General features: G+C 42.9%; 6 protein-coding genes and 2 long non-coding RNA genes across 26 annotated transcripts; 5 read left to right on the forward strand and 3 right to left on the reverse strand.

Moving 5' to 3' along the window:
* Nucleotides 1-14,173: 14,173 nt before the first annotated feature.
* On the forward strand, nt 14,174-14,844 carry LOC119023213. The gene is made up of 2 exons (XR_005076205.1): nt 14,174-14,335; nt 14,678-14,844. It is a non-coding gene; the product is annotated as an uncharacterized LOC119023213 (long non-coding RNA).
* A 6,196-nt stretch (nt 14,845-21,040) lies between these two features.
* Nucleotides 21,041-105,841, forward strand: samd11 (sterile alpha motif domain containing 11). 6 transcript variants are annotated; one of them, XM_037104855.1, is made up of 14 exons: nt 21,094-21,161; nt 39,883-39,958; nt 54,159-54,250; nt 68,074-68,249; nt 77,754-77,863; nt 85,442-85,534; nt 89,032-89,196; nt 94,558-94,711; nt 99,774-99,889; nt 100,212-100,290; nt 100,909-101,693; nt 102,279-102,412; nt 103,709-103,819; nt 104,061-105,841. In XM_037104855.1, the coding sequence occupies exons 3-14, from the start codon at nt 54,179-54,181 to the stop codon at nt 104,331-104,333; spliced, it is 2,268 nt and encodes a 755-aa protein (XP_036960750.1). In that variant the 5' UTR covers nt 21,094-21,161; nt 39,883-39,958; nt 54,159-54,178; the 3' UTR covers nt 104,334-105,841. The 6 variants fall into 6 exon arrangements, with proteins under 6 accessions (XP_036960751.1, XP_036960750.1, XP_036960748.1 ...); XM_037104856.1 differs by lacking the exon at nt 39,883-39,958 and having other exon boundaries at nt 21,041-21,161; XM_037104853.1 differs by lacking the exons at nt 21,094-21,161; nt 39,883-39,958 and adding an exon at nt 52,265-53,069.
* Nucleotides 105,842-106,859: 1,018 nt separating this feature from the next.
* noc2l (NOC2-like nucleolar associated transcriptional repressor) lies at nt 106,860-129,292 on the reverse strand. Its single transcript, XM_037104868.1, has 18 exons — nt 129,139-129,292; nt 128,569-128,712; nt 128,285-128,468; nt 127,955-128,201; nt 124,604-124,694; nt 124,416-124,494; nt 124,137-124,247; nt 123,650-123,763; nt 123,172-123,360; nt 121,506-121,645; nt 120,349-120,460; nt 117,416-117,529; nt 115,837-115,938; nt 115,374-115,517; nt 112,812-112,925; nt 112,427-112,562; nt 108,773-108,871; nt 106,860-107,197 (listed from the first exon to the last, which is right to left on the reverse strand). The coding sequence occupies exons 1-18, from the start codon at nt 129,156-129,158 to the stop codon at nt 107,061-107,063; spliced, it is 2,277 nt and encodes a 758-aa protein (XP_036960763.1). The 5' UTR covers nt 129,159-129,292; the 3' UTR covers nt 106,860-107,060.
* A 138-nt stretch (nt 129,293-129,430) lies between these two features.
* klhl17 (kelch-like family member 17) lies at nt 129,431-143,866 on the forward strand. 3 transcript variants are annotated; one of them, XM_037104872.1, is made up of 12 exons: nt 129,431-130,378; nt 132,069-132,333; nt 132,966-133,087; nt 133,209-133,430; nt 135,927-136,043; nt 136,134-136,365; nt 136,974-137,118; nt 137,285-137,452; nt 137,651-137,739; nt 137,899-137,972; nt 138,112-138,293; nt 139,806-143,866. In XM_037104872.1, exons 2-12 carry the CDS (start codon nt 132,120-132,122, stop codon nt 140,032-140,034), a joined length of 1,794 nt encoding a protein of 597 aa, XP_036960767.1. In that variant the 5' UTR covers nt 129,431-130,378; nt 132,069-132,119; the 3' UTR covers nt 140,035-143,866. The 3 variants fall into 3 exon arrangements, with proteins under 3 accessions (XP_036960767.1, XP_036960769.1, XP_036960768.1); XM_037104874.1 differs by having other exon boundaries at nt 136,134-136,347; XM_037104873.1 differs by having other exon boundaries at nt 129,431-129,656.
* A 4,803-nt stretch (nt 143,867-148,669) lies between these two features.
* Nucleotides 148,670-162,468, forward strand: plekhn1 (pleckstrin homology domain containing, family N member 1). Of its 2 annotated transcripts, none has more exons than XM_037104870.1 (16): nt 148,670-148,889; nt 150,638-150,728; nt 150,927-151,082; nt 152,255-152,335; nt 152,851-152,941; nt 154,823-154,956; nt 155,545-155,694; nt 157,107-157,187; nt 157,276-157,351; nt 157,607-157,752; nt 158,041-158,193; nt 158,907-159,149; nt 159,616-159,771; nt 160,118-160,360; nt 160,591-160,651; nt 161,628-162,468. In XM_037104870.1, exons 1-16 carry the CDS (start codon nt 148,816-148,818, stop codon nt 161,810-161,812), a joined length of 2,121 nt encoding a protein of 706 aa, XP_036960765.1. In that variant the 5' UTR covers nt 148,670-148,815; the 3' UTR covers nt 161,813-162,468. The 2 variants fall into 2 exon arrangements, with proteins under 2 accessions (XP_036960765.1, XP_036960764.1); XM_037104869.1 differs by having other exon boundaries at nt 148,690-148,889; nt 160,115-160,360.
* Nucleotides 162,469-163,682: 1,214 nt separating this feature from the next.
* perm1 (PPARGC1 and ESRR induced regulator, muscle 1) lies at nt 163,683-175,590 on the reverse strand. 10 transcript variants are annotated; one of them, XR_005076183.1, is made up of 7 exons: nt 175,309-175,590; nt 171,914-172,055; nt 171,447-171,547; nt 167,625-171,033; nt 167,270-167,554; nt 164,855-164,971; nt 163,683-164,506 (listed from the first exon to the last, which is right to left on the reverse strand). XR_005076183.1 is itself a non-coding variant. In XM_037104863.1 (6 exons), exons 4-6 carry the CDS (start codon nt 170,889-170,891, stop codon nt 164,391-164,393), a joined length of 3,855 nt encoding a protein of 1,284 aa, XP_036960758.1. In that variant the 5' UTR covers nt 170,892-170,908; nt 171,447-171,547; nt 171,914-172,055; nt 175,309-175,538; the 3' UTR covers nt 163,683-164,390. The 10 variants fall into 10 exon arrangements, 8 of the variants coding, with proteins under 8 accessions (XP_036960758.1, XP_036960754.1, XP_036960755.1 ...); XR_005076184.1 differs by lacking the exon at nt 171,447-171,547 and having other exon boundaries at nt 167,625-167,677; nt 175,309-175,583; XM_037104863.1 differs by having other exon boundaries at nt 167,270-170,908; nt 175,309-175,538.
* An 8,901-nt stretch (nt 175,591-184,491) lies between these two features.
* Nucleotides 184,492-184,904, forward strand: LOC119023308. Its single transcript, XR_005076230.1, has 2 exons — nt 184,492-184,680; nt 184,804-184,904. It is a non-coding gene; the product is annotated as an uncharacterized LOC119023308 (long non-coding RNA).
* A 57,666-nt stretch (nt 184,905-242,570) lies between these two features.
* On the reverse strand, nt 242,571-244,618 carry her9 (hairy-related 9). Of its 2 annotated transcripts, none has more exons than XM_037105740.1 (4): nt 244,234-244,618; nt 243,975-244,070; nt 243,780-243,867; nt 242,571-243,581 (listed from the first exon to the last, which is right to left on the reverse strand). In XM_037105740.1, the coding sequence occupies exons 1-4, from the start codon at nt 244,339-244,341 to the stop codon at nt 243,001-243,003; spliced, it is 873 nt and encodes a 290-aa protein (XP_036961635.1). In that variant the 5' UTR covers nt 244,342-244,618; the 3' UTR covers nt 242,571-243,000. The 2 variants fall into 2 exon arrangements, with proteins under 2 accessions (XP_036961635.1, XP_036961634.1); XM_037105739.1 differs by having other exon boundaries at nt 242,571-243,584; nt 244,234-244,617.
* Nucleotides 244,619-287,721: the final 43,103 nt, after the last annotated feature.

Consider the following 287,721-nt stretch of genomic DNA (forward strand, 5'->3'; position numbering starts at 1 on the left):
TTCAGACACCTGAATATTTATATCAACGAGGCAACCTTCATTTCCCAAGGAAAGGTCACAGCGAGGTTTTCCTGTAAAAAGCTGGAATGATAACTACACCTGGAGGATAAACTTTAAAAGTCTGCTATATGGTAGAATACTTGTGGTGTAGCCATCTGATTTCAAGTACTTCCCCTGTAAAGTCAGAGGAAAGACAGCCAAGGAAACAAACCTGCTGCTTCATGAAAGACAGAAACATCCTTCAGGTTTACAGATAGTGAGTCTCTGACCCTCTCATCCTCTTCCCCCGGCCGTTATCATCTCCCTCTTCACCAAACAACACCCTATAATGAGATGTGTGTACCGGTGTGTGATCCGCCAGGTCGGAAGTTAACTGTGGCGTTACGAAGAAAAGGAAACAAGAGAGGATGATGGGCGTTTTTTCACTTGACGCTTTGAAACAGACAGATCGATCTAGCAGGAAATATTTCACGGTCTAGAGATCTCTGCTGGCAGGCATTTAGAATTATCATCCAATATGAGTCTTTCTGCTCTGATCCGCTTCACTCGGATGCAGCCACAGTTTATATGTATCACGGCATTATGTTTTCAAGTTGTCCATCAGTCCCATTCTCAGGAACGCAACATCTCAGGAACACCTTGAGGAAATTCTACCAATGTCTGATTGGACTTGAGGACTGAACTAATTGTATTTTGGGGGACGAGGGTCAAAGGTCGCTGTGACCTCACAAAGCAGGGTTTAGGCCATGATGACAACTTTCAGCCAAATGTCCGATAGGAGAAAATGATGAAGTGATGATGTTTTATGTTTCTGCAAACCACACATGTTGAGGCCTGACATCACTTGATGTTCAGTTATGTTGTGATCTGGTTAGGTTTAGGGCCAAAACCCTCTCGGTAAGGGTTTGGAAAAGATCACATTTTGACTTGAAATACCTGCTTTGGTCACCACAAATACACTCGGAGATGAAACAGTGCCTGCTTAAAAGAAGCTATTTCTTGGTTGCCACAACCTTTAAAAACATACATTGGTGTCCTTATTTCAAATGTGGTAAACGCTGTGGTCCTTTGTCAAAAATATCCAGTGGTTTCACACCTATACGTGTTGAAATGCAGTCTCTGACTGCAGTCGCTGGCTTGGCAGCCTCGCTGAACTCCACCATCGCCCACTCCACCTCCTGATATGGCAGCATGGTATGAAGCTTGTAAGTATTGGTGATATTGGCGAAGGGAGACAACTGAAATGGCTTTTTCAACGTCGATACCGATACTGATTTTTAGAAATCAAGGAAACTGAAAAACAATATTTTGAACGATATTCATTTGCAGTAAAAATCAAAACTCTTTGCATCAAAATTTCAAACAACCAGTGATGAAATAAAAGCACAGTTTACTCGAGTACTGTTCCTGTGTACAGAGTATTTCCTTTTTCTGCCCCTTCATACTTCCACTCCACCACTTTTATTTGATACATTTAGTTGCTCTGCGGATTTAGATTATTCATTGTTTATTGGCTATTAATTGTGACCTGTTACCGATCAGACACAGACACTGATAACTGGAAAAAAGGCTGAACCTCCTACTGTCACCCTGCTGCCATCTGGAAAAAGATACAGGAGTTTCTGCTGCCGTGCCACCAGACTGCAGAGCAGCTTCTTTCCACAGACTCCTTAGTGCCATAACTCATGAACGGAGGGGGAGACTGTGAACACACCCCACGTTAAATCAGACACTGTTCTCCAGCACCAGCCTTGAACCTGCCGTGACTGAGATCATCCGTGACACCAGGTTGAACACGAGTGTGTGTGAAGCATCCATGTTTTTACCTTTTATAGCTTCTTTGCAGCAACATCTGTACTGGAAGCGTCATCACACACACACAAGGAATTTGACACAGGGCAGTAGTCTACCACAAGCTCACTGGTGCAGGCGCAGATTGTATAAACTAGTTGTCCATCAGCTTTCATCTTCGCGGTGCGTTCAAGTGCAGCTTTCTGGCCAAACACAGGCGGCCTGAGGCGACGCAACTGTCAGCCCTCCTCACTGCCAGCTCTTCGATGTTGGTTTGGTGTGTCAGGGCCCTTACACAACTTTCCTCACATATACAGCGGTACTCCCAACGACCCGTAAACACACTTTGATGGGGTAAAAGGGTGGGGTGTTCTACTTTGAGTAAGGGTCTAGAAGGGAGTTGAGGGTCGAGGTTCTCAATTTGTTTTCATCACAAGAACGCCCGAGCTCAACATCACAGGATGGTCGGACACCAGTGAAAAGGAAAAAAAAACACATGAAGCAGGGGAGGATACTGCAGCCCTGCATACCACAGCGTAATATTTCATGTCCGAGGAGTCGGCTGCCATTTTGATCCACCCCTAATGTTCATGTCCCTGCGTGTGTGTGTGTAGTAATGACTTTCCCAGTGTGTGTGTGTGTGTGTGTGTGTGTGTGTGTCCATATCACTTTATCTGTGTGTATCTATTTGTGTTGCAGCCTGCTGTGTGTTTGGGGCCTTTTCGCTGCAGCTCCCATGCTTCTAATGATATCCTGCTCTCACATTCCTGTCATAGCCTTTCTGGATTCCCCCTTGTCTGCACCAGCGGATCAACCCAGTGCAGCCACTGGCCCGGCCCGAGCATTCCTCACTTCCAACACACACGCCCTCGGGAGGCCTTTGCAGACGCCTACCGCAGAAACCGCACACGCACACACACACACACACACACACACACACACACACACACACACCGCCTCTCATTCTCCCACACTGGCTTCTCCCTCCTGCTCCTATTGTCTTGAGTTCGATTTCAAGGGAACAGCCTGTAGCCAGAGTCGCAGGAACTCTTTGTTCAATAAAGCGTGCCAGGTTCGGTTCCTCGCTGGCAGAGGATAGACAAAGCAAGGCTCACACGCTAGACTTCCAGGCTCCTCTTTAATGTGTTGTCATAAAACATGCAGCTGGCAGAGACTTAACGTTCGGTGGGACTCGGCAGCACACTGAGCCCTGGGTATTGCCCTTCCAACTGTCCTCGTGCATGTTTCTTTTCCGCGGCGTCTGTGCACTGTCAGAATCACGCAGACGTGACATTTTCAGCTTCTTCACAGTGTTTCAATTCACTGTTCACCCAGTGGGGGGAAAAAATCAGGAGACTGCCGGGGCTTCAGTGTACAAAAATGTCCTCCGCTGTCATCTCGAAATACTGGGACAGTGGAGGGATGTTGGTTCTTTTGGCAGTGCACTCCCTCAAATTTATTTTTCAGATGAAAATAAGACTTCAGGCTGTCATCTGATTTACTCCGCCGCTCAGAGGCAGACGAAACCCAGAGTGACTTTAAGAAACAGTCTGCACGCTGCCATGCGGCTTACCCCCAGCCCCTTTAATGTGCAGTCATGAGGGTTTCATAACCTCCTGTAACGCAGAAACAGATTTGTTTCACTCTCGCGCTCACAAACAAATCCTGCTGGCCCTTAGACCAGAGAGCAGATAATAAATCCCAAACCAGGTTGCAGAGGACACAAGGTTAAGAACGCGATTCAAGGGCCTTTTTGACATTATGGACTAAATGACAAAAACAATCGGAGTGCAACCCAGCACTCATTCCCCCCGATTCACTTCAGTTTGCTCTGATTCTTTGTGCAGTCGGTAGCATTTTCTTCTGTTTGACACCGGAAACTGAAACATAAATCTGTATCATGGAGCACCATCATTCTTACTTGTTGCATCAAGTATAAATACTAATTTCTGAATCAACACGTCAGATTTGACCTTTGAATTCCACATTATTCATTCTATAACCACAACTAGAGACATCACTGCTATGGTAATGTCAGGTCCTCTGTAAATGTTCGCATTTGTTTGGCTTATTATTATTATTATTATTATTATTATTATTATTATTATTATTATTATTATTATTTTTATTATTATCAAAATGTATCAAAAAACAACAGATTCTAGTAATTAGTGATTTTTGTTTTTAAATTCTTAAAAAACTAAAATATCTGTGAATATACCATATAAAATTCATCCTCTGAACATATGTGTCTCAATGTGAAGTAACTTTTACTCTGAAAAACATGAAATATAGAGACAGCTCAGTAAATAACAGATGGACTAGATGAAAAACTACATCACGTTATTTACCACTTCCTGTTCTACACTAAAGGCACTAAAGGTCTTGATATTTTCAGGAGAAATGTTCACGTAAAAATCTAATTCTCAGAGACAGGAATCTGACAGTACCGTCAGACGTGGGTCACAAACAATGCCTCCCACCAGGTTTATTGACTTCAGACTCAGAGCGGAAGTAGCCAGAAGAATTAAAGTCACTTAAACCGGATAAAAGGCTGATTTGTGACCCACTTTCTGAGAGGAGAAAACAAAGCTGAAAGTCCTGTGAGCCTTTTGAAAATCACATTTATGCCCCAACACGTTAGTTCAGGCACAGAACTGGAGGTGTGCTGCTACATCCACTCTCCCGGGGTTGTTTAATCCATTAAAGCTGTACTCTGTCTTCTGCTCACACACTTGTTGGCACCACTGCAGATGAAAGGCTCGCTACAGCGTTTCAACATGAGGGCTTTTTCTGTTAAAACGACGAGGGTCACAGATCCACTTCACTGAAGCTAAGCTAAGTGCTGCTGCATGTGCTAATGTGCATGTTGTTCGTTTGTGTTCAAATCCCACATCTTTTAACGGAGGACTTCAGATGTAACACAAACTTGTAGATTTATCAATTTGTTGTGTAGCCAAAAAAAGATAGTGGTGCTCTTCTGGAAGGATTATCTTGCTGATATCTTTAGAGCCTGAAGATGCACTACATAGTTTTGGATCAGACATTTTAAAAGATCTTCATTGACTGCTTTATTTTCATGTCTACACACTAAATAAACAAAGTCTTTGTTTAAACGACTGAATTAACAAAACTGACCTTAAAGGACACAATTTCATACTGTTTCACTTTGTTAATATTTGGTGGACCCTGCCACCTTTCTCGCTTCAAGCTTCAAGCTAAGTTACGGGAAGAAAAAGAAAAAATCTCTGAGTTTGTATTATTACCTCATTGATATTTTAAATGTTACTTTTCTAAGTTTGAATTTCTTCTCCAAAGGGTTAGGCTACATATTGCCCCTTTAATTGCTGTATTTATTAATATCAATCCATCACCAAAGGGAAATATCCCATAGGTTTAGGGAAGCAGGTTGGCCTTCTAAAATACATCATCTCAGCACTTTATAGGCAACTCTTGTTCAACAGTAACATATATTTTTATACATATATATCTAGCATGTTTTTCTGTTGTTCTTCTAAAGAAAATCCTGCATAATGTACCTTTAGACAAAGGCAATGGAAGAAAATTGTAAGGGTGCACCAGGGATATCTCAGTGAACAAAAAATATAGATTAGACACATGTTGTTGCCAGCAATATTCTGATGTTGTGGTTTGTATATAAAACTGCCAAAATTCAGTGTATTAATATACTGTTCAACTTCATGTGTCCCTGAAGGCCGGTTGGTTTTGCAGCCTAGAGTACAACATAAAGAGAAATAACAAATAGTGAATAACATTCAGGCTCAGCAGCACGACATCCATAAAACAAGCAAAGTCACTGAGACGACAATTTCAAAAACACAATGACGACCGTCCTGCTGAAGAAGGTGTGACCTGCGTGAGTCTCCCAGTTAAAAATACATCATCACGTTCAGTAAAGTCGTCCAGCGACACCGTCAGAATCAACAAGTATGAGCAGAATGGATTTACATTCAACGTACATCAACACATGGTGCCAGTGACGACAGTGTCATAAGAAATCGCCATAAATTGCTCATCGCACATGTTAATAATGGACAGCTTCGTCCTTTTCCCTGCACTGAGGAGGGTGGAGGCTGTGGGGATGACTGAGTGTCTGTATCCCTTGAGTCTTTTCGTCCTGCACACAGCCCTTTCTCAAAAACCAAACAAACACCAGATCGACACGTTCCCACTTCCTCTTCCCACGCACATATTAAAAAAACTTTTAATCAAAGCGCTGACTTCATGTGACTAATTACTTCATTCTTCCTCTTCAGATCATAAATACATCCAAACTTCAGAGCACTGAAGGCTTCTACTTTGCTCATTGCCAAACTTGACTGTATAAATATGTACACACTGACGCTCATTTGTTCCTTTTCAATAAAATCGAATAGAGGAGATTGTTTGCTCCAAGCTATGAATTCTTTAGGGTTAATTTAACGTGCCTGCTGCTTCCCAGGAGGTGGATCCCTTTGGTTTATTCCACTCTAATGAAGGTGTGTTTGTTGGGGATTAGACACGGCTGACGCTCACAGACAGGACGAGCGTGCTTGAGAACATTTCGCTCTCGTAGCCTGACATGTCCAGCAGGAGAAGAACTTGGTGGGTAGTGGGCTGTGTTTAACTTTCTCTGGAGGCAAGTTTATTCATGTCATTACTGTCTCTCATCGTTGCCTCTGCTGTGCTGACCTCGGTGTGTGTGATGAGCTCATGATCTAGATGCCGAACGTGATCTTTATTCATACTCGGGGTTGTAACAAATGATCATTTTTGTTATTGATTAAACATTTAGCGTTAATGTCGGGATAGTGAAAAATGGTCATTTCCCAGAGCCCGGGGTGACGTCTTCACAGGGATTTGTTCGTCCAGAGATTTTCAGTTTGCAGCCGTACAAAGAGCAAAGCAGCACATCTTTACAACTGAGCAGCTAGAACCAGCTGATATTCAACAGTCTCTCTTCACAAATGACTTAAACGCGTGGTATGTCATTTCTGCCACCGTGGGATCATGGGAGCTGTTGTTTTCGTTTTTTAAATTACAGTATGTTTAGTCATGTTCAATTCCTCCATCACTCTTGGATGTATCAGCTGATCTTTCCCCGGCAACTTAGCCAACAAAACTACTGTCAGTCACTATTGTGTTCACTGATAAATCAACAAATCATTTAATGGAGAACCTTTTTAGCAGTACTTCACATGTAAATAGTCCATTAGTTTAGATACTGTTAGCTAACTTCTTGTCTGTGTTGTCTTTTACTGCATGAGCAGGAGGAGAGACACGTCTGTCACTGACCAAACTTCAACTAACTTAGATCCTGTCTGATGAAAACAACTGTGTTTGACCCTGAAGTACACTGAGCGATAATCTCAACAGTTATCATTTGTAGGAAACAATATTTCAGTTAGGTCGTTGTTTGGACTACAACACAAGATTATCTTCACTGTTGATTAATCGATAACTTGTTTTACCTGTAAAATGTTTGCAAATGGTAAAAAAAATGTCGGTCAGTGGTTCCCAAAGCCCGAGATGACGTATATAAGATATTCAGTTTACTGTCAGACATGAGCAGTGATGTGAAGCACTGCAGTTAAGTAGAATTTTGAGGTGCTTGCACTTTACTTGAGTATTTCAAACTTCCACTCCACTACATTTTATACGCAAATATTGTACTTACAAAAAACCCCACTGATACAGATGATCAGAAAAATGCAGATTATCGGATCCCTTTTGCCAATACTTTGTATGAGTATGAGTTTGGGGTACTTTATCAAAAGTAGTAAATAAACCAGAAAACACAGAAGAAGCTGGAATCACAAAATGGTCACTTTTTCTCTAAAAAGAATTACCTACACCAATTTATATCTCAATAGTTGATAATTAATTAAATACATGACAACTAATCAACTGATTCATGCGGGTCTGGTCGTAGTGAATGTTCGCTCACTTACTTTAACATTTAGTTTAATCAACTTTTCTGTGACGAACCCAGCAGATGTGATGTCACCGCTGTCCACTGACCGGTCTAATATGTTTTAGGTTAACAGCTCCACACAGTCTCCTGTCAGGCAGATAAACCAGGTCCGACCCTGGCCTGTCATACTTACGCTGTGGTGGCTTTATAAAGCCTGCCTGTCTCAGGGTAGCAACAGCGGCAACGCTAAATAAATCACAGCCGGTAAATGGCTTCTACTCCTCAGCAATTTCCTCAGCTATCATCAGTCTGGGGGACAGGACTGATAACATGCTGTCAGTCGCCTGCTACCTTGGAGCAGCCTGGTATTGGCTTCCTCTGCAGTGTGGTTCTCCTCCCCTCCTGTTGTTCCAAACACTCGAACAGCAAAGAAAAGGTGAGTCTGAGGGCCACCGGGGGCTTACAGGTGGCTGCCATGCTGTGGCCGAGGGGGGCTCGGAGACAGGTAGGACCCTGACCTTGTGTTTGTGTAGGGGCCGTCCCTGTGATAGATGCTGTTGTCAGTGCATTCACCCGCTGCGTTGTGGGGCTGTCCACTTGCCCTGACGCAGATGGATTGGCCTTTGTTTTCCCCCTCACCTCCGCTATGTAATTAATCTTCAGCTCGAGTCCATGGAAGAGAGTGCACTGCGACTGTGGGCTGATACACTCGCCGGCGGGCAGCTTTCAAGGCCCCGAGGACAAGCACCACCCGAGGAGCTGGCAGAGGAAGATGTTTAAATGCACGCTGCTCCGGACCTCCTCGCTCACCTTGGTTATCAAAAGAAAGAGGCGGTGAGCACAATATTTGTCCCTGCTCGGGAGTACAATTTATCTTGGGTGAAAATAGCATCTGTAGGAAGACTCAGCGGTAATAGACCCTCTCCAGCAGCACTGCCGCCATGACATATTTTACACTGAGGCCTGGTTTCTCTCCACCTATTGGCTCATCACATGTCTTCTGCTCCATTTCACAGGATAATAAGGCTGTGGGCTAAAATGGCTTATAGCAAATCACCATGTCTGGGCTGCTATTTTTTTTCTACATCCTGTTTGAATCCATCAGTGTGAAGACTGAAAAATAGCAGCGTTGAAGTGATGAGGATTGGTTCGACAAAGGACACGAGCACAGATGCTTTTTATGCTCAATAACAGAGAACATAATATTGTACGATCCAAATAATACATTCTGTTAATGTATTTAACATTTTAATATTATAGTTTTAAGATGTACTTTTTACTCCACTACATGTATTTGATTCCTTCAGTTATATTTTCTTTGCAGGTAACATGCTGCATTGGAGCCAAAATAGTGCATTTTTAAATTTGTTTATTTTATAAAACACTAATAATCAGAAAAATGATGAATATCAGATCCAATAATTGTCCAGGTCGATAATAATCCTATAGTATACAGTGTAGGTATGCAATATATGAAAATTGTTCTTGTAATATGTTTCTGTTTTTGTAATATTATGTCGCCACTTTGTTGCAATTTATTGCAATTTACATGCGTTAATCACTATTTTATTGGACATATGAGTGAATTGTAACATGACGTGAAAAATGAGACCTTCCCCATCTCTCCCAGTTGCCTGTACAAGTTTAGAAATGTAGCCTACTAATGTTGCTAACCCTAACTAGCTAACTGCTGCTAACACGATCTAACATTACTGTCACTAACACCAGCAAGCCAACACTAGGGCAGTTTTCACACCAAGACTCTTGATGGTGACGAAACACAGATACCATGTGACACCAACGGCCTGTTAATATTGGCTGACAAACCTCAGGAGCTGGAACAAACTATCAGAATTGTGATATAGATGCAAACCAAAAACAAAGCAATCATTTTGGATCCAACAAATATTTTTAAAATGATTAACTCAATCACAATAATGTTTTCAAGAAAAATAGACACTTTTGGACTGCACCTTTCTACAACCTCTGTAGATGTATTATTTAGATTTTTTTCAGTATCATTCAGTATCAGTGTTTATTAGTATCAGACTTTATGCACGTTCTCAAGCGCCTCATCAGCGCTCCGCTAACAGAGAGCGACAGTAGGTAATGTTAGTTTAGAAATGGAGTCCTCTTTCATAAACTAACTTCCAGACCAACACAGAACTTCCACAGAGCCCCTTTAATCCTTCCACTCATGAACTGTTTGGGTGATTTTGACTTTAACCAAAGTGATATTTTAAAATTCACTTATGGGTACTTTTTCCACAACACTGACAGTCACACAGTTGTTATGACTTGTTTGTGACTGGTTATGATAAAATCACACGTGAATGGGTAATTTGTGCCTTTATAGGCCTGTGTGTTAGAACTTAACACAGAATACTACAGTAGTGTAAGTTTACTGTATGGAGAACATGTGGTTTTACACCGAGATCGGGAGCTTAGTATTTGATCCAGCTGTATCATAAAACTGCATGTGAATATTTATTATGGGATGTAATGAAACGTTTGATACCACTGTAATGATACAAATGAGTATGTTGTATTTTGAGCCTTTTTTTTTTTTTGAGCCAGGCTCGTAGGCAGTGTTTGTGATTTGAGTCTAAAACCCTCCTTCGGGTGCGGCAGTGGGCTGCTAATCACAGGCTGTGGCTAATCCCTTGGCTGTGGAGCTCTTCACCAGCTGAGAGCAGCGAGGTTATGGACAAACTGAAGCCCCCTCGAGATGGAGGTGTGAAGCAAATCCAGGCAAATCACTGAGCCTCGAAATGAGCCAAACTGCAATGGAATAAAAGAGGTGTACACTGTGTCTTTTTTTTTCATATTCAGAAAGGAAAGCCTTGTGCTGTGCAGAGGGACAGGTCAGTTTAATGAGGTGATGTGAAGCCTGGAAATGAATAGTGTTGTGATGTCCTGCCGCACAGCAAATAGAAGCACTGGGAGCCATTGAGCTCCAGAGCCCGAGGCGCAGGACTGCAGAGCAAACAGGCGGTGTTAGTTCACTAAATGATGCAGAATGGATGCTGGATAATCACCACACTGCTCGTAAATTCTCCTTTAGAGGCACCTTGAAGAATAAACTGGCTGCATTTGCTTTGGACTGGATCGCTTTAATAATCATCCAATCATGAGAGGTAACAGACATCACGGTGTAATAATCTGATTCAAATTGCACTCGTTGAACAGAGAAACAGTTTTCTGTAATAGCAAACGGAGCAGACACATCAAGAGGGGAAGTGCATGGCTCATCCTGATTATCTATGTTCATGTTGAACATTTTTCTGGTGCAGCCCCCGGGGTTATGGTGGAACAGTACATGGTTTAGTGGAGCCCTCCTCCCTCCCTGTAAGCCCTCCACTCCGGTGGCTGGCTGCAGATTTAATGGGCTTAGCAGCTGTTGAGGAAAAGCAGTGAGGGCTTGTGGCATATGCTCTGGTTAGAACAAAGAGCAGCGAGCACACCACACGAGCTACAACTGACTGAGCCCAACACGGCGCTGCCACAGGGCCTGCAGTCAACCATTAAACCCTTTTAACAGCTTGTGTTCATTCACTTTTATTTGATTGACTTTTTGTTTAACGTGCTGCTCTCAGTTGTGGGTGCTATTATTAGTGTTTTTGATCGTCTCCCGCTCAGGTTAAAAAGAACAATCGTTACTTCTAGGTATATGCTTACATAGCAGCGTTTACTTTCTCTATGCTGTGGTTGTACGGGGAGTGTGTGTGCTGTTTAATTCATAATGAGAGCAGAGGATGATGTATTTCAAACGTTCTTTAACGGCTCTTGACAAGGCCGCCCTCTTCAGGGCGCGCTGCAACCACTCCAACATGCCGGCTTTCAATGTGCTTCCTGATGCTGTTTGGATAGAAAGTGGTGCAGAGAGTCCTCTAGTGGAAGAAAACCTAAATGGCTCTGTGGAAAAGTTTGTCTATTTATAAAACAACATGCAAACATTTGCCCCGGCTGACACGTAGATCAAATGAATGGTAGCATGAAGTTTGACAGACATTTAGAACCAAATGTCTATTTTTCAGGCAGATGAACATTGAACTAATTTGAATTTCCTGCCTGCAGCATCATTATCTGAGTTGGCAAAGTGCTCCACTGTTGTCTGGCTGCGAATATGATCAGATAATTACCTGAAAACTAATTAACTCTGGCAAATATATGTGATCCATTGAGCAGAATCAGATGGTTAGATTCCCTGTGATTATTACTTTGCTTTAAAGGTGCTTCAATATGTACGAATTTTCAGTTCAAAGCAACCAAAAAATGATCAACAGAATGCAAAGAAATATACGTTTTCATGTTATGACTTGCAAAGATATCTACTGAAGTTAGCATGCTAACCAGTTAGCCCCATCCCCGCTCCACTCCAAAAGCTACTGAACTAGCGGTGTAACAGCGCTCCCTTGATGCGACAGGTCTCAGGTCCGGACCACAAGCCTCATGACCAACTGAGCTAACCAGCTAACGACACCTACAGCTAGCAGCATTTAACGTTCACTCTGGCGATATGCTGCCCCCTTTTGGTTCAAAGTAGGAATTCGACGTTGTGGCCAGTTCTTACACATTGCACCTTTAAACACTGCGTTCATTATTTCCTGCACGTTCAACAACAACCTGGCAAACTACACAAACATTTTCTCTGCACATGTCCAGCCCACGCAGTCTGGTTCCCCCCACAATTACCAGCTGCTGTGGACACACACAGGCTGATGTAAGTTTTATTGCAGGTTGCACAGTTGCTCTGTGCATATATGAGCTTCAACAGGCAGTATGTGTAAACAGCGATAATGTTGTGTTTGCGCAGTGTGTGTGTGTGTGTGTGTGTTTCCCTAACTGTCAGCAAACACGCCGTGGTGCCATGTTCTCCCACTCGCTGCTGACAGAAACAGCTCAGTGACTGTGTGGGAGTCAAGTGTGGCAGGTTTGCTAACTGTCTGCGCTCATAACAGTACAGTGCAAGCTCTTCTAAATCAAGATGCTGCTCTCGGTGTGTTTGCGTGCATCTGTAGGTGTGTGGTGTGTTTGAATAAAGTAGGTAGTAAAAGCTGTCTCTTGTGCTGCCTGTGTGCCCTCATTAAAGCAAAAAAAAAAAAAATGTCCTTGCTCCTGCAGCAGGAAGGCAGAGGTGTTTAAAAAAACGAAGCGGATAGCTTTCAGCGGAACAAAAATAAAAATGGTAAACACTTGACATTGTGTAAAAGATATGAAGGCAGCCTGTGTGCGGAGGGGAAGGAAAGGGAAAATGAGAGCAGGCGAGAGGCCACTGGGTGAACAAAGGCTTATCGTGTGTAATCTCCACCAGTGTTGCTTGTCAGTCTCATCATGGCTGACCTTGTCTCGAGCGCTGCTATAAGCGTGACCCTCTGTCCCGACTTGGCTGAGCGGACCCGTCACACTCTGTTTGTCTGTGAACCTCTCGCCCCCACACCAACCGATCCGACCAACCAAGCAGCTCCACTGCCTCACTCACTGCACACTGTAACAAGATGGCGTGCAGCTGAAGAGAAAGAGGTTGTATCTGGGAAAAGTGTTTGAAATGGTGATCACAGTTATTGGACAATGTTAATTTACCGCCATTTTATTTACTGTAGTGTTGTATAATTGTGTGTGGGTGAGAGTTAAGAGGAGGCTGATATAAAAAAATTGTAAAACCTTTGTTTCATTTTTTGACCCAAAATAGTCCTCACTACACCTTAGATTTAGAAAAGTAATAAACACTAAGGGGCCCAAACTAAACTTTATGAATATATTATTCAGCCACTTGCTTAAAAGAAGGTTTTTTTTTGTCATTATCTCAGAGTGAAACACCAAAACCAACAATGCATCCATAATCAGCTGCTTCCTTCTGATGATGAATACATCACAAATACATACTTTCTTTTTACCAAAGAAGCTGGGAACTGTAGTTTTTAGCAAAACGAGAAGTACACAGGAAGTGGAGTAAAGAGTGCATTTCTTATGTGTGAACCCAGCATGACATGTTATTTTTGATATAATGGAGAAGCTCTATGGCACAGTAGAATAAGACATATTAGGCTTTGGGTACCGAGGTGGGAGTTATTGGTAGGATTAAGTCTTCGCTAATGTTTCATTGATGATAATAATCAAATATGGAGTGTTATCAGACTTATCCTGTAATTGCTTTGCATTCCTAAAATATTTTATCGAGAGTAATTCTGGATGTGTGACACCTGCCAGACTCCATAGAAGAATTGATACGTTTTAGAGGACAGACACTGAGTGAAATTTGGAGAAACTGGATTATACTATACTTTACAATATTATACTATACTATGGTAATGGACAGAGATCAGATCCTCAAGGTCCTGATATGAACAAAGATTTATCAAGATCCAGGTCAAAGGTCATCAGAAGTTATTGGGTGCACCTGTGATGGTCTCCCACAGCTGGCTGCAGTCAGTCCGTTGGGCGACTATATAAGGGGGGTTTCAGTTCCCCTGCTCAGTGGTTGTGTGTCTTTGGTGAGTCAAAGCCATCAGTGGGCTCTCTGCATTTCTGTTTGAGTGAAAATCTGAGCTGAGTGTGTTTGACACATTTCTTTTGGACAGTTTCCATGTATTTTGGCACTTTTCTGTACATGAAGACCAGATATTGCAGGTAAGACTGCATGACTTTGGACTTGACGCACCTCAACTAAGGACCCAACTTGAGTTGACTCGACAAGAAAAAAACACTTGGGACTTGTTTAGGCTTGGATTAAATCACATTTTGTCACGTCTGATTTCTGTTATGCTGTATTTCTATATTAACGAGGACAAAGAAAGGGTATCTTTACGCAATCAGATCATACATTAGTCTGATCTATGTAGACTAGACTTGGTGACTTTGCTTCTACTAATTGCACAGCTGTAACTTTTTTCTTGTAAGTTTATCTTTGGTGATTACTGGAAAAAACTAAACTGTGCAGCTGAAGGTTGCTCAAGCTTTGATGTGTTTTAGACTTGCAGGTTATAGACTCTGAAGGAGATGTGGATGAAGGTCAACCTGTGATCAGTGTGCTGTACGCCATCACACAGACCAGTGACTGTTCAGATGCTGCTCTGTCATCAAAACAGCATCTGACATACAGAAGGATTTTAATAAAGAAATGATTCAAACACACACAAGGACAAGCTGTCTGCATGTTATTCTTTTTTTGTACAACTGATATCTCATTACGCCCAAGTGAGCCTGTCGTCAATGAGTTATTTGCCTGGAACAGTAAAATAATGTGGTTTCCTAGTGATTTAAAAACTTTTAATTGCAGATGAATGAGGATTATGGCAGTGTTGACTGTTTGGATTTACCTCCTCCACTCAACAACATTCTGTGCCTTTCTTTAAAGAATTTCCCACCTAAGACAAACAAATACAGCAAATATTTTCTATTACTTCAATCTCAAATGCCAGATTGCAGAAAATCATTTCCCAAACATTGTGCGATGTTGGTTATTTCCACCGTTATGTGTTGTCAGTTTCGAAGGTCCAGCAGAGGGTGCCGCAGCACCATCCCAAACTCCTCTGTCTTCTCCTGCTGCTTTAGTGGATGCTCATTAGTGAACAATCAATGGAATATACAGGATTTTAGAAGGGCACCCCTTAACAAACCCCAATTTTTACTGGATGCACTGGGCAGCTCCATAGTCACAATATAACTAACTAGGAGTAACGTTCAACATTCAGCTTGGTAGGGAAAGCAGTTATCTCAGCCAATTATTTTTCCAAAGTTTTGAGTCATGTTTATGCCATTTTGGCAGCCAACTATGTGCGTGATTTCACTGTAGCCTACTGTATACAGAGAAAATATTTTTTAGTATGGGGCAACAAACTTTTTTTTACGGACTCCTCATTAAAAACAGTTGTTCACCCAGCAGCTGTGAAAAAGAAATCGGTAATAGTTTTTTTGGGGGGGACTCTGACATTAACAAACAGGAGAGAGAAGGTGATGAGTAATGTAAGTTAAAGATAATCACTTTTGTTTGCACATGTTTATGGAAAAGTTAACATTTGTAGATATTTCTAATGTCAAATGCATTCCAATGGTTATTTTTTGCTTTAATTTAATGATTCCTTAAGGCACTTCCGTACAGAATTCGTTTCAAAATCCAGTAAATTCAAGATTCATGAAACTTTATTGTCTACCACATAGTGACAGAAAAGTACATTCGGCTAGGGCCCTAACAACATGAAAAACATTCACACCTCTGACACTCACGTGACAGTAAAAAGCACATAAATAGACTCAATCCAGCAACCATACCTCCCTACTATAGGCTATGTGTAAATAATCAACCCACCCAACTGCAGACTAGTGTGTGGAGTGGCCAATACATGAGCGTTGTGGACTATGTGCCCAGGTTAGTCACAGGTATTCTGCTTAATATCAAAAATAGAAGGGTCCATTTGCCATCTATAGTTAAAATACGTGGCCACAGGCAGTGATGGAATGTAACTCAGTATATTAACTCAAGAACTGTACTTCCACTACACTACAGTTTGGAGGCATAAGCTACGCTTTAACTCCACTACATTTACTTGATTACTGTGGTTACTAGTTACTTTGCAAGGTGCATGCTGCATCAGAGCCATAGAGCACATTTTCAACTGTTTTATTTGCAATTCAATTTTTAATAAAAAAAAAACACTGATAATGAGACAAATGCTTAATATCAGATCTCTATAGACCCATAACCTAGTATACATTTTAATGTAACCTATGATTTACTTTCACTTGCAGAATACTTTTCATGTGCTGCCAGAAAAAGTGTGGTACTTTTAATATTCAAGTACATGTAATATCAGATATTTTCAGACTTTTCTACCCCCAAGTCTACGTTTAACAACACTAATGACAGGAAACACTCGCCCATCTCTGTGCTGCTGCTGCCTCTCTGTCAGGGTGACAGTGCTAATTAATCACAACAGGTGCACAGACAGACAGACAGTCTCCGACTGAACAAAAAAAGGCTCCTGAATGAAAAAAATAATTGCACTATATCAACAGTCGGTAAGTAACCACGTACATCAGGGTAATTCCCTGTAAAAGTGGTAGTGAAACACATTATGCTAACACTGAGTGTCAAACTTGGAAAGAAGAGGCTAGCTAGGCTAACCGTTGGGCTAACCGTTAGATCGAGTTTTCTCATCACCACCAGCATCATTGTTAGCTAAGATTAGCTACCTTGCTGTCATTTTCTCACAGTCGCGCCTGGAAAACAGCCGTGGTGATGAGATCAGGCATCGCATCACAACTTAGCCATTTTAATGTTGTAGATAAATTTTCAGCAACAAAGGGAAAACGTAGTTAATTAGCTACGTACGTAGATGACCATGGTAGACCATAAGTTAGTTTAGTTTGCTCGCTAGCTGATCAGTGGTGCATCGGAGTCAAGTTAGGACATTTACTCAAGTAATGTTACTGTAGTCCAGTCCATATCCGATGTACTTGTACATTACATGACTATTTCCATTTCAGACCTCTTTAAACTTTTGCTCCACTGCCGTCAGAAGCAAATTTTGTACTTTCATACTTGCTTTAATAAGTAACTACACCACAGCGTGAACATACTCCATTACAAGTAAAAGCTGCATTCAGAAGCTTACTTAAGCAGAACTATGTAAACTATGTAAAACTATACTCAAAGATATACACTACTTAAAGTTAGGTATATGGGTGCATATATACGCATGGACATGTGTAAGCAATGGAAGTCAAAAGAAATGTGTTGCATTATTTCTGTTGGACCAAAAATATTCAAAAAACACAAAATAGAAATTCAGATATGTCACAGAATAAACAAATAAGTGAAACATTAAAATATGCTTAACTAATCTGAAGTAGTGTAATTCATCCTAAATTCAAAGGTAGCTCCACAAATACAGGGGCTCACTACACTCTATGCTGTCGCTATCCCTGGCTGTGAATAGTTCACACTTTCTTGTAAATGTCCTGCACTACCTCCTCCTCTAAATTTGGCCATTAGGTACATTTGACTTGATTTGACTCATCTTTTGCACAGAACAAACAGAGAGCATCCTGACTGGAAACATTATAAATTGGTATGGGATGTGCATGGCCCAGGACAGAAGTCTGCTCCTGGGTGACTAAAACCACCCATAAGATTCACACATCACATATCATCAAATGTATGTTGATCTTTAAAGATATGGTGTATTGCTGTACATTAAACTACCCTACAACAGTATATACATATACATACACTCTAATTCTGTAACACAGACAGGGCCTGCGGTTCTCTAAAGGGGCGATTTAGTTTGAGGCATTCAAAAACTAAATCTACATTATCAGTACAATGTGAGGAAACAGCAGTTTTGACCTTATGTTTAAAATGTCTGTATTCTGGTGCTGAGATTGTGACAGAAGTTGGCATGCTAACAAACTGGCCCCAGCCCGTCTTGTTGAATAATACAAGGTCTGATATTTCAAGAGGGGATGATCTCAGGAGTTTGAGTCACGAATTGTACACAAGTGGTGAATTTTCAGTGTCAAATTAATATGTCTTGCGGTCGGTCCCGTTTAACAGTACAATCCTCTGCTTCCCTGTTGGCGGTATGCTTCTTCTCCACACAGGTGTAGAGTGGACATTCATTTACTACTCTTGGTAATATTCTACAGGTAATATTCTGACTAGGGATAAATACCTCATACAACCCCACATGAAGAGACCCCAACTGTCCAGACCTGTTTTGCCGGATCGTTAATCCTGGTTGGAGCTACTATACATTGTTGTCTAACTGACCTCCGTTTGTCTCAAAAGCTGTGTGCAGTCCCACTCTGGTGTCCAGCATGTCCTGACACAGGCTGTTTGAGGTACCCCTAAGATAGCTTTTAATCATATAAACTTGTCAAGATGTTCAGTTTGAAATAAAGATGACTTGCGACTATGACACTGAAGTAACATGAAAGTAGTATAACATAACTAAAAAGGGTACAAGGATCCAGTGTCCTGATAGATGTACATATACAATGTGTATTATCTGCTCTAGCCAGTGATCTTGAGATGGTGGTGTAGGTTTTTTGTCCATTTGAGGAAAGTCTGTAATTAGCAGTGTAGAGAGGGCCACTGTAGCTTGGTTAGCAGTGATCTCAAAGTCTTCTGAGAACTCCCCCTAAATGTGGTCATCAGAGGTTTGGGATCAATAACTCTGCCACACACATTTAAAAGGCCATCTAAAACCCCGGCCCTTCAGCCATGGTCAGAGCACAAACATATGACACTGGATGTCGGTGCCATTGATGACTCTCCAAGCATACTTCTGTCCAACTTTTCAGCTTTTCAACTTTTCTTTTTCTTCTTCTACAAACTCAGAAAAGGTCAGACAAGATAATGCCAAACTCTGCTGGCAGTTTTGGGTATGACACAAAACCACTGTCTCTAAAGAGGTCCTTTACACATGTCACACCTTTTCTAACCTGCAGGCAAATCAATGAGAGAGACACAGAACTGAATACTACCCCAAGAAGGAGTCTTGACAAAGTTGTTTACGGTCCTAAATTGGCTCAGAGTCTTATGAACACTTGCTCAGTGGCAGCAGGGCAGTGATTAGAGAGCTCAGTAACACCAGGGTGTAGGAGTGTTGTTCCATGTTTGGCCTTGACAGGGGTTCTTTATCCACCTCCCTCTGGACCCCAAATACCAGCTTTTGGATTTTGGCTGCCTAATGATAACACATTTGGCAGATCCATCCTTCCATCTTCCTTCTGCCTTTTCGTAAGCCGCCCCAATTCTGTTTTTTTTTTTATTTTTTTTTATTCCAGGTGAGCTGGAGAATTTATTAAACTCCTTTAAAATTACACAACTTTAACAATAAAAACGTTGGCACTATCTATATTTTTAAGTTATGTTTTGCCAGCGGAAGGGCTGATCTCTGATCCACTCATCTCAACACATAGATTGATTTTAATTGAATTAAATGGATGTTTTGACAGCTCTCATACATACTTGCATATCAATTTTTGCATGGTTCATTGTAACATCATCATGCAATTAAATAACAAAAACATTTGTTGATCCTACAGTTTGCAGAACGAAGGAACATGTTTTCTACATTGTATTATTTAGCAAGTCTTTTCCCCAGAAAATATGCAACATCAGTCCATTATTTTGGGCTTGGACAGAAATGTTTACAATTTGTTTTCTCTTTTATTTCAAGTATTTATTATCCAGCTTAACAGCTTTAATTGTAGAATACTAAACAGTATACAGTCAACGTTATTACTTTTACTATATTTGAAACCATTTTACCAGTATATCAGTTAAATTTTGTGTATGGGTCACCAACATGAAATCATTTCAGGATTGATATTTTTTTATATCACAGTCTGTTATTCTATTACTGTATATATTTCCATGTACTGTAAATGTTTGAGCTGCATAATGATAACAACTGAGCATTTACCAATCGTATTATTAAAAATTCCCACAGGCAGATCATTAATAACCTACTTCATGTTCTCAAAGTGACAGCTCAGGGGTGAGATGTGTTTCTCCCCACAAGATGGAGCTGTGACCAAACAATTTGTTTTTAATGTGTTGGCCCTTGTTGTACTTCAGTGTAGATAAAAACCCAGGAAACGCTCAATCCTGGATTATAGTATACAGCAGGTGGTGCTAGTGATTTATCCTCGCAGAAATGACCTAATAAATAGCATAATTGTAGGCTTCAGCTTTGAATAAGCAGAATAGTTTAAATATTTTGATCGTTCCTGTTAATTAACTGTAATTTGGTGGTTCAAATTGATTTTACAATCGCCTCCATCATCAGTGTGATTTATTGTAGTGGCAGGTTAATAAGCTGTATCGTTATTAATGGACATAAATCACGCTTGTGTTTTTAACTGTTCCTCTGACTAGCAGTTAGTTTAAGACATCCCATCCACATCATGTAGCCTGGATGGGGTTTTAATTAATGTGGCTCAATTTCAATCCATTACCCCCATTTTGGTTCTTTTCACTGAATGAAAGGCGTCTTTAAATTCTAATATTAATATGTGATGAAAATGGCCAGTTTATAACCAAACAAATGGTACACATTTGTCTTAAACTCTTTGTAAAACACTTCCATTGGCTTTTAGGTGGGAATTTCAAAATGGCCACTTCGCAGTAATGACTCTTTACTGTGTCAGAGAATATCACCACCATGCAAAAGAAAGGATTATAGTAATTTTAGTCATTTCCACAAAGATTGGACTGTAGGAGGAAAGTGGGGTGGAATGTGTATGTTTATGTGTCATGGGGGGATGGGGAGGTCATCACTGACATTCATTATAATGGAAGTCTTCGCCCTTTCACCTCTCCCACAGTTGGTACGAGCACTGTACGCCAATCTAAACTGGTTCCAGTGGGAGGAAAGACCAAGCAGATCCACATCACCTGAAACTTCAACCAAAAGCTGTCAGAAGAAGTCTAGATGGCTGTCATAAGGTAGAGTACGCCAGAGTTTGATGAATTTAAATCTCACTATGAGCTATCAACCTGATTATCTAAATAAATTCGACATTTACTTAGAGACATCTTTGGCCTCCATTTTATATTTTGCAGTGAGTGCCACTGAGGGTTCCACAAGAAATCAAACTGGATAGCTCACGTTTATAATCTGTCATCATGGCCTGTTTCACTTGTTTGGTTATATGAAGCAAGTCTGCAATGATCCATGTAAACTCTTTTATAACATGCCTGATGTCAGGCAGGCTTAAGGTCAAAATTAACACCATATCTACATTTTACTTCACTAAATCTGAAATTTAAATTTTGAATTTAAAGTTCAATTATAATTACAGATGTGTAGACGTGTTTTATTCTGCCAAGATAGTATCTTCCTCCTCTTTGTCCTGTATTTATTTCTTCTAATATTTACATTTTCATTTTTGATCTTTACTTGCTACCATGTTCTACATTGCCACTCAAGTAGTCCTGGAATTAAGTCGATTGAAAAATCTGTAAATCCTAAGTTGCTTTAACGGTTATTAAATTGTAACAAGAAATGCATCCAAGCATGTTCAAGCCTTCACATTAAGCTAATATCAGGTATCTTCAATGCATGATTGTGTGGCTGTACATGCTTGATTTCTTTCTTATGTTTAAAAATAATCGCAATTGTATTAATTTGAATGGGCTCTGTGAAACTTATGTCTTGTGCTGGAAGCTGGTTGTTTATGTTTGCAAACTCCATTTTTAGACTAACGTTACTACTTACTGCTGTTGCTCTATATTAGCAGAGCGGAGAAAGGCTCTGAGAGAAGGCAATCAAGAGGGTCACAACCTTTGGTCTTGAAAATGTGGCCTGAGTCCTTCAAAATAAAATCCACCGTCCAGCAGTATGAAAAAACTTGAACAATGTCATCCACAGGCTTCTACAGGCAAATGAGAGAGATGGTAGATGGTACAATGAGGAACTATTCTGAGTCCAAAAATCACGTAGTGCCCCTACAGGCAGTAAGGATGATCACTCACTACACATATCCAAAATGGTTTGAGATTGACTAATCTTGCCTACCTAGATCTGTCTGGTCAAGGCCGCAAATGTGGCTGCAATGTCTTTGGAGAGCTTGAAGAAATTATCTGATTGTCTTAGACTTAGACATTTCTGCGAAATTGAGGCTTTTCTTATCGTTTTCTGGTTGAGTAGAGGCAAGTTTCTGTGTGTGAACTGTAATGCATATAATTTTATTGGGTAATGGTATGACAGATGACCACTGCGTCGCTGCCCTGTCCAACTGTCTTTGTCTAGAGAGCCGCGTTTTCTCACTGACAGGCTAGAAAGTTTAGGAAATGACTACCCAAGCTCATAAAAACTACAAAAGAAATGTACTCTGGCGACTTAGCTCCAGCTTCCTGCTTTCCTGTCTTGATAATGAATACTAAAATGCAGGCAAGGTTTGTACTGTATATTATATACATTGTTCTGGATGGGGCCCAGTGGTACCTTAATCCACCTCTAACAGATACGTTGCCCTGAGCCACCCAATTTCTCAAATAACCCCAGTAAGATGATGTACAACCTGCAATAATATTGATCTTCTGTATGATATCTATGTTACTGCTACAGACAGCTATTTTCTTTCACCTCAGGTTACCTGATGACAATCATTATTTTGTAGCTTTCCTCCAATTAGCTGCAGTGGGTTGAGGATAGGATGTATACTTCTGTGGATGTGGTTGTTTTTGTTTATATTTTACGTGAGCACCGTTGTGCAGATTCTGCAGATTTTTGCGTTGGTATAACCATACACTGTAGTATGTGCCTGTGTGTTAACAAGTGTGTACTTGTGTGTTGTGGGTGATGTTGGCTTCCTGAGGCTGATTACCACCCTCATCCCAGCGCCTTGTTTTTGCCCGTCTCTCCGCCTGTGTGGAAGTTGTGTGGGCACCCTCTGGATTGCCTCACCGCCGAAGCATGCCGGACCCTGTTATCCAGCTATCCATCTGTGTTATTGATTTTTTTCCCTCTTTGTAGAGTTTCATCTTTCCTCCACTTTTCTGTAGAGCGATGGAGAGGGAGGGAGCGCGAGAGAGAAAGGAGGGGCGAGCAAGGGGGCAGAGCAGAGATCTGAGAGCTGGTAGAAGAGGGGGGATGGAGGGATGGAGCATCGAAGGAGCGGAGCAGCGGTGGGGCTTCTGAGGGTAGGGGTGTAAGAGGTTGGGGGGGCACTCAGCCTGGACTATGGATGAGCAGAGAGAAAGAGAGAGAGAGGCACTCTTGAAGTGTTGGAGCTTTTTTCTCTCTCTCTCTTCGTTTCTCTCTATTCTCATGGGAGCACCCCCCTCGTCCTCCTTCTCCTCCTCCATCTCTCCTTCCTCCTCCATCCTGCTCCGAGGCGCCTCTGGTACACACTCCACTCGCCAACCCCCCCACCCCCGCCCCCCGCCTCTCGCTCCGTCCGCCTGCCTGCCGTCTCTCCTTCCCGGGGGGCTTGGGCAGTGCTGGCGGCGCAGCCGTGATTTGCAGGAGATTTGTCTAAGTGAGAAGCAATTAGTGCGCCTAAGCACCGCTAATGTATGCATGCTGGGGCCGCCGCCGCCGCTGCCCCTCCTTCTTGGTGGTGCCAGAGCCAGGCCAGTCTTGGGCACCGTTGGCGCTCTCTCTCCCTGTCTCCCCGTTTTTCTTTACATCTGCAGGCCATCATCTTGCTCCTGCTCCCCTTCAGATGACCCAGTCTTCTCTAATTCAACGAGTGCTGCTAAAGTTTGTGTTCTCATTTACCATGTTACATTATTGCATCTTTATATACTTCTCTCTCCAAAAGCCTCTCCAAAATCTAGTGTTCTGAACCTTTTGACCTTCCAAATGTCACTGAGGCTCATGGGGGGGGGGATGGAATTTCTGTCCCTCATCTCCTACATATGTTTCCATTGTTGATTTTGAAGGAGGCTTCAGCAAGCCTGGAAATTTCAGTTTGTGACTGATTGTGAGTGGTAGCATAATTTGAGTGCAGTAATCCATCCACACACTACAGCATACACTCAAATGCACACACAGACACATCACAAACGCACACTTGCACAACAAAGTGGAACAGTGGTGGGTGGTAGGATTCCCTTTGAAACCTGCGGTGTAGAAAGGCTTGTTTGCGAGCGCGCATGCATGAGGGACGCTCTGCATGCTGCGACTCTTGAGGATGAACTTTGCCCTTTTCTACACGCTCACTCTCTCTTACTCAGACAAAAACAAGATTAAGTCTGCTCATCTTTACGGCGCACTGACTGCCTTCCAAGTGGGAGCCTACACGGACCGTGGGTGGTTTTGGAGCGAGGTGCTCGTTAATTAAAGATAGGCTAATTGCTGGCGCTTCTTAGCCTGGCTTTTGCGGTGCTGATAAGAGGATAATCCTGGAGAGAAAGGCGGAGATCGAACTGGTCCCCGGTAGACTGGGCCTCCCGCTCGACTGGGCTGGAAGAAAATGCACCCCCACTCCTCCAACCACCCATCCCGTCTCTTCTTTAAAGAGCAGGACTTGCAACCAGAGAGTATAGAATATTCAAGCAGGCTGCACTTCAGCAGGAGGAGGCCTACATAAAAGGCTCAAAGACATTAGCCATCACTTGTTAGGCCGAGGGTTTCTGATGCGTTTTTACAGCTACATCCATTGGTTCAGCTTAATTCAGCCAAGAAAAGGCATGATGGTGTGCTGTAATGTAACAGTGACTTTATTGAACCCTGTATTGAAATTTTCTAGTCTCTTTTTGCCTCTGTGGAAACGTCTTTAGTACAACATCAGCTATAGAGCCACATATCCGAAATGTGCTGAGGTTTAGTGAATTGCACACTGCACTGATTTGGATGCTTGTTTAGTCATATATCATCAAAATCCTTCGAGCTTATCCATTGGGGCCTTCCCTTATTCCAGAGCAACACACAGATGCAGACATGTAAATAATCACATTTACAATCCACCTCACGCTCTCATGACTGAAAGGTTGCATGACCCAACCATCATTCATGTGTCTCTAACCCATATTTTGTCATGGGGAGTTAGCCATTAGCACTTGCTGGGCTGTTCCCATATGCTGGTCCTCCACAGATCTATAATTCAGGGGTGGCAGATGTCCCTGTGCATTATTCATGAGTGCCGTTCCATGCTGGGCTAGCAAGCGAGCCAGCGGCAGAACCGTCACAAGGTCCTTGCATATAGATGCCGGCTTCCATGTTGACCTGCGAGTGCACCTTCCTCACAACTCCTTCCTGCAAATGGACAACAGCGAGCCTTCCAGAGATGTTTTTCTTTCAGATAGTATCATGGGATTTGAAAGCTGTATAGATGCTGCGTAGATGGTTGTCTGTTTAATATGTATAGTTGTGATAGTAATGAAAGATAGGAATTATTTTTTTAAAGGGGCAAGTCACCAATTTTACATGTCAATTAACTTGCCAGAGGCAGTGCTACTGACTAATACTGTAGTTATATAATGTCCTCTGTGGTTCAAGTGAACACTTGATTATTTTTTTCTGTAAAAAGTAGTTCCAGTGACAGCCATTGACTGCAGGGTCTGTGAATGATCAGGATTGACCCTGACATTAGCGGCGTTTCTATCAATGCTGTTTTTTTGAAAAAAGACTCAAATAAGTTGATAAAGGCGAGGTTTAACTTAGATGGCTTATCAACTGTGTCCACTCTGAGGGAAGCAAAAGAGGCTGTGTCCATTATTGTTGTCTTCCTGACTCTTCATGTCCAAGCCTAGTGGATCATGATTTACCCAAGGACAGAATTTTGTCTTCATAGATGGCAAAGACAACTGGTTTTGTTTCTTCTTCTTTGAGGTTTATTGATGGTTTGTGCTGCGTTTATTTCAGCCATGTGTAATGTATCCTATACCACCATCTTCTATGCATCATATGGGATTTTTACTCTCTTTTTTTTTATGCAGTATAGAATATTGGAGGTACTTTGGTGCAGAAGAAGAGGTCAGATTTTGTGTGTGCGTGCGTGAGTGTGAAACGTCTACACTGTAAATCACACCTACATACCTGCAGGAGACAGCAGCGTTGTGTGTCGATACCCTCGAAGAGTGGGAGATAAAACACACACGCATACACACAGGCACCCAAGATCACAAGCTGCCGCCAGCACCAAGCCTGGCCGGCGCTGAACCGGCAACCTGATACCTCCTCCGGAGCCCTGCGGAGGGGGAGAGTGGGTGTGGGAGAGAGGCTTCCATAAAGTCTGTCCCGCCGGTCGGCCGTAACCTGAGCTCTCAGCAGACAGCCGCGGTGCCTCGCAGTCAGGCACGGAGGAGAGTGTGTGTGTGTGTGTGTGCGGGCGCGGGCGCATGTGTGTGTGTTTCGGTGTGTGGGTGTATGTGTACGTCTCTTTTCGGTGTCAGTATGGGGGGACGGTGACATGCTGCCACACGCTTGTTACCACACTTGGGATCAGACCTATGCACACACACACACACACACACACACACACACACACACCAAAAGTAAGACATCCCCTTAACATTCTGTCTTTTTCACAACTTCACACTTACATTCCTTACCTCACTCTAAAATTCCTCTCAGCAGCGTGTTAATACATCGATTCTTTGTCACACAGACCCTTCCTCTAACTGAAATTGATACAGATGGTGGTGGATGACGGGACCTTAGTCCCCGAGATTTCCTCTCCCATATTTTCTCTCTCTTTGCCCTCCGTGAGCTTCCAACAGGACCGCCATCCAAAACATCTAAGAGACGTCAGCGGGCAGAAAGCTGCCGTCAGCTGCCATATTGCTCGCTGTTTCTGCCAGGGTGCTGCCCTTTACGGATGTGAGGGTGGTGTGTGTGGTTTGGGAGCTGGATTATAGGAGGAGGAGGAGGAGTGGTGGCAGGAGGGTTGGGGGAGATCATGCTTGTCTCTGGGCTGGCAGAGGGGACATGAGCCCCTCGTGTGGTTGCAGTGGGTGAGGAGGTTAACTGAGCCACAGCAGAGCCAAGACGCTGCCTGGGATATTGACAGGTTGGAACCTGAGGGCTCCTGCAGGATAGGAACACACTGCCAGAGGCTTGGTTACCACCACCGCCTGCCTGCCTCCGAGGGAAGGAGGGGTATAAGAGGGGAGCGAGGCATGAAGGGAGGAGTAGGAGGGTAAGATGAAAAGACTAGGTGAAGACGAGAATCTTAAATTTTGTCCTCCAAAATGCGCAGAAAAAGGAGAATCATGGGGAACGGGCAGGACATGTGATGTGGCTGAGCTATATGGTTGCCGTCAGTATCTAGATATTGGTTATGTGTTTGTTTTTGTTCTTTTACATTCAGAGCTTCTATTGGGGATTTTTAATTAATTTCACTGTCTTTCGTAATCAGTGATGCCAGTAACGTGTACTTAATAATGCGTTACTCTAATTACCACTTTTTTCAGTAATGAGTAGTCTAACGCGTTAATATTTCCAAACCAGTTATCAGATTAAAGTTACTTATTGATTCACTATGCGTTACTATTATTTTTGTCATTTTCCTTTTTAGGAATATATATTTTTGTTTTCTTCTTGCGTCTCAGGAAGTGATGTCACGTACAGGACAAGTCACGTTTTTAGCACGGGGACAAGTCACGTGTAACACCACACAGTGATACAAACAACTATAGAGGAAGGAGAGAGATGTGCGTTTTATAGCTGGAAACACAGTCATTATTTTGAGTTTGTGTCAGCTAAAGATGAGAATATTAAGGTTCGTTGTACAATCTGTGCTGGTGACAAAGTACTATAAAACTTCAAAAACATGACGTCAGATTTGAAGAAACATTTGGAGTCGCAGCACAGTTAAGGTGACTGAGCAAGTCCCACCAGGTGGTGTTTAGCAGAGAGCTGCGCGCAAAGCCACGGCCTCAACCTCTGCAGGAGGTCCCCCACCACCCAAACAACAAAGGCTGGACTTCGGTGGAAAACAAGTAAGTGGGGGAGAGTTGAAGAAGTTGGTCGTGCGGTATGTTGTAGAGGAAGTGCTGCCCTTAAACACGGTTGACTCGCCCTCCTTTGATGCCATAATAAACAAGATCCCTACTGCTATCAATGCTGTGCTTGGTGTTACTGTTAAAAATGCACTACCAATAAAGTGAATACTGGCAAAACTGGTTGTCATTTTTATGTTGAGGCGACGGGGGTGTTGTCGGCAGCTGCTGAGTGTCATTAATGAAGTAACTTGTAATCTAACTTAGTTACTTTTAAAAACAAGTAATCGGTAAGTTACTAAGTAACTTTTAAAGGAGTAATCAGTAGCAGGTAATCAGATTACTTTTCAAGGTAACTCTGCTAATCTCGTAACACATTAAAACTTCATTAATGATCCAAAGTCCTTGAAAAACATAAAAAATGTAAATAAATGATCAAACTGGCAGTGTCTTCAGCAATAGTTTACAGTTCTAGGAAAAGAGACGACATCTTGATGGAGCGGAGACACGAAATGAGCTTTTTATAACAAGTTAAGTAATTTACATTGGCAATGTAAGAGTTAAAATAGATGTATTGTTATTGTGGTTGTATAAATGTAATTATTGGTACTTTTGTTGGATAAAAACTTGTAAATGATTATTTCATGATCATTTTCCAATATACTCTGACTTTTGTACAATACTCTGGAGTTACCCTGATGAAATGATTGGCCTGATAAGGGCAAATTTATATTATCGGCTGTCTGGCAATAATGAAATTAGAGGAGATAAATGGAGCTGATAATATGAAGCTAAATCGCAGACTTTACAAGCACTCTCTGTTGCAGTTGGTAACCATATGCACATTTTTAAAATAGGTCTGTGATCTGGCAATAATCTCAGAAGAATGAGAAGAAGGAGGAGAGGAACAAGTGCAGTTCGCTGTCGTAGCACTCATGATGTTAAACTGCTACAAGTGAGTAGAGCTACGCTGTGTAGAAGAAGGAGCCAAACATGTTTTTGCCGGTATGAATGTTTTTCTCAGTTTCAGAGGAAGAAAACACCATTTTAGCTTGCAGTGCATGTTTCTTACCCCAATGGGTTCAGAGAGGAGGGAGAAAGTGTACGAGTTAACAGCAAATCTTATGAGAGCATCTTTGCTCACTGCATTTTAGCCTTACTTACCCTCAAGTCTCCATGAACTGGAGGTGAGGACCTTCTTTTTGAAATACAAAAATGTGAAACTCAGAGGCAAGTATTGGCCATAAGAAGCAGGTAATATTGGTTATCAGTATCGGCCTGATTTATTGTTTTTGAATAACAGTTTAGTTGGAATCTTTAAATTGTACAGCAAAATCTTTGGGTTGGTTACCCCTGAAAGTCAATAAACAATAATGAATTATCCCTGAGCCCTGGAGGGTGATACTAAAACAAGACATGGCTCATACCAAGCACAACAGCATAATTAACAGCTTTTATTTGAGGATTTGCTGTAGCCGCACCATCTTTGCCGTGCTCCACTTTGCTGCTTTCACTCAGTACGGAGCTGAGTATATGGTCTGTGTGGTTCAGGGTCATTTGCCATGGTAACGGCTGGGCCAGGTCAGAAGGTGATTGGCTTAGCTGAGGAAGGTGCTGGCGGCTGTTTGTTGATTCTCTGATAGGGCTGACCTACCCCTGACCTCCACACAAATCAATACTGCCTCCTTAAACTTTCATTTGTCCTCGTTTGCTCATGCTCACCCCCGATTGGGAGCAATTAAAGCGGGGCTTTTGGAGTCTAAAAGAACATGTTTTTAGCCTAAATTGAATTTGGATAGAGAGCTGTGTGTTATGAAGTCCTGCTGGTTTAAAGAGATGACTAGGAATACACTATACATGTCTGTATGTATGTACAACTCTTTAAACTCACTAAGAAGAGATTGGATTTATAGATTTCCTGTATGTCAACATTTCTGGTCTACAGCGTACCACAAGTAAATTCAGATGAGAACGAGCAAGGCCTTTGTATTGAAGTAGGTGAATACGACGTTGGTAAATTTCCAATCACACTCTGATTTCAGAGAATCCTCTTTGTACTTTGTTTACAGAGAATCTGCGTGGTGTAGGGAGTCCCTCCAACGCAGGAAAGCCTTTGAGAAGCTCCTTCCTGTGTCTTCACCTCCTCTTCGTTGCACTTTTGTTTCTCTCTCTCCTCTCACCCCCTCATTCTCACTTTCACTACCCGTAATCCCCGTCGCGGCCTACGAGGTTACTGTGTTCCTCTTAGGCAGCAGGGCTGTGTGGGCTCATGATTTCTTTTTTCAACCCCTCATGCCAACTTTCCATTCAGGGGTCACCCTTTTCCACTCCCCCACACAGGGAATCACCTCACTGAAAGGCACTGTGGTTGATTTAGTGGGTAGTTGCACTGAAACGTTGCAGTCTTCCGCAGAATGAGTGACAAGACATGCTGTGCTGTTAGTTCCTAAAACTGACAGGTCAAAATACAGTGTGTGCCTCAGAGCATCCTTATTACCGTGCATCAGACTCAAGCTTTCAGTACTTTTATTGCCATATCAATGTAGACGGCAGGAATTTGCCTCAGTGCGGCTCATGTACCAAAATGTAAACAGTAGCAGACATTTCCCGCAGAATGCCACACAGCCTCTGTCACAGACAGATTCTCACAGTGGATAGAACAATGTCTTATGATGCTATGTATCCTACAATAAGTGATGGCCTGTTTTTTTAATTACAGTTCTATTACAATTTTTCTCAAGAAAGTTAGATTCTAAATGATTATTTTTGCTTTATTTTAGATAAGGTTAGACCTAATAAATGGAGATCCTTTCATCTTAGTCTTTATTAGAATCCGACCAATACTGGATTTTTGGGGCCTATGTTGATACCAATACCTATTTAAGAGAGTACAAAAAAATCTAAACACGTAAAAAATGTAAACACACATTTTTCCAATGATGCCTCAAATGTGGTTATCAAAAGGCATAGACAAAAAAAGCAGAAACAAGATTAAAACAATACCTTCATAACAGTCAAAGTTTTTTTTAAACAAAACACAATTAACCTGAAACTGTAAAGTCATTGGTAAAAACACCACTAAAATCAGATATACATCTAACAAAGTGAGTTTCAGTGTGGGAACTGCCCACAGTGGTAAGGTCTTTTTTTTTGTTTTTTTAACAGCAGACATTTTGACATGTAGCAGAAAAAGCACAGGTGTAATTAATATCATTAATAACGACTATATTTAATTAAGGTGACCCAGTGTCAGGGTCTTGATATTGAGCATGCCTGCTTGTTATTATGATTACTGGGACACATAATGGCACTGAGCTGACCATTTTTAATGTTACTAGTAACACCTGCTATGAAAAGTCAAAATACTGCTGGGAAAATGGTTTATGTAGACTAATAACTGACAGCCGATGTTATCAGTTTGCAAAGTTTCATCTTATCAGTCCATTTCTCTCGGTCTAAGTTTAGTTGTCACTTTCTCTGCAAGTGTTGACCCACCATGACATCACCCATTAGTTTGGGGACTACCGTTTTGGAGCCTTGAGTTTGGCCTCGTGGTTGTTGCCATTTTGTTCGGAGCCAGAAGTGACAGTATTTGGATGGGAAGGTAAAGCTGGGGAAGATTTCCTGATTGGATCTGACTGGGAACCAGAGGACAGGTGGTGGTTGTGACTTGTCAATCACATGGTAGTCATGCCTTTAAGTGAATGGGACCATAATTTACAGAATGAATGTCATACTTTTTTTCAAGACTTGAAGCTACTGATTGACAGCATAAACAAAGCAATTGTTTCTTGAGGTTATAAATCAAGTGAGAGGTATGGTCATTTTCTCACAAGCTTATATAGAATCAGACTTCTTTTTAAAACCAGTGGTGTTGCCTCTCTGCTGGCCATTAGAAAGAATTCATGCTGATGGCGCTTTCTCATTGGCTTCAGTGTCCACCAATTATACTGTCTATGCTCTGCTCTCACTAGGCTTGCTGCAAACCATCAATCTGTTTCTCTGTCCTTGTTTTCCTGTTGAAGCTGCTGAAATAAAACACGTCACTTCTCTCTTCCAGAGAATTTATACATGGAAACCATTGCTACTCTAATAGGTTTCTTGAATTGAGTATCACTCTTCTGTTGTATAAATATGTGATGGCATCAAAACAGACATTTGGAAATGTCACATATTATTAGTGTAACTCTGGTTATGATGTCAGAACGCCCACGTCTTATACTTTTAGATCTTTAAACGTACTGTCTCTGAGAAGCTTTTCAGCGACACTAAATGACAGTACGGCATGAACCTTGTTTCAACATCGAGTGGACGTGGGGTTGATTGTGTGTTTGGGTGTGTGTAAGTTCCAGTACATTATCTCCAGAGTGTTTGGCTGTCGTGGCGTTGGGAGGGCTGCGTCGTGGCCGTGGCTGCGTGGAGCAGCAGCACAGGAAACGCGTCAAAGCGCTGAGAGCTAACTGGAACCAGATGTCTGAGGCTACTGGCCGGGGGATTCTCACCGTGGAACAAGAGCGTCAGCGGGGGAAGTTCGCTTCCCCCTGACTGTCTTTCTGTCTGTATCTCTGAGTCTTTGGCTTCCTTCTCTCTGTCTAAACTACCTGATTTATCTGTAGTGAGGCTGAAAGACTGCAGCGGGAGATGAATAAACTAGCCATGAGGAAAAGAAAATTATATTTTTTCTCTTTGCACTTCCTGCATAAGAACAAGCACACCTTCCATACTTGAGTGGAAATTAAATGCAGAAAAGGCTTCAGAGATAATAGAAACTTTCACATTTCACAAATATGAGATTACATTCAAGAGTGTGAGTTGCAGTTGTTGGTGTAGTTTGCATAGAAGAGCTCATCTCACAAAACTCTACTGATAAAACCTGGCGTACTCTACCATCGTTCGTTCACTACCCCATCTCTTTGAAGCTCTCCATAGTGGGAGATGGAGTTGGCCTGCTTTCTATGCCTGGGAGCATTGCCTGCCCTCCTCCGCTTCACTGCCCCCTGACTTTCTCTCACATATACAGTACAAACACACACACACACACACACACGTGTGCATTTAAACACACACACACACACACACACACACACACTGACAAACACTTAACTTATTCACTCATGCACAGCAATCATACATGGCACGTGCACACACACACGACGACCCATGCACCAATGGCGCTGTATGTGCATGACTCCAGCTGAGCCTCCAGTCTACCCGGGGCTGCTGAAGCCTTGCTCGGGTCTTAACCCAGTCGTTTTGCCATTGGCGGATCCCCTAACACGGGCCACTAGGCGACAGCAACAACGGCACATAGCCACAACCTCCTGTAGTGACAAGTGTTCTAGAATATCAACTCCCAACTGATGGAAAGAACGTCAAACAACAACAACTTGTGTGGCACTCTGAAACAGCAATTACAGACGATCAGAAGCACTGGCCAGAGCATGTTGAAGTGAGCTTGTGCATGTAGATGCATGTCTGTCCATCAGTGGCAGTAAGATGAATACTCCATCACTGTTTAGTCAGAACTATTTTCTTTTCCTTTGCTGCTTCGAGGTGATTCGGCACAGCCTGAAGGTCCTGGATAGCTTCGGGTGAGAGCGGCTTTCAGCAGGCTGTTAGTCTTATCATCACACACACATATACACACACGCACACACGCTGTCCCCTCTGACCCAGGCCGTTTCCTGCCCCTGGCTGATCTATTGGCTGCTGCCTGCCCTGTGACTGTAGAGAAAGAGAGAAAAAGAGGAGGGGAAAGAAAGTGTGTGTATGTGTGCTCGCGGCCTGTCCCAGTGAATCGATATCCGTCTCGTATCCATGAGCTGTGCCTGACCCCTGGCCGACCTTGCTCAGCATTGGTGGTTTGAGCGAGTTTTTTCGTTGGGGCCTGAAAATGTGAGAGGCACATCGAGTTTTACCCCCTCGCTAATAGAGGTCTGGGGCCACGGAAGAGCGTGAAAAGTCCTGACTTAAATGTGCCAGTCTAAGAGGCAGCATATCTGAGAAATGGTGAAAAAATAGGAAATGCTCGCTGTAGATTTTACAGTTGGTCAAAGAATTACCCCAAAGATTAGTTTGACGAACGCAGAAATAATTATCAGTAACAGATCTTTATGGAGACGTTGTCGTATCACGGCCAGCAGCTAATCCAGGAAAGAAATGTAGAGAAAAGTCTACAGTTTTTACTTTAAATTTTTTATTGATGATCCTGTTGTGCTCATAGCCGAGATACTAAAAGTCTCTCAGATTGTGTGTGTGTGTGTATATGTGTATGTGCCTGTGAGAGTAACACAGAACTTGCCTTGACGTCAGTTTGCTAGTTGGACTCAGTCTTGCGTGTTTGTTGGTGTGCTGATAGAGGCTCCAGCTCCCGGGCTGAGCGGGGCTGCGGGTTCTAGCCGCCGCCGGCACTAATTGAACCCTGCCGCTAAGGTAAAGGGGGGAGGAGGAGGCTGTCAACGAGGGAGAGAAAAGAAAAAAAAGAAGGAAGAAAAAATAGCGTGGTGAGGGCGAAGAGCCCCTGGGGGGTTGGGTCCCTGCCTGCCTGCCTGCCTGCCTGCCTGCCTCCCTTTCGTTCTCCAGCTCCTTCCCCCCCTCCCCGTCTAAATAGCCGTGCCGGCGCTCCAGGGCTTCCTGCGCCTTATCTGCTGATAATTGGGCACTGGAGCTCCACAGCTCGCTTATGAAATATAGATTCCTGACGGAGGGAAAGGATGGGGGGAAGGAGGCAAGGTGGTGGGGGGGAGTGTGCAGGCAGAGAAAAGCCCCTGGTCGTATCAGAGAGCGTGGAGCCTTGTGGGCTCCGCGGTGTTGCTCTGGCTCGTTTAGCAAACGCAGCCCCAGTAGTTAGGGCGAAGGCCTCTGTGCTGAGCAGCCCACACTGTCACAGACAATTGAAAAACAATGCTTTGTTCTTATTGTTCGTTGCACCCACAAGGTTCAAAGAGCTATAAATTGCGGGGGTGAATGCTTGTGTAGTTTGTCGCAGAGCATGTGAAATCTTATGAGAAATTTCAAACATGTTGCTGAGAATCGCCTCACATGTACCGCAACATTCGCTCTGTAGTTCCTGCTCAAAGTGAGAGTGTTTGCATATTCAGTAGTGAAAAAGGTGTGAATGAGTAGCCTGTGTAGTGTCATTAAAACATGTCCTGATGAGGGTATGTTATGAAACTCAGTATTCCTCTGTGTATGAATGGAAGAGCGTGTTATTTTCCTGCAGCAAGGTTGGGATGCTATCCGGAGTCTCATGGGGGACTGATATTGGATCACAACATGGAGACCAAATCCCAGAGAGAGTTGGGCAGGGAATACTCTGCAGGGTGCTCAACACAACATGGATTCCTCTTATCCAAGACTACTTTTGCTTTTAGCTTTGAGCAAGGTTGTTCATTTAGAGTTTCATTTCAGGAGAATATATATTTTTACCTCAGACAAATGATTTTGTCTGTAAAAAAATAGCTATTTAACTATTTATGTCCTATAATGGCATCATTTGGAATAAATACTGAAATGCTACTTCAACAGCCATCAGAATGTATTTTGTTGCATTTGTTGTGCCTTTTTTTGCAGGCCTGTCATACTCTATCCTCAAATTTATTTCAACACGCACAAACAAACACACAGACAGGTCTGTGCATGTCCCAATTAGTCATTGAGAGGTTGCGTTAATGAATGGGGACCTACCTGCTCAGCTGAAGAAGGTGGACTGAGGATTGAGGTTAAATAAAACAGGCCAGAAGGCTGACTCCTTGACATTTCATGCATGAGGTGTTGCAGCACTGTGGTCTTAGAATACAGTAGGCTACATCGAGGCTATATGGCAACCACTAAAGTTTTCTTACACTCATAGGTCAGTGTTGCACACTCTTTATTTTGAGGCAAATGGGGAAAAAAACAAAAAAAAAACATGGGCTGGGCTAAAGCAATCTCAGGAGTGATTCCCCTCTGTAGCCTTAGCTCTGTGTATGTCACATTATTTTTTAAACAATTCCAGTTCACATCTAAATTGTGGCCAAAAGTCAGAGAACTATACCCTGAGTAACAACTCCATCATCACATCGACCAAAGTTAGCACAGGAGCCAACACTATAACTCACCTGTTACATGTTTTCTCTCCCAAATCACTTTTATTTACGGAACACAAATACCAGTGCTGGGTTACGCATTGATCTTGGCATGGACACGCTGGACTCCCCCTTTCATCTCCCTTGGACCGCTTGGGCCCTATTGGTCAATAGCAATTGCAATTCCCTGCACTATGGGCCAGACAAATTCATTTCAATTACAATTAGCATGGAGGCCCAGGGGCTGATTTATGGCCTTGTTTTCCTTCCCATGCGTTCCCCCGCGCATTAATCACCCCCATGCCGGCCTGTGTGATCCTCACTTCATCTACCTGCCAAGGCAGCCGCCCTGCCGTGCATTCCTGGATCCTATCCCCTTTTCCTTCCCAGCCCGCCTCCTGTCCTCCCTCTCCCAGACCGCGGACATAGCAGTGGGTGTCCTTAACTCGCACCTGAGACAGACCAGAGAGCAGGGCTGCATTTAACTCAGTGCTTGGGCGTCTGATTGGCACTCATTTATCATGAATAACAAGTAAATGCAGTTCCCTTCACATTATTTTTATGAGCACACCAAACTGAGCTCAAGACGGTATAATTTGATTTTGTTGAATTTGATTCTGTAGAATGCAGAATTTAAAAATTCTGCTGGTCTTTACAAACTCACATTCAGGCTAAACACATATATAGATCAGATGTCACGCTTTCACCTAACTTTACATGCGGTCAAAAACTATAGGAAGAACATGTCCTTTACATATGTACGGCATCTACGGTCATGTGCTGCAGGCCAGAATTCTGATTTAGAGGTTTTCTGTCTTGACTGTGAAATAATGTTAGAACCGACAAACACTCTCATCCTTCACTTGACATTTGGTTACCATCAGGCGGGGATTAACAGGCCTATTTTGGATAGTCTGGAAACTGTTTGGGACAGAGCAGTGTCTCTCCACTCCTACTATACAGTGTCGGAGGCTGAGTCATCTAGGGCCAGACGTTTCCACTGGGACAATGTACCAATCCCTGGTGGTCACACTCAGACTTGTTTATACGGCTCCGTCCACGGCCCCGTGGATCTGGCAGCAGCTTGCCTGCTTCCAGCCTATGTTTCCTTCACTGCTCCTTCAACCTTTAAGGTTCTACCTCAAAGGTTCAGCGTATGTTTGTGTGGGTCAGGTTGGGGAGGACGTATTGACCAAAGCAATGGTGCTTCTGTGGAAATCCAGTTGATTCAGAGGGCCAATAAAAACAGAGGGCAGTGCGCTGCTCAGTGCAGACTAAACATCTGTTCGGACAACATCCTGACTGGAGCTCCTCTGATGGGTGTGTGGTGTGCTAGCATGTGCCTCCACACGTACCTGTATGAAAACGGAAAAGATAGAAGGAAAATCAAAGTTTTCTACAAAAAGTTTGATTCTGTTCTTAGTTCAAAACTGATTTGGAAACTCTGACAACTGTTGGCTTTCGGGGCTTTTTACCACTTCATTTATTGCTTTCACAACAAATCAGCAGAGTGGGAAGAATGTGGAAAACCTTCCATGGTTGAGACTGGGGAACTGTGACACATTAATCCAACACTTCCCAAATTGCTAGCCTTAAATCCCCCAGGTTACAGGAAATTAAATCTAATAATCTGTCTCTACTGTCTTACAAACTGTATTCATGGTTGAAATCATAGTACAACAGTGGTAGATAAATTTTTCCAAAAGTTCGCTTAACTAAAGCCTTTATTGTTGTAGCTACATGAAGAAAACTTGTGGCACTGTCTTGTGGTAGGATCACACCTGTCACTACACCCATCAACATTTTTACATTCCAAACCTTGAGTATTAAGTAACCATTACCACATCAGTGCATGAGCTGTCAGTACTCATAGGTCGGACAACACCTATCTTTGAACTCTGAACAATTTTCATCTCCCATTGAGAAAATCTGCCATCGACAGACAGAGAAACACCTTGCAACATAGTTAAGACTGTGTCCACTACAATCAGTGTCTTTTTGAGTCCCTAACCTCCTCTGAAAGTTTGACGTAGAGGCCAAGACCTGTTCATTAATGACTCACTCACAACTGATGCTGATGCTATAGCTGATGATGAAGAAAAAATCTTTATGCAGCCCAACAAGCCTTAAATTAGAAATGTTGATGCATGACTGGTAAATGATTGTTGACCCAGATGCTCTGTACTGTCTTTAGCAGCAGAGACCAATGGGACCATGAAAGGGTCTCACAACTTAAAAGCGAAAAATAAGCTGTATAAATGATGAAATCTATACAGTTTATTTGATGAAATCCTGTTAGACTTACTATATTGTTTATTAATGATCTCTGAAAGACTTGTTGCCAGAGCTTAAAAGTATATTGTGACATGATATGTAACATTAGAAAAAAAACTGACATTATGGAGCTGAGAAATGGATTGCAGTGTCATTGGCACCCAAACAGAGTTTCTGAGCGGTCACGTCAAGATGTAGCTTCATCCTACTCGATGTGAAGTGGATTTTCGGCTCACTCTGACCGCTGAAGTGGTTTTGCAGCCTATGTCTTTTGGCCATGAGCAGTGAATGCAGAGGTTCCCTGACTGACAGTTTGCTGCGACAGAAAGCTCACACTCAGTGTGACAGCTCAGATTGACTGATTTCCAAACTTACCAAGAACTCAAGGTTCACGTAAGAGACCCTCGACTTACCACATCTATGTCTGTTTATGCACATGGATCAGCCAGGACATTAAAAGGCCTGACAGGATGTGAAAATATCATGATCAACAACATGGTTGGGTGTTGCAATGTAACATTCTGCCTGGAAGTCTTGGGTCCTGGGAGTCATGCAGATTACATTTTACATGCAACACCCAACCAAATACAGTTGAAGGCCAAGTACACCCTGTCATGGCGACGGCCCTCCCCGATGGCAGTGGCCCAATCAGCAGGACAATGTTTCCCGCCTGAATGCAAAACCTGCTCAGAAATGACCCAATGAACATGGGTTATTGACCTCACCTCCCTGTGTCTATTAATGCTAAGATGCTTTGCTAGACATGCATTTCAAGCAAAACCATTGTTTTTTTTATGGTAAACGGCATACACTCTACTCTTGCACTGTACAGTGTGTTTTTCTAGCCTTTAAATATATCAGCACAAGGCACAGAGTGGCACTGCTTTGACCATTAATTACATATGATGACTGGCTGCACACACAGCCCCACTCCACAGACACAGTACGCTGTTTCACCCAAACAGGCTATTCTAAGGTATTTTTGAAGTGACGTGCATTTAGCAAAGAGTCTCTGTGTCTCTGGGCCTAAGAGTTAATGTAACCCTCTTTCTTTTTTATTTTTTTTCTCTGAAGGTCAATTAAACACCAGCCATGTCTTGAGTAACAGCCTATGACTTTATACAAGATGGTTTTGTATAAATTGTAATATTTTGATTAATATGCACTATAAATATGTTTATTTACCTAAGTGCAATTTATAGACATAGTCTGGTTAGTTTTATTAACATGAGCACATAGAAACAGTGCACATGTAGCATTCCCAATAAAGTTCACCATGCTTTAGATTTAAACATATTGTAAAGTTTTTGTCATGCGCCACAGAAAAATAAATCTGCCACTGTTTCAAAGGGAAAATGTCTGGCAACTCATGTAATACAGAAATACATTCTGGAAATGTGAAGTTACTGGTTGCAAGTGTTTTTGTTTTTAAACAGGGATGTACTGTTTGGAGGAGGATATGAAGTAGAGGACAAACACAAGGGCTACGGAGAGACGGTGCATCAGCAAGCAGTGAGTTTAATCATCTTCAACTTGAAGTTAAGACCCAAACTGAAGTCCAGTTCAACAGAAGTTCGTTCAGATTGGGGTCCCATTTGAATCAGGTTGTTTGAGTTTATTTTTCTGAATCCATCTCGACTTTGAGTAAGTCTCCATTCAGACTGGTTGCAATTCTCTGAACCCATGAAGAGCTCTGTCATAAACCTGCTTTTTCGTCTTTTTGTAAAATACTGCCAGTCCTCCTGAACAGTTTTCCACGTGTTATGTTTTTTCATCCCGGGAAGTGGTGTTTTCACCTGACCTCCACGTGACCTGAAGCCTCCCCTGTTTAACACCTGGGCACTGAGGAGTTTCGGTCTCTCCCTCTTCTATACAGGAAGTTAGGATTCCCTGTCTACAAACAACACAGAGATCTGTAGGATAAGCAGGGAAGAGAGACAGAGAGTTAAGACTCCCAATCCTCAAACAACACAGGAAGCTGTCGGATAAGCAGAGCTGAAATTGAGAGAGAGAAATGAATGTTGCCTCTCCTGCTTTTGAAGTATTTATAAGGATCTTCCACTAAGACTGAACTTCCCTCTGACTGAGACTTGAGTGTCAGCTCAGGTAGAACTTTATTTCACCCTCTGAAGCTTTAAGGAATTCATATTTCGATAACATTAAGGGCAGCAAATATTGACCCCATAAAATGAGCTTGGAGGATTTTCTGTGATTTCTCTTGCATCCTGGTCAAAATGGGAAACAGAGAAGCTCTCATCAAATAATACTTCTCCTTCCAGGATAATGTTGCTATTTTAGCAGCTGATCACGTGTCTTTTCATCACCTATCCAAACAAGCAAAACCTATATTTGTCTCTTTCATCTAATTGATATATCACAGCATCTGCCAACTCACATGAGAACTTTGATTCTGCCTCTAATATCCACACATCCTCATTCACGAACACATGTACATATAGACATGCATCAGTTCACACACACATGCACACACATGCGCACGCGTACACACACACACACACACACACACACACACATTTACACACACACGCAGAATAAGCCAGCCTGAGAGGGAGTGCTGTATTGGGTTTTCTTCAGGAAGTGCGGCTCCTCCAAAGCTCTGGTCAGATGAAAGGCGAAGAGCTGTATCGATCGGCCCAGAGCGCGGAGGGGGGGTGCTGTTGGAGCGAGTGTTTTGTGTGTGTGTGTGTGTGTGTGTTGGTGGGGGGGCAGAGCCTGTGGTGTGTCTGCCTGATGCAGGGCTGCCAGCCAGGCGAGGACCAAAGGGCCAGAAGGGGTGAGGGGGGAGGCTGAGAGAGAGGAGGGGGGGGCAGCGGGTTGTCGCTGTGGCCCCGTGGCTCCATCGTAACCCCCTGGCCCCTCAGTGGAGAATGTACAGCACGTACACACACCGAAACACGCATGCATGCACACACAATGCCAGCACCAGACTGCTGTTGTTGATGAGAGCTGTCAGAGAATGAAACAACATGGCCACGAGTGAGAGAGCGAGGGAGTGGGAGAGAGAGCAAGACAAACACACAAAACATTTTTCATCCAGTTATCTTGTGTTACTCTTCAAATTTGGAAAGATCTGAAATTGTTCAATAAAAGTGCAGATATATTTTTTCCCACAATATCTTACTCAGAGAAATCTATGTGTACCATGTTTTTGTACCCCGAAACCTTTTTTGTTTTACAACAGACGCTAAAGTTCTCTAATGTTGTCTAAACACAAGCAGCTGCCTGAGTAAAATAGTATAATCAGTCATGAAAAAATAAATCATTTAAACAAAATTATGAAAATTCCCTGCCAGCTTTCAGAGCTTGACAATTTTCACTGTTCTGTACAGTGGACACATTTTAGTTGGTACCAAAAAAAGCACTGAGAACATGTAGGCCTGGTTACTTGACAACAGTCAGAGCCTTTGCTTTAATATGATGTTAATCAACAACAATAAAGCTTTAGAATGCTATTGGATTGGATTATTGATAAACAGCTAATCAATGTTGCTTGGTAAGAATTAAGTAAAATGAGAACTGAAAACGTGTTTCTTTAGTGTATAATCTACTGAAACTAAGAATTGTTATATTTGTGTTACCTTAGACTGAGCCTTTTGTACATAGCGGCTCCTCTTCCATGGGTCTGCCAGGTTGCATCGCCGTTTTACTAAAGTAGCCTAGGGCATAAAAACCAAAAAACATACGTCTGCATTGTTTTTTAAACAGTTACCTCTACTTCTGGTTGCAATATGCAGCCTCAGCACTGGGTGCAACTAAATCCTACACACTTTAAAGAGGCAATGTGTAAAACATGGCCAGAATTTCTTTGAAACAAATCAAATTAGGTGAAGAAACAGCAGTGTTCACGTAATGTCAAAGATTGATTGTGTTGCAGAGCTGTCTACTGAAGCCATGCTAACCAGTTAGCCCCAGCTCATCCTGTCTTGACAGACCACTTTGAACAGCAATAGAATATAGTCTGATAGCTGCCTCAAATTCAGCTAGGAGATGTAAAATAGCGTATTTGCCACGATAAACTCACAAATGTCTCAAACTGTACATATTGAAACTCTATTAAAAGTTTGTCTTTCCACAATCAACTCTAGTTTGGTCAAAATAAATCCTCAGTTAACAGCGCAGACTGAGATATGAAAATATTCCAGCTCTATGTCAGTTTTTGCCTGCTGCTGATGCCTGACTGTCTCTCTCTGTTTTGTGCCGCTGCCACTCTGTCTTGTCCCTGCCTGCCATGTCTTCTCGTATACTGAGAATCATAGTCTCACTGTAACTCACCTCCTTCATGGCTAACTGAGCTACTTGCCAATAGCAGGTAGTCACTACAGCCAAAGACAGTTACCTTCAAATTGTGTCCATTTTCTACAAATTTAAGTAAAATAGATTGTTGCAAAAATCCCCTCCTTTTGGTTATTTTTTAACTTTTTAGCAAAAAAAAAAAAAAAACCATTAAACTATTTTTTCATGTTCTCAAATACCTGTACTTGAGGCCCATGTATGCAGTTTGTTGAGCTTTCATCCCTTTTAACTTAAACAAAGCAGAAATGTCCTTATACTAGTATTCTTATGTCAAAATCAAAGTTTTTCATAAAAAAAGACAAAGTAAAAACTAAAGACTAAAAAATTATTTTGCCTGTAAGTAGCTGACACTGAAAATCGGCACAAGTACAGAACACCAAGCTGTGAATAACCACTCCTCCTCCAGGCATTAGATAGTATCGCCACAGGCACACTATAAATGAAAACTGTTTGCTCGATGGGCTGTTCAAATAAATAAAAGTTAAACAGTTGACAGAACATTATTTTACATCTTACAATCATGTGATGTGAGCAGCCACTGGCTCATATTGCAGCAGTGGAGTCTTGTCCCACTGCTCCGCCTGCGTCTTTCCACCGGAAAGATCCCAAACAGACCACACTCTTTGGAGATCTTCAGAAGCTGAGGTCGGTTTGACCTGTGGACACATAAGTTTGTCTTTTTCACTTAATGAAGGAGATTTAGAAATAGACAAATAGCTGGCTGTGGCGCGCATAAATCCTCCCTCTGTGTCTTATCAGATTTATCTAAGCCAACGCAGGACCATATGTGGACTTGGGCTGGGTGTGCCCGACCCTCGGTGCTCCGTGCCCCGGGGGAGAGATCGGCCAGGGCGGCTCGCTAATTGAAATGTGTTGGCGACTCATCGACGTCTCGGCTCCAGTTTCAGGGCTATTTCGAACCGCAGTGCTGATTGCTGGTTTCACATCACACAGGAAAAAAAAAATCAATAGTAGCTGGGAGAGCTAGAGTTTATTCTTTGCAAGCAGACGTTAATGCTTTGCAGAAGAGGGTTTGATATTTATCATTTGTCATTTCGTCTCTGCAGATTGGCCTGAACTTTAGAATATATCTAAATTACTGAGAGTGATGGCTGACAGTGCTTGTGAAGAGTTACCAAACAATGATGGCGGTTCGAGTGGCCACATCCAGGACTGTGTTCACAGGGCTCACCGGGCCAACTCATTACGGACTTTTTCAGTTTCCCTCAAAACTTTTCCTGTGTTTCTTTTTGCATGTTTTCAACAGAGAGAAATGCGTTTGACCTCTGGTAAGCACCAAAGGGGCCTCAGTATGGAAAAGTGGCTTGTGTGATTTACAAGGATTTTCAGAACCGCACAATTCAGTAGGATGAATCTCTTGCTTCTTTCCAAAGTCATCAGTGAACTTGTAGACTGTTTTTATTCCAGTGTAGACTGGTGGTAGCAGTTTGTAGTAGATCACAGAATGTAGCATTTCTCATTGAAGGAATATTTGTATGTCCAAGAACAAAGAGAACACAATACTTTGTTAATTCTTGAACACTCCAAGTTCGAGTCCTCTTCGGTCTGCCACAAAATTTCGTAGAATCTCTCAAACATCATTTAACGTCCAAGTTCTCACCACTTACATCCTCTATTATGCTGCTATGCATTTAACCAAATGACCTCGCAACAATGTCTGCCTTTGTAGTGGTGGTAATGCTGGCCATTGTTTTTATCTTTTGTTGGATTCCAGGATGCTAATTTGGTCTTAAATTATGGTCATATATGGCACTGCCCATATCAACGGGTTTTCTGTTCTTATTGCATTGTTTGAAATCATTAAGTCGGATCTCTTGAAGGCTAATGTAGCCCACTATCTGGGCTTTGGCTGCTGGTGCTGCTACCCTTCAAACACAGAGTGAGCCCTTTGAAAAATGGATTGCGGAAGAGATAAGAAATAATTTATGTTCCTATCACTGCCTCGCACAAATATGGTGGGGAATACTGTGCCAATAACTCCCACAAACTCAGAGAGGCACGCTATCTTTTACTGCACAAATTATTAACGGCGCTGGGGAGGAAGGGGAGACGCGGTGCATTTTTTTGCTAGATAGACCTGGCTCATTGCTCGTTCGAGCTTTGAGTTCACCGCTGAGCTTTATAATCAGAGATAAGGACTCCCGAAATGAAAACTGAATAAACAATCACACAGACTTTTTAATTCTATAATTTCCAGCCCCATCTTTGTGTCAGTGAAAGTTTTATTTAGACAAAAGAAGAAGCTGTGAGATCATTATTTTCTGTGTGTGTGTGTGCGCGCGCGCTGTCCATGTGCTTGTGTGTGACCAGGGAATAGAAGGAGGAGGGGAGGGAGTCCAAAGGGGAGTGTTGAGGGAGGATACTCGGGGTCGGGTGTCCGCTCGCCTCTGTCGGCTGGCGTTGACAGCTACAGACGCTGGTCTAAAATGAGAATCCTCTTGGGCCGCCTGCCTGCCCATCCAGCAAGAAAATAAATCCCATGTGGAAGAGCCGCTGTGTGGGATCACAGACAGCCGCCTGACCCCCCAGATCCGCCGGGGGAGGCCAAGGGCGCCGGCACGACAGCATAAACCCCCCCTCTCAGCCCTCCTCCTCCCCACCAGGGTCTAATGTTACTCTGCCTGCTTGCCAACTCTGAAATTCTGGAGTTGCAGGACTGTGTCGGTCCCACACTAGTTCAGTTTTAAACCTGTTTTTTTTTTTTTAGGGAAGTTTTTGGACGAGCAGTTTGTGAAGATTTAGCTTAAGGCCTAGGTTACACCACAAAAATAGCACTGGGGTCTCTCTGCTCTTTCAGGGCCATACACTGTTAAAAATGTTTTGAAACCTGAAACGAAGGGGAAATTTAACTTAAACCTTATTGAAAAGGGGGCTGCTGTGGTTTGCTGCTGCTGTGAGACTGCACACAGTGGCCAAAAAATACCGCCTGGTGAGCAATTAGAAACACACAGCAAGTACAAAAAAGTTTTGAAATACGATGTCGTGTTTAGCATTACCACCAGATGGAGGGTAATGAAATGCCAAATTTAGTGCTTTCCAAAGACTCTTGACAGAAATTCAGCGCTCTGATCCACATTTTTCCCTTCTAATGTGTGATGTTTCTTCGTGTCTGCTAACATAGTTCACTCAAAGCCCACAGACTGTATCCCCTGAAACATTTTCTGATATTAAATTCCACAAATTCCAACTTAGCAGAGCTAAACTCCCTCCAGGACCCCAGAGAAAGTTTCAAGTCACAATAAAATGAGAAATGGGAGCACAATTTTAAAGGGGCTAATAGACTTAACAAACGTTATTGACTACAACAGAAGGTTGACCTGAAACATGAGCTGTTGTGATCTTATAGCACATAAATTAGAAGTTGTGTAAAGAAAAGAGAAAGATGAAATGGTGAACCATGATTCATCAGGGTTATGTGGCTTAGACTCCTGCGTAAATATCGCAAGACATTGGGTGCCATTTTCATAGTGATGCTATAGTAAAGGTGAGGAGGACACCGGTGTCATGAGTCCAGCTAGTTCAAGACACAACAGTTTGTGTTTTGTCGCAGGACAAAATGCGAGGTTATTCCTTCGTTTAGTCTATAATGGAGATGTGAAAGCAGATTGAAATGCGCCAGGCTACCAGCCTGACTCCATCACCAGTCGGCCCTGGAGATTTCTCAGACAAAATAGCAATGACGGCTGAACTCGACTACTGAGCCGACCATGTCGTAATATCGAGATCTAAAAGACGCCCCACCAGTGAGTGCAAAAAAAAAGAGTGTGCTACTTTTTTCACTAAACATGCCCTGCATCCTCCGTATAGCTAGCTGGCAAAAATGATTTAGGCTTATGAGACTGACACAGCTAAGTTACAGACATGGTGCGGAGACGAAGAGCCTTTTAAGCTAGGCACTTGTGATGTATGTCGGTGATGTCAGGGAGCTAGTTTTGTTGGCGGGGTGACTTTAGTGGGTCACAGCAACGGTGGGAAGCTAATGAGCAGCTCTGTTGTGTGGATTATCAAGAGTAACAGGGATGCTAGTTTTGGTAAGAGATATTGTTTTACTGTCTGATATAATATTAAATGCTGTGAGCGCCAAAGATGTAATTCCTTTCCTAACCACTATCCACTGTATCTGGGAGGTGAGTTCAACTGTAGCTTATACAGATTCAAAGTGACTTTAAATGCATAATAGACTGATTAGCTTTGGAAAAAGTCATCAAACTACACAGTGACTACTAATCTGTGATGTGATCAAAATCAGTTAAGTGATTTCCTGAGTCCAGCCTCTGAGAGTGAGGTGAGAAAATGTGTTAATTTCTAATTGAGATGAGCTGGCACCTTAAGCATTGGTTTTAAATTGAAACTATGAATCACTTGATGGCTAAATTCACAGTAATTGGGTTCAGTTTTAAAGCAAAACATGACTTTCTTTTTCTTTAACTTCCTCGAGTAGGTTGATCATTTCTTATATTTCCATGGGGAAATACGAGACAAGACAATACAGCAGAGCTTTCTAAAGAAATGCATACTCTACTTTAAATAGTTAATTACTCTCGCCATGTCTCCGGTGGTGTCTGGATGTGAGGTGGGAGGGGGGGGGGGGGGCTCCTGTCTGTCTTCCTTTCTTTTTTCCAGTAGGGGCAGGCCTATATATTTTGCAGCTCCTGTCTGAAAGGCTGGCTCCAAGCGCTAGGGGTGGGCTCTCGCTCTCTGATGGTTTTCCAGTGAGTATTTGTCAGGTCAGACTGTGCACCGCCCGGCGGTCTCCGCTCCTCTCCCCGGGTTATTTATTACCTCTCTCCCCCGCCGGCAGCGCTGCGGCTCCGGGGCCGCTGCCAACAACGGCGCAGAGGCGGGGGCCGCGTCAGGGGGGTTCCCGACGGACGATGAGCAGGAGAAGAAGAATGGACGTGAAATGCATTTTGAGGAAGGACAGAATTTCAGGCTTATTAAGCAACCAGCCTCGTCTTCAGTACACAGCTTTTATAGTTCGTAGATTAAGGACTGATCTCAGGGAGGCTGAGAATAGTGAAACAGTTTGTGGCTGGATGTGTAATAACACATAATCTCATTCTATAATGTTTTGTATTGAAAGAATGAGTCAATTGATTGATTATTAGAACAGCAGATGCTTAATTTCCAATCGTTTTGATACTTGTATGACTGTTTAAGTCATCTATATATGCAAATGTCAATCACCCACAGGTCCATGCTTTACAGTGGAAGGATATGTGTCTTTTTTTATATTACTATGAATCAAATACATTTGGGTTTTGGACACAAAACACAAGACACTTGAAGAGTCACTTTGAAATCTAAATAGTGATTGATATTAAAAAAAAAAAGTCTTGATATTTTACAGAGGCTAAATGATGCATAGCTGTATAACCATATGGAATCACCATAGTTGGTCCATAATGGTGCTGATCCATGATACTGCCACACAGGCAGTTTTTCATCATTATTGATATAACATTGAATTGTAAGACAGTTATCAAGATTGTTTACATGGGAGCTGGGTCTGTCAGATTTTAACTACACAATTATCATGACTCTTTTGCACTGAGTTTTACAGACATCTGTGATGAAAACGTGTGCATGCAGTGAAGTGGCTCAACTTGCTGCAACATGAGCCTCAAGTTCATACAGATGTCACACAGACACAAGAAAAAGAACGAGAGAAAGATCGATGGAGTTGAATGTCTGGAGGTATAGAAGAAACACTTCATTGTGACATTGGTGACAGTGTCTGTATGGCACATCAGTGTGACATCATTAATAACACAAGGGACCAGGTTATGATGTATTTCATTGTCGATTGTGTGTCTTACCTAAAAACATCCTCTGTCCTGAAAACTTTCATCTAATTCATTTTGTCTTGTTCGCTGATAGATTCATTTTCTTCCTGTGGATGTTCAGTGCCAGACTCTGAGAATCTCTCTCTTGTGTTGTTGACTCACCCGACTAATCGCACTCTAAGCAGCATTTAGTAACAGAGAAACTGTAAGAGGAAGAGACACCGGTGTCTCCCTCAAGATTAGTTTATGTCTTTTGCATTTTGAGTAATGTGGTCACATTTCCTCTTAAGTTTATCAGTTTTCTTGTGAAATCTCAATCCGCAGCTGTTCTATTAAAAGACTTATCATTTTATTAAATATTACAGCTAGATCATCAGAATCCATGCTAGCCATTTTTGCTGTAAAAGGTAACTGAAATATTGGACTAGAATTTAAAAAATCTTCCAGAGGTGTGTGGGTGAGAACACATAAACAATGTACACAGAAGTAACTGGCTGTCGAATATGCAAGATACTTGTTTTCTGTAATATAGACACGTACTGGCATTGGGATTTCCTTTTTCACTGTAAATTCATGACGTGCAAGAGCAGACATGGTGGAGGCGGGATTTTCTTTTCTTTTCACAAACACAGAACTCTTCCACACTGTTGTGAAAGAATCAAGAAGTAAGAAAAGGTTAACCTCGGTAGAAAGGTTAAACAAGGTTTCCCAATAACACCAAACATTATTATAAAACAGGCCCAAAGGCTGATGGAAAAATCGACTCAGCTAACACCGAACCGATTTTTGAAGATGTGAAAGTTCAAGTGTCGTCACTGTACAAGTTTGGGGAACCCCTCCGTGATGAGCCACTGAGAATGAGTCACGATCAGAGACCCGGAGTGGGCGTAAGAGTGGGCATGGGTGTCCCCTTTATGACTGGTTTCATCAGGGCTCTCCCGATGGTGCAACCTCCACCACCAACGCACGCAGCAGAGAGGTTTCCATCGAAACATTTCGACATGTGGTGAGGGCTGGTTTGATAAAGTATCAAAGAGCTTCTCATCTGAAATGAAGTCTTCCACTTACTAGAAAAGCAACATACGACATAAATGTCAGGAGCTCATGATTTATGTCAGAGCTACTTCTTGGGTACTCACCAACATGTGGGAAGTGACTAAAAGTGAAGTTCTGGTTGACAAACGTTGCCTTTCAATTTCATTTTTCAGACTGTGTTGGATTTGAAGCAGAGCTCCCTGACTCTAACCCTTTTCACCACCAGCCCAAAAACTATTTCAGCCGTCCTGGAGTGAATCCAAACTGTTCCAAATCCAGTTTTCTTTAAGCTACTTTGTTAGTATGTTGTTTGAAAGTTAGCATTAGCACTACAGAATGTACTCTACTGTCAAAGTACTTGAGTACATTTATTCAGTATAAACTGGTTGTGATGTCACAATAAACCGAACTGACAGAAACTCTGTCCAGTGTGTTTGGTGCTTAAGACTGTTTAGCTCTGTTAGCTATTAGCTTTGTTAGATATTAGCTCCGTTAGCACTCTTGTGTTTTTAGAAACTGCTAGCTTTTGCGGCTGTTTAGCTCAGTTAACTCTCAGCTATGTTAGCTTTCCCATGTGTTTCACAAATGGCTAGCTCTTATGGCTATTTAACTCTTAGCTATTAGCTCTGCTAGCCAAACACACCACAAGACTGCTGCTTATCATCTGCTAACAGCTAACAAGGAATTAGCTCTCCTCCTTGCTTTACAGAGTCAGTGCTCAGTTCAGTTGGAAATGTGCTAAGTGGGACAATCGTCCCGGGCAATGAGATGCGTTACTCTCAAGTCCTGCTTAAAGGCTAACTTTCTGTAATTGTGTGTGCAAAATCTGTTCCACTACGTCCCCTCAGACATTACAGCTCCACAAGGAAAGATGTCAATCTCTGATCTGTGATCATCTTTGGTGAGGTAGCTTTTTTCTTTTTTTTTTTTTGTAACTGTCTGCCGTGTGTACTGCCTGCCTGCTCCTGGCTGCAGGCGATACACCAGTTCTGGCCAGGCTGTGGTCTCTGGCCTTTTCCGTACACCGCTTCCGCCTGCGGTGTGGCGTGCCTCCTTCCTGTGTGTGTCAGAGGCAGTTTGGCCTGATTTATAGGCCCCTAACACACAGCGCTCTGGACCCCACCTCTGCTGCTGGAATGGCTATCCCATGTGTTGGTGGTGCATCCACCTGGGTGGTTCTCCACTGATGGGGGTCAGATGTGGTCCTGCTCACGAGCCCCAGGAGCTCAGGGGAACATGCCCTGCAGACAGCGAGAAGAGAAAGTGCTCTCAGAAAACCTGCTTCCAGGCTGAGGACTTTATTTAAAGCAACAAGTTCACAGCAACTGTTGCACGTAGCTACATTTGAAATTCTCTATATGTACACCAACCCAACCCAAAGCTAAATAAAAACAAGGAAGCCCTGAGAAAATTAAGTGTAGGAGTTTAACAACAAAAGCATTTTGATTTCCTTTTTGTAACGTTTGTGCACACAACATCACACCTACTTATGTTGTAGTTTTGTGATTAGCACCTAGAGAGGGTTAACACCTACTGAGCGTCTCAAGAAAAGATAACCACTGTTAAAACTTCTGTGACATCTCGGGGACGGCTTTAACACCGGCGGCTGTGCGCACACTGTCGAACAGTTTTAGCTCTGGCTCACTGAAGCAGCTGCAGCAGGTGAGTATAAGTTTGCGGGGAGAGAGGGTGAGATGGTGTCACTGTAGGTGGAGTGTGACAAATAGACGGTTGAATTTAGAAGCACGAGGAGAACATAAAACCGCCTGTGCGTGGACCCGCCGCTGATGTCATGGGTAGATCCGGTGGACTGTGACATCTGTGATCCTGACCACCTCCGTCCATCTGACTCGAGACTGCTGCTGTTTGTGCCTGACTTTAAAACGATTGTGAATGATCGTTTTCATAGTTTTGGTTGAAGGTCCTTTATTATTATGAAAGTACTCAAGAAAATGCCATTTTTAGGGGAGTTGTAGATTTACACACATGGTTTGATGGTAGAAATGATTCCAGAGGAGCGTTGTTGGACTTTAAAACACTTTGTGCTCATCTCAACACTGTAAACACGAAGACATAGACATTCGCACGAGTTCTCAGATTCAGTCTCAGGCTCACTTCCTCTTGCACGCTGATGATGGTTCCTCCATTTTACGCACTGACGCGCCGTCCCTCGCAGTCCCCCCCTCCTGTGCGCGGCTCTCGCCGAGCCTCCGCTGTTTAAATGGGCCAAGTTGAGAAGCGGCGGAGAGTGCAAATCTTGTTTGGTCTGGGTCTGTGAACTTCAGCGTGACTTCAGCGACATACACAGGGGTTAAAAACAACTCTTTCCAAAACTTTCAACTGTATTAATGTTGCGCAAATAAGCTACTCAGGGATCTCACGGCTGATATGTTCGGCTTGTGTTTCTGATTAATGCCATATGCCACATTAGGATCAAGAAAAAGGAGATATGTTTTATCATCTGTTTCTTTTTTTTTGTCGCCTTCACTGGCTGTGAGATTGTGTCTTGGACAGATTTAATGCCCCGCTAGCGAGTCTGTTTTTTTTTTTTTTTTTTTTTTTATATATATATATTATTCAAATAAGATTTTCAGTCTAATCAGGGATTATTCAAAAAAAAAAAAAAATCGTTCTTTAACTTCCCCAAAGGCAAAGACATAACAGGCACGACGCGTAATGATCAGTGTAGGTACCACAATGTCCAGGGCTCAGGGCTGCCCAGCATGTCAGGTATTAACAGAGCGAGCGTGATTAAATGTGGGAGGTAGGAACTGTGAGGCTGGCGGAGCGCGCTGCCGCCGCCGCTGCGAGCTGGAAACTACTGAATGGGAATCTATCCGGCAACTTCACCACACCGCTGTCTGACGGCGGCGACACGGGGGCTCTGCGTAAAACCAAGCGGCGCGTCTCCGAGTCTGGGTCAGCCCAACTCACAGACGGAGAAGAGGACGCTCAAGTTAGATCGGGCGAGCAGCTTTTTACTTGTTACCGGCGCTCGGCTCCCACTAACATGCCTGCCATCAAAAAGGAGAGGCTGGATGGAGACGACATGGCACTGACTGCGTTCAACCAGTCCGAATACCTGGCCCCTTTAAATGCCACCGCGATCCCCGTGGTGACCCCGCATCAGCCGCCCTACGACCACATTTTCGCCCATCATCGCGCGTACTTGGGGCTCCACGACTCGGCGCTGCATCACCAGCAGCACCTCCACCATCACACGGACGACTTAATGCTGGAGAGGTTCTCCTCCATCCCCGACTTTCAGCCCTTCTTCGACAACGGAGAGCCGTGCATCGAGGTGGAGTGCGGGGAAAACAAGGCTTTGCTTTATATCAATAAATTGTGTCAAGGCAGCAAAGGACCCTCAATTAAATACAGGGGCGAGTGGCTCACCCCCAACGAGTTCCAGTTTGTCAGTGGACGGGAGACTGCCAAAGATTGGAAACGGAGTATCAGACACAAAGGTAAGAGCAGCCTCCGCTGTGGGTACAGAGGGGACACCTGGTCGTCGATTAAACACTTTTTAAGACGCCGCTTGTTCCGGGGCACAAACTTAGTCTCGTGGTCGGGTGCTGAGTTTTGGAGCGAAAGGGTTACAGCAGTCAGTGCGTAAGGAGACGGATGAGAAAAGGCGCAGATCCTCCACATAACCTCCGAGGCTTTGACACTGAGTTTGGGCTGCGATCGCACACCGAGCCGGGGCGTCTGGAGTCAGGCAGCACCGGGACCGAGGTGAAAGTTAGACATAGATAATTAATATTTGACAGTTTAAATATGTTTTTTTTTTGTTTGTTTGTTTTTGATCGTTCCGTCAAATAGCGCTGCGCTTTTGTGCATGGGTGTTGACACTTTTACGCAGCGCACTTTGGCCACGAGACAGATATTATATACAACATTCGCGTTTTGTCAGTTGTTACATGTGGATTTCTTTTTCAATCCAAGACAAAACTAATATCTGATTTTAAACATAGGTGTCAGATATACCAGAAAACACCAACAGCATACACATCTTGTTCCGGTTTATTTCTTTTTTTATGTTTGAATTCATTTTTTTCATTACGCTTGATGTGCGCGCCCCCTCGCCACACTCACGCGCAGTCACTTACGCACACACACGCAAGGTCACTCAGGCAGAACTGACACGCGTTAAGATGTGTGAGTGTGTGTGTGTGTGGGGGGGGGATGTCGCCCCCAGGTCAAAGATGGTAGCCTAATAGTTTAATATACAGATTCTTACAGACAGATGGCAGTTGGCTGCTGTCTCTCTGGCTCAGCACAATGTGGCTGTTGGTGGAGTTCAGCTTTATGGTAAAAATGTAGAGAGGTGAGCCAAGTCTGTCTGCAGGGACCGACCCCTTCACACCTATCCTGCGTTTATAGGATCATTTTGGGCAAGATTTATGTTGAAAAGTGTAAGTCTTGTAGCTGATGAAGGGCCCACTCGCACCTTTTCACATGCTGTGTCATGGAGGATATGTGGGATGTGACTGTATTTCTCTAAAAGTGTTTCTCTTGTTTTCTGTTTTTTTTTTTTTTTTTTTTTTTTTCTCCAGGGAAAAGTCTCAAGACTCTCATGTCCAAAGGAATCTTACAGGTGCACCCTCCAATCTGTGACTGTCCTGGTTGTCGGATTTCATCTCCAGTGGTGAGACTATTTCATCTTCTGTCATGCTGGTGCTGTCTGTCTGCATGTGTGTGGAAGCTTCATAGAAGACTGAGTTTTAGTTTGACTATAGGACAATGGCTTTGCTGCGTATATGTTACATATATATATGTAGAGAGTATGTAGGGTTAAAAGATGCTGGATCTTTCACTGTGGTAGTGAAGTATTCATCTCGTTGGTGAAGGTAACTTTCCATGTACTTTTGTTGATCAACCTAGATGTAGTCCGGTGAGTCTTTTATAGCAGGTAATGTTACTGCTTTTGATGTTTTTTTGCTCAGTTATATTGATTGATGAATTCAGGCTGGGTGATATTGTTATTGTGATATGAGACAAGTTATCGTCTTATATTTTGGATATCGCTATACCGGAAATAGTGTTTGTCTTTTCCTGGTTATGAAAGCTGCATTACAGTAAAATTGTGGTATTTTCTGAACTCACCAGACTGTCCTTCGTGTTCTAATACGTGTCATTACCTGCTTCATCATTATCCACATCACTGGTGATTATTTATTCAAAATCTCATTGTGTCACTATTTTGCAATAGTACCTATAATCGTCCCTATGATACTGTCCCAACATCGATAGCGAGGTATTTGGTTATAAGAAATATTGTAAGGTTGGATTTTGTTGCCCTGTCCTCACATTTATGAAGTGCTCCAAGGAGATTTCAATATGTCAAAATATATACGTATGTATATATCGGGTATCGTGATATAGTCTAAAAATATTGCAATATTATTTTAAGGCCATGTTAGAGTCCTATTACGAATGCTCAGCTATTATATCAAATCAAGTCAGTTGTATTGTGTATTGTAATGTATCTGTACATTTGTTACTAATGTTTTGTTTTTTATTTACTTTTTCCAAACATAACTCAGACCATATAACCAATAACTTTAAATGAGCAGTATGTAGTTTTAGGAGAAAATAAGAAAATCAAAGTCAAAATGTTGATATTTACATTATGAATGAGGAACTAATGCCTAATTACTCAGAAATATTTATTTTTTCCATAACTGAATAAACAAGTTGTTCTCAGGGGAAAGTAGGGTCTGCAGAACAGCGTTTCAAGCTAGGAGGGTGGCAGGGTCCGCCACGTGTTAACAAAGTAAAACAGGATGAAACCACGTTGTCTATTAAGATCAGTTTGTTCATGTGTTGATTCAGTCATGCAAAGTACGAGAGTTTGTTTAGAAATACAAAATTAGTCAGTGGTTCTCATACAGTCTTCTTCCCCCCAGCTACATAGTGCACCTTGAAAGCTTGTGTGAAAGCAGGACAAGACATACTGATATTTTATTGTGACAGTTGTGTTGTGCCAGTTCTGTAAACTCAAACCAGTGTGTGTGAGTATATGAGTGTATATTGGAGCATTGTCTGTCTCTGTAACCTTGACAGTGAAGGACCCTACAGGCACAGATGTCAACGTTGACGCTAATTTTTCTCAGCGTGAATATCAAATCCACTTTCAGCCTCTCACAGATGCAGAGTATCAAACGGCCCTTTTTTTTGTTCATTCAGAGGCACTGAGCTGTCCAGTCTGGGTGCTTGACGTTAGGTGTCATTGGTCGGTGCTCTTCTGTCCCATTGAATCAGTCTCCTCACCTGGCTGTTGAACTTTTGTTTGCCTTGTGCTTCCCTCAGGGCTCGGCCATGGGGCACCATGCCAAACCTTGAGGCCTTGCAGGTGTGTCACGATTACAGCATCACCGCTCTGTGTGTGTGTGTGTTTGTCTGTCTGTCTGTCTTTGTGTGTGTGTGTGTGTGTGTGTGTATGTGTGTGTGTGTGTGTGTGTGTCAGCTTTGAGCAAGCACACTGCCGGCTCACCGTCGCCAAATCTGTTCACACAGGTGCGGCGGGTTATGCGTGTGTGTGTGTGTGTGTTTTTATCACCACGAAGCGCATCTGTCGTCGCTCCCAAGCACTAATCTTGAGGGAAGGGTGTAAGAGGCTTAGCGAGCTACTGAGCGTGGCTACTGCTGATTATTGTGTGCGAGGCACGCAAGGCAAAGGCGGTTTAGATAAGCCGGAGGTGTTTGAGTGATACAGGTAAACTGGTGACATTTTTCACAGCCAAGAATGAAGACCTGCACCTTAACACGCTGGGTTCAGCCAAAACGAATTACCTGTGGGAGGCACGGGGGCCGAGAAAACAGAAATGCTCATGTCTTATTTTTTTTACTTTTTTTTTTTTTTTTAATACAAGGATTTAAAAATCCCTTCGCTTATGTTTAGGCTTATTACAGATATCAGAGTGATTAGCTTTTGGCTTGCTAGAGCTCGCACAGTTCCACTTCAATTACAGCCGTGACGGAGTACAACTTTGTTATTGACGTAAGCAGGGATATGGGAGCCTTAAGGTTGTTGTTGTAGCCTACTCTCCCTCTCTGTCTCTTCCTTTCCTTTCTGGTGGTGAAGCTTGAAGTCTAACCCTGCAAGTGAATACCACCGTGACACTTTCTCACACACACACACACGCACACAAGTATGTTGGCAGTTCCATGCGAGGCGGTGAGGGTTAGGCGGAGGAGGGAAGGCAGCGGGACTTGTATGGCCTGTACTGGCGTCTCCCTCTCTCCCCACTGACTCCCCTCAGGGCATGGCAGCCAGCACTCCCTCACTGATGAGCTCTCTCTCTCTCTCTCTCTCTCTCTCTCTCTCTTGCTCTCTCTCTCTCTCACACACACACACACACACACACACACACACACACTATATGCCTGCCTACTGACACAAATTACCTCATGCAGTCATTTATTTTGAAAGTTTGACGGCTGAACTTTGAGTGATCTTGTTTCGCTATAGGCATGAGGCAAGCGATCATAAAAAAAAGTGCAGCAGCTGGTGGGAAGACTTTTCACCTGCCCGCTCACAACTCGGGGAAGTTAATTTGCCGTGTCGGCCCGGGCACAAGCTGTTTATAACGGCACGACACAAACTGAACTGTTGTTGCGGCTATGCATTTAAATGTGCCGATGATTTTGATCCGCAGTTCCTGATTGATGCGCTGCTGATAAGCTAGCTGTCGGGCTGTGTTAGGTGTGTTGCCCCTTTTAAGTTTTTAGATGCTGCTTTTTTTGTGTCATCCTTTTGAGTAATACTCAGTATCATGTGTGCGTGTTGAAGTTAATTTGTAGCTCTGTATGTTTGTATCTGTGTCTCCATGAGTGCGTGTCTGTGATTATTTGTACGCCTGCGATGCCTGGCTGACTTGCCTGCTTGCTGTGTGTGCGTGTGTGTGTTCGTGTGTGTGTCTCCTCCCGGGAGAGCTGGGCTTCCTCTGCTCTGTTATTTCAGCGGAACTGGCGGAGGCCGGGAGGAAATTACACTCCCCTCCTCCGGCTCGTAAAGACCTCCTCCAATCAAGGGCTCCTCTTGCAAAGTGGAACCAAACACACACACACACACAACCACACACACACACACACACACACACACACACACACACACACACACACACACACACACACACACAAACATAGCCGTGCACGCTTTTGCCTATAACTTGCAGTCTATCTCATTACATTTTCATAATGCCATTTCCAATAGGGTTAATGGGGAAAAGATAATTAAAATGAAAGTGCACCATATTGAGTGGAATAATAGAAGTTGAGCTGTTATGTGATGTGGAGTCGTCTTTGTAGACCAACTACCTACTGTATACTGCTTCTGCTTAATATGTTGTGTGTTTGTGCGCGTGATTGCGTGCATGTTGCTGAGGCTATGTTGCTATGGTAACACCGGAGTCGGTCATTGGCCCAGGAGTGTGCAGAACTGTGCTCGTGTCGGGTGTATTTGTGCGCTTTTCTGTGTCAGATTAAGTGTGATTCTAATGATCTGTTCGTTTCACCGTGGGTCTTAATCTCGCCGTTAGAGATACATGTCACACATAAAAATATTGTCACTGTCACTTACACACAAACATGCTAAAACTCTTCTTGGTGCCTCTTGTTGTGTTTCTATGAATAATTCAGTTAAAATAAACGCTTTCATTTAGCACGTTAGCATTTAGCTTCCACTTAAGGAGAGAGAGCTAAGTGTGTGTGCAGTGCACACTGAATTGTGTGTGTAAGCTTATGTTGCACACTGTATAACTGGATGTATGCTTGTTTGGGTGTGGACCATGTTAGTAGGCCGCTAAAATAAGATGGAGCATCTGTCTATCAGCCAAATGTGGTTTATCACGATAAAGCCAAGGGCAATATTTTTCAAAACCCTCCTCCCAACATCTGTGTGTGTGTGTGCGTGTGTTTGTGTGCGTCGGTGTGTGTGTTGCTCGTTATGTGATTTCCTCTGATAGTTGCAGGCCTGCTCTGTCACTTCAGGCCTTTGCAGACAGTTCTGTCCTTTCATAGTTTTACTTTCATACATCCATCTATACAGTCAGATAAACACACCCATACTGTGTTAATGTGCACAGCATCACAAGTAAAACTGTGAATACAAATACACTTTTGGATTATTATTAAAGAGTTTCAGTGATGTAGTTGGGAGAAAATAGATGAGTTTGTAATCTGTTGATCATTATCTGTGTATATATATATATATATATATATGTATGTATATATATATATATATATATATATATATATATATATATATATATACAGTCGTCCTCAAAATTATTCATACCCTTGCTGATTCTTGTGATTTTTTCATTTAGTGATGAAATAAATGCTTGTTTTCAAATTTGTGTTTTAGCTTCATGTGACCAACAATTGAAAGAATGACAACAATATAAAATAATTTTAAAAAATCATTTCTGGGGTATTTTATTAACGGAGTCCAAAAAAAATGCCATGTTCAAAATTATTCATACCCTAGTCCATCGTCTTTATTTAATAGTCAATGGCATAGCCTTTATTCTTTATGACTGCTTCCAGACGATTCTTGTACGTGTCCACAAGCTTCTTGCACGTCTCCTGTGGGATGTTGGCCCACTCTTCCTTGGCGAATGCCTCAAGCTGGGTCAGGTTGGTTGGTTTCCTCGCCATCACTCTGGTCTTCAAGTGATGCCACAAATTCTCAATTGGATTGAGGTCAGGACTTTGACTTGGCCATTCCAGGACACTGATGTCATTGTCCTTGAACCATTTCTTGACTACCTTGGCGGTGTGTTTAGGATCATTGTCTTGCTGGTACATCCAGTTTTGGCCAAGCTTGAGTTTTTCAGCAGATTCCTTGACATTTTCATCAAGTATCCTGATATAATCCTCCTTTTTCATGATACCTTGGACCTTGACGAGATTGCCTGTGCCACTGGAAGAGAAACATCCCCACAGCATTATGCTTCCACCACCATACTTGACAGTGGGCACAGTGTTCTTTGGTCTATAGGCTTCTCCTTTCTTCCTCCAGACATACTGGGTATCCATATGGCCAAATAACTCCAGTTTTGTCTCATCAGACCACAGGATGGTTGACCAAAACTGGGATCTTGCTTCAGATGACCTCTACAAAAGGCCAGGCGAGCTACCAGATGTTTTTTCCTGAGCAGCGGCGTCTTCCGAGGTTTACGTCCATGGAGACCTCCTCTGTGCAAAACTCGCTCAATGGTGGACCGTGACACCTTTGTCCCTGTCTGCTCAAGGGTTTGAATTAGGGCCTTGGTTGTGGTCCGTGGGTTGGTGTTGACCTCTCGGCAGATTCTCCTGGCAAGTTTGGGGGACACCTTACACTTTCGGCCACGCCCACTGAGGTTTTTGACAGTGTTGAACCTCTTGTGCTTGTTGATGATGCTCTGGACGGTTGAGACAGGGACACCATACTGCTTGGAAATGGCCTTGTAACCCTTTCCTTCACTGTGGGCCTGCACAAGATGCTGACGCAGGTCCTCACTGAGCTCCTTCTTCTTTACCATGATGACCAGAGATTAACAATGACCTGAACACTTTCCCACTATTTATACTCTTCTGGAAAGATGCTATTTTTTTAACCTTGTTTAACATTTGGTCAACAAAAAAGGTATTCATTCCAATGAGACATCATGAAATAACTTTGGGACAAAGATGAACACATTTGGGACATTTTTGTTGAGATATTGCCAGGGGTATGAATAATTTTGAACATGGCATTTTTTGGTAATCCGACAATAAAATACCCATGAATTTAAGAGTTTCTTGAATTGTGTATTGTTGTCGTTCTTTCACTTGTTGGTCACATATAATTCATAAACAAACGTGACAAAAATGCATTAGTTTCATCGCAAAAATAAAAAAATCACAAAATTAACAAGGGTATGAATAATTTTGAGGACGACTGTATATGAACAGTGGTAAACAAGAGGAATATTGTTTTTGTTTTATTTTGGTACCAACACGATATGTTGCACTGCAGTCACGATGGAATCATGATACTAGTAAGGCAACAGCAGGACTTGTGTATTGTATTCTTTCACTGTATTGTGACTAAAATTTCACAGAGTGGTACAATGTACAAAAATGTACAATGTCTTTGCTTACCATTGCCTACTACACACACACACACACACACACACACACACACACACACACACACACACACACACACACACACACACACACACACACACACACATTGATTTCAACTTGTGCACATGTGTCATCATTCCAATGTGAAATAGCCATAAGCCGGCAAAAGGCAGAACAGTTCTGGAGTTCAAATGTTTAAAGTTGGATACAACTATGCCTCACTACAATTTGTATGAATTCAATCTGTGCGAATTCAGATTTACGGGATGTTTACACCACGAGAAGTCATAAAGTCGTGACTCTGGTTGGTCAAATAGTCAGGGGAATCTGTTCAGAGTGCCTGCATGATTTAATAAAATATTGATTCGCCGCCAGTCATGATATGATATAATGCTGTATCGATATTTTGTCCCATGTGGTAAAAAATCAGTATAAGAAAGACATTAGATATTTTTAGGGTCATCTGGGTTTATCTTGGTGTTCCATCATAATTCTTCATAACTTAATTAATGCCCATCTTTCAATTTGTGTCACCGCATACAAAGTTGTGTGTCACTTGTCTAGACCTCAGTGAAGTGAATGTTCACACCTTGGAGAAGTGTAGTTTTAAAGTGTGGCTGTGTATTTAGTTAGTTGTTGCGATGCAATTAATAGAACTACTTTGTGGTAATCTTTACATGAGTGTAGATAAAACATAAGCTGAAACTACCGACCACAGCTTCACGCTCGCCTCCACTTCCCCCCGGTGTTTGTCTGGGGAGAGAGCGGCTCGTTACCTGTCCGTAAAGCTCCTCTGCAGCAGCCTCGGTGGGCCAATCCAAACACAGAGAGAGTCTAAGGGAGGATGAAGGAGAGACGGAGAGAAACTAGACAGAGAGAGGAGAGCGAGAGGCGCACTGGCACGCTTGACTGCACCGCCACTGACCTCCCAGCGCCGCCCCAGCAGCCCCCCTCCCTCCTCCTCCACCTCGCCGCCTCTCGCCCTCTCTGCACCTCTCCCCCTCCCCCTACTGCTCCCCCCTTCCCCTCCCCTTGCCCTGTGCCGCTCCACTGGGCTGCAACTGCCCGCTCGGCTCAGCGCGTGGGGGCCGAGGGTGCAGGAGAGCATGAGTGTGTGTGTGTGTAAGAGTGTGTGTGTGTGTGTCTGTATGTGTCTGGGGGAGGCGGGGGACTTGGTCGCATGCCTGTCCGCCCTACAGTGCTTTCTCACTTTTTTTCTCTTTCTCTCACACGGCCTTGAACAACCAAGTGTTGCCTAAAGTCTGTACATAAACCACACACACACGTGCACGCATCCACGCGTGCGCACACACACACACACTTAAGCACATAGACACATGTACACACGAGTTATCCAGAATCAGATTTGTTTTGCCAAGTATAAAGTACATTTGTACTTATAAGGAGTTTTACTTGATTAGGTTGTTGCCTGATCTCCTGGCAAATTTATAGTTGTGTTTCTGAAGTCAAGAACGGTGTTTCAGTCCAAAATGCTTTAATCAGACCAGATTGAATGTTCAAACTTCCATGTTAATAAAAAGTCCCTCACACATGTAAGCGTTGTCTTTACCTTAATTTGAACTTGCGAAATGCAGCAAATCACAGCTTTAACTGCATCAGATGTCACTGGAGACATCATTATTGGTAGCATATCAGTTTGACATGCATCTGATGCATATGATACTTGAAAATATAATTGTTGTTTTGCCTAATAATTGGAAAATGGGGTTAAACATGATTCTGTATTAATGACAATACAGGGCTCCAGAGCAACTTTTTTCACTTTGCTCCCTGCTGATATGTTGTGGAGCACCAGCACAGAATTTAGGACCCCCACTTAAATCAACATGCAGTGCAGCCCATTCATATATCTTTTATATTATATTATATTATTATATATTGCTTTGGCGGCAAAATGTTACCAGCATGATATAACATTTGGGGCCATATTTGCAAGATTCACCAGTGCTCCTAATTATAAGATTTAGCCGCACTGTCTCCAAAAATGCGACTACATGGTTGCAGTCTAGAGCTATAACGTGTGTCAGCGCTAGTTTGTTTGTGTGCTTTTGGTGAATGCATGTTTGTGTTTGTGGTGGAGGAATGTAAATAAAAGTGCCTATATGAACATTATGCTCGCATGTCAGAATAGTTCAGTGTGCTTCTAATTATAAATCTGCAGTTTATTCATATTCAGCAGCTCTTTGGTGTTCTTGAAGATATTGCAGCAGGTTTCGTTTTAGCGCTCGCTAATAATTTGATTATAACCAGATCAGGCAAATGCAAGACTTGTCAGTTTACTTGTGCACTGTGCAGTGTAGTGTGCCTTTTGTCCGATTTCTTTCACTGGTTTGATTCGGTACATGCACCAGAAAGGTCAGGGTGAACAGTGGATGCAAATAGATGATCTAATACACACACCACCCAAACTATTTTGGGATGAGCGCAAAGCAACTTTCATGTCACGATGAACCCTAAGTAATAGAAACTGCATTAAGGTGCTCTGTGAATTCATAAAAGCAAAAACAATAACAGGGTCTTTTTATTTTCTTCTACTAGAAATCCCTGCAGACGTTATCCTGACTATCAAACACATCATATAAACTTTATTATCGGGTTACCAGGGAAATCTGGTTACCGTGGCCCATGTAAACACTTTAATCAAACTATTACTTTAATCAGATTATTCACAGTAATCTGGTTATGCCAGTCATGTTTGCATACTGAGTGCTCTCAATTTGATGAAAGCTGACAATTTTGTAGCTAATCACCTTTCATAGGTGCACCTGTCAAAATGTCAGGACGGGTGAGTCAGAGATGAGGAGAATGAGACTAAACAAAGTAGGAATTAGTCATTTTTTGGAGGATCTCAGGATCTCTCACACAAACACACAGCAGACAAACTGTTTGTTATAGCCTTGCTTCAGAGCTCTTATGTGAGCGCGGTAATGACCGCTTCAACCCCCCCACCCTCCTCACGCTCGTTTTTTTTTCCTCTCTCCCTCTCTGTCGTCTCCTCATTCCCCCTCCCCCTTTCCCCTAGCGCTCGCGCCAAGTCGGCCCGCCATCCCGCCTCCACACACACACACACACACACACACACACATGCTGCGAGGTAACGGCAGACAGGCGCGTGACTCATTAGGCATTCGTCCCCCAGGGAGATCGCTGGGGGGGCGCGTGCGAGGGAGAGAGAGCGCCGCAGCTGCAGGAATGTCACGGGCGGCTACCGCTGTGTGTGTGTGTGTGTGTGTGTGAGAGTACATGTGTGTGTGGGTGTGTGCTTGCTAATGCTTGTTGGAGCCAGCGGCGGGGCACTGCACCTTTCAGGAAATAACGCAAGGAGAAAGAAAAAAAACACACACACGCACTTATTAGTCCTCTTTTCCACCAAGAGCTCATTTAAAAGTCTGAAATAAATTTAGAGAGAAAACATTAGATTGCCTTATAATTTCTGCTCGGAGTGAAACGCCTTTGCTGGCCAGCATTTAGCTGTGATATTAGCTCATATTTTTTTCACTACAAGAGTGTTTTGTTGCCTTTAAACCAAACCCCTTGATATAAATGTATGAATTCAGGCCAACCAAATGAGTTACAGAAGCGTATTCAGTATGGCTCCTAATGTCCGCACGTTGCTCATCATACATTCATGTTTCTCTTTGAAATATTAAAGCTTTTTTACCCATCACTATCTACCTATTAACTGAGGATGTATGCTGAATGATGTTTTTTTTGCCCATAAAAGACCAAATCATAGTTCTGTAGACTTCTAACTGTTTCTCAAGACGGCCTTCAGTGTGAGCCAAGATCGTAGTGCGTCAGATACTTCACTAAATCTCAGACTACCGCATGACATTCACTGCCATTCAAGACCTGACAGTTGGCTGAAATCACAATTTTTTATCTTCTACAGACTGTCTCAACTTTCCAAATCAGTTCAGACTCATAATCATTTTACTTGCTTATGCTGGAGTCTTGTTGTTACAGAATCCTAAAAACAAGCAATTTTGAAAAAGGACACATAATTATTACATTGCTAGTTAGCTGCTTCATTCGTATTTAAACATTCAGGTTTATTGTGAAATTGTGAAACAGCCTGAATCCATTACAAGTTACTGATAACCACATTGGAGCGATCATTGATAAAAGATTATGTACACATCAGTTGATGCATCGGCCCCAAAAATTGAGTCTTGGGCGGGCTCTAATATTTAGAGGCACCTTTGGGAATTGACAAGAGGTCAGTATGAGTGTCTAATATAGAATATTTACATCTCATGTTGTCAGACCTCTAATATACCTATAATATACCACTTTTACTTCTGTGTTTAAAGTTACTGTGTCAAACTAAAGCTGTAATTTGTTCTAATAATTCACTATTTCAGCTAAGTTCAACTTCAAGTTGTTAAGAGGGAACTGTATCTATTGGAGGACTCGCCGACATGACCATTATAATGGTCCATGTCCATGTTGTGTAATAAGTTGGTCAGTGTGTCCTCATGCTAGTGAATCTCTATGTACTTGTGTCTTTTTTTGAGTGTAAATGTGAAGCCCAGATATATTTCTTGGCTGCCTGACTGTCAGACAGAAAGCGTGGGAGGTGATATTCATAGAGGTGCTTTTAGTGGGACTTTTATGAGAGACTTTTTTCCATGGCTGAAAAGGAGGTTGACCACACACAGTAAGGTTGCTTCAGCTCTGTGCACACATGCGCGCGTGGGTCTGTGTGTCTGTGTGTGCGCGTATGAGCCTGTGCGCTCAGGCGCCCTTCCTTTGAGCGCTCCTACGTGGGCTGCCAGGGGTGTGTTTTGCTTCGTGTTTTGTTTCGGAGAGCCCTCCCCCGTGCTGCGGAAGTGTTGCCGGAAGCAGTGGGAGCTCACCCCCAGTTCTGCGTCAGTGCCACTAAAGAAAGGATCGGGGCTTTCCGGGAGGAGAGAAGAGAGAGGAAGGGGGGGGCGGGGGGAGTGACGGGGGCTGTCAGCCTGGGTATGTCACGGCCATGTGGGTGGTTGTCTACACGCTCATACACACACAAACACACACACACAGCCACAGTCACGACTGGTCTAAGAAGCTCTATTCCTGTCCACACTCTACTGCTGGCGTGCTCCAAGTAAAATCCCCTTGTTTTTAGAGGGGAATTTTAAGGAGCAGGAACAGGTGTGTGTGTGAGGGCGTGTGTGTGCACATGTGTGTGTAGGTGGCGATGTGAAGCGCCCATGTGATATTGTGTTTTACCCTGACGATGGGAAGACAGCAGTATAGAGAGTTGGAGGTGGAGAATTTGTATTTAACAGATGTGTGTGCCTGACAGATGTAACTGTGGGTTGTGTCCGTTGTTTCCGCCCTGTTGGAGCTCCAGCATCAACTTCCTGCAGCCGAGGCCGCGTGTGGAAGTAGCACAACTATCAGAAAGTGATCCACTGTCCTCAAAGGCTGGAGCAGAACTTGTAGAAAGCTCTGACAGGAAAGAAGAAAGGAGGAAAAACCTCTTTCCTGGCAAGGCATGATACAAAATAAGAGAGGAAAGAAATGTGCAGAACTCTGTGGCCTGCTCATCCTGGGGGATGTTTTCATCTTTCCCTTTCTCTCTTCCCCCCAACTCTTTTTAATGTCTGCCATTTGAGCGACTCCAGAGGGGCTGCACCTGTTTGCCTCTTGGCTAGGAGCCCCCAAATCCCTCCTCCTGCCCCCGCCTGCCACTCATGCTGCCGCGCCTCCTGGGATGGAGGGAGCGAGGGAAGGAGGGAGGAGTGGTGGAGAGCAGGGTTGCGTGTGGTGGAAGGGATAGCTGGAGGGCTCGAAGGCGTCCGGGAGTACGAGCAGAGATGTAGGCACAGAGAGAGGGCGGGGGGGATATAGTTTCAAATCTAAGTCCACTCCACACCGGACAGACCTTACTTCTGTGGAGTTTCTCTCTCTCTCATGTTTTGACTCCCCACATTCTCTTTCATTTCTGTATTTTTTTTCTCACCTGTTCTCTTCTCTCTCGTGTACAAACCCACATCCGCTCTCCCTGTCTTCCCTGTTAACTTTTCTCCTCAGCCTACCCTTCCCCTGCTCTTCTCCGATTTCCTCCCCCGGCTCCGTCCTTTATATTCTCTCCATCTCTCTCTCCCTTCATATCTCTGCTCCTCTCTCCCTCTCCCTATCCCCCCCTCCCTCCTCTCTGTGATAGGACCATGTTAATCTGCAGTGACCTCTTCAGGTCACATTAAAGGTCGCCCAGCTTCACTTCCTAACGCCCCAGGGCCACAGTCTCCTCTTTATCCCCTCTTCTCTCCGCTTTCTCCTGGCAGCTTTGGGGGAAAATAAACACTCATTTCACCAACCAACTTTTCTGCCCCTCACTTCGGTTTAGAGGAAAAGTATTATAGCAAATGTGACGTCTGTGTTGTGTGCTGGGGAAAGAAACGGCTAGTTTTAAAAGGTAGTTAGTCTAATATTGGCCTTAAATGGAGTATTGGAGGATTCCAGTGTTGCAATATCTGGATGAGGGCTGAATGCTTATTTTACAGATTAACTTGTTTTGGTTTTACTGTAGCTCATTGTCCCAGTTAGACAAATGTAATATTTCAGTTGGCCTATGACGAACAATTTTGACATTACGACGTCTATGAATTTGTCTACTAAAGTTAGCATGCTAACCAGCTAGCTTTGGTTCGTCCCAGTCTCATTCTGTTTTGGTAGCTCCACGGCTAGCTAGCAACAGCTAGCGGTTACTCTGGTGATATGCGGCCCTCCATTAGTTTAGATCATGAATTTGACTGGTGGCCAATTCTTACATATTGCACCTTTTAACCAGTCGTGACACCAATATGATGACTATGCATATGCTCACAGAGATTGAGTTACATTCAGTAGCCACCACTCTCACTAACAAGATTCTGTTGTTTTACAGCAGTGGGTCCAAACGCTTAGTTATGATGTGCTCACACACCCCTGACAGATATAAAAGTAGATATGATTACAATAGTTTTTCATCACACAGTTGAATTTGTCTGAATCTTAAAGCCATTCATCCATGTTTTTCCATCACTTTAATTGAACTATTTTCTGTTTCTCTGCTCTTTGCTAGCTAGTTTTCATGTTTACTCAGTTAACATTTAGAGTTACATCTGACTCATGTGGTTTCATTTTTATGTTTTTTATCAAGTCAGTTACGGATCCATTTCTCCATGTATCTACATTACAGAGAACTCGGTGCACTGATACTCAAAGTTTAAAATACATTACAAAAAGTGATGCAGATGGATTATACACAAGCACACTGGGAAGCTGTTCCAACAATTTGACAACCTATATATGAATCCTGTTGTTCAAGCGTCTCCTATTTCTTTGTGCCTTGTGCAGAACCGCGGGCGCTTGGCTGAGAAACGCACCATCCCCCTGCCTCCTAACAGGGTGCCCAAGAAGGAGCTGGCCTCCATCTTCAGCAGTGACGACAGTGAAGGCAGCGAGCGGGCCAGTGGGGATCATGCCCACATCAAACAGGAGGACGAGTTGCATTACAGTATCATGAGAAAGAGGTAAGACACCTTTGACTCCCATTGCCCCGGCTTAATGTTGAACAAGCACATTTGACATTTGGATCCTGTGTTATTCTCCTACTTGATACCTGTTGAACTTTCCAGCTATTTTCTACTTCCTACATTTTCTTCCCCTTTTCTGTGCGCATTTAGTGGACACTGACACACATTTACGTTAATGCGTAGGCTTTAATTGTAGATGACTTCTCTGAGGTGTCACTTGTCTTAGACATAATTAACAATAATAGATCTCCTGTTTTGCTTGCCTCTCTTCAGGAGAACTTTTTTTTTTTTTAAATGGCACCTCAGACGTGTGTGCAGTATTTTCATCAAAAGTGATTTCAAGATAATTTTGAGGTGTTAAAAGGCGCATTCTGAGACAAACAGACAAAGAACTGTGTTTCAAAAATACACTCATGGCTTTTGCTTCGGGATGTCTAAAGGAAAGACGTGTGCTGAGCTTTGGAAGTGTTAATTGGTTTGTTGGTTTGCATTTTGTTGCTCCTGCCAAGTCTCAGTGTATCTGTCTTGACTTGATATTGAAAGACTGAGTCACCTGAGTCACCGCTGTCTGCTTCATCACATAGTGTGCGCTGCTTTGGAGCGGTTTTCATACAAAACATTAATAAGACGCCACTTCATGTCTTGTTATTGTTATTTTTGACTTAGTAATAAGGGAATAATACAAATAACACTTGGACAGGCTAATTAATTGAAGATTAATAATAAGAGGAAGCATATGCTGCCTCAAAAACACCCACAGTCCGGCATGTATCCGGTATATATCCTCATGCCTCACACTACAGTCGTTTTGTTGTTCTAACCAAATCAAGTGGTATGTATTAGGAATGCGGCTTAAATGTTTTCAGAAATGTCTTCGGTTTATTCATGAAATGAAATACGTCCCAGTTTAGTGTGAATCTGTCACTGGCTGTCTGACTAATTGTCAGAACTGAAATATTCCACAATAATGGACACAGAAGAGTGCTCAAGATCTGTCAGCATTCATCAAAAAACTGTGGACTGCTTTAAGTAAAAGCCTGTTTGGATTCAAGTGAATCATCATGTTCACATCTCCATACATGCAAACACACTCACATGCGGGGTGACAGTGAGGTCAGCCTATTAGGATGAAGCAATTGTGCCCTGAGGACGCCGCTGCCTCGCTCTGATGTCGTTAGGCAACTGTGAATTTGTGGGAAAAAAATGTCAATCAGTGTTTCCCAAAACTCAAGATGATGATGATGTCATTAAAAGTCTTGTTTTGTCCCCACCCCAAAGATGTTCAGTTTCTTGTCATAGAGGAGTAAAGAAACCAGAAATATTCACATATACACACAAGATGCTAAAAACAGATAATTTGGGATTTTTTTCCCTTAAAAATAAATGTACTCAATACATCAGTCAATATTCAGAAAAGTTGCAGATTAATTTGATAGTTAATCACTTAATCATTGCAGCTCTACTGTGATGGTGGAATTTTATGTATATTATGTTTGTATTTCTACAGTCAATACTTTGATCCATGAATATATTTTCAGTCTGAGAATAAACATCACATGGATTTGATTATTTGGTATGTACATATACAAACTTGTATGATTCAGAAATCAGACAGGCTATGGACAGATATAATGCAGCAGCCATTCATTGATTAACCTCAGAAAGTCCCCAGCTGCATTATAAGCAGCTTGTGCAACCTCATTACAGGAGGGGATGTTTTTCATGTCTTGAGACTGGCGTGTGACACAGCGGACAGCACAGCAACTGTGAAGCTTTAAATGGATCCACTAACCTCATTTAGGAGGGCTTCCCCTCCCCCTGACACTTGTGCCGCTGGCGTGTTAAGATGATAATGAATTTAAAGAACACTTATGACTAATATGTCAGGCTTTTACCCTTTGAAAGGCGACGGACTCGCTGGAGCCGCAGCTCCGGTCTGTCCCGGGCATCCGTCTCAGCCCTGCTTTATCCCCCAGCGCAGGTCTGGACGAACGGGATAATGGGATGTCCAATCACGGAAATGTGATTTCCATTGACCGCAGCTTCGTAAGTGAGTCGTAGAAGGGTCTTAACAAATTGGATTTGGCCAATGGATGTGAAAAATACAGGGCCTCTGTATACATGTGTGATGTATCTGTGCTGTCTCATCCACACATCATCAAGGCTGGCGGCAGCAGTGTGTCGCACCCACTTGGTTGCTGCAAACCTGCGTGCTGTAACTGCAATATACATGCACTCATCCAGTCCAATCCAATCACCAGAATAAATGTTGGCAATATACGTTTCAGCAAACCACGGACATGATGAAACGTTTTTTTTTAAATTTCTTTCTGTTGCATCTTAAATTTCTTTAGCTTCAGTTTTCAATCTGCTGTTGTAACAATGCTGTAATTATTGTATGGTTACATTCAGGCACAAAAAACGCTTGGTAAGGCCTTAGAAAATATATCTATTTGGCTTAAAAATACCTGGTTTTGTCACCACAAACATGGTTAATAAATGTACCAACATCTACCAAATTATCTAGTTTTGAATTTATCAGTGTCTTGTTTTGATGCCGTAGTAAAATAAACCATCAAACTTTGAATTCTGGCATTAGTGCATTACAGTAGAAGACTTCCACTCAGTCCACCTCTTCAGTGCATAGTTAAATATATATAATGTTGCTTGGTTTATCATTTAAAAGGAGATTGTTTGGTTTGTTCAGGTGGCCGACTGTTGGGTCTCAAGAGGATTTGTCTGTCAGTGTCAACAAGTGTTGCTTCTATAGCTCAGTCTCATCCGGATGTCGTCTCAAGTTCATTATAAACCGATGCACCTTCTTATAATCAGATTAATGTTAACAGTCGCCGGCTTTACAGGCAATTAGTTTACTTGGCGCTCCATAGATCCACGCTCGTCCTGCTGAATAAGCACAGAATATCTAGACTCTGAAGTGCAGCCAAGCCACGGAGCCAACCAAATAATCAATATCACATAAGGCGTGCTGTACACAGAAGACCCTCTTGGTTTATCAGAACTAAAGTCCTGTGTGTCTTCTATAAACACCACATGACCTGAAAGAAGGAAGCAAAACCTAGTTGTTGTTATCACCTTGGTATTGCTTTGGTATCGGCGCGGCAGATTGTTTGGATTCGTTAACTCTGATTTATGGATTTCATTTCAGGGACTAAATATTTGATGGCGGTAACTTAGGATTTTAGTGTCTCACTCAAGGGCAAAACAAAGCCTACCTTAGTGTTTGTTTCAGTTGGCCGTAGATAACAAGGCTTTGATTGAAAAGTGCTGACTGAGAGTCTGGGTAATTACCCAACAACCACCGTGGATTTTATAAGTTACACCCGCTGACGTCTGCCTTTCAGCTGTAGAAGAGGGAAAAAAAATCCACCATACCCATTATTAACGCTCACCTAAACAAACAAGGGCCGTTTTTCTGTTTCGCAATCTTGATCAATTACATATGCAAATGCTTCAATCTACGAAAGGTCTCAGTGGATTTAATCGGAAGGAGAAGGCTGTCTGAAAATCGGCAGACCTCTGCCAGAGTCCAATAAAAGCAAAAACACTCCAGCTGTTCGACATAGTCTGCCTGTCAGAGGCTATCACGGGGTCCCCTCATACAAGACCCATCTTGTCCTCTGTTCATCAAATCAGCAGAGAGTAAATCTGATTGAAACAAGAAACATACTGAATTCAACTTAACCTACTAACATCCCTAATAACTGGTTTTGAACCCGCATTTCCATCTTCAGCAGCAAGTTTTATGGTATGGCTGGGGAAAAAAATGAAAAAACATAAAACATGTACATTGCTATAAAATGTTACATAGAGCCCATTTAATGGCCTATTTTAATAAACCAGGACAGAAAAAAAAGATTTTTTTTCTTTTAACTTTGTAGTTTTATGGTTAAAAAGGTTATTTTAATGATTTGATTTATGTATGTAAACTGACTTGTAATTGTGCTTTTTCTAATTGACTTATTCATGTTTATCCTGCCACTAATGCAACCCAAGAAATTCTCCATTTTAGCACCTGCAATGCAAACATTACTCATGAACTGCTGAAACCAAGCAGCCACCAAAATACTGCAGAATAGTCTGGTTAAGTGAAGTTGCCATACTGATAAACTCATATCACATAGCTCATCAGACACACTGTTTTTCTTTTTTTGTGCTTGTTCAAAAACAATTTCCTGGCCATCTATACCTATTTTCTCACCCCGAGCTGTTTGTGTCATGTCATTAACACATTTAATGATTGGCTGTTTGTGTGTGACTTTCGCTCCGTTATCAAGGGAAATGATTGGCTGTTTCTGAGCCAGGGCGTATTCCTCATGCGCTTTCATTGTGGTTTACATTAAAATGTATTTGAGTGAATTATCAAACTTCCTATCTAACCAATGCTCTTATTGCTGTTGATGAAGTGTCTATAGCTGGTACGTATCACTATCGTTTTATCGCCCAGGCCCAGTGTAAAACATTGTAGGTGTCATTTTAGTAATAGCCTTGAACTACTGTCTGCTTTTTACCCCGGTGACATGTTGATGCAGCTGTGGTGCTTACTGAGAGAAAACAGCAGCTGATTGGTACCGTAGAAGAAAACAGAGGACGCTCATGTTTCTTAACATTGAAAAGAATCTGAAGTTACGGCTTCCTAAATCAGTGTTTTCTCAGTTTCCCCTCAGAGCCCTCCTCTCTGTATGAAAACACATCTCCTCATGGCATTTGTTAATGGGTATGCTGCCCTCAATCTACGTCATAACCTCAGAGAGAGAAAGACACTGACGCTGAGTTAGCTACTGTATATCTATTGCATTTGACATTTTGTCCTCTGGCTTTATTGAACAACTGTGTCATTGCCTGATGCCAGTAAGAGGTCACGGACAGTGTGAAATTACTGGAAATGGCTCCCCCCTAAAGCACTAATTAGCGAGCTTGGAGGTTTTTATAGCTTTCTAGAGGAGCTTTCCACTTCAAGAATTTTTGGCCTTGTTTACACGCGTTTGCCATGGCAACAGAGTCACAGCAATTTAGTAGCTGATTGGGCGTTGGCTAGCAGCAAGACGCCTATTGTTTTTCCCGCATAGAGCAGTGTTTTGTTCGTGTCAAAACAGAGGATCAACAAAAAAATGGTCAGCAGTCTAGTCTCAGATTTGGCGTCGGCTTGAAGTGTGAGGTTCCATCATTTCCACATGTAAAGAACATAGTGTTTACTGTTAATGTGCTGTCATACAGTATGTTGAAATCAGCTGAAGATAATAAGAGCTTTGGTCGATCGTACAGTCGCTACATTGTGAAGTTCTGTCTGCTGCTGTAAAAAAAAAACCCAAAAAACCTGGTGATTTCCATTTTCAGTCAACATGTTTTGTTAAAACTGTTGAGTTTCTTTCTGTATAACAAAAATGAGACAGCTCATAGCAGTAAAAACGATAGAATTAGAAAAACAAGAAAGGTAATTGCTCAAAAATTGTGAGCCAGAGGAGAAATTACCAGTAAATCCAGCAGCGTGTGCAGGACACCTAAATGCAACATGGTGGATTTACCGTATCTTCTATTTCCTTGTACTTTTCTCTCCTCCCTTGGCTGCCTTATCGACCTCATGTCAGCCTGTAGAGCAGAGGAACAACAAGGAGAAGAGAAGCCGGGCTACTCTTACTTATTTATGTATCTATTTCTATATTTATTCATTACCCCCTCCGCTTGCAGGGATCCCAGTTGTGCGTTGCCTTTCGATCCAACTGTGAGCAGCATGACAATAGTTTTTTTTCAGTTGCTCATAGGAATCAGACAAAACATTGAAAGTATATGGAACAGATCCATATCCCTGCTTTAATCTTTAATTGTCCTGATGTATAAGTATTTCCTTAATGAAAGACTTGCAGTGTATGTTTTTTTCTGACAGAACATCAGAGAAACGTCTTTTTCTCCGCATATTACCCAAGTCCATACCTTGCATTGCAGTGGTTGTTTAATATTACATATTGCCTGCCTGGTAGTATTTGAATGAGCTGTGGACCACCTGTGCAGGTTGGAGTGTGTTCGGGCTGTTGCCTTGAGAGCAGAGGAGGGCGCACAGTAAATCTGCGAGCACCAGATGTTACACAGCGCCTGCGACCTGTCTTTCTCTCTCTCTCCCTCTTTTTTCTTTCTTCTCTCTCTCTCTCTCTCTCTCTCTCTCTCTCTCTCCTCCACTCCTCCACCTTCACTTCCCTGCTGTCTGTCTGTCAGCACTTTCCCAGTGGTGGTGTGAGACATGGCGTCAGGGCGCCTGGGCTGCCAGCTTCTGCCAGCTCACACTGTGACCTCCAGCCCCGCCACCTCAGCTCCGCATGCCAATGCCGCAGCAGGCCACTGCTGGGCTTTTATACTGAGTCGCTTCCCCCGTGCCAGGAGAAGTCTTTTCTGGTTGTTTGGCCCATTTCAAATTGTAATGCCTTCTGTAATGGGTCGAAGGGAACTACAGAAAGAGCACCAATAACTGATCTGTGTTAATCTATTCTTACGGGGACACTAGACGTTATATGGTTTTCTTATTTCTTTTTTATGGAGATGCATTATTCAGCAATACATAAAGATCTGAAACTTAAAACTGTAGAAACATAATTCAGAACATATTGTAATAATGAATATCAGGAAGTCATCCCCAGTAAGGTCCCACCATGTGACTTTATCTCAGGAACAATTTGTGATAGAGAATGGTGAGAGACAAATAATTACTTGATTCACTTTGAATTGTGCTGTGAATTACACATGTTTGTCAATTTAAAAGATAAGTGCTCATTGTAAAAAAAGGCATGGTTTTTCATAAAACTAATGAAGTTATAGAACTGTGTTCTGATGTTGTTTTGGTTAACGTTCACCAAAACCCAAACTGAAACCTTGTAGAACTGGTCCAGTAGCTAGCTCACAAAACTAACTAGCTCTACTTTCACACAACCGCAGCTGTCAACTTTGCCAGACTTATTTAGATTTTCACCTTTTTAAATATGTTTGCTGAGGTAATGGCCATGTAGATTTCGGTGACATATATATTAAGCAAGACGGATTTAGCTCTGAGGGGTTTTATACAAAATTAAATGATCCTTTTTTACCATGAACTATGACAGAGAACTTTTTGTCAAATATTTCCTTTAATACAGAGTTTGTGTTATCGTCTAAGTTGTGTTGGATATCAGTAATATCCATGAGTATTAAACATATTAGTTGTACTAGTGTCTGGGTCAGTGTGTCTGTCCTGTGGCCCAAGATGACTATTGACCAGATCGGGGATGAGCTGAGGATGAGATGATTGTCTCCGGCGTGCACCTGGATGATAAGAAGGCAGCTCATGTCCTTCTTAGCTATCGGGCCCAGCAGCCAACAATATAACCCTCCCGCCCCGCCTCCATCCTCTCTGAGTCCCCCGTCCTTCCCGGCTAACCCCAAGCCTTAGCAGCTCCTTAGGGAGCGCTGACTCAGGCGACTGGGTTTTAAACACCTTCCCCACCCCCCGTTCATCTTCCAGGGCTTGAGAATGACCTTGCCTCCACCCAGAGAAATAGAGGGGGGGAGGGGTTCGAGGGAGGGCAGAGGCGGGTGGGGACAGGGCTAGGCCCTCATTAGCCCAAGCCGAGGCGGGGCGGCTCAGGAAAAGTGCGCTAATTACCCCACTAACGATGTCCTTGCCGTTCATGGCTTAGAGCGGCCACTTCGCCACAGGATAATAACCCCATCACCTCTCTGAGAAGTTCAGGATGGCATTATCATGATCACTTTAAATGATGGACAGAGAGTGGTGTTATAACGCAGCCTGCTGATGGATGGATTGGTCTGCAGTCTCTCACAGTGGAGCGTGTAACTTCACTCTGTGTGTGTGTGTGTGTGTGTGTGTGTGTGTGTGTGTGTGTGTGCGCGTGTGATGGGTGTTTTGTTGCAGTCATTGGATGACGCAAATACATTATTATATGACTTAAAGCACAATTAAAAAACCTCCCCTGCATCTCATTTTCTTTTTGAAGAAAAGCTCGCAGACACAGATAGCTACTAATTTTAGCAAGTTGCACTCTAAAAAAGAAGTCTGTCATTAGTCTAAAAAGTTTGCATTCGCCGTCCAATCAAGCGTCTCCTCGCTTAGCAACCGGTGGCGACTGTTTTGTCTGAGACTGTTTCCTGACTCACTGGTCCTCTGTGACTGAAAGGTGACTGGTGAAGCCAGCAGTGGCCAACATTAGGCCCCTCTATGCTTTCCTTCATCTTTGCTGTTAGCGTGTGGAAAACAGCTTGGCGACTGACAGCCTGACATTACAGCGGGAGCCTGTAATCATGGGACTGTAAAAACCCAAATCCAGCAGCCGCAAACAGTGTGGCCTCGTCATAGTGGTGGCAGCTAAGAACCGTTCACCGCTTCTGTCCCATAAACTGTGCTTGCTGTGTCACACCAGACCCCCTTCATAGATGATTCTGCTTTCAATAAAGTCGGCCGTTAAGGCTATAAACAAGATTCCTGCTGACACGAGAGGATGCCGATACCGTTAAACTGACAAATGTCTAAATACTGCATCTTCTCAGGTTTGAGTGTGCATGAACTTTGGGCATGAGCATGTATGTCACAGTCATTTAACAGTACATGATAAAATATGCAGCCCTGCACCTCTCATACCGCACAAGCTGTTTGCCATTATACTGTGACTACGCTTGTACTGCGTGGCTGCTGTGCTCCCCTCAAACTCTAAGCGCCTATTTCCCATCATTATGCCTTTTAATGCGATCAGGATGGTAATCAGATTGCACATGAAATACCTCCATGACACAGTTGTGTGGGTCCGCTGGTGTGGGGAGGTTAGAAAGGCGGCTGGTGGAGCATTTGGAAGGGCAGAGTGGCTCCAACCAGATCTGAGCCTAATCTGTGAGACCTCCTCCTGCTCCTCCATTGGGTGCTGAAGGGCAGGACAGGGTGACTGAGAAGCACAACAGAAAACAAGACGATTTCTTTCAATCGCCAGTGTTGCCCTTGAAATATTACAGTCCTAATAAGTAAGTCAGTCCTGTTCAAGGCTTAATCTTCCTTTATCTAAAATATCTGTCGTTTGTCTTTCCACATTATTCAATTGTCATCTTTCTCTAAAACAGCTGTCGGCAGCCTGAATTTAAAAAGAGCCATAATCAGGTTTTAAGCTGCTAAACGACTTATGAGTTGTGAATATGTTCGTTAATGCATCTTAGTGTGGAAGATGAGCAGGGATGAGACCCAAAAGTGCTGGATGCGGTAGTCTGTCAGAGTGTATTACACACCTCAGAGCTAAGAGCCGGTTGACAGGACAGCCACTTGTAGCTGCTGTGTCTGTGTGAAGGTATGCATTTTTAGAGAGGATGTCACTATCTGGATGGAGGATTTTCAGGGTGGGCAGTGTGTGAAATAGTATGAATTTGTGCACTGGTTTGGATTTGCGTTGTGGATTTAAGTTTGTTTGGGGCTGCTTCTAAATGTGATTATCCTCTCCTTCCTGTGCGTGTGTGTTACAGTCGTGACAGTGATCTCTCTACAATCATCTCCAACCTGCACCACACCAGACAGCACGGCATGCCAGAGGGCCAGTCAGCGCCTGACCACAACAGCAGTACTGGACACACAGGTAGGACCCCAGTGGTGTTTGTGTGTGTCTGTGTGTGTGTTTAAAAGTTTGTCAGGATCTCATTCGTCTTCTCCTGCCTCTTTTTCTTCCGTCAAATCCAGGCTGATGATGTATCCCCCCCTATATCTCCTGTAACATATGTAAACATTCCATTACCAGCTTAATTCACCCTAATTTGTGTGATTGGGGGAATTGAACATAAGCTTATTACTCATTCCTTAACGTCGCTCTCAAGTTGATTACTTAATGTTCTTCCCACACTCCCTGCCACACTCCAGGATTTTTTTCTTTTTTTGTTAAACCCCCTGTTTTAAATTACCTCTGAATAAATAGCTTTGTTTGCCATTAATCCAGTTTCATGTGAGCATGTGAGGAACCATGGCGTGTGTCTGTGTGTGTGTGTGTGTGTGTGTGTGTGTGTGTGTGTGTGTGTGTGTGTGTGTGTGTGTGTGTGTGTGTGTGTGTGTGTGCTAAGAGCTTTTTCTTCCAGCTTACAGACAGAACACAGACAGCATTTAATCACAGCTATTTGTCAAGTAGCTTGTATGGGGATATTGTGCAGCCATCAAAGACATATGGTTATAAAACAGCCTCTGTGGGTATCACTATTCAGCAATCAGCCTACAGGATTGGATGTCTCTGGGTTATTTGGGCCTATTTTTAGACATAATTTTGTGTAATGTACTGTATCATAACGAGGTATGATTAAAGGCAAGAATGCCGCGCCAGCAGCCTGAACAAACTTTACATCATCAACACATTATCATGTGTACAGTTTTTATTTGAAATTTTCAGTAATTTATTACCATTTTGATCTGATGTATGAGTGACACTTAGGTTGTGAGTTTTGGGGACAAACTTGAAATTTTGTCTCAGCTGATTTTGACAAAATGTGTCAGTCTCGTTGCAAGCTCTTATATTATTCATTCCTCATCAAAATATTTGTCTGGTCATCTTTTCTCAATGCTCTCCCTTATGGAAGTCAGTTTACTATCATTTGTAGTCATTGTTATCAACATAGGATATAATAATATAGTTTTTTTTATTATTATTTTTAAGGTCTGTGCTGACTTTTACCAACAGGGAAAAAGTTAATCCAAGATTTTGATCCTGACAAAACATTCCCCTAAATTAAATTCAATACATTTACGCCTAATTAAAGAATAATTTGCTTATTTGTCAGTGAAGGCAGCACCTTTGCCCGGGGTTTGACCCTGTCTCTTCTTACACCATGAGCCAGAGGCACAGCCAGTGCCATAATCAGCCCAGGCCAGACACCTCCGCACCCTCTCTCTGTGTGCTCCTCTCTTCTGTCTGCCAGATTAATTGTCCATACGGTGCCTGTTATATCAGGCAGGGCGGGTGGGAGGCGGAGGGTATTAGACTGCTCAACAGCCATCCCAGCCAGTGTCTTAAAACCCTGGTTTGGGACGGATTTCCACCCAAATACCGGCCTAATCAGCCGCTAAACTTAATGGAGAAATCAGAGCCCTGAGTAGTTATCCTAATGGAGGAGGACACAAGGGGATAGAGGTGGGTGGGCGGGCGGATGGGGGGCGGGGGGGTTGATGGAGGAGGAGGTGTGAGCACAGTGTGGCCTAAGCCACAGGGGGTCCAAGACCCTTAAAATCTGTCCGTTTGACCATTAATGGGAGAATTAACAGGGCGGCTCGCTCTGTGTCTGTAAACAAGTCCAATCGGATCAGCCACCGGCTCTAATTCTGTCTGCCAGTGAAATTAGATGCACACAAACACACAATTACACACAAATGACACATAGTTATACAGATGCGTGCCCACGCAAATTCAACACGGGTTCAAATTTGCGTACAAATACATAGGTGGGTGTCTGAAGCTTTAGAGCAGTGGATTATTTGACTTTGAGATGGAGGAGACGGCAAACGCAGCTCGCTCTCTTCTGTATTGTGTTTACTCTGTTCTGTCAGTCAACCCTCCTTATTTGACTTATCCTCCAAAAACGTCTATCAATGAGCTGTGGATGGAGAGAAAGAAAAAGGAAAAGTAGGGAAGGGTCTGCCAGAGAGAGACGGAGAGAGAGCTGCGGTGATGGAAGAAACATTTGGAAATGGAGAGACAGAGGAAAGAGAGACGAATGAGTGTGGTGGTGGTATCAGGGGAGGGCAGGCGGCAGCTATGGCGGCGGATGGCTGCGTGTGTTTGTGTGTGTGTGGGTCAGGAGGAAAGGGAAGCAGGCTTGCCGGGTCGTCTCTGCGCCGGAGTGGGCCGTTAATTAAATCTGAGGGACAGACAGGAGGGCTGCCTCCCTCCTTCTCCTCTCCACTCCCTCCCTCATTCGCTCTCTCTCTCTCCCCAGCCGCTGGCTATTCGGAGGCTCTATGAGAGGCGCAGGGGAGGGAGGCGGGAAGGGAGGGAAGGAGGGAGGGAGCAGGGGCGCCGACGCTGAGAGTCTGGCTGCCTGTGGAGACTGTAAACCGTGGCTCTGCGGTCAGACCGGAGACTCAAACAGGCAGATAAGGTGTTTTTGGACCGCCACACTCCCTCTCTCCTCTGCTCCCTGCACTCAGACTCCCAGAGGCAGTTACAGCCTGTTGGTGTGTGTGTGTGTGTGTGTGTGTGTGTCTGTGTGTGTGGTTGGGGGGGGTTGCAGCAGTGGTTTGGGGCTTGAGCACATTTTTTGTGTGTGTTTGAGCGTGCACACCTTTCCGTGTGGGGTTTTAAATGCCTGGTTTTAGATGTTTGCTTGCATGTGAATCTACAGCCCAGCGTGTTTGTGCAAGACCTTTTTTTCAAACTGATTGTGAGTGAGGATTGCTTTTAAAGTATCACCAGCCAGTTATTACATGATCAGCATAGAAAGGCGATATTAAACAAAAGTAAACACTCCAGGATTCCTGGATATTAGCTGTGTCTTACAGAGGCAAAATAGGAAACGTGGGCTGTAAATATTTGAAAACTTCCCACTGCTTAATAGGAATGTAATTCTGGAGCTATAACAAAATGGTTTCTCAGGGTTAGTGTTCATTAAGGCATGCTAATGCTTCTGCCAAGAGATGAAATTCACTGATGAATAACAAGTCACAAGTCTCTTTTGTGCGTTTAAGTAACAGTAACTTGTATTTTCTGAGTACTCTGCTCAAACGAGTATCCTGCACAGATAATTTACTTTTCATGTGTTTGAGAATCGTCTAAGTCGGCTGAAATGTGTTAATATCTGTTCTTGTGATGAAGGAAAGTCCTCAGCTGACTGAAGTTTATTCATTCAAGTTCATAAAAACTTATTCTGTAAATAGTTCTCTTTGTCTCATGTTCAAAAACACTGATCTGAATCAAATTCATATAGCAACTTCCGGTTGGTCCCACTCGCTTTTAGTTTAAGCACCACCCATCTCCGGTTCAGCTCTGCCAATTCCGATTATGGATATGGATATAGATCATGGCATACTCACTGCTTCAGTGAAATTTAATGGGAGAATGTAAATTGCGTTACAGACAGAATTTTACCAAAACAATTTAATGATGCTTTTAAAACTGTTGCCTAGCAAAATCCACTAGAAGCAGAGGAAGACAGATGAGAGCTGGGATGTTGGACACGGAAAGAGTAGACAAAGAAAGCAGTACATTAAAAAATGGCAGCGGATACCAGGAGATTAAAAATGTAGATCTTTAAATTTCCCATCAGAAAGACTTCATAATGAGGTTTAAGTTATTTTCAGGCCAGACATATGGTTCATATGATCACTGAGAGGTTTACCTTGTGCCATGCTGCCAGTTCAACTGACGTTGAGTTTATAGAAACAAGTGTCAGTACTGACTGAAACACAATTTTGTGTGCAGCACCACCTGTCAGGATTCCCTTTCTTTGGTTGTGTTCTTCTCACTCCATCTTTCTTAAAGGATAGGTGCACCCAAAATGGAAAAAATCATTATCTAGTAGTCATTATTGTCATTATCTACTCAGCACTTCACAGCAAAACACTGACGTAGACAGAGAATAGTTATCCAACGTAAAAATAAGAAATGGCTCCATAGAGCTTGTCTGTCATAATCCAAGTCTCCGAAAAGCTCCGAGATCGAAAAACTGATTTGAGACGATGTTATTTACACCTTCTACGTGTGTTCGAGCTAATGTACTCAACTCAGATGGCGTGAGCGCTAATGTTTTTAGCCTAGCAGCTACAGTGAAAATTTCATCTTAAAGAAATGTCCAAATAATGTCATTTCAAATGAATTTGGGGTCTCTGGACCTCCAGAAACAGCTTTGCTGTGAGGCTCTAGAAATGATTAGTGGACTACGACACTCCACTTTGGATGTGCATGGTGGTGTGTAGATAATGACTGAAGTTACATTTTTGAGTGAACTTTTCCTTTAATGTCTCTTTCTTTCTGTTGAAAAGACATAAAACGCGACAAACAGAGGAGCACTGTCGCTTTGTGCGTACAAGTTCACTTGACGGCAGTGTCGCATCCTCCCCACAGCGTGAGGCTCGGCACCTCTCTCCCCATCTCCATCACCCACCCTCATCCCCCTTTCCTCTCCCAGCTGCATCGGCCTGTAAGCCAATCAATGGCAGGGCTTTCAGGGCCGGCGGAGGCCCCGGCGCACGGAGGGGGGATCAATAAGTTATTAGCACCATTCTGTCAGCTGTAATGTGGAGATTGATCGGGGGGCTGCGGCTGGCGGCCCACCCCGCGTCCCCGCCTGTCACTCCCCCCCCTCCTTCTCTCCGCACAGCCCCCCTCCCCCCTCCCCGGCCTGATAAAGATGACAGATTAACGGAGTAAGAGAGGAATTAAGGAGTCTGGCTGTCTGAGCTGTCACCACGCTCCATGGGATGGAGAGAGGAGAGGAAGACGACTAAAGTTTGAGGGAGGAGAGGAAATCAGAGAGTGGGAAAGAAAGAAAGAGGAATGCTCCCCCTGCCTGATGGTTCGCCCTGGTGGTGTCACATGAAAGCGAAGAGGTTTAGGTCCTGCTGTTTCCTCTGTCTCGGTCTGTCCAACGGTTTTCATCCCTCTTCTCACTCAGCGGGAGGAACGGCAGATTGGGAGGAGGTTAACTAGCAAGGAGGAACTGAAGCTGAGGCTTGTGTGTTTAGGTCGACTTCTGAGAAAAAAGTTGGCGTGTAGTCGACCAGAAATAGCAAAGAGAGCTATATCATGGCTCCTAATGCTTTTTGCACTTAATTACCACATTCTTTTGATGCTTAAAATCACAGCCTTGGAGCTGAAATAAAACTCTTGGCTCCATAACCACTAATTCTTCAGCCATATTAACAATCAGGTGATAGGGAAATGCCCCGGGTAGAAAACTTGACTGTAAGCGGTGTTAGTGGGAGTAAAAGGGTTAGCATAGACGCTAGCAAGAGCTCAGGGTTGGGCATTAAAAGGGAGCGCCGGTGCTCTAAGAAGCCCCATTTAATTGGCTTTAAAAGCTTTCCGCCCTCAAATCTCGGGCCCTCGGGCACTCGCTCAGGAGACGCAGTGTCTTGAGTGAGGTCGGTTCAAGAGACGACTTGAGTGTGTGTGTGTGTGTGTGTGTGTGTTTGATCATGAGAGGCTCTGGGTTTGGGCGTGTTTGGGGGGAGAGGGGGTTTAACTAATGGGGGTGCTCTCTCTCTTTGTTAATATTTCACTAATAGGATAGACGGAGACCTTTTCACTAAAAGAAATGCACTGAATATGATTTGAAAAAAACAAGAAGAAAAACAGAATGAAAACGGGGACAGAAGAAGTAGAAATTGTGAAAGACATTCACTGTGTGTGTGTGTGTCCATTAGCGTTCACCTCCTCCCCTCACCGTCTCTTCAGGATGGCACAGGGAGTGGATCTCCTCAGGACCTGAGAGGCAACATCAAACACCAGATCATTAGTGAACCTCCTCCCTCTCCGTCTCTCTCCCTTTCTCGTTTGCTCGCTCGCCCTCTCATCAACACTAGGGCTCCACCAGCAGCCCAACAAAATCCTCTGAGTCCCCTCTAAACCTCTTCTCTGTCTCTTCCCCCCTCCCCGTCTATCTGTGTCTTGTTATAGAGAAGAAAGAACATAAGTTTGGGTGATAGGTTAAGGGTTAAAGGTCAGGCTCCACTCCGGCTTCGCTCCTCCGTTGATGACTGTCCGCCGGTAGCCAAGGTAACAACAATATCAGTGTGAGTGGACACATGACAGAAATCGGCAAATGTTGTTTGCCCGGGTATTGCGATGAAATTACGGTGTGTTTTTTTTTTTTCCGTACTCCCTGTTCTGTTTACACATGCTGTGCAAATGATGAAAAATTGCTTTGTTGAAAAAGAGAGACAGAGGGAGAGAGGAACCATTCTCCTTCAGGGAAGGTAAAAAACAACGCCACCCCACCCCCCACCCCCTCATCCCTAAAAATATGCAACAAGAAAGTGAGAGAGAGAGAAAGCGGGAAGAAAGAGAAAGAAGGGAAGCAGTTGCTGCTGTGGCTTGGCAGAAATGGAGCCCGAGAAAAAGCGGAGATAGAAATAGAGAAAGGAAAGAAAAGAGAAAGAGAGAGAGATAGAGCAATGACAAACGGCTTTTTCCTTCCTGCCGGCGCTGCGTGCGATGTGCTCGGCATCCCCTCCCTCTCTTGATTAGGCCCGTATTGATTTGAGGTGTGTTTGGGGGGGGGGGGGGGCGATTGGGCGGGAAGGAAGAGAGGGATGAGAGGGGAGGAGAGGAGGTGGAGGCAGTTGGGGGTGCTGTAATTGTACACTAGATGCTCCTCTTTGGTGGTGGGGGGGCAGAGGAGGAAGAGAAGGGTGTTAATGGGAGGAGATACAGAGAACTCCTGATGGGAGGAGGTTTCAGACGCAGCTAGAGGAGAGGAGGAAAAGGAGGAAGCAGATGGAGATACAAGAAGACCAGAAGTGTGTTTATGAGGGGAGGACAGCAACAACAGAGAGGGGGGAGTGGCTGTTGTGGAGGTACAAAAACTAAAAATAACCATATGATATAGACATAATGTAGGCTGAGATGGATACCTCAAGCAGCTGAGAGGCTCTCGTGCACTTAAGTTCAGTCAGAGGCTTTTGTGCAAACATCTGGAAAAAGGAGAGAGAGAGAGAGAGAGAGAAGGGGGGAAGAATGAGGAGAAGAAGAGAGGAAGAACAGTGATAACATTTGAGGACAGACTGTTGGAAAGAGACATTTGAGGAGACACAGTGAGACGTGGGCCTTAAACACACACACACACATACACACACACACACACAGAGACACACACACATAGAGACACACACACACACACACACACACACACACACCCACACACGCACACACACACACACACACACGTGACTGAGCCATGCAGATCTGTCATCCATGGCGGTGCAGGCCCCCTCTCATTTCTGACAGAACAGGCACATCTCCAGACGCCCGTGGCTTCCTTCACTCGCTCCGTTTCTCTCTTTCTCTCCACCTATCACTTTTTTTCTCCTTGGCTCCTTTTTCTTGCTCCCTCTCTCCTAACTCTGCATTTCTGAAGCAGCCGCCATGTACACAGGTAGACGTGGAGCAGAGCGTCAATATCAGAGCTTTTACTTTGGTCTTTTTTACCGACTACTAACTCCCTCTCTCTCTCTGTGTTTACAGATGACCTTCTAGGCAAGAGGAGAAGCTTCTCTCCCAACAGCAGCAGCGAGTGTCCCTCTGACAGCAAGAAGTCACGTAGCGTATCCCCCAAAGGTAAGAAAACGCAGTGTTGTGATGTGTTTGGATGGGTTTTTTTTTCTGAGAGGATACGGAAGTAAGAATGTTGGAAAGTAGATAAGATGAGTGAGCTGTGGATAATGAAGAGGAAGAAATGAGGAGTTATTGGTTGAGCTGATGGTGCTCAGTGTGTTTGGGTTAGTGAGGCGATAGTCACACACGCGCACACGCACACACACTCTCAGTCTCACTTTCTCACAGATTTGAAGACACACTTCCGTGCCATCTTTTTATTAACCCATTCCTCTCTCTACATATTTACAGTTGCAAACACACACACCAACTCGGGGAAGTCCGTAAAAGAATCCAGTTTCCCAAAACATCGTCATCGTCTCATTAACCACTTATGGTGCGGCACCATTACAACAGTTTTAAGGCTATTTATGCTTCCTTTAGGTGCGAAAATAGATATGTAAGATTAATTAATATAATAGTCACTGCCTAATTGTTAAGCAGTACAACCACTAGAGTAAAATCTGTCTTGCGTATACCTCCATTTTTCCTTCACCACCGTCCAAACTCTTCCCGACGGTTCTGTAGTGTTTGTCTCCGAAGTTAAATCATACATATGTTTAAAACTTCTCACCAACTCACGTAACCTCTCCTCAAAAAGTTCTGTCATGTGGTTGTGTCTTGCTTGAACATTTGGGTGCACTGCCCCCTACAACTACCAGAGATGCTGCTCTGTTTGTCCATATCCATAAGCTAACTGAGCCTTTAGTTTTGTCTGTGCGATTCCACTGAGATGGATATTTTGAGGATCAAAAATAAGAATCTGTGGTGCTCAAAACATTGAGAAATGATATTTTAAACACTGCAGGGACTTTTCCATGCACATGTCACTGGATTACTTAGATCCATCAAATCCTTTGCATGTAATCCAAATGAAAACCATCCCATAGAGAGCATGGCTGGTTGCCATCTCTATGTTCCTCCAAACTTATACAGTAATATGATGTCTAAATGATATAATAACTTAGAGAAAAAAAGTCCCTGTAAATAGAATAATACAATTATAAGTCCTAATAGACATGCTTTATTGATATGTCTGCTCTCTATATGACAGAACAGCATAAATAATGGACCTTGAGAAGGCGCACCTTCCTCTGTAGTGCTGCAATCCGGTCGCCATTCTCTATTATTCATATCTCCTTCGTGGGGCGTGAAACCGGGCGCCCGGCGTGGAGCCAGCTCAGCCACCGGGCCCGTCCCTCTGGGCTCCTGAGGAAGACTTCCTGACTGATGCATTATACAGCAGGCAGAACCACAAAAACCAAGGGCAGCTTGCCGCACATCCAGCCTGAACAACATGCAGGCATACACATACAATATCTAACAGTTCGTGAGAGAAACGTTCTTATTTGGTGGTTAAAGAATAGATAGGTGAGAGCGTGTGAGTGTGCTTGGATGTCAGATTGATTGTAGGGCTCAGCAGGAGCCTGCTGTTGACCTTTGCCCTCTGGGTGACCTTTGACATACAGCAGCCCCGCCTGGAGCCTTGCTCTCAGTACTCATTCCTGGCCATTAAAATCTTACTCAGACACATCTCAGCTTCTGAAAGATGCATGGGTTTTTTCGTGAATGTGTGTGTTTATGAGTGTGTGTTTATCTGTGTCTGTTTGTGTACTCAGACTGGGCTTCCTTTTAAGGCAAATGGGGGCTCGTGTGTTTTTATTTCAACTTTGTGGTCTTGTGCTCGTGCGGTTAGGTTTTTGGATTTTAAAGCAAACAACCGCTGTACACGCCTTGTTTATATTCTTCCTTTGCTGTGTATTTGAATACAGGAGACGGATAAGATAAGATGTTTGTGTGAGAGAGAGAGAGAGAGAGAGAGAGAGAGAGAGAGAGAGAGAGAGAGAGAGAGAGTGTGCAGCCTGCTGTTCAGAGAAGTGCATTTAAACCATTTCAACACCCCCCCCCCCCCCCACCAATCCTGTGTCTTAACCTTGAGCTCTGTCCACACCCAAGCCCAAACTCTGCACCTGCATGTGTGTTTCTATATGCGTGTAACATCTTCTTGTGTCCAAGTTTGGCGACAGACACTATCCTTTAATGACTAATGCAGGTGGGGAAGTAGATTGAGAGAGAGAGAGAGGGGGTAGTGTTTGGATGGAGCCAGAGAGATTGGATGCCGCTGCGTAAATGATGTCTGTTTTTCTTTCTGTGTGCAAAGTCGGCACCCCCCGCTGTGTTTAGAGAGCAGCAAAACTTTAGACAGGCACAGACTAGTTGCGTGCGCACACACACACACACACACACACACAAACACTTGAGGACCTTGGGTGGATTAGCTGGAGCTCGGTGGTGGAGACAGCGATGCCTGCGTGCTTGCTTCCTCCCCCACCACCTCCACCTCCGCTCCTCAGCGCCACTCCTGCTCGCCTGCCCGGGGCCAGGCTCAGGTTTCAATAAGAAGGAGGGTGGTAAAAATAACCCCTGCTTTCTTCTGCTTCTCCCTCCTCCTCCTCCTCCTCATCCTCTTTCTCCCTCTTCCAACTCCCTAACCACCTCCCGTATCCCCCCACCACCCTTACCTTAGATCATGTTACTATTGACAGAGAGAGGGAGGAGGGAGGTCAGAGAGAGAGATTAAGTGTGGGGACTGACAGCTAGATAGATATCATACACCACATCATCTTCACAACAGCTTAAACACAGCACAGCAGCACTACACGCGCACACGCATACAGTGGAAGAAGCTGAGCCTTGTTTTTAAAGTCTTTTGGGTTGTTTTCTGTATCAATAACAAATCCAAATACTGTACAGTACGACAATCCAACAGAGTTCGTGCTAGGGTCAGGCTCAGACCATTAACAATGCATGCCTCATCCAGAGAGGTTTCCCGTCCATCAGTGCTGTTTTTCTTTATGAATGATCCGTGCATAAGCATGTTTCCTGGCTGATATTTGAGGAAGCCTGAGTGCAGTAATCAACACAAATATGCAATATGGAAGGTGTGTAAACGGAATTCAGGGTAGTTCTTTGCTCTGTGCTTACAATGACAAGAACTGCATGAGTAATACTTCTAAAAATACACCTGTCTCATCAGCCAAAATCACAGAATGTGCCAAAAAACAAACAAACCTGTTGATGCCTCAGATTGCTCAAAATCACTCACATGAAATTCTGTTGTTTGGTATTTAGACTCTGAACTGATAACAAAAATATGCAAACTGCTTCCTGAGAAACAGCGAGTTGGACCACAACTTTTCCAAATCTCTGACCTCTGGCTGTGATGTCTAGTGGAACTGATGCAACTCCGTGTGTGAGGCAAATTCCTCACAATCATGACTAACTCGGAAATGAATGTGGATGAAAAACATGAAGTAATTGTTTAATCTGCTAGAAGGATAGTTGGGTGTTCAAAAGTAAGAGCAAGATGGAAGCCTACTAGCGTGTTAGATTTTATCGCCTGATGAGTTGGATATTGACAGTCTCTGATTGGTCATAATTTAAGTGTCCTCTCTCTTCAGAGAACTCCCAGAGCCCGGTGGTGGAAGCAGGTGGCAGCCACGGCCACATGAGCCCTGAGGAGCACTACAGGCGCATGATGTCAGCGCTCAGCGAGCAAGGGTCCTACGAGGAGCAGCAGCAACGGCTCTACCAGCTGGCGAGCAGCATGGGTCTGCAGGGCCACGGTGAGTCCATCATCATCCTCCCTGTCATTGTATTGGCTGTCAAATATCTGCACTGCACTCAGATTTATCATGTGACACCACAGTTGATTTTTACATTCAGGATAAGGTTTCCTATTCTAGCACTAAGAATTGACTCATGAAAGATCTAGAGACACTTTTCGTTTATTTTTCTTTCTTTGTTTTGAAGTTACTTTAGAGTTAGTTTGAAGAAGCTTGAGAAAAAGTTTCCTTTGGAAGCACTTCACCAGCTTCCATATAAAAAAAAACCTTCCATCACCTGTCACTAACTTGCCGAGATGCAGCGCTACTTTGTAACCCCAGAGTGTAGTGCTGTGCTCAGGGTACCATGTTAAGGTGTGCCACGCTGCTGCCATTGTAAAACCCCAGCCATGGAGACGGCTGACATTTCTATTTGCCGTGCTTGCCCACCCTGTGTCAAAGTGTCACTCAGGGTGATTTCTGACCACCATGGCTCTCCGTTGTTAACAACACCAGCAAGCCGTCGCATGCATCAACGCCACGATTGATCCGGGAGCTCTCATTGGCTGCTTGCCAGCCCTCTAAATCTCCCAACAGCCTGGAAACCTCCCAGATTTTCTCAGTTTCTACAGACACATAAAATTTACTGGTTTTAGCTTAAGAGAATTGTAGTTTGATAGGGAAAAGGGAAAATGAGAAAAGTTGCCTCGTTTGGGTTTTATAAGTGGGCTTTTTATTCATTTCACTGTGCCTGCCATTAAATGTTAACCTTTTTCTCACATTTTTGTACAGAATGTAACATTAAGTCTCACCAGTCTTTATGAGCTCTTTCACAGTAGCATAAATCCGATCGATGCCCCGGCCGAATTGTAGTTTGAGCTACTTTTATTTTTATTTGATTAGTAATGATTTTTAATTGCTGGCTGCAAATCTAGGGGGCGAAGCCTATAAACGCTTTAATTGCCTTTTCCCCTTGTCTTAGCGGAGTTAGAAGCAAGAGGCAGTGCATTGTGGGGGTTTTATGGCCCAGGGTGCAGTCTGATCGGTGGCTTCCTTTCCCAGAAGCCTTGCTTGGTATGAGGCAGACGCTCTGGCGCAACACAGACGCACTCGCTTCCACATTCCAAATCGTTTGATAGTTTCCACACTATCCTTTATTCCGCACACGTGCATTCTTCTTCCAAGCCGCACTTTAAAAGCTCTCTATGTGCAGGAGAAGAAGAGGAGGAGGTAAAGAGAAACCAGGAATAGGAATAAAAAAACACCTGAGGGGAGAGGAAACAGAGACGAGGGAATAAATAACTTCTCCTGGGGCGAGAAATCAAGAAAAAAAAACATACAAGTATATTAATGATGCTCAAGTCACACACACTTTAAAACACAGCTTCTCTGTAAGATTTCCTTACAGTGATGTGTGTGTGTGTTCGTGTCCACTGTTGGGTTGGGCGCGTCGTCAGATCCTCTAAGCGGATGATGAGCTGCGGGCATCACAGGCTTTGCCAGCGCTCCCTGACAGCCAAGCCTTTGGTGTGGCTAATATTCCTTTTCTTCTGCACCTGGCAACTCGCTGCATCTATCCTGCCGACTGCTCACAAGTTTATGTAGAAAACTTATTTTAACACCACCTCCTCCACCACATCCTCCCAATCTCCAATTAACAGTTTGAGCTTGTGAGGAAACTGACACTTTCAGACACAAACAGTCTCGTCGGAGGGACAGGGGTGCGGGGGCGGCTGTTTTGTCTGCCGAGAAACCGACGTGAATCACTTCAGCGAGAGCCCCTTGACATTGACCCTGTCTCCCTCCTGTGACCCCCGCCTCCCTCCCTCCACCACCATCTCTCCTATACATCTCCATCTCAAGCACAGCTTTTATACCCCCTCCTCATCCTCCTCCTTTTCCTTACCCCCACCTCCAACTTTCCCTTTAGCCTTGGTCCCCGCAGAGCATCCTTTCATGTGTTTGAAGTGTAGGGCACCGAAAATTAAAGTGTGTGTGCGTGAAAGAGGCAAGGGTGAGGAAAAACCGTGTGTGTGTGTGTGTGTGTGTGTGTGTGTGTGTGTGCGCGCGCGCGCGTGCATGTGTAGGTGCGAGGTATTGTTTGAGAGGTTCTCTCTGGACCTGATGGGCAAAAGAAGAGTGGGGGGCGGGGGTGGAGGTGGATGGGGTGGTGGGGTTGTCGAAATGGCCAGGAGGGTTTTCCCTCCCTCTTCATATGATGAAAGGAGAGTGAGGGAGAGAGAAAAGAAAAAGAGGGGTGGGGGGAGAGATCCAGATGAAAGTGAAGGGAGGGGTGTGCTTTTCCGTCTCCTGCACTTTAGTCTGATTTGAAACATGAAGCTGTAGACAACATCCCTTTATTATATCATCATCATCATCATCATCATCATCATCATCATCATCCCAAAGAGGCTGAAAACTCTGTGATTGGTCAAAGTAGAGAGATTCAAACTCGCCACATATTTACTGCTGGCTAAGCCTATGATACTGGCTGAATACCTCTTTCCTGAAAAGATACTTAATTTTTTGGTGTACGGTGCGCTTGGGCGGATGGATGTCGGCTTTTGTGTACCTGCCAGTCCACCAAATCCATCACGAGGCCGGCCAAGCCCTATCAGTGCTGCGCTCCTCTGCATTCTCACGTCGAGAAAAAAACGGCTTAACCGAGGGGATTTAGGCCCAACTCGCGGAATGATGGCGGGGAGAAAAATGGAATGGCACAAAAGAGGGATAAGCGGGATGGGTCCGAGCAGTAAACTGGGACCTCCCAAAATAACTCGTGCAAAAAGGAAGATGTGTTTGTATGTCCTCAATTAGGACGCCCAATTTGGAGTTGGAGGGACTCTCCCCTTGTGTTCCAGCAGCTGCAACACGGAGAGTTTTCAAGAGGGAAATTCTGAGTACTTGCTTTACACACACACACACACACACACACACACACACACACACACACACACACACACACTGGAGGGTACAGCCCCAGGTGACCCTGCTCTTCTTTAGTTCACATGAAAGAGAATTAGAGAGAGCCGGGGGGAGAGAGAACAAAATATGGAGCCAGTGTTGGAGTGAAGCTTTACAAACATGGAAAAAGAGAGAATGGAATAAGAGGAGAAACACTAGACAGAGAAATTATCAAAATCCATTTGAATTTTGACAGTTTTATCCAGCTTGTATTGTCTTGGTTCCAAGAGGCACTCAAGAGATGGTACATGTCAAAGTCAGGGCACCTAACTGCCATTGAGAACTCACATCTTGGATTCTTAAGTCTCATTTTTAAGTTTTTAGACTAAAATAAACTGAATATAATGAAAAATAAACTCAAGAAAATAAAATTCAACTGTGAAATGAATTCATAAAATGTAAAAGTTTTTAATTTTGGTTCGTGTCTGAGGTCGGTGGGGTTCAGTTTGTTGACTTTGGTTTCATAATGTCAGTACTTTTACTGGCCAAAATGAATTTTACAATATTATTTAGCCTTGGAAACAGTTGCAAACACTCAAAGACAAGGCTCTCAGAGGAGCTTGTTGAGTTGCATTATGGGAACTGTAGGTTCCAGTGTTTTTAGAGCTCGACCCTCACTAAGCTCTGCAGCATACAGTCAGCGTCTCTTCTTTGTTTCATATTTTGGCCGCAATATAGTCAGAATATCTGTGCATCGATTTTGACCGTTCTTTTAAAAATCTGTTGCTTGGAAGTCCCCAGACTTTATACTAAATGCTGTAGCTCCCCTTTAACTCACAGTCATACACAAAATAATTGGTGAGGTGGGATTTTGACAACAGGAAACTCACAGAGGTCAACTCTTCCACCCTGTCACCCCTGCACCATGCACAGCAGACTGAGTGTGTGTGTGTGTGTATTTGTGTGCACTGGGTCTCCAGTTCCCTCTGATCCCTCCCTTATCTTTCACAACCCCCAATACACACACACACACACACACACGCACACACACACACACACACACACACACACACACCCTTGTCTGCCGCCAGCCGAGTCCCCTGCGGCCTGGCGCAGCAAACAGATCGATACACCGGAGCTAGGCCGCATTAATATCTGTCGCTTCACCCCCCCAACCCGGCGCCCGCTCAACTGCTTTAGCACACACACACGTGCACAAAACATACACACACACACACACACACACACACACACACACACAGAGGCACAGGCACACATGCAAGCACCTAAATCACACAGACTCACACAAACACACGTCACACCCGTACCGGCGGCGGAAATGGCCCCTAGCTCCCGAGGGATCTGTCTAATTAAAAAAGAGGGGGAGGGGGTGGAGGGTGAGGGTGGGGGAAGAGCAGCGAGAGAGGATAGATAGATTGAGGCAGAGAGAGGGAGGAGAGAGAGAGCAGGATGGATTTTTCTCTCATTAGAAGCCATGTCTCCTGGTGTGGCCTGGCCTGGCTGATAATGATGAGGCCTTTTCTCCTGTGAGGGTGAGAGACAACCGGGGTTGCTGGCGGAGGGAGAGAGAGAGGGGATGAGCGGCGAAAGAGGTGGAATGAGGCGAGCGGTAGAGGGCAGAAGGTGGAGAGAGAGGGCGGGCAGAGATAAAGGGAGAAGTCGTGATGGTGGCGGAGGTGTGGTGGGCTAAAAAAACACTCTTTGCCCAATGTGCGAATCTGCTTTTTGCTTGCTCGCACAGAATCACGCTGGTCAGTATTTGTTAAGAAAACATCGTTACGCACTGTCGTTTTTCATCTCGCCTCTATCACTTCACATTAGATCAAAACTGGTCAGCTCAGTCTCAAAGCGCGACAGATTGATTTGAGCGTTATGAGCTAATTTCATATACCTCGGCCAAAACGTCTGTTTTGCTTATCCTTGTTCAGTGTGTGTGTGCGTTTATGTGCTTGTGTGTGTCTATATGGTGTAACATGGGGATTAGAAAATGCACAGCAGTCATTTTCAGTATTAATGTGGAATGAGCCGAGCTTTCTGCATACTCATGCCTCACATTCTTCACTACAGGACAATACACAACTTTTTTAAGTATGCTTCACCTGTGATTTTTGGCCAGAAAACTTGTAATGTTCACACGTAGAGCTCATGTACAATGTGAACATCAACTGTAAGCTGGTGAGATGTATAGTAGATGTATGTGGCCTTTCCTGTGTAAAATGTTCCATACAAAGCTTCTGTTCATATATTATTATAAGTGTGAGCAGCTGGATACTGAATTAATTTTTGTCCTCCCCTCTCTCCCCCTCTCCCCACTGCCTTTTCCCCTCTGAATCCATCTTTTCTTTCTTCTTTGCCTCAACTATTAATCCTTCATCATCTATGTCATGTCAACTCTATCTTACCATCTCTCTCCCTCCTCTCTGCTTTCCCTGTTTCACCCCTTCGCTCATTACTCAGACATGCTGCGTGCTCGCCAGGAGGCATTGGCTGCGGCGGTGAGGAATCCGGCGGCCTTAGAAGCTCACCTGCCCTCTGCGGGCAGCTCCTCTTCATCCAGCCAGAGACGTAAGCAGGGCCTACCACAGCACCGGGACGCACATTACACCGACAGGTGAGAAACTGTCAGAAAACGCACACTCTCATGCAACAGAAACCTCTATGTTAGCCAGGCCAAAGCTAGCTGTTGAGAGTGCAACCCTGCCCTGCTCACAATACCAGCATTATTCATCATTAAAAAGGCCCAACACCCACATCTTCACACACATACTGCATTAGGCCCCAGTTGATGTGAACACAGGTAAAATCACAAAGGTACTGTGTAGAGATAGTTTAGAAAAAGCCTGTCAGGAAGAGAGAGTTGAGTTAATCACCTGCCAGTTTGCATCACCACACCACGGCACTTCTCATTCTTCCACAGATTCCAAGCTTCCCCAGCCAGATCTGAGCTCATATTTGGCTTTTTCACTGTGCTGCAGTGCACGTTTGTGCATTTGTGTGTGTGTGCATCTCCATATACATGGTTAAAGTAAGGATCCAATAACCTCTTGGCTACCACTGTGGAGCTGCACGCCTGCATCGCCCGGCTCTTCCTCCCTCCTCTCCCCCCAGCGCTGGCCCCTGCGCCTCCCAAACAAAGCCGGGGGCAGCGGGAGTGGGCGGGTAATTGCTTGTCGATTATTTATGTGGCGCGGAGAGAGGCGGGGGATCGATAATGGGCCGGCGGTGCGGCAGCGGGGGGGGTGGGGGGGGGTATTTGTGTGTGTGTGTGTGTGTGTGAGACAGAGGAAGGGGTGGTGAGGGGTAGGGCTGGGGATATAAGCAGGAAGCAGAGCGGCCAGGCGCTGTGTGGTGCAGCTTTGGGAGACTGTGGGGGTGTATATATATATTGCCGTGTGTGTGTGTGTGTGTGTGTGTGTTGAGGGGGCGCTGATTGTTCGCGTGTGTTTGTTTGTTCCATTTCTCAAGCTGGCGGTCTGCATTGCATGCGTGCTCATCTGTGCGGATTGAATTTGGGTTTGTTTGTGTGAGTATGTCTGCTAATTTGTGTGTGTGTGTGTGTGTGTGTGTGTGTGTGTGTGCGCGTGCGTGCGTGCGTATGGGAGAGAGAGGCCAGTAGTGCAGTGTGAATGTAGTCAGTGAGCCGCGGCTGTTCTCCGACAGCACACAGAGTAATTAGCCACACAGGACCGGGGAGAGTTAACTAGGCCTCTCCCTCCCTTCCTCCATCCATCTCTACCTCACTCCATCCCCCTCTGCCTCCCCCCGCCTCCTCTTTAACCCTTTCACTCTCAATATGTTTCTTTTTGGAGTGGATACAAAAGGACTTAATGAGGAAAATATGTTGAAGAGCTCTCTCCATCACTTGCACCATTGTTCAAATGAGAGAATATGAGAAGAAACAGAATGATGCAGAACCTGTGTGATGGCCACCTGCACATACTCATGTCCACGTCCGTTATAGGCCAAGAAAGTAAAAATGGACACATACCGCATGTCTGGGCCTGTTTTACTTCATATTAAAACAATTCAATTTAGACATTAGTGTGTTCCAACAGGGAAGCCCCCTCATGATTCAAAATGATAACGGCCTCCTGTGCGGGGTCAATAAAGAAATGGATTTCCAAGTTCTCAAGAACCTGACTGGCCTTTATAAAACCTGCACCCCATCCAGCACCTTTGGGATGGACTGTAGGCCAGGCCCTTGTGCTCTTGTGGAATGAATGAGATCAAATCCCTGCAGCCAGGTTCCTAGCTCCTTCACAGAGGAGTGGAGGCTGTTATAGCAACATATTATTAGCCATAAGTTTGGAATGAGATGTTAAACAGTCTCACGTGGGAGTAATGTCCACATACTTTTGACTGAATAGAATATAGAGAACCTGCGAAAAAGAGAGAGAGGCAGGAAATTAAGAGGAGACTTGAGAGTGGGATGAGTGCAGAGTGAGGAGAAAATTAAAATCGAGATAATTGGCGAGTAAAAGCAAAAAACAGAGAGGCTGAGAATGTGAATGTGTGCGATGGAGGCTCTCCCCCTCTCTCCCCCTCTCTCCCCCTCTCTAACTCTCTCCGTGGCTCACCTTTCCATCGACCCCTCATCATTGATTATCTGGGGCCCATTAGGGCCCATTGTTAAAAACAAATCATTAGGGCCGCTCGATGGGCTTAGAGCCTGGCGCTCCATTTGTCTGGCCTTAAATGGCACTAAGCTCACCAAGCATCTGCAAGGCAAATAAGGAAGGGATGGAGAAAAGCAAAGAGCGAGAGAGAGGAAGTGGAAAACATGGGGGCTTAAAATGGGAATGAAGAGAAGGAAACAGAAGAGAAGAAGAGAGGAGATGGCGGGAGGACGAAGTGACGGAGAGAGAGATATGAACCAAAATAGGGAGCGAGGAGATCGAGAGAGTGTGAGATAAAGCGGGGGGGGGGGATGAGTGAGGGAGCGAGATAGAGGGCGAGAGAGAGAGCGAGCGTGGAGGGAGCCTCATCCATTTTAATGAGCTTCCTGTGTAAATGTGTTCCTGCGGAGAAGGAGCCGAGGGCGGCCGCGCGGCGCTCCTAATCCCCCCACGCTCCCGTCATTAAGGGCAGCCCTGTCACACACACACACACACACACACACACACACACACACTTCTACAGGCGCACATACACACCGCCTGGGCTGCTGCGGGACGGGACCGCTGTCGCCACTCTGACAGGTCGTCACACACCAGTGAATTCCCCAGGAGCCCCTGGCCTCACTGCAGGCAGAGAGACAGAGAGACAGAGAGAGAGAGAGAGAGAGAGAGAGAGAGAGAGAGAGACGATATAGTTGAGTGTGATTATGAGCCCACCTAACATTTGTGAATCTACCTATTTTGAGTCTCGTGCAAAAACTAGGTGAGCGTTTTTGCCTCATCTTTTTATAGCATGTTGGTGGTTTTCCGACAAAATGCGATAGGCCTAAAAGAAACCACACATACACACATGGAAGCACACGCTCACTGACACACACGCACACACAGAGCCCCAAAGCAAAACGACTAATGTCTGCCGCTCCTCCCTTAAAATTGCCTCCTATAAAAGGAGGAAGAGAGGGAGCGACGGAGGAAGGGAGTGGAGGGGAGTGTCAGACACACTCTTTCTCTCTCTCTCTCTCTCTCTGTGTCTCTCTCTCTCTCTGTGTCTCTCACTCCCCGTGATTAGGCCTAATTATGGTGGCGCAGACGCCTGGCAGCCCCAGTCATGCAGCTTTAATTGACCGTTATTCATCTGCGGGCTAACGCTAGGCAAGGGTAGGCGGCGCAAGGAGAGGGAAGAAAGAGAGGGAATATCAGAAAAGGGGGGTGGGGTTGTGTGTGTGTGTGTGTGTGTGTGTGTGTGTGTGTGTGTCTGTGTGTGTGTTGGTGGAGGGGTGGGGGGTGATGAGAGTTTGGCATGCGGGAGCCATGGCGGGGGTGGATGGGAGTTTTGCGGACGCCTCTGCGTAGCCTAGTGGAACTGCGCGTCGCAAGGCTAATTGCTAGCCCCGAGGGATTAGGCCAGGTGATTACACACTGGGCGGTGTAATTACATAAGCAGCGGCTAGCGGGGCCCCGGCTCGCGGCTCCGGGGTCACGCGCCGCAGCCCTCACCCAAGATTAATTGGAGCTGCCACTGGAGTGCGAGGCACCGCCGGAGAGAGCGGTTATACGATTAGCATTAACATTTCAGCGGCGGAGGCGATCGATGAATGGTTTTCACCCTCCCCACCCTCCCCCCCACTCCATCTCATCTCCCTGCTCTTGTATGCGTGCCCTCCCTCCTTGCAGCTCCGCTCTCTCTCTCCTCCTCCACCTCCTCCTCCTCTTCCCTCACCATTTAGTGAGGCAGGAGACATGCAGGCGCTGGCTAATTTGAACGCGTTTGCAAAACAATATTTGCGGTTGCGTGCGTCCCAGTGTTGGTTTTGATTTTGTTGTTTTCCTCAGCTTGTTTCTCTTGTACACTTTTGTGTGGCGGCAGTCACACACAGCTGAGCTCTGATTGGTGTGATAGCAGCAGCTCAGGAGGCAAGGAGCGAGAGACAGGAGAGGAAAGAGAAGTGAGGGTAGGAAGCTCAGGAAAGGCCCTGGAAACAGCTGTGGGTTGAGACAGGGAGCGGGCAAAGAGCATCATCATCCACTCCAGGCTCGAGGCCTCACACACTCTTACACTCTTAAAGGGTCAGGGTGCAGGATGCTTCACTCCTCTGACAGCTTTTTATCCGCTTCTTCAAAACCTGTCGCTGTACCGATGAAGATGTGCAGGCAACAGGGAGAAATACAGAGAAAGAAGAGAAAGGATTATAATGAAAAAAGAAGAGAGCGCAAAACTGAAAGAGGCAGGAAGAGACAGGATGATATGGAGTGATGAAATGGGGAGCGAAAAATACAGTGGTGAAAGAAATAGAAGTGGAGGAAAAGAAAAGAGGGAACAAGACAGGTTTTAAGAGGTCACAGAGAAGCAGAGAAGAACAGGGGGAAAAAAAGATGGGTAAGACAGAACAAGAGGCGGAGGGAGAAAGGTGAGAGGCGCCTTTCCCCCTCAAGGAGGACAAAAGACGAGGCCAATAATGGAGAGGCCTTTTCAGAAGCGGAGGTTGCAGGACGCTCCATCTTTTCACCGGCTTCAATGCAGCCTAGAGAGCGAGAGGGAGAGAGGGAGGGAGACGGGGAGAAGGGCGTAAAAAAAGGGAGAGAAGAGAGGAGGGATGAGTGTTAATTAGAAGGTCCTTCAGCCCGTGGCCCCGGTCAAGACGCAGGGGCCGCCCCAGCTGTCGGAGCATGACACACTGGCATTGTGCATTCAGCCCTCATTATGTGTGTGGCTCTAGAGTTGTGTGTGTGTGTGTGTGAGGCGGCAGGGGAAGGAAAGGCTGCAGTCCAGGGTACAGCAATGGCCAGCGGCGCTTGCTGCGGCGTGACAAGACTGATGAGGCACTGGGGCGACACGGGGGCCTCTGGAGCTCTGCTGATAAAAATACACCGCATTCATCGGTGTGGCAGCACGCACACACAGACGAGTTGAGACGTTCCGAGAGCAGAGAAAACGCAGAATTACTAAACTGTTATTTTCATACATCCCTCCATGCTCTCGTCAGTTTAATAGTCACTTGAAAGCATCCAATGAAACTTAAATGTTGTCTTTTTTTTTTCATTTTTTTGTGTCCACAGAGACATGTCCCACCCTCCGCCTCTACTGTCCCCTCCAACTGCGCCTCACATCGCCTTAGGACCTCACCTGCGGCCTCCTTTCCTGGGCTTGCCCTCAGCTCTCTGCCAGGCCCCTGGTGAGTCATCAGTCAAGTGAAGGCCAAATACATAATTCATAGTACTAATGTGTATGCATATAGTATGTTTGAAAAAAAAAGCAACATTTACTCTGAAAAAGGAAATATTCCATGCCTCTCTACCAAACCATCTGATTCAGTTAAGCATTTTTAAAGCTCATAAAGGTATGGTAGTTGTAGGATATTCATTACTGAATAATGTTTGTAGGCATGTACTGTCTTCTTGCAGCGTACCTTTCAGTCACTGAAGATGTTTTCACGTAGATATGGAAGCATTTGTGTCACTTTTTAAAGATGTGTTTTCCCGCTGTTTCTCTCACAGGTTACGGTTTCCTCCAACCAGCTCAAGCTGAGATGTTTGCTCGGCAACAGGAGATGTTGAGGAAGCAGAATCTGGCCAGGTATGTTACCGTAGGCAGTAATCGCGCAATTATGGCAGCCATATATAATGGAAATTAATGGCAGCTAAAAGTTAAAGGAGACCTATTTTTTCATATTTTACCTTTCTACCAGTGAGTAATATACGTTTTTGTGCATGGAAAAGTTCTTGATAGTTAAAAAGCTTGACATCGCTCTAGGTCGCCATGTCGCACATTTGCACAATTGATGCCCAGCGGCTAGTTTGGCACATTTCAATTGATTTAGCTCAGCTGCTCTGTTGTTGTTAGCCGTGCTGGCTCAGGCATGTGTGAGCTGACCTATTGAAGCAGGCTGGGTATTCAGGAGGCAGGCCTTAAAGAGACAGGAGCTAAAATAGAGTGTTTCAGACAGAAGGGGGAGACAGTGCTGAAGTACTGGACAGGTTGAGAACAATGATGTGTTTTTTGAGCATTGAGATATGTAAACCTATTCTATTACTAACCCAAAATAAAATAGTGAACCTGAAAATGAGCAGAATATGTCTCCTTTAAAAGTAGCCTGAAGATGGGGAATTGTTTTATAATGTACACCCCTGCAAAGCAATGTTGTACATTTGACTTGTCTGTACATTAAAGTCCTGGTGTGTTTCACTGCCTCAGACTCGAGATGTCGGCAGAGCTGCTGAGACAGAAAGAGTTAGAGAGTCTCCACCAGCGACAGCAGCAGCAGCGTCTCCTGGGCTCCGACCATCTGGGAGCTCTACCTCCTGGCCTTCCCCCTGATCATCCAGCCCTGCGGAGTCTCCACGACATCCCAGAAGGCCATCCGCTCCGTGAGGAACTGGTCCGCCGCTCGAATGCAATGCTGGTGCTTCGCCACGGGGCTGCCACACCCCTCTTAACCCTCAGCCACCAGCAGCAACCAGGGGCGTCCTCCACACCCAAAGACACCCAGGCGCATAGCTCTTCTGTGGGTCACGATGCCGACTCCAGGAAGACACCCCGCAGGGGTCCCCTGACGCAGCTCCGTGCTGGGGATCACGCGGGAAGAAGAGAGGACAGAGGAAGGGAGAGAGACAGGGAGGTGCAGGATGAGGAGATGAAGGACTCTGACAGCGAGGCAGAGATGTGTGAGGAGAGGCAGGAGAGCGTCAGTGCCAAGTCCAGCAGTAAACCCAGGGACAGGGAGAGAGATGGGAGCAAAGAGACTGGCAGCAAGGGAGTGTGTGAAAGTGCCAAGGAGATCGGAGAGAGCTCAGGCCGGCTGAGCGCCCCGTGTAGTTCAGCCGGTACAGAGTCGCCCAGTCGCCACCTGTTCACCCCTGGACTGGGCAAGGCTGATGTCAAGTACCAGCTTCCACCTGGGTTCATGCCACCGCTGCCTGCTCTTCACGCCCAGTCGTTGCCCTTCGGGTTCCCCTACACCAACCCCTACTTTCACACGGGTGAGAGACTCAAACACACACACACACACACACACACACACACACACACACACACACACACACACACACAAACAAACACATGAGGCTAGAGACGACATGTGAAACCCATTAGCGTCACTCTCTGTGTGCGTGTCTCCAGTGTGGAGACCTCTCCCTGTTAGGGGCCCTGCCTCTGACCCCGCTGTGACCCTCGTGCACAGCAGCAACAGCACGGCCACGTGGGCAGAGAAGAGGGAGGAGGGGGGGTTGTTCACATACTGACACACAATGTTACTGTGTTTTTGATTATCAGTTGATAATTTGTATTAGTCTAACACCATATCTTTACTTTTACTCAAGTACTTTTTACAACACTGTAGATTACAGACCCAATTCCACCCAACTATTTAATTATTTTTTAATTAAAAGGTGTCTTCCTCAAATTCATCATAAGTAACGAAACTTGACAGTATAAAAATTACAAAATTTACTTTCAAATGTGTGTCTGCGGCGTCTGAAACAGTGGCAGGATCCTCTGCCTGAACAGCAGCTCTGTACCCTGTGTTTATATTGACACATCATTTTCACCCACTGCTGCTCTCTCAGGCTCTATGGGAGGTCTTTTCATGGATGGGGAGGACTCGGCCACAGCAAACCCTGTGGAGGACATAAGCAAGTGGAGTGTGGAAGACGTGTGCGGCTTCATAAGCAGCCTGGCCGGATGTGCTGAATACACACAGGTGAGGACATAGGGAGAGGGAAGAAGGGGAGAGAGAGAGAGAGAGAGAGAAAGAGAGAGAGAGGGAGGGGGTGGAGGCTGACGAACAACCATAGAAGAAAAACAGTGACCAAGATGTAGAACATACTGCAGCGTTACTGTAGTACTTATCATTACATGAAGGGAAAAGCAACACACTGCAGTTTTTTCATGTCTATTGTGAACGTGTGAAGGTGCATGAATGCTCTTGTTGTGCATGTGCATCCTGTAATTTGTGTGAATGAAATGTGTCTGTGTGAATCCGTGTGTTGTGTTATTTTCTTTCTATCTTTAACAAAAAACACACACATACACGAAAAAAAAATATATATATATATATATATATATATACACACAAGTTGAGAAAAAATATTCACATGATGATCTTCGCGTTTAAAGATCTTTCCGTAATCTGTGTGATGTGTTTCCTGTGGCTCCACTGTAAAAGATGGGGTAAAAGATCCATAAATCTTGTTCCGTGCAAAAATGATTTGTAAAGTTCAGCTGAAGCTAATGAGAGGCGTCAACTGAATCAAGTGGGTGAGGCCGACTGTAGTCGAGAAAAGACATTTTCTCTCATTAGCTTCAGATGAACTTTCAAGATTGTTTTTGCACGAAGCAGGACTGTGAAATCTGTCTCTCTCGTCTCTCACACTGACGTCATCTGAGATATCCGAAGAATTATTTTCTTTTGACGGTAACACAGGCGCGAGATTCTAAGAGAACGGGATGATAAAAAGCTGATGTTTTTGGTTCTGCTGTATCATTTGTGTATCATTAGATTTTGAGCTGCCCATAGTGAGTCTAACAGTTTTATAGGAGTGCAATGCAGACCAGGGGACTTTGTTTCAAAACCTGCTGCCTACATTGCCCACAATGCATATTAGCCACTGAGGGACATCACTGGAGACAATTTATGAGATCACATGCAGCTTCTTCATATTTCTCTTTTCATGTATGAATCAGTGCTCCCCAAAACCGTACTTTAATGTGTGAAATTTGCAGAATCATCCTTTAATGCACATACAGGCATGTGGAAAGTTTGCTTAAAAATCTGATATGTTACTTGATAAAACCATATTAGACAACATTATCCACTTCTATTATAAAAGTGTTGGGTTATAATCTTTAGCTTTTCCTCTCAAACTGGCCACGTAACATTTGAGAACAGAGACACTATTTTGTAGGTTGTGTGAACGAACGTGTAGGTTTGTGTGTGTGAGTATGGGTGTGAGTGTGTGTGTATATGTCGGGGCTGAAGCGGCTGTGTCTCTGCCAGGTGTTTCGGGAGCAGGCCATCGATGGAGAGACATTACCGCTGCTCACTGAGGAGCACCTGCTCAACACCATGGGACTAAAGCTGGGGCCCGCGCTCAAGATCCGCTCACAGGTACACACACCACAGACCTGCGTGTTTGTGTGTGAGTGAGTGGACTCGTCGTGTGTGTGAATGTTTCTGTCCATAGGCCCGAGACGAACCGTTAGTGTAGCTTAGATTATTCCCTTGAAGTAGCAAGCCCCACAGACTGCAGCCTCCATTCTCTCTCTCTGTTTAAAATACAGCATTAGTCCCTTAGTCATTACTCGACAGGCTGAGCTGACACTCGTACGGTTTCCTCTCGCCTCCTCAGGTGGCGCGCCGGGTTGGCAGGTTTTTCTACATGACTGGATTCCCGCTGGCGTTCCCCTTTCCGCCTTCTGCCGCGCTGCGCCCCCCAGAACGGGATCGGGACCTCCTCACCACGCCGTCTGACACGCCCCTGTCCCTGCCCCACAGACCCACCTCCACCAGCAGCAGCTCTTCACCGTACAGCGGCCCCAACCCAGGGTGCTCCTCTCCCAAGCAGGAAAACGGTAACGGCTCTGCGGTGGGGGGAAGATACGAAGCCAAAACTCCTTCGTAGGAGAGGAACGGATAGGGGGTGAAGAGGGCAGACCTGCCTCGAACTAACCGAAGAGGGTGTGAAGGGGGAGAATATGAACCAGAGAGACTGACTCCCAGATCCCCCTCACCTCTGGAAGGTTTCGCTGAAATTTATGGGAAAATATTGAACTGGAATAAAAGACAGCTGGACCGTATCCGACAAACCAATCAGCCTCTGAGTTCCTCTGCAGTGGCTGTAGCCGAGCAGAATCCAAACAAAGTGGGTTGGGGAAGGGAGACACGTGAAGCGACAGAGAAAGAGGAAAAAGGAGACAGCTGGTCACAGACAGCCTGCCAAAAAAAAAAGGAGCGAAGCCCTGCCACAAATGCGACATTCTTGCAAGTCAGACAGTCAGACGCTAGCGGAAACTCTTCCTTCCTTCCTGGGCTGGAGGAAGCTCCGCTCACTCACCCACACTCCCTTTTCTCTTGTCTCTCTCTTACTCACACCACAAGCCCTGCAGAACCCAGGAATTAAAAAGAGACGCCTCTACTCTCTCTCTCTTTTTTTTAATCTCCCTCCCTTCCTTCCGTCTCTCCCTTTGCCGGTTTTTCCCCGAGGCCAAAAAGCAGCGTGGAGCTGTCTTTTGTAGAGTTGAAGCATATGCTGAGCAGCACCAGATCTGACCAGCTCCCTCTTATCACTGCAACTATGCATTCCACTGTCCCGATACCAAAGATGACCGGACGCGTGGAATTGGAACCGTGTTTCACAATGTGTCTGCCTCTTGTTTTTTTTGTTTTTTTTCTTTTTTGCATTAATGGTCTGAGAGAAAGACTGCTCCAACAGGGAAATGCTAGGCTAGTGCCTCATGCGATGGACTGTATTTGAGGGTGACATACAAACGCTTACAAACGTTAACGAAAAAAGGCTGAAGCCTCACTGAGAAAAGGCTCGTGTCATTGTACGCTTGTGTTGACTACTGTGGGAGGTAGGGAAAACATGCAAAATTGTACAGAATCATGCTTAAGATGAAAATATCCTGAAGGTTACATACGTGGTACTTTTACTTTTTTGTTAAATGTAGTTGCACGAATAAGGTTTTCTTTACTGAAAAATGTGACTTGCTGAACTTTGGTGGTACTTTTGTTAATACTTCTTTTTGTTCTGCCATTTAAAAAAAAACAAAAAAACCTGTAATATTAAAGATGCTCCAATCTTGATGAATGCTACTTCAGCATATAAATATGAGGAAAAAAATATTTATAGGACTTTTGATGTAGTAGAAAAAGCAGATTATGATATGTATTATAATTAGCCCTTATGATGGATTCCAAAGATACTCTTACTTTGTTTTCTCTTGGTTGCAGGGAAAAGAAAGGCACAAAGCTCTTAATGCAAATGTTTTGAATTTGTTATGGATTTTTTTTTTTAAAACTACGCAAGCAATGAATTAAAAAATGGTCTCTAGATTTCCCTTCAAAAGTTTTGTCTTCATCCTATTTTTCTATTCACCACACAGGTGAAATAAATCCTAAAGAAATGTCTCTGCTTTCTCTTTTCTCTCTCGTGTCTGCGTCAAACGTATACTCGCCTTTTCCTCCTCAGGTGTTTGTGGTTCTTGTGTAAAAACGTGCAGGAGGGAGTGTGCAGTCTCCTGGTGTGTGTGTGTGTGTGTGTGTGAAGGGGAGGTGACCCACAGGGGGCACAGTTCAGGTCAACACCAGCTGTCAGAGTGTGAGGTTCAGCCGCAGGCCAAGGCCTCCCTTGCCTGTGGGGATAAACCTGACCCTCCTCATCCACCCACACACACACACACACACACACACACACAGAACGAGAACGAGGAACAGCCCCCACTCACTCGTACCTTCCTCCTTCAAAGAGTTCACACTGAAGCAGCGCGCTCTGCTCACTCCACTGGGACTTCCCCTCGCTTAAGGCTGGGCCTCTGCACCGCAAGATTCTGTATTCACTGAAACGACTACAGAGGAACTGCGACGCCACAAAAGATTCTCAAATCATACCTCCATTGTGGCGGTTAAATCCATGTCAAACACCTCACCTGCACTGCATTGTACACCAATGAATGCGTGCAACAAAAGGCCGGTATCACCTTTAGTTTAGTTTAGCTGGTGCAGCGAAGTCGGTGTAATTTGGAGTAAGAAAGCGGAGCCTGAGCATGTATGAATACACAGACAGAAAAGACAGTGGTCTGGGCGGGGGGTGGGTGAGGAGTTGGCACAGAAACAGACCAGCCTGTGTTGCTGCTCTACCACCTGGGCAGAGAGTCTTGGCACGGCATCAGACGCCACCCTGCCAGCCTGGCACAGCACTGCCGCCTCAGGGCTAAACACCCGCCTCTCTGTAGCCCCCTCCTCCTCTTGGCCGGCCCAGCCTGGCTCGGCCCAGCTCAGCAAGGCTCATGAGCTCTCTCCAAAATAGCCCGTCCTCACAAAGCCCGAGGGTGTCTACAGGTGTGCACATGTATGGAGGACAAATGACTTGATTCAGGTGCATCAACACGTACATGCTTAATTAAAAAAAAAAAGACAAGGAAACCAGTCTGGATTCTTGAACTCCATCTTTTCTCTTACAGTTTCAATGCTTAATAAAATTATACCATTAACAAGTCTGCACTGTACAGGTCAAGTAATACCAAATACAAAAGGTGAGAAAATAGAAATAGAAAGTCCAACATTATTTGTCATATAGATGGTCGGTAAAGTTGAGAGCATCTTTCAGGTGAGCGCGAGTCCGCGATGCTCAGTCGTCGTCATCAGACAGCTCCAGGTCCTCCACCAGATCCTCGCCGCCCTCTGCCAGCTTTATCAGAGCAGAGGAGGACATTGGCTGAGGAGCCTTGGAGGGCTTTTCATCATCTCCCTCGTCGTCCTCATCATCTAGAAAACAAACAGGAAGCACTTAAACTTCACATTCAGCCAAACAGGATTATTGAATCGTGGCAGAAATTAAGTATTAATAAAAAGTGTTTATCAACTTACCGTATTTAACATTTTATCTTATTAAAAGGTTTGATATTATTACAGTAACAGTTGTTGATCAATACATTAATAAAAACTAAGCTGTTTACAACTATGTTATATTGTTATACAATTTATAAAATGCTTATTAATGAGAAATGGGGGGGAGTATCTACGTAAAATGATATAATGAATATAATGTCATCACATTTTTTCTCCTAGACTTTTTCATTAGGTTTTGATGCTATAAATGATGCTGTTCAGCTTTCATACACCATTATTTATACTTCTGGCCCAACCTATGTGGACACGTTTTCTGTTTTGGTCAAAGAATTGCGACAATAAGTGTTGTTAACCACTAAATTAATTTGATAAGTGATTAATTGGTTTGAGTAATTCTTTAAGGAAAGTCCAAATTATCTATTTGCAACTTCTTAAGCGTCATTATTTTTCTAGATTCTTCAGTCCTCTGATGTTAAACTAACCATCTTGGGCTCGTGGACAAAACAAAACATTTGTTATTAATAATGGGAAAACAACCCTGATCATTATTTTTCCACAGTTTTCTGACATTTTATAAACCAACCAACCAACCAATCAGCTGAGAAAATGATCAACAAATTGATCAACAACTGTTCATAACAGCCCTATAACCCTTACATCACTAAGAGTAATAGTTATTCTTATACTATTTTATTTTGAATTGCTTTACTTGGCAACAGTCACATTGTTATATCTTATACAGTTAGAATACATCAGTCTGAATACTCTGGACCGTTCCGGTGGCTGGACTACTTCATTGCCATTTTGATCCTTGTATTCTTGTATTTACTCTTCATCCATCTAATCCTGTAAAATTAATTAAAAGCGTAACACAATGTCAGCTTGTACATAAAACATGTATTTCTTGGAACTCATTTAAGAAATTAGAAAGTAGGAATTTCAGTGCAAAGGTTTCAATCATTTGATGTATGATCTTCTAATTTGATATACAAATGCAGCGCTGCAATTAATGATTGAATCTTCTTGTAATTTCTAAGAAAAGTTGATTCGAGTCTCATTCTAAACTGATCAAATAAAAAAAAAACAGACCTTCACGTTGGGAATGCAACCAAGAAAAATAAACTTTCCTCACAAATTAGCACCTTTAATGTGTAAATTTAAGTTTTTACATTCACGATCAGTCTATAAAATATCAGAAAACAGTGAAAAATGTCCCATACAGTTCCCCAGAGTAAAGTGATCCATCCATTATTAATATCACTGGGAATTAATCATTTATCGACTAACTGATTAATTATCTATCTCAGCAACAAAAATGATCTACAGTTTTAGCCTCTTATACCCGTCAGCCTCTATACTAATGAGTGTGTGTATACATGCACTGATGATGATAGTACAGCTTCTTCTCAGATTACTCAGTGATACAGTTAACTTTAGAATGTGATTATGTCCCCCTGTATGCTTCTCTTTGGACACGGATGTTGCACCAACCTGAGTCTCTGCCATCCATCCCCTCGTCGTCACTCATGTCAGACAGAAGTTCATCATCATCATCATCATCATCATCAGAGCCACGTCTGCCTCTTTCACCTGAGGGGAAGGAAGTTAAAATCATTACACAATGCACTGCATTTTGTCTAGTGTTACTTTCTTCATTCCTGAGTTTGCGTTGGTGCGTCGCTGACGTCTGAGGACTGTGGAGACACCTATATGTGGGCCAGGCATCAGAGGCGGTCTATTTCCTCCTGAGATGGAACTGAGTGTCGATTACAGACGCCGCCGCCGCTGCTGCTGCACAAACACCCATGACAGTTTACTACCGGCAATTTCAGACATCTTATGCTCACGGCCTAAATATAGCACAAATGGAGATAGCAGGCAGGTTCCACAGCTACGATGATGATGGCAGAGTCGGCGTGTGTGCGCCGGAGAGAAGTTTTTCTGACTTTATGTTGTACTATACTGTGCGTGTGTGTGTGTTGTTTAGCCAAAGGGACAACTAGGGTCTACAGGCTTTGAAGTTGAGGTGTGATGAGAGGCTGGGGGCGTCGAGGAGAGAGAAGCAAAACAGAGCTACTTCCTGCAAGCAAACACACACAACATGAGCACACACACACATAAACAATGTCTTTTAAAAAAAAATCAGGTACCACCCTTCCTATCTATATTTAAGATGCAGACCCTCTCACACAGTGCTAGCAGAGGTGATAACTACCTTAGAGGTTGCCCCCAAATGACCTGGAAGTGTTATCACCACACCCGCACGCGCGCACACACACACACACACACACACACACACACACACACACACACACACACACACACACACACACACACACACACACACCTAAATCTAAATCATCAGTCCCCCTCCACTCACACTCCCCCTCTTTCCGGGAGTGTGTGAGACCACAAAGAGCTTTGGTGAGCTGCCCGAAAGCTTTTGGCTCTTCAAGACTCGACGAGAAGGTGGTGGGTGTGCGCTTGTGCTTCCATCGAGATGTGTGTGTCTTTGTGTGTGCACGTGTTGGGAGGACATGCGGGGGCAGCTGGTTGAAGCCCACGGAGCCAGAAAGAGAGAGCGAGAGAGCTAGAATGAAAGAGAGCGAAGAGGGAGAGAGAGAAAGAGAGAAGTGGGAGCGGCCACCTCTGGCTGTTCCACTGGACTGGTTTGAATTAGGATCCCCCGCTGGGATCCAAGCCTGTACTTCCTGTCGGGGGGTTTCAGTTTGTGTGTGTGCGCATGAGAGGAAGGGGGGGCAGACAGCGAGTGAGAGGCGGAGGCCCGACGCTTGCCGGCAGCTGCCCATCCGTTTGTGGGGACTCTCCCTACAATGAAGTCCAGATGCATTTTTAAAAAAAAAATCCCCCAGCCTGCCGCCTACTCCTCTCCTCTGTGACCTTGTGGAAGGTTTTTTTCAGCTTGGAGCGTGTCCGAGTGTGAAGTTGTAACGGCGAGGTTGCAGCTGGCTGTGACCTGTGGATGACCCCACCAGGACAAGACACACTCGGGTTAAATGAAGAACTGGCCAACACTTCCTCTCTGTGGTCAGAGAACCAGACTATCTGACGAGAGGGGATTTTCTCTGGAGTTTAAGAGCGCTCTCTTGCGGGTACACAGACCAGCGGCTCTCAGTCATGAAGGACAGCCATTTAAAGAAGACCTCTTCTCCTGATTAACATGTTTTTCCTTCATATAGACTATATGTAGCAACGCCATCATGCAGAAACTTACATCATATTGTGCGGGGAAAAAGTTTTCAGAAGGGCTACAGGAAATAGCATTTTGACCCAGAAACAAAATTCGGATCAAGCGATGTCAACTTCGGTTAATTTTGCTTTCAGAAAAGCAGACACCCATTAACCAGTAAGTAACCTGTTAATTATTTAGAGAAAAAAAGCAAAATGACGTGAAACACAAGAGGCGTTTTCTCCATCTGGCCCATGTCAGACACTGTGCCAGATGGAAAAGAGAGAGCACACTGGTCTCGCAAAACTAGACTTATTTTGAAAGAAGCACACTGGACTTTATCTCCTAGTCAGCAGTGATGAAGTTACACATAGACGTGAAGTTAACTTTTATTTGTCAGAGGTAACATTAGCCTGTTTGCCCCCGGCTAGCATCACTTTTAGCTCATCTACTTCTTCTCACAGTGCTTTTCCATGTGTTTAGTCACAGTAGCTCTCGATGTCATAATGCACTTGTGCTCTTGTTAACATTACCAAAAATCTTTGAATCCTTTGCCCTCGACCAAACTGATTGGCAGCATGTATCTCTGGCTGTGAGTCATCCTCAGACATGGCAGCAGAGTAAGTTGTTCTTAATGTGGTACCGCATAGTGCTGAAGTATAACTAAACTAAAGAGAAGTATTGCATATTTTAACTTAAACCTGATTTTGTTGCTTTTCTGAAGGAATTGTTCCCACTGAGTTATATCTAACATGCTACATTTTTACCTCTGACTGCTCTCGTGTTAGCGTACTGTGTTTGTATATGCAAATGAACCTATATACAGACCTGTCAAAAATATTCTTAGCGCTGACGTCCCTAATTTTAATACACAATGATATAAAAACCTCAAAAACAAAAAATAATGGACATGCCCTTTAATTTTCTGTAAATCAGAGCCTGGCGGTTACTGCTACAGTGGCTGAATGTAACTACAGGTTTCCAACAGCTTTTTAAAGAGGAAAACTCAAAACATTTTCATGGTAGCTAAACCAAAATGTTTCATCACCACTACATTCTAAATTGATATTATCAATAAATTTATGAAAAATGTATATAATTCCTTTATACCCAGGGCAATCAGTATATTGTCACTTTGTTTTTTGGGTTGTTTCTTTTTTTAAAAACCAGCTAGACATGATGACAGGTTGCTTCATTCATCAATTAAAAGACTCTATGGTTTGTGTCACTAGACATTGTTTAAAATTAATCACTTCTTATGGACTCCACTACAGTTGTCTGACAGCTCTACTTACTAGATACTCATCTAATTATAATTTTTCATAACTTTCCTGTCCAGTGAAAACCATCCATCGCTACATTTTGGTGGTTCTGAATTGACATTTTCCTGATTATCCTTTAGATTAAGTGTTTCGTTATGGATTGGGAAAATTCTCCTCTCTCTTTAGGTGAATGAATTGAATTGAAGCTGTTTGTTTGAGCTCATGAAAAGTTTCTTTTTTTAGAGATGCAGTTTCTTAGAGGACAGCGGTGCTACACACATTGGATGATCTTATAATATATGATGTTTCGCTGCATATCAAAATATCCAACGGTATATAAAATAGTCCAAATTAACACAATTAGCAGCAAAAGTCATTAGATACAATAATGCAGCAGCAATATTAATCCAAAAAAGTAAAAGGGATTTCGGCATAACTATTTACAATTTATTTACAACATTTACATTTATTACATAAAATAAATGTTATATAATAATAATAATAATAATAATAATAATAATAATAATAGGTGGTTTGAATGCCAGGCTATTACTTATAATGGAGTATTTTCACAGTATGGTATCAGACCAGGCTGCAACCAAACACAGCCCCCTAGAGGCCAAGACATGATAGCCTGTTCCACAGGTAAAATTCCAACATATAAGTGAGGAGAGCATGTGTGAGTCAGCTTGCCTTTGACTTTGAGTGTGTCATCATCGTCGTCTGAATTGCTGTCGGACTGGAACAGATCCTTGAACTCCTTCTTGTCCTCCACCTTCTTGTCCTGAATCTTCCTGCGTTTGATCTCAGGGAGGTCCAGATCCTCCATCTTTACAAGCACACAAAAAACAGCAGCAGGGTGAATAAACACAAAACTGCTTTCATTGTTCATGAAAATGATCGTACATTTATTGCCTTGCCAGTAAAAGTTAACTCTGTACCATGACTGTTTCATGATTTATGTAAGAGAATTTCTTGTGGGTAATGGTGACGCTCATGAAAGAAAAAGCAAGAAGTGATTCATGATGACTGAGTGGGATGAGGCGAATGTTGGTGGGTTTTTTGGTGGGATAGTTACCCTTTCTTTGCCAGAGATCTCCAGCTGGATCTCCTTCTCCCTCAGCTTCTTCCACTGGCTGTAGTACCTGCTGAGGGGTGTCCCCTCCTGCTGGATCTGCTTCTCCCACGCTGCCTGATGGAGGACATGGATATTAAAGTTTGTTGATACAGGTGTGTGTGTGGGTATAGTGTGTTAAATAACAAGCAGATCTCTCCCGGAGTGTTTTGATAAACATGAAAATCCAGACTGGTGGAGATTTTTCAGGTTGTAAAATGATCTGGCTTTCCACCACAAATTCACATAGAGACAGAGCTGGACAGACAAGACAGTGATCTGTATCAGAAGATGCAGAAAACAGATTGAAGATGCCTGAAAGGGGAGACCAGCGGATCTTCTCCAGCCCCTAAAGGTCTTTGTGGATGATATTGATTAGGTGAAATCACATTATCTGACCGACAAATCCAATAGAGCGAACAGACCGCGACCTCCTGCGCCCGTTAGCTTAACACATTTACCACAATTTGCTGTGTGGCTATTAAGATGGGTGACATGTGCGCGCGTAGACACACACAAAGAAAGAGAAATGAAACTGGAAAAGCAACGAAAACAAAACATTTTCTCACACAGGCAGCAGAGAAAGACAGGAGACATGAGAGTGACCTGGATTGAGGCAGGGCATCGTTAATTAGGCTAGCTCTCAGTTTGGGTGACATGTCAGCGGGGGGCTGGTGGCCGGAGGGGGGCCATGGCCTTTTCCACAGCAGCAGCGGCAGCAGCAGGGCTGCCCGCTCTCCTCCGCCTGCGGTGACACCACCTCCACCGCTGCCACGATGCCAGGGAGTGGATGCCATGGTGACAGCCTCCGCTGAGCAGAGAGCCGTGGCGACAGGAGCTGGCGCTGCTGCGGTGCCACGCTGTCTGTCTGTTCATGTGTGTTTGCGCACACACATTTTCTCATCAGCTAAATTACACAGAGGCCGTCCTCTTTAATTTCATCCTTAAACACTCTTTAATATTAATCAGCACTACACGTCAGGACTCTTAGCAGCAAAGCCACATAAAAGCCTGTGTGTGGACAGGTAGCACACACACAGACAACAAGTCAACAGAGAAAACACACTAATGGCTGCTCATTAAGGCCGAGGCGCCTCTGGTTCAAAGGCCCACAAGAGCTTCCAATAACCACAGGTCATTTTAACCAGACTTGGAGTTTATGCAGGGAAGTGTCGTCCATTATCGCTGACAGCAGGGTTCGACGGTCAGGACTGTCAGGCGGTATGAAGCCTCCGGTTCAACTGGACAAGAGCCCAGAAGACAAGTTCATACTTTGTCATGTAGTCAGAGTTCTGTTTGAAACACACTGCTCTGTTTCTGGTGCTTCTTTAGGACAATCAGATAAGACACCACCTACAAGTTAGCGTTGAGTCAAGCAGACGTGACTCATCTAAATAATAAAAACATTAACATCACGCTGTATTGTTGTGGAAACTGTTATATTTAGCAGAGAACACTGAGTCAAACAGAGACTGACTAATAGAGAATTCCAAGTCGAGCGGATTTGAGCTTGATGTCGTCAATTATCGTGAACACCAATCACACCCACAGCAGCTGACACCATCAAGTCAAAAACTGACGACTCCTCATTAAGTCCGATTTATGTGTTACAAAGTGGAGTAAATGGACAAACCTCAGCCTAATTTCCAATCTGAATTTTGCTGATTGTTTTATTCTTCCATTAGCTCAGCTTTAGATCTCATGTATGCACAAAATAAGTGAATCAATACTTTTTAGAATAAATCTTGAGACTTGATTTACTTAAAGACTTAAATTCAAACTTCAATGATTCAAAGCTGAACATTAAAAGGAGCTCTGTGGGAAGTCTTTGCTGTTTATATTGCCTCCATGTATGACTTCATACACGTTGGCCACTGTGGCACAGCAATACTGTGAGAGGTTATGAGGGCTGATGAGGTGAACTCATAAAAAAAGTTTGTATCAGGTATTAATGAAATTTGCTGCAGTGTAATGAAACTTGCTATCAATGAGTAAATATATACATATATGACAACAGATAAAATCATAAAACATATCGTTACATGACACAGTAATTGCTACAGGATGGTAATATATTTTTTACTGATGTAATATTTAAACTACATAATAAAAATTGAATTATTAAATCTTGAACTAATAATGCAGAAATAGCTGTGATGGTCACAGGACAGATGAGTCCATGCAGGTTTTATGAGTCAGTTAAAAACATTTGACTCTGCAGCCTTTCATAAGTATTCCTGATGTCTAGATTTTATTACATTTTGATGTGTTTACGTCATCTTAAGCTCACAGATATAATTGTGTCTGGATGGAAGAGCACCTGCCTGCATTTATAAGATCATTTCCACAAAAAAAAACAACGTAATATTAGAAAACAGAAGAGAGGGCACGAAATACTAATATAGAAGAGGTAAAATGAGGACTCGGGAATGCCAGCCTGTAAAATCAGGACAAGACCGTCTTCTCCGGGCCCCCCTCCCTCCGTCTTCCTCCCTCTCTCTCTCCCTCTCACACACGCTCACTCACCACAGCGGTGGCATCGGCCACTCCGAAGGCGGCCTTCTGTCTCCGTCCTGTGATGTGGCTGCTGTTCTCCTGTACCTTCTCCAGCAGCTGGCGCACCGGCTTGCAGTAATTGGCCACTTTGCATTCCTTCAGGAATGCTTTCAGCTGCAGGGACATGGAGGGAGGGGGAGTATGAGAAAGAAGGAACTGGTGTAAAGGATCATCCCATCTGCACATGCGGTGCATTGAGGCAGAGCAGAGGAGGGTTTGTGGTTGTATACCCAGAAGAAAACAGATTTAGTCTGGCAGGATCCTGGTCCAGATCCTGGATCATCTTTTTAAACAGGTTCTAAACTATAGAAGAATTTTCAGAGCCATCGCTTCCTCATCAGTTAGACTGAAAATGTTTTAAGTTCTGTAAATGTAGTGCGATAAAGTAATTTCATCTCCCAGACCTCAATCACTCTGGGATCAGCTGTATTACCTGAATGATGGTGGGCAGGGCGAGCTCCGGGAAGCCGATGGAGCTGGCCTGAGTGTGGAAGTATTCCAGTATCAAGTCATAAAGCTGGTCGATCAAACCGTCCTGAAATACAGCAGAAGAGCAGATGTGTTAAACTTCAGTTTGTCATTTGCCTCTTTACAGATAAGGTTCGTACCAGTGGGAGCAATGCTTGGCGGGAACTGGAGGTGAGATTAGAAGTTTCCAGTAGCATTAGCAGTATGCTAGCTAATGTTAGCCTCAATGGCTAGAATGGTTACGGTTGCTTGGCAGCACCATCAGATGCGCTGAGATGCCTCATCAAGAAATAAAATCCAAACTATCAAGTATGTTTGATATTATCAGGGTTGCCGTGATGATTCATTATAATTATTCATTATTATTATCATTGACCCACTTTTTCTGAATTTTGTTTTGTGAACAGAGCTCAGTGGCTGGCTACCTGGCTACATTCATTAAAAAATGTAAAAGAAACAATCGTCGTTAGTTGTTGTTGAAATTACTTCAACAAATATTTCTGTTATTGATGGAAAAAAGTAAAGCGGTCCATCCTCAAGTGCAAATCAAAATCACTCTCCTTCCCAAACAGATATGAACTAAAAGGATCTCAGACTGAAAGAGTGAATAAAGTTCAAGGAAATGGTGATCTGATTACCAGGTTAAGCTTAGCTGTCATGCAAACCATCACCTGACCTCTGTGACCTCTGGCATATAAACAGAAGGGATTCACAGGTTACACTGCAGATCATGCACTTGAGGAAAAAAAGCCCCGTCGAAATGCTAGACCAAGAAAATCCAACACTGTTTTTACAGTGTAGCATCAACAGATTATAGCAGCCTATGAAATATTGCTAAGCAGCTGGCAAAAGTGGCACAAACGCTGGAACATTTAAATAAGAGAACCTAGAAATCTTCATACATCCTCTGCAGGAATGACTTTTAAGTATGTCTCTCAACTGTATGATGGTACCTATATGTATTTATTGGAGCTCTGTGACATCCTGTACTTAACTGATTCATGTGCAATTGAAAAAAAAAACCAGCCATAAAAAAAACCAAAAAAAAAAAAAAAAACACACACACTTCTAGAGTAAACCCTACAGAACCAGCTGCTCCCTCCCCTCTTTTTGGGAATATAAATACAAACTTTTCTTATATTAAGGGGTTAAACAGATCAGTGCTTGTTTAGTCAGGTCTGGTTTGAGTGCTTCGCGGCAGGGGTTCGTGGCAGCTGCCCAGGTGACAGCAGTGAAAACAGCCCTAGTGAGCGGAGTGTGGAGGATAATCCCAGAGGGCCGTGCTACAATCCTCTTGGCTGCAGCGTTGAGCGCGGTGACCGAAGGCCACTTTTAGAGCCCTGACAAGGGGCTTTCAGCGCTGCCCTCAATCCCCTTATGTACACACGCAGGCTAACACATAGTCAGGGAGCGACATGAGAATAACATTCGCTGAAACCTGAACTGCTCATCTGATCAGCTGCTGCTCCTTCACAGTGCGAGAAACATCGGTAGCACACACACCAAGACAATCGTCATGGTGGTGGAACACAGTCATCACTCACCTTGTAGGCTTTCTCCAGTAGGTTGACCTTGCTGAGCTTCAGGATGACTGCAAAGTTGATGGGTTTCTTGCTCATTCGCCCTGGTTTCTTGTTGAATTCCACCTGCTGGAAGATCTATGAAGGAAAAACAAAATCCCAGCAATGTTGAACCCAGAAAAAACTGCTGAACACCTAATAGATTAATCTTATAGGTGAAATAGTGCAATTGGCAACAATAAAGCTGCAACCAACAACTATTTTCACTACTGATAAATCTGTCGGTCATTTCCTTGTCTATAAAATAGTGAAAAGTATTGATCAGTGTTTCCCAAAGTCTACAATGACGTCTTCAAATGTCTTGTTTTGTCCACAACTCAAAGGACATTCAGTTTACAGTTTACGGTCACAGGAGAAAAGAAACCAGAAAATATTCACATTTAAGATGCTGGAATTAGAACATTGAAGAAGAAACTCTCAATTCTAATTTCAAACATCACTCAAACAGATTAATCAAATAAAAAGTAATTGGATGACTCATTTTTTAGTTGACAACTACAGACAAATTTTTCGGTAATCACCAGTATTGGCAGATACCAGGTTGGCAGACCGACCGACACCAGCTAATCGGCAGAAAAGGTGGCATTCACTGATGTCCTTAGCCTAAATTAACCTGTTGCATCTGATTCATTTTGCACTCAGAAAATGTCTCATCTCCCCATGGACCCCCATCCATAAACTTGCATTACTTTTCCACAACTCTGGAGAGGTTATATCAAATTGTGTTTGATACATTTGAATGGTTGACACTCATTGGCTGCTAATTCACAGATAATGTAATGAAGGGCTGAATGGCTTTAAAATAGCCTCTAGAAAGATTATTTCTTTGTTCCCTGAAACAAAAAAGGGAGAATAAATAACAACCAAGAAAAGTAAAAATATTGGTATCAGTCATTTTAAACATTGGCGTCCAGAATTTCCATACTGGTTCATACCAATTGTCAATTAATTGATGAATCACTGCAGCTGTACTACAGTGCCTCAACTGTGACTTCAAAACTATGGCAGTAAGGAGAGAAATGTGTGTAACCTTTTCATGACTAAAGCGCTGAAAATGGACTTTAATACTATGTTTCAACAAGTAAGCTTAATCAATAATTTAATTTAGTACTAAGCCGATAATTTCCAGCATCAGTTGTTTGAAGGTGAGGAAACCTTTTCAGGGAAACTTGCTGCTTTTTCTAGCCTCACCACACACACAGACAGACACACACAAATAAATATATCCAAATAGCTGGTGATTAATTTAGTCGTTGTCGACGCTTATCATTGCAGCTCTTCACAAAACAGTACTAAACAACAGGGCACTATGTGTCCCCAGATCACTGATCTGTTGTCATAATTATCATCTAATCAGGACACATCCCATACTGAAGGAATCTAACAAAAAGGTAAAGTTGGTGGTCAACAAAAGGTCAAACGCAGTCTGTTTTTCCTTCTTCTTACCCGAAAAAAGAAATCAAGATAAGGGACCCAAGAAACAACCACAGTTACAGTATACAGTAATATTTCATCAGATACGATGATAGTGTCCTTCAATTATCATCGTTACAGTTCATCTTACATACTGCAGTGTTACAGAGATGACACATTTCTATCTTTGTCTGTGAAAGTACATTATAGCCAGCGTGTGGGCTATTTGTCTACAAGCTTCAGCTTTCACATCTGCCCACAGTGCGCAAGTGAATTTCTGCCTTGTATTTGTGTATCAAGCTATTTCTGACTCCCTGTATCTCTGTGTATTTCTGCGCGTTTTGTGTGTGTGTGTGTGGTCGTTAATGTGCTCAGTGTGCGAAGCAGAGCAACGTTCCTGGCCGGTGCTGTCTGTACAAACATAGGATGTGGTGGCGGTCTGCGGGGGAGCCAGGGGAAGTGGGAAGGCATGGGCCAACCCTGGTACGTGCATGCACACGCGCACACGCATGGACAGACACACACACACGCGCGCGCGCGCACACACACAGCTACTGAAGCAGGAAGCTCCAAATCATACACCTCCCTCAGAGATGCGAGAACACACACAGACACAGACACACAGGAGGAAGGGGCTGCTTCTGCTGCTCTAATTAAAACAGTAGCAGCGTACCTCAGCCTGCCTTTAACAAGGGGAACAGTAAAGGAGAAAAAAAAACAGGAAATATCGTGCGTCACAAATAAACACGCTTTGCTGTTGGGGGTTAGGGGAGGGGGCTCTACGTGTGTGTGGGGAGTGGGCCATAGGCAGAGAGGATGTGGTCTGCACAGCGTGTTAGGACCAGAGTGTAAACCACAACCGAGCTTTTATCACTTCGGTCAAACTGCTGCACGAACACACACTTTCAAACACAGACACACGCACACATACACACTGACCACTCCCAGCGGGCCGAGCTAGTCGCTGTCGCCAGCACACTATTCTCCTCCGACGTACCAGATCACCGCCCCCACGCCCGCCATGCATAAACACATTCACTCACACATACACGACGCATACCGCACAATCACGTGCTGACCCAGAGACAATGTTGTCAGTTGGTGACCTGTGATTGGTCTGATAACAAAAGGTGTCTCTCGCACACATACACAGAGGCCTACACTTTCGATGTGTTTCCTCCTGAGCTTATTCAGTTGTGGCCGTTGAGACCAAAATGCATCTCACACGCCACTGATGTTTTTCCGCAGCAAACCACCGACGGAACATTTCATCACATCTACCTTTTCATTGTTTCCACTTGTGACAAGGAGGACCAACTGACTGTTGTTTAAACTGCACTGTTTCTAACTATTTGAGCTCTTTCACTTTAGTGTAACGATGTGGGGAAACACTGCAGGCTGCTGGAAACTCTGCACAATGATCCTGTCAGATAAAGGTTCATCCACTGTGACTGGTGGTTACCGGGGTTCACGGGAAGTCTTACCTCCAACAGGAAAGGCAGAACAGGTACAAATGTGTTGGTGCTGCTCGACAGCAGCGTGAGGGCTCTGCAACAGTGCATCCTCAGAGGGTAATATCTTGATGTGGGCACCAGTCTGAGGAGAAAACAGTGGTCAATGTCTCCACCTGCTGTTGGCAAAATGTACAGTAACAAGGAGGCTTCACAAATAACAGATTTTACACTGGTGACAGTGGTGTCACACAGGTCGTTATTACTGAAGTTTACTTGAGTTGACAGTAATAATATTTGTTATTGTGCAACAGAACCTTGCCAGTACTTAATCAATATACCTGTTCAAGCATAAACATGTTAAAAAATGCTTTTAACTCTTGGTAACTTTGCTACTGGCCAAGAAAAACCAGCCCGTCCTCCATCTATCAGCGTTCTGTGTTCTTCATTCTTTCTACACTGTTTTGACCTCAAGAGTATTATCTTATGAACATTTTAGATTTGTTTCCACTGAGGTATTATTGAGTTTATGGTGATTTTTCTGTTGTAAACTTTACTGCTCTAAAAACTATATAGTTATAACTAAACCAGATACTCTAGTGCCAGATTTTGCAATTTAAGCAAGAGAAATGTTTGATTTATCAAAAGGGGCAACCAGGAACTTGCTCATTTAAGAAACTAAAAGTCCCACTTACTCTTTTGTATACAATGGAACTTACTTTAAATAAAGCAAAAATAATTTAATGAAACATTTTTTTCTATAGCACATGTAATATATCATTATATCACTAGAATAATTGCTATGATACCCCATTATATTTTTGCCATCTCACTGACAGTTACATTGATACAATATACAAACAATCATTCAATCAATGATGAAAATTATTTTTAGTTACAGCATTACATTTGTTTTTGTTTTTTTCAAACATCAAACTCATCAATGAAAAAAACAAATGCGATGCCTTCTAAACCAAGTAGCATCTATATACAACAGCTCGGAAATTTCTTGCATTCATTTCATAACAGACCACCAGTAATGCTTCAACAATCTCTGTGACGGATTATTCACTCAATGATGTAACAGAATTACCTCTGAGAGGCTTGACTTTATGAACATAATACCTGTTGGATAAAATGCAGTTAAGTCGAAAACAACTTTCAGAAATGCTACATGTGCATATACTCACTTGATGGTGCCAAGTATGACCTGACAGAGTGGATAGATTAGAGGCTGGAGGACATCACTGGGGTGCAGGGTGCTGAGGACCCGACACCAGAGGTACAGACAGTGGATATATTGCCAGTTATACACCGACTGGTACGTCTCCTACAGATCAAAACACAGTCAGCACAGTCAATGTCTTAATATAAGTGTTAATATAGGTGCTTATAAAGGCTCCATAAGAACTGAACTCTGAGTGTTCATTTAGTTACGTGCTGTGATGTGTTGAAAATGAACTTCTCAGAAAGCAGATTTCTGCTCTTTTTAATTAGAGTGGCAGAATCAAAACATTTATATATCTTTGTGTTTCTATGGGTGTCTCTTAAAAAGCACCAAAGCAAACCATCTGCCCGAGGACATACACTATATTACCAAAAGTATTCGCTCACCCATTCAAATGATCAGAATCAGGTGTTCTAATCACTTGGCCTGGCCCCAGGTGTATAAATTCAAGCACTCAGGCATGCAGACTGTGAAACAAGACATTTGTGAAAGAATGGGCCGCTCTCAGGAGCTCAGTGAATTCCAGCGTGGAACTGTCATAGGATGCCACTTGTGCAACAAATCCAGTCGTGAAATTTCCTCGCTCCTAAATATTCCACAGTCAACTGTCAGCTCTATTATAACAAAATGGAAGCGTTTGGGAACAACAGCAACTCAGCCACGAAGTGGTAGGCCACGTAAAGTGACGGAGAGGGGTCAGCGGATGCTGAAGCGCATAGTGCAAAGAGGTCGCCGACTTTCTGCACAGTCAATTGCTAGAGAGCTACAAACTTCATGTGACCTTCAGATTAGCCCAAGTACAGTACGCAGAGAGCTTCATGGAATGGGTTTCCATGGCCGAGCAGCTGCAGCCAAGCCACACATCACCAAGTGCAATGCAAGGCGTCGGATGCAATGGTGTAAAGCACGCCGTCACTGGCCTCTAGAGCAGTGGAGACGCGTTCTCTGGAGTGATGAATCACGCTTTTCCATCTGGTAATCTGATGGACGAGTCTGGGTTTGGAGGTTGCCAGGAGAACGGTACATTTCAGATTGCATTGTGCCAACTGTGAAATTTGGTGGAGGAGGAATTATGGTATGGGGTTGTTTTTCAGGAGCTGGGCTTGGCCCCTTAGTTCCAGTGAAAGGAACATTGAATGCTTCAGGATACCAAAACATTTTGGACAATTCCATGCTCCCAACCTTGTGGGAACAGTTTGGAGCGGGCCCCTTCCTCTTCCAACATGACTGTGCACCAGTGCACAAAGCAAGGTCCATAAAGACGTGGATGACAGAGTCTGGTGTGGATGAACTTAACTGGCCTGCACAGAGTCCTGACCTGAACCCGATAGAACACCTTTGGGATGAATTAGAGCGGAGACTGAGAGCCAGGCCTTCTCGACCAACATCAGTGTGTGACCTCACCAATGCGCTTTTGGAAGAATGGTCAAAAATTCCTATAAACACTCTCCTCAACCTTGTGGACAGTCTTCCCAGAAGAGTTGAAGCTGTAATAGCTGCAAAAGGTGGACCGACATCATATTGAATTCTATGAGTTAGGAATGGGATGGCACTTCAGTTCATAGAATGAGTAAAGGCAGGTGAGCGAATACTTTTGGTAATATAGTGTACATGTAGTCAAAACCAACCTTTTTCTTCATTGTCATGGCGTTTCTAAGGTGGATGGCCATCTGTCGGATGTAGATGAAGGCGTGCTGGTAAGTGGCTTGTGTGTCCAGCGAGTACATCTCTGTTAGAGTTCGCTGCATGAAGTTGATCATGGGCAGCGCGTTGGGAGACGTGAACTTACAGTTTTGTACGTAGGAAATGTACATTTGCTGAAACGAGGTAGAGAAACACCGTAAGGACAGGATAAATGAAATGTGGCTAGGTGTGGTTTTCAGCATCAGGAAAGACAAAAAAAGAATGCTTAATCATTTTTATCTCACACCAGGGAAATTCCCTTTTTACAGCAGCTCAAGATTAAAAAATAAAGGAACACTGTTTTCCCTCTGCTTTTGATTTGATTGAGTAAAACTACAAACAAAAATACAATAAAACAAAAATAAATACTATGGTCTGCTGTTGACCCTTATATGTCTGTATTACTCTGCAATTAGCTCTTACCTTGACAACAGGGTTAAGATACGTTTCCTGCTTGTGTCTGCAGATTTTGTTGAGGGCCAGGAAGGCAAGAACCCGACTCGTCTCCTCCCCTGTGCTCCACTGCTTCAACAGTTGCTACAAGCAAAGACATAAGATGACTTTAAAATTTGCACGACATGTATTGGGCACAATAACAAGATATGAATGTTATCAATTAGTAATTATTACTTTATAGCCAATGAACAGAGCTGCTAATCCATAAGAGGTCAAAGAGGAGGGGAAAAGCTCAGTTTTAACACAACAAAACTTTGTGCTGTGATATCAAATCATCCATCTTTGCTCAGGTGTTCATAAAGAACAGGTATTTTTCAAAATACAAAATTATCAGTCAACTTATTCGTAACAGCAAATAGAGTAATGATTAGTTAAATTTATCAACTGAAACATATCCATATCATAATGAGGTTAAAAACTATTTTGCAGAGATGGTCAAAACATTCCAGCCTACCTTAATCAGGTGACGACACTGTTTGGGCAGACAGAGGTAATATGGTACAAGCTGGTTGGCATGCCGCAAGACGGCACTGATGACTGTAGACTCCGTCAAACAGGATAAAAGCTGCAAGTGGGGAGTGAGAATCAATACAAGGATGCTTTCAAAATGCAAAGGAAAGAAGAAGAAAATATCATAGCATGTACATCGCTGCAGGTAATCTACTGCATGTCATTCTGCCTACCTTACAGGAAAACATGAAGCAGAGATCAAAGTGAGAAAACTGGAACAAACCTGAACTAGTCCACCAAGATACATCTTGATGTCGATCAGATTCTTCTGCCACTTCTGACTTGACGATGGGAGAACCAGCCTGACAAGAAAACACAAGACAAAGAGTGAGGGGCGAACCATGTTACTCCAGTTACATTAGGATTTATCAAAAGGATGTAATATCATCAGATGTGACATTCACTTCATACTTTTTCTGGTCTTTCTCTGGCTTCAGGTTGAGCATCCTCTGTAGGGCAACGTAGATATCTCTGATACAGAACAGGACCAATGCATTGAACACTGCAAGCAGAAAAGGGAATGAGATTATTGTAAATTCAAGAAGTCTTACATTTTCATCTTCTAATCTTTGAAGATCTTCATTGGCAGATCGCAAAAATACACTTCAAAAAGTGGCTTCAGGTTATGGGGTCTATTCAATTTCATTATCATCCCCTAACTAATAAAAAAAAAAAAATATCGTGAGATAAATGTTGTGCCTCCTTACTGAACCGTATAGTTTCACTGCACACAATTACAAAGTGAAATAGCTAAAGCAGGGATGGGGAACCTCCGGCCTCTGGCCAACTGTGAAGAAACAGAGGGGAATTGCTCTTGTTGCAAGCCATGCATGGGACCACTAGAGGTGAGGATCTGTTTGAGCAAGTGTCTTGACCATGAACGAATTTGACCTGCAGTTTCACAAGCTGAACGGCATGGCGACAGACGGAGCCCCAGCTATGGTTGGTGCCCAAAGAGGATTGACTGCATTGGTCAAAAAAGAAATGAGTCATCCAAGCCTGGATCCAAGTGAGTTGTTTGTTTGCCACTGTATCATACACCAAGAGAGCTTGTGTGCACAATCCTTGAAACTCAATACTGTGACGAAAGTTGTTGTTTCCACCATAAACTTCATCAAAAGCAAAAGACTTAAGAGTCGCCAGTTTAGGGAGCTACTGGGTGAGCTGGAGTCGTAGATCTATGTTGTAGTTGTAGATGTATGTAGATCTGGTTTACCATTGTGAGGTGTGGTGGCTAAGTCATGCAAATATGCTTGCACGGTTCTACAACTTGAAAGGAAGCGATAAAGCAGTTCATGGAGATGAAGGGGAAACCAGTCATAGAACTCAGTGACAGCAAGTGGCTCTGTGATTTGGCCTTCATGGTGGACATCGCCAAGTACCTCTCAGAGCTGAATGTCAAGCTCCAAGGTCCTAACCAGCTTCTCAGTTCTCTTTTTTCAAATGTGAAATCATTTGAAGCTAAGCTAAAACTGTGGCAAGTACAACTGGAAAAATGAATCACTGTGCACTTTCCCACTCTGCAAGAACAAAAGCCAGCTGTGACATCTGAATATGCTGATGAATGTGAAAAACTCCTTCAGGCCTTTGGAGAGAGGTTCCAGGACTTGAAAACCAAACAACAAGACCTGAACATGTTCCCAGCACCCTTCACTGTGGAACCAGCTGATGTGCCAGCCAACCTGCAGCTCAAAATGACTGAGCTGCAAAGCAATGATGAGCTCAAAGGCAGATACAACAATCTCTTTGCTTGAGTTCTACAAACTGCATCTGTGTGTGGAGGATTTTCCTGTTCTGAGGAGACGTGCTGAAGTTTACATCACTGTTTGGGACAACCGATCACTGTGAACTGTTCTTTTCAAAACTGACTCTCGCAAAGCCTCGGCTCCACTCAAGACTGACTGACCCAAACCTGGAAAACCAGCTGAGTGTGGCATTGTCATCACTGCCACCTGACATCTCGCACAGATATAATAATTATACTAACAAGAAGTTTCTTAGTTCAGCATGCTTTTAAAAGAAAACTACCTGTTTCCACTCCGCAATTTCACCTCAGACTGATAACACCTTATATTAGACAACTCAGATCTGTCATTTTCAAGTGATTTAAAGCTGATACGAGATTTTAGAGTCCTGATTTTTTTTTCATTTCACATCAGAATGCTCTGAAATGATTTGAGGTACATTATAAGGTTGTCTACTGTCAATCTGAAGTGAAATTGTTGAGGGGAAACAGTGCTCTGAATCTTGAGTGATGACCATACATGCAGGTGGAGATGTTCAGAGGGACATTAAAATGTCTCTTCTATGTTTATAGTTGTTTTTTCAGAAAAGTTGTTTCATATTTTTGGTTTAAGTTAAACGTGATTGGTTGCAACAAAGTACAAGACAGGTTTCTGAAACCAAAGAAGGAAAGCCATATATAAACACATGATTAGGGCACTGTTCTGTAAGCCCTGCTGTCAAGATAACACCATGGTTCTTCCTCATACACATAATTGGGAAATTATTTCAATGCTGTCTGTCTTAATATCTGCACTGTTCTTGCATGGTTTCTGTTTCAGCTATCGGCACCATTTTACAATGTTAATTTCACACAGTTGTAATTCCCTCTTGTCTTTATATATGGTTTATATATGGTGTATTAAGGTTCTGAACTTGTATTTACTTGCTGTGAACTACTTGCTGTAAATATGTTTAAAAGATGTACAATATTTAGATAAAGAATACAGTATTTATACTAAAGATGCTTGAATGTTGTCATGAGTTTTGTCTATCTTCAGAAAAACTGATGTACCATTCACAAATTAAAAGCTCTAATGAAGCAGATGATGTTGACGTCCTCCAGTGTCGTTGGGAAACTTTTTATCAGCTGCATCCTCAATATGCGATGCTGAAATTTTGGCATAGACTGTACACGTTGTTACGTTTTTTAAAAACATTTTTATGCCCCCTTTGTTTGCCATGATCCTGTGTGTGCGCAAACACTGAATCTGGTTTAATTAAATTCAGTCAATACAGCACTCTCTATTCGATTCAGATCACTTATTTGTCCCAGAGGGGCAATTGCAGACTCATTAAGAGTAGTACAATTAATGAGAAGTTAATGTTGGACTTTTAAAATGTCTGTATTTTATAATATCACATCAGAATGCTCTGAAGGTTGTTTACTATTAATCTGAGGTGAAATTGTTGAGTGGAAACAGCAAGTTTTCTTTCAATAGTAGACTGAATTCAGGGGGAATACTACTCAGAGCTGTCATTTGACTGATTTAAAGCTGATATGACATTTTAGAGGGCTGAATTTTGTTCATTTCATTTTTTTTATTTCATGATTTGAGGTACATTATAAGGTTATCTACTGCTTAATCTACTAAACATCAGTGAATATAAAATCAACAAGAACAGATTACTTAAAAATAATTGGATTTAAACAATAAGATACACTGAGATAGATAAAATTAAAACTGTCTGAAACATGTGTTAATGGTCATGATATTTATATTATTACAATTAAGTTAAAAAGGCCATAAAAATATGTTGTGAGCTGCTAACCTTAAAAAAAAAAATTCATGGCCCCTGAGGGATGGTATGAAAATTGAAATGGCTCTCAATAGGAAAAAGGTGAGCTAAAGTTACAGGATTGGAAGAAAGGATTCAATCCTACAGAGCCAAGACACACAAAGAAATACAAAATACTGACAAGTAACGTCATAGTTTGAATACACATATCAGCAGCTCAAATCAAACATGTGGTCTTACCTGAACTGTCGGCCACTTTGTACCGACACTGACCACCTCCTTCACCCTTGGTTGTAGCCACGGCAGCCTTAAAGGCCTGGGTGACTTCTCTGAAGAGACGAGCTGAGGGTTCCTTCTTCATGGCCGCCTTCCACTCCTTGATCATTTTATCTGTGACTTTGATAGTCTCCACTGCCTTCTTGGATTTCTTCGAAACCTTCTGGCCCTCCTCATCTTCATCTTCCTCTTCATCACCAGAGCTGGCTTCCTGCATGTCAAATACACCAGTATGAGCATCTCTGATTTCTCAAGAGAACTCATTGTCATTTCACACACAAGCAGCCAGCCTACCTCCAATGCAGATGGCAATCTGTGGTACTTTTTCTCATCTTCATCATCAGAGCTGTCTGTGTCATCAAAGTTCAGGAGTGTTTGGTCATTCTGTTGCAGAAATTTGAAGAACTCGGGATCTTTGTTCTGTAACCTGGACAGCTGCTCCTTGTGCTCGGAGGCCTTACCCATCTTCTTCAAAACACTGCGAGGAAGAACAACATAATGAGGTTCGTATATAAATACTGTCAATACAACAATGACACAGTGGGTTAAAGTAGATGATCCCATAACAAAACACTCACGGTTTAGAGTCTGCAGCTTTCAGATCTTTCTTCTTGTTCTTTTTATTGAGTCCATTCTTTTTGGGAATCTCTTCTTCAGATTCACCTGCAGAGTCAAACCCACCTGACAGCAGGAACTCGTCCACACTGAGGTCTTCTAATTTCCTAACAAAGAAAAAAATAACAATAAAAATGACAACGGTTCAACAGATTAAATAAATTGGCCAACTTGTGTGGCAAGACCTAACGTGGTCTACAGGTTTAACTTCAATACAACATTTGTTGTTTAGCAACTAGCAGTTAGCTAGTGAGCCGCACAAATTTATTTTACCATTTGTGAACATTACGTTTTTCTTTAGGAGAAAATACTAAACAAATAGCTGGTATTTCATTTAAGCTAACTGCTTCCGAGAGCCCCCCATACCATGCTAGCTGTTATAGCACACATGGCTATGTATGAGCTAAAACGAGTCGTACAAGTCCAACTAACTCACCGACTGGACTGACAACACTTTCACTTATACGACCAACGTATCTTTTTCTACTAAAACTCCAAATGTGCAGCGCATAGTCAAGAAAATTTCCACGCACCTTTTCTGCTTCGCTGCCATGCTGGATCCAAAGCGTGACAATCCAACCTCAATACCCACAATCCATCGGTGCAAGCTGGACGAGTTGGTTTTATGTTTCACGGGTGTTATTCTGTATTCGACTGATGGTTAAAGTGTAATAATTCAAGTATACCATTTTGAAACAGCCCTACGGGTATGTTTTGGGTAGTTTTTTCATAATGAATGTAAAAATCAAAATTAATCATTAATGCTAACAGGAAACCGAATTTAAAATAAAACTGCCGTCGAGCACGAAAACCTGAAAATTACACTGTCAATACTGTGTACAAGAACAAGGGGTGTTTTGATGCCACACGTGAGGTTTTAAATTAAATTAACAGCTGAATTCACGAGACACGGGCAGCTGCAGAGTCGCAGGCGGAAAACTTTCCCTTTTTTAATTGTTAGTCAGTAATTTCAACAGCCACAAAGCTGGGCAAGCTTACAAACAGGACGAAATCATTGCTGCTGTCATATCGACACCGACGACGGCTGGTGGTGAGAGCTGGTTTTAATTGTTCTGTAGGGAGCTGATGTTAGCTTACTTATCTACATACATAGACAACCATTCATGAAGTTTACTTTATGTTATTAGGAGGATGATAAATGCATGGAGAGCATCAGAAAGAATATTGACCACTGAAATTCTGCGAGTTGTTCGTTGTTTGCTTCATTTATTAACCTGCCAAAGCCAATACGAGGATGTTTCGGGCTCTGACCAATCATAGCCCTTCTAGCTAACACCCCGCCTCTCGCGCTGGCTGAAATGAATTTATCGAACGCACTTCCGGACTCTGACCAGACAAAAGGGGGCGCTTAAGGTGGTCCTTGTCCCGTCGATTAATGAACGAGTATCCACGGTGGACGTTTGACATTTGCGCCTCGGGTTTGACGTCCTTTGTCTCTCATGTACGCCTCTCTCGTCCCACGGCGTCGCATGTCACGATCATGAGCAGCATCTCCACTTTCACCTCCGACAGCTCCAGCGCCACCTTAACAAACCGATGTCAGCTTTCATGCAGTTTTTTTGCATTGACGTCAACCACATACAGCACAAAACAGAGGCTTTCTTCATGTATCGTATGCTGGAGTCAGAATGTGGACAGAAAGCTAAACACAGGTACCAGTTTTAAGCCAATCTGACTGCGACAGCTGCTGCTTTATTTCTCATCACATCGAGGAAGACACCGTCTGCAAGGATAACCGCGACAAAGCCACCGGTAAAGAAATTACACATTCATCCCTCTCTGTTGCTGCTACTGCTGCTGCTGCAGCAGCTGATAGCTGCTGTTATTCAAAATAGATGGAATGGGGGTTGGGGGTTCTTGAGACATTAGGTGGCTGATTTATAGACAGAAACACCCTTGTGTCCAAAAGAGCTCTCAGTGCATCCATCCCCAGTGTGCATGTTTGTCAAGGATCATAAGAGCGTTTGTGTGGAGAGCGGCCAAGGTTTAGAGCCAGGGAGGCAAGAGAAGAGTTTAAGAGACAACCATGGGATGAACAGGACAAGTGCTCTGCTCTGTCGGTTTTTATGTCACAATTATGTGATCACTGCTGCCTCAACAGCTTCTGTATCCATGTCTCTGTTTGCAGCATTGTCTCGCGTTATCCCCCTGGGCACCAGAGCAGATTGTTCCCACATAGAGGGACAGGGCTGCTGTGTTTTAGTGGTCTATTGTCTTATGGAAAATGGGACTCAACAGTAGTCGCCAGGCAGCTGTGGTGACATTTGAGATGGTCCACAGTTTGACAGTGCAGAGTATTGAGTTGAAAGACTGTGTCCTAACAGATGACAACCTGATTAAGATGATACTTGGTGAACAGTCTAGGTGACAAGTGTGCCTCTATTTTTTATGAGAAACTATAATAAGTGGTGCTTTCGGTCACAAGGGTTGCATTTCCTGGAGTTTGATCTGATCAAAAATGTCCATTGGTCCTCACTAGCTTGTACTATTGTCACAGAAACCTCTCTTTAGATTTGTTTAAATTCAATGACGAAACATAGTAAGTAAATTATCACTAAAGGGCAATCTTTTGTACACATTGTATTGCGGGAGCCATGCTCCAATAGCAGGAGGAGCTATGAAGTGAAATAGTAATCATTTTAATTTATCCAGTTAAGGATACTTCAAACAGCACATCATCTATGTGGATGGATCAGAGGAGTTTTGAGCCAGTAAGTTTCTGATCGTGAGTCTGTTTTCCTGCCCTCACCAGGTATCAGTCCGTTATATTTTCAGAAGTATGATTTATAACTGTGCTGTCCAGTTTCTCTCATTCAGTAGTTAAATATAAAGCTAAATATTCATCAGACAACAACTTTTGAAGGTGCCGCGTGACGATGACTGTTATGCAACACTCAAGTGTGTTCTCCATCTGAGTGCAGGGTGGATGAGTGCACAAAGGAAAAGGCTAACTCAGGCTACATCCTTCTCTCCTCCCACCCTGCCTACTTGAGGCTGTAGATGGGGTGAGGTGGGGGGCTTCACTGCAGATTCTAGTGCAATTTAACTTGCCGGTCAGCAGTCATTACTATTAAATAAGTCAATACTGTCCAATAAATGAGAAGCCTGAATTGACTTAATTCCAATACAGTCTATATTCTCTCTGTTGTCATAATGAGATTTAATGAGTCTTGACAGTGAATGTCAAGTAACCAGGCCAGGCGACCTACAACACTAAGTAAATGTACTGAGATTTCTGTCATAGCTGTCAGGATGGGTAAGATAACAGTAACAAAAGGTGCAATGATTGGTCGAGACACCTGTCATAACACCTGCATCTTTGCACATGATCTAACCCCCTTGTAGGTAGAAAGTTTTTTTTCTGATGACTAAAGACATTTGAGAAAGTTAATTACATTGGTATTATTAACTGACGTGAAAATGTTTTTTCTGCATCTTTCAGTTGCCCAGAGTGCGGCCCAGGCAAGAGCCCGCGACCGCAACATCAGGCACCATGATGGAAGGGGGCATGCAGCTGCTCAACCGCGACGGCCACAGCATCTCGCACAACTCAAAGCGGCACTACCATGACTCCTTCGTATCCATGAACAGGATGCGACAGCGCGGCTTGCTGTGCGACATCGTGCTCCATGTCTCCAACAAAGAAATCAAGGCACACAAAGTGGTGCTGGCATCCTGCAGCCCCTACTTCCACGCTATGTTTACCAGTAGGTTCAGGCCAACATTTTTTTCCTTTTACATGCCTGCTGTTTTTCTGTTGCTCAGAGTTTGATGATAAATTTGTGTGTGCAGTGAATGCTACCTCATCCTTCCAGCATCGTCGCTTCCTTCCCCCCCTTCCTGTCTGGGGCACAGGTGGTCAGATGAGGTCTGTGAGTCTCAGATTTCCTCCCGACACTAGACCTTTGTAAGGGTACAATGTGTCTCCAGACAGTCAGCTGTCTGGCTTTTGAGACTCAGCTCCGGGGCTTCCTCTCATCTGACCCAGCCTCTAATTAGCCCATGTTAACAGAATCTGCTGGTCTTTAATGGTCATCCAAACAGCAAAATCCCATCTTGCTTCTTCTAACTCGAAGGAGATGATACCTTTGACTGTTGATGTAAAAGTCCTGCAGGAACATCCATGTTGGGCAAGAGTGTATATATTCAGGAATTTCAAAAACCAAACAAGAACTGATTAAATCGACAGCAACAAATGAGCTATGCTGACATTTTGGCAGCAGTGCTGTATACATTCGGAGCTGCCACGTGACAGCATGATTGAGCAGGGAGGCAATTATATCAGCCAGAGTTTTACTGCTTATAGAATAAATCGCTCTTGTCTTGTGCGGTCATGCAGATGAGATGTCAGAGAGTCGGCAGACCCATGTCACCCTACATGACATCGACCCTCAGGCTTTGGAGCAGCTGGTCCAGTACGCCTACACAGCAGAAATTGTGGTCGGGGAAGGCAATGTGCAGGTAGGAACATGGTCAAATTGGATTTTTTGTTTATCTGATCCCAATTCATCACATCTCACAGAGCCCAAGTCGATACAAAACACTCTCAGTGTGTATTCATCTGAAATTGCTCTCTTCCTAGACGTTACTCCCAGCAGCCAGCCTGCTACAGCTCAATGGGGTGCGGGATGCCTGCTGTAAGTTCCTGCTCAGCCAGTTGGACCCTTCCAACTGCCTGGGCATCCGGGGATTCGCTGACACGCACTCCTGCAGCGACCTGCTCAAGTCGGCGCACAAGTATGTCCTGCAGCACTTTGTGGAGGTGTCCAAGACAGAGGAGTTCATGCTGCTGCCGCTGAAACAGGTAGGGGGGGGGTGCCTCTTCTGCCAACTGGTGCTTGTTAAAGAAAGCAGTTTAAATGATGGCATGCGGTCATGATGGGGAACATTTTTTTTATTGCTGTGACATCCATTAGATGTGGACCATTGTTCCAGTATTTCATGTATTTTTTAGATTGTTGTCTTGAGGAAAAGGTCATTGACTACATACAGTGTGTTTTGGTCTAGTCATCCTTGAATGGCCAGTTTACCTGCAGCCATTTCCATGTGATGGCTTTTTTGCTGGCAACCACAAGTACCTAATAAATACAAATGTCCTAGGTTGGGTGTTTTGCTGGGATTTGTCCCAGGTACAATGTGACAAAAGATCATCCAGGTTCCAAAAATGTTCCCCATCACTTTGACAATTTCTTGCCAAAAAAGAATGCTGTAGAGGACAGCCCTGAATTTTATGAAAGTGGTCTGCCATTGATTTGCTTCACCACCTCCAACATTTGTCCCGTCCAAAAGATCCATGCTGCATGAATTTCAAGTTTGAAGTCAAAAAGTGTCAAAAAAAAGTCGAGTCATATTCTTCAACCAGAATTCTCACCAGGATGTTGAGTTGGTAGTCCTCGCCTGACTTTTCCAAATATTCCAGATGTCCTCAGTCGTAGTCTTTTATAATTTGTAACACTAGCTGTATGTTGTTGTTGGTCTTAAATGCGTACATGATTCCCTATTAATTAGATCAGGTTCACAGTTGGGGATGGGACACAACATTTCTCAGCGTTTTGTTTTTACTGGTCATTAGGACGACCTCTCTTCTTCCTCAGCTCGCTACATCAATCACTGTCTCTTGTGGTTTTATCATCCCAGTGTGCTGCCACGGATTACTTCATCTGGCACGTCAATTAGCCAAACTATCACTTATTCATCCGCTGGGCACAGCAGTGGCAGCGCTATGGTTCCTGTCCTGGAAGTGGTAATTAGGCAAAGCTAGAGGCATTTTCACAGCCGCATTACTGTTTATATACAAACAGCATGGCTTACCTCAAGGTTTTAATGACTGTTTCCTTTTTCGGTTCCAATATTTTACTGTTTTACAATATTACACTAAATCTAAAAGTCCAGCTGGAGATGCAGTTGGGTTGGGGTAATTCATTCCTCCATTTAGGTGAAGGAGGAGGAATATTGCTTCATGTCTTACATGTAACGGTGTCCGTTGCAAACAAATGCCTGTTGAGCCTGGCCAGGTGATGAGGAATTAAAGTAGCAGTCAAAACAAGAAACAAACCGCTGCCAGCATCACTTTCCCATTATCTCCTCTGCTCTCTAAGGAACAATCCCCACAGCACTAAAGAGATTGTGCTCAATAAGAGAACACGCTTCTCTCTCTCTGTCTGTGGCCTTCAAAGCTCTGAGGCTGAATCTGCAATAGGAGTGTGTGGGCACAGTCTATTAAAACAGTGAAAGTTAAGCTGCATAAAGGGAGATTAAAAATAGACCATTTTCTTTTCTTTGTGTCTTTTCTTCAGTCTCTCTGTTTCCTTTGGCTCAGAGCTCCATTATGTCTGCAGCTTTTCTGTGTCTGTCATAAATCTGAACCGGAACTGGCTGCTCTAAAGGACTGAGCTCACAGAGCTGTGCAATACGCCCCATATTTCTCTACATGTTCTGTGAAGGAAGTGGAAGGGCATGGAGGGGTTGTGACTAATCTACTTTAGTGATACTTCAGTGTTCAGTAGCGTCACATGCATGGCACTATAAAGACAACAAAGGATGGATGCATCCTAATGTGTTTCTGTGATGCAGCTAGAAACCCCTTTTAATTCATATAGCTATTACTGCTGTCATACTGCAAGGACAGTCGTAAAACCAATTTTCTTTTACATCCCCTCAACGCACACGCACACACACACACATACACACACACAAAACATTTGTTCTAGTTAATGTGATGCAGTGTGTGCGTGCAGAGGTAGGGGGGACTGCAGGGTGGGGCAGCAGCAGCAGTATTTCTCTGTGTGACTGGATTAGTCGAGGCTGTTCCTGAGAGGCTGCTAACTGTTGCCCTGATCTGGCCGGCAAGACAGCCGCTGGCTTCTCTGGCCCCACCCAGCACTGCCAACTTTGGTTTGATCTGGGAACAGTGCCAGTCAGCCACTCAGACTGCAGCATTTGTTGTGCCACACACGGACATATAGACCTTGATGTAACACACACATGCATTTATGTGTTAATTGTCAAATGGTGCCTGAGATTGTTTTGTTTTGCTTTATTTTGAATTTTTATTCCACCTAATTACATTTTGATGCTGACAAAACACTGAGCAGTTCAGCAAGTTCAACAAGTCAAGTACAACATACAGGAACTGGCACTGTCTGTAGAGAACACTTCCTCTGTGTTGACATGTTATTTTTTTTTCACTGTTTTTCTGCAAGAGCTTCTCTGAAACTCACTGTTGAATTAAAGGCTCTGTGAAGGATTGTGAATGATTATATAAACTGTCTTTTCCCATCTGGTTTGTTTTCTCATCCAGGTCCTAGATTTGATCTCCAGTGACAATCTCAATGTGCCATCAGAAGAGGAAGTGTACCGAGCTGTGCTGAGCTGGGTGAAACATGATATAGATGGACGCAGGCAACACGTGCCATGGGTAAGATATGTCTCACCTTACTCAAGAGAATTTCCATCTCACTTCATTTTTTTTTGTTTGACTATAATTTGTAACACACCTTCATCACAGCTGATGAAGTGTGTGCGGCTGCCGCTGCTGAGGCGAGACTTTCTGATGAGCAACGTGGACACAGAGCTGCTGGTGCGTCACCACTCAGAGTGCAAGGACCTGCTGATCGAGGCTCTCAAGTATCACCTGATGCCTGAGCAGAGGGGAGTCCTCAGCAACAGTCGGACGCGCCCACGACGCTGTGAGGGCGCCAGCCCTGTGCTCTTCGCCGTTGGTCAGTGTGCCCCTGAAGGTACCCACTAGGGTACACTTAGACCACACATCAATTACTTTTAGCCTCATAATGTGTGCAGATAGAGTTTTTATAGCTGGGATATAAAAATGCTGACTAGACATTGTCTGGAATGTTTATAGTGTTATATATGTTGTGAATGATATTATCTCTAAATGAAATAAAAACATTTTTGATGTGGAGATATATCTCCACATCAGAATTTTTTAAAAATTTTATTCAGAGATAATATCATTTAAACGTTTCTTTATAACAGCTGAAATAATGTCACAGTATTCATATTGAGATATTCTCTCCAAATATTGGAGAGTCTCATTGCTGTTGTCTTGCATAGCACCAAAATTCTCCAAAACATTCAAGACCCTAAAACTATGAACAGCATTTGAATGAATAATGGTTATGAAGTCTATGTATTGTGGTGTTAGCATGCTAACCAGCTAACACCAAGCCTGTTAGTTGCATGGCTAATGGCAGCTAAAGTTGGCAGTACGTAGCAGTTACTCTGGTGAAATGCTGCCCCAAATTTGGACTAAATTTTTTTGTTTTCTAGAGAACTGCATGATATATATTTTTTTCACCATCCTGTTCTTGTGTGTATGTTTCTGCAGGTGGAGGCAGCCTGTTTGCCATCCACGGGGACTGCGAGGCATACGACACCAGGACGGATCGCTGGCACATGGTGGCGTCCATGTCCACTCGGCGGGCACGGGTGGGCGTCGCAGCCATTGGGAACAGACTTTATGCTGTCGGAGGGTGAGTGACGATGAGCATAGTGTTAACCTTTGATCCAAAACTGTTATCTAAACCTCACTGTTACAAAGAGGCAGGCGAACATGCGGACGATGTACATGTGACATGATCTGTTGTCTTCAATCAACAAAAAGCCAGTTCTGTTTTATATATATCTACATCTCCTCAGGTACGATGGCACCTCAGACCTCGCAACTGTGGAGTCCTATGACCCTATCACAAACTCCTGGCAACCTGAGGTTTCCATGGGAACACGGCGGAGCTGTTTGGGTGTAGCAGTCCTGCATGGCCTGCTGTATGCTGCTGGAGGTTATGATGGAGCTTCCTGCCTCAACAGGTACAGACAGACAGACATTTTAGTGCTGAATGCTGAACATTCTTGGTACTTTAAGCTAGATTTGCAACATTATTGTATCCAGTTGCAGTCTTTTTGTTTGTTTTGAGGCAGTTTTCTAGCTCAAGTCTCAAACACAGTTCATATCAACAGGACAACCTTGCTATATTTTTATATTTAAGTAATTTTCTCCTCTTTCAGTGCAGAGCGATATGACCCTCTGACCAGTACATGGACATCAATTGCTGCTATGAGCACCCGTAGGAGATATGTTCGAGTTGCAACTCTAGGTAGGAACTTCACACAAACAAACATCGTGAACACGCTATTCTACTGTATGTTTGTTTCGCTGTCCACTTTTGAATGTCTGAAATTAAGGGGGAGTTGCCAACATGGTATTCAACTGCTAATATTTACATTCTGAGTGCTAACTCCCTTTTCCCCTCCAGATGGTAACTTGTACGCAGTGGGAGGTTATGACAGCTCCTCACATCTCGCAACAGTGGAGAAATATGACCCCCAGGTAAAGTACATGCAGTTAAATTTATCATCAAAGCAACTTGTCCGCTGCCAGGATCGACTGACTGTGGAGGCAAAAACATACACATTTAATGAAGCTATGAACATGTGACCAATGCTCAGTCTCCTGCTTTAACGAACAGAGCAACACATGGACAGCCATTGCCAACATGCTGAGTCGGCGCAGCAGTGCTGGGGTGGCCGTGCTGGATGGCATGCTGTATGTCGCAGGAGGCAACGACGGCACCAGCTGCCTGAACTCCGTGGAGCGGTTCAACCCCAAGACAAACACCTGGGAGGGAGTGGCTCCCATGAACATACGCAGGTTAGTCTGCACCCACAGTCCATATTTTAACAGAATGGTCCTGTCTGTCAAAAGATTTACCTTAACAGTATGATAAGGTAAGAAATCAATGGTGAACGATACAAAATTTGTATCTGATGACATATGACAGGGGACTTAAGGAAATTAGTGATCAGCCAGGATGCTACTTCCATCTGCACAGTTCAGCTCAACCCGCTTACTACATTTTTGATAAGGCCTCTCCAGTTTTTATCCTTATTTTCATACTTCATATATATGGACATTTTGGTGATGGAGAGGTGAGAGTACTTGAGAGCTAGTCTGTATTTGAGAAACTGTCATACCCACAGACAAAACCCCAGTTTTGCCTTAAACTAAATGGAAGATATAATCTCCATTTTAAAAGCAAAAGACGAAACTGTGGCGCTGTGTCTGTAAGGAGCGTGTCAGAAGGACACCCCTGCTGCGAAGATTTTGCTCTGTGGAAAATCTTTACTCTTCAAGGCAAGGGATTTGGGACATTTGGCTGTCTTCCTTACTGTCTAAATCGTCTTGTGGCATTAACATCAAATGACCCATTTTCCACAACAGCCGACTCTTTCTTATTTCTAAGAAGATGAAACCCATCTTGAGGGTGCTTATCAAAGCAGGTGTCATTGCACTTACACACTCACGGCATTGTACTGATACATACAAGAGATTTAGTGAAGTAACCGTCTTGGATTTGAGGACACACCAGCAGATTCACTTGCTCCCCAGGCCCCTCTCTTGTGTGTGTGTGTGTGTGAGTCAGTGTGCTGTATGAGCAGGGAAACCTGACAGCAGTTGACTGTGCAGCTCCATGAATAACCCATGTGTTAATCAGTTGTGTGGCCTTGAGGGTTTTTCTTATGCAGTTGCTGAGAGGCTCAATTTACACAGTACAAAATATTGGACTGTGTTGACCACTAATCTGTCACTCTCCTCAACCATTTTACACCATGTCAAAATATTACAGAATTGTCTTGGTCAAAATAATGTTACTATATCATAACAATGTCCCTGTCAATTTTCACACTAAATCATTTCCCTGCCAACAAACCATTAACTTCTCTACCGGTCCTGTGTTATGATTGATAATTAACTGGAGTATTATTGGAGCTTACTTGTGTCCTCAAACTGTTTTTTGTTGCTGCGATAATATTATGATAAATCAGTTATTGTCCCATTATTTATGATTAGAGCTGCAACCATTAGTCAATTCGTTTTTAAAATAACAGTTTCAAAATCATTTTGTTGGTATTGTGTTGTAACAGCATGAACAGCGTCTCTGTCTGTAGGATCACAATGTTTATGTATATGTTTACTTCAAGATGCAAGTTTTCAACACATCACATTGTTATGATGTAATGAGTTTTGTTTTTAGTTAGCATCTACATTACATTACATTACATAATTTATATTTACGACACTGGTGTTGCGCTCAGAGATCTTTGTAAGACTATTATTCGCATGGAATTTATATATTCTATTTGGATCTGTTTCTCCCTCCAGGAGCACCCATGACCTAGTGGCGATGGATGGCTGGTTGTATGCAGTGGGAGGTAATGACGGCAGCTCCAGTCTCAACTCTATCGAGAAGTACAACCCACGCAGCAACAAATGGGTCGCCGCCTCCTGCATGTTCACGCGGCGCAGCAGTGTGGGCGTGGCTGTGCTGGAGCTTCTGAACTTCCCACCGCCTTCCTCGCCCACCCTGTCGGTTTCCTCCACCAGCCTTTGACACGGGGTCACCGCCTGGCTGACCTCAGCCTCTGCTGTTACAACCCAGACTGGCTCTGGGAAGAGACGCAACTGCTCTGTTTGAGACGGGGAGGAAGAAGAGGATGAAGACGGGAGTGGACAGGTAAATGGATGAAGACAGAGGGATGGTGTGGCTAAGACTCCTGGCCTGGTTATTATACAGTACTCTCTAGAAATAGTGGCACTCATGGTAAAGGCCAACTATGGTTTAAAAAGATTACCGCATAAATTATAAACTTTATTTTCAAGTCAAAATCTTTCAAATCCTGGCAATTAAAATAAAACTAAAAATAAAAACATGTGCCACACATAACTCTTCATTTTTCATATGACTAGTTCAGAGATGCCAGATACTTCCTGAAAGATTTTCAAGAATTTTTTAAATATTTTGTTCCAACCACTGTGGCTGCACTTAACCAAGTTTGCCATTATTCTGGACTGCACTATAACTGGTCTGGATGACTGAAGCTCAGCTGTTCAGCGCCACCATACAGACACCAGCTCCCACTCTCTTCAGAAGATGTTCCTGGATTAGGATGTGTTAACACTGACCGATCTCTCCTCTAACCTCACTTTCTTACCCCACCACTCTCACAGTGTTTGACACACTCATCGTGAACTGTGGTGGACACTTAATTCTGTCATGTGTGATGTAAATGTTTTTGGTTTGATGTTGTTGTCCTCTGCAAGATTTTTTTCTTTTGATGTCAGGATTTTTTAATGTATAAAAAAAGAGAGAAACTGAATGATTTTACTTTTGGAATGTAGCTTCTGACTGGTTATACCATGCATGTTTACATGTTGGCACCGACTCCCAACAGGAGGATAAAATGTTGTAGTGATGCTATGTCACGCTAGGTGGCAGTAACGGGCAATGTAGTGAATCCTTCCCTGCGCTACAGGAGAGCATGGACACCAACAACACAGAGAAGTTAGGCCCTTGGAACTGTAAATGAGTTTGAGTCCTTTTCTCTATGTATTTGTATGTATGTATATGTATACATATACATATACGTCTGTGTGTGTATATATATGTATATATAAACATAAACACAGAATAATTATGTTGAACTATATGTATTTATAAAAATGTATAAATCCTAATATATTCTGTTTCAAAGATGCTAAGAGAAGGAAACAGATCAGACCTATGCTATTTAAGAGTGTTTTTAATATATTTATTTAGGTGTGATGTGCATATCGTCAATGGAAATGACAAAGAGAATGTCTCAGTGTGAGAGAGGTAGTCGTTCGGCTTGTGTGCTTTTAGAATTTCCCCTGCTTAAGAGAACTGATTGTTGCATTGTAATATGCAGCATTCCGTTTGCATTTCTTAATATTTCTTCACTGCCACGAGCATGATCTCACATGAAACTGTACCTTATGTCCACCACATTTGTGCAAAAGGCTTCAGTCACTTGCATACCTATTGACCAGTCAATGGAAGGACTCTATATGGTTAATCCTACTTCTGAAGCACTAGTTTACCTTCAGTATACCAACACTTGACACTAATGAATAACGCTGTTGACACTTGGTGCTGTCATATTCCCTTCCATGCCCCATCAAGTGTGGTGTCTTGTTATATTACCTCATAGTTGAATTGAATCCAACTCTATTACAAAGTTGAATTAGACACAACTGTATAATCACCCACAAATATACTGGCTATAGAACGTGTGGTCGGTGATTAAGGGAACGTCACCACTGAACTTGCATTATCTAACATAAATTAAGTCTTTCTGACAGAGTTAATTGCCGGGCTCAGTTCAGTTTGTGTAACGCAGTGATACCATTCTAAACTTCTGAGAAGTTACCTTTTATTCCCCTTTTTTGTTGTTAAAGGATTTAGTTAATCCGTTCTGTTTATCTGAAGCTACCTTACGTTTCATGTGTTAGAGCAGACCCAGTAGAATAGGGGCTGTGAGGGTCTTATGGAGAAGCTGTAATTCTGTTATGATTTGGAGAGAAAGACAAACAAAACCACACAAGACTTTGGCCTCCATTCTGCTGATCGAACTGTAAATAGAGAGTTCGCTTATCTGAAATCCATTTGTGCAATTTCAATGTGACTAGTTTTTTTTTTGTTTTTTTTTTGAGTGTTCAATGTGGTGACAATTGTTTATTTATGATATGTTTGTTATTTATGAGGAAATTTAAAAATATTGAATTTTGCACTATTGCGAAATGGAGCAATACACTGTAAAAAAAATAAATAAAAGATGTTTTCAGATGTGACAATTTACGTGTTTGAATACATTTTCACGCGATGCCGGACAAATCAAAGCAAGTTTTGTCCCTGCATCTGCAATAGTTTTACCCAGTGTGACAAATACTGAAGCCACTGTATGCCCCGTGCAAACACAAACAACCACAGACACACTCAAGGTTGTGTTGCTAAGTGTTCGTTGCTAGGCTCACTATACCCGCACTGATGCTTGGTATATTTCCAACATACTCCTCTTTCATATAGTGATCTTAGCAGACAGCTGAACACTCTCACTTTACCCTTCTTGACCTCAGTCACATGGCATTCACACCTGTGGCTGCCTCTGCACACACTCAAACCTATGAACTCCCACTCTCCCAAAACACATTCAAACACAGACCAAATATACACACTGGGAAACAGCTACAGCTTTGAAAGGGAGAGAAAAAGACTACGACTACACACATAGATGGTATATTCTGTGGCTTTGTTATACTTGTGGCATTTGATTGCACAATCAAACCCCTTAACTTCTTCCAAGTATGTGCTACTTGGAAGAAGTTAAGGGGATCAACTAACTTACCATTTATATTCTAACAAACTAGTTATCTGTCTTCTGACAAATTTGACAGAGGAGAAAATTTGTTTTGCAGACCTTAAACTTTCAGAACCTCAAAGGAATCATGAAACATTTTTTGGAGATATCCTTATTTGCTGCCAATTATTTGATAGATGATAAGAATGCTTCAGCTCTCATGTCTGTAGGGTACAAAAAATTGAAGCTCCAGCCAGCAGCTGATTAGCTTAGCATTAGCTAAGCCACTGGAAAAATTGGGAGAGCGCTAGTCTGAGTGAGGGTAACAAAATCCACTGTACAGCGAGCTTGACAAGTAAGACTATGCATAGCCAACCAATAGATATAAGTAGTATTATGCATTGCCTAAAATGTCAAAATACGGTTTAATGTCTAAGGTTTTCTCAAATTTATACCAACATGACAAAGTAATGTCTAAATGTACGATACAGGCTACCCAAGCTTGGAAGTGATATTCTACCCAAATCAATCACTAAAGGCTTAAAAGGCGGCCTTAAAAAATGTCAAAAGAGACTTAAAAAACTTAAAAAAGGCAAAATATGAAGCTGTTAGGGTTTCCAGGATTGTGGACAGCACAATAAGAAAGTCACATACATACCAATCAGGCCTGACAGGGTGAGTTTTTCCAACTAAAAAGCGTGTACACATTACTGTGTGTGCATGTGTGTGTGTGTGTGTGTGTGTGTGTGTGTGTGTGTGTGTGTGTGTGTGTGTGTGTGTGTGTGAGGATTTAAAGATGTGCATGGACTGTTGTGTCTGCATGTTTCTGATTGCTGTAGCTGTGAGTCACCTCCGCTGCTACAGCATGAGATGCTAATGAGTTCACAACGTGTCTAGATGAATGTGCTCACTCTGGAAGAGCTGCTGCAGCTGATCCGGAGAGAGGAGGGGGAGCGGTTGAGGTCTTTCTCTCTGTAGCCTCCAGCATTCCTGCCACTGGAGCCTCTCCTCTTTCCCCTGGTGTCGACCACTGCACAGCCCTTATCAGGACATGGAGATGTGTTCACCCTCTCTGGAAGGACAGGAGTGTCAACTGGACTGCTACACCTACCGAGGGAAGCCATATTTTTTGACCTGCCACTTAAGATAAGACAGGGCATCGAATGTCAACCCAATCAGAAATATTTATGACTCTACAGCTTATTGAAGTCAGAGCAGAAATAATTGTGGACATCTTTGATGCTGTAGTAAACACAAAAACAGGGTGTAGCCAATAGCTGACAAAGTGGGTGGACAAAATGATGTGTTCGCTCTGAAAGATGTCTGACAATCCTGACAAAACCGTTTTTAAAAGATTTTCAAAATAGTGTAAGGCAAATCACTGAAAGCCAAAAATGAGCTATGAAGGATAAAAAAAATAAAAACCTGTATTTTGTCTGTTTTTGGGCTGGCTATTGGAGTCACAAACACAGCAAAATTATGAAACATCACAACGTGCTCAAATCAAGAAAGCAGCTTTGTTTCTGTGTGTGCTTTGATACTACAAACTAAACTCGGAAATGAAATGTCATGTATTTATAGGTATTCCTTTTAATTATGTGCAGCTTGGATTATACTATAAAAGATGGTGTTACAGGTTGTAATTTATTTTCCTCTGTTTTTTCAAGTTAAGACACAGAGTACCAAGGAAATATTATGTTTGGTCATTTTCAAAACTTTGCTATAATGACATATATTTGAGGTTACAAAAACTGGGAGGTATGCTTTGACTGATCTTGCCTTCAAAGCACGGCTGAGGTCCAATTAAGATTCCTTTATAGTCGTCCTGTGTGAGAACTTTGGCACGTTGGAGTCTCTGTTGGACACCTGATGTTGGGAGCCTCATATCCAGACTCCGTTTTTGTGGCCTTAGGTGTGACTTTAGCACCGTTGCTCTCACCCACTGAGTCTGGATAAACACAAGCGAGTGACTTCTCGGGGCCAAAGTTTAACCCACCACACATGGAGGGAATGACATGAAAATGTAATTAGGTTTCTTCTTTTGAACAGATGTGACACATCTATGTGTTTTCTTGGTTTGGAAGTTCAAACCGAGAATAAGTGTAGTTTATGTTGGTACGATTGCTTATGGTCTGATTTAAGCAAATTGGGTTGAATGGGACATACGTACATTACATGCTACTGGTGAGCACAGATAAATACCTGAAATATAACAAATAATAACGTCATTATTTTTTTAACTATGTGGGCTATTGTTAAGGAAAAGCTTATTCAGAAATTGTGAGCCCCACTATATAAAAAAGAATGGGCTCTCTCTACAGATGGTGTTGCTTTTGGCAAAGTACCAAGTATTTCCCCTTCCCATTGAGCAGTTTAAAAAGTCTATCAAAGCAATCTAAACTTATTCATGATTTCATGATGATCACATTTGATTCTATTAAGACTAAAGCATATTAGTTTATGGTCTTTATTTATTATCTTTAAAATGTAGAATATAAATCATGACGCATCACAGTTTTTCCCTAAAGAGCTTTTATAAAAGATTTCACTTAGAATGTAAACAGAGGAAACGTGACCGTACTTAAGTGGCATCACCACCCTGCTTGTCAAGCTTAGCAAGTTTGATGAGCAAATACTTGCCATATTAACCTGCAAACATTTGGTATGCTAACAAGCAAACAGTCATGTTAACATGGTATGTCGGTGCGTTAACAAGCTAAAGTGAATATTTTAACCAGCTGTGATCATGTTAACATGCTAACATTAGTATTTTGACAAGCAAATGGTTAACATCTTAAAATCTGAACATTTAGTATGATAACAAATAATTATTGTATGAACACAATACTACGGTATTTTGACAAGCTGTTGTCATGTAAAATGCTTTTAACATCTTATGTTTAACATCAACATGTTTTAGTTGTACTAACATTAGCACCTAAAGTTCAAGTAAGTGTTTCCATAACTGAAGTTTTGTAAGCCAAATCAAGATAAGAGACAAGATAAGGTCCCTTTATTAATACAGTTTAAAGTAGTGGCTAATATCTTATTATATTTTTGTGAGCAGATTTGTAACTATCCAGCTACCCTCTCCTAAACTGACAGAGCTATTACAGCCTTCTCACGCAATGGAAGGTGGAATTCCCGGGAAAGATTTGCCGTTTATCTGAATCTTTCAATCTTGGCTAAGACTGGATGATGCATCTCTCCTGGAACATCAACCTGAAACTGGAATGACCTCACAGTAAAAATAAATAAATAAATCCCTTGATGTTTTCTTTCCTGTTGGCTGTCTTCCCTATATTTAAGGAAAACTACAACAGAGGGGTGAGTCACCATGTTGGCTGCATGTGCGCTCATCCACAAGGTTTACCATTTTAATGACAATAAGATGGATTACTCAGTTATTCATCTGATTACTAACAACTGATCTAATCAGGGCCCTCAATCAACTTAACAATAGAGATTGAGGATTTATAGATACTGGCCTATGTTCAAAAAGATGTTTTTTTAATGTTTTGCTACAGTGTTACTTTCTCCATTCACTTTTCCCATTTAATTTTCTTTTTCCTCCGTGAAGGTGGTTATGTTTTTGCCCATGTCTGTTTGTTGGTTGGTTTATCAGCATTATTACACTAAAAGTACTGAACAGATTTACACAAAACTTAGATGAAGGGTGGGTCTCTGCTCAGAACAGACCCCTTTATCAGGGGATCAGCACAATATAAAGCATTTCTTGACATTTTTGTTTATTTCTCAGGGAGGAATGAATGCGTATTTAGGTGCCTGCTATCTATCAGTGTGTACAATTAGATACAGATCCAAATAACAATCTGGTTCTAGTTGATTTATGCATGTTACATTCGGAGAGATATTTATATGCGGTCATTTGATCAAACACGCCCCTTCTTGTTGAAGGGGTGTTTCCCACGTTGCATTCTGAATTCTGACAAACAATCCCCACTCAGTGCCAATCATGTAAATTGCAAAATGATAATTCAGTGACAGCAGTTTGGTAATATAAAACAATTTAATCTGTCTTAACTTCATCTACTAGTGTGATGAAAGACATTTTCTTTGATCACCTTTACCAAGATGCAGTTCGACCAGTATTCTACATTGATTAAATTACTTGTTATGAGCTCTGTGACCCATCAAGAGAACAGTAATAGGGCATCTGAATGGCTGGATGGTGACAACGACTCAGCTGTGGTTTTAACAGGCTCATAGCTGTTGCTGCCTCAGGTGCATCCGTTTAAACAAACCGGCTGAACTGGTTGCCATTACCTGACAGCAAGCAGCACTCTCATGACTATAGCACAGCATATCATCAACACAGACAGTGACCTCATTAATGAGCAAACACAAGATAATCATGATCATGAGTGTTTGACTCAGCAGTCTGATTGATAACACCGCATGTCACCATCCATTTCCAACCCATGGAACATTACATGTTTTCTATTGTGAGTCATAAGTGTTGAAACCTTAAAACCAAATATTTATAACTCGTTTCCTTAAATGTTTGAATGACAAAGTAAAAAAAGGTTTGTTTGGAGGATTATTTTCAAATCTTTACGCAGAGTAGACTGTGCTATCTAAATGAAATGCCAAATTCCATTATGCTGAACATCCCTTGAGAAGAAATGGAAAACATGAAGGAAGACAAGCTGACTTTATACATCTTAAAGGATTTTTTTTGTGTGAATGAGTTTCATTTCAAGTGTTGATACAGGAACAAGCTCCTTTCATGCAAAAACAAGATGTTTGCATACACCTCTTCACCTCTTGCCGTATGAAAATGGGGGCCTTTAAAAAAAACAAAAGAGTCCTGTTTAAACTATCATCCCTTCCTTTCTTACTGACAGATGACTTCGCTGCAAGTAGGGCCAGGCAATATGTGTTTTTTTGTAAAGGTAATTTCCCATATAAGTGTTAGACAAATTACTTCTGAAATGTAATTTATTACATGCTACCAGTTACTATCACCTCAAGTAATTCATTCTTTACAATGTACAACAACACATACCCAGCTACACTAGACTGGAAATAATAAATGTGTCATTATTCATATGAGGAAATGTATTACAAGCATCAAAATTGTTGGTTTTGGTTTGTTTTACACCATTTGTTATGTTGTTGTATAGGAGAGGAGGGCAGTAATACCTCATAAAGCAAAATGTTGAGGTTTCCGTTGATGAAAGTAAAAAAATATAAGGATATTCAAAAGAGGAAAACTGTACTCAAGTTAAACATGATGTATGCATATGTTTATTTATATCTAACATATTTAAAGTTGGTTGACCAGCTATGACATGCTGAGGCTGAGTTGAGCATGTTGGTTTGATGTGTGGTTTAAATGTGTGTTGTCATTGTATCTTTTTTTGTTTTCACTTTGTTGTTAAAATTGTGTGTTTTTGTTTTGCTTATGTTCTTGAAGCTTTAAATTCAAAATAATAATCTTATACAAGACAGGACAAAAAGTGATGTAAAATAAAATTTCCTTTAGTTTCAAAATGTCACTGTTTTGTTTAAAGTATGTGGGTCAAAAATAAACAGACTACTTAACTCTGAGGCATTTTTCATGCCTGGGCATGCCAGTGGAAGCTCCCATCTACCCCTTTGATTGACACACACCATCCACTGCGTTTAGTGACCGCTCACCGCAGTGATGACCCCAACAATGAGACCCATTTGGCTCCTGGAAGGTGTGAAATGGCACACTTCTCCACCAGCCCCACTGTCTTTGTTGCTGGGATTGATTTAACAGACAGAGGCAACTCACAGGAGGTGTGAGTCCCACTCATTATTCACCACACAGCCTGTGACACAGCACCCAAACTCCACCCCTTGTACGCAGACACACTCTCACTAAACAGTCCTCTCCCTGCCCACCTCTCCCTCAGTACAAGTCAGACTTCAGCAGGGAGCACACTGCACTCTTGGATTACACTCAACCATCACAGAAGGAGTAGTTTGTCTTGAGAGCGGCACAAAGCCCCACGGACCACAGCAGCATGGGGAGCAGCATGTCATGTGTCCCCCAGCATAACTTCAGATTCTCCAGCAAGAGTTTCATACGCAGAAACAGGTAAGAAATCTACAGCTTGTTTCAGGTATTCTTACTGTACTTGTGTCAGTATGATTGCTCTACACATGTCATGCCCTTGACTGCTGTTTGTTATTTTTGACTCTGCGTTTCAGCTGGAAGGAATTCTTGGTATTTCTCAGGGTTTGAGCAGTGGGGTGAAACAGAGGTTGTGAATTTTGTGAGGCCAGGTTCAGGATCAGATGGTAACATGGGATAGTCCCCGAGTCGTGCCGGCAGTGGTGTCCGTCTGGCCAACGGTGTCAATGATCCAGTTACCATTTGCCTCCACTTTGCATCTCTGTGAAGATGATCTGCCAGCTGTCAGTGACTCTGGTTTCCCTCCAAAATCAGGACCTGACCCCATTCATTATCAAGCTCACATGTGGGCAATATAGTTAATTATTGCTAATATGTGGTTTATGACACCTGACATATAAGTCAATAGCTTGTAGCGATCTGACCTGAAAGCTACAGGACAGAGTACAGGAACTGACTGACATCAATGGGTCATACTATTTAAACTCGCTGGTTTTCTTAAGTCCTCCACACTTATACGCCTGGGCATGTTACACTTGGTACAGCCTGCTGTGCTGGATCACCACATCTGATTCCAATTAGCTTCTCCTCCAGTCTTCTCCCCTGTGTTGTGTGATGAGTCAGGGTCTGGTTTTGTCAAATGTGCCATGTAGTTCTTAGTTTTCAAATGAAACAATAAATGCTGGGATTCAAAAACCCAGCGGCTCACGCATGAACATTGATACACCTTCCAAGGTGGTTCAATGGCTCATCGTAGACAATACATCCAGTGTTCTTGTTTCCCCTGTTCCCATCTTACTCTTTGTGTTGGTAAATCAGGCCAGGCTCAGGTATTCCCCACAGAGAAGGGAGGTGAGTAGCAGTTTAATGCCACAGCAGTGAGTTGGAGAATGTGGGGTGTGCATATCCACTACCTGTCTATTATCTACATTCCTCTTTCACCTTGTAACAGAAAATTACATCAGCATGCGTGATTATCATATTTTCTCTGTGTATTTATACACTATAAAAGTGGATACATCGCTCACTAAACACTAATGAATGATTGATTCTAGACAGGGACTTCCTGAGTAGACAGACCTTGATTCCCACCACGCAGACAAAAGCCTGCGTTGTTGCACGAGGACACTGGCACACATATGTGCAGATAAGCAGATAAACTACACGCTGAGAATGTAAATGCAATCTCCATGCCTTATCATTGCAGCGAGGGAGCTTCCTCATAAAAAATGTGACACTAAGGGTGACGGATGGGGGTCACGCAAAACAAAGAGGAACATTGAATGCTGATTTTCCTATGCTTATCCTCTGCGATCAGAAACACAAGACCTGATTGTACTTATCACTTAAATGGCTGGCACTGATGGAATGAGGACAGAGGAAGGTTAATTTATATGGCACGAGAAACAAATCCGGATTCAGATACATTAGTCTGCTGCGAAAATTGATTTAAAAAGATTCAGTGTGTGACTTGATTATTACAAAAGAAGGAAAACAAGTCACTGACCTTGAATTTCACATGTAAATCAGTAGAGATCAAATATCGTGAATTTAGGTCAACTCTCCATCTGACAACAGTAGATGACAGTGAACGCCCATAAACAGGAAATGTTCCTTGTTGACACGGCAGTTGTGAAGTCAAACATAGAATAAATGGTAAACATTGGAGAATGAGTTGTAACACGTGGTTTCTGTCTTTCTCTCTTGAGCAGCAGTCGCTTGTTTCGCAAGAAGAATCCCCAAGAGGGACAGGAGAAGTCCAACAGCATCATCAACATCCTGTGCACTGTCACCCCCAGGAAGGTAAGGACCTCAGCTCGTAGGACACGGCAATAACAGGAAACTCAATCATGTGTATACCAAACACAACTGCTCTCCTGTACATGTCAGTCTGTCAGTGATTTGATTTTTATTGATGTCTTATTTTCTTATTTTAACAGCAAGTCTAACTGGTTTACTCGTGTCATGTCTAAACTTCACTAACATTATGACTTGTTGCAGGAAATGTCCCATAAAGATCTGCAGACGATAGAGAACATAAAATGGGATCCTCCCTACGACCCAGCCAGTGGCTGGAAGAAGAGCAGCATCAATGTGAAGAACTATGGACGGATGATTCACAGCTCCAAAGTTCGTTTCCGTTTCGTGCACTGCCAGGTGAGCAGAGCAAAGTAACTTTTTAATGACTCTATGTTGAAATATCAGGAAAGCAACCATATGAGAAAACAAAACTAATGCTGCACAATCCTCACTGCGGTTAATGAGGTCTTAAACAATGACCAAGCCTACAATGACACATCGGGCCAGTCAGCTCTGAGAACAAAGTGATTGTCAAAACATGAAAACAGGTGGAGGGTAACAGGATGTTTCTCTGCGGCCACCACTCTGACTGAAACTTGCTGTTGGCATTGACGTGGTGGTTGCCTGTGAATAATCCAATCAGTTTTCCACAAAGCGGACCGCAGCCTGTGTTTGGACATGCTTATTTCTGCCGCAGTTGTGAAACATCTCTGAGAGAAAACCTCGGGGTAGAGAGAGTTCCTCTGATCCCAGGGACTGATAGAGGACACGTCGGCTCCTCACTGTGGGAACTGTAATTTGTCAGAGCTGTGACACAACAGCCCTGTCAAAAGCCCAAAGATTGATGGAACGGATGTCGTCATCACTAAAAGAACACATTGTATTATTGCAGAAAGTAATCCCAGGAAGAAAAGAAACAAGTATTACCTAAGTGTTAAAAGAAAGCCATTCATGAAAAACGAGAGGGTTGCTATCAAAAAGAAGTGTGCTCAGTGAGGGAATTCCTACATTTCGGAGAATCCGTGGCCGATCTACTTAATCCGAACATTTCCTGTAGGAGCTCCATGAATCAGCAGATGATACAAGAACAAGATGTTCCAATATGACATAAATAAACATACAAAACCCCCGGCAGGGATTTAAAGAGTCATTAATCTTACAAGCCTTATTAGGCTGTCATATATGTAAATCCAATTCCCTCATTGGAGACAAACCAATATAAATATAAGAAATATAGAACATCATGAGCTTGCAGACATGAGCGGATATGCATGTAAGGTTTATTTCATAAACACAAAACCTGCTGATTTACCAGATTCATTTTCTAATCAAAAGTGTGACAATCTGGTGAATCAGATGCCGCACTGCTTGATTGGAATTAAAAACTCCACACACTATATAAATTCTGGCAGCATTGTAAAACATGGAGTGACTTTGTCATCTGACATAGTGGGCTAATTTTGTCAACGCAGTGTCTGCATCTGCGACTCTTTCTTTCCTTCCTTAAAGCTCATTTATTATCTCTGCAGGATGTACATGACTGCTACCTGGATCTCTTCCAGACACACCTTCATTTCGTCTCCAACAACACAACCGGCTTGACATACCAGGTGAGTTTCATCACACACAATCCCTCCCATCAGATCCATGGTTCAGCGCTAATATCAGTTAATATCTCACAGTTGATTTGTATAGTTTTAAATTTCCTCTGGGGGAGAGATTCATGTTATGACATCATATCTTCTGACATGCGTACCTTGTCAACCAACACTGTGTCTGTAAACAGAAAGTATGATTGAGCTTCTTCACCTGTCTCATAAAGCTTGAGCAGCCATTAATCATCGTTTTAGTGCGTCTGTCGAGAGTTAAACCCCCCCATGTCAAAAAAGAGACAGCTCAGCACCTGTCTGCAATATTAGTCAGTACAGTAGATGACGGCAAATGCAAGGCAGACATGAGTACATCATCGACTTACAAGACTGACCTCATGTAGTGCCATCGTGATTAATGTCTTTGTTAACATTTTGAGCTGAACAGTTGGCTCAAACAGAACAGAACAGCAAAATGTTGCACAGAATGCTTTTTGGTGTCTGAAAACAGCTTTTTGTTGTTGTTTTGTGTACAGGGAACTCTTCCGCTGAAAGAACTCACCATCTCCAACCTGCAACAGAACTGCAACCACAGCCAACCGGAGGAATACGCCTTTCAGATAAACGGTGAGTTTCAGTTTCTCAAGGAAGGACAGAAGCTGTTGTTGGCATCGAGCCCTGGAATGTTTTAATCATCTCTTCGGAGTTTTATTAGTTGTGACGACTGATAGCTAATCAATCATTTAGTCTGGAACCAACTGATCCAGTACGGTGTTTACAAGTCAGGGACTGAAAACGGAAGATAAACTAGAATAGAGCGAGAGTCTGGGTCATTGGCTCTTATTTACGTAATCTCAGTAAATATATTCTATGGCTATTCTTACTCACCCCTGCTTGTGGTCTTTTATATTTGTCCCTCTCATCAGTTCTGGAGCAAAGTAAAATTCTCCTCACTTAAAAAACCAGAAGGAAACCGCACGCTGCAGCATTTCCTATGTTATCACATTCCAGTGATTCAAAGGTGCCGCGACCCTCTTCACCTCCACTCAACCCCAAGACTAACTAGAGATGGGCCCCCTTCACCCTTGGTCAGGGGGCCAAACAGGCCTTAAAGACCGTTCTTGTTAGACAACAGGTGCACTTCAGCCAGCCCAGCTGTCACACAGAAAAGCCCGGCTACCACTCTTAGCCTTGTCACTGCGTATAATCTATGGCACATTCCAAAAAGTACTCAGGTTAATAGCTAGCTTTTGAACTCTAAGTGGACAAAAACAATGTGAAACTTAATTTCTTTTCAAGTGGAAATATGCCGTTGTCATCTCTAGATGGATCTGACCACAACAAAATCAGTTAAGTTGGGAACTAATCTAAACCCATTTAATTAAACAAATCCACTGTTTGAACAGTCAATCCCAGTCATGAAGAGTGTTAGGTTTCTGTGTTTTGACTTCTTTAGCATTACTATCTCACTGAAATCTGAAACATCCCTGCTGTCATAACACTGACACTCTTTGGTGTTTCTTTCTCACGTTTAATTTTGCAATCTCCTCGGCTCAAGCTTGTTATTTTGTGGTTTTGTATTTCGGCTGTTTTCATTGTTCTGTGTGAGCCTTTATTTACCTTCTGGGAGGTATTACTGACAGGAAACAAGCAGAGGAAGCATGAGTCAAGTGAGAGATGTGATGTAGAGATTTTTTCTGGGTGAGATCTGCGTCTTTTCCTCAGCTGAAAATATGAATCAGCTTTATCGGAAAGTGGCGTCGGTGAGTTAGAGAGTGACGCAGCAAACGCAGCAAGAGATGGTCTGTGAAGATTCCCGGAAACCTTCACGTGTTTTGAATTAACAAGGCTGTGAACATGAGATAATGATGGATAATTACTGTTAACAATAGCTAAGGAGCTCTTACGACTTACTCAAAGTTTGTAGGAAAGAAAATCTCATTATGTCTTTCCAGTCAAGGCTTTTGACACATCATGCTTTAAATGTAGTTAAACAACTGGTCAGGGTAGTGCTTAGGTTTACAAGAGTTTGTATGAAGAGAAAGTCAACAGACAAGCCCAGAGTGTCTGCTTATAAAGGAGCAGTTGGCAGGATAAAGGTTCCTGACAATTACAGTAAAAAGCCACAGGGCTGGAACAAAACAGGCTATCTTGGCTGGTTATCTCTGGTATGTGTGGGACTCAAAGATAGAGGGAGATTCCAGATCTTTTCATCCCAGGTTCTGTCCATTCCTTGTGGGTAAGCACCGTGTGGGAGGAAGAGCCTGTTATGACTTTTAAATACCAAATGGAGTAGGTCAAGAGGAATCTTCCGCAAGAGGTCTCACATGTGTCTTGAGCATGTGTTAGCATTTATTGTATTTATTGCATACATATTCTAAACAACAAGGGAAGCAGACTATTAAGATCATTAATGATTCATCACCATAGCAGAATGTCTGAAGAAAGGCAAAGAAAGAGAGAGGCTGACACTTTCCATTTTGACCTTTCGACCTTTGCACCCTGCAGGTGTCAGCCTTAACCCCATCATCGTCTACTGTGCCAGCCAAGAAGAGATGGACCTCTGGTTTGGCTTGCTCAAGGAAAATATTGAGGCCAATGGAGGAACCGCGTTTGCACCTGAAAACTACACCAGAGTGAAAGTAAGTTAAACAACACTCCAAATGGCCTGTGTTACGTTACATCAGGCTGCATAAAAAGTGGCTCGTGCGCTGCAGCAAAAGATTAACTTCTCCTTTGTAAATCGAATTCGAGGGTCATCTTCATGACACACTTGCATGTGGTCATCTTTTAATCCATGTGGCGAATTTGCAAGGAAAAATGCCTTGGCTTCAACCACTTGTGATACAACAGGATGTGTGTGTGCATGTGAGTGTAGATTTGGTGAGTCAAGTAGGTCACTGCTGGCTCTCCCTGAGGCCTGGATACTAGGGAGTGGCCTTGACCGCATCACAGCCTTCATCGAACTAACCCTCACATCTGCTAAGGGCTAAAGTGCTGACTCCACACCCACAGGTGTTGAAACACACAAACCTCATTGTGTCAGGACAGAAGAAAATGACTGAACTCGCGATGCTTTAATAATCTTTAGATTAGGAGCCTTAACAATGGACAAACAAGAGTGACATTCTGGTAAAAGAATCCAAATCAACATGTTTAAATCTGCTTAAAGGGCAGAGCTCTGTTCATATTTACTCTGTTAATGATTCCTTCCTGTGTATCCTCTTCAGCTAAACCAGGTCGAGCCCCCTGAGGGTAGAGAGGAGCTAAGAAACTCCATCAACAGAGAGCACATCTACGAGTGGGAAGGCTCACAGCGGGACAGCCTGGGCGCCATCACCTACGTCACTAAAGTCCGATTGCAGCACCTGCCCTGCCAGGTAAGACATCACTGCTGCTTATCAATAATGAATCACTGACCGGTCACTAGGAAGTAAAACATGGCATCTTTACTCATGCCTTTTTAAGGAAATGTACAGTAACACAGACTAGACTGTAACTCATGATCCATACGTGTTTTCAAACACTGGGGATTTTTTCACACGGTGAATGCCCGTGGGATCACATCAGGTCTAAATCTAGGTGACTCACATAGTTTGGGAAATTGCGCAACACACATTACCTCAACACAATGTAAGGAGTGAGTGAACAGGGTGGAGTCAATATTTTGCAAAATGGTACCTCTGCTACAAATATAACTCTACTATATTTATTTTCCTGGTATGGTGCAACACTGTGTCAGACACCTGCAACCACATGATGAATAATCAGCGACTTCTCGCTAACCAAATCAGACATGAGCACAAATAAATAACGCTGATGCAGCATCACACAGCAGCCAGTAAAAACAGTAGTCTTGACACGGCTTGCATGGATATCAGTTTTTAATTCTCTGTGGGAAACAGCGGCAGCCCTATTGAAGTGTGTGAGATTTAGGGCCTGGGTGTGTACGAGGCATTTGCCCGGCTCACGCAGTGACTCGACTCACCTCACAGCTGGAATGTCAGCTGTCTGTCCAGACACACCCTCCAAGAGAGAAAGAAACATAAACTGTGTGCCGCACCTTTAAATGCCCCACTAACTGGTTCAACTAAAGATTTTACTTTGAATCAAACTGTACCTCTGGACTGTTCTTATGTTTGCACCAGGTCTCACGGTCACATGTGTACTGGGTATTTTTCATAGTCTTATCTTCACATAGCCAGAATAACTGGGAGTTATAAGGGCTTATTTTCCCACCACTAGAAGTATTGTGGTGAAGTGGTGTCATTCTTTCTTGTACAATATCAAAACTGTAATACATTATGGTTATGAATATCGTTCAATCTGATGCAAAATGCTTGATTTTTTAATATATTCTCGTGATTCATCTATACGATCACACTTGTAAACCAATAATCTTTTAATATCTGAAATGAAATGATACAGTCATCATAGATGTGATGTGATTCAGGATTCTGGAAATTGTTGGTTTAAAATCAAATTTTCTTCTCTTATTGTGCCAAACTTTTCTTTTCAACTTGCACACAAAGAGAGTAATTGACGTCTCCACAAGGAAATCATCTCTTATGTTGCCTCAGAAAGACTACATCAGACTTTTGACATTATGTTTAAGTTGATAATTATGTATAAATGTGAACAAATCATAGACAATTGTTAACCTTTATGACTCACACTTGACTCCAGTATTCTGTTAACGGATAAGAAAAATTTAACAGGGTCCAATAACTGCAATGAAACACAGCCAGATAAAACCCAAATCTCATGAGCAGCTATAATCTCATCTCTACAGGAACAGAGTGACAGACTGTTGGTGATGTACCCAGCGACACTGATCATCCTATCAGAGGAGGATGATGGACTCTTCTATAAGGTACCACTAACCTCACTGACCTTTCATTCTTACATTTGAACATATCCTGAGCTGTTTACTCAGTTTGCGTCATTATGACTGATTGCAGGGAAAACTTCCACTCAACATGATCACCGTGACCACACCCTGCCAGGACGTCAAGCCCAACACCTTTATGATTGAAGGTAAATAAAGTGAATCGGTGAGCCGTTCTGCAGCAGTCCCTTTAGCACGCTGGCATGTAAAGAGACACGTTTAAGGGGATTTTAATGAGTGTACATTCTTATGCATGGCCTTTTCCATGAATCCGCTAGCGTCACAGAGCGTAACCCCCCATGAATGAGCTGATTTTATCCCCAGAATGACAATCCGACTATAGCACATTCCACCGAGCGAGTGGACCGAATGACAGACTTTGTCCTCCCCCCCTCTCTTCCCAGGGAAGCTTATCAACCCCATAGTGGTGTCGTGTCTGGATAGGACCGAGTTCTGTGACTGGATCCAGCATTTCAAAGCTGCTGATGTGCCTGTTCTCTCCCCTCCACCCCCAGTATATGACATCATCTACACCCCAACGCAGAGAGAGGTAAGGCCCGCCCTCCTTCCTTTCACAGGCCAAACACAATTACACTATTCACAGCTGCTGATGAACCATAACTATAGAGCAAGCTTTCTGTGGGTGGAGTGAATTAAAGTATGAGGAAAAGTCATAAATGATAACATGGCCCTGCCTCTTTTGTAAAGTAATGACTATGAAAGGAATTACAATTACTACTACTGCCATTATGTCAATGGTCCAACAGACTTCTAAAAAAGTACAAATCTTGCTAAATGTTTGATTTCTAATATAACGTTTTTGTCCATTAATCTGTAGGCACCACAGTTTGACAGGTGGAGTGGAAACAGCCAAGGACGATCTGGGTCCCTGAAGTTCAGACAGTCACCCACAGGACGTGGGTCCCACAACCTTCAGTTACCCATTCATGAAAATGACCCTCTCTCGCCAGGATACACTGAGCCCCTCTGTGTAAGACAACTGTGTGCTACTTTCTTATGTTCAAGTACTCTTGAGCTGATATAGTGAAGCAAATACACCAACGCTTCAATATTTGCACAGGTTGAAATGTGGTAGGAGTTTATTGAACATTTCTAAAAGAGAACGTGTGTTTGTTTTGGTGGAGCTAAGCAGCAACACCTTTCTTTGAGAAAGTTAATTATTAAGCGAGGTCGGGAGACCAAACTGCTCCTGTTACAAAGGCTCAAGTGATGATTCTCAGGCCTTTCAGTTAAAAAAAAATCATTAAGTCAAGAATTTTTAACTAAAAACAAAATAACATATTTACTGTAAACATAAAAACAACTTTTGGATCTTATGAAAATAAAAGGCTGATTCAGCTATGAAAAGTTTGCTTGTTTATTCAGTCTCCTGAAGTACTGAAGCACTATTAGACGTTATCAGGACATTTGACTAAACTCCCCCAGAAGGGGGGCTACGTAGGCCGACTGCCCATCCAATTAGCTTAAAGTGGAGAAGGCTCAGTGCCATGAAGACGTGTTGTTGTCCATCTTCTGACCTGAGCCATTAACCTCTCAATTAAATTAATGGAGACCATTTTCACTCACACTGTCACAGTTGACTGTGTTTGCTAAAAACACTAAAACTGCAGTGAGGAGACCACAACTCAGTGGTTCCCTCAGTGATGCTAACTTTTGCCCTTGGTGTGCTTGTTGTCCCTATAGTACAGCTCTAGTCGTCCCTCCTCGACTGAGACCGCCCGCCTGGGCAGCAGGACCAACAGCGTGTCTTCCCACTCCAGGCCAGAGCGAGACCTACGACCTTTGTCACTGCGCTACTCCTCCCCCCAGCGTGGCTCCTACCTCCAGCCCATTGAGGCCTCAGTGCTGTCTCAGATCTACAGCACACCCTACTCCGCCATGAACCGCGCCAGCCCACAGCGGCTGGAGAAAGCGCCGCTTGTCAAGGTAATTCAGTCTGGCGTCTAACGTGATAACCGAATATTCCCCCCGAGGCTGTTGACTTATTTTACATGTCATGTGCTCAGTAACTAAAATAGATTCACCAAGCAGTCAGCTGAGAGGGGTCATGATGAGTATGGTGTTAAAACACAGGGTAATAGTGGCATTTTTGCAGAATTGGGGTTGAAGGACAAATCTTCTTGACGGGGCAAGGAATGAACGTTCTATCATAGTCTATAAACAAAACCTAAGCCATCAGTGGTAGTGGTATTCCTCCATTAATGTACACATACACATCATGATCTGCAGCTGACCTGCTTTAGCTGAGTGATATTAGTCCAAAACCCATAATCTGAGTGTGGCTTATGTGATTTCCTTCTGTGAACCCAAAGTGCATCATATAGACTGAAGGAGAATTGGCAAATGTTGTTTCAAACTATCTCATGGATCTCTTTGAATCTTTTCTGGTCAGTCTAACAGCTGGAGCACACCTCAGACATCCCTGAACTACTCCTTGAACCCCCCTCAGCGCCACTCGGACATGTGTGCCCCCCGACAACCACTGTCACCACTGTATGATGAGCCCTGCAGCCCCGAGATCTACTCCCTGGATCAGGCCAAGCCATTGGTAAGTAGGACAACGATACTGGATCCATAGGTTCAATTTACACCTGAGCAGCCAGTTTGATATCAAGCAGTGCCCACACACATGCACACACACACTCACACACACACACACACACACACACACACACACACACAATGTCTAATGGACTGCCAAAAGCAAAATCCTAAATTTCTCAATGACTTTGCATTACATTTGACTATATGGAAGAGCATGAGTTATTTTTACCAAAATGTATATATTTCCATTTGACCCTTTTTTCACACCTGTGAAATTATACTAGAAAACTCCTGTTTTAAGTGCTCATACCGGCTCTGTTCTAAACTGTTTCTCCTATGTTCTTTAGCAGCACAGCTGGCAAGAGCCGATTCAGCTCCACCACCACCAGCGGGTTCCCGAGCTCGTTCCCTCCTCCTTCCAGCTCTGCACCCCCCCAATGGGCAGGCGATGCAGGAGAAGCCTGGTCCTGACCAACTCCCAGGGACAAGCTCTTGGCCTGGAGATGGAGACTTCTCAGAACCAAGCGGAGCAGAGAGCAGAAGCCGTGTCAAGGCTAAAGCTGCTGCCCACGCCCGGCCAACTACAAGAGCAGGTGAGAAACACAGAGATACTTGTCTCCCAGGACACTCTGGTTTCTGGAATGCTGTAGTACAAAGAGCACCGATGGTGCGCTGTGTGGTAGCAGACTGTGTGTATGTACTTGTTCTGCAGGTGATATTTGAACAGGTGCCACAGATGAAACATAATTTTAGGGAACATGAGAATGTTTGTTATAGCTGATCGCAGGAAGTAACTATGTCTTGTTTTCACATCTGTTGATAGATTCTCCTCCCGTCGTGCTCAGTGAGGAACACATCTCAGATGCCTTATGGCTACTCACCAGGTAAGAACTGAAGGCATGCAATCATAAACGATTAAACCATCTTCCATTTATGTTCTATGTGTGGAGTTCAGGTTTGTTGGACAGTTTATAGTTAAATTATATGCTTATATGCTATGCTATGATTTTTCATCTTGTTGATAGAGCTGCAACTAATGATTCTTTTCATTGTCAATTAACATGTCGATATTTCTCATTTATTGATCACATGATCAAAATAATGCCCTCAAATCTCCAAAACCTGATGACATATACAGTACACTTCTATTGAGAAACAATGGGCACTCTTTCAAATCACGGCCCTAACACTGTGGCATCATATTTCCTCCCAACTATGAGTTATAGACGTCAACACAGTCAGCCGCCTTTGTAAATGCCACCAAGGACACAGAACATTGCTCACAGGCCATTACATCTTAAATTAAACACTGGAAGCTCACTGGATTGATTGAAGTCTTGGGTCTGTCAGCAGGTAGCCAGAAGGTTAAAGGCTACAGAATTGAAAGTGCAGGAAATGCAAAAATGTGCCAATGAAATGGAGCTTAGTGCAGCTCTAAATGCCATTTGTGCGGATGTCCCATGTGGGGGAAGCACGGTGTAAGAGAACACTGTTTCACAGACAGGATCTGCTCCTGAACTGTGATTGACGTCACACAACTGGGCATGTTTACACACTTATCAACGAGCTCCTTTATCACAACTGAAAACACAACTAGAATTTACCTGGTAACTAAATTTCACACTGCTTTACACATTCATTCTAACACGTGCTACAACCAGATTATTTCACGTCGGGTTTTTGTGTACAATGACAAACACAATAGACATAACAAAGGAAGGTGGTGCAGTAGTGGCATGTTACACTACTGGTTATACAGTAAGATTATGTGTTGGTACAAGGCCAATCCCACATCGGGACTGAAGTTTATTCAGTCAATGTGAGGCTTGTCGTTCACTGAATCTTCTCTCGCTCCTATAGATCACCACTCGTACCTTGAACCCACAGAGCCAGATGACCAGGAAATGGACTATGACAACATTTGGGAGTACGACTGTGATACTGGAATGATTCAGCCAACGTCTGGAATTTCGACACACCGGACAGGATTAGACTTTGGGGCCAGAGGCCTTAGTGCCATGGCAACCCAGCAGAGATGGTCATAAAACAAAACAATAGCCCGGCACTCGTCTGGACGTGTGCAAACAACAGATCTCTATCAGGGAGATAATAAAAGCCAGCTAACACAGCCTGTGTTGCTCCTGCTGCTTACAGTATGCACCAACAAATCCCATGAACTGCATTGTTACATGTTGGGTAGTCAAGCAGAGGGAGGACGGGTGCAGGAATGAAGAGGAACAGGCTATAAACAAAACAATATGAAAGCGTCAACTGTCTGTTTAATATGTAGCATTCAAGAGAGGAGACAGAAGAGTGTACATACTGTGTAGATTAATGTTATTTTATTAAATGTATTACATAATTGCACTAAATGTTCATATGTGGTGCAAGAAGTATTTTATAACATGCTGTCCAGTTTTCTTATTGTTATATATCTGGTTTGTTTCTCATTAAAGCTATAAGAGCATTCCATCAGAGCTTGTTATAGTAAAGGATGCATTTTTGTAAATGTTGAACATTTATTATTTTATTATGTTACATTATTGAGTCAAATAGATGTGGCTTCAACTGACTGCCTCATATGTGTAAATATGGCTACTACTATGGAGTACTGATACCTGTGTGGCTTCCTTATTAATTTTTGTTTGAGGTGTTTATTTATATTTGGAAATAAAGCTGGAAAAATTAATCAGCATGTTACTCTCTGTTTTGTCTGACTCTATGATAGTTTTAGAGCAGCTGTAATCAGTCATTTCATGTTAATTTATCAAATAGCTAACTCTGGTACTGCCAATAAGCTGCGCACTGTCCCTGTCAAGTCAACAAGCTAATAATTCACTCACTCAGCTTTATGACGCCAAACAGCAAGTCTGAGCCCATTGTTTAGCTGTCAGGCCCACACCTTTACAGGTTGGGCTTACTGCCTTTGCTCTCAAAGCATTGATTTTCACCAAAGCATGCAGCTGTACACTACAATCTCAGTGTTAAACGACAGGATGGCAAAGTTAGCAACTAGCTGGTGAAAATAGTGGAGCATTTAGCAGCTGAGATATTTCCCAAAAATGGCCCATAACATGGAAAGGAAAGTGCATTTTGGACTCAATCTATCTGGTGGCCAGATGTTGTTCGGTATCTACTGGATGCGAAAAATATGCAACTCTTACCAGAAAGTTAAATATCATAAAACTTAAAATGTGATATGTCAATGGTATGCTCATAACTTCTTGAGTCCAAATGGCTAAAAAAGGAAAACATTATTGCAAATTTAAATCTGCGGAATAAAATTTCAGTACAATAAGATTTTATTGGCTGTTTTAAAACAAACTACAAGAGATGGAGGAGATGGATAAAATAACAAACTAGTAGGATTTTGTGAAAAACCAATGGCACAAGCAACAGCAAACATGTTTTCGCTCACAAGTGATCCACTCCCCTGTAGGGCTTTTTCTTCAAATTCATTCAAGTCAAGACCCCCATGGCTGACTCATTTTGAATTGCATATTCCAGCTGTGACATGCACTATTTTTGCAGATTGCACCAACATCTGAACAGCTAAGTGTTGTATTGTGAGATTACTGTAACAGCTTTGTGTGTGCTCAGAAGCAGGACACTTTATATTTTACAGCTCAAGTTTGCTACCTGCTGGGGAACAATGTGTATCATTTCAAAAGAGGATATCTCCTGTAAGTACTTAGCAATGTTTAATAACCATATAATCAGCATTTGTTATGCTAATAAATACCTACTTGAACTAAAATTGATATCATCATCATCATCATCATAGTGGAAATTGGATATTATAAATAACTAGAACTCACTCAGCTGTGATACTCCAGGTTTTTGCATGAGGTTACATTGCCCCCTAGTGTTTGAAAAGAATATCTTAGACATTTTAGAAAAAAAAAAAGACCAAGCACACATGTCAGGGATGCCTTTACTGAAACATCAACAGTTTACAGAGCAACATACATGACAAAACACTGTACAGTCTACGAATCTGTTATTCATCCACCATGAAAATAAAATGCCCTTCATACTTAATAAAATTGATACTGGCAAGGATACAGTCCCTAAAATGAATCATACATTTCTAACAGTGTTTTGTGAAATTACCATATCTTTTGTTAAATATGATCAGTTATAGTTATTAGAAATATTGAACACATTATTGCACTTTGGATGAAAGCATCTGCCAAACGAATGTTATGTGAACAAACAGACTCAAACTCTTCCAGTGCATCATGTTAATTCTTTTATCACATTTCCATCTTACATCTCAACTCTGTACAGCTTGGCATGAACCTGCTTCTAATCTTCTTTCAGTATATATTTATACCCTATGTACAAATGTCTGAAGGCTTCTTTCTGTGGAATACACTTGTCTTGCCTTTGGTTGTTTTATATTTCATGTGAATGCTTCCAGACATTAAAATGACAGTGAAATGTATTTAGCAAGAGCAGAGACACAGCTATTAAACAAAATCCTCAGTTTCAGTGTAAATACGTAAAACAAACATGTAGCAGCACATCAAGAAATTATTACTGAGGTCCTGCAGTGACTCTTATCAGGCATTCATGGAAAAATGTCTCATTCTAAGCGTGACGTATGGGGAGGCAGAGGTGTCAAGACTCAGACGGGGCGGTGAGATATAATTTCCTCTCACTGGCTGCTGCCTCGATCTTGACGTATTTACGGAGGTATCGGATTGCTGACAGAGCACTCACATTCGCCAGCAGAACTGTGTGAGATTACAAATGAAAAGTGAGTCATCAAGTTACAAGACTTTCCAACCTGAAACCTTCCAACCTTCCAACACTAAATGTATCTTTTCAATAAAAAGTCACTTGTTCTAGATTTTTCCTCATTAATTAGTATAAGATTTTACAGCCTTTATACAGATCCCACAGCCTGAGAATACTGTCACTTTCCTTACAATTCTTAAAATGTTCAAATTAATTGATTTCAATATAAAATTCAAACAAATGAAATATGTATAGCTTTGTAATTAGTCTTAAGCGCTAAAAGGGACATTTGCAGGTTTTCTCTTTTATAAAAGTACAATAATGAAACATATTAATGCACATACCAGCCTTCCAGGCATCTCCAACTTGTGGGTTTGCAGTCTTCAACACCCACGAAGCAAATGCAATACAAACCAGACACATGTCTGATTGTCTGAGAGGCAGGAAAGAGGCGTCCAACCCTTCAAACAAAGTGACAGTGTATTATAGAAAACTCCTTAATTAGTGTTCTTAGACACCTGTCCATCGAGAGGTCAAGGGTATTATAACTGGCAATCACACACCAACAGCTGAGCACAAGCCCCCAATACTACGATGAGACTTCCTGTTCTGTTACACCTTGACCTGCTCAAATCCCAGCACCTGCACAGATTACTGTTACTCAAACATACAAGGCTGATTGATGCTACTGATGTTCTAAAGTATGACTCGACTAGCATTAAACATAATCTTCACAGGCAACTGCTGCAGTTTGGATTCTATATTAGTAGCTTGTAAGTTGTTATCCTAATTACAGCACATTGGAAGAAGGATTTAAATTCACACAAAGACTCCTCAAGTTGAGGTATTTTCATTTCTCACAGCTCAACATAAATTAGAGCGCTCTACAGGCAGCTTAGCGAAGACACTCATTGACTGAAGTCAAGTTATCACGTATAACCGATGCTCTCGGCTTTCACCACTACGTGCCTGCAGTCCCGTCAGTGACAGCTGAGGTAAGAGAGTCCGTCCCAGTCAGGACTGTAACAGCTGACCGAATGGATGACATATCCTACATTACAACTGTACACATGTGAGAAGACATGCTGAGCTTAAGGGAAAAGGGTTACACGCATTTAATCAACAAGGGCTGAACAACATGCAAAAACATCGTCTTGAGATTTGTTTTTAAATACTGCGATTGTGATACGAGTCATGATTTTATGATTTCATGATTTCTTTGCACTGAAAAAAATTAAATTATGTGATTTTTGCTGGGGTCTGTACTAAACAAGCATGGTTCTCTATATCTGGTGAATAGGATGGGATGGGCCATATTATTTTTTGCACCATAATGCTGCATTTATTTTTATACATTTTTTAAATGTACATGTATATACAATTTAAGAGTTGCAGTTACCTTTGTTAGCTTTGCTACAGACCTTAGCCACTTCGGTATCAAAAATACTCTTATACTTTAATGAGTTGCACGTTATTTATCATTTCTAACATATGTCAGCTGAACTAAGAGCTACGTTTCCTTGGCAACAATTAACATAGCCTGTTGAATACTTAAATAAACAAATATGTAATTTGTTTACACACTATGAAAACATTTACACTTTTACAATTCCTTTCAATTTGAATAATAATTAAAATATAACTATATAACTCTTAAGTTAACCAGTATGCAAAGCCATGTACTCCTGGAGGTCTGATTATCACTGTAAAATCATAAGGTCTCCCTCATATTACCCTGTGCATACTGTGGAAGCTTTCATAAGGATAAATTGGTATAAAGAATGGACTAATAAACCACCAGCATTTTGTGTGTCTTTGTCTGTGTGTCTTTTTCCATTCCATGGATTCTACTTCCTTGTAAATACTGCTGCCTACATTGACCACAATGCAACTCAATCTCTGACAGTTTGGTCAAAGATTCAGATGAGTTATGGTAGTTACTGATGTAGCCTAAAGCCTCTAGCTCCTGAAAGGTAGCTTTCTCCACGCACCAGGTCTCGCTGCCCAGCCATGTGTCTTTAGTGACAGCTACTGTATGGGTGTGTATTAGTGTGTGTGTGTCCGCGTGCATATGTGTGAGTGTGTGTATGACTGTGTATGTCTCTGTGTATGTCCATGTCTGAAGGGGTGGGAGGGTTTGGGTTCTTTTAACTATCTTCTCCTATTTTTATTTTGCTGTTTCTATTTTTCTGCTGTTGTTTGTTTATTTCTGTGAGGCACTTTGAGGTACTTTTTGCTGTATGAAAAGCGCCATATAAAATAAAGATTGATTTTAAAAAGCTTTGAACTATACAACTTTTTTTCAAAAGGTGCTGTAGACCTGTAAACAAACTTAAATGTGTGCAATTTCCACTTTAACTGATTTCAACGTGAGAGAGGACGCATCTTCGATGTTTAATTTCAGTGATGGTGCTAATGTTTTGTTTAGGGCTTTTCCCTTTACTTTTCCCTTTATTCCTTGAAATTTCTAAAATCCTGACACAATTTTGTGTTAATGTGTGCAGACCATAGAATCTGTAACTGTGTGTTGTATAAACACACTCACAGCCCTGCTTTATCATGGACAATAAAAGTTTTCTTAATTGACTGGGATCTAAATGAAACCAAAATAATTCGTAAAGAAATGTCTATTTCAACTCTGTTAAAAGGACTTTCATTCATATTTCACCACAGTATAAATATCCAAAATGACTGTAACAGCATTTGTTAAGACCTAATTCTTATCTACAATCATGCTTCATTAGGTGAACGAGACTTACTTGGATTTGAAACAGCTGTCTGCAAATCCTCGTATCTGAAAGGCTGCTGTGCTAGTTGTATGGATATCCTCTCTTCCAGGTGGTAGAGAAGATGATCAGGAAATACCACATCCTGATTTCCCAGAACATTTACAGCATGACCCGTCTTCCGAAGGATTCTGCCACTTTGCCTCACAGGTACAAGAGAGTTTGGGGGAGTCTGCCTCTGACTTGTAGATCCAGTAGAACTAATATTCCTGAAGGAGAATGCGTTTCTCCAAAAGAAATTCTGACTCAGGTCGCCATCTGTGAAGAAATTGTCATATACGTCTGTAGAAATCTTTGATGCACTTGACGAATGGCTGAACCTGCTTACCACCCTCACAGGACCGCAGATATCTTCTTCATCAGACTCCACAGAAGAATCGTCTGAAGACGAAGATGCAAAGAAGTGATCATAAGCTTCAGGGTACTGCAGATTTCTACTAGCTGAGCGGGAGTACGAAAAGACGGGAACCAGCTCGTCTTTGGCCTGATCTGCTGTGATGAGAGGGTAGAAGAGGCTTTCTGTATCAAACTCTGAGAAGAAATGATCATAAGTTTCTGGAACAGAATTTCCCTCAGTGTAGCAGGTGGTTACGTTATCTGTGGCTGATTGTTCGGGGTTTGATTTATTTCCACCAAAGAGGTACTGAAATATATCTGTGAGAGAGATTCTGTAGCTGTTTTTCACAGATGAAGCTAAACAGTCCGCGTCATTGTCTTGCTTGGGCACATGCCCATCAGTGATATATTCTACTTTTTCTAATTCTCCATCATCTGAGGTTTGTAAAGTTTGGCTTTTACATGTGTAGCTGAGAGTTTCTAGGGCCTCTAGATTGTGCATGCTTACATTTTTACAAATCCTTCTGAGGCATGTTTGAGTAGTTCCAGGTAGGACTGGTTGAGAAATGTTACCAAGTGATTTTAACATCATGTTCTCAGTGTATATATCAGCACCCAGACTCATCGAGACAGGTTTACTTTCCCACGCAACACCTCTTGAATAGACTGAACTTGATTCTGTGGAATTAGGATAGCAGGACATGTCCTCTGTGGTGTGTGGAGGCTTGGGCTCATCCAAAAACCCTGAATCTGTCATAGTCAGTGTGTCAGTCTCCTCTCTTTCCTGTAAAGGTGGGAGGGAGCCCGGTGGAGTAGCTCTGCTGATCATTCGTAAACCCAGAATATCGTTTATTGTCAGCTTCTCCATCTCATTCCAAAAAGACGACATTGCGAACACTGATTGTTTTGAATCTGGTGCATTTTCAGGTTCCGCTTGAGAAACTGTGATGGAATCCTCTGCTTTAAGTGCTAAATAGCATTTTGAATCTGTTGCATTGTCCGATTCAGACTGACTTTTGAGTCCAGATATGTCATCTCCTTCCTTGAGTTTTGCCAGTATTAGTGATGTTTTATCTCTTTGAAGTTCACAATCATTTTGACTGATGGATGAATAAGAACCTCCGGACATATCTGTGATATTGTTATTTGAGAGTGACATGAGAGACTCTGTGTCCAGAGTGCAGCAGGATGATATTGGTGTTATATCTGAGGGACTTGTTAGAAAATCTTCAGACACTGATGATTTGGTTTCACTACAACTTTTGCCTATTGGATTAATTTCACCAGATAGAAATGGATTGCCATTCTGATAAGCTTCTAGTTGAGCTCTCTCAGCTGTTTTGTTTTTCTCTGATAAAACATCCAATGCGGTTACTGTGTGAAGTACCAGCGGATGTTCTGTTTGCTCTCCAGTAACATCTATATCTAACTTGGAGGGGCTGTTAGACAGACAGTATTTAACAGGCAATGGATGGCTGGTGGCTGATGTTTCAAATTGCTTGGCTTTTGTATTAGGAGTACTAGCATCTGCAGATGGACGAAAGTGAGCGTTTTCCAGTGTGGAGCTATACTTGTCTTTGTAGTGACAGTCAATTTCCAGCTGTTGTTGGGGCTCAGTGTCTCTTTGATACATAGCATGGGTGTCTCTGCCAGAATTTCCAGCCTCTTCAGCCAGGACTGACTTAGCAGCGGATAGTTTGTCACTTTGGCCAACTTCCACAATGGGGTCATTTGACTTTGTGCTTTGTAAAATACTGTGAGTTAGCGATTTGACCTCTGCTGTACATGACTGTTCGTTTTCACAACAGAAGACAGAGTGATTCATTTTATAATTGGTGTCATTTCGTCCATAGTTTGCTGTTTCTCTGTCTCGGCCTGTTTTAGCAGTTGCACTTTCAGTAATTGAAGGCTGTTTATTCAGACCAGTTGATTTTTCAACCTGCAAGTTGCTGCATAGCCTGAAATGTGTTGCAACATTACCACTGCTGTTAAATGCTGGCATTAAACTGTCATCAGTTCGACTAAGTTGGGTTAACGATCTATTGTTAATTGCATTGCTTGCAGTTGAGCCTTCACGTTTTCCCGGTCGGAAAACCCTCTCTGGTGAATATTCGCAATGGCTGTCAAATTGACAGCTATAGTGAGAAAGATCATTTTCTTTCATCTCCTTAGCAGATACATTCACTGGAAAACTGCTGGTGGCTGAATATGCAATTAAAGAAGACATAACATTTTGTCGTGGTTCATTTAAATGAAATACATTAACATCCTCAGATCCTCCTCTCCAAACATTCTGCTCCTCCTCAGAGTCCCGCACACTCTCAGCCTGCTCAACGCTGAGTCGTCTCTTCTTCCTCCTCTTCCTTTTGACAGAGGCAGATGGAGAAGATTCTTGGCTCCCCGTTTTGTTTGTGCATGTAGCGTCTGACTGTGAAACATTCAGGTCTTCCTTCCATTTAACATTTGTCAACATTTCCAGATTACTCCATGAATCGGGGCTGCACTCCTTACTGAGGTTCAATTGAGTGGACCTTAACATATCCTCCCGTTTAACACAATCCTGAGGTGTGTGCATTTTCACTTTTATTACTCCATCAGTGTGAGGTGTTGTTTCAACCCCATCCGGTGAGTCATGAGACTGACTCTGACGCTGTGTTGCGTCATTGACCGTGGCTTCTGTGCAGGTTTCCTCTATGATTAATAACTTGGTTTCGGGGTGAGCGGATTTGTTAGCCTTGAGCACTGGGTTACTGGCTGCAGGTTCTGGGGACATGTTGGAACCGGGCTCATCTTTTTTTATAGTTTTCATTAGGTTGCTGATAGTGTCGACAGACTCCGTGGTCTCCTTTCCAACTGCTGTTTCACCCCTGGCAGGCAGAGCGTTTACCTTGGGGATGTTTTTTGGCAAAGCAGTGCTACTGGCTTGCTGCCCATCACTACAGCACTTCTCCTCTTGTATTACCTCTCTGTTTTTTCCAGCTCTCACTTGGCTTGGCTCAGTAAGCATCTCAGCCTCTGTAACATTTTTCAGCCTTTCAAAGAATATATTGACAGACTGCAGGTGTATATCCTCCTCACTGCCCGAGAGAACACTCTCCATTCCACCGACGCCGTGTTTGCTGAGGTAATGCTCTACAGGGGAGCCCTCACAGTCTGGAGGCCCGTCGATGAGCCGCTCAGACTCTGAAAAGTCTGCTGTTGGGTTGACTTTCTGAGCCCTCTTAGCAAGAATTGACCCTGTATCGTCAATGTCACTCATCCCCGAGTCATCCACACCTGCTAACGAAGGAGGAAGCAGGTTACACTCCTCGCACTCCATAAAGAAGTATTCCCAGTCACGGTCAGAGATCTCCACACTGTATTCAAAGTCTTCCATTTTGAATCAAAGAGCATACGACAACCTGCAAAATCAATAAAAAAAGAGCTTTTTTTTTTTTTTTTAAAGTAATCACTGGTAATAGAAATTGTGCTGTATTTCTTTCAGATAATTTTAGCATTGTAAACTTAAAGATTTTCGGAATTAAAACTGCAAGCATTAATACTCAACCCTAAGCTGCCACAAGATAAATAAATCACTAGAACAATGAAACAATTTATCTTATTAAACAAACATTTGAATGCTGATTGTAGTTATACACAATTTTGCAGCATTATCAACAAGATGTAAGCAATATAAAACAAATGCAACTATATCTAAAGCAACATAACATAAGAAAAGTTGCCAGTAAGCCAAAACTACCATTCTTTAAATAAAAGTGAAGGTTCAATTAAAGCTGTCTGCATATGTACTTGTACGTCCACGCAGGTTTCCTACCTGTTCTGCTGCAGCTGTGGTTGTGGTCTACAGGTGGAGGTGTAGGGTTAGGGAGTCTGGAGCCTCAGCTGCGCCATGTTGCATGCCCTTTGGTGGGCGTTCTTTAGCACGAGCGTTCACCGCAGCAAGCCCCATGATTTGATAAATATAGAGCGGTGCTTCTGATCACGTATTACACGCAGTGTTCTCAGCTATCAGCGGCATAATGTTCCAGCACTTTAAATAGACTCTGCACTGGCAAACTGCTTAACTGGTTACACATTAGTTAGATTTTACTATTTATCTGGCACATACAGTTGAAATCTGTCATAAAACTGATGAAAGTAATATCTAAGTTTGTTTTAGATCTTTGTTTTAATTCATTCTATTTGAAGATATTCAACGCAATAAATGTAGAAGTGATTCTAACAACAGTGAGACCCTCACTATATGCGGGTCATGCGATGTGTGTGCCGGTCAGCTGATACCTCTCTGGTGTGATGTCACAGGGTGACAATGGACCTGAAATTTTCCCATGATTCAATCTTTCCAGAAGCAGCAGGAGGGCCAGAATGATGAGGTGATGAGATTAGAGCTTCATCATGTGAGACTCAAGTGGTTCACCTAAACCTAAATGACAAAAAAAGGACAAAAATAGCCATGTTGATTTCGTATAAAAAAAACTAAATTGTTTTTTCTTTCTAAAAAGGTATACTTTCATGTACTGCAAATTACTTTACTGCCAGTCAAATTTTACATTCTCTTATTGACCTTTCACTTGGATATCTGAGCGTCACTGAGCAGAATGATGCATGTGCAGCGTTTGTTTCAGCATCAGTCTGGAAGTCAATCATGGCCCAATGTGCAACCTTGACTGTAATGTGAACCTAAAACCAACAGTTCACAGACTCTGAGAATGGGCGTTTCAGTGAAGTACAAGATGGTTTATCTGGTCTGGTTTTTTAAACAAAAAATATTTGCATATTTATAGATTTTTAAAGAAGAGTATTTTTATGTTTTCCTAAAACATGGCTGGTGGGGTTCTTCAATAATTAGTTTATAAGGTGATCTAGCTCAGTGAGACCAGCTTTTGGTTGCACCAAATCCGGAACTGTAAATGTTAAGAAGTTGTCAATTAACTCTAAGAAAGCAGCAACCAAAAGACTACTGTATTCTGAGCTCAAAACTCCTCTTAGTTGCAATAATGCATGCACTGGATGCAATAAGACTTAGCTAAAAACACCTAATAAGAAAAAGGATGTTTGAGCTTAGGTTGCTTACTTTCTGAAAGTTTAATTATGCACTTTATGGTTAGGGTTTTTGCTATACCAACAATCTCTTCCTGCTTTTCTGTGACTGCTTTGCTTGTCCTGGCTGAAATCTAACTTGATCTGTCTTCCTCACATGTACATTTACTTCTTTATGACGATAAGTTTCAAATCTAAAAATCAAAATCCTGGTGAGCACTGGGCCACCCTTTAGCTCCTTGGTAGCTGAAATTACGGCACAGATGTCAGGTTTGAATCAGGTCTTATTTTCTGCTTAAATGTGAAATCTACCATTAGGGGGTACATCTTATCTGAGGAGAGCTTGAGCCTTTGTTTACAGCTATCAGTAAGACTTAGTAAAGACAATGTGATTACGGGACCGTCCTTGCTGTCAGAATGTCACTGACACTAAGAGATACCAAGATAACCTATCAGTCCTGATCTCATTATCAACTGTTAAACTGTACTTAACAGATGCCTAATGTACCTCAATGGTAGATGAGTGTATTGGGTAAGGCTGAGGCTCTCCCATTGGTAAATTAAGGCAAAAAACACTTACATGATATGTTTTACTGCTTGTTGACAGCGCTGTTTGGTGAATTAATTGTATTAAGAGTGGGGGATTTTGTGGGTTCTACAAAATAAAAGTTTTGCAGTAGCAGGTAAGCTGAGGCTGTCACAGAACTTAAGCATTCCCATTTAAAGATACGCATTAACCAGGTTTTCTTCCACAGTGTCACTCTACATTCAGAATTTGCATCTCACACTTTCACAGGCTTTAACTACAGCCTTTATTTGCCTAATTTTCATCACTATAGATATTTATGAGAAAACAGACCCTCTAATTAGCCAGACCAGAGCCTGGGCTGTGTGCCCAAGAGGGCCCTCTCAATTCATCAGCTGTGATAAAGGGAGACAAGCCAGGGCCTGTGTGACTGCTGCACCTGGGGCAGCGGGCCGTTTTGACACGGGTGGGATTCTGTTTCCATCAACAGGATTAGGCTCTTATGAGTCACTTCTTGGAGTTAAGATTGGAATCTGTTTGGGCTGTTTCACACTGGCTAATGCGACCGAATTTCACCCTAATTGTTTTCCATGTCAGCCCCGGCAATTCAGCGTCAATTAAACAAAGCCCAGTAAACAGGCACATTCAGCGGCAGCTCAGTGACATGATGTTTAAACAGAGAGGAGTTTGTGTTTGGTCCCGTTACCAAGCATTCTCGGTTGGTGGCATCTTATGTGTCAAATAGGGGTGCACAGTCGTAATTATGGCAAAGTAAAGGGTAGAAAAGGAGAAAACAGTCGACAAAGGATCTCTATTTTGGATCTTGGGGACTGTTTACAAAAGCATGGTGGCTGTTAGGCAATTGACAAATACCCCACAGGTTGACGTAGACTCTTTACAGAAGGCTTAACTGCCGAGAGTTAGAAGAGAGCACAAAACTATTTGAGACAAAGAGGGAAAAAGTACTTCAGTTTTGCTGCATATATGTGCAAAAGAATGAACTAATGATTCAAAACTAGACTGGGTTTAAATATATCAGTAATTACTCTCAGCTTACTAATTGTCTGAGGAGCAGACTGAACAGGTTGTGACACAGCTTCTGTAAGTGTTCGTCTCTTTTTTCAGAGGAAACGTGCGGCAGTATCAAGGGTGCAGTAAAGTGACGTGGAGGAAAAAATGTGTGTTTATCAGATAAATAAAAATATTATCTACACAACGTAACATAACGTTATAATTTTTCCATTTCTGTTCAATTTAAGCCTATACTTTTGTGCACATTATGTTGTGATTTCCAACAAAATAATGGTCCGGAAATTATAAAGTGGTGATTTATGACCTCATCTTGGTGATCGAAAGGGAAACACTCAGAAAACTTTTTTAAAACAACTATTTTTAGAGGGAGGGATCCCATTTTAATCAAATGTCTTTTTTAACAGGAGAGTTAATGTACATTTAAATTATTTTAAATCAGATTTAATTGACCTTTTTTCATAACTTTTCCACTTTTTCTCCAGGGTACACTCTGCATTCACAGGCCTGAATACTGTTGCTCGAGCAGATCTGCTCTTAAATGAAGTGCGACGCTGGTTCAAAACACCCGTAAACTAGTCCAGTCCCAAAATGAAATCTAAAATGATTATACCTGTCGTTTTGTGGTTTATCCTGAGTACAACAGGGAGCGCCTGCAGGCACTCAGGGGGATTATGCTTCCTGACAATGGTGAGATTTGATCAGGCGAACTAACAAAACCTCATTGTTCTCACCTGAAATGTCACCGACAACACACACAGCAGTATCACTGCTCGAGCCGTTTGGGGGTCATGTCAAAATCCAGAGAGTCGACTGTGCAGATATTAGCCTTTACCTCCAGGCTACTGTCCCTGACCCACACTGAGGCCTGCCTTTCTCATGTAAACAGCCCAGGTTGGCTCTTATGGCTGCCGCCAGCCTCGTTATTAGCTACAGCTCGGAGAGCTGGTTGTCAAGAAGAAGAAATGGACTCTTGTGTCGACGTTTACAGTGCTGTGTTGACTGAGAACAGTACACAAATTGAACTAATGTACTCTTAAGGTCGTTTTTTGCGTGGACATATCAGAATAATATTACTTACTGAGTTTTCTGTCCAGCTGTGTGAAGGGACCTCGAAGACTCCGACACAAGACTGAAGTATTTGTCGTCAGCCACAAGATGGCGCCCGCCACCGTGCGACGCCCAACTGACGGCGTCAAGCTCGACCAGTGTCTAACGAGGACAGTCGACATGTACTGACATTATTCAGGTCTTACACTTCAGTGAGACGCGAAAAAACGATGCAAGAACACCGTCATGTCGAGTAAAATCCCTGACAGTAACATGTCGTTCAATAAACGTGCAGAGGTACTCAGCAAATAGACCTGTTGCACTACATCCAGTCAATGAGGAGCTAATCCTAATGACTTCATATAGCCTGTTGACTGGTTTAGTTTTTCATAAAATACAACAACTTGTCAAAGGTTTTTTTTTTTTTTTTTTTTTTTTTAGATAAATTTTTATTTCACACTCATGATCTCTCCAATTGCAAATGCTTCACTGACATCTCCCTCAGCCTCCTGCCGTTCCTACCCAGCTCTGGTCTTAGTGCCTGCAAAGGAAGTGGAGTGAAAAGCTATTTTCCCTCTTAAATGCCATACAGTAGAGGTTTAATTCAATATAAAATGTGAATAGTACGGTGAAAACATTGAGATATTTTAGAAAATACATTGAAGTACAGCACCTGCATGACTGTACTTGTAACATTTCACCACATTTGTATTGGACACTGGGGATGTGTCCTGTTGAATTACCAGTTTTGTCCCCATGACTTTTTAAAAAGCATATATGGTAAAAGTGTGCTTTAAATAGCATGCACACACAAATGTTAACTGATAAATTTGATTGAATCAATTCTGATGTCATTAATTTTCAAGCCGTAATTATCTTTTCTGACCTCATGGATTGCCCTTATTACATTGCCTAAAATGTCATATGTTTTCATCTCAGTCCTTACGTCCCCACCGCTTTTCAACACTATGTGACAGCCTTTCAGTACTGTGATGGCTTATGGAACTTTCATATAAATTATTTGCCCTTGTGAAGTCCTTGTATCATTTCAAAAGATTACTAGCCCTCCTTATAGGAAAACATGACTTGTGACAAATTTTCTGTACCCGCTGTGAGTTGTCATGACATTATCTGAACAATGAGTCCCTGCCACTGACACAAATGACGCCCTTGCAATTTGCCACTGTTTAAAGTGAAACCTGAGGCTGTTTTTCCTGCAGTGAGTGCAACAAATGCACCCAAATACCCATTTAAATGCACGTATGCTTAAATTGAAAAAGATGCACTAAAATCACAGGTACAAATGACAGCCTAATCTGTGTTTTCCCTCTAATGCCGTCTGATGTTAGAGGCTTCTGTTGTCTCCACAGTATTCAAACGCAGTGACAAATGACCAGACGACCCACAATAATCGTTCTGGATCATTTCATCGTCATTTTACAGCTTTTGTGTCTGTTCCGGGTCACTGTCTGCGTACCAGCCAACACCTTATTGACAACACAGTAACCTGTACGTTTTCATGGTGGAAAGTTCTAGAAAAATCTTCAGGAATGAGGGTGATGTCTGTGCATTAACTAACAAATTAAAAATCCTATATATATCATAATGCTGTGTGTAGGTTTATAATCTTTTTCACTCTGCATGATGTTTCTGATGATGGGAGCTGTACGGCTCAACCTACAGCTGCACAAAGGATTCTCTCATAGTGTGCAGAGTAGTCTTTAGCCATAGCGCCCTTCTCCAGCGCTTCCTTCCCCCGTCTCCATCGCGCATACAACCACATCTTTACATATTAGCGGGAGTCAAGGTATTTTTAGACCTCTAGACAGCGGGTCAAATTCGTCTTTCAGCTTCCAGCCTTAAGGCAGCCGGACTCCCTGCACATGAAACAATTCAGCCCATTTTCACCACTTCACCCCTTTAAGTGAAACAGCTGAAGTGATTGTAAAGCATGCCGAGTGACACTGGCGAGGCTGAACAGTACACAATTAAGGAGGCAGACGCGTGACATCAGCTATGTGCCCGAGGTGTGGGGTGACCCTGGCTGACTCTGGTGTGTCTCCGGTCTCTGTCTGTCCTGAACACATGCAGCCCCGCAGGCCTCGACAGTTGGGTTAATTAGTGAAAGACGGCCAACACTGCTCGCTTCGTCTGCTTTGAATGGCCGCTTCCAGTGCTATCGTGACAGTAATATCTATTTGGCTGTGTACACATTGAATCAAAGTGTAGTCGTTATCAGTTGTGAATTCACCCTTCTCTTCCCCTGACCTTCTCATTATTAAGAATCATTGCTTGAATTGTTTTTGCAAAAACTGTTCTAAACGTGACTATTTCCCAAAACTCTGACATCGTCAACCTTTTGTCTTAGATTTAAGGTATCATTTCTAATACGAGTCCACTTTTCAAACAGATTGTCTCTGTATTCATGGCTGCAAATGGGCTTATTTCCAGTTTGCATAAGTTAAGCTTGAATTGACCGAAAAGTTGGGATTTCTTTCATCCTGGCAGGTTTGTGTTCACTTTCCATGGAGACCAAATAATACCCTTCCTTCCTCGTCTCTATCTCAGCTTTTCCACAGACGGACTCCTGACAAGCTGTTTACTCTGGGTTAACCATACGGCGAGCCATGTGAGAAATCATTCTTCTCGCGGCGGACTTGGTGGGTTAATAAGTTATCTGAGGACAAAGAGCTGACAAGCCCACCACCACAAACAGAGCGATGGCCTTCCTTCCTTCGTCCCGGGTCACTGGGGTTATCAGTGACAGGGGAACAATTGGGAAGTGGTGAGACCAATCACATCATAGTACTGTCACTCACCTCCTGCATGCCTCCGCACAGCTCTGCAGAGTGCCACTGCATGACAACAGAGCTGTCCATCCACCGCTCTCATCGCGGCCATGCTCCCGTGCTGTCACCACTTTAGCCAGCATGTCACATAGCATGAGACAGCCCTTTGACCCCCCATTTATTAGTACTGCTCACTGTCACAGGCTGACAACAGTCATGGCCTGGTGTGGGTGTCTCCTCAGAGCACCTGTGCAGAACACATGACCCACAAACGATTGAAAGTGACAGCAGATTTATGACTTGCAATTATTTCTAAAGCTATTTGGCACCACGTCTAAACGCATGTATTTTTATTGACAGCTTTGTCATCCGTATTCTTATATCAAAAATGAATTTAATGACTATGTGAGCATTTTAGTTTCTTTCACCCCATTGTTTTGGTTTTACCACTAGAAACGTTACAGCTGCCATGACATCGTTTCAAGCCACAGCAGTCAGAAGTTTTTAGCTTGAAGATCTAGAAACCCACAGTACACAGCATACTCTGCACTGAACAGCAGACAGACAATGTTAGCGGTTAGCTGGTTAACACAATGGAGCATTTAGCAGCTAAAGAGCCAGATGCTTGAGACCAAAAGAAGAGCTAAAGAAAGTAATACTGAACCAGAATCACAGCTCTATATCAATGCTCTATTTGCTGGATGTGCAAATAAGCAAACGCCTGCTAACACATTTGTCATGTTAGCCTTAAAGGCCACTGTTGTGTCTGCGGCTTGTTTTCTCTGCTTCCAAGTAGCCAAGAAAGCCATTAAATGTGTAACTGCAAGAATAACCACTAGTACGGGTAACACCTAACTGCTGCTAACTGTAGCTGCTAGTAAGCTCACTCAGGACCACCTCGGGGAGAAGAGATATGGGTTACTGGCCAAACACACCACAACAGCACTATTTAACACTTATTTTAATAAGAAAATAACAGTTACAGCAGCATCATTCTCACATATTGTTTCTTGAATGCAGATCTAAGTCAGATTTTGAAGTCACTTGACATTATTGTTTTCCCACTTCAACCTTTGCATCTCATTACTTTCACAGCTGAATAACGGTATTGTACAGTATGTAAAGTAAATATATTTAAACATTTCTCATCAGAGGTTATATATTATATTGTAAATTTGTTTTGAGTAAAACAATATCTAAATACGCACATCAAGACGTGCAGCCAACTTAGCCCACCTTTTAATACTAGTTACTGAGGACAGAGTTGATATGGATGACCTCCACATCCTGTTATTTCTAAATGTTATAAAAATTTGCCCCTGCAGATGTACACAATGATGAAGGTATCTAGTGATGTTGAAATTGAATTCTCTGCGTTGAAAACAATTTTAATGTCATTACTCACGAGCCAGTCTCACGCCTCGCCCCTTGTAAAAGTGTTATCTTTAGGGCTGTAACATGATCATGAAGGCAGTTTTCAGGCTGTCTCCTCCCCAGTAAGGAAAAGGCACACCGCACAGGTTGCAACCTTGTCAGAAACAGCCTGTAAATCACAGCTGGAGTGCACAGCCCTGCAACACACGCCCTCAGGACTGGAGTCTATGTACAACGAGTGTGAGTCAAATGCCTGTCTGCGTGTGCTGTGCCCTGGTTGCCCTCTGGCTCTGAGTCAGCCGGCTGGTGAGAGTAGGAGTTTTTTGACTGAGGGCATGGGCCGTCCCCCGAGTAACCTCCGTCTGAACCTCCACACAGCTTCATCAGAATGGCTGAGGGCACAAAATACCTCCATTCTGTGACCTATTTGTGGTTTAAGAGCCACATATTTCCTCCTTCTTCAAATCTTCAGCTTGTTTGCTTCCTGTTGCTCTGGATCACCCACTGTGTTAAAACGACTCTCCCCTGAAACCACTCAGAGCAGGTTATCAATGGCTGACAACAGAGCCTCGACAGTGAGGTAAACTGTAAAGCCTACCCTACCTCCCCGGTTTGTTTAACCACAGCTGGTTGTTTGTGGCCTGACATTTGTTAATGATGCGTCGCCTTCGAGGCTGAATGGCACATTCTTGTGCTGACACTTCAGATGTTTTTTAACTCTTTTGCCATTGAGGTCCAGAAGATTGTGGATCAAGTAGGACTGAAAGGCAGCTAAATTAACACAACCAGTCCATCAATGCTGGCCTTCGCCGCCTGAGAGTGTGGAAGAATTTGCATTGAGGCCATGCCATTCACGCTACAATACGGCAGGTCCCTGACAAGTGCTCCAGAGCTTGTCTGGATCCAGGGGAGTGCGGCTCTCCAAGGAAAGAGACTCTTCACTTGTATGATGCCAGAGGCCAAATGGAGAGCTTAGGTAACAAGAGGCAAGTTGAATCTTATTTGCTTGCTAGTTGCCATAACAGAAAGGGTAATAAGTAGTATTGGCTGATGTGTTCCTCCTGCGTAATGAGGTGCAACAAAAGCAAACGGTCAGAGGTCAGTGTTACCAATGCTGTTAGCTCCTGAGACCTCTCAGAGCTGCAACCCTTTCAACAGCACAGAATAATCAACGCTGACTGGCGGGACTGTCTGCTCCAGTGGTCAGAATGTGTGTAGTTCTGCATTTGCATAATGTCTGCAGAAGAACTGAAAAACATCCATTTATTCATAATTTTGAGTGCCAGTCCCTCCAGACAAACAGCCTACATGAGCTACTTTCATTGTTGCATATTTGCAGCGGTTTGTTGACAAATGAAGCCAGATACAAACACTGTATAGCTAATCTTTTGTTTGTATAAATTAGAGTCAATATAGTAATTTATACAATGCAAGAGCAGTCATGGTGACAGAAGTCAGTTGACACTTCTTCAGGACTTTTCACATAATGAGAGATACTTTAGACATCAGAAATATCCCAATCCCCTGCTGAAGTTCTTTTTCACTCAAATATGATTTGAAACAGTGATGAGAGAGCTGCAATGTGATTAATATATTTGAGAAGATCAGAATCAGAAATACTTTATTGATCCCCACGGGGAAAATTAATATTTTCCATGAAATTATGCGTAATATAGAGGAGAGTTGGAAGTTGGTTGTAAGCGAATCAGTGATTTGGTGGAAACTTCCACTGCAGCGGCTTAAAGTGGAAGTCCCCCACATTTTCAGACACCGGTCAGTTTACTCATAATGGAGACTGTTAATCAGCCTGTAAAGCGATTTGAATACGTCTGGAGGAGATTGAGGGAAATGCAACCATGCATGATTGAAGGAAGTCAGAGAACGTAACTAGACATAACGTGAATACAAAATTACCCGTCCACGAACAGTTACATCTGCAACTTTTCTATACTTTCTTTTCTGTTGATTAATTGTGTGACCCCCAAAACTGTGTGTTCAGTAAGTGCTGCCAGGTATGAGTAGCAGTGGCAGCAAAAAATACACCATCACCCAGAAGTCAAGATCATACTTGTGGAAACTGAGACTGCTGTGCTTCATTTCTGGCCGTGCAAGAATTTGGAAAATACTTTAGTTTAGTGAAGTTCACGTAAACATCAACTTTGAAGAAGGCCCCTTTTCTATGCAGCAGGAAAAATTCTACAAGGATTACATCATGCAAGCTGTAATCTCGCCATCCATTACACTGAAACACAATAAGTTGTAATGAATCAGCTGCTGATTAGATTCTCGGCTTTTGACAAAGTGCACTTGTTTTCCCTGAAGACGTAACACATCGGCATGTTCTTTTTCTTCTTCAATGACCCGAGGTTCGGTCCACTCATGTTATTCATCAGGCTGTACAGACCCTCCCTTTCTATGACTATGTGGACGAGTATAATCATGGTGTGTTTGACAAAAAGCTACAGTACCGGCATTGAGAAAAGCATCTGTCACCACTGTATGAGTATGCACAGGTGAATGCTTCCACATGTTTGGCTCTTTTGTATTAATTGCATGGATCTACCGAGGTATAGCAGTTTAGACGTCATGAGCACAATGGGCTTCATGTCTTCTTTGTCTTCTTCAAGGTGCAAACATTCAGCTGCTTTAATCTGAGTTTGTAAATGCTACGCTTGCTAAGTCAATTCATGCAATCTGGCTCTATTTAGCAGCAAGAATTTCACTGTCAATATATCATCAGTCAAATATCATGTATCCCTATTTCCAAGTCCTGAAGCTTCACCTGATATCAGAGATTTCGTTCGAGGCTGAAGGAGAGCCAGGAGACAGAAACACCTGCCAGCTTCTTGGCTGTGCTGGTGCTGATGTCATTACTCTCCCAGGGTTCACTGCAAGTCCTCACCTAATCTTGTATGATTGATAAAACCACAGTGGACTGCGACAGTGTTGTAATACCGGCTGACACCTATACACCTGGGCAAAACCCTATGGTCTGCAGTTCTTCAGCAATCTGTGACCTTACATATATGAGCTGTCGCAGTTGGATCCCGGCAAAAATACTTTAGGTTGCAAAATAATGGCTGCTTTCACTCTGTGTGATTTCATCATGGAACCAATTGCCTTTAACATACTGTCATTTCTACCATGCGGCGTAATGTTTCACCACAAACACAGTTTTGCTTTGAATACTGTCGCCCACTCCATGGTTCTGAGAATGAGTACTGGGAAAACCCACACAGGGTTCAGGGGTCACGATGCCAGTTTTAATTTGTGGCTACTTTTGACTCAAGAAGCTGTGGGTGATGGGTAAACCATATACTTGAGCAACTCTGTGCACTGCACAATTTTAATCAAACTACACAGAAAGTGGCATGCTGGGAGACAGCCCACCCCCACTGTAGCCTGGGAAAATGCCAGCTTGTCTTGAGAACTTCCAAACAATCACTGCTTCCCCTCCTCTCCTCTCTCAGAGCTCCCACTGTGTTGTAATATAACCTTAGAAGGGGGCACCAGTGCTGAGAGAGGTTAGTGCTGTCAGTGGGTACATTATGGTCCAAGCTGCTGGGCTGCCACACGATATTACTAAATACTAGCTGTCGCTTTGAGGTTGCTGAGGTGAACCACTCGGTTCTGGCAGGTGGGGAGCCGGGTGGGGCTCGGGCTCTCACAGTAGGTTCTGGTTGATTAAAAGTGTTTCAGCACAGTGGTGACCGGTGGTACCCAACCGCTTGCCATGAGGAAACTAACAGCATCATATATTACAATAATCAGCTGTGGCTCGAGAGTGTTCCCACAACAATCAGAACATGAGAAGGAGAGCATGTGGAGACGGAGATTGAAAGGGGTGAGGTCTTTTTAATATTGTCCCACTGAAAGGATTGAGTCAGTGTCTGTCAGCTTTCGGCTGGTTTATGAGCTCAACGCTTGGTTACTGAAAATACTCAGTTTAAAGTTCAGTTAAGACGTTTACACATTGGAAGAGAAGAGAAGAGAAGAGAAGAGAAGAGAAGAGAAGAGAAGAGAAGAGAAGAGAAGAGAAGAGAAGAGAAAGACACTGTACTGCATTTCTTAATTATAATAAAAACAATAAATGCACATCAGTGACACACAACACAACATGAAACAAATAACACAGCAGCGTACACTAACAACACCGACACACCCAGATAGAAAAGAATGTATGTCACAATTCATCTCTGAATCATAAACTCTACAGTATATCTTGCCTGTGGGTACAGACGATGGAACTCACACAATAAGGAACCAACCAGTCCTGAAAAATCACATGACCATACTTTGTTTTTTAAGACACATGTAAGCATTTCCTGATCTGATGCCTCTGACGAGCCAGACAAAATCTTTTATCGCTGCCTTCAAAACTGCCACAAATCACTGTTTAAAAACCAAATACCTTTTTCTGTCCCGATACCTCAATGACTTCTCACACTGAGGACCTTCATCAACACGACACCTTTATGGTTAAGGTTTGCTATAGGCTATAGGTTTAACTATAAAAATAATGTGTTAAGAATTATGGTTTGGGTTTGAGTACATGGTCAAGGTGAGGAAAGTATCGATGACTCTGGGGAAAAGAAATTAACCTTGACTAGACAAAAACTGGTAAGGAATGGCAGTCTGCCACATCAACGCGTCAGTTTTGGAACATGAGCTGCATCAGCGACTATCTTCAGGCTCAACGCTGTTCGTGCTGTAGGGGAGATCCTTAAGGTTGTTCTCAGACGGACATTAGCACCGAGTTAAAAAAAACACGAACATGCTGGCTTGATATTGCTGGATGATATTTCACCATTTCAGAAGTCTCTGAGCAACATAAACATCTATCAACACAACTCCCTGTGTATCTCTGGTTTTACGCACAGAGCTGTGTTTGGTCTAAGTGCCTGTGATTGGCGAGCAATTTGAGCTCGTACTCAAAGAGATAGTTTAAAATGGTAGCTGTTATGATTCTTTCAATTGCAACCTATTGGGTTGCTATGGTTACAGTCAGATTCATGTAGAAACAATCTGTAAACAGGGACGTGGAGGCTCAAGCCTGTTGGACAACAGCCTCTGCTTTCACTTACCCCCACTGGTGAACTCCCTCCTGATTTCACCTGAGGCCAGAATGTTGCTTTTACTCCAGCTGTTTCACCTTCTCTTATATGACCATCCGATGTTCCCCTGCTGTTGGCCGACCTGCCGTGTAAGGGACCATCTCCGTGGAGAGATGGACCCCGCAGGTAAAAGAGGCCTGAGGACGAGCTGTCCCTGCTGGGACGCCACACATGCTCACACACTGCTCTTTCCCTGGTGAAAGCAGTGATTTTACATTTACATACCATTTGTTTTACTTTTGCCTAAAGGGACTTGCAAAGAGCTTATCCAAGCCACGCAGGAGCAGCAAGAGTCAGATGTCATCCACAATTGGGAGTGTATCTCTTACAAATAAATGACTTAAAGCCTGCTCTGTGCTACAGAATAGTTTTTTTTGCATTTGTAGGCACATATGAAAGCGAGATGCCAAGAAGGAGAATCCTAAGAAGTAATAAAACCTTTACAATTCTAAGTATGGTTTACAGTAATATGTTCTGTTGCTGTGTATTCTTGTTTTCTCTCCCTCTGCCCTCAGCCACGGCACGACACAGTCAGGTTGGGCGAAGGGACAGAGTGAGGACTCGGATACAGACGGCCACGCACTCGGCTGTTTCCTGCTGCGTCTTGCTTTCAGTCTGGAGCTATTTCAGAGGTTATTGATGTGTCCGCCAACTGGGAGCTTTCTAAACAACTACCCTGCTGCAACAGGTTACAAGTCCAGCTTCCCGCTCATTAGGCTCTAATTGATTGTAATCTGGCCTTTGAGAAGTACTGGCCCGCCATGGGGTTGTTCTGCACATGTGAGCGCCCCCACTGTCCCTTCTACTTGTCCACCTCACTCACCAGCAGGGTCTGGAGTACAGACACAATTGGCCCTCTCAGATGGAATCATTAAAGCGGGTGGGATAGCATGAGCTCTTTCATACATCAGGCCTCTGTGGACCAGCTTGAGACCAGGGACAGTGGCCACTCTGCCTGCCCAGTGGGAGAGCCCCATCCTGGGCAGGCTATTGTTGGCCTCACCCCTCGACTGGCTGCCTGTGGTTCTGGCTGCATTGGCTTGATTTGTATGCCAAGGTCCTGGACTAAAGACAGCCACGCAGGGGAGCTTGGTCAATATTGGTTTTGAGAGCTGGAGGAAAAATGTCAAAATGTTAAATTCTATTGACTTCCCCCTACTGTTATTTGTTTCTGTGGCCAAAGGCCTAGTGAGCCATTAGTGTAAACAGGGCTTTGTCTTAGAGCTCAGCTTCCAGCAGGACACTCATGGAACAAAACCCAGAGATAGCAGCTCTAGTCTGGCTTAAAAATGGCTGAGCTGTGGGGCTGAGGAGAGACCTTAAATGACAAAGACAGAGATAGAGCAAACAAGCTGTTTTGATCCCCTCTGACACTGTTGCCTGACATCTTTGCAAATGATTGCTGGAAGCGCTTTTTTTTTTTGGCATTTTCACAGATCTGCAGAAGTGGGTGAAGGCTTTAGGCTCATTATTACCATTCTTTAGTTGTGTTGTCTCATAATATGACACAGTAGCTGCCTTTACATGGATGCTAGTACCCCACAAATAATTGAGATGATGCCTGATCGGTAGGGACTGATGCGATCCAGTCCAATCTGATGTCTCCGCGGATGTTGTAACGGTTTACCGCAAAGTTCAAACTTGATGGCTAACGCTAACATCACAACAGTAAAGTAATGTTAGCCCAATAAACATGGGTGTGAAAAGTGCATTGACAGACACCACAAATGAATGAATGAACTGAATATTCTCAACACAGTTCGAAAAAATGTATTGTGTTATACTTCTAGCGGATTAGATGCTTCACTGTGGGAACCATTTTGCGCATATCAAAAGTTATATTATTTATTGGAAGTGTTCACGTAAATGTTAAGTTGTGACCTCTAATCAGGATGATTTCAATCAGTCTGAATAAATATTGTCCATGCAAACACAGCCAGTGTAAGAAGATGTGGAGAGTGAGACATCATCTCCCCCAACCCCTCATAATAATTCGATCAGCTCTGGTTCGTGAAAAAAAGCAGCCAGATTCAGCAGTCCCGCCGTGAATTCAACCTTTATATGGTCACCTTGACAGGTAGGTGCATGTGTTAATTATTCTAATTTTAATTTCTAATTTTGCCCGCTGTGATGAAGCAAATCTGAATTGTGGTTGTGGGTGTAGTCTAGGTGTGTCGTCTCTGTTAAATTATGATTTTTTTTCTCTTAATACCCTACAAAGCCTACTGTAGGTCTAATGCAGATAGACAATGAAGCAAAGAAATGATAAAATAATTATAATAGGGAGTTTTCTACCCACTCTAACAGCCGATGCAAACAACACAGGTCTTATTACAGGCTATAATATCTTTCATGTAAACATTACTCAGTAGGCCTATAGTGAGGGAAAATTAGCTTTATTTGTGATTCCAATATGACGATGAGGACCCCAACAATTGGCCTTCCTTTCCTTCTCAAACTACATTGAAATTGAATCTTTAACAGCCCAATTTTCAAAATTTCCCAGGGGAGAAATCCCCAGACCTCCGTACTCTTTCTGATAATCTGACCACTTTTGTCAGTAACGAGTAGTCTAACGTGTTAATATTTCTAAACCTGAAATATTAAATATATTAAAGTTACTTCTTACATTCAAGTCACTGTGCATTACTATTATTTTTGACATTTTCCTTAGTAAGAATATATATTTTTGCTTTCTTCTTGCATCTCGGGGAGTGATGTCACATATGCGGCAAGTCACATTTTCAGCATGAGGACAACTCACGTGTAACACCACGCAGCAACACACACAACTATGGAGGGAGGAGAGAGATGTGCGTTTCTTAGCTGGAAACAGTCATTATTTTGAGTTCGTGTCAGCTGAAGATGAGAATTTTAAGGTTCGCTGTACACTTTGTGCTGGCGACAAAGTACTGTTAAGCTTCAAAAACACAACGTCAAATTTGAAGAAACATTTGGAGTCGCAGCACAGTTAAGGTGACTGAGCAAGTCCCACCAGGTGGTGTTTAGCAGAGAGCTGCGAGCAAAGCCGTGGCCTCGACTTCTGCAGGAGGTCCCCCACGAACCAAACAACAAAGGCTGGACTTTGGAGCAAAACAAGTAAGTGGGGGAGAATTTAAGAAGTTGGTCGGGCGGTATGTTGTAGAGGAAATGCTGCCCTTCAACACGGTTGACTCACCCTCGTTGCGTGCCACAATAAACGAGATCCCTACTGCTATCGATACCGTGCTTGGTGTTACTGTTAAAAATGCACTTCCAGTAAAGTGAGTACTGGCAAAACTGGTTGTCATTTTTAAATTGAGGCGACGGGGGTGTTACCAATAAAGTAACTTGTAATCTAATTTAGTTACTTTTAAATACAAGTAATCAGAAAAGTAACTAAGTTACTAACTTTTTAAAACAGTAATCAGTAATCCGATTACTTTTTCAAGGTAACTGAGACAACATGTTCGGCACGCCTAGCGACGCCCCTGTTCAACTGTATATTTATAAGAGTCATGTCATGTATGTCGAATGCTTCTCCGTTTCATATGTATGTAACGGCCTTTTCACATTGTCTTTGTTCAGAGGTCTGCTGGGTAAAAGTGGCAAACAGCTGTTTTACAGCGGTACATCCCTCTTCCTTTTTTGCCCTCCAGTCTCTCCTGTCTCTTTCAGCCCTCCAGGAATATGGGATTCTTTTTTAAATCACTCCAATTAACATGGAGCCATAAAACCGTTCTCCTAGAGTGTTTTCACACCCTCGTCTTCTTTGCTTTCTCCTCTAGTCCTTCCCGCTTTCTTTTACCTATTTTCCCCTAACTTTATTAGGTGTCGGTCTTTTGTGCTGCTGCAACAAGTCACTTCCTATGTGGGGGGGACGGGGACGGGAGGGAACATGGGAATAGTGGGGAAAGGCCACATAAAGCCTTGAGGGGGCAACTCTTTCACTGACAAGTGTTTTTTAAAAGGTTACTTTTCGCTATGACATGTAAAGAAAGCCATGCCTCAACCTCAATTCTTTTATCTTCTCATAATGTGTTATCTATCCTCACACGTATTTTGTATGTATAACTAATTCAATCACTAATGGATTACTTAGCACATGTCATACTGGAAACAATGCATGTAAGTGAAATCACACATCACTGCAAGGTGACACACTTATCTCATTTGGCACCAGCGAACCAGTGAGAGAGCGAGAAATCCCCCTACACACCGACACGTCTTTACAAACTGTGCAGTGATGTAGTCTAACAACGTTTGCATTGCCCCCTACTTCTCAGGCAAACAACATTTTCATGGCATGTTGGGGTTACATAGGAATCTTCCTCAACCTCAGCGTTGGTGTAATGATATCGCTGACGCACAGAAATGCGGTCACTGCAGCTAATGAAGACAGAGGAGCAAAATGCGTGCATAAACAGTGTATATGTGTGTGGGTTAAAGGTTAACTTTATACTACTTCAGAAATACCAAGTATATCAGATGATTCAGTTTAAGTTGTACAAGCAAAAAAGTTTCAGTGCCTTAAAATCATTACTATTAAGACTGATTTACTTGGTAATTTTAAGGTAATCGAGGTTTCTAGATTTGTTCAGTTTTTACAGTATTTACTCTAACCAGGTCAGTAGGTTTATACAGTCCCTGGAGACCTTGACGACCGGCTGGACAGGAGCCGGCCTGCTCTGCTGCCGCAGCAGACAATAGAACCAGTCAGACCGTCCCGTCCACTCTGTGACCCTGACAAACAACGGCCTGGGTTGATTTCATGCATGACACCGCTAAAGGCAGGGGTCTGGGGAACATGAACTCTGGCCTTAATTTCAAGCACAAGCAGTGAAACATATGCTATAGTATAGCATAGTATAGTATAGTATAGTGGAGTTGTATACTTACATTATCTGAAATGTTTCCCACAATGTCCAAACTCAAAGTAATCCATCATTTTACTGAAGATAAGAAGTCTTTTGGTTTCCTGTCGCTGTTGCTTCCGTGGAAACATCAACAGAGTGATGACAGAAGATGCCGCGCAATCGAACGTACTATTGTTTTTGTTTTGATTGAGTCACCCCAGTGGTAATATTCACTTAGTTCACTTAGCGCTAAAAGCTACTTTTACCTGGAGGTCAAGATTGTGCACCTGTCTTGATTGATTTATGTCATTCTTTGCAATGCGGCAAACAATAAAGCAAGACTTTTGAAGAAATTGCAGTTTACTGATTAAACATCATCCGGACAAACAAATCATAGTCATGCGGTTAAGAGGTAGAGATCTGAATTTGTTTTGTCTATGATAGACAATAATCCTTTCATCCAGAGTTTTCATTTCATAGATTCATTCCATTACGCACTGCTTGCTACAGTATCCATCCATTAATGTCCATCTCCATAAACTGATCAATGAATATTAAGACCTCACAGACCTTGTCAACATATATATTACAAGTTCTGTTCGTGCTGCATCCTTACCCCCTGGACATGTTCTCAAACTAGTTTCAGGAAACTGCAAGAATGCAAAACATTCTCTTCAAACAGAGCATGACTTGGAGGAAAAGTAACTGTGTTGAGTGTGAAGCCGGAGTAGACAGCGGCAAATGGAGTTTAACTTTGAAAGAGGTAGAGGAAAGATGTCGTAGAAAGTATAAAAATTGCATGAGGTGACTTATAAGCTTGCCATTCCTTATACTGAAACACAAGAAGAGTTCCTGCAATAGCTGACACGGTGCATCGTTTTTACTGAAGACGTCACAGTACATCAGTGTGTTTCTTCTTCTTCTTCAGTGACCCATTGTTCAGTTCACTTATGTTCTGCATGACGCTGGGCAGACTCTCCCTCTCCACCCAGGACAACTGAGAGACTCTGTGGGTGAGTGTGAGCAAGGTTTATTTGACTCAGAAGGACAAAAAAAAAAAAAAAAGAAAGCTACAGTACAGGCGGGGAGAGCAGCATCTGTCACCGCTGTGAGTACTCACACGTGAAAGAAATATAACAGTTGTAAATGCGGGGGCCCATGTGGTCACAGCCCCGCCAACAAACAACCCACAATTCCCTTCAGCAGGGTCGACTTTGCATGAACATATTTGCTCATTGTGATTGTCAGTTTTCTGCCAGCCCCTTCTGGTGAGAGAGTGAGCAAACAAGCCCCTCTCCCCCACCGCCTTGCTGTAAACCAAAGACCGAAAGACGCATGACAAAAGGAGGGGAAAAGAGCCGTCAGAGAGGTAAAGACAAGTCGGGTGAAGTTTGAAAGCATCGAAACAGAAAGAATAAATAGATTGTGTTTGTCTCCACTGCTACTGATACCAGTGGTACACCTCGTTACAGCTGCAGAGTAAAAAAGGAAGGAAAGTTAGTAACCGATGAAAGACCCTTTCTTTATGGGCGAGGATAACTGAGCTGTGTCCCACTAATGATCACTGTGGCTCCTCGGCTTCCTGCGCTCCCTCTCCGCAAACTCTCCACGTGCAGAGTCAAAGGAGTCAAAAGGCAGCCAGCATGTGGGATGAAGTCGTGGCCCGCTGTGAGCATCGCCCCGGGGAATTGTTGGACAAAACCCTACTCTAACACCTGACACCTCACTGTGAATGATCCTCTAAAGAGTGCACATCCTCCTCTCCCAGGACAAATCAACTGAGCCATTTACCAACTCAGCTCTGAGGTGATTTAATGGGTTTGTCATAAATGCATCACCTCCGCAAAAACCAAACAGTTTCCCTTGTACTCATAGATACAGCCACCCTATATAAGCCTTATTGTTTTCATCAAGATCTATCCATTTTTATATGAAAAAAGCGTTGTTAAAGAAAAAATCCTGGACCCGTCCTTTTATCTGCATCTGCACCAAAAGTTAATAGGATTCTGTTCTGGGCAGAGAACCATCCTCCATCCAAGTTTCACGGACGTCTGTCCAGTCCTGCTGACAAACCAACCAACAAACAAACGGATATGAGTGAAACCATAAGCTCAGCTGTGGGAGTCAAACTAAGAATGGAGTGAGTGCTTGATTTAGTTCCAGTGCAGCAGAAGAGAGACATAAAAAAGACGGGATGACATTAGTCACCTGGAAACTCAAGTTACTTTTTTCATCTGATAAAATGACATCATGAGAAAGCACCTGCTTGCCGGACACAAAACCCACTGCGTGCCCAGGAAACAGCTGCCCATCTATTGTTGTCTGGAGGTTTTGGTTTATGGACAACATGAACCTCTCAACAAAGCCAAGTCCCTGCGGACGACAATGGCCTAAGTGAGAGGCAGAGTGAAGGGCACGCAGTGTTAAATGAAGTGCAATGTCAGCCTTTTTTACTTGTTTTTATGGGGCAGTCGAGTGGATGCTGCAGCTCGGCTGGGGGGCTGCAGTAAAAGAGGAGGGAGGATTCTTTCACACTTAGGTGTCTATCCTGTTATCAGGCCCATTCACGATGATGGAAGTGGCCAGAGGTGGCAGCGACAAAGTCCCAGCTCACCATTGTATACAAACACACACACACACACACACACACACACACACACACACACACACACACACACACACACACGTACACTATATACACAGCCTTGTATCATTATGGAGGACTGAGCTGTGGTTGGGATGCAGAGGGGATCAGATTCATTTCTGTAAGCAGCTTCATCACCCAAGAAAGTGAGGTAACACCAGAGAAGATCACTTCATTTGGATCACTTCATTTTTTCGCAAGTGGTAACCCAAATTCTGTTTATATTCTGCTACTTTGCAACATAAAGAAGAAACATTGGAAATTAATGTCTGGAAAGTCTCTGAATATTAAACCTGAAAGTTTTCTGCCAATCGTTTATTAGTTTCCTTGTTTCCTTTGTTTTCTGCTCTTGCAATACAAAATCTGCTCACAGCAACTAAATATTGGCGAAAGGGTTTTCATGGCTGAGGCCAGGCAGTCGCAGCTGTTGATTAAGGTTGAGGAAAGAATGAGGCCTTTGTTTGATATTGGAAAAGTCCACAGTGACTTAAAGCACAAGACACATGATTATGAACATTGAACTGAAACTACCCCCTTTTACGCAACATTTTTATATTAAGATACCAAATAAAGACTAGGCCTTTGTTGGAGATTTTTTTGGGTTGTGCACTTACATTACCCCATATGTGTCCCACAGTGTTTAAACCCAGAGGAAACAGTAATTTTATTAAAGATTACATTGTGTTTCATTGTGTCAGTAGACCCCAGATTCTCAATTCTTGCAATCGTTTAAATACTATACACCAGAACTAACTGCATTTGTTCCACTTTCCTCTCAAACAAGTTTACACACATGTGCACACACACAGCACTACCTCCTCCAAAATTAAATTAACTTTGACGGTGTTCTTCTTAACACGCATTATGCAAGCCTTGTTACAGTTAACAATAAATATCTCCAATGTTAAAGGGATAGTTGGGGTTTTTTGAAGTGGGGTCATATAAAATACAAATCTATTGTCGGTCTGTTCCCTACAATCACCGATCAGCACAGCCTCAGTTTGGAGAAGCAGAGAGCCGCTCCAGCCCAGACGCTCAGCTTTGTACTGCAGTGAATGGGGTCCAGATGCAAAGCGAATTTTAACCACCTCAAACAAGGCTCACCTGTGACTCCGTTCACTACAGTACAAAGTTTTGTAAAAAGACAGTGTCTTAACAACACAGATCATTCACCAACGTCAAAGGCTTTCTTTTTCCTTCAGGTTTTGCGTCTACTGCTGAAAATGAAAAGAAGGAAAAGTTAAATGAAGAACTCAGATTGCAATTATTTACTTTATGTATGAGTTCATGCTGTGAGAGTTAGCTGAGGCCCTCACAAAGTTGCCCGCGTCATTTTGAATCAACTTCAATGGCGCAATTATCAGGTAAAAGCACCTGAGGATCTGTGTCTGAGCGAAGCCCCCAGTGTTTTAAGATCCTAACAACGCCTCTGTTTGTTGGGATTGACCATTCAGACTACGATCACCCCAATGATCCTGTATGTGTCCCGGCCTAACGTGTGCTAGCCTGTACCTGCTACTTAGCTGCTTAACTTAATCCTGCAGGAGGAACATTCATTTACATTCAGCTGACTCAAACCTGTCAGCAGAACAATGACTTCATCTCTATGGGTGAATAATTTATGTTTTGTGTTTGATGCTAGATAAATCACGTGTAATAACTTGTGCTCTTCCTGACTTTCAGCCTCTGAACTTTTTTTCCCATTCAGTCACAAATAAAACAGAACACACACGGCCGACAGCTGGGTGTTATTTCATTAAGGCATTACTCTTTTCTGTACTGAGGGAGGCACTGTTGGATTTGTTGGATCATTCTTAAAATGGTCACTCAGCTCTGAGGAAGATTTCGGCAGCTGTTAGAAGAAAACCCGGTAGATATGTCATCTTGTCATGAAAATAAAACCATCAGCAGCAACTTGAGACTGGCATCAGCAATTATTAACTGATGAATGGCAGCAGTTTATTAAAGTGAAACAGGAACACTTTGAAAATCTAAGCTTTCGCAGCCATTCAGCACAGGATTAAACAACGTCTTCAGTCAGAAACCTGGTATTAAACATAACTCACAGTGCTTATTTTTGCGCACAATGAAGAGGCTGATCCACTAATCCACTGCCACAGGTGCACAAATACCTGTGTAAGCAGAGTTAAGACTGATAAAAGCTCTTGGAAGAAGAAAAAAGGAAAAAGGAAAAGTTCCCACACTTTGGCTGTTTTGTTTCTCTCTCCGTCTCTGTCCTTTATTTTTTCAAACCTGCCAAAATGTAAAGCAGCGCACCAGCCATGAATGATGGCAAGGGGGAGGGGAAAATAATAGACTACAGAAAAACCAACATTGACTCGTGTAACTCACCTGTTGCTGAGAGTTTTTGTTTGGTGTTCATTCAGACAGCGGGCGGCTGGGGGCCCCTCCCTGAGGCAGCACCGGTTCCCAGGTAGAGAGAGCCGCGATGGGAGGAGAGTTCCCACCACGCTCCCTAACCGTTCTCACCGCAGCTCATTGGTCGCCCGTTGCGTCACCGCTGAAACGCGACACTCCTCCAGCAGTGCGGGCAGGTGTATGTGGCCGCGGGGCACAGGGAGCAGGTAAGTGTGTGCGCTAGACACGAGGACAAAGAGGCGTGCGAGGAAGCGGGGGGTGGCCGGGTGATGAGCGAGTTTCACTCAGCTTTGTCATACCTTCAGACTCTCACAGTATCATACGTGTGTGAGGCGTCGTTGAGCGCCTTGTGTGGAAGTGTTAGGGAGCATTCACCTCAACTCTTAGCTTTGTGTGCAGCAGCTGCACCCACCAACCCCAGGACAGGTGTACACAAACAGTGGATATTTTGCCAATACATAGGCAAATGAGCCCCTGGATGGTGGTTCCCACGAAACCTTCACAATCACTGTTGCCTCAGAAGAGAGCTGGGAAAGTTTGTTCATATCATCACTAAGCTGGCCGTTTTATTACAGTCTTAAGTCCCAAGTCTGTACAGATCTGCTCCCTTTGTCATCAATTCCTTTATATCTGTTCTGTAAACAACAGAAGACAGCAGGAAAAAAAAAGGGTTAAAACCGCCTTGGCAGAAGCGCCAATCGAGTGCTGCTGTAACAGTCGGCGACTTAATGTGGCATTCCATCTCCCCTCTTCCACTGCATTCACGTCCCAACTGTCACAACTGTTGTTGTTGGCTTCATCTGCCCCCTCAAGTGGCTGCCAGTTTGTCGTGGCTTCATCGCTAACGCTAGCTAGCCAACATGAACTAAAGCTAATGTTGCAGACGCTAACTGAGGTTAATGTTGCTAATGCTTTCTATCTAACACTAGTGCAATGCAGGATGCTTGTCACTACCGGATGTGAGCGCTGCATGTGCAAGTACATCTGCCAGTTTGTGCAGCTTGGTACTGCAACATGACTCAGACAAACCGCATATTGACCTCTGGAAATTTAGACTTGAAATTACTCTAGAAATCAGCCATTTTTACATTTTTCCCACTAACTGGCAACTACCAAGACGCTCTGCTGATGAAACAGCTGGAACAAGCTGTAAGAATTCTTACACAGGGATACACAAGACAATCATTTTGATTGGCAATCACAGTGATGTTTTCCAGGAAGAATAATACTTTTATTCTGCACCTCTCTACAAGCTCTGCAGATGATGTTGCCAATATGACCTTTAATGTAGACAGAAAATATTTACAAATGTTGTTTTGGTTGGAAACCTGTATCAGATGAATGTTTTGTTATAGTGTGAAAGGGGGAAAACTTTTCATGTTGGTTGAAAACATGAAGCTGATGTCAAATGTGGAGCAGCTTGTCAAGGTTTCAGTTGTGATATTGATCAAAATCACTTTACAGAGGCTGATTCATACAGGTGAAGCCTTTCACTCTGTGTATTTCTGTATGAGACCGAGCATGACTGTGGTATGGTTTCATTTTTTTTTTTTTTTTTTGCCCTGTAGAAAACTATGTGAGTCCAGTGCAAGGTGTGAGGTTCAACAAGTCAGCCGTGCATAATCTCAGGCGAGGCCGGTGTTTGTTTCTGAATGAGGAACAGGTATACCAAGATATGAGTGAACTTGCTCTACACCTGGGAACGTCACGAACTCCTGGGTAAGCTTCCTGCAGTCAGCTCTTATCACAGGATATCACTTCAGCAGTGCACAGTGACAGCTGACTTCCTGGTGTGGGTTTCGACACCGTGTGGTTCTCATGCTTGGCATCGGCAAGTCCGCACCTGGAGATGTGTTTACTGTCACCTCAGCCTGACTGACAAGGAGCCATAACAGGTGAATGTTTAACCACTCAGTGTTCCCTTGCACGTTAGATGTAAGATTTTTTTTACAAAGGTTTTAAAAACGTTTCAAGAATTCAAAGTTTTATGAATTTTCGCGGCTTCCTTCAGTTGTATGAACCTGCCTGCAGTTTGTCTCAGATTGGCCCCCAGGTTTAACCTTTTCAAATTTAATGTTATATTACTGTTGTTAACTTAAATTGGAACTGCACCAATTTTACACATGTTTTAAAGTCAGTTTATAGGTCTTTGGATACTACTGCATATGTGGAAAAAGCTGGACAAAACACAAAACACTATGGATTGTGGGGTTTTACACAGAGATCCTGCAATATTTCTACAACGAAGGCCCACTATTACTTCGGCTTCGCTTGTTGATACTCAACCCAACATTGACGGCATAATGCCACCAAAATGTGTCTTTTTGGATGGTATTCCAGCATTTCTGGGAGCAAAAGAGTTACAAAACACCATCAGCGTGATGTTGCACATACATAACATACACAGCATAACATAGTACAATAACATTTACAGTCCATGATATAAGGCTGTTGATCTCGTCATCTGCTTGGAGGCTAAGGAGGTCCACTGTTTGTCGCTTTTTTGAAATCCCTTTTTTCCTGGTGGGTCAGGCACGTTATCTACACGTCACACCATTGTACACAGTTTTTTTTTATTTTTTTTTATTTCCTAGCCATCATGAGGCAGACGGACAACGTTCAGTGAGCACAAAGATAAATCTAAAACAAACAAACATGTTGATGCAGATTCAGGCTGAGTCAGAAACACTCACAAAGCACGAATATACTGTATGCACACACACGCGCGCATGCACACACACGTCATGTTGTTGACCCTAGCCTCGACACTGTATGAGTCTTTGTTGTCTCTATTCTCAGCTCAGGTACACTTTCTACACTGAAATGACACTTTTTAAAACTCCTTTGTTTAACGTTGGGCTCTACAAAAGATGACTGACATCTCTATTCTCTCGGATAATTAACAGCCTTGATGCCTTGCTAGGCCTGACTGAACAGTACCTGCTGTTTGGCTACTAGTGGGTGATCTTGTTTGTCACGTGTTATTATATCTGAAAAAATAAAAACAAGTTGTGCTCCTTAACATATTTTCCTCTTCTGGTGAATAATCTAGATCACTGATCCCTTACACTTCCTGGATTCTGCGTAAACCTGTGGGAGGGTTTGAGCTGGTGATTTTAAACTTTACACACGTATGAATAAAATACAATCTTTATTTACAAAAGCTAACAACACAGTTATGAGATATTAACCTCTATTGTTTATATGTACCTGTTTATGGCTGTGTGAATGAACAATTGTATGTGTGTGGTTGTGTGTGTGTGTGTGTGTGTGTGTGTGTGTGTGTGCGTGCGTGCGTGCATGTGTGTATGTGTGTGTGTGTGTGGGAGGGCGGGTGCCTCTGGCTTCTGCCTCTGTCTGTTAATGTGTGTCAGTCTGCAAGCGAGGCAATGAGCCCGGCTGTGTGCCTGCTGCAACTGCGCGCGTGTGTGTGGGGGTGTGTGTGTGCGTCAGTGTGTGTGTGTGTGTGTACGGCTGCTGACGGGACCTGTCACTATCAGGCCCACACATCTCTGGCACTGTCTGTGTTGACACTCTGCCCGAGGGGGAACGAGTCTGCAGAGGTTGAGGAGAGCAGCGGTTTCCCACGGCTGCTGCTCTCAGCCTCAGCCCTGCCTCTGCATTCCAGGGCTGCCAGCGCTCTGTAAATGTTTGGACAGCCTTGAACAAATAACACACCTTGAAAGGCACAAGCACAGGCCCTCTCTCCCTCTCTGCACACTCCTTCTCTTCATCCGCCTCCTTAAGCTCACATCGCTAACACCCCCCCCCCAAAAAAACCCACCCCAAACCACAAATCTACCTCCCTCGCAGCCACCCGCCCGGCTACTGCCACTCTTCAAACTTTCCCAGCTTCACTCTCATGCACAAATAAACACCAGCCCGTGCTGTGTTACCATTGTACACTTGCATATATAAACATGCAGACCCTCACCTGTGTATATGTAAATACACACACGCCTATTATTTTGTGACAGCAGGACTGTAGATGTAGCAGGATTATGGTCACACACACAGGGTTATAGAAGTGAAAAATGACGTTTCTCACAAATGTCCCGTAAAGTGCTTATAATGGCTGTTCCTGGCACAACCTCCGTTTTTCTAATGTTCATATGATATAAACATATTTGTGAAAAACATGGGGTTTATTCTGAAACTAGTTTACCTTAAAATAACAGCTCAAAGAAATCATTGTGATGCTGCAGTGTGAGCCAATCCGCTCACTTGTTTCTGCACTGTGTTACTTCAGTGAGAGGGTGGAATCACGGTGTGTAACGCTTTACGGCAGTTCATCACACAGAGTACAAGCCATCAACCCATCGAAGCATAACAGCATTAACAACCACTCACACCTGGGCGCACCTAGCCTTAGAAACCCACACGAAGGCCAATCTGACCGTCGACCAACTAGTGGCCTAACGACCCTGAAACTCAGAGCTCACACGTGTCCTTAACGACTCTGTAAGGACACTCCCACACAGAGTTTAAAACCCAGCTAGTCCAGTTAGTTAGAGCTGAGGAGGGTTTTCTTTTGGATGAGCGGTGAAACGTCTCCAAGAAACTGAAAGCCCAGTTGCCTACGATACAGCACCTAGATTTACCCTGACCTGGATGACTGAGAACCTTCATCAACGCTTGATCCAAGACAGCCCATTTCTGTGGAGGTTTAGTCAGTATTTTGCGACCAGGTGTTATCGTCTCTAGTTCATGTTACATTAGCTTGGCATTATTGTTCCAACTTTTAACATGCCTGATGTGCAAGTTCACTTCTAGACATGAGTCTTGCTTATAGCTAACACACAACGTTACATTACATCTAACACATTGTTACAGGAACCTGGGATTTGTAGTTCAACAGTTGTGTTTCTGATTTAAAACTACGTGGTCACAGAATACAATCTTGGGTCTTGTTGAATTTTCCAGTATGGACTCCTCGTCTGGTGATGAGGTCTGACAGATCCTGTCCTTGTTACAGAAGTGGTGACTCCTACCGTTTGGTATATCTACTCAATCTAGTGGGTATTAGCATTTAGCATTGCGATGACTGCAGGAAGAATGTGATATTCCTTCTAATATAGAGATTAAACCGGATGAGAAAAGAGCACTGATGCTTGGTTGGATACAAGTATGAGCAGAAGTTTTTACTGCTTAATCTGATAAGGGAGAAAAGATGGTCACGTCCACCCCCGACACACACACACACACACACACATTCTTGTACTTGCTGCATAGTGAGGTCCGATGAAAAACACTCACAAAGCGAGGACCGGCACTTCCACGCTACAGACCAACATAAAAATAGCATTTCTTGACAGTAGAGGGCACCCTTAACCTATACACCACCTTAGATTTTGTGAAAGACAAAGTTTCAGAAAAAAGATTTTAATCAACAAAGTGGGGACCAGAAACTTAGTTTGTGAGATTATTGTTTTACAGTATTTCACTGGGATTATTAACTGAGATATGCTTACTCTAGGCCTACTGAGGACAGGTTTAGCATAATTCCATAGTATAATACTCTGTTCTTACCTTATGAAATTATGAAATGATTAATTTTAGAACATGTAATCCTCAATAGCCAGTTTCGTTTGTTATAAATTTACTGTCATTAAGCAAATTTTTAAATTGGGTTTATTTTTGATATTTGATTGCTGAATATTCATGGAAAAAAAACTGACAAATCAGCAACGCCCCACATAATTGTAAATTTTATTACAAAATATTGCAAAGAAAAGCTTCTTTCATAAATTGTCTGTCAGCTGTTCTCAGAGAAACAACAGAAACATAATACTGCCAACTCTTCAACATTGGCAACTTGTAGCCAGCAGCTTGGTTCTTAGTGAACAGATCTGCATCATATCCCTTAACACTAGGTAACTTTATGAATAACAGACTCCTTTTAGAATGCCACTTTTTTCATTTTAACTATCTCATTATAGACAAAGTATTCAATTCTGGTGTTAAATACAGGAGACTCTTTACCAATGCAGAGCAGGCAGTCATCTTCTGCTGGTACTTTCCTGAGAGCTACAAACTTTGTCATCCTCCGCTTGACAGCAGTTCTCTCCTCAGCAGAACAGGGTCTCTTTCTGTGCGCTTTTGAAGCACCTAGAAATCGGAACACAGAGTTAACTGTTGGATATGTTTGCCATTTTAAAATCATCCTTCATTAAAACAAAGTTACACAACATATGTAAGTGCTAATTTGCAAAGCAAAGCTAAATAAACCAGCAGGCCTATTTTAAAGAAATTATAGCTAATAGCTGAGCTCAGGTAATAAAAAGCCTCTGTGATCAATCCAACAAGTATCTTCTCTAAATAAGTTGGAGTAATAGTCACTGTTTGATCCCTACCTCCTCGTCTCCATTAGTGGATGAAGAACAGAATTCTTACTGTACATGGGTTACTGAGACATATGCATTATTTATAAGTGTAATTATGTCAAAATGAAAGGGCTACATAATTTCAGCAGAGATTTCAACAAAGCTCATAGGAGGTAGTTGATTCATACAGTGAAGAACATAAGTAATTAAGCAGCTATCAAGAGTGGGAATATCTCGTCTGTTTGTTAGAAGCGGATACATGGAAAGACAACCAGTAAAATATATTAAGCCAATTGATATTTTTAATTCATGAATATAAAAGTCTGATCTCCTCTCACTTTTATCATAATTTTAGATTATACCTAAAATGTCTAACTTTCATGTAATAATTGTGACATTCAATCTTTAACTAATCTCTTATCATGGTTGATATTATCATTACCACGTCTTCATCTCTTCAAATTTTGAGGTTGTTCTGAGGCTCAAAAGAAAATTCTTGCTTTTAGAGAATTACCAGTTTTAACAGCAGCAGCAATTACACTCTTCATCATCACTCTCCTCCTCCTCCTCCTCCTCCTCCTCCTCCTCCTCCTCCTCATCATCATCATCATCATGTCCTCGTGTAGTTACAGCTTCCCATCGGTACTCAACAGTAGATCTTGTAGGGGTCGGACCTGGCAGATCTGTAAGACAGCACACGTTAGTACAGACTCAGAGACATATACAGTAAGTTTGAGCACATGATTTGATCCATTGTGAGCTGGTTACAACACCATCATAAGCATCAAACATTTCAGCAATATATTTAGGACCCAGACCATTTAGCGACTTCTAGGCAATAACTTAAACATTAAATTTGATTGCACATCTGACTGAATTTCAGAGTAAAGAACTGATAACTGGAGTTATGTGCTTTTTCTGTCTAGTGTTCACAATGCCATCACTTACCCTCATCATCATAACCCTCATCACCAGCATCACCATATCTTCGTGTAGTTACAGCTTCCTGTCGGTGCTCAACAAGGGAACTTGTAGGGGTCGGACTTGGCAGATCTCCATCTGTAAGACAACAGATGGTAATAGACAGACATCTACAATCAGCATGTCAGCAATATATTTAGGGCCCAGACCATTTAATGACTGGTGGGCATTAATGAAAACATCACATTTAATTGCACATCTGACTGGATGTCAGAGGAAAGACCTGAAAACTGGTGTGGTATGCTCTTTGTATCTAGTTTTCACAATGCCAGGACATCTACAATCAGTTTGAGCACATGATTTGATCCATTGTGAGCTGGTTACAACACCATCATAAGCATCAAACATTTCAGCAATATATTTAGTGACTCTCAGGCAATAAGTAAAACAGATAGGAGTATAGAGACATCTGCTATTAGTCCACTTGCACTTATGATTTCGAATGACTACTTTTTCTTGCCCACTTAACATGAAGTATAGCAGTGGGGAACTAGGCTATAGGATGCCACGCGAAATACTTCTGATTGGAGAAATTTTTTTGATACTTCTGTATCACAGTAGTCTGCATTACTGAAGGTAATGTATTGAGAATAACCTAGATGTGATTCTTCTTTTGCCTGTAATGCAGCTGCATGTCATTATTTGCCCAATATGTGGTCTGATTACAAGTAATAAGTAATAAACACTATAATCCTCTACAAGCTATCAAATCACTTGGCAAACTGCTAAGCTGAACAGTAACTGAGTAACTGAGTAACATCAGAGTTAAACAATAAAAACTGCTGAATTAGCCTGAAAGTTGCTAAGAGAGAGTCATGAATGCTCAAGCTGAACTACTGTACATTCAGATAGGTTTTTAAAATAATATATGTATTACTTACCATTATTTTCTTCTAGTTGTCTGTCTGAAAATGATGTCTGGCTCACTTTGACTCCTTCTGAACCCTTGGCTGAGGTGGCTTCATGTTCCTTACCTATGAAAATGTTTCAAGGAAAACAAGAAACTGAATCTTACAGATGTAAAATTAAATGTCAATGTTGCTGTGGCAATTCCCATAAATAACAAAACAGACAAATATGTCTCACAATAGAGCACATGTCACTATGTGTCACTATGTATTACAATATATATATTAAACAAAAAGTGCTAAATTACTTAAAATACAAAGTGAGAAATAAAATTGTTATTGTCAATATTAATATACCAAAGACCACAGGGTCCAAAGTGCTCAGTCTTCCCTTTAAATGTCACACACAAACCAATAATCACAGTGTTAACAGCAGATCATTTAACTGACATTATCTCAGGTCAAAGACTACTGTGATACAGACTGTGCTCTGATATTCAGAAGTAGATGTATGAACTAACTGAACAGCCTGCTTAACACATCAAAACATTTCATCATGAAGCAGAATAAGGTTTCAATCAAAATCTAAAATTATATCATTAGATTTGAGTGTTGAGGTTCATGAATTTGGTAGAGGCAGACCAACCTAAAAAAGTGTTACTGAATCAGGAGAAGGTGTCAGAGTGACAGGATGCAGTAACCACAGTAACTCGCACACACACCTTCCGTGCGCACAGCATGGGACCAGCAACATGTGAACAAATTATATAAAATACAACAGCAACTTTCCAGCCTTTGTGTGATGATTGAGTAAGTCCCTGCTGAGACTGCAGCCTGGGACAGAACATATTTAGCTCCTCCAGGAGGTGCACCCAAATTTTATGTTTGAAAAAATTAACACAGAGCAGATCGATTTCAGTAAATACACCAGTACTGTTACATTTTCAAGCAAAACAGCCTTTGATAAGACTTGAAAATAATATAGTGTAAAGACGAAGTATGATTCATTAAAAAGCACTGTTTCCCCTACCATTCATTAAAAGAAAAGCATTTTATTAGTGGAATCTAACATATGATATAACACTATCTGACAATATTATTTAATTGTTGGTCCATATAAAGCCCAAGCAGAAGAACCAGTCAGGGGTCAAAGCCTGCACGGTCCAAAATTAACACCAGCCAAGCACTATATGTGAGAAAATCTGTTGAATAACGCCACAGTGTAGAGAATAAAAACTGTTTTGGTGTCATTTATAAGCTCCTATTTCAATCTCTCCTATGCTGTCTGTGTTCGAGTTTCACAGTTCACATAAGCCCCGGAGCTTCATGTTGCCTTCATGTGCACATCAGTTTTACCACAGTGCAGTTGTCAGATTTTATGAAGACTGACCTGTGTCGAACTGACCTGTGCTAACATTGCTTAACGTAGTAGCTTCCTCACAGTTCCTGTTAGCCTTGTGCTTAGCTTCGCATCAGCTATGCTAATGTACAGTCTAGCTAGCATGCTCTCTTCATCACCGCTGAACCACGCAGTTATACTCGTTAACCACAATCTCACTTTCATCTCAAACACACCACTTGCAAACAGCCAGACATAGAAAAAAAAAGGCTTACCTCGGTTACTGAATAATTCAGTTTGCATTTTCAGTGATGAATCCTTAGTTTTTCTCCTCCGTTTGACTGTCTCCATGAGGTGCAGGTGGACAGAATAGTCTTGCTGCTGACCGAAGTTTCACCTTGCCACTTGGGCTCATGGAGAGCTCTGATTGGCTGAATCTTAATTTGCACATTCCAGAAGTGGGGGGAGGGGTAGGAGAAGCATGAGCAGAGCATGCCCTTTTCTCTTGCTCAGTAAAAGAGAGTTGCCTGAAAGCTTGAGAAGGATTTAGATTTTTCTCTGGTTTTGAATAAATATCATAAAATGTAATCACATTTTCCCAAAACCAGATAAAGTTGCCCAGATTGTACAAAATAGACCCAAATATTTATCTCAGAAGAATTACTTTTTTAACTTTATTTTATTTTTTAAATAACACTATCAATAATATTGGGCTTTTTTCATTTCACCAAAGCTGAGCAAAACAGGAAAAAATCTTGTTCTAATCAAGCAGCATCCAATAACAATTCATTTTCCATAGACCCCCATGTTAAAATGCCCAATTTCACAGTAGAAATAAATATATTTACAGCCTAGCACAAAAAATGTTTTAGGTCTCTATAACGCAAATTCTTTTATAACTCACTCATTTAAATTATATTAAGGTTGAATATTAAGGTTCTGAATAATAAGGAGCGTCGCAGTTTCGCCAAGCCAATGCTAACCAGGAGTACTCATCAGCGTTTTAGTGGTGTCAGTGCTTTTTGGATAATTTTTCCTGCAAATATTGAACAAATAACAAAGCTTGCTGTGTGGTGAATTTTATCACAGAGTAGTACAGCCTATTACTTTGCTGAGTGGAGCAGAGAGACAGACGCCGGCACAGACAGAGCTGACAGTCGGGGAGCTGCAGAGAGAAGCTTCAGGAAGGGGAGACTCCTCTCCACAGCTTTGTCCTCCACAGCTCTCCGACTGTGTGTCTCTCCACTCTGTTGGGTCCACTGGAGTGGAGAGGGGGAAAAGACACTGGAGAATAACAGAACCGGAGTTTCTGGTTAATTTCAGTTAGCTAACTGGCTGAAGTGAACACAAGCACAAACTCTGCTGTTGCACATTATATAACAGTTAATGTACAGTAAGGTATTCTGGCAGTTGGCAAATAAACTCGCTGTCAAACACGTGCAAGTAACTATGCTTTGTCTGATGACGTTGTGTAACACCTCACCTGCTGTTTGCTTGTTGCAGAGTTGCCACTGACAGTGCGTTGTTTTTAAAAAGACTTTACATTTGATAAATGCCAGGACTCAACTGTATGAAACACTGCAAAAGGAAGTCATCCTGCGACACACACTTGCTGCTCACTCCATATATGTTAAACAGTTGTTAATGACCATTTATATAATGAATTGTTACAGATTAATTTTAAAATTGATCAGAATGTTACATAACAAATAGCTGATTATAAGGTCCTTATTTCCTTTGTAGTAATTGTCTTGTGTAACCTGCATTCAAGCATACTGGTAACGACATCACGTTGTTTCATCCTTTAGCCCTATATGTTATAAATCACATTATTTCAGATCAAGTATTCACCGATGGTGTAATTCATTCATTTTTATACCAAATTGACTAGATTGACAGAGCTTCCTTCATTACAGTGGGTTATTTAACTGAAATACTCAGTTTGAGATGGGCTTTCTTTCCCAATTTTTAGGTCACGTCATTTCATCCTTTAGCTGATTTTAGAAATCATTCAAATATTCACAGACTGTTCATTTCATTTATGAGAATGCATTGCGGCCGGGATACTTGATGGTGCAGACTCCAAAGCAAAACTGACAGAGAGTAGGCAAGGTAACAGTGTTGACTGACAGCAAAGTTCAGTACATGGACAAAAGACAAACTGGCAACAGACACGGGAAACACAGGGACTATAAACATACACACGAGGTAATAAGGTGAAAGTAATCAGGGTGGGGGAAGACAAACAGGGAGGAGGACAAAACCACACAAGCAGGGAAGGGGGAATCTGAAACAAGGAGAGGTAAATACATGATAACTGAATATTGGCATGGAGATGTCTTCAGGGTGGGAGTCTCATCATACCTGTAAGTTTTGGGGCAGATTCCACCATGTACAGCTGAGTTATAACAGCTTCCTTCTTTTGCTTGCGAAACATCAAAGTTCACCACCCATGCCCTTCAACAAAATCTCAAACTTTGACCAACTTTTGACCTCTTATGATGGCACATTCCACAGAAATGTGAGGGCATATTTTTCACTTCATGACAACACGTAACCCTCATTTTGCTGAACGCAACAGTGCCCTGGGTGTCCTTCTTACTTGAGTGGTTCAGGAGTTATGGAGGTAAAAGTTTTCATGGTTCACTTTGCATGATGACCTCCTGACCTTTCAAACATAAAGGCCCATGACTTAGGAATTGAAGGGGCTAGGGACATGGATCAGACTGGTCTTGAAAACCCTCCAGGAGCTCTACAAACATTTGTCAGAACCAGGTCTGTAGCCCAGTGTTTTAGGGCTAAGCTCCAGTTTGGGTTAGGGGGTTAGGACTACTGCTTGTCCACTGCACTCAAATCAATCTCTCCACAATCTCAGCAGTAATTATTGATGCAGATGGATTTGAGGGTGGAGTGGTGGACTGTGCTGTGTGTGTTGGAAGTATTAATGACCAGTTCTCTGTTTTTTTTCAGCTGTACATAGCTGTCCATACATCATTGTGTGAAGTGGGCAATGGAAATTTTGATAGCTTAACGAGTTATCGTCACTGAGGAATGCAAGTATAGCAGTGTGTCACCAGAATATTTTGAATAGGTTGTGATGGGTGAGGGACAGAGGGACTCGGTCTACAAATGACTTGAAGATCATAGGCTTGATCCATAACAACAATGATATGGCAGACAGAGATGAGGTGCAAAACCTGACAATTTGATGTTCCACCAGTTATCTATGTTGAACAACAAGAAGACAAAGGAGATTATACTGGACTTCAGGAGGAAGTGGAAAAATCATAACCCAATTTTAATCAGTAGTGAAGCAGTGGAGAGTGTCTCCAGTTTTAAATTTCAGGGGGTGAACAGTACTGAAGAACTCTCTGGGCCTGTCATACATTTACTGTCATTGGGAAGGTACAACAGCATCTCTTCTTGAGGAAGCTGAGGAGAGCTGGTTTGCCACAGATCTAAATCTGAATCCTTAATGCCAGTTATGTCATTTGTTAGCAACAAAGTTATTTTCATGTAAAGCTCACTCTCTTAGGGGCAGTGTCCACCCATTTTGCCATGCCTGTGCCTTAAATCCATATTAAATGAACATTTCTCCAATCATCAAATTTTGTGCAAAGTTTCATGAGTTGACAAGCATCTTTAGTCTCTCCCAAAAGCCACTTACTTTAAGGTGAAAAGAAAGAAAGAAAGAAAGAAAGAAAGAAAGAAGGAAATAAAGAAAGAAAGATGGAAGGAAAGATAATCAGAGCAATTTCAAGAGGGTCCATGCACTTTCAGTGCTCAGGACCTAGTAAGCTCAATAAATATATTAATCTACATTTAATTATTTTCAAAAAACAATAAGAATTGCAAATGTCAAGTACAAAACTATTTATTATAGCTGTAAGCACAACATAACAGAGGACTACATGCTTTGCAGTTGTGGAATAATTTGGGTGCAGTACCAGAAAATCGCCTGTAGTGGGAGCCAGAGAGCAAAACTGTGTGAAAATCAGGAGTGGAAAAACGGATTCTTGCACCAAAATGAGGACTTTTGAGAGAAACAGAGTATAGCATGTTTACAACCTTAGGAAGTGATTTCAGTGAAAACAAAGTGAGGACCGGCCAAAATGTCCTCACTTCCCAAAAATGACCTCACTTTGTTGGTTAAAAACTCATTCTGGTCCTCAGTATGTGGTAAGTACAAGAACACACACACACACACACACACACACACACACACACACACACACTGAATGCACGCAGTGTTTACATGGCCCACAAACCACAATAGGACTTCCTGCCAAAGAGGGGGTTTGCAAGCATGATGACAGTTGTGAGACTCCCTTTAATGAGGTCCTAATCATAAAACAATAACAAACGTTGATAATAAAAGGAATGATGAAATAGAAAGGCTTCCTACCAGAAGTCTTCATAATATACGCTGGTGATTTAGACGTTCGAGCTATTGTGAATCAAAACATCCATGTCATTAGGAGACATGTCGGCATAATGTAGCCAATTGTCAGCCAGGCCCTCCCTCATGCAGTACAGCACATTCACTGGGCATCGGGCTTGATGAGCAATAACGTGGCATGATAATAACGAAGCTGACCCACTATGAATTCCCACACAACCACCCACACGTGCACCCTGATTTATGCCAGCAGCTGTGGAATCCGGAGTTTCTTGCTCATAGTAAATCCCACGAAACATAACGCAGGACAACTTCCACTGCACTCCTCGGGCAGCAGCCACTCAAACGCGACTCTGTTTTCATTGTCGGGAGGCCTCGGGGTACATATTTCTGTAATTTGGCTTTTATGCTCAGCAGTTTTGCAGCTGTGATGACATTTGGGTGTCGCCCCCCTGTTTCTCACGGTCTTGCTGCCAACGCTGCTCCGGCCGCTGGTCGTCAGCCAAGACTGAGGTCTGTGTGTCAGCCCCCACTCCTTGTGTACACATGAACACTGAAAGAAGGTGCTTTTGGAAAAAAAAAAAAAAAAAAAAAAAACTGTTCCTGGCAAGAGAGTGTAACCGCAGTGGGCTTTTTTTTTTTCTTTTTTTTTTCCAAGGGTCAGTTTTCCAAACTGAAGCTCAATGGTTTCAGGGGAAGGAAGGCTGTCAGGACTACAGTACGTTGAGGAAGTTCATGTAACTGATAATGATGATGTTTTAAATCTTTGACATTTCAGCCTCTAGTGGTTCTTTAACTACTTCTCTTTACCTTTTCCTTTCATTGACATCAAAATTAAAGGCCTTTTACCAGTCGTTCGTTATGCATTTCTGTCCTGTTATCCTCTTAAGTTGCGCGATAGATAAATCAGCGTTTTCAAACCAAAGAAGGGAAAAATTGTTGATGAATTTGCAAACAAAATCACCACACTGATTGAAATCAAACAGACCTCTATAAATGGGAGGTCTGAAATGATTTCCTGGTTGGGACGGACCAGCGGGCAGGGAGGGAGCAGGTTTGGCTCTCAGAGGGCAGATAATTGTGGGTGTTCCCCACGGTCGCCCCGGCTTGTTCTCAGCTGTGCTCCCGGAAACCTCGGCCCAGCTGCTGCCCATTACACCAGGAATGCATCCTCGGGTCAGATGCCGGGAGTGTGGTGGCACATTAATAACAGAGTGACCACCGGCCCGGGGACACTTGTGAGTTATTAACGTGGCACACTCAAATCCTTCCCATGCCCCTCAGCAGCAGCTGTCGGACTCTCGGTTTCCCAGAGTAAGGGAGTGTGTCAGCATATGTGTGTGTGGGTGGGTGTGGATGTCTCAGGGTGGGGGAGTTTATGGGGTCATGGTATCTGATTAATTGTTCAGATATGCATACCAGTGGTTCCTGTTTTGTCTGTCACGGTTTGGGCTGATTCATCTAATCGTTCGACACAGTTGGGACTTCATGTCTGAGCAAAACATGAGCAGTTAGCTCACAGTCTGGGGCACAGTTTGTCTGCAGAGAGTCAGTCGATCAGTCCATGATGTCATTGATTGTTTGAGACATGCAGTCCATATAAGCTAGTTGGTTAGTTAGAATTATTGAGTAGGGTGAAGGCAATGAGTACAGGCAGAGCAGGCTGGGTTTTAGTGAGAAAAGCAGCAGGATCCACGTTCTGGAATACTGTAGGAAGATGGTGGTGCAACCACGGATCTGATAAGGGAAGTCTGGATACAGTGTCTGAGACAGAGTGCTCCTCACCTTTAAGAAGGCTGCGCAATGGCACCAGAGGTGAAAAAAAGTTTGACTACCTGGGCTTAAAAAAGACCCGAATCTCCCTCCTTGCTTCTGTGTTCTGTGTGCACTAGAGACTTCTGCCAGCCGAGCAGCTAAGCTCATGTTTAGCCTTCCGCCAACTTGAATATGACTTACCGGAAAAAGGTATTTCTGGGCAGGTGGCACAAAACCCAGCACTGTTCCTGGGGGGCTTGGGTCCAACATGGTGGATTCCGTGGAAGACCCGCTCCCTCTGTACATATAAAAGGCTCATTCTAAGGTAACAAACACAGCATGACATCGGGTGATTATACACGGAACATAATGAAAGCATGATTATGAATGTAATATTCCGTTTCCTCCAATAGATCCTTCCAAATCCCCCAAAACTCTCCTACACACTGAAACTTTAAACAGACAGAAAGAGCAGACAGTGAAAACACGTGTATTGCACAAACTTGTGGTTTAAATGGAAAAAAAAAACAAATCTTGATTGAGTAGATGTGGTTTAAACTTTAAGCGCAACTGCACGTTATTCACTTCCTGTCCCTGCACCATCAAAGGTAACCGAAGCTCTGAAGTGCCTTTTAAATGTCCGAGGAACCAAAATAATTGCTCTCATTTTATTTGGCCATCTTTTCGAGAATGCACTCAGTACGGAGTCTCAGGTTGAATGTACATCACAGATGTTGGAAGTTTGTTTTCTCCGATGCTTGAATGTGAAACATGTTCGTTCATTGTCTGAGCCGGCTTGATTGGCAGCGTTTAAGGACTCCACTCATGTGGCTGTGTATGAAGCACAGAGTGTGTTACACTGCCTGCAAAGCTTGTGGACAGAAGTTTTTCTTTACATCATCTCTCAACATATTCAGGCAGTGAGCACCTGGGAGGATCGTTTTGGCCCTAATGATATGGCCGGACAACAAAACAACCCAAAAGGTACTTGAGGAGGTTTTTTGGAGCCTGTGCCTAATTACAACACGGCACAAAAAAATCAAACCGCCCCCGCACTTAATTGGCTCCTTTTCTTTCATGCTCCTATAGATGGCCATTCAATCATGAGATGGAGGCAAACAAAACCCTTGCTCTCTCCTTGACCCAAAACACTCCTCTAATTGCCACGGCATGGTCAGCTACAGCTGTAGTTGGACTATCCTATAGACGAGCCCCCGGAAACTCGCCACAGGACTATAAGATAAACATACAATGGTGCGTCAGAGAGGAAACAAATCAAAAGAATGCAATTATTTCTATACTTAATGATTGTTTCCTGAAGCTTAAAATTACTACAATATTCAGTCTGCCTCAGTGTCTCGTAGGCGAGCTTTGCCAACAACAAACTAGGTGCAAAATGTGTCAGATGACAGGAAAGCGGTTGATATACCTACATGTGACTCAGACCACTTCCCTGTGGTGCTTGTTTTTCAAATTCGCTGCCATTCTCACGCTGAAGAAATTCACATGCCACCCTACAGATATCACTCATACAGTCAAGTATGCCATGATGTCACCCCCGTCCGTCCTCTGATTTTCACGGTGCTTGCACTGAGATGTGTGGTTTTTTCTGCACTCTCTCGCTTCATGCGTCTGCTATCGGGGTCGCGACCTTACGCATTCACAAATGTGGCATCTGCATGGCAGCCGCATGCCAGAGCAGCGCTCCGCCAGCAAGACGACTGACGGGACATGTGCAGACAGACACGGTGGAGAAACAGCATGACATCCATGTATCAGGTGGCTGATTTCTGTGAAAGTAGTGTGTGAAAGTTTAACACTTTTATCATGGAGAAGCTGAAAGATGTTACAGTGAAGGAAAGTAAAAAAAAACAAAAACAACAGTTTTGTGATACTTCTGTGTCTGTGAGGACATGCAACACTCAATCACTCATTCAGCTGAGATGAATACCATTCACAGACAGACAAGGGGAAAATTGTTGTTAGTGGTGGTGGTGGTGTGTGTGTGTGTGTGTGTGTGTGTGCGTGCGTGTGTGTGTGTGTGTCTGTGCCACATTGAGGCCACCGTGTGGGACCCTCTTTTCTCTCTCTTCCCCTCGCACGGCTGCTTCTAATCTCTGACCCCCATCAATAAGATGCATTCAGAGTCCATCAAACATGCGAGCTGCTGCACAGGCAGCCGTGCACCGCTGGGGGGAGAACCATGGGAAACACTCTTAATTGTCCCCCTGAACCTTTTTAAAGAATATTAAGCTGCCTTAGCTGACCATGAGCCTTTCTTCGGGGAGCTTTCTTCTGGAGAGGGCTACAGCGGCCCACTCAGCCAATGGGCCATTAAACGTGACAGGTCTTTGTGAAGGACAGAGAGACAAACTCCCAGGAAAGTGCGGCTAGCAAACCCCGGCTTATATAAAGGGAAGGCTAACAGGTTAGCTTGTGTCTGGTTTTCATCAGGCTCTCTGTGCTGGCTGACTCACTCTGATCTATTAGAGGCTATTAAGCATCCCAGTGGCGTGAGTCTACACGGTTAGCCATAACTCAGTGCTGGCAGATACAAACAGACACAATATAGCAGGATCATCTGAGGTAAAAGTGTGCATCCTTTTGTTGGCAATGCAACGTATCTTAAGTGGTGGAAAACGCATTCAATCACAAAGTACTATTTTAATGTCCCCAATTCTTCAATGTATTGAATGGCCATTTCACTCAGAATACAAGAAAAGAACAATGTTTTCATACTCACCTCTGGTGATTTTTAGCCATCTAGCCAAATGTTTTTGTTTAGTTTGTTCAGGATTCGAGCTGCCTGTCTCTGAGTGTAGTCAACTCACCAAACATGTAAAAGGCAAATAACATAGGTAGTGCCGTCTCTTTAAATTTTACTCATAAATATCTAAAAATCCTGAACAAACTAAAGTAAAAGTATCATGCAACTGTAAGTGAGTAAATTTGGTTTTTATTGTAATTTAGGTGAACTGATTTTTGAACATGCTTATTAGCTAATGGAAGAATGCAAGAACGCAGTTTGAATACAATGTTATAATGTTGAGTTTTAGTGACACATTATAATATAGCCTGTGATTTATATCATAAATGATGGAAGTTTGTGCTTTTACACTGTAAATGCCCAATGTTCCATGTCTGTTTTATTTATTTTAAGTTAATTAAGCATCAGGACAAAATATCATGAAAATATATCAATGAAAATGATGCTGTGAGTTGTGGGCTGTACTATAAAGTGTTGTCAGAGTTTTTCATCGCATGTTTTCTTAGCTTTACTCATTTTCTTACTTTCATTGAATTTCCTTGGATTCATACACAATTTGACCCACTGTATCATGTGACCATAACTGAATAAAATCATGGACAGTCACAATCAGTCACTATCAAAGGCTTTGGTAATCAAAGATGTTGACCAAGTATACAGGAGTTGTGTTATTCCAGGTCCCTGACCCAGCCGTTCTCCGGGGCACGGCTGTGTTGTCCGTCACATTAGCCACATTAAGAAGACTTTATGAGAGGGGATGAAGCGAGCCATGTGTTAAGGTTGGTGTTAAGCTGCTGCGCCCTTGTTGCGCTCAGGCCTGGACTTGCCTCTTAGCTCTGAGGGGATTTAGAGGGAACGGCCGAGCATTCAGGAAGGTTTTGGTCTAATTTGAGGGGTCAGGTCCTCTCTGAGGCAGAGCGTTTGTGTTTAGCTCTTGGAAAGGGAATGACTTAATGAGAAAGATGTTTTGATTTCAAATCAAATGATAATGTTTGGGTCTGAACAAAGAAACAAAGAAAAGAAAGCAGTGATTGTTTCCTCAGTTAACTTGTCTCACTCTTATCGCCTCACCATAAACACATAACCAGTGACTTAAACACATCTGCTTCCCACCAGATGTAGGATTGACTGCTCTTTAACAAATGGAAACGCTCTGTTTCTTCATCTTCTTTTCTTTCATTCTGTCTCTCACCCTGCTCATTGTGACCTTGCGACAGCATTACTCAAAAACATCAGCCAATGCGGTCCCCTTCTTGGCTCCTAAAAGTGGCATATGTTACATAGAATGGGCCCTCCATTAATCAAAAGCAGTTAGGCGCTAAGTAGGCAGATCCTGGACCAGGAGCCAGGACGAGAGATCCTCCCCCCTCACCCGATGGACCACCACAGTTCATATCAGCCCACTGAAAGGGGATTCATCACCTTGTCATCCTTAAGAAAAAGGCTACGAGGCTGGATTTCAGTGGAGGCCGATGGGACTGGGATGAATGTGTGTGTTTACGATGCAGAGGGAGTGAGCGCCGATGGTCATTGATGGGCGGGGCCTTCTTGTTGGCGACACAAAGCCGTTGCTGTGCAATCAGCTCGGTGTAAAATCGCCGCTCTGTGGACCTCACAAAGGCTGACAAAGGCAGGGGGCTGGTGGCTGGGGCGGGAGTGCGGCGACACAGCTGTGAGCAGAGCCTACACATCCCGGCTCAATATGGGCCCTCCTCATATCTGTAGCAACTTGGCCCCTGCTTCCGCCGGGTCCCCGGGACAATGGAGGCCCTCGGCAGACCTCTTTGTTGCAAACTTTTTCAGAGTTCCTTTTTAGGCTAAATCTTAAATATTTCATTAGGCCTCCTTCGCCCCGCTCCCTTTCTTTCACGAGCATTTTGAAGAGCATCGCCAGGACCTCTCCTCTTAACCCCCCTTCATTTTGGTGACGCCCCAAAGACAATAAAGGGTTTATTCCAAAACTGTTTAGGACCTGCTGTTATGTGCAAACAACAACTGTTTAAATTAAACATCTGATATGTTATATCTCTGGTTAAAGCTGCACTATATGGTTCTGGAAAAGAAATTCATGAAAGGCATGTTTACAAATACTACATATTGTACCATTAATTTAGTAAAGCATACATACAAATAAAAAACAAAGTGCTTTCTGATGTCTTGGGTACGTTGATGCCTCCTCGCATTGAAAACACCTCAGTTACTCAACAGCTTTATGGCTCTTTATTGTGATGTAAAGTAACTAAGTTCACTTACTCAAGTAGTTTATTTAAGTACACTTTGGAGGTATTTGTATTTTTAGTGTTTACATTTAATGCTACTTTAAACTTTTAGGCTACATTTTGAAGTAGTATTGTACTTTTTACTCCACTAGATTCATCTGATACCTTTAGTTACTTTAAAGATTACGTCCTGCAGCCAAAGAAGCATATTTTTAAAATCAATTAATTTAATTGGCAGTCAGATGTTTTTTTGAAAAAGATATTCAGATAATCTGAAATTTCAGAATATCAGGTCTGATAACTGACCAGACTGATAATTGTTCGTCCTATACGGTGTTGGAATGTACATTTACTTAAGTACTGTATTTAAATGCAATTTTGAGGTACTTTACTTGTTTATTTTCATGTTACGCTAGTTTTTACTTCTACTCCACTTTATTTTGGAGGCAGTTATTGTACTTTTACTCCACTCCATTTATTTTCTTACTTACATGTTATTTTGCAGATTACATGTTGCATCATAGCTAAAAGCAGCACATTTTAAATTAATTTGTTTTATATACAAGTTTATTCTATTTCTTACTTTTTGGAATATATTACTTATTTTTTACCATTTTACTATTTATTTACTACTATTATTTTTTTCAAACATTTTGTAATATTCTGTCCTTTGGCTGCTGTGGCACACAAAGTTTCCCGTTTGTGGGACAATAAAGGAATACTGATTCTGATTCTGGTCAAATAAAAAATAAAAAGATAATAATTACGATAACAAAAGCTGAATATTGGCAAAGGCGATTATCAGTCAGCCCACCAAATACAGTGTGCACATACATGTATATACATGAATTACATATGTTTAGATAGTTATTCAGTCTGTTGGACTTTTTCTTACAAATGGTTTTGTGATTTTTCATTAAAATTCAGGTTATTAAATGTATTCAATACTACTAACATGTAACATATATATAAACAAAATAACGGATGACTAAGAGAATCCCTTAAATCAAGATTTTATAGGCACCAGTTTAAAAGTAGCAGTAGTATGAAGGTAGCAGTGGAGTGACTGGACATTTTTATAGAGTATGTGAGTACACTGAACCTCGTGCTAAAGGCTGAATGATGGAACTTTATTGAAATTCAAATATATTCATGACATACGGTCACATTAGCAACATTGAGTGTCATTATTAAGTGTTAAGTCACAGGCTGCTCGGTGTGTAGGAGGGCCACTCATAAATGCAATGTATAGAAAAGGTGACCAAACACTCCCATCTAAATATTAAACACTTGTTAATAACTTTTCCGGCCCTGCAGCAGAACTTCTGTCACGACGGATAAAAAGGGCTGAAAAGGACTCGTCTTTATGCCTTCATGCTAAGCCTTAAACTGGTGTGATTGGACCGAGTGACAAAGAGAAGCTTTTGTTAAAAAAAAAAAAAGACGAGAGGGGTGGGGGGGTTGATTTATCCAACACTTTAAGGGACCCTAATGAATAATTCAGTGTTATCATTCAACTTGATGCTCGATTATTATGTTTTTCTTCTTTCTTCACACGTGAGAGACCCCGGCAGATAGGGGGTATCATGCAGGGGCACATAGGGGGAAGTAATGCGCGCACAAGGACAAAACAAGAAGGCTGCAGTGCAGTCACTCCGCTGTCAGCTTGATAAATATAATGTGTCACCAATTAAAAACTCATTGCCATTCTTTAATTCAGCCGAGGCCTTGTTAACCGCTGCCTGGCAGGGAGGCTGCCAGAGTGGCCACGGCCTCTGCGACCAGCACCACCATAATAGAGGCCCCTGCTTTCCCATCCTTTTAAAACCATGGCCCTTCCTTTTGGCATGTAAATAAGACATTCATTCGGCAGCACTTTTCCGATAGAAAAAGTGACCATCGATGTCTTTGATTTTCATCTTTTTTTCCCGGGGAAAACAAAGAATTCTATAGTTTCAGATTTTTATTCAAAAAAACCCTTTTTGGGCCTTTCTTTGGGAGCATTCTCATGCTAATCGTGTTGACTCAACTCTGTGCAATGTGGCTATACAACGCATATGAACCCTAGCAGGAGTCCATTACAGAAATACCATTTAGCAAGCTGTTTCTGTGAGAAAGTCAAATGTTTAAGGGGCTTTTTTGTGCCGGTTGGGTACAAGGGTCCCAGCGGAGCAGCAGGAGTCCTTTGGAAAACTTGAGTGAAACTAAAGGCCTCTCAGGTCTGAGATTCTTCCCAGCTGAAGTCAGAAGTGTTGAAAATGCAGAAAAGCAGGTTTTCCTAAACAATGTCCAACTCCCTGTCAACCATGACTGCTGCGCTATTTAGGGACTTTCTTCTCTGACAGTCGATAAGTGGATGTCAATAACCTTTTCAAACATATCTACCAGGGCACAAAGGATTTTCATCTTAAAATAATTCCATAAAACATGAGCCAGATATTTGCTTTACAGGAATATAGAACTGCAGCAAACAACAAACCCTCCAAGTTAAATGACACAATGTGTTGTTTGTCACCGCCCTTTAGAAGATTTTTAGAAGGTCATCTGATCGGACAGCCCCGTCTAAAGGGGACTTCATTTGTCTGTGCCTTATAAAACGGTTTCTATGGGAACCTATTTCTGCCAGAGTGATGAGGGGGAGACCCTGGAAGTCATTATAATGATTAAAGTTTCTTAATAGTATTTATCTCAATACAATGACTTGGTATTACCAGTTGTCATTTTGAGAGCGATTTTCATTATTTTGAACATTGCTCATGTTTTTCAGATGGGTCACACAGGATGTTTTTCTTTATCATCACATTTGCAGAAATGGGCTTCCTTATATTTCTGATCTTACACCACAGTGATAAAGGTTTGGTTACATTTGACGCAAAAACAACTTGCATCAAAGGTCTAGACAAAGGTGAGATTTGAGTATTACTACTTCGATAAGGTTAGGTCTCCATCATCGACATAATTAAATGATTAAGCTCTTAGTAAACTGTTGACTGTCAGTGGTAAAATGAAAACTCACACCAGTCCTCTGATGTTTTGTTGTTGTCACTCTATACTCTATTATAAAGTCATCTGACTTCCTCCTTTGCTGAGTTATAATTCTTAAACCCACAAACATTTGTCATATATATGAAACTGAAGCTTGTGTTTTTTCTGGGAGGACGGCGTCGCACAGAAACAGAGCTGTACTTGAAAACTGATAGATTTCATGAGTTAATCTTAAAACACTTAATCGCTTTAACGGCAGTATTAAAGATGTTTAGAGATGGACGATCCTGAAGTATGTGTCAGAACACTCGAGAGCATTATTTGAACTTTGAGGTGATAAAAAAGGATTTAAAGACAACAAAGAGACAGTCTGTTTCTCTTTCCAGGTGTCTACACTGTGTGTTGAGTCAGTCGTTGCGTCAGATCTGCGTCTCCCACACACCCTTTGTGTGACACACTGTCCTCAGCAGTGGGAAAGAATCCAGATTTGGAAACATTTGTAAGTGCCGAAATCGTAGGAATTCAGAGGTCACCCTACTTATAATTCCCAATCCCTCGGCGTCCCTCATCAACCCCATTTGAACAGTAATGCTGGAATGCAAAATATTCCATTCGACACTAAATGAGCCGGGTCATCATGGACACATTAAAGCCCTGAGTAGAATATAAAAAGAATGAAGTATGAACATCTGAATGAGCTCCCTCTTCAGCCCCCTACACCCCACCACCATCCGCCCCCCTTCTCCTCCCCCTCCTCTCTGCCCGCTCATTATCCCTGTCACACGGGACCAGGGCCCACTTGGCACAGCCTTGTGGACTTAATTGAATTAGACATACCCGCTTGTTTAGGCATTGTGCGGTGGCATGAGAATCTCCCGGCCATCTCCATGAAGGCAGAAGAAAAGAGAGGCATCGGCAACACTTGTCGGAAGATCTGAGAGTTGGAGATTCTCAGGGATGGAAGGGCCGCCGCGAGAACCATGGACCACCAGCCTCCCATTGTGCCCCGGCTCTGTGCCAAGCGCAGAGTGGGACTCCTCAGAGACTTGTCTAGGGGTGGCACTTCATTTAACCCTGAGGTGTGGCAAAATCCTGGCATCTAACAAACTCTCAAACTGCACTGGAGAGATTTCTGGTGATGTTTTATTCAGTTACTGGCAAATGTGTTTGACACTGGTCAGTTCATCCTTTAGAAGGAGCATTAATCTGGAATTGCTACATGAATTAGGTTTCTTTTATGAATGCTAGACTTATCCTGCCAACTTCAGCTTCGTCTATTATCTCTGTTATAATATGGAATATTTGAAGATCATATTTGGTCTCATTCAGGATCAGTAAGCACCTCCGGCCTAGTCGCCAGGATGATGTTTCTGCAAAACCATGGATATGTCCAGGGGTGTGCGTGTCATGGTCTACTTCTGTATTGCATTGGCATTTGCACAATTACATGTTTATAATCTGAGTTACAGCTACAGAGTCACAACATGTGTGAGCATGACATCACTGGATATCTTGAGGGCAAACTTTAGGGTGAAGCCATGTCGGAGGCAACAAAAACAGTATTTTGAGCTCAACCCTAACCAGGAAGTTTTGTGCCCAAACCTAACCAGAGCATCAACAGTCCAAACTCTTCAGGTCACTAATATTTAGCATTTACCTTGTGTTTTAATGTGGAAAATAGTCTGTGTCAGCCATCTGTCGTGGCGCTTCGGCTAAAACCCTTCGACGCAGCTCTTGACACGAGTGACAGCACTCACTGTGCCAGATTAACCCTCTGACTTCTACCGCTTCCAGCCTCAGTCTTGGAGCAGACTTTAAAAGTCAAGAGTCAGTCACTTTGTGGTTAGAGGTTTTTTTCTTCTTTCTTTTTCTGCTTTAAAACGTAAAGAAACCTCTTCTAATGTGATTGCCCTTTTCCACTTATCCAGACGGGGTCTAAATGGAGGTGCTACAAGGGGATGCCAAGGCGCTGTCACTACATAACGTCACCTCCCTAACCCCGGGGGTCAGGCCCAGATTGACACCATAACCCACAGCCCTGATCCTCCCTCAGCCTCTTTAGAGGTGCACCCAGTCGGCAGTAATACAGCCCGCACTTTATTCATTTGGAGATCAGCCAAGCTGAAAAGATAAGCTCTGAATAATTGGAGCCCACAGACCACGGAGAATCTGATGGGATCTCCGAGTCTTTAACTTTTCCTGCCTCTTATAGCTGGAGGACACCCCTTGTTAGATTCAGGCAGCCAGATGGGCGAGAGAGGAGTGGGATGATCTGTGGTGCTTTAGAGAGCGGGATGAAACGGGCTGTAGGGACCTGTCACTCACGTGCAGGGGGAGTGGATGTGGAGTTTAATGAATCCTCCACAGCCACCAGTGGACAAGACGCAGCTCTGTGTGGACACCAGGCAGCCAGACAGTACACCATCCGGCCTCCTTTTCACTCCCTCTTTCTTTGCCTCCCTCTAGTCTAAGGACCGCAGTCTTGAGCGGTTCATCAGATTTTGATGTGATCTGATTCTCCTGCCTTTTACTTGATGGCTTTTATTTTGAATGGAGTGCATTTTGAATCAAATATCAAGGAAAAGTCCTGAAAAAAAGACAAAATTCAAATTTCATGAGAACGTCTATTGCTCCTGAGCATGTAAAAATCCCCCCCGAGACACGAGATAACTCGTTAATAGAGCAGTCAACTCTCTCTGGGAGGTGGGACGCCGGAAACAATAACACATGAAAATGAGGCGGTTAGCTACTGTGGCCGCCGTAGTTAATCATCCCTCTGTCAAATTAGCATTCCCCCGGCCCTGCATGGAGGACACCACAGCAGATAGACGGGGCATCGTTAGCTGCACTGTGCGACAAAGGGCGAGCAATGGGGAGGCTGCAGCTATACTGGTAATGTCAGGTCCCAGGTCAGCTTGGTCCAGAGCCAGTGGGAGCCCACGCTGCGCTCTGCCTGTCCGGTGTTGTCATAACAGAGCAGTTTTACTGTATGAGGCCTGAGGACAGACAAGGGCGGCTGCAGCCTCCTGACGACAACAGGACCACACACTCGTTTCTCATTAACATCAGCAGCAGTTTGGTTCTTTTCTTCTCTTTCATGTTCTGACAAGAAGTGTGATGTAGCTTAAACGACTCTGCCAGAGTAATCGGTTGCAAATGACTTGCATTATGCCACTTTTCTGAATTTATCAGTCTGTCATTATTACATTTACTGATATAAGTTGGTATTGATAATTGCATCCCTGTAACACAGCAACTCTGATTGCGTGGAAAATGCCTGTTATTGCACATCATTACTGCTGTCGACTGATATGACTTATGGTCTCTTCTGAGTTATTGCCACATGTCTTGATGTAATTTCCACATACAGGAATGATCGCTGATACGATTATAAGTAAAGGCAGTCTGAACAAGTGTGTTGACAAGCTGCGTGTGTCCTGTCCCTCTTTGTTGGCCTGTACTTTGACAGAGGCCAGGCATTGCGAAACATAATAATCCTGACTTTTTACAATAACATCAGACGACACACGTGAATCGAGTGGCATGGCAGGCTCGGGGCAAAATCTCCAGCCATCGAGTCAAGCAAAATATTTTCTCTGCCCAATCACGAGGGCACATTACTTCCTTGTTTTCCATAAACCTTGTTTCCTGTGTTACAGGGAAGTTCATGGAGAAAAGAAAAAAAATGAAACATGCTCACATGTGGTGCTCACTGATGCTGTGTTTGCATTATTTAGAACAGAGACAGCAAGACAGAGCAGGCAACCATTGGTGTGACCACAACAGGAAATATGATTATTGGAAATGTGACATCAGACATGTCAAGTGTTATGTTCATGTAAAAGGATCAGGATTTACTGCTTGTTCATCTAGATTGGATAGAAATCATAAAGGGCCTTTTATAAATATGCTGCAGATATTGGAATGGGATGTAATGCTAAATTGCTGAATTGTAAAGTAGAGTGCATACCTCCGCCCATCAGTCCCCTTTAATTCAATCAATCTGTCGAGAAAAAACATCTAAATCCACTAAATTAGATTTGTTTTGTTCAGCTTTGCACTCACTCATAGCTCACAGTCACCTATTTTTTCTGTTTTTTTTTTTTTTTAAATCAGGATCCATGCATCCTTCCCTGAGATATTGTCAGAAATGCTGTGATGTGCCTTATCTTACAATGTTAAAGAAAGTGAGGAAACGTTCCTGGAGCTGAGACCCTTTCTCCATCAAAGTTTTGTGGAAATCCATTTAGTAGTTTTTGTGTACTCCTGCTGACAAACCAAGAAACCAACAAATGGACATTCGACCTGCCTGGCAGAGGTAATGATATAAATAACTGCACTCAACGATCTAACAATTTGATTGTCTTGTGTAAAGATTTTACTAGTTGAATCATCACAGATAAAACAGTTGTTCTGTTGGCTCCTCTTTAACGCTTCACAAGTTTTTAAAGTGTCCTTTATCTCCTTTAACCATCTGACTCTGAGTTAGCAATGAATGGAAGCAGACAGCTGAAGTGGTCCAATATTATAAATCAATGACGGTTTGTAATTCTCTTCATTTAAACAAAGGCCATACGAATAAAAACCCATTAAGATGACATGTGAATTGGCAAACAAACTGTTTAATTTGTGTCTGCTGTGTGAAGGGGGCTTTCCATCCGCGGACCCGGGGGCAGCCCAAATTTACATCTGATTGGAGTTTAATGGCCCATGGCCGCTTTTACTGCACGGTCACTATGGCGACCAAGCTTTTCTCAAGATTCCCAACAGACTAAAATGTCCTTTTTTTGTCCATTTGAAATGTGTCATGCGAGCCAAATGGGGCTGGGGCTTGTATGTATCAATTTGTTTCTGTTGCGGGGCCCACACTAGCCCTGCAATGAATATATGGGCCATTGAATCCCAGCACACAATGGCCACAGCTGATGCGGTTGCCACAGAGACACGCCCACACAAAGGGTCGGAATGATGACATATGGTCCAAACCTGCCCAGTCGGTGGACCCCCAATAGGTCGACTGCATTGATGGACAAAACCCCACGTTAGCCATTTATCCGTGCCTACTCATTTCATGGTAAGATAAACTTTTTATAAAGTTTCCACGGCCCGTGCACAAGAAGTAAACGGCTGGTGAAAAAGCCACCATGTAAAGTGGGGGGAATTCATCATTAAGTGATTAACAAAGGCTTCTTTACCACCTGCTTCTACATTAATACGCACATTAAAGGCCCCTCTTTTTGTTTAAAGTGAAAGAGAGGAGATGGAGGAAAAAAAGCATTAACTTAAAGACATAATAGAATGATGCATATGTCAGTTCTTATTGCTCAACTTATTTTGATAGGAATGTCTTGTGTTTTGGCTTTAATATAATATATACCTAACTAAATATGATAAATAGTATTGTATATTAATTGTCAAACAAAATGTGTTGATCATAAATAAATATTTGGTATATGACTTTATTTGTCAGCGTGATTACACAACATTCGATTTCCACAAAAGTTGGACAGAGGACTGGTCTCAGCCCAGAAGAGACCCCGCTGACTTTTGTCTCATTTTCTTTAACCTTGCAACATCACCTATAAATTCTCGGGGAAAAATACACGGCTATCAGTGGCTCTATGGATGAGTACAAGTTGATGTGGTGGGCTTAAAGTATGGTTGTAAGCAGTAATGAGTGGATTGATGCAGGGCAATTGAGCGATATTGGACCAGACTTGATGAATTAAAGGGGGCCATGGTGGACGTATGCGCTCTTCACAGAGACAAAAAAAGATGTACAATTATAATTATTGTGCAAGTGTAGACTTTTCAGTATTTGCATGATTTGTCTTACATTTATATAAATGTTTTCATTTTCTTGCAGAGTTGAAGGTTTATTACCTGGAGGTAATTATGAGGTAGTCAGGGGGAATTAAACTGTACCGGATGTCTCGCATGACCAGATGCAGGCATGAAATTTAATATGATCAATGTTGTTAAATAAAATTCAGTTTTAAAATAAGGCCAATATTAAAGAGTGCTTTAGCTCATTCTGATTGGGCAGCGGGGACACAGACAAAAAACCTGGTGGGAAGAATGAGAGAAAGTATAAAATCTGTATAAATCTATCATTTTTTTAAAAAAATTCACAGTAGGTGATTGATGTTTACGATATGGGTTTCTGGGTTTCTTGCCAGCTTACTGAGATGTCACGTATGATCTAATGTGAACCTGGTGGTTCAGAGATAAAAGACAAAGATAATCTGTCACATGATATCAACACACGTCCGTGGATACTATGAGGGGGAAAACCCTGAGAGTAGAGGCGTGTGGGGAAAGGACGCCTGATTCCATTAGGAAAGATAAGCAGTGTGTGAACAAGACATTTAAGAGTTGACCTGCTTCATTACTCACCACTGAAATATGTGATGATGTCATTACAGGCTTTGTATGGTGGAGGGCTACACGGGGTCACCCATTCACTTAAGGCACTGCAGATGCTCTACTTTAACTCACACTACAAAAACATGGGAGTGATTTCTCTTATGTGAAGCATTTAGGTAATTACATTTGTATAAAGGTATGAAAAGATAAAGTTCTCAATAAAGAGTTAACAACAAAGTAACTAAGGGCTGACAACGGTTTTAGAGCTAAAATGACATTATCAATTACTTGATCAGACTGTCAGCAAAACACAATTTTGTTAATCAATCATTACATTTTTTTTCCTTTTTATCAAAAACTGAGGATTTTATGCTTTTCCCTGATGATTGATTATACTGACAATATCTGGACAATTTGAGGACCCCATCCTGATCCCAGGGAAACATAGAATGCATGAACACTCACTGTAAACAAAAAGCAATCAACAGATTGTGTGAATGGTTGCAACCCTAAATTGTAAAGTTTATTTAATTCCCTTTGATATGCTATTGGTATTAGCCACACTATGGTACAGCTCCACTGGCAGGTTGAAGGCAGAAGTGCCTTTAACCTGCATTCTTTCTAACTTCCAGCAGGTGGAGACTCTACTGGTTTCAAAGATAAAGTTTGATTAAGTGTAAGCTTATGAGAGTTTAAGGTTTTATTGTCTAGTTTCAAGTCAGTGCTGCATGACGTTCTTTTGGTCCCATTTAGAGTAAATGTAATGTTTCAGGGCATGGCTATATTATGACTGACAAGTCACTGCCATAGGTGTCCTTGGTTCCTCCAGTCAAGATGTTCTCCCCAGCTCCACCATTTCGCCCAAAATGATCACTAATATCGTGATATAATAGCCATAATGCCAAACATGAGGCTTGAAAATGGTACTCCACAAACCAAAAGGTAACGTCACAGTGGGTTTACATGGCTATAGGGATGGCAATGACGGTTATGAGTCTGTCTGTCAGTATTGGACAGGTTGAAACATTTATGTCCCCCTCAGGATGAACTGAAATAACTTAAATTCTTTAATTAATTTTAACTATCAATTCCTTGACTGTACATGCTAAACTAAGTGTGTGAACACAATTGCATAACCCTGCTGAACATCCACCTGTTGTTAGCATTTTAGCATGCTGACATTAGCATTTAGCTCAAAACACCACTGTGTGTGTGTAAAAAGGTGCTAGCATTACTGCACACAACTACACTTTCACAACTTAAAATCAGTCTTAAGATGTGTTTCCTGATAAGCACGCACACACACACACACACACACACACACACACACACACACACACACACACACACACACACACACACATTTATATATACAAGACAGGTCAACCCGTGTGTCACTTGATGTCAGTTGAGGTGATGGGTTGTGAGTGAGACCAGGAAGGAGATCTCACTTGGTTTGATGCAGAGGTGACAGGTCCTTCTGGATATGACCTGTCTATTGCCTGATTTCACCCCTGCCATCCGCCCGGCTGTCCCCTGGATGGACGCCTCCATTGACCACTGTCAAAGAAAGAGACCTGGAGGAGACCATTACCCTGGGAGGTCAGAGACCCCCAGGTGACCCGGTGAAGCCCCCTCGAAACACTTCAGCGGACAAGCAGACCAGACCCGAACTGTTTTCAACTGACGCTCTGTGGTTCAATCTGGAGCTGTCAAACTGGCAACAGTGGGAAAACACACCATGAAATTTTCAATGAAATACAGGCCGAGCATCCGTCTCAATCAACCAAGCTTTCAGAGCATTTGCCTTTCTAAACCGGATCCTAGTTTTGCATGACAAGGATATGGATCTGCACAAAAAAATACTGCACGGCTCACAATGCACACAGACACACATTCTCTCTGTGATCATATGAGCTGACACACAGATTCCCACATGTGCACGGGTGTGCTGACCGCACCCTTAGACCCCACACTGCACAGCATTATGCAGAGCTCCCTTGAATTCACACAGAGATCTAAAAATACCCACGAGGGAGGAAATCCCCACATTCCGCAGCAATGGACCTGCACTACAAAGACAACCAAACAATAAGCCTCTGCCGACTCGGAATCATCCCAGACAATATAGGAAGACTGAGGCATCCCAGAGTTGTTTTTCCCGGATAGACTGTTGTGTCTAGGACTGGAAACCTCTGACCGTAGCCACTGACTCATGGCAACTGGCCATATGTGAAAGAATGGGCTACACCATGGGATAAACACATATGTGGAAACTCACAATGACATGGAAGTATTCAAAAAATGGTAAAAAATATGAAAGTCAGAAACGACCACAGACAAAATGTTCAACAGGTGGTTAATTCATGAGTCAGCCTCTGCAGATTAATTTTGGTGCATCAAACACGGCAACAATACTCGCTAGCACACCAAAAGTCTGACAATAATATGATTTAGCAGAGTTTATATAAACAATTTACTGTCTCATCAGTTGTTAAAGTTTTGTTCAGATGTGACCTCAGATGTGGCTCTGCTTCTCTTCAGTACAAGCATAGATGTCAAACACACGATTAACAATTGTTTCAGTTTGGAGGAAACACGGAAGGAGAAGGTCAAAAGTGCAATAATTAAGAATTGGCCACCTGTCAAATTCATTCTCAAAACAAATAGGGGGAAGCATGTCATTAAAATGACCACCAACTGCTGCTATCTGTGGCGGCAGTTAGCTTGTTAGCTCAGTTAGCTGTGCAGATAGAGGTCCTGACTCAGGGTTTGGGAGCACCGGGGAAATGTTAGTTATTAAGCAATAACTTGAAGGTTTAACAAAGCAGGATCACCTTATCATCATTTAAATGAAAGGATGCCAACCCTGCTTTTGGTTTAAAGTCTTTGTTGTTTTTGTACACAAATCACACACACCAGCCACCAACCCACTGACTTATTGATCTGTACAAAAGTGAAGCTTGCGACACTGTCCAGAGAACATGACGCAGGGAGGAAATACTTTTATTTATAATTGGAAAATTAACTTGAATATAAGGCATACTCTATAACTTGTTTGTTTTGCAGATGTGAGACTCATTAGACTGACTAATCCATGTCCTACCATGTGTTAACATCAGCAGTGTCATCATCTGTGGGCACAGCAGGGCTCAGACCACATTCTCAGAAACAGAGATTCCTCAACAGATAGACAATGGGGTTTAATGACTCGCAAGACTTGTATTCGCTGACAGCTTGATGGGCATTGGCATTGTCAGACCCACAGGATGAAGATAATAAATATGCAGTTAGCTTTGATGGAAAAGTGTCAGGAACATCGGACTAATTAAAATGCATGTACTGTGTATAATGTAGGTGCACTGTGTGCTTTTTTGGGGGGACATTTTAATCAGAGGGGGAAGACTGATTTTCGTTTTGATGCTTAAACAAACTACATAATCAAACTCTGTTTGTTTTCATGACTGAATAAACCATGTTTGAAGGACAGCACAGTTTCATACTGTTTTACTTTGCGCCATCCTTCTGTTCTGTGGACCTTACTGTCTTGCGTGCATATTCAGTTATGGAAAAAAGAAATTTTTCTGATTACATTATAAAAATTGTTGACATTACCTCTCTGAGTTTCTTCAAAGTACCCCTCCCTGTTAAATACAGTTTATGTTGTAGGTTTAAGTCAATATAAAAATGTAGTTACATATTGAAAACAATTCTTTTGCCCCAAGTCAAAGATAAAAGAAAGTCGACACATTTAGTAAAATATATTTTACTCAATTAGAATTAACAGTGTCGGACAACTCCTCCTCTTTAGTACTGATTGTCCTCGTCCCACTTGGAATATGAGACTCTGGACTGAATGAGGATCAAATGAGGCGATACCTTCCGCTTGATTGACAGCTTAACAAAGGCGATGGGGCAGAGTGATTTGTCAATGGGTAAAAATCAACACAAAGAGCTATTGATTGGCAGGGGAGAAAGGGGCACAGGACAATGACAGCGGCTGTGGGATCTCGCTCAAGTGATCAATACTGGAGTTCTGCATGAGGGAGCCATCCCGCTCTGTGTTTATACAGTCAGACACAGTGCAAAGATCAGCTATTGTACAGCCGCACTGGTGCTGTCAGTCAACGCAGGGCAACACAGCAGGGGGTGGCCGGGCATCTCACACACAGACACTCACACACACAAAGACGTTAACGCTCAGATAAGGCTCAGACTGTGGTTAGAGATGCTACAGTTCCTAGAAACAGACTGTTTCCCACAGGTGTTTTTTTTTTTTTTTTTTTTTTTTTATCACACAGAAAACAACTAATCGTCTCTTCTGAGAAACTTTGTGGCTGGCTCACTCACGTCAAGAAGTACTTGAAAGGGCCATTCCTTTTTTTTCAAACTATTTTTTTGGCCTGTATATGGCTTTATTGATAGTTCAGTTGAAGATGTGACAGGAAACAGGATGAGAGTGAGGAGGACTGACATGCAGCAAATGGCCCAAGGCCGGGAATCGAACCCAGCTCCGCTGCAGCGAGGACAAGGCCTCAAAACGGCACCCCTAAAGGATCATTCCACCCAAAATTACCGAAGAGAGATACTTCAAAGAACGTTTTCTTAACAGACATATGGGATCCAAGCAGAGAGTTCGTAATTTTTTGCCCGGATTTTGAGATGCACTGTATGTCTTTTGTTGAGGCGTGCAGTAAAATTTAAATTTTTTTCAGAATCAGTGTTGCCGAGTCACTGATTCCTGACACAGATATCTCTCATTTTTACAGGAAGTACAGCCCTGATTCAGAAAAGGTTGTGATGTTTTGTAAAACATAAATAAAAGAGAAAGTGATCATCTGCATATATTTTTAGCATACGATGAATTATCTCTCCTGACTGCTTCATGACATGCCAAAGACAGCAAAAACTCAAGGCAGGTTTTAATGGTGAAACCTAAGGAGGTGGTAGCTGCATTTATTTAACTGGATTGCTTTACATGGATTCCATGCCTAGCGGCAAACAAAATTGTTAGATGATTCATTATTCTTTATCCATTACATTGTGCAATCGACATTTACTTCATAATGATACGCTGAGGGAGAAAACAGTATAGTTGTTCTAATGGAAACTTTTCGTATCAAGGTCTTTTTTCAATCAAGAGTAACAGGGACAGTGTTTCTGGAAAGACGCATCAGAAGCAACATTTTAGTCATGTCCATTGTATTGTATTGAGCAATCAGAGACAGATATCTCACTTTTTTATACTAGGGATCAGGGATAAGTGTTTGCTTTTTGGGTGAACCAACCCTTTGACTTTCTTTGTCAGTCGCATCAGAACCAAGATGACAAATGCAGCATCGCTTCTAAATAAGCTCCAATAAAGCAGCAGACATGAAGAGAGTCTGTCAGAGAGAGACACGCGGCCAGACACTCACAGAGGGAGGGAGAGGTTCATGAATGGGCTGCGACTGAGAATAACATGCTAGACAGTGCCCCGTGTGTGTGTTTGGCCCGCACTAATCTTATCACGGCTCAGCGTATTCATCATGAGGCCCAGTTTCTTCTGCTTTCGAGAGCAGAACGTGACTGGAGATGAGAGGTCGTGCCTGACGGGTGATCCATCCTGGAGTGATTACGACCAGCAGACACAGAAACACAAGCAGGACTACAAGGCGGCCGCGGAGGCACTGTTTACCTCCGTAAGTCCATTAATGAGAACCCCAAAAACACAGTTATGAAGCTGAGAGTGTGACGGTGGGCCGACCGATGTGTGCAGGGGAGTTTGAAAGTGATGATAGATTATGTGCTTTAAGATTTCCTGTTATGTCTGCCTTACCTTTTTAAACCAACACGTGATTTCTCAACAGTATTTCCTTTGATTTGGACATGGTGGTGCATGAGTTGCATTATACAGTTAATCCTCAATAGCTGAATTATATCCGTCTACTGTCTACTGTTGATATTAAGTTGCTGACAGGCAAATTCAATTAGAAGGGAAAAAATCCCCTGTTTCACTGAACAGTAACCAATGGTGGAATGTAAGTATATTCAAGGCACTTGTACTTTAGTATTTACATGTTATGCAACTTAATGCCTCCACTCCACTGCATCCCAGAGACAAAATACTGCTGCTACACTTCTAAATTCAGTTACCAATTACTTTTAAGAATACAATTTTTCACTTTTTTCTCACTCTCCAAGGCCTATAAACAGTTTAATGTGTAAAATTAGTGGAGTTATCCTTTAACTACTTGAATCACAATGCAGATATGTTTGAACATGAACGACCAGCATGCTACTGCAAAATGTATTTAAACCGCTAGTTTTATTATACGTAGTCCACTACTCCCCTGACACTGAATGTTACCAACTAAAAATGGCAGCAGTAGCTGAAAGTGGGACCAGAGTGTTAACATGTATACCCCTTTTCCACTTGAACACACTAAGATCACTTAGCTTTAAAAAACCTGCATAGATCGGCTAATTTTGGTGGAAAAGCATTAGTGTAAGCAGTTGTGTAATTGTGTTACACAGTGTTTTGCCTCTTGCCTCTGAGGCTGTGAGGTATCTCCGCAGCTTTAGTAGATTAAAGTAATTTTAGTTTTGTGAAAGCTTTTTGTAAAAAGTTTTGTAAAAGCTTCACCTCGCTAGATGTTTTACTGAAGCACTGTGTACCAATGAGTTTTTAAAAATCAAAATTATAGCTGCCTGAGTCGAGCTGTTACCATATTTTGTTCAAACAATGTTTGACTAACGTCTTCAGGGAGAATCGGGCATTAAGAAACTATTTGTTTTGTGTGTGTGTGTGTGTGTGTGTGTGTGTGTGTGTGTGTGTGTGTGTGTGTGTGTGTGTGTAGGCGGGTGCGTGCATGTGTGTGTACCCAGCTGCGTTCTCGGCTCTCTATGCCCATTCTCCGGGCGCATTTGTTTGGAGTGAGCCCATCCACTTATTGACACTTGTCTCCCCTGCCTCTTGCATGACAATCCAGGCAATAAAACCACGAGTGGAGCACACACTGTTCAACAGTTACCATAAGAAAAACAGGAGCAAAGAGGATGAGTGTTTACCTTCCCAGGGCATGAAAAGAGGCAGAGCGGGGGGGGGGGGGAGAAAAAGAAAAAAAACGACAAGGGCTCATCTCATAACTCTCTACCACACGCAGAGCGGAGACACGACACATACACTCATCACTGATGGCGAAAGGGGAAGGAAGGGCTCTGCATTCTACAAAGGTGATGGCACCTTTTCAAATCCTGGTCACATCTGCTTTAAGGATTTGCTCCAACCTCCACAGGCACACACAAAGAACAGCTTATCTGAGATGGGACCAGACACCAGGACATCCTGCTCACGGGGACAATGCCCTCCTCTTCTCTGCAGCGCTACCACTGCGCAGGAAACCCCAAGAATACAGCGATATTAACGCACGAATGTTGATGAACATCAGAACATGATGATATCTACAGAGATACTCTCCGATCAGGAGAGTCGCAGATTTCATATTTCATATGTGGGACAATTTTTATACTGATAGATGTCATCTCAGATTCATATACATTATATCCGGAAAAATAATAGAAAGGACATATAAAATCACTTGTGTGCATATATCCAACTTTCATTCTTTTGGCAAGTTGACATGTTTCCAGTTAGCTGCGCTGGCCTCCACTTTGGATGCAAATTTGTCTTTGTCACTTTCTCCATCACTGACAAAGCAGTTTCTTTAATTAATGGGAAACACTATCAAAAGAGATGAGAGCCCATATCAAAAAGAACCACGTGTGCATTTATTGGATTTTAAAAGCTGATTGCGTGTGGAGTATAGTCAGTATTTGACAAAATATTCAGCTAAATCGAGTGTAAAACTGTATTTACTCTTACTTTACACAGGCAGCAGGATAGGATGACAGGCTGACCCTGAATCAGATTGGAACCACTTGTGAATGAGCTGCAAGAATAAAGAACAGCATTTAACGACACATTTAATGTTAATGTATTTCAGTATGATTTAATATTTTGAAAGTAATTGTGGACATGTACTAAAGTTAAGCCCCATTCAGATCAACGTTACAGAGAGCAGGAGAATATACTGAAGATCCACCTTCATTATCTAAGACATCTTTCAGATGTGGAGTGCAGGTTGAGGTTGATCAAACGTCCTGCTTTTTCTGTAAGTGAGATGCCTTACATTTTCATCGTTGCTGTTTTTAGATTTTAGGTTGCCATCTTGAAAAGTCTCTTGGCTCAAAAGTTCTGTTCAGTATCAAAGTAACACTGTGACAAACGGCCTCGTTCACTGCTACTGGAAACAGGAACTGTTAATATCTTATTCGGCATCCTTTGAATGGCATAAATTGCCCAAATGGAAACATAATCTGCTAGAAACAGAGCTAACATGAGTATGAACGGCCTTAATAACAGCTGCAATCATTACTCTACATTTAACCACATATATGCTCAGGACTGACCAGTTCGGGTCACTAATGCCAATCAACCAGAGCGCCTTTAAAAATCGCCCCACCTCCAAGACTAGGATATATCCCATCCAAAGAGCTTCATTAACTCAAATCTGCAGGGTAAGCTAGCATTAACTCACTGTGTCAGGCTGGAGCTCTGCTGCTGTTCACTCCTCCAGCCTCGCTGCCTGGTGTCAGCAGAGAGTCCGCTGTTTGAATGAGAAGAAGAAGACGGTGCAGACGGACATGTCCCGTGTGCGTCTGAAACGACTAATATCTGAATATCACATCTCCCAAAGTTATATTTGATCAAGTTTGTAGCACACAGACAAAAATCTTTATATTTGAGAATTCATCAGAATCGAAGAATGAGTTATAGAAATCTATAGATTCTTCAGCTTGATTATATTATATATCAGTATCAATAGGCTGTAAAACGAGATCAATAAAAGATAACACCAGTCACGTTCATATACTTACTGACTGATAATGTAGTAGAAACTGTTGCTGCAGGGTAAGGGTTAGGTGCTGAGGGTGGAGGAGTCAGCAGGCGGCTGAGGATCTGCATGCGTGGAAACAAAATGTTTCAGAATGCATCTGAGGAGAGGCGTATATGTGACCACTGGGTGTTACATTATGTCTACAAATAAAGCTGCTGGTGGTGAAACCACCCTAATAGCCCCTAAGCCGCAACTGACTGATATATTATTATATATGACATAATAAGATTATTAATAGTAAGGCATCAATTTGTAAGCAGAATGTGATAGGTGTTGCTGATGGAGATGGAGCTAGTTTTAAGTACTTTACATACAAGTTCTGATCTGCTTTTAGTTTCTGGACTTTTACACTAACCTTTGCTTTTTGATGAGCTATTGGATCATTTAAACATTTATTGAAATCATGTGAGTGAGCCTTGAGGGGGAAAAAACACTATTTGGTGAACAATGTGTCACATTTTAAAAGCTTGTTACATTATCTTTTGTGTAAAATATTTTACTTTTAAAGTTACTTGCAACTGGTGCTGTCGATTAAATGTAGTGAAGCAGGAAGTGAAATATTTCTCTCTGAAATGTAGCACGATGAAAGCATAAAGCAGCAGTGAAAAGGAAACAGTGACTGATGTTATCGCTGACTGATTATTACATGAGTTACTGTCTTCCATGTAATCTAGTAACACTCTGCTCCAGCAGCGACCACATGCAGTTCATCACATTACCTCCGTCTCTTCGTTTCTCCTCCTCTTCTTCTTCTCCGGGCACCACGGGGCTTTGGTCTTTTTTGACGGGATTGCTGATCAGCTGTTGCTCATGTCACGTGTCAGTCACAGGTAACTCCAGTGTGTTGAAGGCGCTGGGTGAGTCAAACTCAGAGGGGGGGGTGATGGTCCGCTTCACACCGCAGGAAACATAGAAAACAGGGTTTAACAGGTTACTTAGTTATGTTGTGGGCAAATTTTAGAAAAACAGCATTAAAGTTGTAATAGTAAAAAATTGTACAAATTTATGATTTAGATGTTTTTCTTTCTTTCCTCATTCATGGCACCCCTATGCATATTCCAAATTAAATGTTATATAGACAGACACAGCAGGCACACAAATAGGGCAATCACATTTATATACAACAATGCGATAAGAATATGAACAACATTAATACAGAGCCCCTGGAGTCTGCTTATATTTTGTACATTGTATTAATACACATTTCAATATCCAAATTGTGCTCAAAATGTGTTTCAATATATGTTTTGAGAGAATCTCTGAAGCACAGTGGAGCCTGATAGCTGCAGGATATCTGTGACATCACCATCACACTGGCTGACATTCTCGTTTAGGGAAGCTTACTGAGGAATGATTCACTGATATGAGTACAGGTTTGGAAAGCCTCAACATGGAGCTGGGTGAATCCTTGCCTGCTTTTGCTTTTGCTTTTGCTTTTGCTGAAGTTCGTCATGCGCCACAGAACAAATTGTGAGCGTGCTGAAAAGCTGACCGCACGGGTCAAGATGGAAGTTTTACAGGAGGTCGACTCTGCTGTAACTCCGGCCATCAACAGTTGTTGGCAGCCGTCAGGTTCTGAATCTACATCACCGATTCTGGAGCCAGGAGAAATGCCAATTTCTGTTCCTTCAGTGCGATGTGAATCATCTCACAGCATGAAATCCGAGGTCTCCAGTCCCACTTTGAGTCGAGTACTGTCAAGCAGTGACATCCACGACAAGTCCAGTGAGAGACCGGAAATCAAAGATGATGCTGATGCTGCTCCCCGGCCTCGCAGAAATTTGCAAACTTGAAGGATGTACAGATGTTTTTTTGCACTGTCTTGATGGTGTTATCCATCCAGTCTTCTCTAAAGAGCATGGTTACTGACTCACTTTTGTTTGAGTAAGGTGATAATGCTCCTGCAACAGTGCGGCTGTCACCACCTAGTTTAGCCGGGGTTCAGAGAGGACCACGGGGCTCAGCACTGTGGGATAGTTGCTCAGGAAACACAGCTTTTCAACACCTCCCAGAGTGGAATATCCTTCTGTCAAAAGTGCTTGTATTTCATCTGCTAAACATAAGAGCGCTTCCTTGATCTTCTGGTGAAAATGTGAAGGGAAAAATGTGTAGAACGCTGCCTTTGCGTTTTTGTGTAATGTAAAGAGAGAGACGCAAGGGAACAGAGAGCCCAAATGAACTTCCAGGTTCTGCTCCAGAAGTAACGAAATCTAAAATCAATTCCACACTTGTTATAAAACAAATTATAACAAATCCAGCCCTGGGACAAAACCTTGTAGACATGGATGGTACATTTTAGCCAGACATCTCTGTAACAATAGTTACATATTGCTACAGTAATCATTACTTAATGCTTAATATAGGTGCTGTTAACTAGGCAGCTCAGTCCAGGCAATGAGTTCGGACAATGGAGGGAATGTTGGTTTTTACAACGCTAGAGCATTGACGGGTCAGTGCTAGCTTGTTAGCGTGCTATCTTCAGTAGATATCTCTGCAAACAGGACAGAGATGTCACAAAGCCATTACTGTTTTTTTGCATTCTGTTGATTTTTTTTTCAACTAAATATAAATTGATACAAATTGTGACTTAGAGTCCCTTTATAGGCCTTTTTTGTTGACATAAGCTTTTTTCAGTATTTGTAACCACGTCCTCCTAGCTAGACCACAGTCTGAGCACACAGTGACACGTTTTCAGCGCAAAAATCCATTCGCTTACCGATATTCTTTTTTTTTTTTTACTTCCTTTGTTTCCATTGCAAATCAGTGCACAAACAACTTGGTCGGCCTCGACCATGTCAGTGTCATGTCTTTCTAGTCACGAAGTGAACAAACCACAACGACTGCAGGTCACAAGACAGAAAGTTGTGTTTTGTCAACACACCAGATTTTAACGTTACTAATGCATCCGAGCGTGCTGTGACAGTACATACACAGTCCAAATGTCAGATACAAAAGAGGTTAAAAGAGAAATATTGATTATCTTGATATGCCTCTTCACTTGAAAGAGGCATTACTGGCCATCAGCACTGCTATTTAGCGGAAACATCTTGCAGGTCCCATCAGTGAAGTAGGTCAAACATTCTGCCTTTCTCACACTTTCACACAGTCACACTGCAAATGTGCACATGTAAATGCACTACTTCGACCCACCATACACACACATAAACACACGCGCGCACACACACATGCTAAAGGAGAAGAAGTGCATGAAATACAGTCACACACAAACAACAGACGGACAGTGGCATCACGAAAAGATGCATGAGTCAGACCACTGTGCATGATGTTCTCAAGTGTCAAATTGGGGACGAGTCTGGGCATGTGGTGAGACATGGGGTAAGTCACACGCGTGCGCACACACACACACACACACACACACTTGAATGCCGTCTTCGATGGTCACTAGGTGGTGATATTAGCTTGTGTACTATAAGTGTATCAGACTTTTCTGTTAGAGATGGCTTTAATCAATTATTATTACCCATGATAAATATGATTCTCCATCATCAATCCTGCTAGATTTTATTGATTTATCTATTTCTTTTAAATAACAATATTTATTTATTTAATGATAATTTGTCATATGCTGATTATTTTAGTTTAAAGAAATATAGATGTATAGGTTTAAAATACAAAAGCAGTGTAATTAATCACCTATAACAATAATTTCCTTATCATAACACTGAGCTGTGTTAAGTCAAGTCAGGTTGAAAATTATAATTGTATTGCCTAAACTCACAATTGACAAATTTCTCCTACAGGACTACTTACTTACTACTGTGATACTTAATACAGTTTGGGAACTGTGCTGTCTCCGCTACTCATGGGAAAATTGTTTTCATGCTCTCTTACCTCAGAGGCCACAACCTCATCACCGCTCTAAGCTGTTTCATTTTCACATCTCCAGCATTAGGATATCACTGATTGAGCATTTACCACTGAGATTAGTGCAGCTGAACTCTGAACCACAGCCAAAATAGAGCAACAGCTGCCAAAGATTCAGGGGAAAGACAGGGACGACCCCTTGATAGATAAATACATAAATAAAGCACGTCTCCATGGGACTCCTTCAAGGCCACCTAGCAGGACGACCTCTAGCCTTGTCAAGAGGACCCTTTACTTTCCCTTGTGGAATCTGCACGGGTTGCAGAGGCTATAAGCCGCAGGCCTCACGCCTTGAAACCGGAGAAGCTGCTGAAAAGCCAAACCTGGCCTCAGAAATACGTCCTGTAGACAAGCGGCGAGGATCAACGGAGCCTACGCGGCACCAGGACCCTGTGATATCTGATCAGGCTGGACGCGTCCCATTGCGTCTGCCCACCCTGCCTCACCTCCTCCGTCTGCATACACCCAACACCTCGCATACCCAGTCCCTGGGATAAGTGGTCCCTCGCTATAAATACAGTGACGGGATGGAAGCTTGGAGGGAGCCAAAACAGAGCTGGGAGGAAAACGGCGGGTACGGCTAAAGCATTAAACGTGAACAGTTGTTAACAAGGTGTCAAGGAGACGAATGCGAGGTGACATGAGGAAATAAGTTCACAATCTGCCGAGTTAATCTCCAGTGCGGCTGCTTTCATCATTCGTCTCGACGCCTTTCCAAACAAACACCTGCACGCACTGAATCACACTCTTGGGAGTGCTTTCCTGAGTTTCAACGCCTTCCTTTTATCACGTCCCCACCCCTCTCAGCCTGTCTGTCTGTCTCCTCGTCCTTAGCCGCCTCTCCCTACATCACCCTCTCTGATTCTCAACAGGTGTCCGGCGCACACGGAGGCTGACACACATAAACACTTCAGGCGCGATTCCTCGCCCAGCCCCGCCTTTCTCTTACCAGAACCTGTGGCCAAAGCATGCAGAGCATTTCCTTCTGTCCCCGTAGCTGCAGCGTCTTCACATTGACGAGCAAATATAGCTTGCCTTCCATGTGAAAGTCAGAGCAGCGGGGGGCTCTCAAACAACCCCAGGCACAACGGGGTGGCCATATTTCCTGTGGTTTGGAATAGAGGACGACTGTCGGGGCTCCAAGCAAAAGGGCTCCATGTGCTGGAGGGGAGCTTCTGCTTGAGAGACATAGCGAATAAAGATAAATTAGTGCACCATGAATATAACTCCTAAGTAATCCATAAAATAGGGAGGGGTACAGTTGTATCATTGTTCTTGTGTAGATGAACAGTAAACCTTAGGTGCACAACTGACCAATTAGTGTCAGACTATGATGAATCAGGGAAGCTAACAGCAGCTAGCCTCGTAACTCTGGCTCTCTATGTTCCAGCATCTGAGTAAACTGTTTACTTATTTTCGTATTAAGAGTTATAATGAATCTTGAACCTGCTCCATATGTGCTTTTCTTGCTAGCTACCATGCCACAATGCGCAATAATGGTTTTTAGAGTGGTTGGGAGGCATTTAAGAAGCTAACTGTTTCCCCTCCTTCCACTCTTTGTGCTAAGCTAGACTTAAACATAATGTGCCTTGCTCTGTATCAAAAGTAAGACAGCAAGTGAGTTATTTTTTCTCTGGGAACGTTTGATTTGAGTTGATGGTAGTTGTCACTGAAAGGTTCGATAGGTAGCTCTTAAATGTTTGTAGCTTGTGGAACAGACGGCAGTTAGCTTAGCTAGCAGTTGCAACAGCTAACGTTAGCCTACAACATTTTAACAACAGCCAATTTTGGTTATTTTTTTCAGAAAATAACCAAAATACAGTCCTGCTAAAAATACACCATCTATTTGTTGCTAACATGTTGGTCATGTTTGTAATGCTAGTCGACATTAAAAATTCAAAAAGAAGCAAATAGTGCTAGCAACAAACACATGCTGTGTAGCCTAATTTCTGGGCTAGAAGACCCTCTAGGCCTTAACGCTGGGACTGAATAGACTGTACAAACCAAGAAAAAAAACAAAAAAAAGCTCTCTAGACTATTCAATACACAAACAACCATTTTGCCACAATCATGTAAACACCAGCAACACAGCCATCATGGAACGCAACTCAGTCCGAAAAGACTACCCAGTGCCACACTTACTCCAGGTTTGGGATTTATGTTAACATTAGCCGCCAAAAGTGCTGTTGCAACTGCAGCAGCTCTTTCACTGGGCTCAGGGGCAGTGTATTTTTTGTGGTACACAGTTGGCGGCTGAACGACAGCCCATCACTTCCACTGCTGCTCACTGGTACTTTGGGCCAGGGGCTGAACGGTTAGACCACTACTACCACTACTGCTTCTAGAATAACTTACCAACCTTATCTTTAACAAGTCAGCGCTCAACCAGTGAGAAGGAACCAAATAGTCAAATCACCTGATCATATCTTCGGTTTCACTCTTGGTACTTCATGGTACAGAGTTTCTAACCACAGGTTCCGAGACGAACGCAGTTAAGGACTCAAAACCAGAAAACACCCTCTTGCTTTCAAACTGGCAACTATGACTTCTAAGTTTCTTTGTGTCAATTTACTGAGTGAATGGTTGAAATTCAAATAGTTTTCTGTTGCTGGTGTTTTTCTTTTTCTGTTTTTTTCTTTCTTTCTTTCTTTTTTTTTTTTTTACTATTATGAGAATGAATGCCCTAGATGTGTCTGTCAACAATGACAAGACAAGCCAGTCTGACAAAACCTTTGGTTAATTTTTGCATAACTTCCTCATTTCACTTCACTTTAAATTGGCAGATGCCTGGCATGGGGGAAAAAAAAAGAAGCAGCAAAGATCTAAATGCATGTATCTGTTCACTGTGAGGAGGGGGGAGCCTGCCTTCGCATAATGGAAGCTGCGGCTCTCACTCTTAACTGCCTGTGGTAAAAAACAAAAAACAAAAAAACAAACAAAAAAACCCTGCGCACCAAAAGTGCCAGCTAAACAAGGCCTGGTGCAACAATGTCCATTGTGATTTTTGGAGGGAGAAGTGATGTTAAAGGTTTGGCGGCAACGTTGTGCGCGCGTTCCTCCATTCAGTCGCTAATGAGAATGATAATTTGTGGCTCCTCTGACGACCCCTACCCCCTTCAAATGCCGACTTCTCCCAGGGGACGTGACGGCGCACATCCCCGAGGGACGTCCAGCCCTCTGAAGGAATCCTTTTCATCAGCTCATAGATAGCGATTCCCGCCTGTTTCCTTACATATGGTCGATAAGCCAAATTTAGGCGCCTAAATAACGTTTTTTGTTTGTTTGTTTGTTTGTTTGTTTTTTACTGTGTATTGTGTCGCTGTTGGCTCCGCGCCTCTGCCAGCTGGAGCAGACCTCTGTATACATCTGTGCCTCTCTCCCTGCGCCACGTCCTCTCCTCTCAACATAATGCCGCTCGATGTCTTGAATAGTGTATTTCTTTACGCTAACAGCCTCGCTGCCACATGAAAATAACAGGACGGGCTCAGTCAACTTCTCCTGGGAGTGCATACTGCTGGGTCCGAGCCCCCCTCCCCCACCCCCCACCCGACGATCAGTCGTGTTTACAGCGGACCAGGCTCGCTTCTTGGCGGCCGCGCGCGTGTGTGTGTGTGTTCGCCTCCTCACCTCCGCGGCTCGGCTGCACGACCCGGCCTGCCAGTGGGGATTTACTGACTGGCGCTGTGCCCGACCGCAGGCAGACTAGTTCGCTCGGTTCTCACGACCTCAGCTCCGCAAAGGCATCTCTGAACTATTAACTGAGACACGAAGGCAGCAGGAACGACCGCAGAACCCACACACGCTGCCAACCGGTGTTTCAATATGCGTCCTCGCAGGAGGAAGCTGCCTCAACATCAGTGGCAGAGAGGTTTCAGTATGCCAGTTAACGGCAGTGTCATCCACAGGGCACTGGCACACTGCGGGGAGAAAGTGAGAACGCAACTACACGATTCAGCAAGACAGTCCAACTGTAAAAGGGAGTCACGGTGACCGAAAGAAAGGGCGACTGAATGTCGCCGACAGCTTCACCTTTAAGTTTGATCAAACTCCGTGTTTGTTTCCGTACATCCCCGAATGTTCCTGAACCGAAAGTGTGTTCAAACTCCCTCTTTACTCAGTATGTAAAGAGTATCAGTATGTGCTGCCATAGCCATTTTCTCGCTCGAGTGGATGGCATACTGACAGCGCAAAATCCCTGAGAGGAGATCTCCCACTGTTCTCGGCTCTGAAGACCAGATTTTGACACAGAATGTGAGACCTTTTGTGCTTTTACGCACGGGATCCGCACCATGAATCAAAGATTAAATGCGTGTTCTGAGCAGAGGAAAGCAGTTAGAAAGTGTATACACTGGTGTTGTGGGGCAGGGTTGAGAAACACTTTAAAACACACGGGCCTGTGCCAGCCATGCGCACCCACGGCGCGCCAGTGGAGTATTAAATTTTGAGGGGTTTTGACCGCCTGTAACCTAATCCCAAGTAAAGGGGCCCGCTGACTGCAAGTGGCTGACACACGGCTAGCGCCATGCACGCCGCCCGACACAGAAAACACGGCTCTCAGTTCCGGACCCCACTCACCGAGGGGAGATAAGTTTACACCCAGAGATAAACAGAGACAGGGTGAGGGGGCGGCGACGCGCAGGAAAGTGAAAAATCACCTGAGCAGATGTAGGCCACAGACTTTATGTGAGTGCAATTCAAATGAGATTCTGGAGAGTCACCACCAAGCTTCAGATGTTCTGAGCTCATCTGTCGACCCCTGCTTCCCCCTGCCATCAAACAAAAGTCGAGCCAAGTTCCCTCGTTTTCTCCTTTATTTCGGTGTAGGCCCACATGGGAGTGGAATCGAACAATTGATCCACAAAAGGAAGCGAGGATCCTTCCATATTCTTCTTTCACTGAGGCAATCTGTTAGTGACATTAACCCCTGAGCGCATTTCCCAGGCTCATGAATAGGGTTTAAGACTTCTTAAAGCTCCCGCTGCATACAGGATGAGACCCCTTTCAAACTTTTAATTACCTTTATAGCAATAGAAAAAAAAAAAATACACCCCCATTGTCCGCCGGACCATTCTCCGGCCGGGCCAGATGCATGGAGCTCCCGCCAAACTGCATGGTGACAAGGTGGCCGCTTAAAAGTTAGTAAATTAACTGATGAAGGAGTTCATATTGGGAGCAGAGTCGACAGGCTGCAGCTCTGAGTCTGTATCAAAGTCACATTCCCTGAGTTATGTTTGGCGTGTCTTGTACGCATGAAAATCGAACTTAAGCACGCCCCCACGGGAACTTTTCCTCTTTAACAAAGTATGAAAAATATCAGATGAACATGATAGAAACAGGCTTTAGACAAGAAAGTCAATTTCTGAAATCTCTTTTATTCAAACAATGGGCCATCACCCAACTTCAGTTTTTTTTTCTTTTTTTTCAACACAAAACAACAAAGAATATAAAACACAGCTTTGGTATAACAATCAATAACAACTCTGTACAAAACTAAACCTTTTCATAAAAAGTACTTCATAACAAAAAAAACAAACCTCTCCTATAAATCTTCCATCTGCATGTACAGCATCTATCACCGACCTCCAAATGTTGGAATCAGGCGATAAATTTACGTAAAAACATGTTCCATAAAACGAAACAATGACGACTACCGGAGGCATTAAGTGGTTAGAGTTACCGTCCCGTAGCAGAAAAGTTTCCAGGTCGTGTGTGCACTCAGTTAAAAGTCTAAACTGGAAAAAGTAATGCAAACTGGTTTCACATGAGTCTCTGATCCTTTGCGCTACCAAGGCCGCCACACAGGCTCGCTGCCCTCCGAGCCGGTGCTGACCCCGACCGGGCTGACCGCTTGAGGTCCCCCGGAGAAGGACGTCATGCCGTGGACCGGAGATGCTGCAGTGGGCGCCGAGCTGCCGTGCACGGGACTGGCGTTGAGCGCAACGGGCACTCCTGCGTTTGCGTAAAGGGGGATGACGGGGGCTGTGGCGGAGGCAAAGGCCGGGTTTGGGATCAAAAAAGCGAACTGTCCATCCGTTGCGGGCACCAGCTGGAAGCCTCCAAAGACCTTCGGGGAGACGGCCTCGGCCGGGCTGAGTTTGGAGCTCATCGCGGCGCCGCTGATGGGAAGGGTGGATGGCAGCTGCACGTGGAGAGGCTGCGCCAGGTGAGCCTGCTGGGACGCGGCCTGCTGTGGGTAGTTCATGGACATCATCTGGCCCATGCAGCTGGACAGGTGGTTGAGGAGCCGGGACCTCACCTCCGTGTTCACCCCCTCTGAGGTGGACAGGAAGCGGGTGACCTCGTTCATGCACTCGTTGAATCCTGCTCTGTATTTGCTGAGGACGGTGGCGTCCGCTGAGAGCGCTGCTGGGGAGGGAGAGGAGAAAAGGTGACATGAGTGACGCGTCGGAAGCTTGTATGTGACTTCAGGGTGTTTGTGTGTGTGTGTGTGTGTGTGTGTGTGTGTGTGTGTGTGTGTGTGTTTGTTTGTTTGTTTTTGTTTTTTGTTTTTTATCCCCAAATTTTATTTCACCGTTGAACTGAATTGTTAAATAAACTTACCGCTCATCTGGACGCGCTGCAGGTTCCTCAAGTGCTTCACCGTCATCTCCAGGATGTCCGCTTTCTCAAGCTTGGAGTGTCTGGAGCTCTGTGGGACGGAACATGAGAGAGAGTTGAGTTTGTATCCAAGGCACATTTTAAACAAATCAACTATTTATGAGCATCAAAAGAGTTGTGACAGTGATCTCAACTTACATCTTTTTTAAGTGCGTCCAGGATGAGAGTCTTGAGCTGCCCGAGACTTTCGTTGATTCTTGCTCTCCGGCGTTTCTCCATGATCGGTTTGGATGACTGCAAAGAGGAAACATAAATGCATAAATAACTTGTTCACGGTGCATGATGTGTCACACAATTATGACAAACATTTCATGAGGTTTCATAAAAATAAATGAATAATTACAAAAAAAAAAACTTTCTCAAGAACATTTCACATTATATTTTGCTCTTTACTTACTTTTCTATGCTCGCTTGCATTTTTCGGTTTGTCCGGTGTGTGTGATCCGTTCGCAGGGGCTCCGGCGATGGGAGAAGCCGTCTGCTTTTCCATAGTGTCAGCTGGCATCGTTGCTCAAACCCGCTGAACGCGTCAGAAAAAAAGAAACAAGTAAATCCTCTCGGGAAAAGGTTCGAGATTGTTGTGGTCGGGTGAAAAGGCGATAAAAAATAATAATAATTCAGCCGCTGCAGATGCACATGTAAGAGACGCCTGGCAGTCCAGTCACTTCTTTAGCTGTTGCGTTATCACTGAGCTGTCATCTGAGTGTTGCGGGGCGTGCGTTGCGCCGTGCGGGGCCGACTCTGCGTTTCTGCCGCCGACACACGCCGCGGCCGTACTTATAGACGGCTCGCGTGCTCCCAGTTCGTGTGAATCCCTCTCTGCATTCTTTCCCACACTCGCCTCAGCCAATAGCAGCGAGGACTCACCCATTGGGCGCGGGGCAGGCCGCTGATTGGACAACACCCCCGCGGGCCGTCAGTCACGCGCTGCTCAATCAGCCCTGCAGGGACAAACAACAAAGCGGAGCGAGCAGCAGCAGCCCGGGCCGGCAGGGCTGTGAAGTGAAGTGATAAGGGAGGGGGAATGCGCTGGATGTTTGCTTCCAACTTTGTTCCGTGCGCGTCAAAAATGTTATACTGCCTGGTGTGTGTGTGTGTGTGTGTGTGTGTGTGTGTGTGTGTGTGTGTGTGTAAGAATGTAGAGTCTGCAGTCTCATGTCCCCTACAGTGCGTCGTTTAGTTGAAGAACCACAAACATCTGTGTTTATTGAAGTAAATAAAAGGTTATAAATTCTATTTTTGTTTGTTTGTTCGAATCGATGCCTCACGTGCTCCGACGCTCAGAATGTGTATAAACTCTTCGCCCTCCTCTCGACAAACACATCTTTATTTATTTGTTTACCTGATTAATGCATAATCATCACCTCGCCCCCCTTAGCATTAAAACAAAACACCCACACATTTACGTCTATTTTTAACGCGCTCCTCTTGCGCCTCCGAGGAGAAGACATCTGTAATGGCACGCGAGGCGGTTTGCAGTAGCTCGCACCAGGCCAATGGCGTGCGGCCGCTTTATGCAAATACGGCAGGGCGCGCGGCGATTGGCTGAGCGGACGGCTCTGTGTCAATCATCGCGGCGCGGGAGCCGCTCAAAGGGGAAGAGGAGGAGGAGGAAGGGGGGCACATCTGTCCGCGTGCCATTCCCGCAAAGTCTTCCCCGGTCTACGCGGAGCACGTGCCAAAACCTGCAGATTATAGCCCGGAGATCAAGGAGCGTATAATATCAAGGCTGAGAACCAGGAAACATTACATTTAAGTGGAATAGAATAAGCAGGATATGACAGAATAGAATAGAATAGAATAGAATAGAATAGAATAGATCACTGTGCTGGATGACAGATTTCATTTCTCTGAAGGACCAGCTTCAGTTCAGTGACCCAGTTATTACATAAATAGGGTCAATAAGCGTTTTCAGGAAAAAAAAAAACAGCAACATCACCCGAGGTAAAGGTACACACTGCAACAACAACTAAAACAACAAAAATAGAGCCCCAACAATGTGTCAGTGTGCCAAATGAACGGTGAGAATGTGGTGACAAACGTATCTGGTGCACGAAACCATCAAAACCCCGACTGATGCTTCACCTGACAGTTAACTGTGACAGCTCCGCTCCTCTCCACCAGATCTCTGTGCGTGTGTTTGAAAACAGAGCGTTTGAAGGAGAAGAGCACCACCTAGCGCCTGCTGTGTTAAAGAGAAGTGAAGCTCTCAGGATGGCTGCCGGGGTATTTAAATAAGTAAATAAGCACTGTCGTCCGAAGGTCTAAGGTTTAATGAACTAATTTCAATGAAGCCTGCATGTTTAAAACAATGTAAACCTCAGCTGTGATGGAAATGTATCTGTGGGTGCTGAAAAGGTCACCTTGTCTCTGCTGCAAATTATTTCCATTTCCACTTAAATCACTAATTGTTTTCACTGTCTGTAGGATTTCCTTTAAATACTCTTTGCTGTGGCGTTTAAACAAGGAAGAAGAGATGAAGTCTGGAGGAAGAACAGGACAAGTTTTTATGCTCATCGTGTTGAGATGACCACAAGGGGGCGCATCTGTGCTCAAGTTGATGCTGAAAAATCGAGATAAGTAATAACATGAAGCAAAATGTATTTTTGTGTTTGGTTATATAGGACTTTATATGTGCGTATGTCTAATGAGAATGTTTTCATAGTCTAGTGTCCTTATCTTTCTGCTTATAGTAGGAAACAGTGGTAGGTTATCAAGTCAGACACAAGTCACATTTCTTTTTTCCCCCCAACAGTCAAAGAATACAAAACAGAAGCTAAACAGGCAAACAGGTGATGAGAAGGAAACCACAAAAGGAAATAGATGTACATAAGTATACTACAGCGGATCTCAAAGTAGGGTCTGGGACTCTCAGGGGTCCTTGAAGCTGCTACAGGGGTCTCAGTGATGGACTAGTTTGCTCATGAGATTCTTGCACTTTTTGCAATTAAACATCTAGAAGCCAAATTCTAGTCAGATGGAGGACAAAATCTTGTGGAGGTAAGTGCTCTAATTTGTGTTGGTTTTGGGGATGTTTCATGGAAAAGGAGATAGGAGATAATGTACATTTGCTGGTACAATTTATGTGAATGTATACATGCATATTGTATGAAACTGCGTAAAAAAATTGTGCTAAAAACACAGATACAAAGATGTCATTTCTGCCAAAAGTCATGTCTAAAGTGTTAGTACAATATGTTTGTATGTTTTATCAGTATTAAATCAGTGGATCAGTGCATCTGCAGAGCACAAAATAAAGTCACTGCAACAGAAATAAAAGACATGAAGTACCATCAAAGGGTTACTTTGAAGTTTTGAAAAAAGTAATTTAGAAATAAATATTTAGTTTTTCCATCACTGAATAAACAGAGGTTTACTGATCTCACAGGAAAATAATGTCCCCAGAACACTGTTTGAAGATACAAACATGTAAACATGATGCTGCTGTTGCAAAGACAACTGGATCGTTTCCGTTTTGAGTCACAAATAACAACAACAGAGGATGAAACATGAGTTTATTCAGTTATTAGCTCTATAACAGAAACAGTTTGATCCAGTTAAACTTTCTTTCTCCCCACATGACTTTGTGCCTGGTGACATATAAAACTGTACGGTGACCCTGAAGTTTATTTGGACCAATCTAAACATTGATGGATTCATTATTCTGTCCATCACAGGGCGCACTCAACATGTATATTTCATGATGATACGTTGAAGCAGAAGAAATGTCTGTTGCCAGGTTAGTTAAAAAGTTAAACATTTGCTCATTTTAGTAACACTTCTAAAAACCTGGACCAAGTTACTGTTGCTGGTTCCCCCTTCATGAATCTGCAACTGTGACACAAATCAAAACTTGATGTGAGCGAACAGCAGATTTCCACATTAAGTCAGTGGGCGTACCGCCACAATAGGAGCATTACAGAGTCTAAGGAGGCATGGATGTCATAGTAATCTTAAAACTGACGACAAAGTCTGTGATCCTCTTTTGCTCGGCAGTCTATTGAAACAGGCCAAATGTAATAAAATTTTGCTAAGCCCTGCTTCAGTCCGGTCTCTAGTGGAGTATCAGTCATTGTTCAGTGGCTCATGTGCCCCCATGGGTGAGCTGTGCTGAGGCATGCTGGACACTTGTTTACCCAGAATCCTGAGTCTTAAGGGCCAGCTGTGTGTGCTCGGGCTCACATCGCCTTTATTTGCTTTCGGATCGGCCCAAATGATGCAGATCTAATTCTACACAGCAGCACACAGATTACACAACTGCTCCCCGCAGCAGCGGAGTTCATGTGATTTTCACTTTAATAACTCCGTACAGGTGGAGGAGCACCTGTTGAACCGGATCCAAAGTTGGGCCGAGCCTGTCAGATCTCGGTATTCCGAACCCCATCCATCAATAATTCCCTCCCCTTCATTCTTGCATTTCAAAGATCTCCGGCTCAGACGACAAAGAGAACAGGAATTCCCCTTCAACTGAAAGAAACTTTTGGAGTGACTCTGCCATTAGAGCATCATTAAAGCGGATGCCGACGAGGAATGTAGAGAACAGAAATCGCCGCTGTTTTTAAGAGATGATCAACATTCACCAGACAAGAGGCAGAAGTACTTGCTTTTTGACTCGGCTTTATGAGGCAGGGGTCTGCGGGAGGAGATGTCGGGGGACATGAAAGGGCCCGAAAAGGAGGGCGAAGCTGTGTTTGCAGATTTAGCAGAGTTCAGTAGGCTGTTGTCCAGATCCGGGGAATGCTCAGCAGCTCCTTTTGACTGCCGCATGCTTAATTTGTTGCCGTACAATGAGCCTGTGCACTTCTCCAAATCCATGTGCAGAATGCAGAAGGAGAGTCAATTATATCTGTATTAGCCGGTGTCGGCCCGACAATCCCTTTATACACACTCCCCAATCAAGTGCTAGTAGATGTGTTTACCACGATGAATCCCTGACACCGCGCGGTCACATAGCCTGTTTGGGTGGCTTTTGTTTTGTTTCACATACTGTGGCCATTTCAGAGGCGAAGCGGCGTCGAGGGGGACGCTACAAATCCAGCGAAAACTTTGATTTGGTGTTTAAATGACAGAAAACATTTTCAATTTCATCTTTTGCAGTTGTAACTGTGTACATTTACTCAAGCATTGTTGTCTACTACTAAGGTGCACTATGCCGTTTTAACATTAATCAGAGGAGTCTTCATTGACTAAATAAATGGAGTAGGAAACTGACCTTAAAGGAAAACAAAGTTTCATGCTGTTTCACTTTGTTTGTATTTGGCGGACCCTGCCACCGTTCTAGCTTCGAACAGTGTTCTGTGGACCTTAGTTTCCTCTGAGAACAGCTTGTTTATTCACTAATGGTAAAAACAAATATTTCCGAGTTTGTATTATTACCTCATTTTTATTATGAATGTTAAAAGTTATGAGTTTGCATTTCTTCTCCAGAACTACATAGTGCCCCTTTAAATGTCCTATGAGGGACTTTTAACTGGTTATGAAACTTCTCTCTCTCCTCTGTTGCCTCTGTATGACTTCTATAAACAAACACGACCATCAGTCGGACATTTCTGTATAATCCTGATAGTTACAGTCAAAACCTTTGCTGGATCAGTCTCAGCCCGAGGAAAGAAACCACTTTGTAATCTGGTGGTGCGGCAATCAGACGTGTTCACTTTGTTTCACCGTGGTCATATTACAGTTATTCTTCCTAGATTACATTACCTCCTCAACAGCTGTGTTTAAACCAATTCTTTCTTTCACACACTCCCAAAAACAAATGCAAACACCAACCAGATCAAGATCTCTACAACAGGAGGCGGTGATGCTCATTCTGCTTTTGTCCACAGGGGGTGCTTAGTATCTCTTGGTACCTAGTATTTCTATTTTTAGGCTACTTTATACCTTCTTCTTCCCAAAGTCAGATGGAAATATTGAACCTCTGCTGCGCTGCATGTATTTGAGAGCTACTCGTTATTTCAAGGCTTAAGATTGTGGGTACAAAATGGCTTCAACGCTAAAATAACACTTGCATTTTAAATAATCATTGATAGAATTACAGTCTTAATATTTAGTAGTCTGATCTGTAGGCATGGGCTTAAGAAAAACTGACTTCATAGATCTGGATCCTCATCTGTAAATGTTTGGATCATTGGATTTACACCTTATCTTCAAAACTGAGTAATTATTTTGTTGTTCAGTGTTTTGCATAATGCAGATTTCTAACGTCTAAATGGTATTTATTCCAAAAAATTTTAATTCTTGAGGAGAAATGCTGAATCCTTTTCTTTTATTTGCACATTGATCTAAAAGTATTATTTATAAAAACAATTTAGATAAACAAAGCGTAAAAGTTCTGGGGTCAGCCTGTAAAATATCCATAATGATAAAAGTATTTAATTGTTGAATGTAAAGCCAGCCAGCCATATAATTATAGAGAGCATAATCTCTGTGATGGATTGGAGAATAACAATTTTGCTTGAGATGCACTTTTCAGTGTAGGACTTCTGCTTGTAATGGAGTGTTATTACAATGTGGTATTACAACTATGACGCCAGTAAAGCACCTGAGCACTTCCTCCACAACACAAATCCGGAGACGCGATGACGATCGGGACGTGACCATCTGACGCTCTGTTTCCAAATCAGAGACGACAGCAGGACTTCAAAGCTCCTGTTAGTGCTAGTTAGTGCTGTGAGGTTTGTGAAACACAAGTAAATCCAGAATGCCAACAGCAGCAGATCTGTAAGCCCCCGAGTGAAAGGACACCTGTGGCTGCCGCATTCAACCCCCCTTTTAAGTACAGGGATTTGCAGAATACCAAAAAAAAAAAAAAAAAAACCCAAAAAACACAGGGCTGATAATTCATCATGGAATCTAATTAAACGAAATATTTAAGCAACAAATATTTGTGCCTTAAAAAAGAAAAAAGTGTGCTCTTTTGCGCACAGACGGTGGCAAAAGATCTGAGGGGATTTTCCCCCTGCCAGGATGAGATATTTCATGTGTATTGTTGCTAGGGCTTGCTTAAAATTTGGGAGTGGCCAGATGTATTAAAAACATTTTTTTTTTACACCCATCAATTGTGCTGGTATTAAAACAGCTATTTTCCTGGTCCTCTACTCCCTGTTTGATGTATTACCAAAGACGGCGGGGCGCTTTTACAGAGGTCAGTATTTGAATAAATTAATATGAATCTGGAAATATTTCTCATGGCATTACAGGGCTGGGTGGACTCAGTCAAAGGCTTCAAAGCTGCATGTTTGCACCACAAACGTGAGCGAAAGTGGTATTTCTTTTTCATGGACTTTCACTTTATTCTTCCCTTAATCTCATTACTCCCTTGGCTGTTTTCATACCTGCAAGGGGAAAAAAAAAAGAAAAAAAAAAACCAACCCTGAGATCAATTATATTTGCCTCACTTTTCAAGCGGCTTGTTGTCATTTTGCCATCTGCAGACCAGCATGTCCAGTACAATGTGCCGCATTCACGGAGCCTCTTTGGCTTTCTGAACAGAGAGAGACCCTTTTCTCTTGCTTCTCGCCCCAATTCAGGGCTTTCTTCTCCCTTTTAAGTGGGCTGTTGATGAGGTTAGTCTAATCAGATTAAGTCAACTCACATTGGTCTCTGCAGTTTGTTTTCCCTCCAAAGGCGTCCTGACATCTCCTATACTTTTTCTTTATCCTCCTCTTTGCACTTTTCATCCAGGCTTCCACCCAAAAAAACCCTTTCAGCGGAGGTCCCAATGGACTCCTTTATAAACCACGGTTCCCCAATGATATAGGTTATTTAGAATGGGTCACTAGACTGCTATACATGGGAAAGGCCTTTAAAGTTGTGCAGTGACGCATTTGGACATTTTCCACTGGTGTCTGTGTGAATGCCAGAGATTAGGTAAACACAAAGCTCTAAATCAAATTTTGGAAATTGCTGGAACCTTTAATTTGATTCCTAGATAACTGTTTGAGGGATGTCGTGTAAACTACAAGACTAATGCAATCGCCACTTTTATTCGATGAGAGTGGTGTTTGCACGGCGTACGTGTTAAATACTTTTTAAGTGAAATAAAAAACGAGCTTACAAGATGTCACCGCCATTCTCAACGGATTAAAAATATCACCCATTCAAATGATCACGACGAAACCCTGCAAATCTTTACCGTCTACTGAAAAGATGTGTCGTGAGCATGTGTTTTGTTAATTCAGAGTTTCCTTGATGAAAATTACTGCTCATGTAGGCAGGAAGACAGTTTAGATGAAACAGTGTAATAACACCTAAAGGGGCACTATGTCATTTGGGAAATGACATTCAGAAACTCAGAAAGGTGATATTAACTATATTGCAGTAAGAAAAATAGTAAGAAAATGTGTTTTTAAGGTCAGTTGGTATATTCAGTTTATTCATCATGAAAACAGAGACAGGAGAGTTTAACTTTTTAGTTTGGCTCGGCGTGAAAATCAATCAATGACGGTTTTTCACTTCTGATTAAAAGTTCCTCCCAAAAACGACATAGTGCACCTTTAAAGAAATACACAACCACACAATTAATCGTAGCGGTGCAAACCCCCAAATAATTTGCTCTTAAACAGATTCGGTAATTAGAAGGGAGTCATTAAAGCGGGCAAAAGTTTTTGAAAGTCCTTGATCTCACAATGCAAAATCAATTCTCTTTCTTCAAATTTGATTTGATTAATACGCACAGATGCCCAGTTAAGAATATACCCCCCACCTGTAACTGTAAAATCTCTGAAGTTCTCATCAGTGGTGTGCCGTAACTTGATTCCTCCACTAATAACAGGCTTACAAAGACAATGAGCACAATGAGTACAGAGGAGGTCTTTTCAGATGACTTCAGAGCCCCCCTCCCGAGAAAAGACATGGCAGCCCCACTGACTGAATAGGGGCTGTGGAACCATTTCAAGCTAATGGATCTGAGAGACTGTCCACATAATTACATTACAGCATTTCAGCAACCCTTTGAGCTCCACACTTGCAGCTTGGGCACACCACAGCACTTCATTCATATCATAGCTCCACACTGGAATGTGCTATGACAGATATGGCCCTTTTGGGCACTCTGGAACAAGGTTGCGCTCCATGGGACTGGCAACCCCCTCATCCCTCTGCGTACAAGCCCTTGGATTCAAAACAGAGGGTGGGCACGGAAAAGACAAAGGATCAAACGTGGAGGGCAAAGAAAATCGAGAAATCGACTTAGTGTCAAAGAAATGAAGTCTGAGTGCAACAATATGCATATTCTCCTGTTAACCTGAATTTGTCCTGTTCATTTTTTTTATTACTGGGTTGTTTTATACATGACATATAACTATACTGTTTACTATATGAACTGAATATGTTGGAAATACTGTCAAAGAAATAGTTTTTCTACACCAGTGTTGTAAAAAGTTATCTTAAGTTTACTTGAGTAAAAGTTAAATGATACACAACTATTATCTGTAACACTATAATAACATTACTTGAGTAAAAGTTTCAAAGTATCTGAAGTGTCAAACTAACCTTTCAGGTCAAAAGTATTAAATGAAGGAGTAAATACATAGAGTACAGGTCAACTCATTACAGGCCTGAAAAAGAGCAGATCAGATCTGATATTCAGCAGTTTTCTGAATAACAGAATCAGTTATTCATTACCTGATTGTCAATAAAATGAATTGATTTAAAAAAGCACTACTTTAGCAAAAATAAATATGACTCAATAAACAAAAGTTGATACAAAAAAAGTAACTGTAATATTTATTATCTGCATTTTCCATCATATTCATCCCTCTCTACATTTTCTTTTCCATTTCAATTTCTATTTGACTCATTAATTTTCATATATATGTATGTATGCATTTTTTCAAATTTATTTCTGCAATTTTTCTTCTTTCTGGAGCAATATTTGCCTCCAAAATGTCTAGAGTAGGATAAATTGTAAAATCTCAAGTAGATCAAAAGTACCATTAAAATTGTGCAGCACTTGAGTGAATGTACTTTAGTTACATTTCATCACTGGATTTAATAAAGAGGTGAACACAGGGTAAAAGTAAATGTCATCAGTCTTCCTGGGTGAGCAAAGAAGCAAAGAAACTTGTAAGTGTTGAAACTACAGGTTGTTTTCTTGTGCTTCATTTACACCAGATGTCAGCCTGCTTGCAAATAACCAACATACACGCAGACGAATCAGGCAGAAAATCACCTTTTTTTCCCCTCCTTTGCTCTAAACTGAGCTTGTGTCTAATCCATTCTGGCCGAACCGAACACATGTAAAAGGGGAACAAGATTTTTCACAGGCTGCGCTGAATGCAGCGAACACAGAGCAAGAAAAAGGCACATTTGTCGCCGCATTAACATACCGACTCCCTCAGTCACTTTTGATTTATAAAGGCCCTCTCTGAGCTTTCACAGGCCAAGTTATTCAAATTTAGACTGATGTTTTCTTAATTTGTGACCAAAAAGCGTAAATTCCACACAAAAGTCACAGTCAATCTTTGCCGGCAGACCAAGTGGAAAATCCTTCAAACTAACGAAGTGACAAAGCGACGATTTTGAGATTTCCCTCCTTGATCGCCACATTAAAAGATGCTGTTGATCTCATTGTTCGATTTTTTGTTGGCCGAAGAAATGCTTTGCTCTCTCGTTCTTCTGGCCAAAAAATGACTCCTTTTGTGGAGGGGCAAAATCAATGCAAATTAATCCTTTATTCATTTCCCTGTGAATAATCCAAGTCTTTTGCACTTTTGTTCGGGGTCCGCGAGCTAAACAAAATCATAAGAAAGGTGGAGAATGTGAACGTTTATTGGCCAGTGGAAGAGAGAGATGACCCCTCTCATGGGCCACAAAGACTCCTTTATGGCGTTGATGTGAACCCATGAAGCCGGGGTATTCCACTCTGACTGACCAGCACCGCAGGAGATCCAGCACGTGCAAAAATGGTGACCCAGTAAAACCAACTCTTTTTACACCCGAAAAAGGAGGTTAGAGAACCAGAAAAAGGCCTTAATCTCTGCCCATTCTGAGGGACGAGGTGACAGGCGGAGAAGGCCGGGCCTCAAGCTGTGCGCCAGATTTACCATCCACTTTTTACCAGCTGAGGAATATCTAAAGAATCGGTTAAACTCTTTTATTTACATCAGTTCATATTCGTGTATCTTGATAGTTATAATGTATGGTTAACTTGCCTTTAAGGGGAACTGATTTTGCACGAAGAAGCGAGCTTTCCAGACCTCTTCGTCGCCCCCTAAGGTCTTCTTGAGGCTAACATATCACGGCTACATTAGCTGCTACTAGAACAGACGTAGAACATTATGTTTTTTAATTTTTTTCTGACAGAGGATCCCAAGACCTACAGCATAACACATATGAATTCCTGCAGCCAGAGTTAATTAGCATTAGGTTTCAACACGAAAGACCAATTCATGGAATAAGGGGTGCAGCCAGAATTCTGGACTGTGTCCATATGGGAATTCTCCACGAGCCGCATCCATCGCTGTTTATGTACCCCATGTACACTGTCCCCTCTTTGCCTCAGGTCCCACACAACTGACAGTAAGGCCCCAACATGGACAAAATAGCTGATTGTTGAGTCTCATCCCCAGGGTGTCAAGTACTCGACGCTCTGGGTCAGTGTGCCACCCGAGCTGCCAACCCAAGCTTCAGTATATGAAGATCGTTGCTTGAACCACTGAACAAGACAAAGCATTTTCTCATATCCCCCAATGCATCAGTACATCTCTTTAAGAATACAATGTAAAAAACTATTATTTAGATTGAGGGGCTTGTGTATAATGAACTCAAAAGAATATAACGGAACCCATTTCACTGTTTCATTCACCTTAATATGTTTTGTTGTTTTATTTCTTCTTTTGTCACTCTTAAGAGTGCTTGAATCGAAAGCATTTCATTGTCGGGAACGACTGCCGTGACTGTAACTGTCGTGTATTTGACAAATCAAACCCTAATGTCCTGAAGAGCCCTCCAGCTGTTCTCGAGGTTCGGTGGAAAACAAAAGGTTGATTGAGCTTTGGCTGTCCTGCCTCCCCGAACAGTCCTCCACAGTTTCCCTTATCAACATAAGAAAATGAGGAAGACCGTCTGCTGTCTAACTACAGACAAATCACTCTCCACCGCTCGCTGACTTTGCAGGACGCTGGTGGAGTACCGATCCCAGACTCGATCCTTTATGTCGCAGTTTTCTTGCAGAGGCCTGAGCTCAGCACATTCCTGCACAAGGCCAGAGGTAAAACAAAGGACGCAGACCTGCAGGACAAGTTTGCTGGATTCTTTTATGTCCAGAGTAAAATGGCGAAGGGAACTTTTGTGCGCGTTAGTCATCGCCGAAACCACCTCAGTGCAGCAATGACCGGCGCACACAATGGCTGAACAGAGAGGGCCAGGGGCTTACAGCGTTTCCATGTTTGCGGTCACCTCGATCATCATCCCATCATCAAAGTCCCCTCCAAACCCCAAACACCGCCGCCCTTCCTCTGCCCCTCTGATGTGGAGATTCACACACTTCACAGCGCATACCCTCCCTTTAACTTTTTTTTATTTTGGGCCAAACATTGCGTAGGAGACGATTTGCGTCTCTGAAAACACCATGTATCAATCACATCAAAAGCCCGGGGGAAACAAAAGCTGAGGCTGGCAGCATCAGACAAACACTCCCATTAGTCACTGCGCTCTCTTTCACGTGGATCTCATCGCGGCTCGAGGAGGGGTTGTTTACTCTGGAATATCTCACACTGTAAAGGCAAAGAGAACCTACCGCCTGGCCCATTCAACCAGCGCGGAAACAAGTGGACTACTGTGCAGTCAATTACAATAAGCACAGATCAAAGAGCGCAGAATGGACTCCCGTTTCATAAAGCACCATGTGGCACAACCTTTTTTCCCTTACGCGGCCCTCGCGCTCGATCTTCCCACACTCATATACAAACTCACCATTAATAAGGTCTGAAAAGTGTGATTTTCAGCTCTCCCTCTTGTGTTTCTCCTCCTTGTCCCATCCCCAGCCCCCTGCCTGGTGCTGACCCAGCCAGCAGACCCCCTCTGCCCCCTCCGCGGCCCCCCTCCAATCCTGGGAAGAAGAGGCCCACGCCGGAGCTACGACTGGGGCTCATTAGCAGCGCCCACCTGGAGGCTGGCTGGGGGCTAACAGGGGACCACGAGGGGCCAAGGCCTTGATCTGTTGGCTGTGAGCAGCGGTGTGACACACAGCGGGGACAGCGCGGTACACAGCTCCGAGCACCACCCGATATACAGTATATGCTCCAGCAGTCCTGAGCAGATCAAGCCTAATCTGTTTAATTGTTCCCTGAGTGAAGGCACGCCTCGTTCTGTTAACCCACCAGGACGCCCGCTTTTGCCGGTTCCCTCTCATAAAAGTCAGACAGAGTTTATAAGTGTTTGTGTTGATGCTATCAGCGCAGCAGAAACAGACTGTCTGTAAAACAATTAAAGGAACGAGCACCCTTTGGTGTCTTTGAAGTGGAGCCACCTCATGCAAATGCGACATCTCCCTGAGTGCTGCTTCGCCCGCTTCATTTTGACTAACAAATCACACCCTTGTTTGCTTGTGAATCAGTGTTTACTGGCACTGAGGGTGAGGCCGAGGTATGCTGGTGCGTCTGTGTGTAATGCTCCGATGGTCTGGAGCCCCTGCGGTCAGATGCCCTGGGTCTGGGGACACACAAAGGGATTCCACTGAAGGGATAGCAAGGCTCCTGAGTCATGTGGCTCCGGTCAAGCAGACATCTCGACAACAGCCTTTCCAGTGGAATTCAGCTCCGGAGATACGTACATATGTTCAGCGAATTTTTCAAATAGTTTCACATCATGCTGTTGGAAACAGAGGAGGGTCTCTTCTCCCAAGGTTCATGGAGGAGGGAAGCAAGTCTCAAGAGGTCAAAAGTCCAGAGACGCTTGTAGTCTATAGAGCAACGCTGGCGTGAGACCGACATGTTTCATCCTGTGGCCTTCATCAGATGTCATCGTGAAATGCAGAAAAACAACATTTCAGTGGGGATAGGTATCAAGCAGGATGATGTCTGTTGGCATGATGTTGGAAAAACACATTCTGTTGTCCTGCTGAGGATGATGTGACCAAATTCACTGACTATATTTGATCCTTTTAGACAATGTAATATATATTACACTCAATTAATCTGAAGTGATTCCTGAGTCTGTTAGTGCCAAAGGCAACAAAAGTGTGCAAAAATCCAAAATCCTGTCTTTTTTAAAATTTCCAAGATTCACATCAGCAGAATTTTCAAATATGAACATTAAAAACCAGATCAATTAAAACCTAAATTAATAACTGAGAACTTCAGTTATAATCAACACATGAAGCATTCTGAGGCTGCAGCACTGCACAGCTTGATGCCTTTATGGGAGCATTATGGGGGTTTATACAGTAGCTGCCATCAGGGGCCCATTTCCCCAAATTTCTTTAAGGGTCCTCAAACATTTGGCTGGTTGCATCTCCTGCCTCCACTGTGATTCATTAATTAAGCTGAAAGAAATTGTTTCAACTATTTTGATAATTCAGTAATCAGTTGTTTCCATGATTTTTAGAGTAAGACTGTCCAACATTTGCTTGGTTGAGCTTCTTAAATGTGGTGACTTGCTGCTTTTAATGTCATTTATGACAGTAAATTTACAGCTTTTGGATGTTTGGACTGTTGGAAAGACAAATGGAGCTATTTGAAGATGTCACTTTAGTCTCTGGGAAACTCAGATGAGCATCTTTGGAAATCTTTTGCAACTTTCAATTAATTGTGAAAATCGGCAGACTAGCCGATAATGAAAATCACCATTAGCTGTGAGTAACTGAACAGAAACGGTTGCAAAATCTCAGAAAATAACACAATGATAGTGGGGTTATAACAATACTAATATAAATCAAGAAAACAGTTTGATGTTGAAGTTTACAAGCTAAGAAATGATCTTTGACTCTACAGCTGCACCATGTAGCAGCCCCACATCTTCAACTGTGAAGGTATTTTTGTCCACATTAACCTTTTGTTATTATAAGCCGTCATGAGATTTTTAGTCATCTATCCTTTATTTCCAAGTCTCCTGTTTGCATTCACATAACAGAGATGTCGTATAGTCAAGGGATATAGGGTACTTTTTCACAGCTGTCATGCTCTTTCTAAAAATACTTTGGAAGAAGCAGCATTAATGTTTCCCTTGTTTTCATTACGTAAGTGGTTCTGTTGGAGTCTGTTTCACTCTGTGTTTCTTTATTTTCCCTTCAGTTTGGACATATACTAAATGTATCCTGGTCGGTCCTTATACATCTTCAAAATGATACTTATAGACTACACATCACTGTTTGTCTCTGTCTATGTCATTTTGAATGTCTACAGATGCTTTAATCAAGCATTTTAAAAAACAAACTCAGACAACTAAAACAAGCTCTGGCTGGACTTGGCTGTATTTCTTAAATTGAAGACGAAGGAGAATCAAACTCGACCTCAGCAGCTGCTCTGCAAGAAAGAAGATTGTTGTTTTCTTTATACCTACACTGTGTAATGGTTCTGTGTATTCAATAAGCCTGAAGGCAAGGTGATTTATCATGCACCAATGCATTTATCATTCATTTGCTTTGCAAAATGTGTTTCCATTGAAGATCATGTCACAGTGGGGAGGACATCATGGTTTGATTCAGCCTGTAAAAACAGCAGCTGTGGCCCTCAGGCTCTCTCCTCCTTCAGATCATCATCCTGGGCACACTCTGTGTCAGGTGAGGAAACCCCAGAGGGTCATCGCTGGGACCAATGCATTAAATTATATCCAACAACAGAATAAGGTAGAGGCAGGAGTCCTGGTTGCAGAGCTTGATTCTGATTTTAGATCTGTTTGCTTGATTTCTAATAAGTAAGCGTTTGGTTCATCAGATTAACGAAGACGAGTCTGTGCTGCTGCCGCTGCTGAATCTGGACAATGGGTTGGTCATGATGACTGGTAAATCTCAGTCACCACATCAAGGACAATTAGCATCAGCTTGACTCTCCAGGCTCACCCCTTAAGCAGGATGAAAACAGTGACCTGCTGACTAAGCACATTCCACCTGCAGCCTGCAGTTCAAAGGGCTCCCGTGATGGTCACCCTCTGCACCTCACCGCTCCACTTCTATCCAGCCACCACCCGCCCCGAGGCAAAGCTCACCCTCCTCCACTCCGCGGGTGACCCGGTGCTCCATCAACAACCTCCCTGCACATTCATGACAGGCAGAGCTGCTCCGTCCGCTGGCTGTGGCGCTACCTGCCAGCTAAGTGCCTCAGGTGATGTTTGAATGGGCTTCACTGAAGAATTAGCCGCACCTCTCCCCCCTCCGAGCAGAGGCATGAGGGAGGCAGCATATGGCCGACTCGAATGAATTCCCCTACTGTTTCAAAAGGATCTCGGAGGCCTTCAGGGTGATCGGCTCTTCACGCTCCTCTTTACTAGATTAAGTCTAATAATCTCCCAGTAACGAGACTTTAAATCCAGAGCGGTAAAACACTGGGCCTCAGGGTTCACTGACACACAGTGAATGCTGTTTTCCCTTTAACGCTTTATTTTATGACGGCAAGTAAGAGTTAATGCTCCTCATCAACTTTCCCCTGAGAGTTTTCCAATGCAACTTGGACAGATGAAATGGTGGTAACTTGAAAATGTTCATATGTGCACACTGGTGCCAGAGGACCAAACTACAGATGAGGATGTGAGATCAAAGGAAAATCTGTTCAATTCCAATTCAAGACTTACGTAGGTAGTTTAACTAGCATTCCTATTGGTAGTAATAAGATTGCAGTCACCAGATAAATCTTTCATTATCCTTAACCATAAACACAGAAACTTAGATAATGCTCTATAGGAACACATATTGTATTACAAGATCTGATACTTTGGTGGAAAATAAATATATGTTGTTGGTGCACTTTGATACCTGAAATAACAACTTTCTGTAGTCTTGATATTTTTAAAAAACTGGCAGCAGACCACTTTTTTGCTTCTACTTCATTCTGAAGTTCTGATTGCAGAGTGTAATGACGATAAAGAAAAAAATGAACCATTTGCATATAGATTAGATTGGGTCCTTATAAACCAAGCTGCTCACTGGGACTGATAATTCCCACAAAAAATGAAGGTCGCATTACGGCACGGAAACCAGTCTGCCTGGTGCATCCAAAACAGGAAGCGGCATTGTTTTCCCCGGTCCCCAACCCCTCAGTAATGGTAGAACAACTGGAATAACTCTGGAAAGTGTAGAGGAAGAGGAACCTCACTGATGGTGTAGAAAAAACGGGAGAGTGATAGAAGCCAAGGTAAAACACAAGGGAAAGGGCGAGCATTCAGTCAAGAGAGAACACTACGGTGCTCTGTAAAAGTCTGTTCCTCTGCTAATGTGTTCCCCCTTACCACCACGACTTCAAAACCGGTGCTCAATCTACTAGATCAGTAAGTGACAAAACCTGCCTACTTATTAATACAAAGGGGTGTGTCACTCTCTCTTTTCATTCATAGAAATCAGTGTTTCTAGGTCAAATTGGGATTCTTTCAGTTGTTTTTTGCTTTGCACAGTAGCTGGGCGTCTAGTGGGAGCCATGTTGCTAAAGCTGGCAACACAAGGAGCAAGCAAACACAAGGAAGGACAAGGTTGAAAAGAATCAGCTGGAGAGGCTGTAGCTAAACGGCTTAGCCAGTGTATCCACAGCACTTTATTTGGAAATTAAAGTGAAAGTGAGTGCGTCCATAATTATCCACATACACAATCTCTCACCAGACTTGACGAGCGGCCACCTGTGCTCTCAGATTTCAGCGCATAAACTTGCTGCTAGCATGATTGTACAGGCCGATATTTGTAGTTTAGAGTAAAATATCAATTATTGGATTGAATTATTGGGAACATTATTCAAGGTCAAGTTCAGGTAATGTGTTCAGCACTGACAATCCCATCAGTCTCAGTCAAACTGTCTTTGTGCTGATTACGGCTGACTAGATGTTAGCATGCTAACACACTAAACAACAATGGTGAACAAGACTTATACCAAGGGTAGCAGCTAGTATGGCTGTAGACATGAAGTATGTTTTTAAAAACCAAACTAAAATTAAATAAACTACTAAAGCAGTTACTACCACAGCAAAGATACCAGTGAGTCTGTAACTTTATGAGTTGTCTTTGCAATGTTGAAGTAAGAGATGAATATTTTATTGATATCATATCAGACATATGTTTTTATCCTTTAACAGTGCTGCAAAGGACAAAAGTAACATCTTTTCAGTAAAGTGGCACCATTGTTAAAGCTATCAATACCCAACTCACACTGACATTAGGACAAGAGAGCCCCTGGTTACCTTTCTTGAGAAGTACTGTTGAGTTCATAATGACGGACTCCCACTGCAGAGTTGATTAAGCGGATGCCTTCACTGGGCTACAGGGCCGAGCGTCAGGCCCATCTCCTGCCCTCCAGGGACTCAATTTATTAATTCGCTGTAATTCATGGCCGACCCCGACACGGCCCGGGATGCTGCACCCTCTCTCCTCTCTCCTCGTTTAATTTGGAGCTGAAGCAGCGGATGCAGGAAGGAACCCCAGCGACGGAAGATATTAGACTGCGAGCAGCAGCTCTGAATAGGAAATCCGCCTTGAACTCACATCTGAGAGCCTCTGCAGCACTGAGGACTTTCTTGGGGTTCTTGGTTGGTAGTGAACTGATGATATGCCCCAGAGTTATGTACGACCCCTTGTTAAACATTTAGCAGTTAATTTAAGAGTGGCTTTCCCTTCTTGCAATGCATTCTGTTTGAATCATTTTTAGAGGCCTGAAGGGTTGGGGTAGAGTTATCCAGCTGGCTCTTGCGGCCCATTTGTGGTGTCCCTACAGAGCACTGCAGGAATGTGTCCTTCCACTTGTTCTGCCAAGTCAGTATTTTTCTTTATAGGTTAAATGCTTGAATGCTTGTTTATGTTTGTTTTTTTAAAGAACCCATCCACACCAACATGACCATATTAATACAGGCTCTTTCTTTAAGTTCTTTAAGTCTCTGTGTGACTGAAATGAGATGCGTTTTGTCCACCTAGTGATGAAGCCCAATCCTCCGAGCGCACTTTAATTTACATTCTTGACTCACATGTGCATTCCTTATTCTGAGGACTAAAACAAAGACACCTGTCTTGTCATGACATTATAGGAGACATTATAGAAGGTGTAGGTATATTGTGTTTCATATTACTGAGCTTACAATTTAAAGTATTTATTCCAATCGCATAATATATCAGGCTTTGCTCCTTCCTGTCTGCCTGCTCATCCTGTGTCCATGATCAAGGCTATTTAACTCTTCTATAGAGGTTATTTAGGCATTTTTTTGAAAGTTATTAAAAAGTAATGTAATAAGTAATATGGTACTCTACGCAGACGTAATATATTATTTAAAAATGAAGGTAACTACTGGTATGTAATAAATTGCATTTTCAAAGTAACTTGGACAACACTGATCAAAAGTGTCACAAGCGTCAGCAGCAGGTTGTGTCAGACTTGTCTTTGGTCTTCGTGGTACTGAGGCACTTCAGATGTTGGTTCTATCATCAGGTCAAAAAGAGTCTGTTTTGGTTCTGCACTGAAAACACGCTGAAGACAATGGCATTCCTGTCTGGAGACAACCAAGACCTCCTCACCAGGAAAAAGGGACCAAAACAAGGAATCTCGGCTTGACGGTGTCTCTTCCGACCTTATGCCAGACAGCCGACTGGAAATGCCAGGAATGCTAGACTGCTGCTCGATAGGAGACCATGTTCCACTTATTGGCCACTGGTGGGCAGAGCCACAGGGACAATGTCCGAGATGAGTTCCCACACAATAGGAACAAGACATTTATGACTCTTCGGCCACGGAAAAAATGAAAGGTTCACACTCAGGACACTCATGGTTCTCGTCCTCCCACTGACACACCGGGAGAGACGCTGCTCCGGGCAGACACTGCTCACATTTCTGGGCCGCGTCTGAAAGGCTGAAGAAAAGGTCTCCCCTGAATCCAACCAGGCTGTCCCATTTGGGGTGATTTAAATGGCCTGTTATTACCTTTCTCAGCCATTGTCTCTCTACTGGTATGTCTGATGATGCTTTTAATTATTAGTTTCACCCGCACTCATTAGACAGGAGCCAGCAGAAGCCTGGCCCGGTATTTCACTGGCATGTAAACATTACTACTGATAACCCGGGCAACCAAACTGTGGCAAGTTTAGACAAAAACACTGTTTATAAACTAATAATACTCTGCGTTAGCAATCAAGAAAAAAAAACATTCACACAGCACAAAAGTGTTGTGGAAAGATACAAGAATAGGGATCCCTGATATGTAATTAATTTATAACTCCAAAATAAAAGACTATTTTAATATATGATGGCTAAGAATGAGAGTGATCACACGTGAAAGTAATCATCAGCATTCACAAACAATAAGCAAAGAAACAATAGTTCATCAGACATTTATTTGATGACTTGAGTAGCCATTAACTTTACAGGTGAGGATTTTAAAATGAGTTTATGAATTGCAGTGCTTCGCTATACAATAAATCTAATCACCCAACAATGTTAGAATTGACAAAATTGTCATTATTAATGATTGCAGTGTTACTGCTTCAATATTAATTAACATTAGATTTATGCAAGAAAATAAAAAGATGATTTTGACTGAATAGTGAGCACTTTTGTTCTTATGTTTTCAATCCATCTTGTACTTACATACTTGTACTTGTAACGAAGAGTTTTAAATCGTGGTATTAGTGCTTTTACCAAAGTTAAGGACCGTAAATTTGAAGAATGAGCAATGGCAGTGTGTTATAACTTGATTAATAATACATTAATACATTTTATGTTATGAATGAATGAAATATATTGTTTGCTCATTTGAAGTGCAGTATGTAAGAAGTGGCCACCTGTCAAATTCATACTCAAAACCAAGGAGGCAACATATAGAGTAAAAAACTAGTCCTGCTAACTGTAGCTGCCCTTAGCGATTTTAGCTCAGTTAGCTGTGCAGCGAGAAGTTAGGACTGGGAGCTGGCATACCAGGGGAGTGTTGGTGTTTTCACTGCTAGCACGGGTACTGTGGATTGGGAAGGGCTGGGTCGGTATGCTAACTTCATCGCATATATCTACAGTACAACATTAATGTCAAAACTGCTGTTTCTTCATACTACATGATTTCATTGTGTGTGTGTGTGTGTTTTTTAACGTTTTCAACCAAACTTCTTGCATATATAACATAAGCTGTGATATTTCTTTATTCACTGACTGAAACTTAAACTGAAACAGGGGAGCTACTGACCCATCACAGCTAATTTGCTAACATCGCTATATCTGTATTCCCTGCTGTGTTCCAGAGTTTTAAACATATTGAGAATGACACAACAAGTATGCAAAAGAGTGAAGAAACTATATTTAGTGTTCCAGTGAGCTGGAGACAAGTTAAAGTATGGTTTCTAGAGTGTGTTCTTGAGTCTCATCACACACATCTGTGGGCTCCGGTGCTGTGACGCTCACTCATGTCACCTCATCGCCTTCAGACTTGGAGTGCCACCTACTGGTGACATGTCGGAACAGCAGGAGAAACGTTGAGCTGCACAGGTTCATCATATAGAGCACCGTTCCAGGATATCAGATATAAGAGTATAAGAAGGTTTCTTTGGGTTTTGGTTTGTTCTTCTCCGTTCTGCAGCTCACATTGCTTTGTCATGTTGATCATATCTACGGGATCACCTTATTTTGCAGTTGAGAATTTCCCTTTCAAATGCTACTTTTTAACAACGTAAAAGAGGTGTAATTATTGTACCAATTAGTAAAAAAAAGGCTCCTGTTTTGATGCTCATTACACCTTCGCAACCAATTAGGAGCGCAGACATACCAAAAACCTTTTCATGAGTCTCCTGTTTCCTCACTGATATCCATTGTACTCTTCAGCTGGTCCACTGCTATTTGAACCCCGTATCCAGACCTTTCCCAATTAGACCCACCTTCCACTTTGAGGTTTACTTACTCCAAGACGAGGGAGAAAACAGACTCCTTTAACAAGAGGGCCCCTGTTCTCTTGTTCGCACTGGGGAAGTTTACCCACATCTGTCTCAGCACCTAACCCCTGGAAGAGAGGGGGTCAGTTCCAAGGCCAGAGGTCAGCACTTGTCCCATTGTGAGCTAGAACCAACATGAACCCCAATCCAACACTGCGGTCAGCGGGAAACAGTGCCCGGTTGGTTTTTAGGGCCACGGATGTGTGAACTGAACAGGAGTTGTGCTTTGAGGCCGCTTGCCGCACGGAAGCGTTTGAAAGGGACTCTCTCGGGTTTCTTAATTAAGTGAAGAACAAATAGTTGTCCTGCTTTGTCGCGTCTTTTCTGCATCATCAATGGCACGCACACAAATAGAAAACAAAGCTGCGGTTGGAGAATTTGCAGGTGTGCACGGATGCGTGTGAAGCTGCTTGAGGGAGGAAGCACCGTGCAGGAGTGGGGGTAAAAAAAAAAAAAAATCAAGTTTATGTGGCTCTCAAGAGGGAGGTCTGTGTGAGAACAGATCTAGTTAGGAGCGTCACAACAGATCTGACAAAACAGGCGGCCAGGTCAGGCCAGACTTGCTGCAGCGACCCAGCAGCATTTAACCGGATGATAAAAAAAAAAAAATGTTAAAAAAACAGCAGTCTTGCTCCGTCTACCGCTTTCTCCTGCTCGCTTTCTTTCACTCTTATCAGCAAGCCACCATCCATAATTGACCTGATTCCCAGATTTCTGTCCCTCTGACCACCCTTCTCGTAGGATAAAAGTGGGCAGCATAGGTGGCATAAGACTGCCCGGCTGAAGGGAAAAAGGGGGACGTAAAAAGAAGGTATTCTTCTAAACGCCTTGAAAGAGAAAAGGGAAATCAGCATAATGACTGTGCTCCCCTACCACACATTCACTCTCTCACGCACACATACACACACTCCTCCTTCTCCCATCCGCATCCAAATCTTGATTAACCTCCTCTCCCACTCCCCCTTTCCCACCCACTCACATTCACACATACACATGGACACAAAGTGCCTCGGAGGCCCCCTGACAGATGGGGAGAGGGGTTTTTTTGGGGGGTTCCTCTGAACAAATGGCACCCTGGTTCAGTGTGGTGTTGTCAGGGTTTGAATTGATCCCCGGGACTACAGAGGCTTCTCTCTGCCAGCGTGTCACAATGGCAACAAGTGTGTAGAGCTGGGAGCAAGCTTGTACAGGCATGGGACCCATACCTCATGAATGATAGCTTAGCAAATGGCCCTCTTTTCACTGGCTTTCATTGTAGGGCCATCTCTCGTTCTCTTTCATACCCTACTCAAAAAACTTGCCCAGCTTTGTTAGTTTTATTGGGTTTGATTGGTTTGAGATTCTGAAACGTGTTGGTTTTTGTGCGATTTTGTGTGTGTGAACTTTGGAGGAGGGCGGGGGGGCGGGAGTGTGTGGGTGTGTGTTGGCGGTGGTGGTGGTGGTGTTCAGAGGGGTGTGGGTGGGTGTGGGGGGTATTTTTGTACATTTTTGCTTGTTAAATTGATGGGCGCTGTGGTCTCACGGTATGGTCCGTGGAATGATGTAAAGCTATCTGTCACTGGCCAAAGCCGGTGAATGTGATTCAGTTTTATATGAATGGCACTTCCTGGGAGGTCGTGATGTTATTCACTCGCTGAGATAAACACCATGTGCGCAATTTTCACAGCTTTCCATAAATTCAGCCGCACACCCGGCAATGAGGCTTTCACACAGTTACAGCGGCTGTATATCCTGTCTTAAGAGTAACATCCTGTTTGTTCGGAAAAGGCATAAAATCCCGTGCATTTACTTTTGTCCAAGTCGTATAGTTGTCTAATATGCTCTTGTATATCAGCATAATGAGCCCCTGTCTCACCCAGAAGATAAAGCCTGGCTGAAAGTCCACTGTGACCCCTCCGCTGACCCCGGGCAGCACTTTACAGGCTAAGGAACAATCGTCCCATTGCTAGATAACAACGGCATCATCCCTCCGGGCTCATTTCATCACTGTCACTTCTCCTCCGTCTGGTTAATGTTTCACTGGTCCTCCGTTTCTTCCTGCGAGAGAGGGGGGAGAAGGAAGAGGAGAGGCAGAGGAGGCTTGGTTAATCACAAAAGGAAAACAGGGGTGATCGATTGATTGGTAAACAAATAGGTCGGACAGGCAGCGGCAGAGCAGAAGGGACCTGGGGAGCCGAGCCTCCTTATCTTCCTCATGTGACATCTCCATCCATCATGCCTCATTATCATAGTCGTATCAGGAGGTGCTGACGGAGCCGATCACCTGCTTTCAAATCTCGATTACAGAAGTTTGCAGCCTGTCGCGATCATGAAGTGTTAAAGAGGGTTTTATCTGTTTTATCATTTTAGTGCGTGTTTTTCGAACTGTCTGTCCTCATAGACAGCTCTGACAACCACCAAGAAAACACATGCACAGCCCAGTATAGTGTCACTGCAGTTTGTGTAATATGAACAAAATACAGAAAGTACAACTATTTTTTTTTCGTGACTCTCAGCACTACATTCATGGGCCGTGCTGGTGTTGCAGGTCAGGGTGGATGGAGGCCAAATGAAGTCCTGTGGAGTCACACCACAATCCAGTCTGTCGTTGGGTTTAAGCAGACAAAGGAATTTTGATTAAAGTCAAAAGATGTTGTCAAAATGAAAATGAAAATTGTTATTTATCCACTGAGTGTCAATAGAATCTGGTAAGATTTTGTGTTCCACAAAATATTTCAGGTGATGCTTCACATTAAATGATTGCTCATTTATGTAACATTAGTAAAGGTATTCTATAATTAGTTTTCGTCTAAATGTAGGTAATGTGTTATCAAATACGGGTGTTTATCCATTCAGTTTTAGCGACAGTTAGACAATAGCTAATGTTAGCATATGTTACTTAATCTTAACTAAATGAGTCCAAAATGTGCATTGATTATATATAAAAGCTGTCAAGCTCGTTGGTTCAGAGCTCTGGGCAAGACAACCTGTATTGAACCCCTTTTATGTTTGTTCTTATTTTGTTTCCAATCTTTAAAACAAGTCCTGATGTACTCCATCGGCATGGAGGTGAGTAGATGATGTGTGAATTTACATTTTTGGGTGAACAGTTCCTTTAAGGCGAGGGCGAGATCATGACTTTGGTTATTTGGTCCTTATGATTCATGAGAACACATTAAAGTTTGGTTTACTGAGTGTCTAAAAATAATGGACAGTTTGTGCCTGTGCACACAAATCCTACAGATTACATTTCAGCACATTTTCAGGAACTGCTTTTGTACTGGGTTAGACAGCCAGATGCAGCACAACTACACACAGGAGATGGTTTTAAGGGAAACTCCAGTGAACTAGTATTCCACTTCCATATAGTTGTGGCTATCACAAGACAATGGTCAAAATCAGAGCAGCAGAGGCCACTTTAACCAGACCTGTAGCCTTTAATCTGTTTTAACAAATGCTGGATCCTTCATTTTACATAATGCAACTTGACAGCTACTTTAATTGAACCCATCCATGCCTAAATCTATCCAGTCCCAATGAGAGCGGTTTGTGGTGGATGCATCAGTAACAGTCACCTTCCACATGCTATTTTACAGAAAATGACAATTCAAATTCTGAGCTTATCAAATTCCTTAACATGGATTGCATCTTGGCCCAGTTCAAAATGTAGCATTCAGTTCAGTGTTTACTTAATGAAATAGCTCTGAATTCAGCAGATTGCATATAGCACTGTCTTTATTCCTGTTTAACACCCCTTGCAGCTAAGTGAAAAACTTAAATTTGAGCTCGGCTATTTAACTGTGTAACGAGAGGGCCACACCCCAGGCCGTGGTCCAGGTCAAAGAGCAAAGGTACACATCTCATACATACCGAGGTGTCGGGACGATGTGCTCCCTTGCTCGTCTTTGTGTCGACCACTCTGCATAGCAATGGAAAGTAAATTGCAATATGTTTGAATTGTTGAGGTGGAGGGGCAAGCGGGTATTGTTGAAGGGCCAAGGTCTGCATATTAAGAAAACACGGAGGGAGAGCGGGCGACTAAAAGGGCCTATGAATGAGAATCAATTAATTTTCATTTACCTCCATTAGCACTGGGCAGTGATTTGCATCTGTGAACCCATTGCCAAACTGGCAGCAACTCTTTTAGCCGAGGGAGAGGGCCACATTAAGCTAATGATGGGGGGCAGAGGGAGAGACAAAAGGCTGTATGTGTGGTAGGGGAGGCCTGGCCGTCCTCTTCTCTCATTAGCACCACAGTGCCCTGCACTGCTGTCACACAGCGAGCTCTCACAGGCAGATCATTAACCACTAGCTGTGAGGTGAAAAATATGCAGCCCTACAATAAAGCAAAAAAAGGAAAAAAGTTTTCTCAGCTTATCAAGCACACATTTTTTAGTTTGAGCTACTGTGATCGCTGCTGCTGAGCAAGGCATCGGACCCTGAAAACAGAGAGAGAGAGAGTAATACACAAAAAAAGCTCATCTTAATTGTCTTGAGTGTGTACAAAACTGTAATAAAGATTTATATCTACACGTGTTACTCATTTTTGTGTCTGCATACAATGAATTTTACACCAGTTATTCACAGATAAAGTCACAACTTGCATGTTTTAGGAAGCAGTTTCAAGACTGCTGTCATCACCAAAGACTTCTCTACATGCCTGATCTAAGAAAAAGTGTGTGAATGCAAATCTTTTTTATTAACTCTACGTCAACTGAAAAACTTTATACATTTTTGCAAATATACACTCATTTGGCAATTGATGCCACGTACAAAGAGAGATGAACATCTCAACTGGTTTGAAATCAGACATTAACATAAAAACAATCCTAAAAGAACAACCATCTTTCAGACAACTGAGTGATGGTTAAACCCCGAGAAACTTTTAAGAGCACGTGGTTACCAGCTAACCAACTATTGTGGATCGCGTGAGTTTGTAATTAAAGTCGGGAACCTGAGAGGTGAAGATGGCTGGGAAGTAGTGGCTGCCTACAGGTGGAAGAAATGTACTGATCCAACAGTCAGCAGGTTCTGCATCTGTACAAGTAATCCAGAAAGTAGCTCACTTACACTTTCCTATCCATGATGACTTTTACAGAGGCAGTTCATCTATTTTTTTTACAGTTAAGCCAGAGCATTTACAGACAAAATGTGAAACTGGCACAGATGTATAAACCTCAAAATTCTTTACATTTCCATGATTCTGTACTTAAAACATTTGTCTTCACTTACAGCTAAATGGCTGAGAGCATGCTGATGTCAAGTGAAGACGCAAGGATGTGACAAGAAGTTACAATGTGCTTTACAATAGAAATATGTTCAGGACAAAATCAAAAAAGCAACGTCTTAAATGACTGGCGTGCAGATACTACAGCATTGATAGAACAGTATAAAGTTGTTTCTCATCGGTGTGGACAACATCTGATGCTGGCTGTCATATCAGATTACTGTAAATTCAGCATGCTGCGGGTCAGGAAGGAGTTCCCATTCTTGCACAAAAATCCAAGCTGAAAGTGAAACACCAGATTCAGCTGGATCACTGCAGAAGATTAAATGTAAGATTGTGATCCAATGTTATACCTGGAAACGACAAGGACTCAAAACCTCCTAGTGCGACTGGTTTTTCACATATTCACATATTCACAGGTCAATGATGTTTTAAATGTGTTTTAGTGCCCCTGGTGCTCATTATTTTTCCTCTGAGTAATTCTTGTTGTAAATCTAATTCATCATGTTTTTATCAGTGCTGCTCAGAGGACATGAGACGACACTGCAGACCTGGTAGTTGAGCAACAAAGACTTATATATGCTGACTTCAGTCTAGACTTAAGTGCAGAGATTGTGATAGACTGCGATCACACTGCTACATCAGTAGCTTTGCATTCGTGCCACTGAAGCTTCGGGATCAAAACAATGGTAAGAAAGTGTGTTCCAGACAGCCTCCAACAAAACGTCTGAGAATTTAGTTTACGGTCCGCGTTTCTCAATGTCGCAGGTCTGTGAAGGAGGGTCAAATTAAAACAGGATTAGACATGAGGGTCTGGTCATCTTATTGCCGCGCGACGCTCTCGCCTCCACGTGTAGGGAGGAACCTAGACGGTATGAAATGGAGCGGAAGGTATGAGCAGAGAAGAGGATGAAAGACCGAATGGGAGAAGGGAGCAGACAGGGTCACAGATGTGACATTACACTAACAATGGGAGCGGCGGGGGTAAAAGTGTGCAGACATCCCATCTTGGGCAAAGCTGTCTCCCAGCTGTTTGGTTCACCTGTCTATTAAAAAGGAACATATTTCTTGGTGTCTACAGAAGGAGAGACAGATTTATTGGGCCTACAAGGGACAGGCCTTAAAGTGGGCTGATTATTAGACAAGGGCCAATAAATCACTTTTCCTCTTGTTTTGGGAGGTCTGACTCCTCCACGAGCTTCAGGTGAGATATCAATACGAGTTTAAGTGCATGGAAGGTGAAGCCGATAAATGAGCAGATGAATAATTTAATAGCGAGGGAAAAATGAAGTGGTTTGGTCTAATGGCTTATCAAAGACGTGCCTCTATCTTGGAAGTAATCGAGGACCACACGGTGGGGGGCTTTTACATTTAAGCCCAGACAGATATTGAAGTGACCTCCAGCCCTTTCCTGTACTCGGGCAGGCCCCTTCTAAAACAAAGCGGACATGACAAGAGGAGAGAGGGGAGAAATCAGATGGCTTAATTGTTTCATGACAATTAGACCATCACTCAAGCGAACATTGAGCAACCCTGCAAAAGTAGCAAAGGGAGGAGGCAGCCGAAGAAAGGGATGAAAGAGGAGGGCACTAAAACCCCTACTGAGTGAGAGGGAAAGAGGGAGAGGGCCCTGCTATTGAGGGCCTGACAGGGCAAAAGGAGCAGAGAGCAGTTTACAATCCTGTACAGTGCTGTTCTGCACCATTAAGTGGCATGGAGGGCAGGGCCGGGACAATGGACTTCTGTCCCTGAGGAGAAGGCCAGCAGCTCCAGAGGAGTCATCCCTTTCAGCCCATATGGTTGCAGCCGCCTCACAGGATGCTCCTCATGCCGTGGCCGCATGCTCAGCATCTGGACACAAGAGGTACACCGTCTCTCCTCAGTGACCACTGCAGGGACTCCATGGCGACACTGCCGCGACACACAAGGATTCAGAGCAGCACTCAAGAGATTAAGGAAAGGAAGTACTTCTGGATGGGGTGAAATCCCAATTTTGTTGGATTTAGAGTCCCACAGCACAGCCCCATGCAGATAACAGGCATCGTTTATTCAAAAGAGGCTCACAAATACATCCAAACAAACCTTTGTAGAAAGTGTCTTTTTTCAAGAGTGCAGAGGAAAATTCTGCTTTTGCTGAAATATTACCGAAGTTACAGAAGTTAACAGTGTAGTATTTAATAATAAAGGCACACCATGTAGTTTTGGGGAAGAAACATTAATCAGAAGAGAAGATCTTCATTAAATTTTTTATGCCCAAAGAAACTAAATGAACAAACTCTTTGTTTTACTGACTGAATAAACAAACTGCCAAGACAGTTTCATACTGTTTTACTTTGTTTATATGTGGCGGACTCTGCCACCTTTCTAGCTTCAAACAGTGTTCTGGGAACCTTTTCCACTGAGAACAACCTCATTAATATTATTAATGTTAAAAGTTCTGAGTTTGAATGTCTTCTATAAAACTACAGAGTGCCCCTTTAAAGATCATTTTCCAGCTTGGGAACAGTAATGTTTCTTACTCACTCACTTTTTGGACATTTTTTTTTACTCAAGTCCAAATCGGACAGACTGCCAAGCACATACTTATACGAAGCTTTTGCCCGAAAAGCTTCTTTTTTCTTTTTTTTTCAAGAAATGTCCAAATGCTTCTAAACACAAGCAGATGCATGTCTAAACCATTTACATTACTTTAGCTAGTGTATTTTCCTCTGTGCTCAGAGCAACTGTGACTCCTGTCCCCTTTGGACCGCTGACAAAGAGCTGTCAGGATGATGGATTATGAAGCTGCTGCCTGAATTTCAAACAAGGGACCTGCCTCAACTCCTGTCCATCCTTAAACAGAACCACAAACCCCCCCCCCCAAAAAGAGAAAAAAATATAAGCCTGGCGACCGCGAGAGAAAAGAAGCTGGGGGTGAGCTTGGAGAAGAAGAATCTTAACAAGTGTTTACCCTCTTTCTGTTGCCAAGCTGTGGAGCAATAACCTACCGTAGCGAAAGGCAGTGCCTGATCCAGGAAGAATGGCCCCAGCCTGCCAGGTCAGGGGTCACTAACTCTGCCATTGTCTCTGACAGGGCAAGCACACTCCAGCTTTTCTCCAGCTTTCAAAGGCCTATGATGGGGGTGGAAAGATAGGCCTGAAAACACTGGGTCAGGACCGGGGGCTCTATGGTAGTAGGGGAATAAAGATTCGGACCCCAGAGGTTAAATGAAGAGCGAAAGGGCCCTTCTGTCCAATTACTGAGGGACAAATGCTCTCTGTGACCCACCGGGGTCAGAGTTCAGCGGAGCCATTGGCGGCGGCACACTCTGGCTTTTTGTGGATCAGATGAGATGAACCTCCACCGTGTTTATCTAAGTGACACCCTGACCAATAGTAAAAGTATAAATAATTCGGGGGCTTGTGTGCCGCCACTTAGCGGAATTAATTTATAGACCAGGGCTGCGGCGGGTCAAGCTTTTTAACACTTACAAGATGGAGCGTTTAATGAAAAGGCTGAGCAAAATCAGGAGTTAGGAGGCAAAATTAAATAAAAAGTACTGCTTTAATCAGCTAAAATGTATTCTGAGATGCACTCTAAGGAAAGAGCTGAAGTTGTGCAAAGCCATGCACTGACGAATAAACCCGCCAGAAACTCCCCTTTCAGCCGAGCCGGCCAGTAGGTCTGCTAATCATGTGCCCATCTCAGTCTCAGGCGGCACTTGTGGTGTTAATACCTGCTGATACAAAGGCCCAGTGGAGCGGCGTGGTGAGAGCGCCCCACATCCGGACAGGGCTGGATTAGACTGTTCCTGAACCACTTCCTCCTGAGCCCATGGGCTCGCCGGGGATTATGTCAGCGAATTTAATCATCTGCACTTGTTAGGTTAACAAGCAAAGTACAATCATATTACAGGATTCCGGGACTTCAGGCAAAGTCCTTTCATTGTTCGGGCTGCCGCACAACAGCAAGTGCCAGACTTAGTCCGAGGTTCACAGAGTCAGCTATACTTTCTGTGTCATTCACCTAAGAAATGTTATGTTTATCCTGATATTTTGGGGTTGTCTTGCAGGAAACTCACAAAAGCAACTGAGTCTCTCAGTACAGGTAAAAATCTCTGACCTTGCATTGCCTTATTCTGGCAAATCACCCAATCGCCAGACTAAATGTTGCAGCATTTCTTGGGTTGTGACATAGCTGTGTATATGGTCGGGTTAGGCAAAACCACTTGGTTAGGGTCAGGAAAAGATCCTGTTTTGGTTTGAAATATCTGTTTCTGTCACCAGAAACAGGGTTGAGACCTGTCCTGACGTCTCTTCAAAGATTTCTAGTGGTTTCATGTTTGCAACTGTCCAAACTATTTTCTGGAGTGGTCTCTCACTTACCAGCTGTCATGCCACCACCATCTACTCCACTTTGTGACATGAAACTAAGTTTATTTGCATGCACTCAGAACGTGACATGATACGTATTGCAGAGATGTTGACGTATGAAATGTACAAATTTACCGTCCACGGTTTTCAGAAACATGCAATGCAAACATTTTATTCTGTCGAGCGGGCTGGGAGAAAAGTGGTCTTAAAAGGTCAAAACCTCCACAAAACTCCACAACCACAAGTGTGGCTATACAAATGACATACGGAACGTTCCCCCCCTTTAACAAAATTGCATCTCGTTTTCATACAAATCCCGCTAAACCATGGCAGGCCTGAGTCATAGCAGGGTCACCGCAGCAAAATCTCTCAGAAAGTCCAGAAATGAACCTGGGAACAATCCATCAAAGCCCTGAGATGCGGTCGCCTGGAACACACTGAGCGCCATGAAAGCTTTAAATCTCTTCCTCTGCAGAATCCATTTAGCATGGCTCTGCCACACTCCACCAGGGGGTTGCCAGGGCTGGATACCAGGCGTGGTACCACAGGGATAAGTTATGCAGCCACTGTTTGTGTGTGTACATCCTTGCTTGTGTTTTCTGCGTGTGTGAATGTGAGCCTTAGAGGATTTTCCCCTTTCTGGGACTCCTCTCTGCAGGCTCTCTCCGTCCCTCACAAGCTAGCATAAGCCTGTTGGACACACATCGGAGGAGTGAAGGGGAGTCACTGGGAGTGAGCCAGGCTCCCAGGGTCTTACAGGCCCTTAGAAGGAGCAGGATGACCTTTAATCAGGGATCAGGAGCCTGGACTGCAGCTGGAGGCCCACAGGAACCCTGATTATACCAGAGCCCTCAGGTCATGCTCCCAGCTGGCTATCCACCTTGAGGCAGGACACGGAGGCAGCCTTAGGGCGGATGATGCGCTCAGTGCAGGCATGAGGTGTACATTCATGATGAAGTCTTAACATTGATCTGCAAGATCTTCATCCGCAACGGTCTGAATAACATCCAAGGACACGGGTTTGATAGCCGAGATCAGATTCATCTGCGTCGCGGCCAAACCGCGCTCACGCATGAGGGTTTTATTGAATTTACGACTCCTCATACTCGACTTACTCAACTTATCGCAATGGAAGATCAAAAGCAATACATCAAATTTTCTGGCCGTGACTGAGTGAAAAACTTTTGGGTGAACTTGCTTTCATTGTTACAAGGACTGAGGGTGGTGCCAAGACGGTTGGACGAATTGGAATGATGAGTTTAAAATGGAAGGAACGAGATTGCGAGCGCTCGGCTCCTTGGACGCCGAGATATCTGGCACTTCCAGTCAGTGCCGGAGTCTCAACACTTGGGCTGAGCACTCACACGTTCTGTTACACCTCCATGAAGTCGAGGCACTCAGAGAATAAATATTTTTAAGAGCGTTGTCAAAATCGAAGCAGCGGAGGCCAAGATATCCAGAGTTTTAGCCTTTAACTCTAGTGAAACATCCAAACATAACAGATCCTACGTTTCCCTTGATACAGCTCACCAGTATCTTTCATAATGTGCAATCCGCTGTATTCTGGACACTGAAAAAACCTCTAAACGTGGAATAGATGGAATCACAGCAACACCTTGACAACAGCACTTACTTCCAGGTAGAAAACTGGCCGTCTATTTGCAATGACGAGATGTGTGCAGAATTCACATATCTCCACACTGCAACTAGAGAACCAGTTTTCTACCTTTCGATCTGTTTTTCCATCGTCATTCGAAGCCGTAACTGTAACACTTAAATATGAACATTAAAACACAGTGGATGGTCAAATTGTATGTAAGTTAATGCAAGATGCGTGGGTTTTCTACCCATAGTTATTGTGTGTCGTTTCTTTCTCAAATATTGCAATCCGGGCTTGTTCGAGTTGAAAATCCGAGTGGGGTACCCGGAGAAGATCCATCCAGGCTGAGTCGCTGACGTAACCACACCTGAACTGGGAGCGATACAGTTAATTGTAAGCAGGACAAAGTGGTTTCAGCTATTACTTTATGTTGTGAGACATGCTGTTGCAACTCAGCGGTTATCTTTATGCGTGGTAGAAGCCCTCAGGACTGTCAGTACCTTAAATCAGCTGCTGTAGCGTTGAGCTGATTTCCCAAGCAGATGCACTGGGACTCATCTAGGTTTGAGGGAGGGTTTAATAACAACGGCTTTCAACAGGCTACGGACTGCAGCCTCGGACGTACCCGGGTTTTGATTTACACATAGAGGGCAGAACACCCAAGCGGGCTGTCGCTGCTGTTAATCTAATAAAAGAAAAATGTCAGATGAAGATTATTTGCGAATGCTGTTTTTTTCACAACCGGCACATTCTTGGTCCTGTGGTTTGGCTCCGACCAGCACACGTCATTCCTTTCCCTCTTCGAATGGCTCCCAAGCTTCTTGTCTGAGGAAAATTACAAGAACGTTCGCCCTTACGAGCTCTCTCCGTGCCAGGCAGCGTTAACCTGGCCCTGCCCACCCCACCCCCCCACGCACACACACACAACCTTTCCCCATAGACATACACCCACTGAGACACCACCACACACACTCCTGCCATCTAGGGGAATGCGTCCCCCTCCTTCACACACTCTCTCCATCGCCCACCCCAAGGATTAGCCCCTTACCCCCACCTGCCTGCACACTACCATCCCCTCTTGCCCTATTATCATATTTGATCCACAACTACCCCTAACCCCCCCACCCCCTTTTACTTATTCACCCTCCCACATGCACCACCAGCAAGGCATGCCCCCTTTTCTTTGGCCACTCTCAGGGAGAAGAAGAGGAGGATGAAGAGGCAGGGGCTTTCATGGGGAACAATCTGCCAGGGAGATGAAGAATGAGCGGGCACTCAATTAAGGGCTACCCATTGAGCCCGCGGAGTGAGCCTGAATGTGGGCCCCTCCAAAGGAATGGAGTCCCATGAATAGATTGTGGGCCTTCATGAAATATTAAAGAGCGGACGGATTTCCCACAATATTTGTACACCTCCCTTTGTGGGGATTTCTCCCTCCATTGAGCCTGAAACTGTTAACACATCCGCTCTGAAGCACGGCCCGCAGACTGTGCTAAAGAGCCCCACGGTCCGAGCATCAAACGCTCCCCACCCTCACCTCTCGCTCCCCCTGCTGCCCTCGTCTGTCTCTTTCTCTTTGTCTTTCTCTCCCTATCTCTCCATCCTTCATTCCCTCTCTCTCTCTCTCTCTCTCTCTCTCTCTCTCTCTCTCTCTCTCTCTCTCTCTCTCATGGAGGGGATTACAGCAGTTTTAATGACCACCTGTCTTTGCTGCGGCACTGTATTGTGCCATGCCAGGCCAAGCAGCAAGCATCCCCCTGGTATTAAAGGGTCAGATCGCTAACCGGTGACCCTTGTCTCCACCAACACAGGCCCAACGGCCACCGCCACCCAGACAGGTAACGAGTGCAATCCCCTCCGATCGTTAATCAACCCGAACTTAACCTTAACAAAAACATAGCCTTACAGGGACCGTTCAACCCAATATCAAAAATATCAATGTTACCAATGTCCAAGATGGATCCTCTCCAGAGTGGAGCCAAACTGCCTCCAAGGAGACTGGAGTGATGAGTCGTGACCGCAGTCAGCTGGTTCTGGGAGTCACGTTAAGTTTTGAACATTTTCTGATTGTGGTGCTTCATAGCAAAAGCTTTTGAATAACTGAGGTGAACTGAGCTTTGTTAGCAGCTGTTCTTCGTAAGACAAGTGGGCAATCAGTTGAAGACACACACGAGCAGTTAGCTGTGTTGTAATGGAAACTGCGAATGTAGAAAATCCTCAGTGGACATCCTCCTCTGCTGAGCTGTAAGTGTTCTTCTGCACAGTGATACAGTTTGCGGATAAAGTTTGTTAGAAAGAAAATAGATCCTGCAGTTCTGACAACAGAATCTGTGGATTACCTTGAGTATCCGGTTCAGGATTTCTGTAAATAGGCAGTTTTAAAATGTTTTTATTTTGTTTCTGATTTGAGCTCCACAAGCTGACTGCCATCTAGTTCCATCATATTAGGGAAATGGCCAACATATTTACTGCCAATATTTTCAAAACTAGGGAACTCACACCAAAACAATCTAAAAAGATTAAAAGTACTACAGGTCAGAGTAAAAATCTGTATTCTTCATTTGAGGGTACATTGTTACCTTTAAGATGCTGGACAATGATCATGATGAGCTTTGGCTTGCCTTTAATAAAATGCTTATGTGTATAAAGCTCATAATGCTCCCTCTCCTTAGCCCTCATGCACTGTAGCATTATACTGAAAAGTTAACAAGTGTTTCCACCCAGCACACTAGTTTTGTCCCTTTTCCTTTTTCATTTTCTCTCTCTCTCTCTCTCTCTCTCTCTCTCTCTCTCTCTCTCTCTCTCTCTCTCTGTCACACACACACACACACACACACACACACACACACACACACACACACACACACACACACACACACACACACAGACTGGCAGACAGACACAGTGGGATCAGGTTGAGTGGAGCTGTATGGGGAGCGAGGGCTGTGTGGTTAAGTAGGTGGTTAAAGCTGACATTTGCATCAGAATGGCCACATATTCCTGCAATGAGTCAACATTAGTTCATGTCAGAATTGAGGGGTTGAGCTGGGGCCACAAAACTAAAGCCCTCGCTGCAACCAACAAGTGTACTCGCTTCATAGTTTTATCCGTGGGGTCAAGATGGTAATTGTACAAAGTGCGTAAAGTGTGATCAAGACAGTTACTGGAGCTTGGCTTGTTGGTCAGCTGACGTTTTTCAGTGATTGTATCAGTGATGGTGACATGAAATCCATTTTCCCTTGAAAGTTGATATTGAACTGTTTTTTTTGTTCATAATTAACTTCTTGAGCACTAATATTACTAATATTTTCCTGAGAAAAATGTTGGAATTAAAGTTATTAATGTGGCATGCACTAAAACGTCATATATAAAATCTCATGCAAGAGTCCTGCAGGGCGGATACATGGATCTGCATTTTGCGAGATGATGTGCGGTCACCATTTGAACTCAAGTCAGACTTACGCCAGAAAGAAGAAAGTCATTTTTGGACTTGAAAGCAACGACACTCGAGTCTCAACTTCTGACCTGGCAAACCCTGATGCAATAAGACAGTGACGGACTGGTCTCGCACAGCCACACAGGCTGCATATTTAATCAGAAGGCCCCACACACTGAAATGACTTCTGATACAGCTTTGAAAGGAAGACCACTCAAACACTGTCTCGTTTTAATGTTCAGCATTTAGAGATCTGGAAGCCTCGCTCTCGCCTTGCTTTGAACTTTCTTCCCTCCACACTGAAACTGCCTCTAACTACCTGTGCTACAAACCTGTGTCAGGGACATAGGAAGTCAGTCACAGCTGGGCTGCTGAGGGGTCAGTCTATTATAAGTCATAGTAAATGGTGCGCAATAGTCATGTTTTTTGTATTAATTTAAATTTCCAGGATAACCTGTGTCTGACTGTTATTAACAATATTTTAAAATATTTTCATAAAATGTTGGACTGCATCAACATATCAGAACTCAAAGCAGCCACATCGACCACAATCAGCAATAGCAAGGAGGTGAAGAGTGAGACAAAGTCCTCAGACTACAAGAAGAAAGTGTTCGGTTTTGTGAGTTGTTAAGTTAATAGAAACTCCACAAACTTTGTGAAACACTGTCAAGGACAAATTACATTTTTTTGGGCTTTCTGATAAATTCACTATATGTTATAGCTTCATTTTAGGGAACGCTTCAGCCTCCTCAGCTACCCTTATTCCTGCATCTATGCCCTGAACAGATTGTGTACACTTCCATCTCTTGCCATACATAATGGCTGTGTTATGTCAAAGTTTTCATGTACTTTAATTGGTTGGTTCTATTTGTTCAGTTTTATGGCTGTGTCTGTATTTTGTTCCACAACTTTCTCTGCACTGTGTTTGAGTACATCAGAGCTACTAAGAGTGGGAGTCATACTGTATGTGTCAGCCATAAAAGTTTATTTCAATTCTGAAATAATAACTGAAAATGCTGGCTGTGCAGGGGGAATAACTGGAATGATATCAAACTAACAGCAGTGAGCTACCAGGTCTGTAATCCATCCAGTTGTCCATTATGATAGAGATTTGTGGCAGATCTCTTAAAACCTGTTCGAGTGGCCGAGCCAGCAGCATCTGCCTGGCTCGACATCACCAGACGTAAATGAGAATTTGTGTATCACTTCCGCTGACCTCGTACTTCTGCCCATTTTCAGCCTGTCCACACTGATCAAGCAGTGTAACATGTGGGTGCAGAGAGCAGGAGGCTGCGTGAAGCCGAGCTGCCCCCTCCAGCAGAGCCCCAGCTGTGGAGCACATTGGAGAGCAGGCCTCCGGGTCTGGCCTCCATATGCCGGGGTCTGGGGTCCAGGCTGTCAGCGGAGCTCCGGCACATGGAGGGCAGTTGGGGGGCACGTGGGGGGGTGGCGGGGGTGTTCTTGGGTGGTGGTGGTGGGGGGCAGCTGCTCCACCAGCATTGTACCAGGAGGACAAGAGCTGAGCAGGACCCAGCAGGAGAGTGGGGGGCCTTTTCTAAAGAGCGATCAACTGGAGCTCCTTTTCTCACACCCCGCTCACTTTACCCTGTTCTGGATCTCCTCCTCGCCCTCCCTCCCTCCCTCCCTCCCTCTCTCCTCCGTCCTCCCCTCCTCTCCTTTCCTTGGCAGATTGATACACTGGCTGAAATGTGATTTTCTTCTGTCTCCCCTTATGAAACTGCATTCTCCCCCCTTTCGCCTCCCCACCCACTCATCCCACTAACCTATTCTCCGCTGGGATTAAATCGAGCCACGCCGCTTTGTTTTTCAATCATCTTGTCCACATCAAAGTCACTCATGAGAGGATGGTTAAAAAGGAGGAAGGGGCCAGGGACGAGACAAATCTCTTTGGCTTTTTCCCTCGCACAATGCTTCTCATTTGAATTCGCCCATATATTGCTGATCACCACTCTGAATGGTGCCCCTGATGAAGTGTTGTTTTTGTGGTTCCTCGCATGAATTCCAAAGACCCCGGGGATACATTTTCCTCTTTTTGTCTTTGACTTCAAAGTTATCTGGAACGGGACGTGTCGGAATGACGACTCTGAAGGGTCACCAGGTCCAACATTGGATGTTGTTTACCAACCTTCTCACAGTGTCGCAGAGCATTAAAACTATGGAGTCACCGCGGGGTGGAACACAAAACATTTTTCAAGCATTGAAGTGTTTTTTTAGGGGTTGGAAACCATGTAACGGGCAAACATTCTTCCCACTTCTGTTTGGGTTATACCAAGGCCCCTTTGTTTTAAAGATCCTTCAATTTATGTCTTACATTCCACAGTGTATCAGCACATAAAGGATCATCCTGCCTACATCCCAAGTCACAAAGAAAAGAAGATTTTTGGCGTCCGGGGCCATGTTGTGGAGCTAAGAGGGCATAAAAATGTATTTTGAAAAACTTGAAAATCTGCCCTTTTCAGGGTACATCTGTCCTTGCATCTGTCTGCATTCACTTGTTATGACACCACAAGATAAACCAAACCTGTAATTACAAAATGCATCTGAATAACGAGGCTCCTGAATGTTTTAGTTTGCATTTTACAATAAACTTTTTTTTTGGAGTCAGGAGACCAAGTCTACACTACACTACACTACAACAGAGATTTTAGACTCGGTAGTATGGAAACATCGTCACATTCATCAACATATCAACGGGTTCTGCAAAAAAAAAAAAAAAAAAACTGAGAGAAAGATTCATGAAATGCTTCTGGGCCCTCAAGAGTGTCAGTCTGCTGCCCTCTGCTGTAAGAATGCAGAACAGCACCGTGGCAGAGAATTACCTCGTGTCTTGCATGTGTCAGCTCAACTTTGATTAACACACAAACTATTTCGATTACATTTTATCAGCCAAATAAGATATTTGCAGATGAGAGTATTACAGTATAACAACTGTATTAGAATATTTAATATGTGAACCTCTCTCACACTGGTGTTTAATGTACTATACTGTGCTTTTCTTACTGCTACTAATCACACAACCACTAGAGACAGCACTGCACTATTAATATAAGTTCCAATGACAATCCATGAGCAATCTGGTTAACAGTTATAGAGGACTACACATGATCACTGATGAATACCACACAAGTCATTTTGCTGGTGATCGTCCATGGGCCACTTTAAAGTTCCTCTAAAACTGATGTGATTATGTGCATTTTCTAGGATAATGTTGCTCCTACCCCCAAATTACTTTAATTTATGTTATTCATATTCATTCATTTTATTTCTATATTTTTAATGCCATTGTGTTGTAGTTTTAAAAAATGTTGTGGCTTGAATTGCTTGTTGTATAGTCCTAATTTCTATTTGATGTTTTTTTTTTATTTCATTTTATTTTAAATGAATATATAATTTTGTTTTACTTTTTTTTTTTTCTGGCCAGTTGGTCGAGTGGATGTAATATCTAGTGTTGAGGCTGCGGCCTTCACTGACCTTCCATCACTCCATGGCTCAGACATGTAACTCAGGTGAATTGTAGCCGTGTTTTCCAGTCACCTCCACAAGATGGCGCAGGAGAGAAACAGGTGGACAATTACTTACTGCCTTCTATGGGTAAAAGACAACACTGGACAAACAGAGGAGGTGTGGAGGGTCTGCATGCCACCCAACTTAAGAAGAAAATATGACAATGGTGGAAGAAAAATGTCAATATCAGTTTTTTGTGTATGTTGTCCTTTTCTCCAGGGAACTTAGTAAGTTTAGTAAATTGTTTTGGGATAATTTGTGTTTTATTGTATCATGTGATCTCATTGTAGGTGGAGCCGCCTTTTTTTTCTGTCTGACTGCTTATGTTCACACATTGTTTACCTGACTGACTCGGACCAGAGATTATATCTACGGGGGGAACTGAAAGGAGTAGAAGAAATGATACCCTAGCTTTCCGCAATCTTTTTTTAAACTTTGCAATAAAAGATTGATATAAGATATAAGATTGCTCTCTTTAAAAAAAAGTATCCTCATGTTGCAGCATGCATAGTATTCAAGCTGGCAGGCTGGCATTTCCCAGTGTCATTGTCATATTAATGTGATCCGACCTCAGGCATGTAACTGGGAGAGGCTTAGCTGAGTTCGATAGAAATCATTTGTCAGCAAGATGTCACAAACTTCTTGGGTATCTTAGATCATGCACAGGCACTTTCAGCTGTTCTGTGGAAAAAGGCAAGACCGTAACAAGACTTTGTATAACTTTTAAAACAAAGGGCGCAGGCGCATGTGGCACAGGCTGATCTGGATTGAGGAAACAAGTCAAACAGGAAGCTTGGTGGCTTGATGGTGTCCAGCAATAATTCAATATGATAAGAATTAAAGTGCTTCTAATGTTCTAAAGTGCTTCCACAGATACACTAAATGATAAAACACTATCTGTGTCACAGGGGAGCTTTTCACCTGCTACCGTCAGCATTCAGTCTGTCACTGAGGAATCCTCAGTGACTTTATCTTGGCAGAGATCGTATTTAGGTAATTGACAGGAGAGCGGAACGGTGTTATTTCTACCTTAAACCTGTGAATGAGACATTTAGTCTCCACCGTGAAGACAAGTTTTGATTGATAACAGCTATTACAAGAGACTTACTCAGAGAATGTCTTGCTGTGAACTACATGAGTGGATCTACGTGACACAGCAAAGAACTTTTTTTCTTTAAAAAGCTCCAGTCACACATTAACATTTATCATCTTCTATGACCCTTGAGTTAGTGTGGTGGTCTCAGTTTAGGCAGCTTGTGCGGACAAAGAGAAGTGTAGGTCGGAGCTGGGAGTGGCTGCTGGGAGATGTGGGCTGCAGGGCCAAACTGGCACAGAACTGGTTGACAGGCTGTCATGTAGAACCCTGCAAAGGGTTGCATTGTGGGAGGAGGCATGGTTCAGTGGCATCGTGAACTGAACAGGGAACCTGTATCTCATCACCTGTGTGAGAGCCGCACCTCACATGGGAATCTGGCCAACGAGCTGTGTCGGAGGAGGGAAGGAAATAAACCCATCTATCACATGTAAAAATACCCATATATGAACACCGTTTTCCTGGTTGGTGGACGTGTGAAATGTGGCAGCGTTCGCGCCTCGAAACTCCTCACTCAGCCATTCTTGTTTTGGCCATCGAATCGAATCAAGTGCGTTGACTGGTCTCTAACTAACAGGGGGAAGTCAGGTTTCTTGTAATCCAGGGATTATGGGAGGCCTGGGAGTGGTGCCTGAAATGACTACTGTAAATTGAGGAGTCGGCTGTGGTCTGCCACATACACTTGTGTTTAGACAGAAGCCACAACACGTACTGTCATTTCCTTTTATCACTGATCACAGCTTTGCAGGTGTCCTATGAGTCAGATTTCATACCTGCTCACACCAATGCAGTACAACCACACGTGTAAATATGTAATCAGTTCCCGCTGAAACATTTTAAACACCACCGGAGGGACCTGACTCAAACCGAGCTGCAATTTTGAAATATTAATATTATTATTAAATATTTTTTTAGTAAAAGCATGGGTGAGAATGTCAAAATCAATGGCTGAATTCTCACTGTCACACCTGAATACAAGCGAGCCATGGTTAATGTTGTAAGTTACACCTGAGCTGAGAAAAATGTCTGCAGCTGGACATCACTCATCTCACTCACAAACATCAGGGTATCCTGTTGCTTAAACCTCAACAGTGTGCCCCACAGCCATTTACAGCTGTGGGGCACACACACACACACACATACACACACACACCCTTCAACCTTATGCACCCATGTCAACCTGCAGAAAGGAGAGACGCAGAGGTATTGAGCCACCTGATCTGTTAAGACGAGTCAGTGTTCTGGCCGAGTGCAGCTATGTAGTCACCATCTGTGCATAAAAGGTATTTGGGGTATGACTACAGGGAAGAGTGTAGCAGTTTGAAAGTTGTTCTTCTCACTCAAGTGCTCATCCTGACTGCTGGTTACCTGCCAAAAACTTGTGCAGGCAAAACTGCTCTGAACAAAAGCTGTTTACTAGCCAAGAAACACTCCAGTGCAAGTAGAAAATGTTGAAGGACTGTTCAACTTTGTTTCGAAAAGTGCTGTATAAATATAGTTTTGTCAATGATATGGAATTACTTATTCACTTATTTGACATATTAGCAGCAAATTGAAGTCCAGTCCACGAATTAAAGTATATTTTAAGGCATTTTGCAATGAACTGCACGTAAAAACCACAGAGCTGCACATCTGTATTGGCTCTGTCAAGTTCTTATTTAGCACTTAGCTTCTCAGTCCTCGACCAGTTATTAACATTTGGATATTTTTAAATTAGGTTTATAACACAAGCGCACATCATTGTGTTATGTTTCATTGGTATTTGTGATACATTAAAGCTGTTTGTCTCTCTCTTCCCCATTAATCAAAGCATGTCTGTGTGATCAGAGAGTGCTATATATGATCCACTAAACTGCTTCTTTAAAAAAAAAAAAAAATTCTGTATGTTCTGAACGCATTGGATTGTGATTCATAGTACACTCGAGTTCAACACTTTAAATATGAAGGCTGTGTATCACTTGAAAACACAGCCTGAGCACTTGAAAGCAACCCTGATTACGTTGTTTTGTTCTGTGTCATACTCAAGGGCTGTTTGAGGATGTACTAGTTCTGGCTGCATTCCTCCAAAGTTTCAGGCGGATTAATCTACACTGATGTTGTTTAGCCGGTGCCTCGCCACTCATGAGGTAAATGTAGCTTTGAGCACAAGGACAGCAAAACAGTCGCTTTTATAAGTTAATTTAAAAAGTGAGACATCAGAGAGGGAGGTTCCCAAGTTTGAGGACAAGAAAAATATTTAGTGCAACTTTAAATAAAAAACCCTTACAGTGATATCAATGGTCTGCTCAAAATGCCCCGTAGTTCGTAGTGCTACAGTTGCCTCTCCACTGGTTGCTCTCTTTTTAAGATCTGTGTTTCCCTATCAGTTGACGGGAGACAGGCTGTCTGGTGAGAGCAGGTGATCATTATCTTCCATCTTCAACAGAGAGATCGGCTGTTCATGCCTCACTGTATGTGGGTGGTATGCTGGGCCATGGCCTGCAAGCTTCAATACTTCTGAATAACAGACAGATACTGTTCATTTTTCCATGGAAAGCAGGACCGTCTACCTTCTGGATAACTGACTATACTGTAAACCTGCTTAAGGAAGTAACTTTTAAAATGATTCTTCACTGATATCTTCCCAGGATGTTTCTACA

This window comes from Acanthopagrus latus, chromosome 7, assembly GCF_904848185.1.
Source record: "Acanthopagrus latus isolate v.2019 chromosome 7, fAcaLat1.1, whole genome shotgun sequence".
Lineage (NCBI taxonomy): Eukaryota > Metazoa > Chordata > Actinopteri > Spariformes > Sparidae > Acanthopagrus > Acanthopagrus latus.

Excerpts from the sequence above, each read along its gene's own strand:
- noc2l (XM_037104868.1), bottom strand. The coding sequence starts at position 129,158 with ATGGCAGCGAAGCAGAAAAG. Across the intron at positions 117,530-120,348 it reads TTCTGCCTTTCCTGTTGGAG|ATCTTCCAGCAGGTGGAATT; the intron begins GTAAGACTTCCC and ends TTTCCTTCATAG. Across the intron at positions 108,872-112,426 it reads TGACACACTCAAAGTCAAAG|GTGAAAGAGGCAGACGTGGC; the intron begins GCAAGCTGACTC and ends CCTTCCCCTCAG.
- klhl17 (XM_037104872.1), top strand. The coding sequence starts at position 132,120 with ATGATGGAAGGGGGCATGCAGCTGCTCAACCGCGACGGCCACAGCATC. Across the intron at positions 133,431-135,926 it reads TGCTGCTGCCGCTGAAACAG|GTCCTAGATTTGATCTCCAG; the intron begins GTAGGGGGGGGG and ends TTTCTCATCCAG. Across the intron at positions 137,740-137,898 it reads TGTTCGAGTTGCAACTCTAG|ATGGTAACTTGTACGCAGTG; the intron begins GTAGGAACTTCA and ends TTTCCCCTCCAG.
- plekhn1 (XM_037104869.1), top strand. The coding sequence starts at position 148,816 with ATGGGGAGCAGCATGTCATGTGTCCCCCAGCATAACTTCAGATTCTCC. Across the intron at positions 150,729-150,926 it reads GCACTGTCACCCCCAGGAAG|GAAATGTCCCATAAAGATCT; the intron begins GTAAGGACCTCA and ends GACTTGTTGCAG. Across the intron at positions 155,695-157,106 it reads TGCAGCACCTGCCCTGCCAG|GAACAGAGTGACAGACTGTT; the intron begins GTAAGACATCAC and ends TCATCTCTACAG.
- her9 (XM_037105739.1), bottom strand. The coding sequence starts at position 244,341 with ATGCCAGCTGACACTATGGAAAAGCAGACGGCTTCTCCCATCGCCGGA. Across the intron at positions 244,071-244,233 it reads ATGCAAGCGAGCATAGAAAA|TCATCCAAACCGATCATGGA; the intron begins GTAAGTAAAGAG and ends TCCTCTTTGCAG. Across the intron at positions 243,868-243,974 it reads TGGACGCACTTAAAAAAGAT|AGCTCCAGACACTCCAAGCT; the intron begins GTAAGTTGAGAT and ends TCCGTCCCACAG.
- perm1 (XM_037104859.1), bottom strand. The coding sequence starts at position 171,008 with ATGGAAGACTTTGAATACAGTGTGGAGATCTCTGACCGTGACTGGGAA. Across the intron at positions 164,972-167,269 it reads GACAGCTGTTTCAAATCCAA|GGTTGGACGCCTCTTTCCTG; the intron begins GTAAGTCTCGTT and ends CTTTGTTTGAAG. Across the intron at positions 164,507-164,854 it reads TGGAGATGCCTGGAAGGCTG|TTCTGCTGGCGAATGTGAGT; the intron begins GTATGTGCATTA and ends AATCTCACACAG.
- samd11 (XM_037104853.1), top strand. The coding sequence starts at position 52,358 with ATGTGGGAGGTAGGAACTGTGAGGCTGGCGGAGCGCGCTGCCGCCGCC. Across the intron at positions 94,712-99,773 it reads GACGCACATTACACCGACAG|AGACATGTCCCACCCTCCGC; the intron begins GTGAGAAACTGT and ends TTGTGTCCACAG. Across the intron at positions 103,820-104,060 it reads CGCTCAAGATCCGCTCACAG|GTGGCGCGCCGGGTTGGCAG; the intron begins GTACACACACCA and ends TCGCCTCCTCAG.